The 255,896-nt window shown below is 32.5% G+C and overlaps 19 protein-coding genes and 1 long non-coding RNA gene across 37 annotated transcripts; 11 read left to right on the forward strand and 9 right to left on the reverse strand.

Moving 5' to 3' along the window:
• Positions 1–38,312: 38,312 nt before the first annotated feature.
• Positions 38,313–39,053, forward strand: LOC109608935 (enhancer of split malpha protein-like). The gene has a single exon (XM_020025500.2). The coding sequence runs from the start codon at positions 38,359–38,361 to the stop codon at positions 38,845–38,847; it is 489 nt and encodes a 162-aa protein (XP_019881059.1). The 5' UTR covers positions 38,313–38,358; the 3' UTR covers positions 38,848–39,053.
• Positions 39,054–54,752: 15,699 nt separating this feature from the next.
• LOC109608578 (enhancer of split mbeta protein-like) lies at positions 54,753–55,912 on the forward strand. Its single transcript, XM_020025026.2, has one exon. It carries the CDS (start codon positions 54,954–54,956, stop codon positions 55,572–55,574), a length of 621 nt encoding a protein of 206 aa, XP_019880585.1. The 5' UTR covers positions 54,753–54,953; the 3' UTR covers positions 55,575–55,912.
• A 4,188-nt stretch (positions 55,913–60,100) lies between these two features.
• LOC109608728 (enhancer of split mbeta protein) lies at positions 60,101–60,831 on the forward strand. Its single transcript, XM_020025260.2, has one exon. The coding sequence runs from the start codon at positions 60,148–60,150 to the stop codon at positions 60,691–60,693; it is 546 nt and encodes a 181-aa protein (XP_019880819.1). The 5' UTR covers positions 60,101–60,147; the 3' UTR covers positions 60,694–60,831.
• Positions 60,832–61,927: 1,096 nt separating this feature from the next.
• LOC109609214 (uncharacterized) lies at positions 61,928–75,456 on the forward strand. 6 transcript variants are annotated; one of them, XM_020025888.2, is made up of 3 exons: positions 61,928–61,959; positions 73,204–73,394; positions 74,127–75,456. In XM_020025888.2, the coding sequence occupies exons 2-3, from the start codon at positions 73,244–73,246 to the stop codon at positions 75,401–75,403; spliced, it is 1,428 nt and encodes a 475-aa protein (XP_019881447.2). In that variant the 5' UTR covers positions 61,928–61,959; positions 73,204–73,243; the 3' UTR covers positions 75,404–75,456. The 6 variants fall into 6 exon arrangements, with proteins under 6 accessions (XP_019881447.2, XP_019881439.2, XP_019881455.2 ...); XM_020025880.2 differs by lacking the exon at positions 61,928–61,959 and adding an exon at positions 71,536–71,896; XM_020025896.2 differs by lacking the exon at positions 61,928–61,959 and adding an exon at positions 72,264–72,424.
• On the forward strand, positions 62,718–63,460 carry LOC109609225 (enhancer of split mbeta protein-like). The gene has a single exon (XM_020025863.2). The coding sequence runs from the start codon at positions 62,718–62,720 to the stop codon at positions 63,282–63,284; it is 567 nt and encodes a 188-aa protein (XP_019881422.1). The 3' UTR covers positions 63,285–63,460.
• LOC109609274 (globin) lies at positions 64,241–68,748 on the reverse strand. Of its 3 annotated transcripts, none has more exons than XM_020025919.2 (4): positions 68,318–68,748; positions 64,809–64,977; positions 64,536–64,758; positions 64,241–64,478 (listed from the first exon to the last, which is right to left on the reverse strand). In XM_020025919.2, the coding sequence occupies exons 2-4, from the start codon at positions 64,964–64,966 to the stop codon at positions 64,359–64,361; spliced, it is 501 nt and encodes a 166-aa protein (XP_019881478.1). In that variant the 5' UTR covers positions 64,967–64,977; positions 68,318–68,748; the 3' UTR covers positions 64,241–64,358. The 3 variants fall into 3 exon arrangements, with proteins under 3 accessions (XP_019881478.1, XP_049819885.1, XP_049819889.1); XM_049963928.1 differs by lacking the exons at positions 64,241–64,478; positions 64,536–64,758; positions 64,809–64,977 and adding exons at positions 65,070–65,459; positions 65,514–65,736; positions 66,040–66,202 and having other exon boundaries at positions 68,318–68,475; XM_049963932.1 differs by lacking the exons at positions 64,241–64,478; positions 64,536–64,758; positions 64,809–64,977; positions 68,318–68,748 and adding exons at positions 65,070–65,459; positions 65,514–65,736; positions 66,040–66,202; positions 66,252–66,291.
• On the reverse strand, positions 70,420–70,864 carry LOC109609285 (COX assembly mitochondrial protein 2 homolog). The gene has a single exon (XM_020025930.2). It carries the CDS (start codon positions 70,785–70,787, stop codon positions 70,533–70,535), a length of 255 nt encoding a protein of 84 aa, XP_019881489.1. The 5' UTR covers positions 70,788–70,864; the 3' UTR covers positions 70,420–70,532.
• A 526-nt stretch (positions 75,457–75,982) lies between the features above and the next one.
• Positions 75,983–83,896, forward strand: LOC109609412 (uncharacterized). Of its 2 annotated transcripts, XM_020026077.2 has the most exons (13): positions 75,983–76,222; positions 77,578–77,792; positions 77,846–78,103; positions 78,155–78,362; positions 78,638–78,709; positions 79,151–79,472; positions 79,529–80,224; positions 80,278–80,472; positions 80,531–81,215; positions 81,266–81,790; positions 81,843–82,182; positions 82,234–82,481; positions 82,532–83,896. In XM_020026077.2, the coding sequence occupies exons 2-13, from the start codon at positions 77,639–77,641 to the stop codon at positions 82,810–82,812; spliced, it is 3,984 nt and encodes a 1,327-aa protein (XP_019881636.2). In that variant the 5' UTR covers positions 75,983–76,222; positions 77,578–77,638; the 3' UTR covers positions 82,813–83,896. The 2 variants fall into 2 exon arrangements, with proteins under 2 accessions (XP_019881636.2, XP_049817861.1); XM_049961904.1 differs by lacking the exon at positions 78,638–78,709 and having other exon boundaries at positions 75,985–76,222.
• A 1,656-nt stretch (positions 83,897–85,552) lies between these two features.
• Positions 85,553–95,540, reverse strand: LOC109609387 (putative E3 ubiquitin-protein ligase UNKL). Of its 4 annotated transcripts, none has more exons than XM_049961906.1 (10): positions 95,026–95,540; positions 94,713–94,922; positions 90,513–90,799; positions 90,107–90,463; positions 89,911–90,050; positions 89,641–89,815; positions 89,485–89,586; positions 89,199–89,430; positions 88,929–89,138; positions 85,553–88,397 (listed from the first exon to the last, which is right to left on the reverse strand). In XM_049961906.1, the coding sequence occupies exons 1-10, from the start codon at positions 95,103–95,105 to the stop codon at positions 87,956–87,958; spliced, it is 2,235 nt and encodes a 744-aa protein (XP_049817863.1). In that variant the 5' UTR covers positions 95,106–95,540; the 3' UTR covers positions 85,553–87,955. The 4 variants fall into 4 exon arrangements, with proteins under 4 accessions (XP_049817863.1, XP_049817864.1, XP_049817862.1 ...); XM_049961907.1 differs by having other exon boundaries at positions 89,941–90,050; positions 95,026–95,537; XM_049961905.1 differs by having other exon boundaries at positions 88,929–89,141; positions 95,026–95,535.
• Positions 95,541–98,430: 2,890 nt separating this feature from the next.
• Positions 98,431–100,192, forward strand: LOC109608286 (40S ribosomal protein S9). The gene is made up of 4 exons (XM_020024711.2): positions 98,431–98,583; positions 98,930–99,166; positions 99,384–99,570; positions 99,972–100,192. The coding sequence occupies exons 2-4, from the start codon at positions 98,944–98,946 to the stop codon at positions 100,141–100,143; spliced, it is 582 nt and encodes a 193-aa protein (XP_019880270.1). The 5' UTR covers positions 98,431–98,583; positions 98,930–98,943; the 3' UTR covers positions 100,144–100,192.
• Positions 100,193–101,270: 1,078 nt separating this feature from the next.
• Positions 101,271–107,689, forward strand: LOC109609629 (spermatogenesis-associated protein 20). Of its 3 annotated transcripts, none has more exons than XM_020026333.2 (9): positions 101,271–101,682; positions 101,835–102,074; positions 102,448–102,758; positions 102,880–103,192; positions 103,248–103,663; positions 103,721–104,039; positions 104,097–104,305; positions 106,847–107,046; positions 107,104–107,689. In XM_020026333.2, exons 1-9 carry the CDS (start codon positions 101,510–101,512, stop codon positions 107,404–107,406), a joined length of 2,484 nt encoding a protein of 827 aa, XP_019881892.1. In that variant the 5' UTR covers positions 101,271–101,509; the 3' UTR covers positions 107,407–107,689. The 3 variants fall into 3 exon arrangements, with proteins under 3 accessions (XP_019881892.1, XP_019881908.1, XP_019881915.1); XM_020026349.2 differs by having other exon boundaries at positions 101,276–101,474; XM_020026356.2 differs by lacking the exon at positions 101,271–101,682 and having other exon boundaries at positions 101,863–102,051.
• An 8,823-nt stretch (positions 107,690–116,512) lies between these two features.
• On the forward strand, positions 116,513–207,225 carry LOC109609012 (voltage-dependent T-type calcium channel subunit alpha-1H-like). Of its 4 annotated transcripts, none has more exons than XM_049961477.1 (26): positions 116,513–116,717; positions 124,185–124,404; positions 126,776–127,041; positions 129,723–129,857; positions 178,118–178,257; positions 178,568–178,799; positions 185,471–185,654; positions 192,975–193,350; positions 193,409–193,756; positions 193,806–193,985; positions 194,672–195,483; positions 195,534–195,743; positions 198,470–198,629; positions 198,832–199,122; positions 199,178–199,342; positions 200,497–200,682; positions 201,237–201,587; positions 201,856–202,008; positions 202,288–202,604; positions 202,923–203,115; positions 203,168–203,701; positions 203,757–203,949; positions 204,002–204,568; positions 204,618–204,850; positions 204,908–205,531; positions 205,587–207,225. In XM_049961477.1, exons 3-26 carry the CDS (start codon positions 126,915–126,917, stop codon positions 205,767–205,769), a joined length of 6,894 nt encoding a protein of 2,297 aa, XP_049817434.1. In that variant the 5' UTR covers positions 116,513–116,717; positions 124,185–124,404; positions 126,776–126,914; the 3' UTR covers positions 205,770–207,225. The 4 variants fall into 4 exon arrangements, with proteins under 4 accessions (XP_049817434.1, XP_049817444.1, XP_049817438.1 ...); XM_049961487.1 differs by having other exon boundaries at positions 193,809–193,985; XM_049961481.1 differs by having other exon boundaries at positions 124,185–124,232.
• Positions 207,226–209,225: 2,000 nt separating this feature from the next.
• Positions 209,226–209,654, reverse strand: LOC126266540 (uncharacterized). Its single transcript, XR_007548860.1, has 3 exons — positions 209,522–209,654; positions 209,355–209,458; positions 209,226–209,299 (listed from the first exon to the last, which is right to left on the reverse strand). It is a non-coding gene; the product is annotated as an uncharacterized LOC126266540 (long non-coding RNA).
• Positions 209,655–210,654: 1,000 nt separating this feature from the next.
• On the forward strand, positions 210,655–226,197 carry LOC109607151 (dynein axonemal heavy chain 3). The gene is made up of 45 exons (XM_020023705.2): positions 210,655–210,676; positions 210,735–211,281; positions 211,341–211,479; positions 211,535–211,896; positions 211,951–212,272; positions 212,324–212,525; positions 212,580–212,794; positions 212,852–213,042; positions 213,093–213,277; positions 213,330–213,556; positions 213,610–214,023; positions 214,081–214,280; positions 214,332–215,103; positions 215,161–215,552; positions 215,605–215,967; positions 216,025–216,153; positions 216,204–216,405; positions 216,452–216,682; positions 216,734–217,045; positions 217,096–217,371; positions 217,424–217,759; positions 217,807–218,013; positions 218,063–218,275; positions 218,327–218,512; positions 218,570–219,211; positions 219,279–219,518; positions 219,572–219,806; positions 219,862–220,214; positions 220,271–220,474; positions 220,528–220,797; positions 220,847–221,220; positions 221,270–221,475; positions 221,528–221,890; positions 221,938–222,473; positions 222,531–222,842; positions 222,892–223,098; positions 223,151–223,609; positions 223,661–223,818; positions 223,868–224,027; positions 224,077–224,685; positions 224,868–225,444; positions 225,505–225,623; positions 225,729–225,808; positions 225,869–225,998; positions 226,052–226,197. The coding sequence occupies exons 1-41, from the start codon at positions 210,655–210,657 to the stop codon at positions 225,162–225,164; spliced, it is 12,270 nt and encodes a 4,089-aa protein (XP_019879264.2). The 3' UTR covers positions 225,165–225,444; positions 225,505–225,623; positions 225,729–225,808; positions 225,869–225,998; positions 226,052–226,197.
• LOC109609495 (uncharacterized) lies at positions 226,140–227,043 on the reverse strand. Its single transcript, XM_049961178.1, has 5 exons — positions 226,983–227,043; positions 226,898–226,927; positions 226,578–226,845; positions 226,322–226,448; positions 226,140–226,269 (listed from the first exon to the last, which is right to left on the reverse strand). Exons 1-5 carry the CDS (start codon positions 227,033–227,035, stop codon positions 226,223–226,225), a joined length of 525 nt encoding a protein of 174 aa, XP_049817135.1. The 5' UTR covers positions 227,036–227,043; the 3' UTR covers positions 226,140–226,222.
• A 9,131-nt stretch (positions 227,044–236,174) lies between these two features.
• LOC109609099 (nuclear protein localization protein 4 homolog) lies at positions 236,175–249,397 on the forward strand. Its single transcript, XM_020025730.2, has 10 exons — positions 236,175–236,313; positions 236,448–236,699; positions 236,757–236,953; positions 237,013–237,274; positions 237,324–237,462; positions 237,515–237,841; positions 238,274–238,434; positions 248,360–248,778; positions 248,842–248,999; positions 249,053–249,397. Exons 1-9 carry the CDS (start codon positions 236,293–236,295, stop codon positions 248,993–248,995), a joined length of 1,932 nt encoding a protein of 643 aa, XP_019881289.2. The 5' UTR covers positions 236,175–236,292; the 3' UTR covers positions 248,996–248,999; positions 249,053–249,397.
• On the reverse strand, positions 239,699–245,088 carry LOC109609107 (uncharacterized). The gene is made up of 7 exons (XM_020025738.2): positions 244,444–245,088; positions 242,553–242,855; positions 242,051–242,491; positions 241,773–241,997; positions 241,508–241,711; positions 241,106–241,457; positions 239,699–241,050 (listed from the first exon to the last, which is right to left on the reverse strand). The coding sequence occupies exons 2-7, from the start codon at positions 242,841–242,843 to the stop codon at positions 240,935–240,937; spliced, it is 1,629 nt and encodes a 542-aa protein (XP_019881297.1). The 5' UTR covers positions 242,844–242,855; positions 244,444–245,088; the 3' UTR covers positions 239,699–240,934.
• Positions 249,386–250,449, reverse strand: LOC109608910 (group XIIA secretory phospholipase A2). The gene is made up of 3 exons (XM_020025470.2): positions 250,119–250,449; positions 249,710–249,952; positions 249,386–249,656 (listed from the first exon to the last, which is right to left on the reverse strand). The coding sequence occupies exons 1-3, from the start codon at positions 250,348–250,350 to the stop codon at positions 249,499–249,501; spliced, it is 633 nt and encodes a 210-aa protein (XP_019881029.1). The 5' UTR covers positions 250,351–250,449; the 3' UTR covers positions 249,386–249,498.
• Positions 250,450–250,610: 161 nt separating this feature from the next.
• On the reverse strand, positions 250,611–251,293 carry LOC109607254 (uncharacterized). Its single transcript, XM_020023799.2, has 2 exons — positions 251,024–251,293; positions 250,611–250,973 (listed from the first exon to the last, which is right to left on the reverse strand). The coding sequence occupies exons 1-2, from the start codon at positions 251,291–251,293 to the stop codon at positions 250,692–250,694; spliced, it is 552 nt and encodes a 183-aa protein (XP_019879358.2). The 3' UTR covers positions 250,611–250,691.
• Positions 251,278–252,225, reverse strand: LOC109608772 (uncharacterized). 2 transcript variants are annotated; one of them, XM_020025320.2, is made up of 4 exons: positions 252,079–252,225; positions 251,651–251,774; positions 251,485–251,589; positions 251,278–251,423 (listed from the first exon to the last, which is right to left on the reverse strand). In XM_020025320.2, the coding sequence occupies exons 1-4, from the start codon at positions 252,120–252,122 to the stop codon at positions 251,328–251,330; spliced, it is 369 nt and encodes a 122-aa protein (XP_019880879.1). In that variant the 5' UTR covers positions 252,123–252,225; the 3' UTR covers positions 251,278–251,327. The 2 variants fall into 2 exon arrangements, with proteins under 2 accessions (XP_019880879.1, XP_019880888.1); XM_020025329.2 differs by lacking the exon at positions 252,079–252,225 and adding an exon at positions 251,918–252,057.
• Positions 252,226–255,896: the final 3,671 nt, after the last annotated feature.

A 255,896-nucleotide genomic window follows, 5' to 3' on the forward strand; every position in this document is an offset into this window, starting at 1 on the left:
CAAGATCGAATAATTAATTTTCAATTTTATAATAGAAACCAAATATGTATGTATGTTATGTAAGGTTTGATACGATATTTTTCATTCATGTGATATACTATACAAGATTTTTGAGCAGTACTTCATATGATGATACCACACTTACACTCCTGGACAACAGTTTGGAAAGCCTAGGATATAATTGTGTAAAAGAGCAAATAAACAATATATGTATATTAAAATACAAAATAATAATAATAATTACAAATGGAGACTCAGTGGTTTAACAACATAAGTTTGAAAACCCCTTAAATTTAATTTATTTTGACCATCAACCAGTATTGTTTAGCTTCTCATTGTAGTATGCGAATTAAAAATATTAGTTTTAATCATGGCAACGCGAAAGCAATGGTCTTACGAAAACAAATTGTAGACTTTACAAATTAGGGTTTATCGTACAATTTATCGACTTTGCTAAACAAAAACTATGGGAAATAGGACTGTTTGGAAGAAAACTCGCAAAGAAAAATAGAAAGAACACGCCTAATTTGACAAGAGAGCATCCTGCGTGGTCCAGTAAAAAATAGGAATTGGTGTTATTTAACCATGAAAGTAAGTTTAATTTATATGGAAATGATGGATAGCAAGGGGTTGTTTGTAAGGCGACCAGTAGGAAAACGGTCCCATAAAAATAACAATTACCTACAGTTAAACACTTAGGAGGTTATATTATGGTGTGGGGCTATTTTAATCGATATGGCATTGGCCCGTTGATCCATATTACCGAAAGAATGGATCGAATTATTTATGAAAACATATTAAAGGACCACATGCTACCTTTCGCGGAGGATAATATGCTACTAAGATGGTTGTTTCAACAGGACGACGATCTCAAGCATGCTTCCAAGTACATAAAAGACTGGTTCGAACAAGAAAAATTACAAATTTTGACATAGTCTTCACAGTCACTGGATTTAAACATCTTTGTAATTATTTAGAAAGGTTATACGGCAACACACAATAGAAAATAAGGTAAAGCTACTGAAAAAGCTGCAAAATGCCTCCAGAATTTAATAGAAAATTGGCGGACTCCATGAACAAAAGGTTAGGTAGTCATACAAGCTGAAAGTTACGCAACAAAATACTAATGTTTCTATTTGTTTTTGGTTTATTATTTGAAAATTAAATTATTTAATAAGATTTCCAATTAAAAAAGTATTGAATAAAATTCTATTTTACTCTATAATATCTTAATAAAAGTAAATACAATTTATAGAAGCATTTCTATTAATTCCTTATACAAGAGGTAGAACAATAATTTTACTTAAATCATTCATTGTTTATTAACTATTCAAATAATAAACAATTCAATTTTAGGATTTTAGCTTTTGTCCTGGAGTGTATATAGCAATAGTTTGATTTTCATTGATAAATACTATCCTACTGTAGAATTAAAATATTGTAGTCTAAATATGCATAAAAATTAATATTACACTCAAATATTTAATTTAATTTATTTAAACGATTGCTCGTTAACTTAATTTCACAAAACTAAACTTATGAAAGAGTGTCCTTAAAAGCCAAAGGCGGGCAAAGAGCAATCCTTATATTGCGAAATAAAACACTGAAAGAGATGATTTCAGATATCTTTACATGACTTACATAAATTATTTGCAGTTAATTTTACCACGAGTCTCAATCTGAAAGAATTTGGCAATGCTTTTTGACGTCTGATAATATTATCAAGTTTATTCTTCTTTATTTAAATGTACATCAAGATCAACTTATTTATTTTAATTTATCTGTGTTATTGACAAAAATCATATCATCAATCGCTACTACTATTACATATTAACAATATAATGTATATAATCATATATGAAGAAACAACAACGGATTTCGTACTTCATAAACGTAACAGAACAGGTGGAATATTTCTCTATTTATATCTCTATACTCTATTTCATCTTTAATGTTAATATTTGAAAATATAAAACTTCAAAAATTTATTAAATTGAAATTAATTAATTAATTAATTGAATTGCATGTTGTGCATATATATATATATATATATATATATATATATATATATATATATATATATATATATATATATACATACATACATGTATACATATATATACATATATATAATATATGTACATTTTTATGGTTTAAAGTTATAATATAATTTTTTCTCAGAAATCGCAAATATAGATAATTATGTGGCTTTTGTCAATTTTTAAGATAAAGATTTCCTTCAGAAACTTTAGCAACTGTCGGAGAAGAAATGTCCTTACAAATATATATATTATCTGACATATCCGACACTTTAAATTTCTTATTTTTAAATAATTTCGCAACATTCAAATTACTCCAAAATTAACCAGTTCCACCCTTTTTAAACCTTGACAAGCAGACAATCGTGTTAAATCGGCGAATACGCAAAATCCACCCACAACATATGTTGCAATGTTTATTGTGGCCTGTCACAGTTTCGAAATTTTTGTCACTGTTCAACAATAGTAAATCGAATTCTCACCCAACATCTACGTTAAATAGCGCCTTTTCGGAAACACGCGATTCGCACTAACCCCTTTTAAAAGGTACAGAAATTCGTCGGATTTCCTTATTCGGTCGGACTTGTTGCCATATCGGGCACGAACAGGTGGCCCCGAATGATTGAGCACTCCGTCGATAGTATTTATTGAATCGTTATTTATTAATTAATTTACGTTTTGACGTCGCCAGGTTTTTTTTCGATTCCTCCCCGCTTTAACAATATCGATTTGCGTCGCAGACGAAAACGACATAAAAACTCGGGGGACAAAGGACGAAACCCTAAAAAGTCTACAAATTAAATGTACCTGTTCCTCCCCTACTGATTTATTCGGGGGGTGATTTTTTCTGTGATTAAAATTTAAGGTGAAAGGGACAAAAGCTCGACGGAACCGGTTCCCACATAACCATAATAGAAATTAACCTGTCGTGGGTTTTTCTTACATCGTTGGGTTTTCTGTGTGTTTAGGACACCTGTGTCTGTCGCTACAGATTTGTTAGTCGGTCAATTATTATTTGGTGATTATATTGCGGGGTAGTTTTTTTCTTTCAAAACCTGAGAAAGTAAAAGATGAGAGTGGTTCGAAAGTGGAATGGGCACATTTTAAAGGGATTTTTAACTGTTCGAGGGTCAAGTTAGTATATATGGGTCTTGTGATAAAACTGTTTTGTTCAATTTTATGTTAGTATTCATATAGTTATGCTTTGGAAAATCTTGATGAACATTTTAATCATTTTATATACAATTTGTTTACAAACTTCTTTAACAGTTCTATTGAAGACTTTAATATAATTGTCTTAATTGTATCCAGAATTCTTGAAGATACTTTTATCTGTGTAAACTTAAAAAACTTTTTTTATTGAGTACAGAACTGTATGTAAACTTTTAAATATTTCAAATGTTTAACATTTTTGTATACTGTCCAATTAGTTCAGTATACAACTGAATTTAATAAAATTTTGAATAATAGACAATTGTGAAATATAATAAACATTTTTGACAATTTAACCTATTTCAAATTTCCTTGTTAGTTCTATATACAATTGAGTTAGTTGTGAAACTTTTCCTAAAAATAAACAGTTTAAACTTCGTAAACAGTTTCGGATACTATTGATTTGAATTAAGTTACATGACTAACAACATATACAACAAACCGTTTTATATAAAATTTTCAACAGTTTTGATAAACTCCAGAAAATTGAGAAAATTTTAAGCAATTTTCATTTCAATTTATTTAATTACTCAGACAATTTTGTTAACAATTAATGTAAATTGTTGTTGCAAATGTTTAAACAATTTAGTATAAAACACGTGGTTTAGACCATATACAACCATCCCTTTCATTTTCGCCGAGAAGAAAAAACGTAGAGGGAGGGGTACGATGTTGGAGGCGTGCGCGGGGTAAATTTCGCGCCGGCCGATCGCCGATCCGCATACGGTTATGTGCGGCAGGTGGGGCTCTGGGGCTCTCTGGGTTGTGGGAAAATGAGCACGATACGAGTTCCCACAGCGGCGAAAACACCTGGCCCGGGCCGGGCGCGCTCCTCGACACACGAATGGCGGGGTGGCGATTCTTCGACCCGCTTTCAAATCTCTTTTTACATACTATTACTCTTTTCCCTTTTTCTATTCACGGTTCCGTCCGGGTTTTCCTTGGTTCGCGTGTTCGTCACGAGGACAACATCCTTAACTATTTCTGCACGTTTTTTTTTTTCATGGGGGTTGACTATTTTAATTGACGTTTCACTTTCCAATTATTATGTTATTTATCTTATTCGATAATTTTTAATTAAAGTTTAATTAAATCATTTTTTCAATATTAAAGTCATACATATGTGTTGTACAATATTTTGTTAATACTTTCTTGTTTTTTGTTACCTTTATGAAACGTAACAATAAGATAATTTGGACCTTGAACACAACACACAAAACATGTTTTCACGGTTATAGACGAACTGATCGTTGTCTCATGCACGATCAAATGTAATTTACGGTATAAATTACAGTTTTTGTGTACGAGTTTTTTCTTTCGGTCTCCTCGAACTACTGGAAGTTGGTGAATGGACCTCTGTATTATTTATCAGTTTTTTTAGATCAAAATTGTTGTTGTGGTTGTTGAGGTTTCGGTGAAAGTTTTTTCCGACACTCAGAATTTATTAGTTTTATAATTTGGGTGGGCTAATCATACAACGAAATAACTGGGGGTTACAACTGGAACAGTTACCACATTTCACCCTCAGGCCCTATTTACCTGATTTGCAGTTTTTGCAACAGGTATAACGCACTGATAACTGTATTAATACCGGTTTTTGTCAGATAACACAAATATTAAATAAAGGAGCAACATTTGAAAAATCATCCGAAATGAGAAAAATAAAAGCCGGTTAATTTATACGGAACGATCGTTGTGTTTGATAAAGTATTGGTTGCGAGTCGGTGTGTCGGAGTTAATACCAGTAGCTGTAGAATTTAAAGTGGTCGAACGTCAAATAAAAAAAAACTATATGACGAGTCTCCGACTGTCTTTCAGTCTCTGTCTCCGTGTTTGTTTTAATGGTCGGCCGTTTCTGTTTGTTTTCGTCGAAGGTTTCACTCTTGATCAGAATCGAAGTCGCCGACTGATTCAGTTTCGTAATTTGTAATTGCGGTTTGTGGGGTTCGATGATTCATGATTTATGTTAATTGGGTGTCTGTTTAAGTTATTTGTAATCTGAAAGCGTTAGTTTTGAGTCATGATTCCGGGAAATAAGTAACAGGTCGAATTTGAGAAGGATGCCAAATATTGAAATGAGTCACAAGATTAGGAAGTAATTGGTTAAAATAAAATCATACACGCTTTCTAATGAAATCCAAAATTAATTGGTAGTATTAGAGTCAGTCAAAATTTCATGTTAAAAATTATTTTGTTTGAATTTGTTATATAATATTTATTATAAAACATTAAATACTAATAATTAATATTAATAGTTATTAAGTTAATAGTTTTAATTTTATGTAAAAAAAATGGATAACAATAAAACCTAGGTTTGTATAATATTTGTGTTTTATTTAAAACCTATTTTCTATGTTCTATGTATTTTTATGACAATTTTAAGTAAATAACAATAACACAGGATAATATAAATAAAAAATATAATTATCTTAAAGTGTTTCCGTCTAAAGCCTAAAGTTATTTATTTTTTTTATAATTTCATTGTATATTAAAAAATAATTTTTAAAAATTAAACGTTAATGATATTTTTGTTAAGTATTTTGTTTATAATATAGTATGATTACAGATTTTCTTTTAAATAATTACATTACTGAATAATTTCTATTGATTTCTACTGATTTAAACCTGTTTACTTTATACAAATCAAGTATTTATTAAGAAACTGCATTACCAATAAATACATGTATAACAATTGTTTCCGTGTCCATATTAAACACAATTTTAATATATGGAAATTTAGTAATTTTCATGCTTTTTAAACAATTTATTGTTCATTTGTTTAGTTTTTTATGATTTAATTAAGTAATTGTATCGAAAAGTCTTATATATCACGACTGTTTTTAATTAAATTTCTCGATTATTTGTAATTAATTATTTAATTTTAAACAACATATCCTTAATATTTTAGTTTCATTTTAATTATTAAAACAATACTTAAAATGAATTTTTTTACGGTTTTTATATAACCTTATTACTGAATATTTATTTACTCAATTTCTTGATTTTTAATTATAGTTTTAGCATAATTTAATTCCTTCTGTATAATATTGTTTTAATATATTTTCGAAATTATTCAATTAATGTTTTCTAACATAATTTTATTATTGAATAATTAGATAATTTTCCAGTTATTAATTCATGTTTTTTATTTTTTTTAGTTCACAGTATTTTAAATGTGTACTATACTTTATTTATATAGTAAAATATTTAATTTTAAAAAACATATTCTCATTATTTTATTCATTTTAATTATTAAAACGATACTTAAAATGAAATTTTTTATGGTTTTTATATAACTTTATTACTGAATATTTATTTAATCAATTTCTTGATTTTTAATTATTGTCTTAGCATAATTTAATTCCTTCTATATAATATTATTTTAATATATTTTCGAAATTATTCAATTAATGTTTTCTAACATAATTTTATTATTGAATAATTAGATAATTTTCCAGTTGTTAATTCATGTTTTTTAACTTTTTTTTTTTAGTTCACAGTATTTTAAATTTGTACTATACTTTATTCATATAGTATAACATTTAATTTTAAACAACATATTCTCATTATTTTAGTTTCATTTTAATTTTTAAAACGATACTTAAATTGACATTTTTTACGTTTTTTTTTTTAATAACTTTATTACTCAATTTCATGATTTTTAATTATAGTTTTAGAATAATTTAATTTCTTCTACATGATATTATTTTAATAAATTTTCGAAGTTATTAAATTAATGTTTTACAACATAATTTTATTATTGAATAATTAGATAATTTTCTAGTTGTTAATTCATGTTTTTTATTTTTTTTTTAGTTCAAAGTATTTTAAATTTGTACTATACTTTATTTATGTAGTACATTATTTAATTTTAAACAACATATTCTCATTATTTTAGTTTTGTTTTAATTATTAAAACGGTACTTAAAATGACATTTTTTACGGTTTTCTTAATAACTTTATAACTGAATATTTATTTACTCAATTTCTTGATTTTTAACTCTTGTTTTAGCATAATTTAATTTCTTCTACACTATATTATTTTAATAAATTTTCGAAGCTATTAAATTAATGTTTTTCAACATAATTTTATTATTGAATAATTAGATAATTTTCCAGTTGTTAATTCATGTTTTTTAACTTTTTTTTTTTTAGTTCACAGTATTTTAAATTTATACTATACTTTATTTATATAAATTTATATTATTTTTAAATTATCGTTAATTACTTTCAAAAAACTATTCGTAAGAAACTCAAAGAAGTAACTAACGTTTAAAACCCAAATTCCCAACGCTCCTATTACTTTTTTCCACTCGTCTCGGAATCAGCGCCGATTCAAGAAAAAAAAGCCGACCATAAAAAATCAAAAAGTTCGTTACACAAGCCAACGGTCCAACCCCGGGAGACAGCAGCATCCGAGAGAGACGGACTCACCTACTCCGTCAACCCCAGAACAAGGACGCAACCACCTGAATCATGTGAGCGAGTAGGCGTAGCGTCCGGAACAACAGGTAAGCAAAAGACGGAAAAATCTGAACCAGCGCACGTCCAACACGTGCAGAGCGCGCGATTTCCACAACACATGCGCCGCACTAGGACCTATAAAACCTTCCGAGTACCACGTTCCAAGCACACTTCGTCCGCCGACCTCGACAAGTACGCACACCAGCAGTACCAGTACAACCTGTTATTGTTTTGATCAGCTGATCAACAGGCAAAACAACATACGCAACAATGTGTTTCATCAGTCATGTTGGCAACCTGCAGGTCCAACCTCGCACCCCCAGATCACCTTACAGGAGAACCATCAGAGAGGTAAGTCCCAAAAACAACCCCCAACTAGCACCATCTAAACATCCACTGTTTTATTTTTTACAACAATTTTAACTAATTACAATTTTTTTTTTCCAGCCTCTAAAGCCTAGATTATCTCGCAAGATAGTAGGAAGTGCGAGAGTGAATCTCAACAATCACTGGGCACAATTCGAGTCCAGCATTTCCTTGGAGGTGTCTCATCTGCTCTCCAACAGGTCTTCCAATGTTGACAATGAGATCAATGAAAATTTGATCAATGAACTCAAAGAATTGAGTAGTAATCAGTAAGTTAGTATTTAAGGTTAGGTTTAGTTATTTAGATTATGTACAGTTTTGAACGTTTTTTACTTAAGCATCCCCCAGTGCAATCGAAATTATCCCGCAATATTTTAGTGCAATGATATCTAAATTTCTTTATGATTCAGTGCAATTAACATAGTAAAAGAGAGATATATTTATGTGATGGTAGACGTAATGTTTTATTTTGCACGTCTGTGATATTAGCAAGTAAATTTATGCAATAATTTGTGATAACTTGCAAACATCGCGTAATACCATTTTGTGATATTTATATTATTTTTAATTTGTGATATTTGCTTTAATTTTTTTTATAAATGTATATTATAATCGATACACACTTTTTGCTCAAGCTTTAAAACCGATGCTTTAAGAACTCCATTCAATCATTCCCGCAGGAATGATTCACTCGAGTTCCATTTTAGCTCTTTAGTTCGCCTGTGATTTTCGACAGCTTTAATTTTTTATTAGGTTTAGTTTTGCTTTTTTAGTTTTAATTCGCGTCGACCCTCGTAGAAGGGTTGACGGAACATAGGCCGACAAGTGTCAATTTTATGTATAAAGCGCGTGTACATTATAGCTTTAATTTTTTTTTTTTGTTTTGCTTAAGTAAAAACTTTCAAAATTTATTATTATAGGTTTTCGCACGTATTGGTTTGCACTTTTTAGTTTTATAAAAAATAGCTTTTTTGAAGTAGATTTTTTATTTAAAAAAAGTGCTCATAAAGCTATGTGATAGATTTAATGTTTTGATGTTTTTTGTAAATTATTTGTGATATCAGCTGATCTAATGATTTCGTGTTTTTGTGAAAAATTAAAATTAGTTTTTAAGTTTTTAGTTTTAAGGAACCATGTTTGTTTTTGTATATTTTTCATGGATCTTTCTGCCAATGTCTTTCATTAGTGTTTAAGTTAATAATTTGTGAACTGATTTAAGCTTAGGTTTAGATTTATTTGTGTAAGACTTATAATTGTACTTTTTGTTCTTTAAAAAGGAAATAAAGTTGAAAACTCCTAAAGATAAATTTTATTATCCCTACCTACTAATTAATGAATAAATTAACTAAAAATTTAAAATGAGCTCAAAATGACAATAAGAAATTATAAACCGTAATACGGTTGGTTCATCTTGCTTTATTAATTAATATATTCTGTTATACACAACATAATGTTATGCACAAATAAATATTTTTTATTACTCAGGTCGCATAATCTGTGGTGAATATATTTCATTTACATTTTAATGTTTCGAAAAAAAAAGTGCAACGATACATCTAACACGATCATTAGCTGGAACGAGTTTTCTTAATTAATAATCCGACTGAAAAATAAAGCGTAGCCACAAGAAAAAGCAAAAAGTGAATTATCCAATAAACAGGATGTTCATATTTTTATTGCCCACAGTAAAATTAAGTCCGACATCTAGTTACGAATGTTTAATTATAATTAAATGTGTGTTTTTTATGTTCGCCACAGGAAATTGGAGTAATTGAACTGTCGCGAGTAAAAATTAAGCGTGCCCACAAAGATTCTTTTAGTTTTTACCAGGAGCAATTTGAACAGGAAACGTGCCAATTCGTTCAACTCAGTGACTTACAGAAAGGGGTTGTTAAACTATTACTTCGGGTGGTGGTTAATAGATGGAGCGGACGGTCGATATTTTAAGGGTTGGTTCGTGTCTCGATCCAACATTGAGATCGTAAGGCCACTGAGTTGGCGGGCATCGTCGGCGTTTTTTTGCAGGATAATTGCGAGACATTCTCCTTGGATCCAACCTTGCTGATGTGCACAATGGTGTTTTTAATGGGTTTTGTCGCATTCGAAACGAGTTTGTGTATTGTATGTTTTGTTGTAATTAATTCAATAAACTTGTTCTTACGAATTGGCGTGTGATGAAAAGAAAAACAAGAATTATACTGCCATTTAAAGAGATAACAAATGCGAGCACAAACAAATCAGTGGAACCCTTATTGTAGACAGCAAAACAAACACTGTACAATCTTGTAAGTTTTTAAACAGATAAGTACCACTCGTTTTTGCAAGTGGTAAATTGAAAATATTCGGTAAATCAGGTAGAATGCAAATGTAAATATTTTTAAAAGATGGGCAAATAGTGAACAGTTCGATAAATATTTGAATAGGATGGTAGATTATTTCGTTCGATAAGTTTAAATTGTGCAAACAGGGGAAGATTTCGGTGGACGATAAGAAGCCGGATTTTGGGTGAACTTGAGCGGATTTTGGGACAAATCAAACAAATTTTAAGGACTGCTTGCCACTCAACCACATTCGGATTAAACGTCTGTGTTGACTTTCTATAATTTGGCTTATCCGTTATTAATGATACTAGCTTATAACTGTTAACTAATATTAACAATTATTAACTAAATAGAATGTAATAATTGAAATTTTTTATTTTTGTTTTTTTAATAAAAATAATAATTAACTGATAACAGGTAAAGAGTTTTTGTGAATTTGTTACAAGACTTTATCTATCTTGTTCGATTCGTTTTGTTTGCAAACTGAATATGTGGTTAACTGAGCAGCAACATTCTAATAATACATGTTTCTTTAAATGAGAAAAAAATATTGATTTTGATTTGTGTTAGGTGCATCCAAATTACCCACAGATTTGTAAAGAAATTGATAAAGCGCTTGTTTTGAAATCTAAAATATAATTTGATTATAGAAAAAAAAAAAAATTAAAAATGAAAATAAATTTATTATTTCTTCGAAAAACTTGAAAAGGTGGACATTTGTCTCCATTGTTATTCAATTTATTTTTAGATGACATCCGTGATAACTTAATCCATTCTAAGTGTTTATTATATGTTGATGATTTAAAAATCTTTTCCACTGTAAATAATCATAAAGATTGTATTAATATTCAAAAAGATTTAAACATGCTTAAAATGTGGTGGAATGCTTATTTTATGGATTTAAATGTATCTAAATGTAAGTGATTAGTATTTATAAAAAAAGGAAACATCTTTTTGTAAATCATACTTTAGGTAATCATAGTTTGGAACGAGTCTCTTGAATAAAATATCTTGGAATATATTATGATCATCAAATTACTTTTAATGAGCATACTGAAATTATAAATAATAGAGCTCTCAAACTGTTGGATTTTGTTAAAAGGTGCTTAAATGATTTTAATATAATATGTTCGAAAACTATATATGTTTCTTTTATGCGTTCAATTCTTGAATATAACTCTGTTGTTTAGACTCCCTATTACAATAGGTATATTGAAATTATTGAACGAGTTCATCACAAATTTTTGGACTAGTGCGCTTTTTAACTTAACTTCCAGGTGGAAAATATAAATTATATAGTTTTAAATGAAATTGTTTCTATTGATTTGCTTGCTTTGCGCAGAAAACATGATTTAATATTACTGTTTAAATTGGTTAATAATGGAATAGTGAGCTCTGAATTGTTAGATCTACTAAAATTCCATGTACTTGCTCGATTTACTCGACAAAATAAATTGTTTTAGGTTGATATTCATTCAACTAATAATTATGGTCAACATCCTCTAATTCATTTCAGTAATTCATTAAATAGCTTTAATAAAAAACTAAAATGTATTAGTCTATGATCTTTGGTGACATTGATTTGCTGTATTCTGTAAGTGTTCTGATGATTATATCTAAAAATTTTGTTGTACAGTTGTAAGTTTATTCAATATGTTTAACATTTTATTTACACAATTAGACCGAATTCGATGACTCGTTTCGTTCACTTAAATCATTTTAATTGTTGCTAAGTTCAAGAGTGAGAATTGATAATTCGAATAGAATATTTGGCAATTTGATAAATCGAATGTTTGGAGAAAAAGTCTAATTCCTTTATTAATTAACTTATTCGATAGAATTTTATGACTGTATTTAAGGCACTTCATTTATTTTAAATTTATGAATATACTTTGAAAGAAAACAAAAAATTGTCAATTTTATTGAGGTTATATTAGTAACTTCAGTTTATTCTAGGGGATGCGGCAAGAAGACATATAATCAAATATCTTAAATTCTCATTTAATCGGTAAATTAGAAAAAAAAGTTGTAAGTTTCTTTCAGGAACACTTTTAATAGTGATATAGTTTTTCTATACCTATTCGATTATTTTATCATTGTATGAGATGTTAGTAGTTTCTGAGATATCCATTATTTTTCCACTCGGTAAGTTCATAATTATTTTATTCTGTTTGTTTGATAACTTTTTTCTATAGTCATAGAATAAATGATTGAAGTCCGACTGTATGTGACAAAATAGACGTCATGCTTTTAAAAAAAATCATATTTTTTACTTTAGAAAAATGCGGAAGCGTATTTAGCAATGTACCGTAACACATAAAAATTTTAGCGAAATCCAAAACAGTCGGAGTCAGAATTAATTGATTTGCAATATTTACAAAGGAATACCTAATGCATTTGTGATAAAATTATTTTTTCCATTAATAATATTAATATTAGACAGTTTAATAAACTACTTTCAATAGTATAGCATTTTATAAAACATATATATATGTTATATATATATATATATATAATATAATATATATATATATATATATATATATATATATATTAAGACTATCTCATTACAATATTTGTCTTAAAGTATCTTAATCTGACAGGCCTGAAATTAAACCAATCTCCGAAAGAATATCATATTCACCAAGTAAATGCTTTACATTCGGATTAACAAATTCATAACCAGTTTCAAAAGAATGACAAAACTCATAGCAGATGACACATGTTTATCTTACTATTTAAAAAGAGGGTCATATTTTAAAAAAAATGTTTCCAGAAACATAATATTTTGTGTGCACTTCTGGTAGATTGCACAATTATCGTGGATTATCTATTCGAGTTTGGGTTTGGTTTGGTGGTGCAACTAGGCGAGAAAAATTGGATCTGAATTTTTGTCAGGAGTGAGATGCTTCCATTATGATCCAGCAGTTGACGATAGAAAATGTATTAGTTTACGGATCTATTAGCATGCCTACTGAAAAAACAAACACACAAAGAAGTTTAAGAAACAAGTAAGTTACACAGTTAATTAATAATTAATTTTCTTGCGACGCCCCTTAAAAAGCTTCTTCCTTTTAATAAGAAAAGGCTAGGATTTTTTTTAAAATCACAACAACACGTGGCTCAAAACGATCTAAGTTAATTTTTTGGTAAAATCATTTTTTTGTAAATACCTTGTTGGATATGTAATAAAAATTTTTTTGACATTTGAAAATTATTGACAATGGAACATCGTTATTATTGCTATTTTCAGTGATAAATTTCAAGTAAAAACTCCATAAAAAGTTTAAATAAAATATTTCAAAACTTGAGCTCCTGTCTTAATCTTTCTTATGTCTTTGGGCTTTTTATATTTCGTTTTTGAGTTTTTATTTATTTGGGTTCTAAAACTGGGAATAAAATTGTATTTTTCAAAAAAAAAAAAATCGAAATCAACATGATTTTGCTATAAAATTAATTAATTTTAGCGATATTTTTTTAAATTTACTAGTTAATCGTTATGGTTACAGCTAATAAAATTTATTAAACTAAGAAAATATGAACACGATGTTTAAAAAAGAGTAAAAATTCAAAAAAAAGGGTCAAATGTTAATAAAAATAAAATAAATTATAATCAATATAAAAATTAGTGAAAATTTTGATAAATTAAAAAAACGATAAATTGCGAATGAATTTGTATAAAATAATAGAATTAATATTTTTGATACACTTATTATGAAAGAAAAATAAGAAATAGAAAGTCCATAAATCTTTTAAAACAAACTTATACGAAAAAATAAATTGATAATAAAAATATTAGATAATCTAAAATAATTAAACAAAATTGATTAACTGGTGATTAATAAGAGTGTCCAATATAGAATTTAAAAACTTACAATAAAGTAAATTTAACAAAATATAAGGAAAAACCGTTAATATTCTTAATTAAATTAGAAACAATTAAAATAATTATATAATATCTGAAAAATATTAGAGGTCTTAAATAAATTCGAAAGAAGAGATTCGAAAAAGTAAAAACAGTAAATGTCCAGAAAAAAAAGACAAATTTTAATAAAAAAGTAAATTACAAACAATTTAAAAATTAATGAAAAATGTGGTAAATTCCAAAAACCACATGATTTTGCTATAAAATTAATTAATTTTAGGGGTAATTTTTTTTAAATTTACTAGTTAATGCTCATGATTACAGCTAATAAAATTTATTAAGCAAAGAAGTTAACTTTTAAAAAAATGTTTAATAAAAAATTATTTTTCGATGAAATTTTAATAATGTAGGATCATTTTTTACATGTTTGAGAATCAATGTCACCCTTGTCGCCTTAACGCGCCGTCAGTAACATTCTAAATTGGTTCTAACGACTTTTAAGGATCTGCCATTGCAAATAATACGTCGCACACTTGGTCCATATCAAAAGCGTTCGTTTTGTTATCCGGCGTGACTTTACAATGGCCTTTATGATATCTTCGGAGTGTTATAATGGCGAAATTTGGGGAAATAGGCTTGACAGAGGCTGATCGGAGGCAGTGGTCGGTGTGGTTTTCAAAATCTTTCGAATGCGTTTTCTTTAACGCATCCCCAATCAATGGTCGTGTTAAATGAAAGAGGGACCTATTGAAAAATGGTTATAATAGTTATAAATTATACCTTTTAAACTGTTGGTTTTGTCAACACGTGTGCTGGTTTTCTTGGTGTTTACAAAAGATTTATTCAATGACTTAGGAAACGACTTCGAGTTTTAACAAATACAAGGCTTTAACGTGAGAATTGTACGGCAAACACCGAATGAAAAGTGCGGATATTGTAAAAGTACTGAGAAATTTCATTCAAGAAATATAAAGGTTTGTAGTAAACGAGTTGAACCGTTTTGTCAATTAACAGTAAGAACCCGTGAATTTTTACTTCTTGAAAACCAATTGTAAAGGCACCTGAACCAATTGAAAAGTTCATTCTGTATACTTACTTAAATACTTAAAACGGAGGCATTGAATGCGAAAAATTACAACTACTCAAGTTTTTTATTTATGAAATTTTAAATTTTGTTTAACAATGAAAGTTCACAAACTTAAACTTCTTTGTGTGTTTGTTTTTTCAGTGGGCATGCTAATAAGTCCATAAGCTAATACATTTTCAATCATCAACTGCACGATTATAATAGAAGTATCTCTTTCCTGACGCAAATTTTGATCCAATTTGACGCGCTTAGTTGCACCACCAAAAAAAAACCCAAGCTCGAACAGATCATCCACGATAATTGTGCAATCTACCAGAAGTGCACACAAAATATTATGTTTCTGCAAACATATTTTTTAAAATATGACCCTCTTTGTAAGTGGTAAGATAAACATGTGTCATCTGCTTTGAGTTTTGTCATTCTTTTGAAACTGGTTATTAGTTTGTGCATCCGAATGTCAAACTTTTACTTGGAGAATATGATATTTTTTCGGTGAAAGATTGGTTTGATTTCAGGCCTGTCAGATTAAGTCCCTGGGTGGATTAAGTCCAAAACAAAGGTTATAATGATGTTATTGTGTTAAACTATATGTATAAAATTCAATTTTATTTTTAATTTTATTGTGTTCTCTTGTTTTTAGTTTATTAATTTTTTAATAAAATAAGAATTTTGTTACATATATAACTTCCTTTTATTGGATACGATTTTTGACTTAGAGTACGGAAAAAAGTAAAAATCCAGAAAAAAAATCAAATGCTAATAAAAATTAAATAAATTATCCAAAACTATCCCGTCAACCAGCCCCAAAATTAGCCACATTCTACCCAAAATTTAAGACAAATCACCGGCAGCAAATTCGACACCGAATGATCGGTCCTTTGTAAACCGAAACGGCGTAACAAGCGGGAAACTCAACAAGGGTGACATTGATTTTCGGACGTGTACCAATATTTTGAATTATGATAAACGTCAACAGCACTTCCTTTTTTCCACATTTCATAGTTTTATTGCTTTCGCATGGCAATTAAGGAAGAACTTAATTGGGATGTGTGGAAATAATAAAAAACACGTGATCTTTTAATCTAATTAACACATTTCCAAACAAGGGATGAAACATTTGGAAATATGTATAACATAAATATATTATTCTTGTTATTACAGTGTAATTCAGCGGTAAATTCGGTCGTTGAGTGTGCCTCTCGAGGACGACACCCCGTGAAAATCAATTCACCCTGCGATTGAATTCGGGGGGCGTTCACAGTTAATTTCTCTTTCGCACCTCCGGTCATTGTTCGTGGTAATTGTTGAAGAGTGCAAGTCACTTGCCGACGACTTTAAATGAAAGCACGCCGCTGTACGTGATTCTGGTTGTGAACATCGGAATCGTTTGTCGGGCCGAATGAAAAGAGGCGGGTTTATTTATTTTTAACAAATTCCTAATTTTCGGTGTATTGTTGTCGTGGATTTGGGTAGGTGCGACAAAGGTAGGGGAACAATTGGCAATAACTTGTAGCTGTGGATTCGTTTTTAGCACGATTTGTCCGGTTTTGTTTCGGCGACGCAAACTGAACAAGGTAAACAAGAATATTGTTTGCATTGAAAGCGGAACGGTCAAACGTTCGGAACGTGAACAGAAGTCACAAATTGCGGCGAAATTACAAATTTTTGTTGTCAACAAACGAAACAATACACGAGAATTTCTGTAATGTTACCGAAACATTTGAAAAAACATTCTTTCTCGAAAAACTCTATACTATAGACGTTGATTTTTTTATTACATCCATTAAACATTATTTAATAGTGATAGATCAACCCGTAGCAAAACTTTCAACTTATGTCGTGTTTATCCAAACAAAACTTATATTGTATCATATTTCCACGGTATAATTAATCTCGTGCGTGACGCTCGACTTAAAACTTTTAAAACATTCTCGAGCAAATAAAATATTAAGTTACCATAAGAACTAAAAACTGGCAACACGTGTTATAGAACAAACACGTGTCCAAAAATCTAACAGACTTGATTAATGTCCATGTGAAACAAACCGTCGGTTGTTATCTTCGCACAGATTTCCTAAATATTATCTACGGAATGTCGAGCTTGTTAAAAATTAATGCTTTCCGGAATTCGAACTCTCCGACCCTCCGCTGGTGCAGTTTTTTGGTTAAGTGGTCTGCCAATTAAAATAATAAATAATCCGACAACTCAACACACGCCCGCACATGTTTCAAACAATTCGATATCCTGAAATTTTTCGTAAGTCCCCATTAATATGGTGGAAGATTTAGGTAAACCAAACATTTTTTGCACACGTGTTCATGATGCGTTTTTTTATTATAAATCGGCTTTATTGTGAAACTCGAGATTCCGTTTTAGCCATTTTGACCCGAAACCACTCGGGCGAGCACTTGTTATTGATGGAGATCACAGGAATGTTTTGCCTTGGACGCATTGGAAAATTGCTACTTCCTTTTTACTAATGTGTGGATACTTTTGTGCATTTTGGGGTGGTGTTGCGTTACGGGCGTTTTGTTGGCGGCACATGCGAAAGTCCAAGAACATTTTTAACGGAACTGCATTTGAGTGGGTAATTGTTGAATGGGGATGATGTAGGCTTTAAGAAGAACTATTCTTAACAATTGCTTTCTTTAAGTTACGATTCGTTGTAAATGGTTTTTTCCTTCTTTGAATATTTACGAGTATGCTAAATTCATCCCTATATAATAATAATATAACTTAAGAGGTCTTAAAGCTGTTAGTTAGGAACATTAAAATACAATTTAGTTAAAAATAAAAATATTTCTATTAAATTATTATTATTAAATTTAAAACAGCTTAAAAATGACATTATTTATGATAATTCAACATAATTATATCACTAATTTTAAAATGGCTGATTATTTGTAACCAAAATAAATAAAAATAATCAAACTTTTATAAATTGGAAAAAAAATCTGGCTTTTATATATCATATTTTTCCTATGCATATTAATTGGTGCATTGAACCTAAAAATAACACTTAAAATGTTTTTTATCGAAGCATTTTCGAACTATTAATTTTATTTTATTTTGTTATTTTTTTTCTATGAAATCTATGAAATCTGTGAAATCTATGAAATCTATGAAATCTATGAAATCTATGAAATCTATGAAATCTATGAAATCTATGAAATCTATGAAATCTATGAAATCTATGAAATCTATGAAATCTATGAAATCTATGAAATCTATGAAATCTATGAAATCTATGAAATCTAAGTCTATGAAAATCCATTAATGAAATGAAATCTATAAAACCAACAACAATTATAAAACCTATGAAATTTGTGAATTTAATGAAATATGTGAAAATAATAAAAATTATTATCAATCCCATAAAACGATCTTTAAATTGGTGTATAGTTTGACTCCATATAAAATTTAACAACTTTTTAAAGTCACGTCATTAAATCAAAAGTCACGCAAATTTTTCCTGCCCCGCATTAATTTTGTCCCTTTAACCCAAATTCCGCTTTCACAATCGGTCAAAAAGGCATAAAAAATCACGCAAAGGGCCCCATTGCCTTAATGACCGCCGTGATTGTTTTAAACCACACAGATTAACAGTTATTCCCGATGGAAATTACGGTTTCTTTTCGAAAACCGGGTCCTTTTGCATGATCTGTAAATGATTTAAGGATCGTGATCGGCCGTAATTTACTGATGGTCTTTTAATAATAGCACGCGAAACAGTGCATTAACCACAAGAAAACCGACTAATTTGAATTAAATATGGTAGGATCACAATTAGGGAATGTAGGTTAATATTGGCTACAATGTATCATCGGCGAAGCTGCATTTAAAAAGTTGGTAAGTCATTGCGAATAGCTTTATAACACCACTCGAGTCTATTTAGCGCGACCATCACGAATGACTCGAGTATAACATTTAATTCAAAAATTTTATGCGTCGAATCAGATTTCTCGTGTTAGTTGCGGCACATTCAAAGCACAAAAACTATTTCTACAAAAGATTTTCGCGGCTTTTAACTAGAAAACCCAGCTGCCCTTTGAATGCCGACAGTTTTAACGCGATTCGATCCGGAACACTGACAATCTTTGGCGAGAAGAACGGCCCGAAATATCGATAGATGCATCTTTTCAAACGTAGAAATTTATGTCTTTTGACAACCGGATTATCAAACGGCGTGGCGAATCGCGACTCCTACGATTTTTGCACACGTGTAATTTTACCAAGATTGTGGATTTAAGGTGCATTGTTAAACAGTTTGATTAATTGTAGGACAGATGTTGTAAATTTTGGTCTAGTTTGATAGAAATTAAACGGTTTCACACGCTTTACTTACAACGCATTGTAAAAACAAATCAATTTTGCTGTACGCAATGAAATTAGCGTGAGAAATTATAAATCTAAGCGTATCGGCGACTTTAAATAGAGAGTAACAACTTTAATGTGTGCTAACATGTTTATTTTTACTTGTTTAACGATTATTGAAACGGTTTACATCTAGTCGAATGACTGGTTTTTTCTAGTATTGGAATACACTAACAGCTGATTTTACGTAAGAGGTTTAATTTTTTTTAAATGATTTTTACATTTTTAAGTGTGTGGGTTTTCAGTTTTTTAAATGAATAAATACAGAATTAAGATAGATAGAGAATTTCAAAATAAGGAAGAATATTTATTCAGGTATTACATTTAAGTGATCCTCATAGCATAATTTCATATTTTTTGACAAAATATTTGAAAGAAAAAAAAGTAAGAGAATCACAAAATTTATTAAAGTATAAAATTACTTCTACTTTGTTAAGTTTTTATAATATTAATAGAAAATTACTGGTGGTGTCGTCATTTATGAGACTTAATAAAATGTAAATGTATTTTATCATATGTAAATGACGAATACAAAAAATAAAAACAGTAGGAAATTTCAAATATTTCAAAAATTTTAAAAAGTAGTAAATATTTCCTGCTTTTTTATAATTAAATATCAATAAATAATCTTTATTTTGATTTAATAACAGTTGATTTAGTAAGTAACAGTTTTAATATTAAAATATTAAAATGGTTTTTTAAAATTATTCAAATTTGTTAAATTTTTATAATATTAATAGATTTACTGGTGATGTCGTCAGATTTAAAAAATGTAAATGACATAATTTTAATGAGTACCGAAAATTATTTTATCATATATAAATGACGAATACAAAAAATAAAAACAGTGGGAAATCTCAACAAAGTCAACATCCCGAGTTTTGCCATTTATTTAAAATGACATTATCAAATATTTCAAAAATTTTAAATAGTGATAAATATTTCCTGCTTTTTTATAATTAAATATCAAAAAATAAACTTTATTTTGACTTAATAATAGTTGATTTAGTAAGTAACAGTTTTAATATTAAATTATTAAAATAGGTTTTTAAAATTATTCTAATTTGTTAAGTTTTTATAATATTAATAGAAGATTACTGATGCTGTCGTCATTTATGAAAATTATTTTATCATATATAAATGATGAATATAAAAGTAAAAACAGTAGGAAATCTCAACAAAGTCAACATCCCGAGTTTTGCCATTTATTTAAAATGATATTATTAACATTTTAAAAAGTAATAAATATTTCCTGTTTTTTTATAATTAAATAGCAATAAATAAACTTTATTGTGACTTAATAACTGTTGATTTAGTAAGTAACAGTTTTAATATTAAAATGGTTTTTTAAAATTATTCTAATTTGTTAAGTTTTTACAATATTAATAGAAGATTACTGATGCTGTCGTTATTTATAGGACTTAAACAAATAATATTTTTTAGACTAACATTTAATTAATATTTTGCATTTGTTTATTCTATTTAAAAAATTTAGTTTTAGAAATAATATCCTATTTGTATTTTAACGCGGTTTTACGTCTAAAGCTTATCTTAGTTATACTCTGACATTGAGCTTCTTCAATAAGTGAAGAGCATGAAGCGACAGTAACGCGGTTCTTGTGATACAGACATATGTAAGGATTACATTTGATTTCAAAAAAACTGAATTCTAGTTTACACCATAAAATTAATAACTGAAATTATAAAAGTTATAAAATACAACGAATTTAGTACTTTGTATCTAGGGAATTTGATACGCAGGATAAAATAAAAAAAGTTAAAAATTAATTCAAAGAGTTAATCAATTCAAGTTTTGAATTGATTAACTAAAATCCTATTCATTATGATTAAAAAAAACTAAAACTCGTGTTTGGAATCCTATTTAATTGTTTTCAAGAAGAAAAATAAAATAAAAGTTATTTTTAACTTAAACTTAGACATTCTAATTCTAGTTAATATTAACACATTTTGCTTCCACTAAGAAGTGACAGAAAATTTAAATTTTCTAATTTTTCATGAACTTGCACTATAACATTAAAGAATATGAATAGTTTAATCATGTTAATCCTAATTCTAATAATAAAAATGATTCTCAGTTATTGGAAATTTCAGATACAGAATACCTCTAAAAAGTATAATAATATTTTTTTATATTATTATCATTATTATATATTTTAATTTAGTTAAAAATATGTCTTTTATAGGCAATTTCTATGAATTGAATCTTTATTTTTCAAACAATACAAAATTAAACACAGATTAGTTAAACACTTTTAGGGCAAAAGAAATTGAGAAACAACTTTATTGTTCCCATATATTTTTTTTTTTTTGCTTTTTCTTAAGGATATTGTTGTATATTCAATATACCTATCTAATATATAACCCAATACCATTAATCACGCCAAAATGAGTCTAGAAAATATACGAAAAAACGTGCCCCCGTCTCAACCCTATTCGTTATTATTATGTTATGAAATAAAAAAGCGTAATACCGAAAGAAACCCCAAACAATCATTCAGTATCAACCGACTTGATGCCATTGTATTTGTACAAAATCCGGTGGCAAAAAAGGACTTTATTGAAAGAATAACAGAACAATAATAGAGAATAAGGTGCCCATTACACCGTAAAGTAATTTGCCTATTCCGACTATTATCTGAACAGAAGCACGACAAAGACCTGGTATATTATGACGCCCCAGATAGAATCTTGGCTTACTTTCCACCCTCATTGTGTTTTTTTCTTGGTTAACCCCGGTTGGGTGCTTATGCGTTTTTGAGGGATTAAAAACCGTGTAATATTGTTTCATGCCTGTTTGTTTTCTCCTCTCGATTTGCCTTTTCGTAACGAGAACCATTATTGTTGAAGTTTTTTTTTTCGAGAACGGAATGGCTCGCATTAATTGACGTGAATTATCACTTAATTTGGGCAACGAAGCAAATTAAATATATTTTTGATATTTCGTCAACCAGGTACATTATTTTTATGGATTGAATTAAAAGGAAATGATTTTGAATTTTATTCGATTTATCAATTGTAATAAATGAAATTTGGAAGTTAGGTTAACTGTTTCCACACTCTCTTAAAACTAAAAACGTTTAACATGTAGTTGTATCTCTTAATTGGACCTTTTATCTTCGCACAAATTTGCGTCACATTTAAAATTAGTGTCTCATTAAGGACGGCGTCTTTTTTTACGGATTTCCTCACTCAACCACTAGAGATTAGAGTGTCTGTCACCCTCTTGAACCTCGGCACCCACCGGTGATAACAAATCGGAAATGGGCACTCGTACAGAACAATTATGTCAACAAACGATCCTCGGAGGCTGCAAAAAGATTTAAGACGAAAGATAATTAACAAATAGGCTGTTTCGGAACACCCCAATCCACCTACTTAAGTCCAATATAAAAGCCATGTGTATTTACAAATATTTACCACATGGCCGCAAATGGGGGGACCGTCGCCAAATTTGGTGCCGGCCACATTTTTTTCGGGGCAAAAGTGTGTTTTTAGGCTTATCGGTGTCGGGTTACTCTTCGGCCACATCTGTGGGGGAGGTGCATGTTACTGACGCTTGTCAGGGATGATTTGAATATGTTTATGAGGATACACAGACTTTTTCGTCTTCTGCCTGTTGTTTATTTAACTCGAGTACATTTTCGGACAATTTTTCCGTTAGTCCACTCATTCAGTCGATTCTTTTATGCGGGAAGTCATCTCTAGAATTTCGCTGGAGCACGTCGAATCGAGTCCGAATAGATCGTGCCGTTGGGTACCTTTTGTTGGTCAGCACGTAGGATTCTTTTAGGCTTTTTCCACCGTTCGTTATAATACCCCATTGAATTTGAACCGGACGCGCTTTTTCACGTTAACACGCCGTGAACTTGGGTGTGGAATCGTCGGTTATGAGCGGGGATTGTCTGATGGAAATGGATTTCATGGAAAATGCAAACTCAACTGACTTCGACTGCCGTGTAATTTCGAGGGTGGGTTTTCGGAATTGTGTATGCGATTAGCATGAAAATCGAAATTTTCAGAGGTCGAATTTGTTTCTAAATAGTGATTAACAGGTCACAACAACTCACTATTGTCATTTTTTCATTTAACTACGCTTGAAAATGCTACTTTTTTATAAATACTTTACATAAATACTATCTAAATAATTTTAAAGACAAAATTACATCAATAAGAACAATCTTAATTATGTCATATTTAATTATAGATAATATCAATATGTTATTTTTAAATTGTTAGGTAATAAAATTTAATATTTGTTTCAAGCTTTTATTTCTACACTATTTTACTAAAAATTAGCCATTTTACCATTCTCATCTTATTGTGATTTTTCTATAAATTTTGCCTCACTAAACATTAAAGTCACATTTATTTTTTTTTATGGAACAATTTTCGAATTTTTGAATTTTTATTTTTATTCAATTGTCGGAGTTGCACCGATATTTTTGTGTATAGCTCGAGAATTAATTAAAAGATTATGGTTAACTAAACTTTTAACTTGAATAAATAGTCTACAACTTTCATATAGTTTTGAGATTGTTCCAGTAGTTCCAATATCAAGTGGTTTTAATAACTTAATAAAATCTCAATACCAAAAATTCTTTGATTTTTTTACGAAAAGATGATTTTTTTAAGAAAAAAATGACTAACAAATAAAATAGAACGACAAATTATTAAGTTACACATTTTTTTCTTCTTTTTATTTTTTAAATTAAATTATTTTATTAAATTAAATCTACCTTTAGTAGGCATTTTCTGGCATTTTTTTGTCTTCATTCACTTATTTATAATTTCACTTCTATTACTCCCCAACCGATATGTGAATTTTCAGCATCGATTTTTACCCAAAAAATGGATTTTATCAAGTTATTAACATTGCTGGCATCTGAATTACTGAACCAATTTCAAAACTATATAAATAAAAGTTGTATAATGTCCATCATATCTTTAATTTGAATGATTGTTTAGTTAAATCGGTCAATCAAGTCTCGAGTTACATTCAAAAAATTAAAAATAAAATAAAATAAAAATTCATTGTTCAAAAATGCTTTAGATTTTCCGATTTAATGCACCAAAATTTATAGGAAAATCATAGTGGTACATAAAAATAAAAACGATAAACATATATTTTTTGGTTGTTGGAAAAGTTTAAAACACATATTTTAACTGTTTAACCTATTTCCTTGAATACAAACGTTTTTTAATTGATTTTATATTGAAATTACTATTTTTTGAATAAGTGGTTGTAAGTTATTTCTCTCAAATGTACTGAAATAAAAACAAAATAGAAACTATTAATTTTATAAAATTTTATTGAATAACTAAATAATTTCAAGTATAATTAATATTGGATTAATGAGAAACAATTTCATAAAAACAAATTTAAAAAAATAATATATGAATTAAATAAATAATATAAAAGTAATTAAAATTGAAATTTGAAAATAATATATAAGTTTTAAATATACAAAAAACAAATATATTTGAATATACTGATTTTTCTTTTTATTTTTGTAATAAGCAAAATTATACAGTAATTAAAACATAAATATTATTTTTTGTTGCAAAAGTATAAAACACATATTTCAACAAATTTAGTTTATTTCTGTACAATTTTTCTGTATATAAATAATATTTTTAAATTTAAATTTAATAATTTTAATACAGTAACTAAACAATTTTAAACAGCATTGATTTGAAGCCATTTTACCATTCCCACCTCACTGTGATTTTCCTATAAATTTTGCTTCACTAAACAATAAAATCATATTTATTTTTTTATGGAAGCATTTTCGAATTTTTGATTTTTTTTTATTCAATTCTAGGAGTTGCACGGATATTTTGTGTATAACTCGAGATTTTATTAAAAGATTAAGGTTAACTAGACTTTCAACTTGAATCAATATTCTGCAACTTTCATATAGTTTTGAGATTGGTCTAGTAGTTCAAATACCATGTGGTTTTAATAACTTAATAAAATCTCAACACCTAAAATTCATTGATTTGGTATAATAAAATTATATTATTAAAAATTCTGGTATTTTTTTGTCTTCATTCGCTTCTCGAGTTATATTCGAAAAATGAAAAATAAAATAAAATTTCATTGTTCGAAAATGCTTCCATACTCCGATTTAAAGCACCATAATTTATAAGACAACCAACCATAGTGGCATATAAAACGTATATTTTTTTCCAGTTTGTCAACAGCTATAATTAATGAAAAATAAACTACATTAGATATAAAAAGGATAAACATATATTTTTTTGTTGTTGGAAAAGTTTAAAACACATATTTTAACTGTTTAACATATTTCTACACAAATTCCTTGAATACAAACATTTTTTAATTGCTTTTATATTAAAATTACTATTTTTTTGAAGTGATTGTAAGTTATTATAGTTGTACAATATTGATAATAAACATAATCTAAATAAAAATTATCTGATCAAGTATATAAACATAATTTCATCAATTTATGTTATTTTCATTTTTATTTCTACTCAAATACACGGAAAGAAAAAAAATTAATTGAAACTATTAATTTTATAAAATTTTAATATATAACTAAATAATTTCAAGTATAATTAATATTATACATCAATTTCATGAAAACAAATTTAAAAAATAACTAAATAAATAATATAAATTGTAAGTAATTAAAATTGAAGTTTGAAAATAAATATTAGTTTTAAATATATATAAAAATAAATATATTTGAATATACTACTGATATTTATTTTTATTTTTCATTATTTTAGTTAATTCAACACAATATCACTGAAAGGAAACAATTTTTTAAAATTAATTTGATATCAATATCATTAATTTTATAAACTATACTATATGCACTTAACCCTGCTCAGTTATACATATATAAAGAAATAAGAACTAATATGTGAGTATTTGATATTTTCAGATATTTTTAACACATTGCTCCCTGGTTTATTTGATCAAAAGAAAATAACTAATTATAAAATAAAACATATTTAATGCAAAAATAGAATATATTTTATTAGTTTGACTTTTTTATTATTATGGAAATCAAATTATAAATAAAAAAGTTATTTTGTGTAACTAACTCCTCAAATAGATCCGCTTTATACAGTATTTAAACGATTTTAAACATAATTAAAATTATCTTAATTATATCACGTTTAATAATAAAAACAAATATTTTTTTACAAAAGCTTAAAACGCTAATATATAACTAATGTATTTTATCAAATATTTTTACAGGATTTCAATGAAAACAAATATTTTTATTTTAAATTATTATTAAATAACTATCAATTTTAAAAATGTTTAATACCAAATTATTATGCTATGTTAAAATTTGTCAGAAAACATTTGTGACATAACAAATATTAAAAATTCGTAAATTATGAAAAACATTCCTGTAAATCCCTCGCCTAATTCCTTACACTGATGGCGTCATCAATGTGCTCATTGTGTCCCACCCGATACCAATTATTAAAAGTCGCCTAATGAAGCGGCTTCGCTCATTAGCGCGCCCGTAAATATTTGTGTACGGGGCGTATCGACGAACACGTGCACGCAGTTGAAAGGACCGAAGTCACAACCAAAAAGGGCAACCGGCACAAAGGATCACTGTTCCATGTCGCCGGACCGCGACGAATCACCGCAGATAGATCATGACCTGGAAATGTTAAAGGAGATTAAAGTTTTTTAAATGTATTGTTTCTGGCATAAGGATAATGGTAATAAATGAGGTCGTTTTGGCACTGGACGTGTTATTAAGTGCAGACATATTAAAGGGCTTTAATGGTTTGGTGATGATAGTTCTTGCCTAGTTTGCCGCCTTTAACCAGCACCAAATGCTGCACATTAACGTTTCTAAGATGTTCGTTCGGCTTTGTCGGTTCGCTTAAGTGATAATTCATCCTAAATTAAGGCTTTGGTTTACAAAAATTGACAAATAAAGGATATTTAATGCGGTGTTTTTTACCTATTACAAATAATCATTTTAAATTTTAACATTTTTATGTTAAGTCATATTATTTTCTTTTATTTTTCTTCTATTAAAAATTATATTCAATAATTTTATGTTTTACTTTTTATTGACATAATGTCTATTTTTACAAAATAGTAATGTCTATTTTTACAAAATTCGATTTTGTATTCCATCATGATTAATATTTTATTATATGTACATATACGTTCGTACGTACTGAAGTACTTTAGGATGATTCCACCTATTATTAATCATAAGAAAAATATGTTTTCTAAAATTTTCACATAAAACAACCTTTTTTGAATAGGAATTAACAATTATTTCAAAGATGTTTCTTTTTATTAAACTAATTTATAATTATTATTATTTATTAAAAAATATAGTTACAAACATATTATTTAAGAACATCAAAATTGTTACAAAATCTCCTGTAACAATTAATACTTTATTACACCTTGGATCGACTATTTCGAATTTCCTTTATCATCCATTTTGCAAAAATTCGTGAAAAACGTCTCCGAACATAATGACATAAAATAACATATTTACAGTAGGTACGCAAAACCGAATAAAAGCCGAAATAATTCATATGGTCCAGTGAACGTTTCAGATCTTACAACAGATTTATGTGCGAGACCTCAACGACCATTATGCCAACTTTACGGGCTTGTGAGTTTTTTCAAGTGATTTCGTCGGTTTAGGAATAGTTACACTCTCGATTTAAAACTTATTTGAGGGTGTAAATTCATAATTATCGGTACGGTGGGTGTTACCAACGACGGAATTTTCACAATAGCTTTTTTGTCGATGTACACAATGAAACTGATCGAGTGTTTATTTAGAAATGTTTATTAATGGTTTGGGACCATTGAAATTCACGTTTTGAATTGCTGTTTCACAAATCAATAGCTTTTTATTGGACAGGCTTTGGAAATCGTTTGAGGATCAAATGACCATTGCGTCTATTCTGACAAGACAATGAATAACAATAATATATCGCAAAAACTGTAATTTTGAAAAAAAGCCTTAAAGCCACAATAAATGAAACCCTTAAAATGTTACAATAGATCATGATAAAAATCTGATGTGGAATCGAAAACGTCCTTTCATTAATTTTTTACTCAAAAACCCTCATTTTTCCGTCGTCCATTTTCTAACACTCCTTTCATCCCAGAAAGCCTATAGAAGGACACGTATGTAAGCTCAGTTAAAAGTATGTTATAATAGTATAAAGAAGTAATTTCTTCACGGCTAAACGGTCGCCAGTTCAAAGGCTCGTAGATTGTATCTTGGACCGGGATACAATACCAGAACCCGAGCCAAATACTATTGAACGCATTCAAAGGTTCTGGGTCAATGTTTGGTTAGCTGTTAGTTTTATAAAACTGTTCTGGTACAACAAAAAGACCTCCGATCCATTGTGGATACTCTTTAAGATCAGAAATTCGATGAATACTGATAAGATTTATAGATAACTTTTTATTTCTTGACAGATCTTGGCTTGATAGCCATCTACATCTGCAGATGTTGTGTCGATAGAATAATTTGATCGCGGATAACGAGGCTCGAAGCCTTTGAATTTGCCTGATCTCCGTACCGAGATAAGAATTTGTTGTTGTAACAATGGAAGCTCGAGAAGCTTTAGTTTCGCCTCTCAATGACAATTTCGACCTTTAAAGTGCATTTGTGTATCGCCACACAATCTCCGATCAGATGCCAACGATTTCTCTTATCTTAATTAAAAAGTTGTATTACCACTAATTTTCTATGATGCTATCGGGAAACTTTCCCAACTTAAAATTTGATTCAATCAAACGTGATAGCTGAAAAAAAAACTAAATTATAGAATTTACTGTCGTTTAAAATAATTCTTTAATTTGATGGACGTTTTTTATAGTCTGGAAAAAATTAAGTACCGCCTTTGTAGACTGGAGGTAATTTAAAGGGTTTTATGAGTGACTCAAGGGGTAAAAGACCAATTATCAACACGGTGGTTCGAAACTAGACAGTGGCGTTAATAAATTAACAAAATACAGGTTTGTGTTATAACGAATATATAATCATCATTTCATATTTTGTAATGATTATTGCTGGTAAGATTTATGAATGAGCTTCAAGCACAATTAACTTAATGTCCATTGTTTTTTTTCAAAGGTTGTTAAAGATGCAGTAAAACATATTTTTTTATTCAATTGAATTAAGAGTTATGATTTACTTTACTTGTTTTTGAATGGATTCTCATCTTCACTTATAAATTTTTTGAAGAAAATAATAAGAAGAAAAACAAAAATAAAATAAAATAATATTATATATAATAAAAAATAAAATTATTTATTAAACATTTACTTTTTCTAAATTCTTTCAATTCATGGAAATCTGATGTTCATACTCTTTACACTTTTAATCAAATCTTTATCTATTCCTAAAATATTATTTATTTGTCATTAACGAATAAGTGTTGTTTTAAGTTAGAAAAATGCATCGCCACGGACACATTTGAATTTTTCCTTCATATGTTCTCACGATCAGTCTTTCATTGAGTTTCCTACATCCTCAATAAACTTCAGGATGTTATCCACGATCCGAATCCATTTATTTCATAATTCGAACTATTAAGAACTATTAAATTCGTAGATATGTTGAAGAAAAGGAGAGGATTTGCCATTGCATGAGGTTCTTCTGATATCATTATTTATTATCCTAAAGTTGATGTCAAAAGTTGGTATTTTTGTTCAAGTTTAAGGCCGTTTAATTTATTTGAATGGCAAAAATTAAAAAATAATAGTAGAAATTCTTTACTACAGCCCAAAACCTACAATTAAAAACCGATGGCGTCCGAATTGTAGTTTTTATATACAGTATAACTTTACTAGACCAAACAATGTAGTAATCAGGATATCCTGTGTATTTGGGTATTTTGAGAATTTTGCCTTTGTAATTCGAATGTGTAAATAATAATTTTAATATAATATATTAAAACTTAAAAATGGTATTCAAGTCCATTATTTGTTAGAAAACAAATTTACTAAATTCTATGTTTAGAAACGTTAGTTTTGCTGTTTACATCAAAATATATCCTTTTTACTCTCTACTATAAAAAGTAAGTAGTTTAATATTAACAAACCAGCATATTATATGCTTAAACTGATTTTTCTTTGGATGTTTTGAGAACTCACGTGTCTTTTGACCACTGTGTTATCCACAAAACCAAATAAACCCATTGTATCTAATTTTTCCTAGCTGTAATGATCTTACCATGGGGTAAGCGGTAAAGAAGATCTCTCTAAGAATTACCTTGTTATCTGTTGTCATTTACTTACAAATCTTCCTATTTTACAAAAGCAAAACCTCTAAAGAAAAATATTTACACTGACAATAAGTCTTTTAAGTAATTTCACGAGGGCTTTTGTTCGAATCAGGATCACCTAAAACGATATCCTGTTTTGTTAGCAGACTGTGATCGTCTCTCAACTTTCTACCTGCAACCATCACAGTCTAACATACATCTCAACACGTGATCGTACAAAAGACGTCAAAAAATCTCTTAAATGGTTAACCAATTGTTAAATACTTATTATGCTGTTACACAGTGTATACAAACTCGAGCCTGTGGCCATTGTTGCGTATTTATGGCTTCTGCAATTATAACAATGGGTTTTTAAGGATTTAATACTGCGCAGAGGCAATTTATCGATGCCAGGCAGGCTTTAATTGTTCGCCTCGAGTTTTGATTTTTTAATTACGATAACGCGGACTGTTATTAACGATATCTTGATGCCGAGTGTGTGTTTAATTATTAACAAGTCGGTGGAGCTGTTTCAGGACTTGTTTTCTTTATCAATACAAATAAGTTGAAGCCTCTGGTGTTCTTATATTTTTTAATGATGATGTCTGTAACTTTTTCTATTCGTTTATTTTTTTAATTGCTTGATTACTTGCAGACAATAAAATAAGTTTTATCTTTTTTAAAACATGTTATAATGGAAACTGGTGACCTCTAAAGGAAATGTGTCAAATGTAAGATAAAATAACTAAAGTACAAAAGAAAATCAATGTGACCTTAATGTTTTTAAAAATTTTCCAGTTACATTTGTCCACTTGTAATATATAGTTTACTGTACATGTCACATACACGAATAACTAAACTATTACAAGACATTTGTGACTTTCCTTTGAACAAAAGGTTCAGTTGTACAAAATACATTTGTACCATACAAATAGAGAAAGAACTAATGTCATTTTCTTCGTTGTACTTTTGATACTTATTCCAGTTCCATTTCCTTGTAATACATAAAGCCATAATAATATAAACCCTGAATAGATTTGTCCAACAAGAGGACAAGCAAAATCCTAACAAGGTAATTCGAAAATCATTCAATGCAGTTTCTATGTTTGTCTAGCCCCCTAGGAAGTTATTCTCTCAGGTGACATTGTCCAAAACGAACGAACAAAGTAATCCGGAAAATAAAGAGACCAACATGTGTCAAACCTAATGCAAAACAAATATAAACACGAACGTCTTTATGGCAATTTCGAGAAACTTTTTTGGAAAAGTCTTCAGCTGCCTTTTCGATGTCCCATGAGTTTTCTAATTTTTAGAATAGCCATCAATTCTCAAAATTCTTGAATAAGCAACCTTTACAAAATTATTTCTAATCGATTATAATTGTATCAGAACTTCTCAAATAAATTTGACATGTACCATTAACAAAAATTACCATATAAATAACCAGAACCAAAACACCAACCTTGCGGGGGCGAAAATTAACATAAACCCTTGTAAACAAATTGACACGAACCATTCCCTAATTAAAAAAAATGCGTGATCTCACCTAGTACCACCTACTGATTTTTTTCATTATGTCTGCCATTAAAATGTAAAATAATGCCTTAATATCAGGGGGATATTTTACTGCTATCTTAGTATCATCAACTTTTACTCTGGAAAGTAATTTGAACACGTGCAAAACTACCCTTAATGGTTGTTCCAAACACATTTTTTTAAAAAATGTTTACCCTAATTAACTTTGTAGTGATTCAAAAAAATGTAATTAATAGTTATTTTAGTTAGGCAAATTTTGTACATAAAACTATCTTTAAAAATAACGAATATTAATAAATTTATTTCTAATTATTAACGTGTTTGGAACTAGGTTTGTATAGATCTGAGGGGTTGTTCGGTGCAGGTAGACGTTATACGAGACCCTTATTTGCTGGCTAGTTTTTGTGTTGTAGGTCATAAGTGACAGGTAGTTTTCAGATTTTTATGCTTCACTTGTCCCGACGACTTATTATTAGATAATGGGACGACAAGGGGGATCGAAACTGTGAGGGATTAATGCTTGCGGGGGTTGAACACTATAACGTGGGCGACAGGGGGCCGGATTTCTGTTTTGCGATAAATCGTTGGATTTGATTTGTTACTGGAGATTATTCGGATGAAATGACCTTTTTGTCTTTGGCTTGGCAGGTTGTGTTACAAGATCATGATGGAAAAATTGCGCCATTTATGAATTTAAAATATAACAATTTGCATATAATTTTACTGTAGTATCATGTGTTCATTATACAATATTTAGATTATGTGATGTGAAGATTGTGTTACAAGATAAATCTGGACATGGTTTTTAAAGTAAAAACGACTTGCGTAACTCAACAAAGCTTCCGGACATCATATAAAATTTCGCTTGTACAAAACTGGTGTCAAATTTTTATGGTCTAAAACAGAAAATCGTTCGACCTTATTGTGATTCGGACAATCCAAAACACGAGACAAAGAATTACCTACACGGTTGACAACTGTATTTGACTGTTTGTGTAAAATAGGAAACGTTTTACCACACGGCGTGTTTTTATTTTGGCTTCTCGTTACGGCGATTCCGTGCAACAATGACGATTTCCGAAGACGAGGCGAGAATAAGTCAAGTTGAATACAAACAATTGTAAACATGGTGGTCCTATTTTCTATAGCGACAGATGGTTGTACTAACAATTTTATTTTTTAGTTAGAATGTATGACTAATTTACTGGAGTTGTACAAAAAGACCTACATCGGAGAAATCAATCGATTTATTGAAGTTTCAAATAGGTATATTTTTAAAATATATTCTGCAAAAACATTATTTTACGATTATTTTATATAACCGCCTATTTCCAGTACCAAAAGTCTGCAATCTAATCCTGAGTCATTTAAGTTTTTAGTGTTATGTGTGAGTTTAATTACCATATTAAAAGCCCCATAGATCAAATCAGAAGCGGAGGATCCCTGACACTCTAATGGTGCTCCTCAAAGAACAATGAACATTCGAATCGGAGTCTTGTAAGAACGTGGTGATTAAATCCCCGCGTAAGACGAAAAGTAAAAAAAAACGTGGCTCCATATATGGCGAAGACATTTTTAAATGGCTTGCACCTGCTGCCGTCCGAGATTTAAACGTAAACGCGATGGAAAAAGACGACGAGGACCCAATCATTGAACGGTCATTAATTCAGTTCTGCTTTGTTTTGTTACTGGAAGGTAAGATGTGACTATAATTTGTTAGTATAAAAGCATGTTTTGTATCCTCTAGCGTGGTCATTCATTATATGCGTGCACTGAGTCATTTAATTATTGTACTCCGTTCTGTTTTTCTTTTAGAGTTCCTTTCTTGACTTGTTCGGACTTGTGAAATGGTGATCGTGTGCACAGCTGTCGTTTAAAAATTTGGTCAAGTTAATTTTGGCTTTTATCTGAAAACACGTATGTTTGTAAAAGATTATTTTATATTGCTACTGATATTTATACAAACAGGAGATTAGGTTTTTGTCGATTTGTCGAAATATTTGTACGGATTATTCGTTTGTCATCTGAAGGTGCAAAACGACTTGGGCCAAGTCCAAACTTGTTTCAACAGTCACGTACAATTTGATTGATTATTGATCTACGTGATCTTGATCAAATAGAAAATTTTACAGCCCAATGATAATCTCAAAACTGCTACAACGCAAAATTTTGGGCGTTTCCATCAAAAAAGCCCATTTCCAAACAGTAACCAGCAACAAAAGAATTGTTCAAGACTACGTGCATCGCCCTCACATAACACACATTGTGGCTGACCCTTTTCGGACCCTTTACACATTCAAATCCTTTCAATAATGAAATCCTACCTGATTATCCGTTGGCAAAAATCTCTCCTTGTCATTTTCTACAATTGCAATCGAATTCCAATCAAACACGTGTGCCCAAAACTTTCATTAGAAGAAATCCAAGACTCCGTTTCCCTTGCTAGTTATCGAGTTTCACAATATGTACAAACAAAGGCCCAAACAAAACACCTCTTTAATTATATAATTGCTTAATACATCCTTTCATCTACCACCTCAATATCAATTTACACTCAATTCGGTTCGCGGCATCTCAAATAAAAATCATCCCCTATAATCAAGACATTTTCGCCGACGTTCCACGATATTGTACATTTTCTTCTTTTAATCTTGAAAAAATCAAGCACAATAGATCCAGCCCTTTGTGCCCTGTTTAACAACATTAGATGCGTGTTGAACACACATTCCATTGTTGCGGGGGTCGAATTCACCCCTTTCGCTTCGCCGCTTTATAATTTTTGCGGTGCTTTAAACCGATTGAAATCTAACCCCTTTAGTTCGAGTTAAAGCATTATTGTACTATGCACTTGCTATGGGTTGTAAAAGGGGGTGAGAATGCAGTCAAAGGGTTACCGAATTCTTTCGCATTTACCGGATTTTAGTGTGTTTTAGTGGTTTATAAATAGTTCGAACATGTGGTTTTCTATTTATGGCGGCTCAAGTTGTTTTTCCAAACGCATACTTGTCTCTTGCACTTGTTTTACGATTTTAGGGGGACTATTTTAGGAACGTTTATTGCACCACATGTTGAACAGGTCCTGAAAACTACCGCTGAAACAAACAAAAAAATGATAATAATCAGATCATCATTTCTTGAATGTGAATCGTGTTCGAACAAGTCGAAGCAAATCTTGTTTGACAAACTGATTTATTTGCACTGATCTGACCTGGTTTTGCTTTCTTAAAGATTTACGCATAATGGGACTTAAAAGTTGCGTGTGACTCACGCAATATTGTATTGTGTGGGTGCACGGCCTTTTTTATTCTTTTTTCGACGATACAAAAGGCAGTAGCGTGTGAAAAAGTAGAGTTAGGTTAGTTTCTACACTCAAGTCTAGACAAGTTTAAGATTGAGTCAGGATTAAATTGAGATTAATTGTAATAACGTGTACTTTTCATTTTTCATTAAATACTAAAATTTGACAAATATAGGTATTGTTAAAGAGTTTAAGAAGATATAAATAAATTACAATTAAAACAATTTGATTATGTGTGATGCATAAAAATCTTATGGATCAAACATTTTTTAATTGATCTTCTATTACAATTTGACTAAAACCAAATAATATGTTAACTTATCAAAAAACACAAGAAGTAATGTTTGAATTGAAAAATTAACGGAATTTTAAAACATTATAAATATATAAATAAATGTAAAAATTTTAATTTTAATTAATGCAAGTAATTCATAAGAATCTTGCGATTTAATAAGGATTTGCTTGATCTTTTATTTTGGAACAAATAATCTATATAATATAAAATATATAAATTTGACTTTTATGTTATTGAAGAATTTAAGCACATTCCAGTTTTAATAAATTCAATTTATACATAGAAACTTGTGCTTCAAAAACTCTATAGAATCTTGCATGATTAAATTAATAAAAATAAATAATATTTTAAAACTTATACACAGCATTATTTATTTTTAAAAGATTAAAAAAATGAAATTTGGCACATGACAATGTATAATGAACAAAAGTAAGCAATGTTAATTAAAATTTAATTTTAAGTAAAAAATATAAATTTGACTTGTATGTTGTTGAAGAATCTAAGAAGATTAAATGGGAAACAATTGTTAAAATAAAAAATATAAATTTGACTTATATGTTGTTGAAGAATCTAAGAAGATTAAATGAAGAACAAATACATAACTCAAAATATAAAACGTGAAATATTCTAAATTGATAAATAATTTTGCAAATTCCAGTTTTTATAAATTGAAGTTATGCTTAGGAATTTGTGCTTCAAAAACGCTTTATACAGTCTTGCATGATTAAATTCATGAAAAAAAATTAATATTTTAAAATTTATAAACGCATTGTTTATTTTTAAAAAGCTTAAGAAAAATGAAATTCGTCACTTGAGCTTTTAATGTAAAATGAACAAAAGTAAGCAATATTAATTAAAACTTAATTGTTAAAGTAAAATTAAATAATTTGATAATTAATTAAATGTTCTAATAAATAATTTAACATACAATTTGAAAAAATATATTAATAAATGAAACTCAGTTTCAATAATTTGAAATAATCAAAAAATTCTTTGCCATTGTATCAAATAAAGAAAAGGACTCGAAAGAACCGAAATTCTAGAACTCTTTGATGCACGTGTTTAATTGGAATTCTATTCAAGTCCGACCACTACAAAAATTTGCACAAATAATTCCCATTTTAAGCACCAAGTCAGGTAGAATTCCATTCTTCCACATAATTTAAATAAAAATCTACATGTAAAGGGTCCGAGAAGGGTGAAAACCACCACAAATCCCAAAACGGGCCGCATCAAATTAGAAAGGAAACCTATTCGAAATAACTGATACAATCTCTGTTGGACACTTCCATATCGAAATCTTATTAATTGTTTTAATTTAAATATTTAACATTTAAATAAACAACAATTAAGAGTTTCTTAAACTTTGAATTATCTTAATGTTAATTGACGTTACTGAATTACACAAAATATGTTAATAATTTTAAGAAGTTGTGTAATTAAAAATTGATTTATCATTGAAAACAGAGGGAGTGAAAATTGTTTAATAAGTCTCTAGTCTAGTTTCCTTTCAATTAAAATATTATTTCATATTGCATTAAAATAGTGATATCATCGACTTTGTCACAATAAAAATGTGTGGTTTAATCTGGTTACTGTTAAAACCACTTGTATAAAATAGGGCTGACTAATGGTTTAGGAAGCTCCTTAATAGTAGAAATATTGTACAATAGGTTTTCAGATCGCAACCCCAAGAAAAGTACGTGCAATTGCAAAGGGTGAAATGAATTGAATATAACTGACCGGTCGCAATAGAAAAATACCTGTCCGAGTATCTCGGTCTCGGTCTCGAGCCCATCACGCGTCCGACGGAGGCGAAAAAGGGGTCACCGAGCGGTGGTATTGTGTGCATGAGGGAGTTCCGCGTGTACGCATTACACGATCCGCAAAATCTTTCAAGAAAACAACCCTACATATGCCATCTGCCTTTTCGTAGTGTGGGAACCGAGTTCCGAGTGAATTTCTCACGATATACCCTACATGGTCGTTCTCTGTCGCACTTGCGCGCCGTTTTATGCGGGCGTCTCACTTTCCTGCCCACCGAACACCTGTCCCTTTGCGGTGCGCTGATAGGCTGTGGGGGTTACTCTCTGCGGATCCCTTAGGGTAGATGACGTCACGGACCGGCTATAAATACTCGGTGCGGCCACGGCAAAAGCATCATTCGCTTTCGCATCTTGTGCTTTAACCAAGTGTCCTACACACAAACACATTTCGATAACCATGAGTTTCAACGATTACATCGTCGCTTCCAACAACTCCATCAACGAGAACAAGCTCAACGCCAAGAAGGGCAAGAGCACCATGTACCAGTTCAAGAAAATCACCAAGAGCTTTTTGCAAGCTCTCAAGAAGAACAACAAGAACACGTACAAGAAATCGCCAGAGCCGACCTTCTACAATGATGAGTACGACAGCGAGATCGACGACAACTGCGCCAACGAGATCCTCGAAAACGAAATTTTCGAAGACATCGACTCCTGCGAAGAGTTCTCCGGCGTCCAGGTTTACCAAGGCGACAACATGGATGTGGTGCCAGTCTACAGAGGTCAAAGATACATCCCAGTTCACTTCGCCAGAACCGATGCCGGTACCTTCTTCTGGTCTTCAATGATCACAGCCGACGCTGATATCAACACTATCGGCGACGACAACGCCATTTGCCAATATCAGAAGCCGGAGATGCAGGTCGATAGATGGGCCCAAGCTTAAGTTAACGAGTCTGGACTTGCCTGCATTCATCTGTGATTCTCACCGATACTTTAATTGATTGTGATCATTTTGCTCAATTTTTATGACTGATTGTCTTGTGATATTTTATATGTATAGAATTGTAATGATTTTTTTATTGCTGCATTCGTGTAGCTGTGATACGAGCTTTAATTGTTTTTATTAATTGTAATGTGTCTTCCTTAGCTTTAAGAAATAGTTATTTTGAAATAAAACAAGTTTTAAGATTACTTCCTGCCTTTTATTTGATTTCTTTACTCTAAGAATTTCTGGACTAACAAAGCGAATTCCAAAGATAACTGAAAAAGGTAAAATTACCTGAGATTCGTTCAGGTAGTAAACAAGGGTCAGTATAAAATTTTTACCTGTCTGTGTCTACTGAATATATTTTTCAAATGCAACTTAATATTCACTTGATTTTATGATAATAACCTGCAGAATTTTCAGATTTTAAACTGTCTCCAGCTGCTTTATTAAAATTAAATTGCAATTTGTTACGTCGTTTTAATGCTTCCGCTTTCAACGCTTTGATTCTTATCAATTTTAGTGTTATGTGTTTCAATTAATATATTTTTTGCCATGATGACACTGTCATAATATTATTATTTAATGTTAATTAATTAATAATTTTTATTATGTATAAAAATTATATGAAATTATAAGTTATAAGATATAATTATACTATACAATAATTAATTTTAGACCACTACATTCAGAAAGCCACATCAATTTGATGAATGTCTTACACACACTTTAGACTTTAATTTTAGTTTATTTATTTTTATTTATTTATAATTAAAAAATTTCAATTTTATTACTCATTTAATTTAAATGGTAAAAATATGTACGTTAAATTAATTTGGCAAAAAAGTAATTGTAAATCTAATATGTAATTCGAATTAAGTCATTTAGTCCCCTAAATGTAATTCCAAAGAAATCAATAAGTCCCCTAAATGACGATGCTTTTAAATTATCGCATTAGCAAAATATTTCGGCACGCAATCACAAGTAAACCTTTAGAAAATCTTCACCTCAATTCACTGATGATAATAAATTATTATTATTATTATAGTGTGTGTCTAACAATTTCATTTTTGCTCTAAAATAAAAATATATATAAAAAACAGTTGAACCTGTAAACGATATTTTCATAAATTTTGAACTCCAGACAAGTTGCATTGTCCCGTTTCATTCCCCTCTAAAGGAACAGGTAAATTCCGCTATTATTTCAATAAAGCCGTAGACTAGGACCTGTAGGAATTTAACAGAACTTTCCCACACTTTGTACGGATTTTCGAGGGGTGAATTTAGGTGTGGCCGATACGGGACGTGATGTTATACAATATGATATGCAGGTGTTTGTAACCTTAGTTTTCCCCTTTCTACATTGGATTCATACAAATTGATATTTATTTATTAGGCAAACAAATCGATAAATCGATAATTTAATGACTTTGTACAGTGTCCAGGCCAAAACGAAACTCCGGGGGTGAGGAACATTCGAAGGCACTTTAGGGGCCATTAAATCTACATGTCGCCGGCATTTTATGGTGGACACAGGATAGTAAAAACTTCCCAAAAACTGTGTCTAATCGTTCGCATCCTGTCCGTGGACCGTATTCGGAACGCCCACCTCATATCCACGGCGCGTCTCATTTTTTTTACACCCCGCATCGTCGTGCACGTGAATCGCCTGGGGCCACAACCGAACGACCTGTCCGATAATTTAGAGGACTTTAAGGGTAGACCGGGCCGCATAAAAAACCAACGACGGCGATAACCTGCGGACTTTTTATTACCTACTTGTCTTGGTCTCGGTTGTGGTGATTAGGGGATCGGCATGGGAATTAAATACGGATTTTCACCCATTTTTTAATCGTTTGACGCTTGACGGACTTGAAAAATTACCTCGTGCTGATTGAGTTTTTGTTTGGCTTTATGTGGGCAGGTAGATGCCAATAAATATCTACAAAGTTTAATAAGGGTTTTTTTGTGGGGCACAATTTTAAATTACCGTATCAAGAGTGGCATGAATAGAAAGAATTTTTATTTATTCAATTTTGAAATGATGATGATGAGAATTTAATGGTGGTTATGTTATAATTTCGTAACATTCCTTTTTTAGTTTCTACTAATTTGACTGTTTAACATATTCCTAATATTAGATTATTTTTTCTGTATATGCAGAATGAATTATTTATATTAATATCACATTTGTCATGACAAAATTCATTAAAAACTATTTATCTGACACAGTCAGAATTCTTTTTTCTGTATTATATGCAGAATGAATTATTTATATTAGTTTACTACCTAAATATTCAAATTCATGTTCGTCATATTCGAAATATTATCATATTTGTCATGAAAAAGTTCTTTTAAAAACTATTTATCTGGCACAGTCATAATGAGACCGCGTTGTTTTCCAACGTGACAAAACAATGGGATTTTGTGAAGCGAGCGCGCGTCTTATAAGACAGATGACGGGGTATCGGACGTGTCCCGAAAGCGCGCCCTGTCCCACGCTCCCAAACTTGGACACGTGGTCGACGAGAGCCGTCACATGCGCCCTCTATAGACGCACCGGCTTTTAATTCCCGCCACCGGTTCCATTCGATACATCAAACTTCCATAGGCTTAAAACCAACTAGATCCCACTTTTGGTACCGTACTTCAGCAACCAGTAATAATTTCATTAAGGTTGGAAATTGATTTTGATTTTGAACCTCAGTAATCATAAGACATAAAACATTTCCTTAATATGTAAGATATCTGAATTAAATCAGAGACAATGAATCAAAGATAACGCTGAAAATGGTCTATTTTTATTTGTGTCTGTGGAACATCTCTTATCGTCATCGTAGCACGTCCCACACGAGCTACGCTCGCTCCGCTCAAAACAAGTCGTAGCATGCCCGGCGCAAAGCTCAACACGTGTTCGCACTATCTCGCTCTCGCCATTCTTTCTATCTTCCTTTCTCGGTCTTGGATCCGTGGGAATTTCGGCAGCTGCGCGACTCTGCACTCTCGACGGTGAATCATGCATTCAGGATTCCTTCTGTCTTTATCTGGTCGCGACGCATCTCGAGATGACGTTTTTTTTTCTTGAGTTGTTATCGTTTTTTCCATTTTATCGGTTTGAATTTATTTTCGTTGTTTTTTCCTTGTTATGTTACTTGTACTTGGGTAATGAGTAATTTGGTGCATAATGTAATGAAGCAACAATATACAATATATACTAGTTTAGAGAAATAGTTACAAACAGTTGTTTGCAATTTTCTAAAAACAAACACAAAGATTGACTTTCCATGTTTTGCACGTATCGAATTGAATGCACAGGGAATTCCTGGTATAAACCTAATTAGCAAACACGATTCTAACTGTAATCTCTTGTGATACTGTGACTGACAACAGTAAAAGTAGTGCCTACTTAAGGATCGACATTATTATCCCTAACTTAAACTTACCGTCAAAAACCTGTAATTACCTAGTTCCAAGACCCAGTTTAATTTCCCATTAACAATGTTTAGTGGGATTATGAAATTGCAAGAAATTACCCTCCCTTTAGAAAATTGACCACTCAAAACTTTTGCAAATTACAGGTTCGATTGGTGTTTACTTTATGCCTGCCTGTTCTATTGCCCACAACGACACAATAGGGACAAAAGGCCTCCCCTAGATTATCACAAATTATTAGTATTATCATTATATTTTGAAAAGAACATTAACTTTGACTAGTCGAGATAATAAAGACTCTAATCATTACTAATCTAAGTCTAGTAAAAATACAGTTATAAATAGTTAAGTGGTGTTTCGCGTACCGGATTCAACCTCTGGTCTTAAACACGAGCTGCGGCATCGGAACAAGGCCGCCAAGAGGTCCGGAGCACGGGCACATGCAACAAAGGAGCGGAGCGCGAGCCCGGACCGTGGGAACGACACGCTTCGCGTCGTCGCCGGTATGCAAGGCGGTTGCACGCGTGCTGCCCACAAGACGGATCTCGGGATCTCTCATCTCTCGTATCGGATCTTTGAAGTTTTTTTCTCAACGATGGGAAGACCATTTGCATACAATGATCGCGTGTTCGGCTCGGACGTGGAAGATCGATGCACAGTTCTATTCCGCTACTGGCCTTTGCCTCTTACCTTCCGATTGTTTTCAATTGATTGTTCAAGATTGCGTTCAATTTTATTGAATCACCATCGAAAAGATTTAGGAACTCATCCGAATTGTTTAAAAAATTCGTGAAAAGACGCGACTCTACAAATCCCAGTCTAATCAATAAGCGTACGCATCCCACAAGCACGGATTTCTACGCACTTCGATAAGTGCTGTTTCCGTCCTTCGTCCTACAAACCTACCCTTGACCATGTGCTAGGACGTATTACCGTTTCCCGAGGTCACGACCCTTTTAAACTCCTTGAACCCGCCGCTGACCTAGTTCTCCCTTTACCAATTTCATCCTTCAAATCCGTGCCAAGGCCTTTTCTGGATGGATCGATTGCGGTGCTTTCAGTTGACATAAACCCTAGACTTTTAGTTAAAATCATTTCGATTAATTCTGACATAAATTTTGGACAAAAAAATGCGGTGGCGGCTTGCTCAAAGGAATTTAAAACCAATCAGATCATAATATACTGATTAACAAGTTGATTAGGTAGACGAATTTAAAGCAGACCAATTATAATGATAAGTTAAATGATCGGAGGCATTTTAGGAGGCTGGAATTAAGTAATAGCCTTTAATTAGGATCAGTTTCGGCCCGAGTTCCTTTGATACGGCTGGGAAAAATAGTCTCGCCTTTTTTTCAATCTGTGGGAATGGACCAATTCATTAAAAACAAACTTTTCAATCTATTTTTAGAGGAGAACATCTCATAACCGGTCGAAAATATGATTCAATTAATACTAGTGGTGTAAAGTTTGTTACTGAATCACTTCTAATGATTCACAGCCTCTCTAATGGCAAAATCTTCCGTTCAGCAATAAATAAATAAATAACCTGAGGCTTTATTTACTTACAAAAAGAGAAGATCACAAACCGATTATCTAACATTTAGAAAGTGACTTATCGAAAGTGAAATGGAAATTCGTAATTGCTTGAACATGACGAACTTTTTTTAACTTGTTAAAGTCGTTTTTATTACGAGATAATAGCTGTTGATGGTTTTTTTTTTTTTGGTTTTATCTTATCCCGTTCCAATTAGCCGTAAAAAATTGGGCCGCCTAATGACTATTCTAGATTATATTTAGTGCTAATTCCAAAAATCGATTAGTGCGACCAGACTGTAATTTAAGACAGATCATGCCGCAGAAAAGTACCGTTATGGATATTCAATATCGCTTACTGCAGGAAGTCCAGATTCTGGTCCGCAAAACAAAAGGGTTTCCTCTGATACTTAGACATCACAGATTTAACAGTTTGGAAACCATAGTGGTTATAAAACATAAAGAAGCCCGGTTGGACAATTACGATTTTCCTGTAACTAGTCTAAAAATAGTAGCAAAACAATTTATAAACGAGCCACATGTTTACAAGATAAATTTAATTTCGACGATTTACGTCAGCTTGTGAGAACCACTACCACACATATGCGTTTGTTTGTTGTCGCGTGTGAAAAAATGGCGCGTTTTTGTGAATTTACGGTGTTTGTTTTGCTTAGACCCCGTGGAGGGAAGACGTGTGGTTTGTTTTTGTAAGATGTCTCTTTCGAAAGCATCAATTTTTAAATGTCTTGGTCTTGGTCTTAAACCACCGTAATTAATCCAGTTAATGATAGCGTCAGGTGTTCCACACACCCTGATAATCGACCCACCCTCGCCGATACGATACGTCGGTTAATTGCCGACCTCGACGACAGCGATTAACGCGATGATTAGGCGGACCGTTCTTCGTAGCGCGGAGGCGATACGATCGCGGTACCCGGGCGCAAAACGGCCGATTCCCATGATGGCGGTGACCCGTGCCGGCCGCGGGCGAGCCCATTGTCGGGGTCATGGGTCGTCACGCGACCGAACAACTAGATCCTCCGTCTCACTTCTTCGACTCTCCTTTTGTTTTGATGTGTTACCTTATTCAAAATACAATCACGGCTTCAAAGAGATAATTAAACATTTTGAAGGAGTGTTAGATAATTGAGTAGAGAATAAATAAATTGTGAAGAGAGATCAATAGATAATAATTATCAGTGTCTGGCTCTGACACGTGTACGGTCTAATGATGTCAATGGTAATCCAACCGATGATAATTCTAATTAACCAATGTCACAAAAAACGAGTATTTCCTAACGTTAATACAAAGTCCATTAACCAAAGTTCAATAATTTAACATTAATGTATAGAGGGTGGATTCCACTTGTTCCGCATTTAGGCAGGCGACATATGCGATTCGGATTGGGGTGAAAAGGTGTGCCGGATCGTGGGAACGTCGATTCTAGCGATTTTCTCACCCTCTTTCTAGACATGTGTTCGTTTGGTCTTTTTTATCATGGAAGTGTGGTTAAAACGTGTACGACACAAGACAAAATCCTGCATTAATTTTTTTTTTATTATTATATAAAAACGAAAGTTGAAGGGTCACAAGAATATTGAGATTGAATATTGGGTTTAAATAAATTTTAATACATATATTTGTGCAATTTACCCATTAATATTTAAGTTTTGTTTGGGTTAATTTACTTGAAACAATGAATGCAAGTTTTGAAAACAACTTCTGCGTCATTGGTGTGTGATTTTAAAGGCAAATTTATAAAATATCACATTACATAAATGTTTTGAAATCTTAAAATAACCCAAAATTTCAATATTGATAACATTATTTTAATTATTTGTTGATTGTTGAACTCGTAAATTTTAATTAAGTCTATTTTTAAAATTAAGCCATAATTAATTGGATTTTACACCATTAATTATTAATTGTTTTGATAATATAAATGTTAACAGAACTATTTAATTGGAAATACGTTTATATACAAAAAACGTAATGAAAGTAACATATGTATATAACATATATTCTCGTATATATATTCTTCAATATTTCCACCCCTTCAATATTCCATCTCCTATTTTTTAACATTGACTGATTTTTCCTAGTAGAATCACGGCACATCAATAAAGTTCAATAAATAAAAAAAAAGAATGACAAACGCCACCGGTCCTGAGGCACTTTCACTGCCATTAAATCTATTACCGACTTCCTGCCGCATTAAAACCGACACAGTATTCCCACGGATCGACGTAAAATAAAAAACGAGGCGGCGAGTGGCGATCCGCGAATTAACGACAATCCAAGCGGTCGGACAATTTCCGGCAACGTTTTATTGCCCGTCATACGCGTGTATGACCGTCATTTGCAACAACTATTGTTATCCGGGGATGGCTAGAACTTTTTCGGGAGTTATCAAATGATTGTCCCGCATTAGTATACAATGAACATTTACTTGGACACGAGGCTTAAAATTTTCTCATGCTTGTGCCGACCACGTTCCATCCACACTTCCTTTTTAAAATTCCACCGGTTGAAAAGGAGTGTGCTTTACCATACAGATAACGTTACACATCTTGGTTTCATCCTCCTCCAACTCACCACCACCCAATGCATTAAAAGGCGACAGAGCTAGTTGTTCAACAGTTATTAATGCTGTGGGAATCTCGTGCGTTCCCACGACTCGGGTAAGACGGGTGTTGCACCCCACGTGGACAAGCCCTTAAGTTATTGTACGTGGAACACATGCCGTTGAGGATTTGTTTAAAGAAAAAAAGATTGGGTCTTATATAAATGAGTTGCGTAAGACCAAGAAATTGTCGGATAAGTGATCCTTAATAATCGCTTAATTAGGCTTGGTTTTTTCTGATTTACGCAACGTAATTATACGTAAACAATTTCGGACGGGTTTTGTAAATCAGTGATATGTTGCACTTTCCAGTTGTACAGTGGCGATGCAACGATAAAGCATGACCTGCAGATTAATTTTACGAGGATGTGACATTTTTTAATGTTGTAAATTCTCGATAAGTTCTCGAGCTTGGACTAATTTATGACAAACGGAACGATCGTCTCTTAATATTAAAAATGCAAAATTCAATCTAACATTATCTTTTCTAAATATTTTTGAATATAGGATGAATGTGACAGGCTTAAAAAATGACATCGCTTTTAAAAATGCAAATCAAACAGATAAATCGATTCGATTGGATTGATTTGGTGTATGTTAATGTTGCGCACGAGTCGACCTCCTTCTGGTCCATTGTATCTTCGGATCCCATTGTCGTAGCACAAAAAAGTCATAAACCCAAGATTGTGCTGTCCACGTTCTCAACACGCTCCTTGGATCCGCATTCAAAACCCCTCGTAGACATACCGTGACATATAATACAAATACCGTAGTGAAAAGAAAAATCAACCCTCTTGCTTGCACTCGTCTGTTCGAGCGAGAGGGCGAAAATTGAACGGTTGTGGGAACGTGGAAGTTTCGATAGTTCCCACGAGTGAGGAACACCTTTCGATTTCTTTGATTAACCACCCTTGTGTGTGTGCTTTAAGGAGGATACTCAGCATATGCCCTAATAAATATATTAGTCCAGTGGGCGGGGTTAGATAATAAGATTGTTTGATGTTTATGTACTAATCTAAAGCTTGTTACTTGTTACAACTTATCTGTATCAATAAATGTTTGGTAATCGTAGGTTTTTTTAAATAAAAAATTGATGAGATGTTGGTGAATATATGGTAATTTGTTGAGCAAGACCAATAGTAATTAGTCTTATCCGTGTCCCACTTTTAATGGACCGATAAAAATTATTGTTTACGATTTGGAATATGCAATTTTTCCGATAAACACACCTATTCTTTTGGCAAAAACCCGTAATTGGAAGTTGCGAAATGGCTTCCACCTTATGTCTGTCTCGCTGGAACGGTAATTGGGATTCAATGAACGCCAATTACATCGGATTCGTGTCTTTTTTATTCCATTTTATTTTTATATAGTCATTTATACACGCAGGAAATTGGAGATTTTTTTTCGTCCGAAACGCAATTACAAAATATTGTTATTATGCACTTATTACATGGCTCTCTTCCCGTCGTTTTAACCAAAGTAAAAACTTTAAACACCCATAAAACCGACGAACCTAAAAAACGACCAAGGAACGTTCTTCAACCTACTTAAATAAATTAGTGTAATTTTGTTTGTTGGAAAGATTATAATGATCGAGCGCCTCGTTCGTTACGATCGATTACACGATCGGATTGATCAATATGTGAGAGTTATGAGACTCGGAGATAAACAACAGGTTCAACAACAACAACAACATATTATGGCCACTCAATCATTTCAAATTACAGCTTCTGTATATGTTTTCATCTTTGCCTGTAGAAAACTTAACCTCATCACTAATAGTAAGTAGACTTTAATCTAACAGTACACTTTTGGGCAATTTTTTATAGTTTTACACTTATTTTTTATGACACTTTAGTGGAAATAAATTAAGAAAGTGACTATCAAAGGACTGCCGATTTAGCACCTGTAGTCTAGTAACTATACAAAACTCAGTTATTGCTTTATTATTCCCATTGTCATGTTGTTCTTCTTGTAATCTGTGCCGCCACCAAAATGACACAGAAAAGCTGTAAAAGATTATCTGTCTTAACAGTTAACAGGTAGAAATCATAATCAACATTTTGTGGTGCTAAACCGTAATTGCTTATAATTCTTAACAACCATCATCCTGCCCATTATGCAAGAAAATGTCGTAAAACTTCAAGTTAAACACCTGTACAACAAAATTTTCGATCATTTATGAATCAGTTTTTCTCGTAATCACTCCAAAACCGTTTACTTTTTAACATGCGTCCTCCACGTTCCGTCCACGAGTCGAAAACCCAATTCAACCGAAAAATCATTGTTCCGGTATCGCGTGACCGACCGAAAGACGCTGAAACGGTTCCCACGATGTGTTCCTTAACACACACACACACACACCTTTACCCCAATTATCGGTTTTCTTACCCTTACCGCCCCTGTTTCGAGGGTCTTCCCAAGCGACATATGGTCATCGGTGTTCCATCACCGTGGGAACTGAGAACCCGTAAATACCTGAGGATCGAGCCACCGAAAACGAAACTGTGCACAATCGGATCGTGGCAGATGTGTGTGTTTAAAGGGAAAGGGATGCGTGCATGCAATTAGTAATGTGAAATCAATGGTTGCTGTTCAATTATCTGTAGAATAATTTCAATGAGTCATGACATTGTTTGGGTGGTTAGTCTAACTTTTTTTTAGATTTTTGTACTTCAAGTATAATTAAAATTACAAGTGAATAGATATTGAAAATATCCATAAAGTTATAATGTTTTATATAAATATAACAAATACTAAATTGGCTTTAGCTCAAAATCATGTAAATAAATTATTACATAGTCATAAAATTGTACGTTAATTGTAAGAGACATGAAAACTTGCACGTTTCATCTGTGTTATCAATTTAAAAAATTCCGTTCAATTATGTTACAATTAAAAAGCGTGAATCATTTTTTCTTTTTAAAATTTTAGGAAATATAATTGACTAAATGTGTGATATATTATTATAGATTATCTCAGAATACATATCCACTTCTAATGATTCATATAAAAAACATCAACACACTAGGATAGTTTAATGAACGGACTTTGGAACCTGGGTAATTAGTTAATTTTGTTTGCCCTGTCCCGTAATGATAATCATAATAATAATCCACAATATTTTTTTCAGTCTGATAAAATTTAAAATCGTTAAATAAATTATTAATTAATAAAAAGGACACTAATTGTGTGACATGAAAACTTGCACGTTTCATCTGTGTTATCGATAAAAAATATTCCACTCCATTCAGTAGCGTAACAAGACACTCAATTCAACTGGTTAATATATTCACAACTTAATATGGTGCCTTTTTTTTAATTTTTTTTTTTTACAATTTTTATTTGAACCCTACAATAGTTTTGTTTGAACCAAAATGGAAAAAAATCAATTGTAACATAATATGTTATGTTATTATAGACATATTACTTAATCATACCGTCACTGATTGAGTTCTCGAAACAATCGATAGTCTCGCACGCGTTTTTCACATCCGGAACCTAGACATCAAGCGGACTTTGCGCCCACTCAATATTAGTTTGCACAATGATAAAAAATTGTGTATCTGCTCATAAAGCTGTCTGGCTGTACAAATCGTACCTCGTGTCGAAAACCTGATCAACCACTCCAATTAATCAAATCAACCACCTGAAGTATCGATTAATAGAATCGGCCGATCGTGTTGCACCCCCATTTTGTCAGTGTAATTTTCGTTAAGTGGGTCGGAATTCCGATTCCCACGGTTACAGAGGAAACACCTTGCAATTGTACTCCCTGCAGAAATAGCTTGTGCATAACGCATGGACGACACACGTTGAACCCTTGAATCCCTTCAATCAGGTGGTCAGCATGAATTCCTCAAGGGATTTAAATAAAACATTTCGATTCTTTGGGGGGAGCTAAAATATTTTTTTCTTGTTATCATGTAAATAAATTGTTGTGTCTATCTGTTTAATTAATGACAGCTCATCACGCGTAATTTTGCTGATATCTGTGTGTACTTATAACGAATTTGCGACTGTAGCAATAACTGATAATGTCGGTTTTTATTGTTCTGTGCTTTCATGGTTTCTTTATAACTTGTTGCATGTATTACCTAAAAACAATTCCGGAAAACATCATAAGAAATCCTCACTTATCGTTTAACACCTTGTAATATTATGACAATGACGATGTGGAGTAAGAAATAGTTTTTGCACATTATGGTAAATTTCGCAATTTTTCCATTCATCAACAGTAAATGTTCGCTTTCATATATATATATTTTGGTTTGTATCCCTTTAAATACAACAACCAAAACAACTAGTTATAAATAATCCTTAAAAATATCATCTGGAATCATATGATAGTTTTAAGGGTGGCTCGTGCAACATTCGAGCCGTTATATCAACACAAAACCATCATATGCGTAAAAAAAGTGTCGAATTAGTCATTGCATAGGCGTGTGTTCCGTACGTGCTCACAGAACTGAGACCGGTCGCTTTCCCACGGTCATATCCAAATACCCGGCGACAATCGTGCCAGTGTGTTCTCGGTTTGTTTAGTCAACACAATTATGTCATTTTTGCCCGTGTTCGCTTTTATCGCTGTTCAAATTTACACCGCTTTCTGGGTCTGTTTGTTTATAACAACACGTACCAAAACTTACCTTACAACTATACAATTTCTTCTTTTCAAGTTATGTTAAAGATCAAATTGGTGCTTTAGATTTATCTTTGGTAATGTTTCGGTTGCGTGGCGGGTAATTATGTCGAGATGAAATCAGTGGAGGAAGAAGGGTGAAAGAATGGAAACGGTCGCTAATCGGTTGCCCGTCCACGTACGGCTTTAATTAAATAACATCATAAATTTTTATGTAATCTATATCGTCTTGCGTCTCGTTCTCTCGCTGCCGCCAGTTGTTGTCGTCTCTGTCGTTCACTTCCTTTAAAAGTGTGGGAATATCGGGCAGGTGTTTCTTGCTGCCACATCTCTCGAGATTCCTGCATAGGAATTTTTTACATCCTTGACTTTTTTACCAACAAATTTCATCGGTTTCGCGGCGGCGTTTTTCGCGGTGCTCTTTTTACGGAGTCCGTGCCACGGGCACGGACTCCGTCCGCATCGCCGTCACGGAGCATTAAGTCATTACGTCCGTGCATTTTTTCACTTCCAAGAATCTGCATGCCCGCCAGAAACCGAATACGTCGAAGGGCACATTCCGCCGTGCCGAAACGACGACATACGCTCTGCGCGAGTCGACCACTCTCTATTAGGGGGTTGCAAGGTGTTTTCTGGCCGTGCCGGTTTCGCCTTCCGTTCCGATCGTGGGAAAAGAATTCCGACCTACATCGATATTCGACAACTGTTTTCGTTTTCAGTCAGTCAGTTATGCGGACCCCCGTTGCTTTTGCATTAATGAACTTTTCAAAGGGGTGGAACGTGTTGAGATCGTGAGCGGCACGTTTTTCTCTGTATTTATTAGGGAGCAGTTTGGACATTTTTGCATCTGTTATGTTTTTTTAGGATACTTTTGGATTAATTCACATATCCGTATTAGTTTTATGATAAATGATAAGATTCAGACAGGTTCTCAATAATCTTTCAACATAATTAGTGTTAGGTGCTTAAGATAAGATTTCTAAAAAAATTGCACGTGTCTTAAGTGATCTCATATACACGCGCCACTGAGTATTATCTATACAATTTATATAGGAATTTTTATATGGTACTAACGTTTAACGTTCTTGTATATATATTATTATCGAATTAAAATCGTGACAAATGTTCTATTTTTAATCTAGACAAATTGTACACAGTGCAAACTAGATAATATCTCAATCTAGTTGAATCTAGTTTCGATTTTTTTACTAATAAACCATCAACAGGTAGGTACAAAGATAATGTTGGCTAATGGATAATGAAATGTAACCTTGCGCCAAACGATAACAAATAACAAACAACAAACAACAAACAACAAACAACAAACAACAAACACAAACGTGCCCCAATTTGCAATTTACACAGATTACAAAATAATTCGCGTAACCATCTGTTACGATCGCAAAATTAAAAAAAAATCATCGGGGACATAACTGAACACAACTAATTATCCGAAGGAATATTTCGCCCGTCCGCGCTCTTTTATTGAATGAGGCGAGTGGGCAGATTGTTTTTTGTGCGGCGGATCGCAACAGCACGTGCTTGGCGAACGTTCCCACGGTAGTGTAGGCTCCCCCTGCGCCCCCCTCCGCCGCCTCGGGGGCCCCGAGGCGACGCAACGCTCGATGCCGGTCCAGAAAACGCGGTTCGTGATCGAATCCGCGATTGTTACGGCGGTTGGTTCAAGTCGTTTTGTCCGGTTTTACGTCACGAATCTCCGTATTTTTCTTAAATAAATAAACTTATTTTCTTATTATTAGAATTATTTTATTGTTATATTTTTATGGTAAATAATGTCTGTGTCTGAAATATTAAACATTAATGTTTAAACATATTTAAAAAATAGTTTAAATCAATATTATTTTTACGTACGTTCATATGTTGCGTTCGTACAAGATATGCGTGGTAGTTACAGTGGTGGTACTGAAACTAAAATTTGAACGGACAATAGTACCACATTCGAAAACCATAGTTACCACTTGAAATGCCAGATCACGGCGCAACAAAATAATCACATATGAATAACTATTATTTATATGTAATACAGAACGCGAGACGCATGAAGCCGTTGCTACTACCAGCATTCACCTCGAGGTACCAGCAATTAATCGCCGTCCACCAAAAGAAAAAAGCCCTAATTGCACCTATTGACTGACATAGAAAGTAAAATCTCACCTACATCACGATCCCGTTCGATATGGATGTGTTGCTCGTTCGTTGGTAATTAATTATGTTGGGATAACGAAGCATTAAGGTGTAATTGGAAGATAATCGTGGAGTGGTTCCCACATAAGACACACTCTGGTAGTTTTCTCACATGAAATTAACATTTTTCTTCGCTGTTACGCAAAATATTTTTGCAAGTTTTATACCTTTTTGTAGTCCCATTTCAGATACGTTTCTATTGGTAGTAGCCCAAAATTAGTCAATTTTCATTTATTCACAATAGCTTGAATCAGGTTTTTAACACGAAGCTATAAATAAGCCCCGTCAAATGTCGATATTCAAATTTTCGCAGACCAGAGCTGCACCCATCGAAAAAATTTGCATTTATATTGGTCAATAATGAACGATAGATGGTTGGTAATCCGGGAATATTGTAAAACCTATAGCCAGTATTAATTTACATAAATCATCATCATATTTGTGATGCAGATAGAGATATTAAACGCTTGTTAACGTGTCCACGGTCTTGTGAAACGTAAAAAAAATCTTAAATGTAATGCATAATTTATTGAGCCTCTCTAATGGTTGCTACTTCTTCGGTTGTTAATTATAATTGAATAGTTGCATGAGGCAGTTGGTTAATTAGAATCTGGCAAGAAACTTGAACTCCATGAAACTAAAACCGCCCAAAACCGATTACGAATTATAGACAAAATAATCAATTAATTATCACAATCGATCAAATAATTGTCTGGTCGTAAAACTCGATCTTTGATCATAATTATCGGTGATTAATTGATTTCTAAAATCGTATAACACACCCCGTGATCCGGATTGGTAAACTTATTTATTCCACGAATTATGTAAACGCACGTTGGCAGAGGTTAACAGGAAAGTCATCGGCAACATTATCAATACAAATTTCTAACAAGACACAAGTCTCGCACGTGCTTTAACTATGACTGTGTTTCAGAGAGAGAGAGAGAGAGAGAGAGAGGGCGAGATAGAAAGCATACTAAACACACAATCTCTGTTCTTTCTGTACCGTGGAGACAAATCCTAATTATGTGGAAATAACTTTTAAACAGAAAATCGTTTTACTTTTAATTCTTTGTTGTTGCTTGTGTTGTTTGCTAATTTGAGACTAAAAGAATACTAACTAAGAACTCTTAGTTAATACGTTTGACTTGATTTGAAACAGTTAAAAGGTTGACGTTTCTTTCATGATTACTATGTAATCTATTTTTTTCAATAGTTCGAAAAAGTAGAGTAGTAAGTAAGTCAATTTGGAGGTTACAGGTTGATTTTGGCACGATGCCACGGTGCACGAGTCAATAAAATACAAGAGGAGGACAGCATTAGTCCCGTGTTAGTCGTCCGTTCGCCACTCACAGAACGACGAGGACGGAACGAGTTGACGGAGCAAGAGGGAACGAAGCAGCTGCACGCTCCGAGTTTGTTACAGGTGGCCAGAGTGTGGGAACGCGATTGCTTCCAATTTTCCCACGAGTTAGTTGTGGCGATGCTCGACTGCTCGACACCTGGTCCGTGTATAAATAGCGCCCCTACCACGTTGGATCAGTCATTCAGAGTCTGACGCTCGTAGCGCACACAGCTAGCTCAGTGTTCCGTTCAATAATATTGTCTATCAGTTCAAGTGTACAATGTCTTACGAAATGTTGCAAGTCGAGGAAACTCAACCGATCTCTAGGACCTACCAATACAGAAAAGTCATGAAGCCGATGTTGGAGCGCAAACGAAGGGCGAGAATCAACAGGTGCCTGGACGAACTGAAGGAGTTAATGGTCACCGCCCTGCAAAGCGAAGGCGAAAACGTCTCCAAATTGGAGAAGGCCGATATCTTGGAACTAACTGTTCGCCACCTCCACAAACTTCGCCGCCAACAACGTTTAAGTGCCAACCCCGTGATCGACGCGGACCGCTTCAGGGCCGGGTACACCCATTGCGCCAACGAAGTGTCCCGTTGTCTGGCTTCCACTCCCGGAGTTGACGTTCAGCTGGGTACTAAACTGATGACCCACCTAGGACATCGTCTTAATGAAATGGACAAAGTGACGCCGTTAGTGATCCAAGTGTCCGGCCCGTACACACCCCCCAGTTCACCTGTGTCCGAAGAAGTGACAAGCATTAATTACTCGATGCCTTTGACGCCTGCTTCGTCGACGTCGTCTAGAAATACCCACAGTCCGAGCCAGCCGATGGACTGTTCCACGTCCGGGCTACTGAAGGTTGCCCAAAAAACCGAAATCTGGAGACCTTTTTAAAACTGTCGGTCTGGGATTGATGCTCAAGTGCTTTAAAACTAGGATTAGGGGATGATCTCTTTTGTTCATAAATCTTTCAATTATTTGTTTTTGTATGAAAGGAATTTGAAGCTTTAAATTAACGATAGGAATATTTGTATTGTATAAGACAGATTTTTTATATTTTTATTGTGATATTTTTATCGGTACCTGTGATGTCAAGGCAATGTTTATTATATGTAACTGATTGAAAATTGATGCCTATTATATGTTTTTCTGTATCACAAGCATAACTGTGATAATGTTTTGGTATTTTTATAAAAATACTTAATGAAAATAAATACGAATTGTTTATATAATACATGTCTCTTAATCTTTCTTTACACACCTACACACAATTATCCTAACAATATGAAAAAGTCAACAATTTTCAGCAATAATATTATCGATTTAAAACACACCTTTCAAAGTTGACAGTTATGGTGACTAACGTTTGTCTGCCGTTGATAAATTAAATATCCATATTAATTCTATTTAAATTAGTTATGAAATTAGGGTGTCAACGAATCCATTACACAAGGCATAACTTCTAGAGCACTCAGTATATCAAAATGAGATTTGGTATAGGTAAATGGTGTGGGGGGAGAAGAATTTTCGCATATTTTTCACTTTTCAGCCTCTTCCGGTTTCACCAGAAATGGTTCCGTTTTCGAATTTTTAAATTGAATACTCTTACTTTTTTCGATTTCTCGGACAATTCTCGATTAAAAAAAATTACACCTACTGGTAATATTGCTTCTAGGTGGCCGTGATCGGACGCAAACTAATCTAATAGGTCAAGTCAGAATGTCAGAAATACCAATTTATTTGCGATTGGATTAAACTTCATAAATTAAATTATTGCTAAATACTGGATACTGGAATATTTAAACGGAACCATTTCCGAAGAAATCGAAAGAGACCTAAAAGTGAAAAATATGCGAAAACTCTCATCTCTCCAAACCTTTACTTTACTTTTTAGAAGTTATGTTTTTACTAATGGATTCGTTGACACTTACTTTACGTTACTTTTTACTTTTTTTTAAGTGATCTGTCTGTATAACGATAAACTTATTCTAAAATATTAGATAATTTTATTATTTTTTATTGTTTTTATAGTAAAAGAACAATAATTGATCTTTATTTATGCTATTTAGTCACACAAGTAATAATAAACGTCTTGGATATTAATAATGAATAAAATTGAATAAAACCAAAATATAATTAAAATATTTTTACTTTGCAATTTTTTAATTGTAATTCATTATTCTAAAAAAATTTTAACAATATTAATAAATATAAATAATAGTTTAAATATATTTAAATATCGAATTAATTAATTTTTAAATACAAATTAATATTTTTTAAAATAATTAAGTGTTTAAATAAACAAAATTACCATTTAAGCAATCTGGTTTTTTATAATATTAATTAAATTTAAAATTTTTAATTTTAAACTCGATGTTGTATTTAAATTTGTTTTAAAATTGTTCCTGGAAATCATCATCAAAATACTTACTTTACTACATATTAAATTAATATACAAAATTATTAATATTTTTAATTTATAGTATATATTTTTTTTTATTAAAAATATAAATAAATGAAAACTGAATGAATAAAACTGTCAATAATTTAAATATTTTCATTTTTTAATTCAATTTTTTTAATAAACCCCTTTAATTTCTAAAATTCTAAAATATTTACATACAATAATATAATAATAATTTTATAAGTTTTTTATTGTTCTTAAAGTAAAAGAAAAATAACTGATTTTATATTATGTTATTTAGTCACACTAGTAATAATAAATTATTCGTTTAATAAAATGTCTTGGATGTTAATAATGAATAAAATTGAATAAAACTAAAACATAAATAAAGTATTTTTATTTTGCAATCTTTTAATTATATTTCAATATTCTATAAAAATTAATAATATTAATACATATAAATAATAGTTTAAATATATTTAAATATCTAATCAATTAATTTTTAAGTACAAATTAATAATTTTCGAAATAATTAAATGTTTGAATAAAAAAAATTATACCATTTAAGCAATCTCTTTTTTATAATTTTAATCAAACTTAAAATTTTAAATTTTAGACTTCAATATTGTATTTAAATTTGTTTTAATATTGTTTCTGGAAATAATCTGTGTTTAATATATTCTCATCACCAAATAAATTCAAATATACTCATTTTACTACATATTAAAATGATATATAAAAATAATAATATTTTTAATTTATAGTATATTTTTTCAATAAATATATAAATAAATGAAAAATGTGTTGAATAAAATCGTCAATAATTTAAATATTTTCATTTTTTAATTGAAATTTTTTTAATAATCCTCCTTTAATTTCTAAAAGGTTGGTTTTAATAGTAAAAACAGAATCTGCAATTAATTCTTAAAATTATAACATTTAATGATAATATTTTAATTATGTTGAAAACACTATATAATTGCAAAATAATCAAATGAACATTGTTATAAAATGTCACTTCTAATACAAAATTTTTAAAAAAGTATTTTTTAATTAATGTTCTGGTCGAATTATGTCTTTTTTATAATTTTCACATTTTCCAATACCAAAGAAAAAATAAAAATAGAATAAAATACAGTTTTTTGTTACAATTAATTATCATAAACTTATGTTTTTAATATTTATATTTAAATATATATCCAACATTTAATTTATTTAAAAAATTAAATTGGTAAAAAATATAACTCTCAATAATATTTTAAATAAACATTCTAAAAATTTATTTTAATTGGTGTTTATTAAAGAAAATACAAGGAAATATTATATGGTATTATATCAGCTCAATTACATGTTTATGTTTTTTATTATTACAATTCTCAAGTATAAAATTTATTATATTATACTAAATTATATATAAAATATTAATATTTTTAATTTATAATATATTTTTTCAATAAATACATATAAATAATGAAAAATGTGTTGAATAAAACTGTCAATGATTTAAATATTTTCATTTATTATATTTATTATTTTTTTAATAATCCCCATTTAATTTCTAAAAGGTTGGTTTTAATAGTAAAAACAAAATCTGCAATTAATTTCTAAGGTTATAATATTTAGTGATAATTTTTTAATTATGTTGTCACTTTTAACACAAAATTTTTTAATTAATGTTCAGATCGAATTAGGTTATGTCTTTTTTCTATAATGTTCACTATTATTTTATACATTTTTCAATGTCAAAGAAAGAATAAAAATAGAGTAAAGTACAGTTTTTTGTTACAATTAATTATCATAAACTTATGTTTTCAATGTTTAGATTTACATATATATCAAATATTTATTCTGTTTAAAAAATCAAATTGGTAAAAAATATAATTATGAATCATATTTTAAATAAACATTCTAAAAATTTGGAAATATTCTATGGCATTATATCAACTCAATTACATGTTTATAATTTTTATTATTACAATTCTCAAGTATAAAATCAAAATATTGATCAATAGGTTATTGATCAATAACTTACACAATTCCAAAAATTAATTGGCAAGTAATTTTTCATACAAAGATTAAAGGTTAAACATGTGCCAAACTCACACCACATTTATCTAAAATTTATCTAAAAACAAAACACGACATCTAAATCTCTTATTTTTTATCAAAGCATAAAATTGGCCAATAACCGAAAATTTCGAAATAAAAAACAGAACGTTACAGTAATTACCCCCTCAATTAAAGGTTATCGCGTCACAACTTCTAACCACCTCGAGTACTGAGCATATGTTCGTTGGCAATAAAATTATGCGTTCCCTAATAGGAAAGGGATGAGGGCACGTGCTAGGCCACTTGATTTTTACCTTCTGCGACCGTGGGAACGACACACGCTCGCATGTTTACTTTTTTTTCGACCGAAGAGCAAACATACGGCTGCTTTTATTATCTAAACCAAACGAATGACTGTGTAGGAATTTTCAAAATCTGGCATCAAATATGTTTGTTTATACACTTACACACATGTACATGTGCGCAATGAGTTAATTTATTTTCAGCAAGTTGTTAAAAAAAAGTTTTTTGATTGTAAATTGTTTTCGGTTCATAGCCAATAAAATAAATTAAACCCTATGTTTTTTAAACAAGAACATAAATACTTTGACGTTTTTTCCTATTGATTAATTTTAAAGGAAGGAAGTATTTTTATATTATATTTTTAAAAATTATCTTTGGTGAGTTTAATTATTTTTTATATTAATAGCAAAATCTCAATTGATTTGCGTGATAATGTGACTTGATCTCGTTTGCACAGTCTGGCTTGCGTATGAATTACACGCACGAGTTTTTTTTTGTGAGTGTGGGGAACGATGGACCCTATACAAAGCGTGGGAAACTCCGACTAAACCGAGGCATATGTTCCCTCGGAACAGTGCTCGTTATTGTGATGCTAGTTCGTCACCTGGGCTCCGGGCGTATAAAAGCGGGGTACCGCTTCCTAGATTATCATTCAGAGTTCAGCTCTTGCTCACTGCACATCTATTAAACAGTGCTATAAAAACCGACAACATGAACTATGAAAGTTATCAGTGCCAGCCCGTGATGTCTAGGACTGACCAGTACAGGAAAGTCATGAAGCCACTGCTGGAGCGCAAAAGACGCGCCAGGATTAACCGTTGCCTGGACGAGCTCAAGGACTTGATGGTTTCCGCATTGGAAACGGAAGGCGAGAACGTACAGAAATTGGAAAAGGCGGACATCCTCGAACTAACCGTGCGTCACTTACACAAACTCCGCGGCCAACGGGACGTCAGCCAGCAAAGTGACAAGTTCAAAATGGGATACACACAGTGTGCTAAGGAAGTGTCCCGATGTTTGTCCGCAATTCCCGGCGTCGATGTTCATTTGGGAACGCAACTGATGTCACATCTCGGCTACAAGCTCAAGCAAATGGACACAACACCCCTGACAGTGACAGTGCCTACTCCTCCACATTCTCCGATGGAGACCGGTCATTATCCTATGCCTCTGACACCCGGTTCATCCAGAGCTTCCTCCAATGGATCACCTGGACCTATTGACGTTGTCAGCACCGATGTTTGGAGGCCTTGGTAGACGGAGAAATGATAATTTCACTTTGCTTTAATCGAAAGCTTTAATTACTGTTAGGGATGTGATATTATTGTGATCCATTATTTTGTCTGTGATATTAACAATATATTTTATGCATTTTAATAAAAATGTTTACATGAATACATTTGTTTTAATTTATTTATTTATTTCAATTAAAATAAATCAGTTTAATAAAAACATTAAAAAACAAGTAAGTATCAACACATTTTTTAGTATAATAAAATCGTTCAAAATTAGTAATTGTAATAACAAATAATTATTATAATTATTCGTTTGAAACTGCTAATTAAAACACATTTTTTTATTTGAATTACATCTAAATTCTCATTAACTCATTATTTTAACTAAATTACTAAAATATTATGATAATTATACATTTTTTAATCACAATTTGTCTCAATTTACTTTAACTCATCAAAAACCAGAAACAAGAAAGACTATAAATAATGACACGTTCTTATCTCCTAAAATAAAATTTGAAAATCAAATGTGTAGAATGTACGTCAAACAACTTTTTTAAAATTCATTCATTAATATTATCAAACTATGTGTTACAGATCATTTTAATATAACACAGTTAATTTTTACACCAACGGATAGAGGGTAATGTAAACCATAAAGTCAATTCAAAAAATGATTATTTATATTCATTCATTATGTGTATACAGTGATAGCACTGACGTATATATTCTAGAAATTCATAAACTGAATTGGAAAATAGTTGAATGAATAAACAAAAACATATTGTAAATTATCTTTACAAATAAATGGTAAATCATCATTGTGATTACATTTCACATTTGTGTAATTTTCAATTTTGTGAAAGAAACCCGTTGTTGGATTATGTTGGAAAAAAAATTATTATTTATTAAAAACATTAAATAAACATTAATAAAAATATATATAATGTCATATTTGAAAAAATTTTGAAAAATTCAAGTAAAGTTTAAGATTGTTTCATGTAAATACAAAACTGGTGCTGATTATGATTCATTTAATTTTTAATAAGAATTAAAAATTTTACATGTCTGCATAATTAAGTTTATGATTTTATATTATAACAAAGTTATTAGGATCTTTGATACTGTATTTTTCATTTGTATTATTATTTTCCAAATATATAAATTACTATTATAATTATTTAATTTATTTAATAAAAACATTAAATAAACATTAAGGAAAATATATATATAATGTCATATTTGAAGAAAGGTGTCAAAATTCAAGTAAAGTTTGAGATTGTTTCATGTAAGTCTGCATAATTATGTTTAGTTTATGATTTTATATTATAACAAAGTTATTAGGATCTTTGATACTGTATTTTTAATTTGTATTATTATTTTCCAAATATATATAAGTTATGTAATGTTAAGTTTTATACGTAAAAATAAGTACATACTGTTATTTATTTTTATTTTTGTCTTTTGCATAATTTGTATTTTTTTTCCACTGAATATCAAAAATATTCTAAATATGTATCAATTGTTTAAATTAATTATATTAAAGATTTTTTCTAGGAATTTTTAATTATTATTTATATTAATCACTGACGTATAAACTGTAGTAATTTGAAAAATAAAATGAAGCAGTTTAATAAAATAATATAAAACAGTTGTGATAAATAGTGATGATTGTACATAAATTTGTCGTGAGAATTGATCGTGCCTATCACGCTTCTTGCACGATCGCGTCGTTTCTTCTGGTTTATATCCGAGCATCATTGAAAAGACCATTCCTGTTAAGTGTGTCAGCCACGTTCTTAATTTCCATTCTCGGTCCATTATGATACCTGTCCTTTATCGGTCACCCCCATCCCCTTTCCGGATTAAAGCGTTCCCTTGTTGCATTATGCCTCAACCGTGGGAAAGACGTTCACGCAACGGAATGCACGCCGAGCGTCTATTGTGAGGTACTTTAAGGGCGGTAACCATCTGTCGTTTTCTTGATATAAAAGGCCGGGCACCCGGGTTGAAAATCATTCCGTGTTCAGCTCTCGAACAGTAACCATGTCTTACGAAAGTGCCTACAACATGCAATCCCAACCGGCGATGTCGAGGACCGACCAGTACAGGAAGGTCATGAAGCCGATGTTGGAACGTAAACGCCGCGCCAGAATCAACAGATGCCTCGACGAGCTCAAAGATCTGATGGTCGCCGCGTTGGCCACTGAAGGCGAAAACTTGCAGAAATTAGAAAAAGCCGACATCTTGGAGTTAACGGTACAACATCTTCAGAAGCTAAAACATCAACAGAAACTGGCCGCCAATCCGACCGTGGAAGCTGACAGGTTCCGGGCCGGCTTCACCGAATGCGCCAAGGAAGTGTCTCGTTGTTTGGCTTCAACTCCAGGCGTCGACGTTCACTTGGGTACCAAACTGATGACCCATTTGGGACACAGTCTTAAGCAAATGGATTCTGTGTCTCCGCTTGTGATTCGTGTGCCAACACCACCTTGTTCGCCAGTGGAGTCCGTACATTATCCGATGCCTCTGACGCCCGGCTCTTCTAGAGCTTCTTCGACCAGTTCACCAGCTCCCGTGGAGGAATCCGAAACCGTTTGGCGCCCATGGTAGATTGATACATCATTTATCATTCAATGTCTTCCACTTGCTCAATTGTGCTTTAATTAGATAGATCAGAGTTTTATTGTAATAAGCTTTAATTATTGTTAGGAATGATCTTATGATCACTGTGATCTTTAGGTTTAAGTTTTATCTGTGATGTGAACAAAATGAAACATAAAATAAAAACAATATGATGACACATAAATATTTGGTTTTCATTTTCAACACTATTTCACATAAAAAATTTCAAATTATGTATTTATAATTTCAACCCATGACAGAATAATCTCAAATAATTACAAATCCAATAAGACTAAGACAATCAAGAATCATTTGCAATAAGTTAGATATTCAAGAATAGATCTTTATGAATTGTGTTACTTAATAAATGAAACTTCAATAATACTTGCATTATATAGATTCAGACAAATATATGAATATTTCATAAACATTTTAAACATTATCATCAAATTTGTAACTTTATGGTGGTCATAATATTTGTCAGCAACTTTTTGTGTGTTAAAGTTAAAGAAAAAATTAAAAAAATGTCAATAAGATCCAAGAATAATTTTTGATAAACATCTAAATTTATTATTGAGTAATAAATATCACCTATATAATTAAATTAACTATTAAACTTGTGGCGCCATCTCTTAGGCAATAGTAAAAGTTTTACGTATTTAAGTATGTTTCTAATTTGTTAATTTCATTCGATTACAGTTTATTCTACAGATGTCCTATGAGTTACTAATTCTTAAAATTTATTTTAAAAAGGAAGTACAATTTTAATGTTAAATTATCACTAATAAAAAATAGCAGAATTTACTTTTACTCAAATATTTCTATAAAAAATAAAATATATTTCTATCCAACTTATATTTTCAACTTTAAGTGTAATATGCAATTTTTATATTAAATTATAATTATTATTAAGTCTATCTATGATATACTAAATAAAAAAGCGATTAGTGTAACAAATCTTTATTTTCTATTTATTAAAGTGAACATTTAAAATAGTTTCTTTAATATAAAGTTATATGCAATACTGACAAAATACTATAAGATAATTTCATAAACAATTAATTAATAATTAGCTCCTTCTACAATAACCTTAAGCATAACTTTCAACCCTTTTTTCCACGCTTCTACTGTTTGTTGGTCGAAATCCTTCTCCAAAATTTCAATTAGAACATTCTCCACAACCTACAAATATAAATTGAAATAAACACATAAGATTATAAGCATATACACTTTTATTACATCGTAAGCTCTGGCTTCAACACCTCTGGGCTTATGAGCTTCACCCTGTTTTTTCAACAACTCAATTAAAATATCAGCATCACCGACATTATCCACCAATGACGAGAATCCATACATAAAACTGTTACAATGCGCCAAAAATCTCTTGTTCTGCTTCAATTGATCCTTTGGTACATCTCTGAAGGGAAAGAGCTTCTGATAACCGGGCTCATGCTGAAACAGACTGCAATCCCGGTTAATGAATGTTTCAGAGTATGGACCACCTGTTCTCACGTCAAAAAAATTTTCACTCCGCTTGCGGTCGTGTCAGCGCGTAACTTGGCCCAGGATGTCTTAATCAGTGTCTTGTCCTGGGACGTCAGTCCTGTCACGGGATCAGGATCATCCTTTCTATTCCCATTGGGATTAAAGTAACTCACTACCACTCCCATTTTACGAGAACCTAGAATTACATTTATTTGTGGTTAACTGAAACTATTGCCAGCTTAAAATGGATGTGATAAGGGTAAATGTATAGGAGCAAAATAATAAAACTTGTTTATTAGAAATAATCTTTAATATACTTTTAATAATTACATAAATCACAATAACAGTTGTTAAGTGTTTAAGAACTTTGATACTTTTTCTCAGATTAAAATTGATAACATAAAATCCCTCATGTATAAAATATCCCGTTTAGATTATTAAGATTATCATGATAAATTAAGTGCAAATTCTACATTGTCGAATAAATTTCGTGTACTCAGTGTTAAACATGCAATCAGATAAAAATAACACAAATTTTGTACATGTCAATAGATCAAATTATTGATTGCTGCCTTTGATCATTGTCGCCATTGCAACATCCAATGTCTTCTTCCAAGCCTCAATTTGTGACTTCGTCATGAAAGTACTGAAGAGATCAATCACCACACCTTTTAAATCCTATAAAAAATACATTTATAAACAATGTTTTTAAATGAATATAGGCAATCTCACAAGGTAGGCTTGGTCTGTGACACCTCGAGGTTTGTGAGTTTCACCAACTTTTAACAACTGTGCCACAAGCAAATCGGTGTTGTTGATCAGATCAATGACCGCTGAAAGTCCGTAAATAACGCTGTTGCAATGGGCCTGGAATCTCTTATTGGTTGGTAAATCTTTCATAGGTATGTCCCTGAACGGGAATAGTTTCACATAGTCTGGATATTTCTCGAAAAATCTGTAAATAGGCAGAGTGATTTATTAAATTTAAATATCTGAGAAAATGTGTTTACAATTGGTGGCCTTCGGCTAATATTTATTGATAAGGCTGTTTATGGTTCAAATGGATGAACTCTTTATCAGTAAATAACCATGTAATTAAGTGACTGTGACGTTGCAATAAGTGGTTATAGATGATAATATAATGGTTATTTATTATGACTAAGTAACATAAGAATGAAAACTATAGTTCAGCGAAGTCAACAAAATTAATCAACAATTGAGTTTGAAAAATATTAATACAAAATCTAAACAAACTTACAGCATGAGCAAAGCGACACCGTTTCCGGTAGGATCTTTTCGGACTTCCGCCCAGCTCGAGGTGACCAAATAGCGATCTCTAGACGTCAGTCCAGTCACCGGATCCGGATCGTCCGTCCTTCCGGTATTCCCGCCGAACATGCTCACTACCACGCCCATTTTACCTGAAAACACACCGTCAATGAGTGAATTTCACGGTCTGTTCCAACTTACCAATTCTTTGGAAATACACTTGTTTTTGCGTAGAACTGTACTGTGTTATTTTAAACAGACACTTAATTAAAATGTTTATAAACAATCCGTGTGATACTCAGTTTGAATCACCGAATAAAAAACAGATCGTTGCGCACACAAATTTTGCAATGTTTTTTTATTATTGCAACATTATTTAATAATGATTACTTTAATTAATGTTTTATGTAACCATAACGTTTAATGTGACCTTGTCAAGCAATTTGTAGACACTAAACCCAGTAATATTTAAATAAATCAACACTATACCAAAACTAATTATGCAAATTAAAAATATACAATATGACTGTTACTATTCTAAGCTAAGTTATAAATTACTTCAATTACAGAATGTCAGGATTTTTTTTAAACAAACGCAGTACACATACTAAAAGTAATTGATATTCAAAGAAGAATAAACTTTCAAAACTGCCAATTATAATTTCAATTGACACATGAATAACATAAATAAAACAACAAGATGGCTCGAAACAAAATAAAATTCTTTACGACGATTATAAAATATGGACATACATGTGACTGGCATAATGTTCATTGTTTTGATACGCGTGGAGAATCCGATAATTCTAAATGAGTTATTCTACAATTAAAGATGTTTATTGATTCGTCCGGTTAAATTGCGTCAGATATTTTTAATTGCATCGTAAAACTTTAAATAGGCCCTTTTTTACTTGTCTGGTGTTTATCTCGATTAAAGTGATTTTAGTGAAATATTTTCTAGTATGCGATCTGGTAAATTGATTAACCTGAACATAAAATGTTGACAAATATAGTTTTCAATTAAAATGCATATTTTTATTATGCGCAATATTTTTTTTATAAAAATACGTGAAAAACGAGGTCGAAAGGTCGAAGTAAATATTTATTATATAATATTATTTATTTATGAAGCCTAATAAAAAATTATAAAATAAGTTTATCAAGGACTCGAGGAAAATTAATCTTTCTTTAATAAACAACCCTGCATATTATATAAGAATATACCTACTTAATCAAAAACAAGAAATGAGGAGAGTATTTTAAATATAAAACTATGAAAATAAAATTACTGTTCGTCGGAATGACGGATGTACAATATTTGAATGGCTTTATATTTATACAAAAAACTACAGTGGGCTAAACATTCTAATTATTTTAATTTAAGTGACTTCAAAAGCTTGTTTAGAACAGGAACAATCATTTATTAAATATTTACACATTCATTGACGGGAATGTTTGTGTATGTTTTCCATATATACACATTTCTTGACAATTTTGTTATCAGAGTAATATATATAAATATATTGAAACGAATTTGTGGGTTTTCCACCACCAACCACAAAAGTAAATACAATTTAATAATAAAATACACATTAAATAGAAAAATCTCTCAAACGCATCGAATAAATCCGGATGTTGAACTCAATTCAAGAGAAAATCTATTGTTGTTTCATCACAAAACCAATTATTAACAACGATGGAATTTAAAAGACGAACAATAAATTTCCTGTGGAAGCTCAAATTGATGCGAGTTGAATTTACATATTTATTAAGCCTATTTAAAATTGTATAAATGTACATGTTTTAATATCATCAATCATTTGTAATATTTCTGAAAAATTCAGCACAATTTAATACTAAAACCACACGTTTAAATATCAGGAAAAACCTCATTTATTTAATTGATTCATTATGCAACCCTACAATTGTATGTAGATAATCTAAGGTTGTTGTTAATAAGATTTAAAAAAAAATAAAACAAAGTTGTAAAAATGGTGGATGCGTTACCCTTAAAAGTACCACAATTGGAAATGTAAATGGTAAAATGATTATTTGCTAGAGAGTTTTATCTAAATAATCATTTTTACTAGCTAAAAAAACACTATATAGTACATTTGCTGTTGGTGTCATTGATATTGTTTTGTAATAACATTTAATGAAAAAAACAGTATTTTCGTAGAACACAATATACATGTGTGTGAGCGTGTGGAAAAGAAAGAACGAATAGAAAACATAAAACGAGAACAACACAAAACACCCATACCTACCTAATGCACTGTCAGCAACTTAACACAAGGGAAGCCTTTTGTGGCGCACACGAAAAAAAAGTCGCAGCCGACAAACTAATTACTTTTTCCCGGTCTCGCTCGCACGAAACTTTGATGCGAGAGCGACGCTGCCCAACTGAGCGGTGTTCGCGCGTAACTGCCAGATATCAACTTGCGAACATTGGAACAAAGGCGATGCAAGAGATTGTGCCGTCGCCCCGACCCTTTTTACCTATTTCGTCCAACCTCCAAAACATTCATAACTCAATTATTCTTCCCGACGGTCGCGATCAACCAAGGACAATGCGCATTTTCAAACCCCCCAAAAATCGTCACTTTTATTTATAGAAAATCTGAAGTGTACGTTTAAAAAATAATTCAAAACCTGTTCAATAAAACAACTGTTACATGACAGTTGTACAAAGTACAGAGCATTGAGTCAATAAGTCACAAGTAGGAAAATAATGCGTAGCATTGAACCGACGTATACAGTGCCGGAAGTGCATAGAATATGATACGTGGCGATTACAAGAGACTCGTGTATCATACCAATCAACTTTAATAAAGCAATCAAGACAACTCAACTGCTGTCTGTTCCTGACCGACATAAAAATTACATATCTGCGTTATTGTCTTTGCTTTTTGCAATTGATTAAACTTAATTGATCCTTTATATCTTATATATTTTAAATCTTTTAGATATCTCAGATATCGAATGAACAATTGATTAAATAAAATGTCGATGATTCAATGTTTCACAACGTTTCACCTTTATAGATATAACAGTACTTAATGACTAGTTCGAATAAACATCGCATGAATTTTCTATGCCGTGTTTTGGGCCAATTCATTCATTTACAAATTAGAAAGTCTAAAGTTCCCGCCTTTAGATTAAGTCGATCCATTTAATGATAGATAATACACACGCGAGATGGTAACAATCGATTCAAAGGACGAACAAAAGTGGAAAAAGTTGGGAAAACAATTAACAGTAGTGGAAGTTGAACTTTAACGTTTGACTTTTAGTTGATTGCAGTCGTCAGTGACAATTAAGCAAGGATAAATGAAGACGTAACGATAAAGGTGTATCTAATATTAAAGACAATCGATAGGCTTCTTTGACAAACATTTTATTAGGCACCTTTATTGTCAAGTATAATGATGATCAAAATCTATAATTACGAACAAGACGTAAACAGTTTTTATATCAACCTAAGTGAAAAAATTAATTATTCAAAATATAAATTGCATGTTTATTCACAATATACATATGCTTCGTAACAACAAAAGGTTTTAGTAATTATTAATAATTATGTGATAATTAAAATGGTAAATAAACAATATTATTTCGAATATACATACATATACATATATATATATATATATATATATATATATATATATATATATATATATATAAATTATATTTAGTTTCACAAATAGTATTTACAACTCGATGTTAATGAACAAGCTCAAAAGTTGTGCATCTTTTTCTTTTTTACTGGCAGAAAATATGTGTTATAAACAATTTAGTTCTTCACTGAATTTGGCATCCCAATCTCACTAAATTAAATAATAAAATATGAAAATATTTCAGAAAACAGGTCATATATAAATATATTATGGAATATTTCTTATTTTCAGTATTTTTAAGATATTATTTAAAGAAAAATACTTTAATCAAATTCGCTCACCTTTTTAACTATAAAAAATATCATAATAGACCTACGCCAAGTGATATGCAGAACAATTGTATGACGACATATGATTTAGCATAAAATTCATAAAAATTGGATTGTACCATAAATAACAATTATGCGCTATATTATTAAATTTAATTATATTTTAATAAAAGGAAAATTGGATAAATAAAATACAACTATCTATACTATATTTTGCCATACGAACAGACGACAAATTAAAAGTATTTTATAATTATTTGTATTATTGGCCAGAATATAACAGAATTTTTTTATTTTTTTTAATAAAACATATAATATTTAATTTTGAAACAAACTTACCATGCGCCATCTACTTACATCTCCTTAAACCCTCACTACGTGTTACAGTAACCTGTAATTTTGCAAACTAAAAAACTTGCATATATTACAAATAATTTATTATCTAAAAATTATGTAACACAAGTTGTGATACCGTTACAATAATTTAACACAAAAAACCTAATATCACAGCGTGGTTCAACAAATAAACGAAACTAAAGTTTCTCTCCATCGGCAGCATCTCGTTCCCACAGTTTCCTCATTTTTCCCTTCATCTCCTTAGACTTCTCGAAATTCCTCTTCGTACGTGCCAAACGTTCGGCTTTCAAACACTTCCTCATGTCGCTGTCGAAACTGTTGCAATAACCGAAAAATTTTAGCATCGGATGATCGTTGTGGCAGTTCTGGAGCAGGTTGATAAGTTCGTTGCACTTTTCCGTGTGCAAATGCGGCGCCAGGTCCACATGCATTTTCTTGCAGGTAGGTTTTTCTGGTCTCTAGTAACTTTTCACTGCTTTTCACGAACACTGACAGTTTTGACACAAAATTATTTGTGGCGACATCTATTGTTCGATAGTACACATTTAATATATTATGTAAAGTATATCTTATTTGAAAATAAAAATGGAATCTGTGATTTAAAACTGCAGTTTCGGTACTTATTACTGTATTAAGTGACGTCGCCACCAGTAATAATTATAGAGATAGTTTTGAATTTCAAATCCATTTTCAAAATACTTGAATGCATTTTTATAAATAGGAAAATAGAACCCAAAAACTAGAAATATTATAAAAATGAATAGTAAATATAATTACAATTTTTATATGCAATAACCGTATAATAACAATAACAATAATAATAATAATTCAATAAAACTCATAATTATATCGTCAAATTTTTATTGCAACAATTTTTAAAACATTATACTTAACAATTGAAATTTTCAACAGGCTCAATTATACATATGAATATTTCGAATATCTGATAGATATAGATTAGGCTCACTAAATTTAGGTAATTGAAACTAGTAATTATAAACACGTCTGAAAGAAATTTGATGAGTAACAATTTTTTTGCACATTTAACTTTCACTCCTTAATAATATATAAGTGATGTTGCAAATAATCGCAGTTTTTTATTCAGTTTCGACCGATACAGTGATAAATTTTAAGATAATTTTGCACAATTATCTTAAACAATACAGTATCAAACAATATTAGGCTTGTTGCTGATAACTATTTCGAGTGTGGTTAAGCATATATTTGGCAGTGGTTTCTTCTATATTTAGATGTGACATTTATAAAAAGGTATCTCATTTTAAAATCTCAGCTTCTTAGTGTGTCACATTCACTATCTTCTAGTAGTTTACATTTGAAACGGATTTGTGGCCTTATTTCAATAATACCATTTTCTAAACAGGACTTTTATTTTCTTTCCAATACAAATTTTGTTAATGCAGTTGCGTGTTTGATAAATTATTGAGAATTGTATTAAAAGAAGAGTAACATTTTATACTTACAGTGCTATTTAAGTGCAGTATTAATGATAAACTGTCGTGCAAAACATTGCAACTTTCATGTAAGTAATGTTTTATTTATATTTCAGATAAATTAATTTTACTCATTCATGTAACATCTGCTCATCTTTAAAGATATAATTTGTCACTAAATATCTTGGTACATAAAATATGTAGGTATTAACATGTAGATGTAGAACATTAACTTAAAATAGAAATACAACCATAAAAATAATAATTGATAATTGTTTATTAAATGCCACATAAACCACAAATGAAGACGAAAATGCGATCTTATTACTTTTCTCAGAACATAGGAAATTTATAATAATTATCGGAATTGCTTTTTTTATTTTAACAATACAACGTAATCGTTGGATGTTGATAAGAACCCTGGAAAACTTGTGTACAGTGTAGTACCGTTTCGTGACTTATACAATAACAAAAAACGAGGGTGATTACCTTTTACAATAAATCACGTGAAAAAATTGATTAATTGACCTCGATCAAACAATTTGGTGCCGAAGTCCTACCATTCGGTAAATTATAATTTTAAGGAGGGTCCTACACGTGGTAGCTCACAATCTCAGGTAATTATCCTTTTTCTATTTTGGTCCGCTCCTTACGCGTACAGAATGGTAAAACCAGTTTGATTTTAGAAGACGACTCTCAATTGTATCGCGATATATCCGTTGATTTACGTGCTTGACCTTAAATTTTTACCATTCGTGATAAACCGTAATTATTTTTAAATGTTTTACTGATGTATGGCATGTATGTGTGTGTAAGTAAGTAGTTTTGTTGCAAGTGTTTGGAATGTGCAAATATAAATTGATGTTGAGGGAGACAATTGATCTAGATTATTATTAATTAGCGGATCTTATCATTGCTGTTAAATATTTAAAGTGATTTGTGTTAATTGCTTTTTACGTGGTTGAAATCATTAGGTGTAATTGGGTTCCTTCAAAACACATTATGTTTATAATTTATAATTGAGACAATACTAATCCAATGTGGTAATATTTGAAATATCCAGAATTGTAGACAAGTTACTCATTTAAACTGGCAGAACAATAATTCATACAGTAGTTAAATTAACAATCACTTTGTTATCCGATCTTGCCATTAAATGCGAAACTGGATCCACATGTCTTAATTAATCCATTTTAAATAACAATCTTAGTAATTTTCTTCCTTCAACCGAGACACACACTTATTAAATCATCATTACACTTTTCAACAGTTTTTTTACTGGTCACATGTATTTTCATGAAGGCCGCGTCGCCAAATTAATAACAATTCTTTATATAAACATCCATCACTTAATTGATTTTCATTGATCCCAATCTTATGTGACAAACGATTCCAGTTTCAGTATGCGGTAATCAGGCTCCTAAACCATCCCAGACATGGAAAAGGAAGAGTTCATCAAACCATCAAGCCCTCAAACACCGGAAGTGGTCACCTACAATTTCGATACCAATGGTGGACATGCAAAAAGTACAAAGGACGATTCCAGGATCAGGATTAAAATATGGCGGGTATTTCCATCGATTTGCTGTGAGTACAGAACAATTAAGATGAGTTGTGTTTGTTTATATTTAGGGAGGGAATAGTGTTGACCTATCCGACCGCAAAAGCTTAAAAAACAATCCAGGGATTAAAGCGATCAAGCATTTATTTACAATTATAATTATCTACTGTTTGACTAACAATAGGCAGACTTGTATAATTAGATCAATGTGATTTAATTATGTCTCGTCCAAATTTACGCACAAACATCAAATATTTGATGATAAAGGACTATAAAATTTTCATTTTGTATATGATCCTAAATCAGCACGAGAACAAGTCTATTAAATTAATTGTGAGAGGGAGAGTGCAACCTTGGCGTTAATTATCATTTTTTCTTTGATATCAAGGAAATTCATAATCAATCAGATCGAAATAGTTGTGAAAATGTATATTGTTACACCTTCGTTCTTCTATTTCTGGAAATTCGCTTGCAAGTATCCCATTTATTTTACATTCTTCAGTATTTTCATATTTTAAGTAAATTTATCTTAGTTATGTGTTAGTGACAAGTACTAGCTTGCGTTGTCTCAAATCATGATAATTAAAATAGGAGAAACAAAACTATTTTGAATACACGCTTGCATAGTGTAAACAAAATGTACTGGCATCTATATTTCAGACCAAAAAACTACATTTTTTTGAATTAATAATTTTTATAAATTGCACCTTTTTGACATGTTTGCACATTATCTAAGCAGTTCTTCGTTTTTCTTCCAGGTCTGTTGATAAACATTCCGTTTGGGATGATGTTGGCGTGGCCTTCACCGACTTATCCCCGGTATTTGTCACCATCATCACCAATACCCATAACATTGGATCAATCTGCTATGATTGCTGGCTTTTTGATGATCGGCTTAACATTAGGGACACCATTGTCATCAATCCGTTGCATCGGCGTGAAAAATTCGATGATCTTGGGTTGTCTGCTCATGTCAATCGGTTGGATAGTCATGTGGCAAGCTTCAAATATTTATGTCGTACTTGCTAGTAGATTGATTACTGGGTTCGGATTCGGGTTTTGCCAAGCCAAAATCAAAATTTACATTAACGACATGTCCAGACAGGAACACACGAAAATCCTCATTGGTTTAAACATGCCTTTCATTTGCATCGGTGCCATAATAATTTATAGTTACGGGCCTTTTGTGACACTAAAAGACGTCAGTATTATTGCTGCAATCATTTCAGTCAGCATTTTTAGTCTTGTAGTATTTTTGCCGAACACTCCAAAAGAATTTCTTCAAAGGGAAAATTTAAAATTTGCCTCGGAAGTGTTACAATCCGTAAATCCGAAGATTAGTGTGCAAGATCAGGTTATTAAAATGAAAATGGAGCTGAGTGCCGGTGATTTATCTATAGGTTATCTGGGAATATTTAAGGATTCACATTTAAGGTGTGAATTTGGAAAAATTGGACTGTTGACATTCTTCCTACAATTTACGGGTATTACTCCTACTATTATTTACAACATGTACATTTTTATGTATATTCAAGTCTCGAATCCTGAGTATTTCTCGATTTTGTACATGGTTACGTATTTCTTCGCCAATTTATTTGGTATTTTTGTGTCTACAAAGTATAATAAACGTACTATGCTATTACTGTCGAATATATTGGTAACAACATCAATTGTACTGAATATACTCGTACTAAAGTTACAAATAAACCAGAAGTATTTTGAATACACATCTGTGATAGTGATGCTGTTTTACAACATATCACATGCCATAGGTTTAGGAAACTTGCCTGTGACTCTGATAAATGACAATTTTCCTGCAAACTGCAGGAAAACAGTAACACAGTTCTATGTGATGCTACATTCCATGTGTGCTCTATTGATAACTAAAATTTTTCAAGTTTTGATTGGCATGTTTGGTTTGCAGGAGTGTTTTTATCTATTTTTGACTGTCAGTGTTTGTTCTTTAATCTTTATTACCTGTGTTCTTACAGATAAGAAAGATGAAGAGCGGAATGAAGTAAACGGAACAAAATGATTGTATTTATTTATGCGGTTTTTTTTAATAAAGCTGTATTTATTTTGTTATTACCTTTAGTAGTTTTATTTGAAAATAAAAAGCGTTTGATTTATTCAAATAAATTTATTAACATATGTAAATTACCATACCATTGGTTTTATTACCTTTACAATTTGAATTTAAAAACACGTTCAATAAGCTTTATATACAACGTTTTATTTATTATGTAATAAAAAAGTTGTCGGTTAAGCGAAAAATATTAATTTTTTATTTATGAATTAGCGTTAAATTGGAATAGGAAATGTACAAGTTATTTAATATGTAAATGTAACTAAAACTAGTTTTCCTTAATGTTTTCTTTTTTGCATTATAGAGATAAAATCGCAAGTAATTAAAAGCTGTGATTAAAATTTAAACTAGTCATCAATAAAAATATTTATTTGACTGAAATGGAAACTGAGTTGCCTAACTACATGTTTTAAATAAAGAAACAAAAACACTGATATGTGAATAAAATTCGTGAGAATTATATTAAACAACGATACATTAGCATTTTGATGTGTCAAAAAACATGTCGACTTAAATTATTGATGTTTCGATCGCAGACACTCCCACCCGGGTCCCGAACCCGAACGTCCCGTTAATTCCCAATTAGCCAGTCGCCATAGTTTCGTACAGATGTCGCGTGCCGCGCCAAAACTCCATCCCGTCGAAGAGGGTGTAGAAAAATAGACCTAAACAATAATCTCGTTCGACTGTTTCGTAAAAACCACCCCGTAAAACTGAAAGTAACGCTATTATTGCGGTTGTGATTTGTGACGAGATGCGCTGTTTTAGGTGAGACCCGTAAGTGGGGTAAGAAGTATGCTTGTTATTGGTGCAGTGGTAAATGTAAGACTTTAATTTTAGAATTTGTTGTTGTTGAATTGTTTGTGAATGGCGTAGGAAATGTAAGGTTTTCAGTGAAATATTACCGATTATTAACCTGGAACGAAAACAGGGTTGCATAGGTTATCTATTGTTTGGGGGTTACCATCCCCCTTTGTCACTTTGTTTTTGGGTCAATCACCACTAATTGTGTCTCATACTTTGAACAACAACCAAACATAACAACTCCTGTGCAAACATTATCCGATCGTCAATTAAAATATGATTTAAGGCTAATCGTGTTTATTTAACTTGCGATTAGTGGTTACAAAGGGACGAAATAGGACAAAGAATGATCGTCCCGTGTGTTGCTAAAGCAACCACGTGTTGGTACATAAAGGAGTGCTAGATTCGATGCACAAATAGTATTTTTAGATTGACGACCGCCGCAAATTAAAATAGAATTCACTCCGATTAAATTTAATTTAACGAAAAAAACTAATAGAGAACACTTTTAACAATTTTACAACATTATTTATTTGTTTTAAAATACCATACATAGATAATAAAAGTACGCAAATAATGCGAATAGTTTTTACGTGGTAATTTATATTTACTTAATCTTAATGTGACAACAGGAAATAAAATTAAATTAAAATATTTTAATTAAATATATTCTTTAAAATTAATGAATTGACTAAAAAAGTAATAAAGAGAGACGCGAAGCCTAAAAAAAGGATTATGGTAGGGAAATATGTGGCACGCACATGTCGGATGCGTTTCACATGTTCGCCTAATAAAAAATAAATTGGACGGTGCACTTGTAGAGGAATGTCGAATGTAAACCGATGTAAATGATGTAATTCAGTTCGAAAATACAGAACGCATTTATAGTGGAATTTTAAAATTAGATCGATCTTGATTCGTTGCAGAGGTGGAATTTATTACTCATCGTGTATTTCATTTTTATTGTGTAAATATTGTAGTGTACATGTGTAATGAATATAAATCACTAGTTGGATTTAATTTTAGCACGATCGATTATCTTGTACAATAATTCGGACATTATCCAATTAATTTATGAAGGTTAAAGTGAAAGTAATAGGTTTTTATTAGATGATTGCTTTTAAATTCATTAATTTGGTACAGTCGAATTATCCAGGAATTTCAATACGTTAGTGTTAACTTGTAACTGAAATAAAGTTTTAATATGGTATGTATTTGTAGATTAGAGGAACACCTCATTTTTTTCAACATTAAATAAAAAAGGAAATAATAAAAATGATAGTAAATAGTGTTTAAAGTAATACATTTTTTATTTATAGACAATGACGGAGCCGTCGCGCTCCCCCCGACCCTTAAGCTCGGGCGGCCTCGACTGAGGACATGAACAACCGCCCCAATTCGGGGGGCGGCGCCCGACACCGGCGCAGTGACTCTGGCCAGAGCGTTGGCTCGTCCGATCATCCGGAACGGAAGTCGCACGGCCACCATAGATCGAAATCTGGGGTTGTGCACCATGATCACTCTAGTCAAGAACGTATGTTTCATCCACCTTTCTAACAATTAGCACACTAAATTTGATGGTTTCAGTGCCGAATAGGATAGAATTCAGATCGACGCACGGTTTACAAGACGGTGGGCAGCATTACGCGCGACCCACTTCGTTGTACCCGCTGAAAAATGCTGAGGGGGTGATTGTCGGCTGTCCGGAGGCGTTGCAACCCGAACGCGAGCCACTGAGGTTCGATGTGGCACTGGTTGGGGCGCCACCTGAGGTCGAACAGCTCGTCAACAACGTGAAGCAGGTCGCCGAGCAGTTCTTGTACCATTGGAAGACCTTCCCTATAAGTACAAAGGGAAAAAATCCAAAATATTGTTTACTAACTACCATGTTTTTAGTACTTCCCAGTGCTGTCTCGCACTGCGACTCATTCCCGACCTCTCAGGTCTCTTCTGACGGTTCTTTGGGGCGCTGCAAGACCAAGTACCACCTCAGGGATTTGTTCATAGCACCCTCGTTCGATGAATTGGATGCAGTCGCGGTGGACGGCAAAGGGGAGCCACGGAAGCTGACGGGGAAGCAACTCGAATACATCAGAGAGCGAGGGTAAGTCTAATCATATCCAACAGTAGTTTAACCGAATTAGTTTTCAGACCAATAATAAAAGAGATTAGTTTTTCATCCTTGTGTGACCTTCCTTAATCTTAATATTTACCCAATTAACACTCAATTTTTTTGCTGATGATTTGACTTGTTATGTTATTGTATAATTAAAACTTGGAATCTGTCAAATTATCAGCAAATTGTTTTTCACGGACGACTTTTTGTTTTCAACCGTATTTTGCACCCTTATAATCTGTAATGGTTTAATTTCTGTAAAGCTTGCACAAGGATAAATTTGGAAAGCCAAAACGCTTGAATCACCAACAACTCGAATGTATTAGACGACAGGGGTATGTTTTCATTGTATATGACACTATTTTTCTAAAACAAAAAGTAATTATCATAAATTACTGTTAACTGTTAAATAAATGTCCTCTACTCTCTCTAATTCTCTTGCAAGTTATCATCAATATTATTAGCTTTAAGTTTGTTTATTGATGTTTTCTGTGCTGTGGTAAAATTGTGAAAACTTTCTTTTATCTTCTTTATTTTTATTTTAAATTAGTTACAAGTTTTGTATTCCCAGAAACTCTGCAACGCAAAACAACATTTTTGTTTTCAATTTTTTTTTCCTCGTTTATTTAGTTTTCTGTGCATTGGCTTGTTTGCAGTAAAGCAGAGCGGCAAAAAAACTGACACGTAGACGTTGTAATGTTTATGTGGAAGGGACTGTGCAAGTTTTACCCTGTATCTGTTTGACAAAACCGTTTAATATTACTTTGATTTTACAGTGAGTTTGAGGTGGAGTCGTTGAATTTCCCGGGACAGCAGCACAGATGGAGGCTGTCACAATTGTTGCAGAAAGGCACGGAAAAGTCGAGGAACTCGCTACTCAACGATCTGGCGTTAGCTCTTCGCTTTGTTTTCGTGACCGCGAAGAATCGGATTTTCTCTCATTTTTTTAGCGTTTCTCAAGCAGCTAAAGCCCTCCTAACAGGTTTTTTGAGGATCTTAGACATCGTTATCGGCATTCCCAGTTTGCAGGCGCACAATTTGGATGCTAAACTAAGGGAGGAACGAAGTAAATATTTGGTAGCTGAACTGGTTTGCAGGGTAACACAATTATATTAAATCAATCTCATATAACTAAATTTATAAATGTTTTACAGCCTGAAAATGAAGATTCATTAGAACTCCTATGTTCTTACATAAGAAAACAACTACGACGGGCAGCTACGGAAAAGTTTGAGGTCACGAAAGAATGTTCGCAGCCACCTGTGGCCGTACCGTACAGATTTCTCACACCTTCAGGTTACGAATTGGATCTTAGATTGTGGGACAGAGGTTTGATGAGGAAAGCGTTGCCGGTTCTGGTGGCAATTTTGGAGAGAGAAACTAGAGGTTGGTTCCTGCACTTCCGAGAAAGACTGATAGCCGAGTTAAGAGCACAAAAGATGCCAGATGAAGACATTGAAAGAGAAGTGAATGATGCAGTCATGAAGGAGTATTTGCAAAGAGTGTACAATAGCATACTGTCTCATCCCGATATTTTAGCCTTAGGCGACGGAATTGCTCAACTTTTAGTACAGCAAGCACAAAGTGTAGTTCTTATGCATAGGGCTGTTGAAAATGTACAACATAGACAACAGAAAACCCAAGACGAGTTTAAAACAAAGTTGTGCCACTACCATCCAGTTTTGTCTAGGATTAGGCCGTGGTTGAGGTCTAGATTAAGGACGGCAGAACACAAATTCGGTTTGGATAATCAATGGAGTGCTCATGAAGAAGCTTTAGCCTTATGTAGTGCACAGAAGCTCAATCAAACTGTTTATTTTCTCAACCGAGATTTAGCCTTCATGAGAGAAGTAAAAATTTTTGATAATCACTTGTACTTTTAATAACGTGTAATTTTTTACAGAGAGAGCCTGCATTATTAAGGGAATTGAGGAAGGTAAAGACTCCAACTAGGAGTTTTTTGTGGCCGACGCAAATATGGCACCCGACCAACTGGATAATTCATAGAAATTTCCAAGGGCAGTCGGAGGTTGTACCCACCGTTCTTAGCAAACAAGCCACCAGTATTACAACACCTAGATCTGACCCTAGTCAACCTGTATGTTTATACGTTATCTATATATCAAAAGCTTATTAACGCATAGAAATTCATTTAGGTGTTTCTTGTGGAGAAGGAAATAGTGCGAACAACAACGACGAGGTGGCCGTTGTGGCGTGTTTTCAACTACTTTCACCGCACTTGGTGCTGGACATGGAATGCCATGTTCTTCTTCGGTGTCGTCCTACCGTGGTGTAGTCCAGTGGGTTTGCGCGCCCTCTGCTGCATGGAACCGTTCATGCCAGACCTGGAACTGTCTCAAGTCAACGGCACTTTGTTCCCGAGAAAGAGCAGCGTTACCCCTACATTGGCCAGCAGGTTGATCAGTCTTTGGCGGCATATATCCAAGTCCAGGACGCATTTCGAAACGAAACCCGATACCGGTTTTATCGGGAAAGGTTTCACCCGGCATTTAAACAGGATTTGGAACTATTTTTTAAAAGGATTGTTTGGTACTGTTGTTTTGGTTATAATATTTCCGGTGATTTGCGTTGCGACTATCCTGTTTTCCATTTTCATCGCCATCACTTCGGTAGTTTGGATGCCGGTGTTGACAATGACGGTGCAAATTACCAACGCTTTAATTTACGACCTGGACAGTCCAGAGCAGAAAAGAAACAGGTTTTTTGTACTATTTGAAGCTCTGATTTGGAATATAGGTGTACAAGGATGTTTACAACCTATGATTGCTTTGCTTGTTGCCGCCTTCGTTTGTCCACTCATTTCACTCATTATTCTCGCAGGTAAAAATGAAATAACGTATTTTAACAATTTATCATCAATTATTTTTCAGGAGGATTCGTTCGATATTGGTTACGTCTTTTGTGGGACACAACAACTTTCCATCTCATCATTAAAAAACGCGGTAGAGTTCCAGCAAGCGACAGTTTTGTAGTGAAACGAATAGCTGGTCCGGGATTGGCGTCAGACTACTACTTCCAGATCAGTCCAGAACAAGCTCTTGCTGCGTTTGAAGCAAAAATGGAGCTGGATGAGTTGGCAGCTTATCAAACTATCGTTGAAGCTACAATTAATCAACCCCAACGAGATTTCAGTCAGTTTGTTGAGGCTTGTTTTGGCAGTTTTTCAGCACAGTTGTCCAAGAATGGTCCTTATTTGAAACTAGAGAAAGAGGCACAGGATTTGATGACTGTTTTGCATGAAAAATTAGAGAGAAGGAGGAGAGATTTGCAAACTGGTTTAAGTGTTACTGTTAAGAGCAAGATCAAATTGTCCACACCGGAATTGAAGATTGCCATACAACAAGGGGCGTTGATGTTGGAGAGGTTTTACCCTACAAGAATTCTCCAGAAATTAGGTACAAAAAAAACATTACACACAAGAAACATTACTTTATTTCATAATTATAGGTTGTACAGAAGAGCAGTTTTGGGACAGTCGTGCTTTAAGTCCGGGCGATTGGGCCGGACTGGCAGGTCTCTTGTACTCGGAACTTTTCAGTCTGGATATCCTGACGCCGTTGGATCACGCAGACACCAGTTTCAAACTAGACGCCCACCCTCAGGCGGATCTGTCACGTTACACGGAGATGGTGCAATGCGCCCAGTTGGGGGCTGGAGGTCCAGATTTATTGGGCAACGTGTACACACCTCGAGGCAATATCCAGGTGCATTCGCCGTATCTGGAGGTGTCTGCGTTCAATCCCCGATCAAAGCTGTCTGCAACAGGAAAAAAGACGGAGAAAAAAGCGTAAGTTAGTTGTAGTTGGTTGTTGGAAGTGGCTAGTGAATGTTGTTATAGTGATTCGTCCAGTGCAATGGTTAATAACATGAAGTCGACGAGGATGACGCTTTGGATGCCATGGAAGAAGCAGAGCAGACCGTACTCCCCTGATAAAATGGTCATTCCTTTGCCGGTTCCACATCCGGCCCATATTGCCGTGACCGTCTTCAATAGAGATTCAGACGATCCCATTCCCTTAGAATCTGAAACTTGTCAGAATATCTTAAGAGGGATTGAAGAGAGTCATTCTTCCCCAGATGAAAATGGTACGAAAAAACTACATTGAATGCAAATTATTATTCTCTTTTATTTGTAGGAATTGGTCGTTTTCGAGGAGGCGCCGATTCGTTCGAAACGGCCAGTTCCAATTCGGATACATTGGACAGTCCAAACATAGGTCCAGAAGACCACGAACAACCTCCAACTTCCACCAGAAACTCGAACGAAGGAGTTTATCAGTGGACGTTGAGCAATTGGGGTCAGAGGAAGCGCAACAACTCGGGTAGTGTTCGAGTCGATTTGGCGAGTCCGGAGGATGTTACTCTCGACAGCGACAGTACTAGGGTTGTTTTTAGTACATATGGTACTACCGTTTGATGTGATGCGGTTGTTTCTGATATTTTTTAACGGTGGCTGTAAATGTGCATTTATTTTATTCCGAGCAGCTTTGAATTATTGTCTAGTCTTTATTGAATCCACAAATCTTTGTTACATGTTAGAGATTAACCACAATTACTAACATTAACAATTTAAACGCTTTAATTTAGCCGCTTTATCGGTATTAAACTCCATGACTTTATTATTTATACGAATTTTTTAATACTTTTTTATATAATTACAGAGTACAATTGAATCCCACCCATCTAATAGGTTTCCGGTCCCATTGGACGGGCCATAAGTTCCTGACTGTCCTAAAATATGCACCTCAGTACAACTCTGATCTAAAATTGAAATTATTTACAGATGATCTCCCAATAAATTTGGAATATGGAACGGTTGGGTCCGTCCAGAATTGTTTGGTTTGGGCTTAAGTGTATATTTAGACATAGGAGCATACAATTAAAAAGAATTAATGATTATATAGAATTTGCACTTAGGGTGTTTTAGAAATTTTATTTTGAAAATTGTATGAATTATATAAACCAAAAGAAAAATGTCCAACGCACTTTTGAATTAGACTTAGCCGAGTTTTTATAGCCTCGAACAAATAAAAGTACATGATTTAATAATAAACTGATCGACAAATAGCAATAAATTTGTGTAACTTTATTTGTTGCTGTAGGAAAATAGCGATTGTCCATATTTTGAAACTATACAAGAAAAAATTATAAAACTAGCTTATGAAGTCAAAAAATTGAAAACGAATTTTTCAAATAGGGTTAACAAATTAACTGAATTTACATGAACAAATTTTATTATTTATGATATTATTTTAATTATATTTGTCCATATTAGTCTATTATATCTGTGTATGTTGTGAATAATTTATATTTAAAAATACATTCTTTTATTGGGTGTATTTTTAAAAATAGATCTCTGAATATTTTTATTTTTTGTACATATATATTAGATAAATGCATCTAATTGCTTATTTTATTTTGTATATTAATTCTTGTACTGCTGTGAAATTTTCGCTTAAATTCTGTTTATTCATTTCTAAATATGAAGCATTTAAGACTGATTTGGTGTATTTTTTATAAATAATTTCCTATTGTTATTGAAAAATATAAACGGTATAAATAAGACACGGGTTATCAAAATCTATAAATATTTTTAAACAACAAACTTCTTATTTTAGAAATTTCACGATAATGAAGACTGCATATAACTTTCAGAAATTGATAGAATCAGATCTAAAAACATAACATTGTTTCTTTACTCGTGTAAATTAAGTTGTGACGTGAAGAAAAAGAGCGATTTATTAACAGAACTATTCAGTTCAATAGATCTGGTCTTATTAAGTGCTTTTCATTATTTCAAGAGTAATCCTGGAGTACTAACATGTTTGTATATTTACATGTTCTTCAGTTATTCCGAGATTTTTTTCCCGGCTCCCTCAAGAAACAGCCAGCGGAACAGGAGTAGAATACTTTGAGAATATGAGAAATAATATCAAAAGCAACTCCGTCACCAAAATTTAAAGATCACTAAGTAAGTTAAATCAAATTTTGAGAAAACTGACTGCAAGAATTTTTTCTAATTGCTTCCCGAAAACAAATAAACCGATTATTAATATCCTATATGTTTGGAAAGCTAAAGACTTAATTTTTACGATGCACGTTACGAAGAAAGAAATTGGAAAGAAAATATGACTTATTATTATGGAATAAAAAAATTATAAAGCATTTTTCTTAGTTAGAACTCATGCTTTGAAAATACAGTATTTGCATACCTTATAAGTAACTCCTTTTTTTAATATTTTAGCTACGGAAACGGATTGACATTCACTATATATTTCCGACGGAATTTGTCTCCTTTTTTCTCTGGTACAGACAGCAGAAGTAATTCAATTTACTGCTAATGCTCCTTTGAATCAACTACATTAGACTAGAGTAAATACCAGATTTGTACCAGTCGATTACAGGAAAACTAGAATTGTGACCTCGCCAAGGATACTAGCTGCTTAAATACAAAAACATCTCAGAAATAGAAAAAATGTAAAAAAGGAATATGAGTGTAATCCATACCATACACATAACTATGGAAAAAATTATAAATTTAGTCAAAGATTATTAAGATTTAATGTTTGCTTTATCTTTTTTGATTACTTTTATATATATGTGATTAGTCCCAGAATAGAACTTAAGATCTTTACTTAATTGAAGCATTTTACTTTATATAAATTTGTGATTAGTTCCAATATATCAGAAATTTGGCAAGTATCCAAATCTCTGCAACGCAACTAATACCTTTTTTCCATGTTTTTGTACACATACATATTTTGTATTTATAAATAAAATTTTTAGTTAATTTCAGCCAGAGAATAAAAATTCAAAAATGTATGAGAAGCAGTATAATTAATATATTTCCAATAAATTATTGTATTTATTGTACATTCATGTCTATGGATATGCAAATGTTACAGTTAGAAAATTTATTACTCATAATCACTGAACTGTCACAGTTGTGAAGTCACATAATTATTTAAAATGTCCATCTCTCTTTCCTCTACAATTAAACATTGTAATTATGCTGAGAAGCAAATAAATCATCTTAATTAATTTCGAAATATCAAGCATTTAAGGTTAATCTGGAGTATTTCAGTTTTTTATAAATTTTCCCAGTGAAACTGAAATAATAATAATATAATTAAAGTATGAAGGGAATGAAACAGAAGTTAAAATCTTTAAATTTTATTTTATTGAGTCAAATAATATAAAAGCAATAATAGGTACAGAATTTGGTTTTAAAATCTAAAATCCAACGACACCTAATAATACTTCACACTATTCGCATTTTAAAAATATGTTTTATTTATTTTTACACACTTACGTTTATCCACACAAATATTGCCGAAAAATGCTACTCCCTAGTTTTTAATTTTCATTTTAGAAATCCCGTTCACAAATTTGTACTGCTGTCACTGTTTGCTTTATTATTAGTTTTTGGTGTATGGAATTTTTGCATTGTCTTCTCAAAAATTCCATACTAAACTCATGGTTAACGTCGTTAAATATAAACTTTGTACTGCTAAAACGTCACTTTAAAACTTTTGCCAATTTTCAATATAAAAATAAACATCGCAAATACAAATAAAAAAATAATAAAATTTGATATTCTAATTTAATTATAGATTTTAAATTACACAAATATTACATGTATAGTATAAATTAAAATTTTTGTAAACAACTATTAAAAATACAACAAATTCTAATGTACGCAATGGACAAATAGATATTATTTAAAGACAATTTTTTTGTTTCAAATATATTCTAAATATATATTTTATATAAGTCAAAAAAACCGATCAGCGCAGACTTTAGGTTTGATTATACATTTATTGCAATATATTTAATATTTACAGTACGTATTAAGGGTGCACCACCCAATAAATCACTTAGCATACCATAAAAATAGGAAAATAATCTCTATATATCTGTTGATTCATGCACTTATAGAATTATGATATAGTAAGTTGATTTCCGTCATATGTTTATTATGTAAAAGCCAGTTTCTTTGACCTATGTAAAGTTTCTAAAGATTCTAAGTGTGTATAATAACTATAGGCCCACTACTTATAATTTATTATTTTATTAAAACTACCTAGCTAAATATAAGTATATTATGTTATCAAGTTGTAAATTCCTTGGTTTGTGGCATTTTATATTCTCGAAAACCATATGCTCAAATCGGGGCGCAAAAATTGACATATCATACTCTTTTATTTCATGTATCACTTATATAATATCAAAATACTCTTCAACACTCACAAGATTATTCAAATCTTCGATGTTATATCCTATCTTAAAAACTACCGACTTAAATTAACACAGACACATTCAACAAAAGAGCTGGAGGATTAAAACTTATTGCTACTTTTGATAATTCCACGCAGTCAAAATATGGAGCAAATGGTTTTAGAGAGGCTAATTGAAAAAGGTATATTATATATTATCGGGAATCAGCAATTAAAAAAGTCTAATATAAATAAATACAATCGTATCAGTCATTTTTTTATTGTAAAAACAATTTGAACTGCATTTTATGCTGCACTCCACTCAATCACTTTCGCTCAATATATTTTGGTTGACTTGTCAGTAGTTTTTTATTCAATCCAATTCATTAAATTCTAAGAAAATAATTACAATTTATACAAGTCGGGAGAAATAAAGCAACGCATCACATTTGGAGGTCGGTAAAATAATTTTTTTTTTTCAATTTGAAGTATAAAAATATATATGATAATCTAAATAAATAAATATATTGATATGTTCTACATGGTGCAGCAAAATTTTAATAAAAACTAATAAATTTGAAAATCCTACCTAACTAAACGAATTTCATTTGACACGTCCAATCCACCGCGAACTGAGCCCCTCGTTCGATAACGACGAAGCACAACAAAATTTTGCGGGTTAAATCCAAAAATAATAAAAATAATAATAAAAAATACTATCAGTCAATCACAGATCTCTTCGCCGCTCCATCGAACAACCACGTCATTGAGTAAACATAAAATTTTCGGCGTCCAGGTCGTGGATCGGACAGAAAAAATTAATTAGAAAAAAATGCGCGTCTCTCCCCCAAAACCGTCCGGCCACCAAAATTAAAATGTATGTGATGTGGCAGCAGGGCGGTGAGGGAGGAGAACCGCTGGTCTAACTTACGCGTAAATCAATTGGAAAATAACCTATAGTGAAAAAATCCATTTAATAATTTGTTAATTTGCAACCAACCCGCCCAAGTTGTCGCCGTCAGTTCCGGTTTAGTGTTTTGGCACTGTTTAACGTTTGAAGATAAAATCAATTGAAAGTAAATACAATAACATGGCGAGACGGCGCTACCGAACGACTTTTGGAATGTGTATGTGTGCGATTGGATTTAAGGGGAATGTTTTTCTTTAGGGCGAATCAAACACTGATTGTATAAAAGCACTTGAATGTAAAACATTCCTTAAAAAAATAGTAAAAAATAAAGTTATTCGGTTGCGCTGTCACCTCTTAATTTTCCTTTTGCGTACTCACAGAACCGAGCGAAGGGAACCGGGGCGTTTCGTTTGCAATCCCTAAGCATCTCTCCTTCACATGGTGCTCAAATTGACCGGCGTCTGGCAGTACGGACACTCGGTCTGAGTGGCGGCGCAACTGTCGCACAGCACGAAATGGTTGCAATTGAGAGTGACCGTTCTGTTGCGTTCTTCGCATACCATGCATTTAGAGGCCGTCTCCCTGTACAATACCTTGTCGATCTCCTCGAGATCCTGTCTGAGTTGCGTCTGCAGGCTCTTGAGCACGCCCAGCGACAACTTGGGCAATTCGGACAGTTTGTGCAAGCTGCGGATATACGGGCCGCCCTGTAAATTTTCCAGCTCTTGTTTCACGTTGTTCAATTGCGTGAGGGTCTCGTTAAGTTTGCTCTCGGTCTGTTGCATCTTGCGATTAGCCTCTTCGGCCTCGCGTTGCCATGCGTCACACGCGTTCCTCACCTGCACCAGTCTATCCTCGTACGAATTTATTTGTAACCTAAAATGTTTTATCAAGTTCAATACAATAATATAGTTACTTCCAAGAAGACTCAACTGACAAAAATATATTATGTTTTAAATCTCAGTCGTGAAAGGAGAAATTTAACATCAAATTTCAAATTCAATAAACATTTTGAATTTCAACATGTATAATCCCGCTGTTTTCTAGGTGAATGGTGCAAATGAAAAAAATTTGCTTTTCACATTCATAGCATCGAAATTATTATTTAATTATCATTTATCAGTTTCGAAGTAAAATTTACGAATCTCGATAAAGTTAAAATGACTGAAAGTTAAAGTAGATTTAAATATAATGTTTCTACTTTATATCACGCAATATATTTGAATGGCTGAACTAATTAAAATTGCATGTATTTTGAACTTTTATCAGTTCCAACTCAGATATTTTTCATTCATGAAATTAGTAAAGAAGGGAAAATATATAAGAGCACTTTTAACAACTGGCCGCCTTTTATTTCTGCAATTTTAATTGTATATCCTGTTCACCATTTAGTTTTTTAATTTTTACCTAGTACTGTTGAGTTCTTCTCTTAATCTTTGAGCTTCCATGCCGCTATTAACACTGGGCGACATGCTAAAATTATTGTGGTTTCTAGAGCTGGGTGATATACTTTGTGCCTGAAAATCGAAGAAGTTGGGATAGTTGTTGATCTTCGAAGCACTGGAACTCAACTGAATCTGCGAGTGATTTAAGAAATCGATGTCGGATTGAGGAAACCTACTGCAACAATTAAAACCTCTTCAGTGACAAAGATTATCACTTTTATTACCATTTTACCTGGTTGCATTGAGGAACGGTTGTAGGGGACTGTTACTGGTGGGGCTAAAGCCGCTCACCAATCCCGAACGGGCGTTGGGAATGTTGACGGGCGCTGAACTGCCCAGGAGACCGGCAGACGAGGCCAGACCGACGGATATCGAATTCGAAACGCCAGGCGATTCGGAATCTCTATCCAATGCACTCGATAATCCCAAGGAGTCCTCCAGTATTAGATCATCTAATGCATTACCTAGAACTATTACGTTAATACTGAAATTTAACAAAAAAATAAGAGTTTGATTACCTACTACACTTTCCACTGTGTCATTGCCTGTAAAATATGACGCGCCTAAATTACTATACGTATAATAGAGAGATTGTTTTCTCTGTTCCCTTTCTATCGGATCTGCGAAAACATTAAAGAATTATCTAAGGAATGAAACGAATTAAATTTATCTACCTAACGTTGGATCCTTGTCAATTGCTAACAATTTATTAGTTAATTCTAAACCTATTGTGGGATGTCTTTGGAAGGCCGGCTTGTGGGCAAGTTGCGAACCCGGCGCTTTATTATGAGAACTATTTGAACCTAACGAGGATGTTGAAGCAGATTCGCTCACTTCGCTACTGCCATTCTAAAAGAAGAAAAATTCTTGTTTATAATGAATGTCTCATACGAAAATATAAAAGGAATGTGGACAGGCCATTAAAAAGAGCAATAAACACTTACTTCGTCGGGGTAAAATATCGTGAAACTTACAGAACTATCACTACTCTTTTCTTTGTTCTTGTCCGACGGAAGAGCGTTGGATAATATCTCAACTAAATTTGTGCCGCAGTCTCCTGTGTCCCTTTGTACACCCATTTCCTCTGCAATTTAAATAAATATATAACAAATACAAGAAAATGTTTAAGGAGAAACATACGTTCCACGTGAGCAAATGCACAGAAAACACCCCGAGGGCAATAACCAGACTGTTGTACGTCGTTGCACTTGGTGCTTTTGTATATTTCGGGATGGAACTGTTGCTCAGTCCTGGTGTGACAATACGAACACATATCGCCGCCGTCACAGTTGCCCGGCTCGCCCCATTCCTCGCCGTGTTTCACGTTCGGACAAGGTGTTGATCTGTATTTAAATTTCCGAGGACTTCTTCTCTTGTCTTTGCTGTTGTGGTACTGAGGACAGGCGTAGCCCTGTCTGCACAAACGTGGCGGTCTTTTGCACGGTTCCGTTTTGTAATTGGCCAGGACAAAGTTCGTGTCTACAACACCCAAGAACCCTTCAATCATTCACGACCAGTTCATCGTTAATTCTATTGAAACACCTACCTTGCCATTTCGGATCTTCGTTCATCAAATTCCGTTCTTTGTCCAGAGCGTTCGGTCCGTTGGCGGAGCCGCTGCCTTCAGCTTCGGACGCCTCGAGCGCCTGTATTTCCTTAATGTCGTAGACGGGCGGCCTGTGATCGTGACTGCCGTGAGCGAATGCGCAGTGCAATCCATTCTTTACGCAGTAGCCGCGTGAATCGGTATCGTGTACACACATGCAGGTCTTGTAATATCTCAGGTGATACCGGCGCTCAGTGTCGCCCGCAGTTCTGTGCAAGTATGGGCAGCTAAAAACAATAAATAAATTATATGATGAATGAACAAATTTATTATTTGATATTATTTACACTCATCACAAAGTTCAGTTTTATCACATATTTGCTGTAATATACAGTCGAACTTCCATAACAAGAAGCAAATTAGTTCAGTATTTTTAGTATGATACTCATTTGATTTTTTATTTAATGCTATTTTACTTACTAAAATTGGTGTAGTAGTTACAAAGTTACGAGCAAAATAAAAAAAAAAACTATTTACGTTTATTATTAAAAAGTTTGATATTTCTACAAAAAATATGTATTCACAAAAAACATAAAATAGTTTTAATATCTAGTTTACTTATTAATTATAACAGTTATTAAGGGACGACATTTTATGTCCCTGCTGTATATTTATTAATTCATACTTTTAAATAGTTATTATATAATTGGGTAATTTTATGTATGTATACATAACTATATGTCCACTACTTATAATTTATTATTTTATTAAAATTGCGTAACCAGATATTAGCCTTTTGGCATTATATAATTTCAGAAAGCATTTCCTTGAACCCAGGAACAAAATTAACATATCACAGTCTTTTATCTCATATATCTTTTATATATAAAATCAAAATACGTTTCAACGCTTCCAAAATTATTCGTTACTCGGTCTATCTTAAATTAACACCGACACACACAATGCAAAATGACGAAAAAAAATGTTAGTACATTATAAAGGCAATTGTCAAAAGTAACACTGATTCTGGCAATGTGGAAATATAAGAGTATAAAGTCATAAAATTTACTTCATTAATATAGGACATGATATATAATAATATTATCCGGTGTTGTTGTTTTACAAAAAGTAAAAGCAATACCTTATCTGTCTAAATTCCTGGTTATTTTAATTTTAAAAACAAGTTTCGGAAATCTTTCCGATAACACTGTCTAACAATACGTGAATCACAGATTTACTTTCATTGTATTTAATACGACTTAAAATTTTCGTGACTTATTTATATTTGTTTTCAATAATAATATTACATATCATATACAGACAAATATGAAACAATAATGAATTATGAAACAGTTATAAGTAGAATAAGTACAGTATATATATTTAACCGTAATGTCTAAGGATAATTTAGTTTTTGGTTTAAAAATTTTGGGAATGTGATCAAGGGTCAATTATTTGCTATGTATATAATAATACGACTATAATATCATTATTTTAAGCAATTTACAGCCGGCTGTAAATTTTATACTTTTGTTTATTTTCATTAAAATGAACTCGAACATTATTTCGTTAATATATTTTTTTAATTATCCCTAGAAAAAAACATAGTTTACCTTTATTTTATTCGTGCAAGTCAGTATAGAGCTAATTAACTATGGAGCGAAGATATTTAACAAGAGAAGAAATGATAAGGCCAGTGCTTTTTTGAGGCATGAATCAGTGGAAATGAGCACTACTCAAAACGTGATTTCACCACTCTATTCACAATATAGAGAAGGATATGTGAGGGACAAGCGCCGGGATTGCCTGTACACGACCGTTTTCTGCAACTTAATGCACGAAGACGTCCTACTATGACGGCACCAGAACCACAAATCATGCTCCAGTAAGTACATAATGTTGCAGTTTCGGCTGAAACTGTGCCTCGCCACTTATATGAAAACAATCTTCGTAGTGTCGACCTTTGAGTGTTCAACCGTTCTCGTGGGAAAATCTTTTGTGGGCACAGAAACGTTCTTTGTGGGAAAATGAAAATTAGGCAACAGTACTTTTCAGTGATGAATCTCGGTTTGGAATTTATCCTGATTCTAGAAGAGTGCAAGTGGACTCTTCGTTATGGTTTTAGGACGAATCAATCGGAGAAAGAACCGACCTCATTTTGCCCAATTGTCGTTCCATATGCAGCAGTGATTAGGCCAAATTTTGTTTACATGCATGATAATGACAGATCTCACACTTCAAGGATTGCAGTGGAATTTTTAGAAAACAACAATACTGGTGTGTCACGATGAACTCCATCGAGCACTTGTGGGACATGCTTCAAAGAAAGGTTCTTTGTATGGAGAGGCTAAGAGACAACAAAATAATTCTTTTTTCAGCGCTTCACGATGCTTGGAATGAGATTCCCTAACAGGACATCGATAATCTAATTCTGAGCATGCCCAGACGATGCAGAAAAGTTGTCACGAATCGAAGGGGTCATACAAATTATTAAACTATTGTTTAATTAAGTTTTACAATCTAGAAATCTAGTTTTCATACATTAGCACATATTTTTAAAACATTAATTTTGTGTATTCATATTCAAACTGAATTAAAACCGAAGTTTATAATAAAATTACTGTATATATTTAAATTATGCCTAGACATGCTTATATTATTTTACGAAAGGTTCCTATATGACGTACAATAATTTATTTGCGCCATTTTTGGAACTTGTATAATTGAAAATTTTAATAATGTTATAAAAACGCCAAATTCGATCTTATGAACTAATAAATTTTGTCACATACTGTAATTTTCATTGTGAGTGTATGAATAATTAATTAATAAAAAATCGCAATAAATCAATATTATTTTTCTATTTCCTTTAAGAATTATCCATAATTTGAAATATAAAACTATTCTAAGATTGCAGATTATTTACTAAAGTTTTAAGTTTTTTTGCATAAACAGAAAAACAAGTATTAAAATATGTAAAATCTCTACTCTGTGTTGTTAACGAATTTGTATAAATTTGTACAAGTAAAACATATTAATGTTTATGTTGTTTGTATCGTAAGATAAATAAAACTCGTTAAGTTATTAAAATTTCTATAAAAATAAGAACGTTCTGCAAAAGACCATATTAGATAATTTTCTTTAGCAGAAGATAAGTTTTAAATTTTTATATATGATACAAACAGCAACGAAAGTACAAAATACAAACGCATTCTATTAACGTTTATTGTCTGAATGCATTTTTTGAAACTAAAATATATTGACATATATTAAAACGTTTATAATAATATTCTGCGAAAGGCCATATTAAATAACTACATTTCTTAAGCAGAACTTTGTTTTTTATTTTATTGTATTTTCCTGTCAGCAAATGAATTATTTATTATTAAATCGCAATTTATCAATTTAATTTTAAAGACTGGTAAACTGAACGATAATACTATTGCAAAATTGTATGTTATTGTAATTACATTTTATGTTGGCTGCAGATTTGTGCAAATATAGGTAAGTAAAACAATAAAAAAAATGTTAAAAATTTTATAAAAATAAGAACGTTCTGCAAAAGGCCATATTACACGATTTTCTTTTACAGAACTCTTCTATATTTTGTTGGTTAGTAAGAGATTATTATAATTATGGTAAAAAACACTTGAGAACATTTATTACAATCAGCATACTATACATTCAATACATATGATAAATAGATTAATTTGAGATGAAGAAACCTAAACCTAAACATACTTTCGAAACGACCCATCGATTATGTCACGAGTTTTCACTTTCAATTCCACCATAACAAAGGCAAGACCATCGATTATCCAATTGGACTCCTTTGTTTACCGCGATCGAAAGCCGAAAACGGAGACGATGCCATAATGGCATCGAATGGCATCGAATGGCATCGAATGGCATCGCGTCGTAAAACAATCGTGTTTTTGTTATTATTTTGTCGTAGGTCACGCACCGTGCGATCGACCGCCTGTTTTGACGCCATCGCCGTTGTTGTTGTTTTGGCCCCCGAAAAGTTGGGTTAGCGAAATGTCACACTAATCTGGCACCAAATGCGGATTCTAAATCTAGCCAGCGAACAACCTGTTTGATCCGTTTATGTAAACGTATCCGTAGAATGCGTGACAGACTGATTCGGACGGAATCGCTTTATGAAAAAATGACGGACGGGGAAATTCATTGTGTACTTACTCGTCTCCATCGGGACAGATGCCAGTTGTCTCATCGTATTTTGTACAGTAGTTGTCCGCGCTATAATTAAAGGTACCGTCGCGTCTTCGGACGGGTCTACGTCGCCTCTGGTTCATGAAATGCCAGTGGAAACAGGTGAACGGACGATGCTGCGTGCATTTGTGCTGTAAGAAGAGCGGGCATTGCTCGACGCGGAACTCCTTCAGATATCTGGAAAGCAACGCACAATTTTAACTTTACACTGTTGCACAATCGGGCCCAGACCCATTATGAATCGAATTGGATGCACGACGCGAATCTAATATCCACTTACGAGTAATGATTTGGCTTTTCCGTCTGAGCTGTCAACAAAGGTTTGGACTCTGACGGCATTTTGTGGTCACTGTTGCGCATCGGTCGCGCGCAGGGCACGCTCCACAACAACCAATCGTCTGTTTTTGTTCACAACACGTGACCGCACGTTTTCAAGAAAATTCGTATTTTCAAGGACATTTCTGTTTTGGTGAAATCCTGATGCACCTGCATTTCATCCGCAAACTACCAAAACTCACCCGACACATACATCACTCGACCCAAACATCAATTTAAATCATTCCGTCAACCTAATTTCGTAATTAGTGACAAGGTGTCAATTTATTTGTTGGAATTTTGATAAAGATCAGTGACGATAACGCAACGAACGGAGATAACGCAATGAAAAAATAGCGATCGTAAACAAACGGTTGCGCCGTGGAGTTAATACTGATTTGGATTGGTGCCAGCTGTTATGCGTGTATCGCGCATTTGCCGGACGATTATCGCAATTCGCTGATACGCAATTTGGTTCGAGTGTTGTAGTATTTTAAATCGCGCGCCTTATATACAGCTTCAATTAATAAACATTGCAAATACTAAAAAAATTATTAATATACTTACTTACTTCGGATTTCCTCCTTTGCATATAACAATAGTTTTTAAATATAAAATAATTTATTTTATTGGTGGTTTATTTAAATGAAAAGCAACGTGGTTCTTTTATTCCTTTTTATTCAATTGTCTGTATTCAGAACGTACAAAATTTATTGGCGTAATTGAGGTAAGTTAAGACAAAGTAACGTTTTTCGATTATTTTAAATTATCGGGAATAGTCGAGATGTTGGAATAATCGAAACAATTGATTGATGTGTCCGGGGGTTGCACAATACGAATGTATAAGTGAGACATAGAATAACGTTGGATTGTATATTGAATAGTTAGTATACATATGTATACTACCATATTGTAGGTCTGACTAGTTCGGGAGTATGCAGTAGCTATACAGCATCTGTGATACATCTGTACACAGCACTAGGCAAAAGTAATAATCTCGAAAATATACAATAACAAGCTAAGAAATAAAGTGAGTTCAAAAGAAAAAATGGTCTCATTGTCTATGGACTAGCATAAAACCAAGTAGTACTAATAGATTTCGCTGTAGAAATTATAAATTCGCTGCTTTACGTTAATTTAAACATATCGAAATTTAACAACGTATAAAAAGACAAGATGCACCTCTTCATAAACCATAGTTAGACTTCGGTAAAGCTTCCAGAAAAATATAATACTATGATATATAATCAAAGGTACAGAAGAACAAACGTTTAATCTACAAATGTATTAATAATAAGATAAGGAGTAGACTTTTATAACGTTAGACACCCACATAAAATATTTTAGAAATGTCTTATTTTATCTGAGAGTAAGAGACGTCTCCAAGATATGATACGGAATGTGACAATTTTCAGATATACCTGAAATATTCACTGTTATATGGCAAGTTTCATCTATCACTCGAATAACAAAAAATCATCTAAAAAATGGGAAGAAGATTACCAAGATTCGATACAAGACCGATACGAACTGATAACCGAAATTATTAATTTTTTCATCTTACGAATTATTAAGTCATATTGGAATCATGTTCATCCTGTTACCACCACTCTGTTTTAAGTAAAATACAGTATGGTAATACAGTAAAAAGATTTTTCCAAACATATGGAACATGTTCTCAAAATAATCAAATCTTAAATGCTCCTCTAATTGGTAAATTATAAAGAACAATTAATTTTTTTATAAAAAAGCGTCCATAAAAGACGAGTTCAGATCCCCCTCTGTTTATAGGACGTCTATATCAAGAAGTAGAGACATCTCTTTTGCTTAACGCTCTTTTCGTCCATATGTTAATAGTAACTTTGATGATGCAAAATAACTGGAAAAACGTTTTATTTATGAGCTAATTGATAACAGTTGTGCAGTAAAACTGAAAGGGTACTTGGTGGCAGGCTCCCTAGTAGCAATTTTAGAAGCTTAAAACTTTGCACGTTTTTTTCAGATATTTTAAATATATGGTCGATACTTCCACTATTTGGCCATTCGCTATAATAATTTGAAGATATTTCAAATGAATGCAAGCAAGATAACACATTATAGTTTATAGGCATAAAATAGAAGATTTGGGATTATATAAAATTTCCGAATATGCTATTATTTATAAAAATGTTTTGATAATAAAAATGAATGAGTTGTAGTCTATCTGAAAAATGATATTTGACTTCAAAATTTTGTATAATTTGATCAATACCACATCATCATTATAGAACAAGTGTGAAAATAGTTGTTGAATGAAATTGTAAATTGCTCATCATGCAGAAATTTTGAACATTTTCATTGAGATAATAAAAGTAAATATAGAAAACTGTACTAATTATATAAAAAGTAAAAATAAAAGAAAGAAATGAATAATTAACAGTTTAGTAAATGAATGCAACTCAAACAAGAATATAAAGATTTGGAAAAAGTAGTGAAAAAAAGAAAATTCTAAAATGATTATAAAAGTTAGATTAAATAAAACATTCGAAACAACTCTGGTTGTTTCACATTTTTTGAATTGTAGGACATAGTTAACTCTAAAAAAAATAAAATTTGACAAACCACATTGATGGAAAACACCATGAACGTCGAGTGTTAATATAGAAAATGAATTTAATGAAATACTTATACGAGGAGAGAGAAAATATGACAAAAAATATTAAAATCAATGTATAATTACAAAGTTTTAACAAATTTATTATATAAACCCCGCCAATTTATTAGTTATATCAATTAGTAAGTTATTAGGAATCAAAAAATATTATATAGATTATTTGACCATCATAATTTTGATTTTATAATTTATATATTAAGATGTTACTGAAACTGAAATAAAATTTAGATCCGGCAGCGTTGCATCCAACGCGGTTCTTCATTGGCATGAATAATAAAATTAACTAATTTCTAATTCTTCTATTTTTCCAATGTAAAACTACATTCTGATAGTGTCGCGCCATTGACAGGTTTTTGGACACAAAACATCTCGTGCCAAGCAACCTTATTTGTTGCATTCACTTGGGCACTTGGACGCTGTCGATCCGAAAAATGTCCCCAATCTAATCCTGATTTTTTTCAGTTCTTCTTCTTTCTAAATAAAATACTGAGTATATCCTAAAATTTCAAAAGTATTTGAAATTCCACATTATTATATTAAATTACTTTACGTAAATTTATATTATTGCTTAAATTTTAAATAATTGGTAATTTTGTCATTTAAATTTAAAAAGTTGGCAGCGTCAAACAAAAAGATTTTTACGATACGACATAGTATGTTGGTCTTGCTTAAACTTATCGCATAACGCGTTTTCTATCCCTCTTGTCTGTCAAACCAGGGTTATTTGACAACATGGCGCTCCGCCCATTTCATTCTTACTCATTGGAAAATAGATTGTTTGTTTCTCTTGCGCATGTCAGAGCGAGGTATACTTCGCGACACATTCGAAGTTCGTTCTTTCTGTGAACAGATATCGTGGAGGCGAGTTCGGTAAGTTTTTCTGTTTTGATTTTGAGTTTAAAGTGTCTTCAAGTGAAAATATTATTTTTTTATTATACTATAAGTAGTTTCAAGTATGTTGAGAGAATATAAATCTAAATTTGAATGATGATGGTTGTGATAATAGTAGATAAAAATTTATGCCTCGTACTTTGGGCAAGGTGCTTTGCACAAACCTGCAAAGTCTCCTAATCATACGAGGCAATATAGTAACCTTGTTTAATCCCAGAAAGTAACTATTGCTTTACTGATTCATGGCAGGGTAACAGTTTCACCGCCTAATAACTGAAAAATTTCCACGTGTTATGAGATTTTAATAAGGTTATCCAATTTTTAGGTTAACTCGTCAAAATGGTGAACGGTAGGATACCAAATGTATGTTCCAAAACATACGTGACACCCAGACGTCCGTATGAAAAGGCCCGTTTGGACCAGGAATTGAAAATTATCGGAAATTATGGTCTCCGTAATAAGCGTGAGGTATGGAGAGTCAAGTATACACTCGCTAAAATCCGTAAGGCTGCCCGTGAACTGCTTACCTTGGAAGAGAAAGATCCTAAGAGGTTGTTTGAAGGTAATTTTTTTTTTTTCATATAAGTATCCCCGACGCCACGCTACGTTCGTCCCAAATGACGAATGAGAGTGCCAGTAATTAATTGTAGGGGTATATAAGTTTCCCGCTAGGAAACAGATGAATTTCAGACTATGAATTTGTCTGTGCCGAAAGTTGTGGATACAAATTAAATTAACACATCTCAAAATGTCTAGACATTATCATACATTTGTTTCAGGTAATGCACTTTTGCGTCGTCTGGTCCGTATTGGAGTGTTGGATGAAAATAGGATGAAGCTTGATTATGTTTTGGGTTTGAAAATCGATGATTTCTTGGAGAGACGTCTGCAAACTCAGGTGTTCAAGTTGGGTTTGGCCAAATCCATCCATCATGCTAGAGTCTTGATTAGACAGAGACACATCCGGTAAATTCGATTTTTGTTTGGTTTTTGAAAATTCATAAAGGCCACTTGACTAAACTAGTCTACGCCTTGAAATACGCACGGAAGTTATTTCATACAGGCCACTTAGTTGAACAACTAACGCCTTGAAATTATGCTTGAAATGTGCAATTTGAAGGTAACTTTTGGGTTATTTATAACTGGTGTTCCGAGTCTAGAGTCACTGGATAAATAAATCAGTATTTAATCTGGTGCTAAAGAAACTCGAAGAGGAAAGATACCAGCTCTTATGCCCCGATTGGATTAGAACATAATCTTGTTGGGTACCTGTGAGGCGACAATTCAATATATAATCTTTTTGTTTCTTTGGTTATTTTTATTTTTTTAATTGTCTTAAACTAATGTTTTGTTTTCTGTTTTTGTAGTGTTCGCAAACAGGTCGTCAATATTCCTTCGTTCGTCGTGCGTTTGGATTCCCAGAAGCACATTGACTTCTCCCTTAAATCGCCATTCGGTGGTGGACGTCCAGGCCGTGTAAAGAGGAAGAACCTGCGCAAGGGAACTGGCGGCGGTGCCGTAGAGGAAGAGGAGGATTAAACCAAGAAAGTTTTATATAAATGACAAATAAATCTTGTTATTTATAAAATTTGTGTTTTATTTATTTTATTTTAAATGATTTCCCCGATGCCACGCTACCTTCGTCCAAAAATGACGATTGAGAGTGCCAGAAATTTTTTGGGGTATATTATGTTCCCGCTAGGAAACAGGTGAATTTCAGACCATGAATTTGCCTGTGCCGAAAGTTGTGGAAACATGTTTTTTACATTTGTAGATAAAATTAGTTGATAAATAAAGAAATTTTAAATGTTAATAAGTATTTAATTTGAAATATTATTAGTTGATATTCGTCATGATAAATCATCGCAAGATACTTTGAATTAAATTATTTATCTAAACTGTACTGCCGTAAGCATCAATTTTTTAAAAATAATCAAATTCTATAAGCTACATGTTCTTGTCAAGTAATCATGAGCAACATCAGAATTGTCTTACCATTTGGAGTGGTTAGTTTCTATATTATTTTACTTAGCAATCGAAGAATTCAAGATTCAATGAAAATTGAGCGTACACTTATACCAGCTTTAACATGATTCAATTTATTAAAATAAAAAATTCGTTTCCTGTAAAATTTTATATTTGTTGCTTGTCTAAGAAACATATTCGGCTTAATTGAAGATTAATGTGTTAGCTACCCCTGGTAAAAAGATAAATTTCATGCGATGAAAAGCGTGAAGTAATGATAATAGTAAATTTTTCTGATTGAAGAGGTTCGTAAATATTAGTGAACTTACCATAAAAATGAAATTGTTAAATTTTAATTTATTTAGAACTCACATATGTGGCATTTATGGTAAATATTTTTAAAATATTCTGTATAAATTTAAATCAATTTTTATTTACATACTTTTAATTTAAATAGTTTTAATTTATTTGCCTGCTCTATAAGAGCCAAAAACAAATTTTATGTGGCTTTTCAGTCAATATTTGATACCTTTGACGTAAATTCAAATGAAATCAAACAATTTTAAATTATTTATCCCGTATTTGACGTGAGTGCTGCCCCATTTCTTCCTAAAGTTCTCTGTAATCAAACAATTGATATAATTTTCAAAGAGACCGTTATCCGCCCACGTGACTGCAACCAATAAATAAAAATCCACGTGATTGTAGGCAAAATCTTGTTGTTGGGAGTTGTTGTTGCGCGAGAGAAATCCGTAACACCGAACCCCAAGGTCGAGGTTGCGACGCTCGTGAAGTCTGTCACAAACACAGTGCGCCTATTGCGTGTTTTGATCGCAGCCTGTGACTTTCACTTTTTGTTAAAAATAAAACGTTTTTAAAATAGTGTTTCGGCCGTTACATAAAAGGTAAATAGTGCGATGTGTCCAGTCGGTGTTCTACAATGATTTCGCATCGTGTCGTCCAGAATACCTCCGTTATCCAAGGGATATTCAGGAGGTTGTCTGTGTCCAACGGCGATATACGTATTTCGAGTAACAGGCACAATTCTCCAGTAGCTTTGGCTTCCAGATTATTGGACCAGGAGAAAGTTGCCGATTTCACACCCAGAAAAAGGTAGATTGTCCGAAAATGACCCGTTTACGGTTTGTTTACGTCTGATCTAACCTTGTTTACAAACTGTCACGTTGTTTATTTCCGGAAAATCATTCGTGTCATACTACAAAAAACACAACAAAAACATAACTAATTTATTTATTTTGCTTTAGATCATTATCCTTCGGTTCCAGTCCTATATTCAAAGGACAAATCACCAAAATGTCCTCTGATGCAGCAGGACCTACAACCACAATTAAAACTAATAGGCTGGCTTTGGAAAAATCACCCTATTTGCTGCAGCACTCAACCAACCCTGTAGACTGGTATCCTTGGGGTGATGAGGCCTTTGAAAAGGCCAGAAAGGAGAACAAACTTATTTTTCTCTCGGTAGGATATTCAACTTGTCATTGGTAAGTTTTGGCCTTAAAATAGTACGTGCGTGAGAAGGTTTTCGATTTAAGGTCAATATCGTCCGTCGGTCCATAAAAACAATTAGTCTGTGGTTTGTCAGTTATTAAATAAGTAAACAATGATATCAATTTGATTAGAATATTGTTTGATGTTTTTCAATCTCTGCTACAATGATAATTAGTTGAGAATGTGGAATAATGTCAATGATTTTATGTAGATTTTGTTGGTGTTGTTGGTGAAAGGTTAAAGTAGTAAATTGTGATTTTAGTCCAATAAATTATACACAATTCCTTTGTAGAAATTACATTTAGTACATTAAATGTTAATTTGAAATCTAATAATACCAAATATTTTATAAAAAAAATTTTTCAGGTGTCATGTGATGGAAAAAGAGTCGTTTGAAAATGATTCAGTAGCGGAAATAATGAACAAATATTACGTAAACGTAAAAGTCGATCGCGAAGAACGTCCGGATGTAGACAAACTGTACATGTCGTTCATTCAGGCTACTGTTGGTAGTGGTGGATGGCCCATGTCTGTTTTTCTAACTCCAGACCTGGAACCTTTAGCAGGTGGTACTTATTTCCCCCCAGAAGACACTTTTGACAGACCAGGTTTTAAATCTGTGTTAAAAGATATTGCTGAAGAATGGAATACTAAACAGAGTGCTATATTAAAATCAGGTAATATGATTTATTACAATGACAGTTCATTAAACACTTAGTTACAAATATCACATTATTCATACATCACCCAAATCACGTTTTCAGTACCTTGTATTACGTTGCTTTTCTTGTCGTTTAGGGAAGTATTCGTTAGATGTGCTCAGGAAGATGGCACGAAAAGAACAATTAGGTGAACAGAAAATCGACGTTCCGGGTGTAGAGGTCGCCGAGAAGTGTCTCCTTCAATTGACGCGTTCGTACGACGATGATTTTGGCGGTTTTTCGATATCTCCCAAGTTTCCACAACCGACCGTTTTTAATTTCCTCTTCCACATGTACTCGTCAGATAAGCGATCTGAGAAGGGATTTCAGTGCATGTTGATGGCTTTGAAAACGTTGGATAAGATAGCTTATGGTGGTATACATGATCACGTTAACTCAGGTTTTGCCAGGCAAGATTTCTTCTTATTAATATATATGTTATTTTCAATGCATCCTATTTTTTAGATACTCGGTGGATTCGCGATGGCACGTGCCTCACTTCGAGAAAATGCTCTATGATCAGGCGCAACTCGCCGTCTCCTACTGCGACGCCTACGTTCTCACCAAAAAGGAATTCTACGCGGATGTCGTCCGCGACATTCTTACCTACGTGTCACGCGACTTGAGCCACGAACTGGGCGGATTCTACGGGGCGGAGGACGCCGATTCCTATCCGGAGGTCGGAGCTAGAGAGAAGGCGGAGGGTGCGTTCTGTGTTTGGGAGTATGATGAGATTATGGACCACATAAATGGGAATACCGACGGCATTTCCGACTTGGAACTGATTACCTATCATTATAGCCTGAAGGAAGGTGGCAACGTTAATCCTAGGAACGATCCGCACGGCGAACTGTTGAATAAGAATGTCCTTGGTTGTTTTGGTTGGTATTAAAACTTGCTAAATGTGCAATTTGATTAATGTTTTTTTATATATCCAGGTTCATATGAACAGACCGCAAGACAGTTCGACATCAGTGTTGAGAAAGTGAAGGAGATCTTGAATAAATGCCACAAAATTTTGTATGACGTTAGGCAAAAACGTCCTAAGCCACATGTGGACACTAAAATCATCACCAGCTGGAATGGTTTAATGATATCCGGGTATGCTAAAGCTGGATTCGTGCTCAAGGATCAGGCGTACATCAACAGGGCTATCCTTGCTGCGTCTTTCATCAAGAAATACTTGTACAGGGAAAATGAAGGGAAAATTTTGTTGCGTTGTTGCTACAAAGGAGAAAACGGACAAGTAGTACACACGTAACTATTTTAAAAATTACAAATTGGGTCTATTTTTGATTTTTTGAATATTTTTAGAGCTGTTCCGACTGTCGGATTTTTGGACGACTACGCTTTTCTTATTCGTGGACTTTTGGATTTATATGAAGCATCACTGGATGCTGATTGGTTGCAATGGGCAGAGACTCTCCAGGAACAACAAGATAGATTGTTTTGGGACTCCGAGGGTGCTGGATATTTCACGAGTCCTGAGGGCGATAAAAGCATTTTGATTCGAGGAAAAGACGGTAAAAAAAACACAAATAAGTAATTAACTTTTATGTAAGCTGTGGTATTACAGTTTAATTATTGTTTATTCACATGTATATTTATTCAGTTAGTTCTTTGTGTTTGATATTAAAATAGCTCTTTGGGAAAAACATTTAATTACGACCAACTACAAAGTGATAGTACAATAAAATTCGTAAAATAAAACAATCAATTCAAAGCTAATAAATACGTTCTGGTTCTGGTGACTAGGAGATAAAAAAATTCCTCTTTGTACCGAGTAAATATTTAAATGTGGCCGCGTTTCAGTGGGCGAGGTTACACAAACCGATCGATGGACAAAATGGTCGCGTCCTCCACAAAGTAATCTCTCAGATACGATGCCGTTTTAACAGATGGTGTTGGCTGTAAATTTGGGGACACGATAATTAAAGATCGACGATTTAGATTATTTTTAGGAACGGACTCCTCATTCACCAATATTTACATTATCACGGTTTGTTCGCAAAAACCTTAATCGAAATCTTTATTATTCGACACTTAAACAAATAATGCGAGACTGGCGGATTACGTCAAGATCTGGACACGGTTTCCGGCTAGAATTTATCACGACGACCGCAGGTCCGTTCATTATCAACTTGTTGAGCGTTGGTCGTAGCGAAAGTGCTTGTGTTACGTGCGAGTCGAGACTTGGATCAAAACGAACATTATTGTGCTGAATTCAACTGATCCTTTCAATTAACCAAATTATTTGTTTGAAATTATTTTAACCTGCGTTTATTAAAAACGAACAGTTTCAAAATAATTTGTTTATAATAGAAATTTTGATAAATAATATATATTCTTTTGAAATACTGTTTACAAAATAATAACCATTAATTTATTAGTTTTAATGGTAATGGAAATAAACATTTCATATTCCATTCCATTTTTATTTTTAATACAATTTAAAAACATTTTTTAAAGTATGCTCTCAATTTTTATGGGTGAATAAAAATGCATCATTACTTATAATTATTGCTTATGATGTTAACACTATTATTTATTTATCAATCGTGAGTGAGTACACTTTTACATTAGAAAGAATATTTTACTTTTAATTTTGATGACGGTATAAAAATCATTACATCATTCATTATCAGTACTTTATTATTTTTTTATTTATCGATATGATCAAAACGATTGTGTTGATGATTTGTAGAGTAATGAAAATAAAGTAATTACATATTTTTAAGTAAAGCAAATGTTTGTACTGTATGGTATGTTCAGAACACATAGCAAAACATTTTATATTTGAAAGTGTGTCTGGCTTTTAATTTTGATGGGAACATAAAAAATGCATCAACATTTATAAGTAAAATGGTCGCTTTTGCAGTCATTTAAATTCAGTCAGTGTGTGAAGGACGGTCAGGTGTCAGGTGTCCCATCCGCAATAACAACGTTGCGAAGTGGCAGGACGGATCCGTAAAACGTCCCCTGGTGCCATTCCCATCCCTTTTATTAACCGACAACCTATTCCACCCCGTCCGAATTATACTAAAACAACGATTAACGCAACTGTCCAAACACCCGAAAACCGGACGGACGGAATTGGATATATTTTTAAATGGTGGGACATTAATTGATTTTGTTTAACGTACTTTAACGGTTTATTTATCGGGGGGTAATTTTCGGTTTTTGCACGGGCCATCTGCAAACACTCCGGTCTGGTAGTGCAAACACTCACATGCGGGTCGTTAATTAATTTGACTCACGGCGGTCGATATTAAAAACAAAGGCGATTCGCTGCTGGAGACAACGACCCCGTATAACCCCGGTTAACTCCAACAACAATTTTATTTTTCACAATATTTTAGTGTAAGTAAGTACGCAATGGGAACATGGTTTAATTACCGGAGGGTGAATCTTGCTAGTTTGCCATTTCTATGGGACGTTTCGGGAGGTTAATTTCCGGCGAACGGTATTCCGGTTCGACCGTTCGTTTTCGAGGGAAATAAGATCCTCATTCGTATTAAATACCTGTCCGGTCGAATATTTTCGTTCGGTACATCGAACGGGTTGCGCGGCTTCAAATTAATGTCACAATTCCGGCCCGGTATTGTTTTTGCATATTCATAACATCGTTTACTGGCCCACAACTCGAGCGTATGCATTCGCTTTGAAGTATTCCACGCGAACCCAAAACCTGTATTTACCCATTTACGTATGCCGGATTCATCATAAAAGGGTTTATGTTTGTATGTTTACCCGTCATACTCTGACACAGTAAATCCGGATTGTGTGTACATGTGTTTTTCGCGACGAAATTAAAATCGGCCCCGCATATAAATATGGTAGACGAAAACCTGACAGACAATGTGTCCGTGAAATATGTTTTGTCGGTTAAAAAACCAGAGGCGCAATTTCCCTTCGCAGGTCTCGTAATTTATGCCGCTGGGTCGATGGGACATCCTTCGGCGGAGCGTTTTCAAAAGTGCCTCGTAAATATTCGGACCGCGCCTGTCGGTTTTAATAAAACCGTAAGAAATGAATAGTCATTTCCATTATGATTTTTGTTTCAGATCAGGACGGTGCTGAGCCTTGCGGCAACTCGGTGGCGATTCACAATCTGATTAGGTTGGCCAACTATCTTGACCGTCAAGATTTGAAACTGAAAGCGGGCCGAACGTTGACCGCGTTCGCTGGTCGAATCAAGTCTGTACCGATCGCCTTAACAGAGATGATATCCGCTTTGCTCTTCTATCATAAGTCCCCGACACAGGTGAGTAGTACAAAAAATTCGTGTTCGTCTTCCGACTCCGGGGGTACAATTTTTCAGGTTTTCATTGCCGGCAGGACCGAAGACAACGACACGCAAGCTTTACTGGACGTAGTACGGTCGAAATTTATGCCCGGTAGAATTTTGGCCGTGGCTGACGGTCCTACGGGTCGTGCTGGTCTCTTGTACAGTCGTCATGAAACACTGGCTAGATTGAAGCCCGTTCACGGCAAACCTGCTGCTTATGTTTGCAGGAATTTTGCATGCTCGTTGCCGGTGACTGAACCCACTGAATTGGCCAGTTCTTTGGATGATGGATCTGAGAACAAGGCTGGAAATGATGGCGACGCAGAAGGGCACTAAAGGTTTAAAATTGATGGAACACAGACGTATGGAATTTAGTCCTCTACCTTGAGATAAATTATAGCGTTCTCTTATATAAACCGTGACATATTGTATAAATTGTATAGTAGAGCTTCTCTAATTGTAGAGAATGATTTTATGCTTTTTTGGCAAGAATATTTGTACCGTTAGGTATTTTTTGTATATACATGTATATGTAATATTATTTATTATTTTACTCTTCATTTCGATTTATTTCTAGTATGTATATATTTTTTTCGAATAAATGTTTAATATATGCTCACTTTGTTTTATTATTTCCCTATATCTTCGATTTTATAGTAACAAAAAAGTAAAATTAAAGCCTAGTTTTTAAGATTTAAATAAATAAAAATAGCAAGGCATTTCCGTCAGTTTTTAAGATATTTTTAAGCCAATGGTCAATAGCTCAAGAAATTGTGATGAATTTCAACGTTTTTGTATTTAAAGTAGTAACAAAGTAGTTAATTCCATTACAAAACAATATTGTAATAAATTTAAACTCTAAACTTATAAGATGTGCATGGGACTGGTTCACATAAGGGATGTTTTGCTGAAATTAATAATCTCACTTTTTTGAATTACTAATTTGGGATAATGATATTGCACATTTCGGTTCTAAAATTATTTGACATGATAGAAATATGTATACTAAACACGCAAATATTTCACATTTATTTAAATTAACAGCTGCAGTTTCTCAATACCTGGAAATATAAGAATTATACTCGTTTACGAGATTTTCTCCTCTACCTGTTTTTAGCACAATTTGGTATATAAATTTAGGCATAAGCTAAATCCTTAACCAGCTTTGATGTGTGCTTAGGATCGTTATAGTGTTGAAATATCCATTTTACACTCATATTTTCTTCAGCAAACGGAAGCATAACGATTTCTAACACATTTTTGTATACAAAGCGATCCAATGTATCATCAATCTTAATAAGCGGGCCCATGATGAATCTAGAAAAAGATTCCCAGGCTATAAGACCATCTCCACCGACAACGTACCCCTAGTATATTTGAGATTGTATCATTCGTTTATTAGCTTTTAACTCATGAAATTTTGTCAGATTTATACAATGTAAAATGACTTCATTTTCATCTTTTAAACGATCAATTAACATGTTCCTGTACAAACTGGAATCTATCCTTTTTATTCTTTTTTGAAAACTAGCGTTTGTTGCTGATTTTCTTCCAAATAAACCGATTTCCTTTTCTTTTTATTGTACTTACAAGATACGTTTACTCCCTTAAATTCATGTTTAATGTGTGTCGTATTTTTCGACTACTTTTATGTTTCGGTTTTAATGCTCCTATTCGGTTAAAATTACTTGTAGCCCTCGAAACAATTGAACGGTTTAAATTTAAGATCTTTCAATATTACGTTGTTTCTCCCAGTTTTGCCACTTTTCATTATTTTTTTGTTTCTACTCCGACAAATGATAATTTATAATATATATATATATATATATATATATATATATATTATTTTTAATATATCATACTGCCATTATATATTAAAAATATAAATCTTCTGATATTAATTAATTAATATTATTTCTTGTTCTGCTCTACGGATATATGTAAACTATTCAAGCACACTTTATTTACACAATTTCTTTGATACCAACTACATTTGTTACCAAGGCCTCCTCTGGATAGTACGTTTGTGGTATTGTGAGATTCTTCTGTTACAACTTGTTCCTGAGACATCAGCTTTTTAAATTTTAATAAAATGTAGATTATATGAAGAGGTGTAAAACATACATTATATGTTTTGTTTGCATCTTCCACTAGATTCCACATTTGAAACCTACTAAATTTACTAAAGCGACCTGAAAACCAATCTTGTCAGGGAGTTCTAACTATGAAAAAAAGCAGGTCGAAGGTCGGTTACTTTGTATCAAGAACAAAATTTAAACATTGTTCTTTAAATTAAATAATTAATTAAATTGAGTTGTAAAGGAAATACAATTCAATAAATATTTATGATGAGGATGAAAAATTTGGAGTAGCTGGAGAGCAGCAAAAATAATTAATATTGTTAAATTGTAATCGAGAGAAGTAACTAAAATTTTTATAAAACACAAAAAATGTTTGAAATAAAGTTGTTCATTTGCAAAGAAAGATTGAAAAGGTTTAGGTTGTTAAAAAATATAAGCGTTATTAGTGTTTTATAATATTAATATAATAATATACGAAGTAATAAATTTACTTGTAAATCTTTGACGGCTGATAGCACTTTATCGGAGAACTTTTGAATATAAATATGTCTTGTTAAATCCTCTTATTTAGGAAACCTAATAATGTGTATTTGGCAAATAAATATTTATATTTTAAGAGGATTAAATGATGTCTAACAAAATAATTTTAATACATTTAAAATAATTTAATAATGGTTTTACTTATATTTTAGTCATTTAAAACATATTCTCGAAATTTGTATGAGAGGAGTTGCTAAAACCTAAATCAGGATGATAAGTGGCTTATTTATTTTTAAAATTTATAAGGCAAAGGAAGTAAGGAGTTTTTTATTTAAATACAATATCAAATTTCTTTGGTTAAACAGTCAATTGTACTTTTAAATAAATTTATATCAATATTTTATTCCAAAATTTGATATGATTTCGAAATTTGTAAAATCTTCTTAATTCTTACCATATTAACACACTATAGGCGGGTAGCAAAATAGTCCAAACTAAGTTATTGAATGATAATAAAAACTAAGAGATAATTCTTTCAGTTCCGTATGTAAACCAATAGAGTAAAATTAACTCACCTCGTTTTTAAAGTAAGTACATTCAAAAAGGTATAAATTACCCGTGTTAAAAATCGGACAAAAACATAAATTTAGTATCTGGAGATTTCGTCGACTAAGGTGGTTTAATCTATTAACCAGTCCGTCACAATTTCGGATTTGTATTTGGGATTGTTATCGTGTTGAAACGCATTATTTAACGGCATCGTTAAATCTTGCTTCATAGGTTTTGTGTAGTCTTAGTAACAAATAAAATTGCTTAATATTCTTTTTTTTCTTTGTTGAACAATCTCTAAATATCCTCTGATTAATATTTTTATATCCATTGATCGGAGATAAAATATGCATAATGTATCACAATTTTAAATTCGAAAAAAACTTTCAGTATTTTTATAATTAGCGAATATATTGTTAGAATCAATAATGTATAGACGATCAAATGGTAAAAAAAGAAATAAAATTAATGAATAGAGAAGAAAGTAACATAGATATGGTGGACTTTTTAATAGCAAAATACGATAAAACATTACGATAGAAATATAATATTAAAGGAATATGAAAATTGAAACATTTAATATAAAAATATTTATATTTTGTTTATGATGCTTTGCAGGAAACAGAAATTCATGTATCCAAATTATATATATCTAACGATTTTAATGGTGTTAATTTTTAGAAATAACACAGGCTATTGTATATTGTAGTAAGGGTTACGATTCTTATTTTGTTCAAAGGTATAATAAGTACCTTAACGTTTATGAAAATGCAAGAAATAATTAGAATAATGTTGACGAAAATAATATTTATAAATTTAAGAATTAGTAGTTTAGAAGTAGTGATTTTGTTTAATACCATATACCAGGAGTGGCCAAGCTCCTTGATAGCCTGAATCATTTTTCAAAATTTGAAATGTTTCACGAGTCGTAATTAAATATGTATTTAAAAGGTATGCAAAAAAGTATTAAAAAAATTTGTTTACAGAAATTATATTTATTGAAAACATAAATAAAAGTACAAAATATGTGTATTGAATTTAAATATTAAAAATTAAACACGTTTATTTCACTTCTCTTGATAATTCTGAAATGAAAAGAGAACTCGGGTACATTTATCGAAAGCCACAAATAATCCTTCAAAGAGCCGCAAGCGGCTCGGGAGCCGCTGTTTGGCCACCTCTGCCTTATATTCTGCTTACAAGAACTAAGGATATTTTCCACATTTGAATATCGTCATTATGATAAAGGGTATTTTAAATTAAGAATAATTTATGGAAATTGCTATCATAGTTTGTTTTAGATACAGATATGTTTAGAGCAATAAATTGGGACATTTTCTCAGACTCAAAGTTTATTAATTAAAAAATGTAATACAAAGCTTACAATAAAGATACTCTTTTTGCATGTCAATAGATAATTAATAAATACCAAATTTACGTAGCATTTTTGGAAGTTACGTAATTTTTTTGATCGGAAGAAAAGTAGTTGTGTTACAGCTGAAAAAAATTCAGTAAATCTAAATTGAATAAATCTTAGAATGGAAAATAATTAATCGACTTCTGTATTTTTCCAATCTTGTTAACAATTCCTTGCAATGCCTCAGTGTGAACTGTGTTCATTAAATTCATTTCCGTTGTGCAATGGGCTGCTTTGAAGACCGTTGAAAATATTCAGTTAGTTAGTTACTATTGAAATACACTATATTATGTATTTTTTATTGTTTGATTACATGTTACATGAAAAATATAGAGATTTAGTTGTAAATTTGTATAACAAATGGAAAATAATAACCTAATCAAATGGACAAAGACCATAAATTTGCCATGTTAGAGTTTTATATTTTTTCAGTTAGTTGTTCACATTATTAAATAACTCCTTTCTGTACTCGAATTTTAGAGTACAGAGCGTGCGGAGCACTAACTAAAGACGCAGTTGCTCTTTTAAGCTGCTTTAGTGAGCTCAGAGGTCTCTGTTTAGTATATTTTTAAAAGCAAAAAGGTAACAATGTCATATTGGATCGACTCATATAGTAAGAAGTCAAACACAAATATATAGCAATAAAACGTTTGTATTATTGGTAACTTCGATTTTCCTGTACTTTGTAGAAGGTATTTACACAAATACACACGCTAAAAATACCATCCTGACCACTTTGGATTAAAAGATAACACCAACCTATTCTGATAATGTGATTAAACGATTAAATACACGCAGCAATAATTTGTTGCATGTCCAAAAAGACTAAACATTTTAATTATCGGATGTAAAGTGATACCGAAATTACACCAGCTGTTTAAACAGGGCAAAACAATAATCCTGTGCATTTAAACCTGCAACTCGTACAAAACCCCGGAAACCTTTATTAAAACCGCCAGTAAACGGCAAACATATTAATTTCGACGGGGATTCCTGGAATTTCTGCCTGTACACGAAGCCTTTGTTAACTGAAATTAGGCAGAAAATAATTGTCCTAATAATTCCCGGGGACGACGGTCATAAAATATGTTTATTTAGGTTTCAATCAATAGAAATTTTAATTGACTGCCTCTTATTTGTATAGATGGCGGCCGTGTAGGCGAATAAAAGGTAGGCAATCATGTTTTTACAGCTTTTATTGAAATATTTATGGCTGGGAATTTAATTTAAAAAACAAAGGCTGAAAAAAATTCACAGTGATAAAACGGAATCTATAAGAGCTGGCGTGAAATCAGTGAACGATCGCAATATAAATGTGTAAAAATAAAGGCGTGCAAACGTGCCCATTGTATTTTGCGGCCATATTTCGATGCCGAATGAAAACGGCCGCAGATTCAAACGGAACAAACAATAAAGCTGCGAAGTGGCGTTTCCACCTTTTTATATGTGCCAATGATGCTGTAGGAGTTCCATAACGAAGACAGATAAATATTAATGGAGAGGTTTGTTGGCACATCAAACGGATATGACCGTAATAATAAAAATCCCTCGAGGTCGGATAGTTGGGAACTTTCTGCAAAATGAAATGGAAACTAATACGAAAACAGATTGTATTTAATTGTACTGTGTCTTATTCCACAGTTAATAATAACCGATACACAACTGACCAAATTTAAAATTTTAGGCCATGGGACGATAAGAATACCGAATCGGCTCCAGATAGGTATCGAGCTCATAATTTCAGGAAATGTTGGTACTCATAAGATACTTCAATGCTGCAAATTTCACACCAGAAAATTGTTATTCTCAGCACCTTGTGAATCGATTGATCTAAATACCGGATACGTTTTGGGGCATGGTGGTAGCTGCTAGGAAAAACAATAACACCTATATCTGTTCATAAGAACTTTCTTAATTTTGACATCTAATCATGTTATGATAACGATAAAAATACGAAATTGAATTCTTTATTCAATTTTCCGTGAAATTATGAGGTTCGGGAATTTTTTATAACGGTACGATTTTTTGCTCACAAATCGATTTCTTTAAGATATAACTCTTGAAATGTTAAAATACAGAAGTTTTGCGATTACTGTACTAGTGAAAACATCAAAATCTCATATAAAAATAATTGTTTTTCATATAATGAACTCTAATTATTATTATAAACTTTATTTCTGACTATAATGATTAAATCAGTATAAAATACTATTGTTTATATAATTCAACTACGTTATAGAGAATTTAATCTTTCCCATAACTTTAAAGTTCTGTATTTTATCATAAAAAGAAATCGAATTTTGAGCAAAAAATCGATTTTTAATTTTTTTCAATGTGACGTACCGTTTTAAAAAATTTCCGAAGCTAATAATTTCATCGAAAATTGAATGAGGAAAAAAAAAATATAGTTTCATATTTTTAGCGTTATCGTAACATGGTTAAAAATCTCAGAAAGATCTCTAAATTAAAAACTATTTTCATGGAACAAGATGAATGAAATTAAGGGTGATTTTATTTCGGCATTCTAAATCCGAAAGGGGCATTTAAATTGTTAATGTGTGTCCCATCCTGGCTGTTCGTACATCTGCAATTAGTATTTAGTAAACATTATTAAACCATATTATTAAACGATCATTTACAGTGGAATAACTTTTATTTAAACCAATTTAAAAAAATTAAATTTTCTCATATTTTTTACTCACATGGCGCCATAATTTGAACACTATGATGAGAACTAAAAAATCACAACAAAGTAAATTTGATTCTAATTTAAAAAATCTCAAGTTTATTTAAACAATTTCACTGTTTAATATTACAAAATAACATAACATTTGATTATTTGTCATATTTTGTATAGGTTGCGCTATATTTTTAGCATTAAAAGTAGACAACCCATTTTACGATTTCCATTTTTTAATTAAAATATCGATTATATTGATATATAAAACATAAATAAATTGATGTATTTATTTAATTTGACTGTTTTGAGTATATTAAAATACCTAATTAAGTGAAAGCTGGTCTCTAAATTAAAAAATATTTCCCTGGAACGAGATGAATGGATTTAAGGGTAATTTTATTTCGACATTTTAAATCCGAAAGGTTCATTTAAATTGTCGAAAATCCTTTTCATCACTCTGTTAATGTGTGTCACACCCTGACTGCTCGGTATTTGGTAAACATTATTAAACCATATTATTAAACGATATAGTCAAAATCATGTACAGTGGAATAAGGTTAAACCATTTTACAATAAAATCAAAATTGAGGTTTTAATTTAATTACGTTCTAGAACAAGTTAAATACCAGAAAAGTGCTTTTTGTCCAGGTCATTCGCTAAAATAATTAAGTGAAAATTGCTGTCTAAATTAGACAATATTTCATTGGTACGAGAGGAACGAAATTAGCCTTAATTTTATTTCGGCATTCCAAAATCTACTCAATGTGGCATTTAAATAGTCGAAGCTCCTTTTTACCAGTCTGGTCCGATTGCTTTTGCAGTACTAAATTTCATTAAACTAATTAACTGAGCTGGTATTAATTCTTTGGAAATTATTTAAGAATTAACAGTTTCAAGTTAATATGACAATTTTTGTTATATAATAACATTACTTTACAACAAAATATAGAAATATTTAAATAATATTACATATATTTAGGGTAATTTGGTTGTGCTGAATACGAAAATCATATTAATTTTTGAACCATTCATTTAAATAAGATTAAACATCAAGCCCATCAACGGTTTGCTATAGTTTCCTCATCGCCGAAATTTTGATTTCAGAGAAGAAAAACGAAATTCAGATTATTTAATAATGAAATGATCATTTACTCTTTAAAACAAAGGAATTTTCAATTATTCAATTTTCATCGATTTACACAGGTTACAAGAATTATAAATGTTGTATTATACATATTTACGAGCAAATTTATACAGCGGTTTTTTCTCTTTCTGTAACCATTTTTTCGATCTTGTTCTGTTAGGGATGGAAATGTTTTTAATTAAATAAAATATCAGTTAAAAATGTAAAATTTGGAATAATATTAGTATTATTTGCTATTGAAAACTATTACTCAAATGTCGAAAATCTACTTTCCTTCCAATAAAATCGTAATTTAATCGTTTTTTTTAACGAAATAAACACAAAATTAGCATTATTAGTAGAAATGACCTAAATAAAAAAGGTGATTATGATTTGTGTTCAGCACATCCGAATTACTCTAAAAAATTCAATAGAAATACTATATATTCTAATAATTTTTGTTATTTTCTATATCTTATATGGAGGGCACCGCATTTTGAACACTAAAAGAAAACAACCAATTTTCTTCAGCTTTTAATTAAGTTGTCGATTAAATTAGTTTTCAATTGATCAAATTAGATAAACACTGTTAAATCAGAACAAAATCAAACATGAGCGTTTAATCTAATTACGTTTGAGAACAAGTTAAATACCAGAAAAGTGCTTCTTATCAGTTCCATTCACTAAAATAATTAAGTGAAAATTGTTCTTTAAATTAGACAATATTTCAGTGAAACATTTTAAAATCGGCGCAAAGAGGCAATGAAAGTTAAATGAAGCACCTTTTTATCAGCTGGTGGACATGTGTCCAAGTCTGATTGCTTCAGCAAACCTAAATGAGATTTGGCAAACTCCATTAAATTGATCTTGATTAAAATCATTTGCAGCTCACGCGTGAGTTTTTGTCCGCAAAAATACAAATGTGACAGTAAAGTTTTCCATGAGGGCAACGATAAAATCAATCTAGGTGAACCGGCTGAAAACATGCCTCTTCTGCTGAAAAGCACTCATTGAAAAGCCCGTGGCAGTGCATATACGGGGGAGGACGGTGCCCATGCGCGATCCATCTCGGCACGCTGTTGCATCCTTAGTTCTTGTCAGCGGTTCAACATCGTCGCGCCAAAATTCCCGCACGCGGCTACATTTAGTCCATGCGTTCATATATGATTTTTTGGGGGTGATTCAAGTGGACCTACGGACGTTATAGGACGCCACGGTTTTAAGTTTTGCGTTTTTTGGGATTCGGTTTTGCGGTTTCTCTGGTATTATAGTGCGGTTCAGTTAGCGGTTTTCATTATTTTACCTGTTACGTTCCTGGTAAGTACATTTAATATTTACGACAGGAAAAACTGAACTCAACTGAAATTCCGCCCTAAAACAACTTTATTTTGTTAGGCCTCATTGTAACAAAAAATTGTTTATAAAAAATCCTATACACATAAATATTTAGTAGTATAATTCAGCACTTAAATCGAGGGATAATTATTCCTGCTAATTCCTGCTAGCATTAATAAATTGTTTTATAATCATATAATTAAAATGGAATCTTTCTGAATTTATTCCTGCTGAAATATCCTGTTAAATTTTTAAATTAAGTTTATTCGTATTTTCTTGATTTTCAACATTTGGAAATTTTAAACGCTTGAATGAAACAAGAGTTACACTCACAAAAAGTTAAATAAGCTGAAACGCAAAATAAAACTGAATAGAGAAATTTAAATATAATATAATATATTTCGCTAACATTTATTTATGCTGCAGGTTCCTTTTCTTTTGGATAAATAAAATATACAATTATGATGATTATACATATATGGTATATGTATATATTAATGCCATGAGGCCATATATACCGAGAATAAAATTTAAATGCTGTTTACAGTTCCTGCAAAACTGAAATATTATGGCATTATATTAAAAGCTTGTAATAAATGTATGTGCTAGTAAAATATTTATAAAAAAAAACAGTTCAGTAACGTTTTTACTAAAACCGAATTTGTATATTTGAAACGTTTAGGATTGAAAATAGAATATTTTTAAAATAAAAAATTTAAACTATATAAAATGTTTTCGAATCCAAAATTTACCCAATGGCAAACAATTTGTTGCCTGCAAAATACAGAATTATTTATTAAAAATAAAAGTTTTACTATTTTTGGATCTACAGTTTAAATTTTGTGTTTTTTTAACATTAAAATTATGTAATATAATGAGAAAATGAAAACAAAAACGCTTCATAAATTTTCAGTGAAAGTGACGTAGGAAAGAACAAAGAAATTCCTAAAATTTTATTGTCAAAATATTTAATATTTGCTGAAATGTTTTAAAACTGTATTAAAGGGGTTAAAAAAGCATATTTCCGTCGTTCATTTTACAACCTAATGGGAGTAAAAAATAATTAAAGCAATTTTCCTGCAAATGAAATTCTAAAAAATGCCTTTGAAATTGTAAGAAGTAAACATCTTAAGTTTCAGACTATGCTAATGAAATTGCTGTATACAGGTATAAATAAATTCCTGCGAAAGAAAATTATTTAATAATATTCCAGAAATTTTAATATTATATTAACGCAACAAACGAATATATAAACTTAAAAGAAATTTCAACCATATTGTTGTCAGAATGTCGTATCATTAAACGTTCCAATGTATGTGCTAATATTGTGTTGAGAGAAAGGGCATGCCAATATATAGATCACAATTTTTTGTTAGAAGTATTCTGTATTTTTTTCAAATCAACATTTAAAAGATAATTTGTGTGGCCATATTTATAATTTTATTAAATATCCAAGATTTATATATTTTATTCGTAAGAATTGACGCTTGCACGAATATGAAATTATTTTTTATTATTAACGTATCCTTCATAATAATATGGTAGATTTAATAAATTAAAGGTATAATCCACTTTGATAATAGCAGTGGTATTCTCATAAAGAATACTCGGACAATTATAAAATTATGTAAAATTGTAAGTGTGAGCTGTGTCTAGAAAATATAATTATTTATTTAAATTTTGTGCACAATAAATTAAGAACGGTACTTTCCTTCTAATAAAATCGTAATTTAATCGTTTTTCTAATGAAATAAACACAAAATTAGCATTATTAGGAGAAATGATCTAAGTGAAAAAAGTGAATGAATATGATTTTGGTGTTCAGCACATCCGAATTATCCTAAAAAAAAATATAGAAATAATATATATTCTAATAACTTTTGTTATTTTCTATATCTTATATGGAGGGCACCGCAATTTGAAAACAACTAATTTTCTTTAGCGATTATTAGACTAAGTATGAACTGAGTTTAGAAAATACAATGTTTTAAATTTTATGCACAAAAAATTAAGAACGGTTTAATTAAATGAATTAGAAGCTGGTTCATAAATTGTTTAACCATACTAAATGCACACTAATTAATTAATACTTTAGTAAACTTCATTTACCTAATTAGAAATTGGTCTTGTTCTGTTAGGGAAATGTTTTTAATTAAATAAAATATCAGTTAAAAATGTAAAACTTGGATTATTATTATTATTATTTGCTATTGAAAAATATTACTCAAATGTCGAAAGAATATAAAATTCGCGAAAAATTTCATGAAATGTAAAGCTACTTTCCTTCCAATAAAATCGTAATTTATTCGTTTTCCTAACGAAATAAACACAAAATTAGTATTATTAGGAGAAATGACCTAAATGAAAATAGTGAATATGAATTTGGTGTTCAGCACACCCGAATTATCCTAAAAGAATTAATAGAAATAATATTTCTATTATAAAATTATGTAAAAAGAATGTTTTAATTTTGTGCACAATAAATTAAGAATGGTTTAATTAAATGAATTAGAAACTGGTTCATAAATTGTTGAACCATATTAAACTGCACACTAATTAATTAATATTTTAGTCAACTTCATTTACCTAATTAGAAATTGATTTATTAGGCTTCTGTAAGTGAACTACAAAATAAAATTTAATTATTACTTCTGTGTATTTAAAATTAATTAATATTAATTAAAAATCTTTTAATTTTTGCCATAAACATGTTAATAAATTTTATATGTTACAATTAAATATTTAATTAAATACGTAAATTAATATTTAAATGATAATTTTCAGTTCGCTAAACCTTTATACTAATTTTTTGAAGCATTTCATCAAATTAACAATGGAAATTAAATATAAAATATTTAAAAATTTAATCGAACTGTCCGTTTGTTAACAAATTTAATATGGAACGTTTAAAAATTTCATTTCAACTGTCTGCGCAAAAATTTTAATACAATAAAGTTAAATCACATTGAATTGACAGAACATTAAAAATAAAAAAAAAATAATTCCCAAATGTGGTAGTAATTAATTGACCGTAGCGACAAAAAATTGCATTGATTGGGGCGTAAATTCGCATTAGACAAAAAATACCAAACTGGAAATAAAATAAATAAATTCGTGTTAGTTATGACAGCGTTTTCGGCTTTCAATATACCGGTGCAATCCATCATTGTGGCCAATTATCGATTGACATTCGAGACGTTTGGAAAATACCACCACCCGATAGAAAATTGATAAAGAGCGTACGATATAATTTTAAAATTGTTTATTTGAAATGGAGGTACGCAATGAATTGCAGCCGAAAGGATAAACAGAACGGACGGGGATTAATATGAATAAGGGGCATTATGTTGGAGGGTTGCCGACATATTGTTCCTGCGGAAACCGCCTTAAATTTTAATTAGGTAAATAGAGAATGGCGTAGTTCATGTTGCGAATTTGCGTTCCATTCAAAACGGTACAAAAGTTGGCAAATTTTTAAACTTCTTAATAGTGTACAATATAGTAAAAATAATTAATCCGTTTTTGTTATTGTAAACCGAGAATGAGTTTTTATGACGGCGTGAATAATGGATCCATTAAAAATGTTTTTTTTTTTGCTTCGTTGAAACATTTTTCTGAAATTTTCATGCTGTAATTTATTGAGTTTTCCATGAAATCCAATTTACTTTTTATGTTCATATTTCAAATGGATATTACCATATATTTTTTTAAATGCACAAACTTATTCGATTTGATTTTTTTATCACGTTTAATCGACATGAAAAAAGGATGAGAATGTTGTTAAAAACATTTATCTGAATGATAATTATTAGGACAAAACGACGAAAGCTTTATTAGTTCTTTTTTGTTTAACTTTTTTTACAAATTTGCATTTAATTGTTAAAATGGATAAATGACATTAGAGAATTTAATGTATTTTGATGGGAAAATAATTTCAAAATGTGAATCTTATTAAAACTTGCAGATTTAAATTTCATCTTTACCATAAAAGAGGTAAATTTTTTAAATAACAAATAAATAATTACGACAAAGATTTGAACAAAATCAAAATTGCTGTTAAATGAAATAGAAATAATTTATATAGCCATAAAGTTCAACTACATAAACAATTAGAAAAACAACAAATTTTAGAGAATTTGGTATATTTTTGCAGGAAAATTAATTTTAAGTAATAATTAAAAATATTAAATGAAGTATAAGCAATTCAAATTACAATAAATTAATAATTTTTTCAGGAAAAACAATAAAATTATTTAAAGTATATTTTATAATAAATTCTTAATTATTATTATTAAAACAAATTCAATAATAAAAAAAATATCAATTATAATCCATTTTATAGTAAAATGTAGGTTAGCGTATTTATGCAGAAAATTGAGAAACCTAATAGGTTTTTTGAATTTTAATCGCAATAGGAAATTTAACATTTATTTAAAGTATATTTTAATAAACATATTGGTAAAAGTCTTTCAGACAATTAATTTTTAGACATTTTTCAGCAATTATGAAAACATTTCAAAATTAAACAGTAACCATTAATACAGTTTTGTTTTGTCTAAATGAACTACGAACAAACCAATTTAAAAAAACTGCTCGCTGTATTTTTCGCTGAAATTCTCCATTTCATGGGCGCACGTCCGATCCACGTGCAGTTAGTTTAGTTTGCAACAGGGAGGTGAATTTTAACAATGCATTAACCGAGCCATATTATGATTTAATTAAAGGCTGTAAAGTTTTACGTAGCAATTTGGTAGCGGACATACAATAGCAATTACTATAACGAGATCTACAGATGCCGTATCTCGACAATGTTGTTCATAATGCGAGATTTTTACTTGCCATTTTATTACTGGACGTTATTAACCGTATCACATTATGCGCAAACATTGGATGGAACATTGTGTGCGTTTAACATAACGCCAATGAATATAAATCAATTTCCTGAGATAAACAGAAAAACGCAATCGTCCACCGGGATGGGAATTCCGGTAACTTGCAGGAAATCAATGTCTTATTTATTCCGGGTTAGGACGTTTTCACGTCGCCACGACAATAGCTCTTTTTTCCGATGGATGCGATTTTCTTATTCAAATGTCGGTATTCCATTCCGGAAACTACTTCAAAATTTAATATGTGCGTCAAAAAATAACTCTTACAGAAAAATATTTCTTTCCGGTTTTATAATTTCTCATCATTTTATTTTTACTTATCATATTTCAGTTTATACGTAAACCAGATGATTTGGTTAGTTATATTACTATTAATTATATAAAATATTGTAGTAGTAGTATATATAAACTTAATGGTCATTTATATCGTTAAAAAGTGGGAGCTGGAAAAATGCATGTAAAACTTATAAATGTGCATATTAAATAGTTAATCACATTTGAAAACTGAAAGTAACGTGCACAATTGTAGTCATTATGCCCAGTAATCGCTATTCTTTGTTTAGACAAAAAGTGATAAATTTATTTCAATAAGGAAGCATTAAAATATTAAATAAAAATGCAACTAAAAAATCATAGTTCGTGGTGACGTCAAAATTGTTCCAAACCGGATAGAACTGTGAGAAATTGATTGATAGAGGACTATGCAAGAATCACCGTCAAAAACATTTGTTATCAAAGGAAAATAGAAATTTCAGAATGGATTTTGGCAAAGACCATTTTATTGAATAATTGAAAAATGAGATATCGTTTTTTGAAATTCAAATTCTTTGATACTGATGGTAAAATATTTGTAAAATACAAAATTTCCCATTGTAAAGCACTGTTATGGTAGTCTTGTGGCGTTAACCAATAGTACAAGTAATAGGTAAAATGGACCGTTTCCAGAATAAGACCATATTAGAGGACTCAGTACTGTCATTTGCTGAAGAAAATATGCCAGTAATATTTATCACTCACCTCTAAGTTCGTGAAAACATAGTTTCATGATCACAACATATCAGAACATAGACTTCAGATCTGAATCCCATTGAATACCTACTTGTCATTTTAGATTGTCACATAAAACTCACAGTAATATCAAAGAACTGTGTGATATGGTGCAAACATGATGGGCTCAAATTTCGAAGGAAACTACATAATCTGGTTGATTTCATGCCAAGATGATGCCAAGTAGTGATGGATGCCCATGGATTTGTGACAAAATATTAAATTATAATATATAATTGTGCTTATTGTTTTTTACAAAGTTTTCATACTTTTTCAAGAGAAATATATTTTTAAATGATATCTATAAAATAGTAATTTTATTAGAACTTTGTACTGACAAACTTGAAAGTCTCCTCAAAATGAATTTAAAAATCTCTTATTGGAAAACGAATCCTATTTTACCATTGTCCAAAGACAAAGGCCTCTAGCTCTTTTGCTATTGAAACTACGATTTATTTATTAACATTTTGAATATCTAGTGTGTCAATTTGTTGCAGGCATATTTGAACACTGAATATTTTTAATATATCAAATTTTTATGTTATTTTCATCATAAACCTTGGTAACAATATTACAAAACTATCACACTTTATAGACGTAAAATCTCTTGAGAACGTACTTCTAAGGTGATTAATATGTAGTAAAAATCTGACTCCCCGAGTTATTTGTAGTTATTTTATGACGACTTAGTAAATATGTTATTAAATTATAGCTTTTATGAGGACGAACACGATTTTATGCGCCCGTAAAAAGATTTTATGGTGGAAAGTTACACGCGCATTTTCCACAGACCGATTGTAATATCTCAAACAAACTTCAAAACACAAAAAAAAAACATTTTATGAGTTTTCTCAGGAAAATGTCTTCAGGAATTCAATACGTCGTTCAATTATTTATATGACGGGTTTCAGCGTTTTTTTTATAGAACTCTATCAAATTTTTCTGGTTTGAAAATATTTTTAATGTTTTATTTTTAGATTTTAATTGTAAATGATTATTTAAAATGTGGCTACTCTAGAAATTATTTGAATAATAATTTATTGTTCACATTTATGTGAATTATTATCAATAATTTGTGATTATAGTAAGAACTATTTTAGAAAATTTGGATCCAAGCAAGAATATTTTAATTTGCAGCCGCGGTGTACTAAACGTGAAGGCAAAAGAAATAAACATGTGCCAGCCACGTTCAAACATAAGCAAATCTATATCTGATGCGTGTTTATGGACGCGCTCAAAACTTCTCAGTGTTTTTAATTAGAAAACCGATTGGTTCTCGAAGCGATCGAGATCCGATCTTTGGAAAATTGCGAAGACAAACATTTCTCTGGACTTTCAAACTAAATATAAGTAACATATATAATCCTGGCTTCAATGGATGAGTTCATAAAACTTCTGTACGATTAGAAGTTTGTTTTTTATTGGGTCATGTTGAGGAATTTTAATAATGTTCGGAATACCACTAAGATGGATTTATCTCGGATGGAAAGTTTGATTTTCGTTTTTGTTTCAGGTCGCTGACGAACTTGTGCCAAAAGAACAAGAATTCAACAAATCAAATGTAAATAGTAGCGCAATACGAAATAGTTTAATGAAATAAGCAGGGTAAATTGTTCAACTAAGTCAAAATCGTTTAGGTTTACGTAGTGTTTAGTGACTGTCGTTGTGAATGCTTCATATTGGGTGTTTGTAGGAGAAAAATCTGTGTAGAAGTATAAAAATTTAATATCAAGGTAAGATTTTGTAAGTTTATGTTACATTAGGTATTTTAACTTTTACAATGGATCTTGTAATATTTAATATTTGCACCTTTGGTATTTTATGTTTTTGTTTATTTATTTTATTGCGAATAATTATTTTTTCAATGAATTGTAATGATTTTTTTTAATTTTTTTACATGTCTGTTTGTTATTTCAATTACATTTTTATAAAAGTTTTAAAAACTATTATTTTGTTGTTAAGTACTATCAATTTATAAAATATATATTATTCTGTTTTACTTAAAGTAAATTTGAAAGAGAATTACATATTAGACAGTAATTTTTTAATTTTTAATATTTGTAGAAGAAAAATTTGTGTAGAAGTATAAAACTTTAATATCAAGGTATTATTTTACAAGTTTTTGTTACATTAGGTATTTTAACTTGTACAATGGATCTTGTAATATTTAATATTTGCACTTTTGGTATTTTACTTTTTTTACTGCGAATAATTATTTTTTAATGTATTGTAATGAATTTTTTATTTTTGTATATTTCTGTTTATTTGTTATTTCAATTGCATTTTTAAAAAAGTTTTAAAAACTATTATTTTGTTGTTAAATACCATCAATTTATAAAATATATATTATTATGTTTTACTTAAAGTAAACTTGAAAGATAATTACATATAAGACAGTAATTTTTCGAATTTAATATTTACAGAAGAAAAATCTGCGTAAAAGTATTATATAAAAGTTTAATGTCAAGGTAAGTTTTTTTTTTACATTAGGTATTTCAAATTTTACAATGGATCTTGTAATATTTAATATTTGCACTGGAATTTTAGTTTTTATTTATTGCAAATAATTATTTTTTTAATGTATTGTAATGAATTTTTTTAATTTTTTTACGTCCGTTTGTTATTTCAATCACATTTTTCTAAAAGTTTTAAAAACTTTTATTATTTTGTTGTTAAATATACATTATTCTCTAAATTTGAAAGAGAATTACTTATAAGACAGTAACTTTCCAATTTTTAATATTTGTGTCTAACGCACTAGCGTATATTAAAAATATATGAATAAATCCAAATAATTAAATTTATTTTATATGAATAATTTTTATATTAATAATTATTTTGATTGTATTTTTTTGTATTTTTTTTAAGTTTTGGGAATACATATCCTTTATGTAGAAATATAAATTTTTATTTGAATTTTTTATTACTAATATTTTTATTATTATCTTTAACTTATTGATAATTTATTAATTTTAAATGTTTTTATTTATTTTATTATAAATATTTTATAGAATTTTCCTTTTTTTGGCGTCAAAATGTTTTGAATTTTTATTTTTATTACAAATATTTATATATTTTCAACTTATTGAATTTTAATTGTTTTTGTTTATTTATTTTAATGTAAATAATATATTGATCTTTTTTACTTAAAGTAAATTTGAAAGAGAATTACATATAAGACAGTAATTTTTCAATTTGTTATATTAGTATGTAAAGCACTAGCGTATATTAAAAATATATGAATTAAATTCAAATAATTAAATTTATTTTATATGAATATTTTTATTACTACTATGTTCAACTTACTGATAATATACTGATTTAAAATGTTCTTATTTATTTTATTATAAATATTTTATATGTAACGAATAAATTGTTCATGATATTTCTTTATGTTATGCTAATTTTGTTGTTATTTTTATATCTTTTTATTTTAATTTTATAATTGACGTGTTTTTATATTTACATTTGATGTGTCATTATAATTTTATGTAAATATTTTGCAAAATCCTTTTTTCCTTTTAAAATATATTTTTTTTATTTTAATAATTATTTTTTTTGATAAAATCCTTTTAATTTATAATTTAAAATTATTTTATTATATTATTATAAGAATTAAATTGTATGAATGTTTGTGGTATAGATGTATTGACATTTCGATTATAAATTTACAGTTTTAGTTTGTTTTGTTTATAAATTTTAATAGATGTATTTTTATATAATTAATTTAATTTTTGGTATGTTGTGTCGTCGTTGTTTTTCCATTTGGTTTTGATTTTTAAAGGTATCGTTTTTTAAAATTATAATCTGAATAGTAGTTTAGTAGTTATAGTATATACAGATCGAAAAACGTTTGATCCATCTGAATCTTGAGAGAGAGTAAAAGTATGCACCGTAGTGGGAAACTTACTGTCTCTGTCGTGCATGTCTCTCTCAAAATTCAGACCGATCAAATAATTTCGAGTCTATATATAGTCAATTATACAAATTGTTAGTTTGTAACTTCCGTTTTCCTTTACGCAGTTCTTCACATTGTAAATGATTATTTTTCTTATTGGCTACTTTTTATTTGTACTTTTTAGTAGCATTTTTCTCTTTTTCCAGACCTAGTCTTCTGAGCATTCCATTAATGTTAGGATCACCATCCAGATCGCAGATCGGCTCGGTAGCAGTTCGAGTTTCTGGCGCGAAGTCACGCACCTAAAAATGTTAGTGTGGTAATCGTTGCCGAAAGGTGCCCAAGATGCACCACTACCCCTCCACCGGGTATTCCCACTGTAGGTCCGGATCCGATTCCGGACTACACCGCAGAAATTCGCGCAGGGAAGATCTCTTCGATTCCGGCGACTCCACACTCTCTGATCTCGATGGTAACTATATGTTTATTGTGTTGTCGTTAGGAAATAGTTACAAATTGCTTTTAATCAATGGCATTTACGAGGGTGTATTATTGATCAGCTACTTAATAATTCATCGTTCGTTCAAAGTTTTTGTGTGGGCGTGTAATAAAATTGGATTGTTGTATTATAAGGAAATAAAATTATTAATGTTAAACAAATAAAAATACAAATTCAACCTTGATTGACTGATTGTCAGGTAAACATATACAAAATCAATTTTTTCTAATAACGTACAAATATCGATGATCCTATATTCGAATAATTCCAATAAATCAACAAAGAATTTTTAAATTTATCTCGACCTTTACATACGAATAACATACAGATTTTATGATATACAATCAAAAACAATTCTAATTTTAGGGATAGTTCAATGATGGAACATCTGCTTATCGTCGTCGACGAATTTATTATCTATACACACCGTTCTGTGGTTAAACATCCATCATTGAGATGTCCATGATTCAATTATATATTTTTAGGTAAATCACGAAAAAACTTACAAAATCTGGTTTACACTTTTAGATGATTCATCAGTATGCTCAGAAATTATATTTTTTATACAAACGGCGATAAACATGTATCAAACTAACGAGATTTTAAATATGTGATCGAAGATAATCCAGTGACGTGCATTATTAGCCGAATAAAGGCGAAGAATAAACAGAATTGAACCGAGAGCCGTATTGTTGAAAGAATTCTATTCTTTCTTTAATAAATCATCATCGCCTCTCGCATCCATTTCCCAGCCGACATATTTCATCTCGAATAGCAAACGACTACGGGTGCCATTATCGATGATAGACATCAAATATTCGGATGCATCCACCACAAACATAAAGCTGAATTAATCTCATTAAATAAACCGAATAACATCGGATTGTTATAGAGCGAAATGTAAATTCGATTAATGACTATATAACGAGCACTCGCTCAAACGCAGTGGCTTTATATGAATTTTGCAGTTAATTAATAAACCGGAGCATATTTCAGACAAGCGACATCAGGACTTTGGGCCAAAGAAAATTTAATTTCAGTTGCCCCAAACGGACGGAAAACAAAATTGTGTTTGTGTAGTAGATTTTACGTAATGATATACATTTATTAAACTTTCTGGTTTAGTTCGACAACTTTAAAGTCTTAAATCTTTTATGCAAAAGTCACAAGGATTAGCTTTATTCGAATTTATCTGAGCTTATTTCTTCTTACTTCTTTTTTACAACAGTTTCTTAATTAATGTTTAAGATTATCTTTACAGTAAAAAGTAGAAAATAAGAAAGTTTAATGCTTAATGGTTTAAATATAATGACTTTACATGAATTTTGCAGTTAATAATAATTGAAAAATTAATTTTGAATATTGTCATACGTATTCAAAGTACTCCTATTAAATTTTGGTTGCTTCAAAACAAATTTTATATGATCAAATAAAATATATTTAGTAAAGCATCACATGTAGTTGCAACTCGAAAGAATTCATTTAGCCTTTAATGATTAACATACTGAGTTTTAGAAAGAAAGAAATTACCCAATAAATTTATAACAAAAAGCTATTTTATTTTTGGTTTGGATGAATTTTACTTGTTTTTTTTATTCTAGAGTAGGAGAGTGAATAGTATGAAACGAACTTCAGTAACTTTCTGAATTAATTAATAATTCCAAGCATATTTTAGTGTGATGTGAATAAAAAATTACTAAATCCTAAATTTGGTTCAAAGAAAATTAATTATATTTTAGTTGTTCCAGACACGTGTAGCTTTATTTAAATGATGAAAACTTCACTTTAATTAGCTTCTGATTATTTTTAACCATGTGAAGTATATTTTATATTATACTTTTTTATATGGAAACAAAAAAAAAGAAAACTTTATTCTTGACTAATGATAAGGATTAGCTCAGATGTTTGTAAAAATAAGAAATCGAGTCAGATTTTACTTGCTTTATTCAACAATTGTATGAAATAAGCACAGGTTTAAACAGTGGCATTATACGAATTTCGCAATAATAATAATAATAATAATAATAATAATAATAATAATAATAATAATAATAATAATAATAATAATAATAATAATTCAAGGCATATTTTGATCTGATGTGATTTAAAAATCTTGACATAGGAATTTTAGTTCGGAGAAAATTTAATTTCAGTGATTTCAAAGCGGCGAAAAATAAAATTCGGTTTGTATGTTGAATTTCACATGATGCGTTTATAAAACATTCAGGATTAGTTTGGCAACTTTTAAATCTTTTATTTTTGAAGTAAATGTTGCCACAGGTAGTTTTATTCAAATAATGAGAATTTGACTTCCATTCTGATGTAACTTCCGTTTCTAATGTAACTGTTACCACGGATAATTTTATTTGATTATTATGAAAACTTCTCTTTAATTTGTTTCTGTACACACAACTTGTTTTATTTATTTTATTCAATAGATTTAAAAAAATCTGTTATTAACTCTCAATAAATTATTGCCCTTGCAGAGTCTTATTAACTAGATCTTCGATCGATATATGTTTCCATATTTCGAAATTATTTTACGATATTTTTATTTAATAAATTAGTACCATAAAATGATTTTACTCTTGGTTAAAGTTCAGAAATTGAATTAGAAATTGAATGAAATTTTGATAATTTCAATTTTGTTCCAGAGTCGGAGAGTGGATCAGGCTCTGCGGCGGACGTGGATCCCAACCTCCCTTACCCGGGGATGGCGCCGGTGGTTTTAAGAAACCTAACGCAAACCACGCGACCGAGAAGCTGGTGTCTGGCGCTAATCGCAAGCCCATATCCTTTTGCAATACTTTTTTCTAACCATTATTTACAGATTTGACCGCCAGAAAGTTGCCGCGAGGTGAGTCCGAATCAATTTCAGTAGTAGCAACAAATAAACTTGTTCGTTTGAAACAGAGGCGAGAACGAGGTAAACGACGTCGAACTTTTCAATTTTCCGCGCGTTTCTCTATTTATATCCTACGGTGATGGATTCGAAGTGGGCATGAATTTTAAATTTTGAGCAACATGTTCGGATATCGGATGCGCCATAAGCACATTTCACGAAATTGGTTTACCATATTCCCTTTTGAATACGTTTTGGGAAAATTCGTAAAGCGCTCGTCCACGTTCGTTTTAAAGAGCGCTACCTCACTTTATGTTAAATAATTTAATCTCCTTGTAACTTGATTAATTTCACCTTTAAAATACTTGTTATGTAACCGTTTCAATATAATAAAACATCGTCCAATTACCTACCCTGGGGTAAATTGGTGTCCAATAAACAGTCAGAAATTAGTTTCCTTCGTTTGTCAAGCGACAATCCGTGTGATGTAGTTGACGTGGCGTCTTAAGGGTGACTAGAAAATTACAAGGGGTGAGAAAGCCGGTCGGTTGGATTCGTAACGGCTTTGGGCGACCGTCGTAATTGCCCAAATTGATACCCCTGCTACAATTCGCTAATCACCGGCACGGATTTTCTAATGAAACTGCCGCACAAAAACTTAATCGTTGTGGTTGTTTTGGCTGATGATTATTTAATAATCGGCCAATTATTCATATCGTTGAAAAGTACACGCTTTTATTCGAGTAATTGTTAATCAATATATCATAGGGAAAACTCGGTGATAAAGTTCGGTCGAGCTGCAGACATATTTTGCTGTTTCTGTTCGATAAATCAAGCTGGTAAAACAAGCGTGAGTTTTCTAAAATAATAAATATCACTTGTAACTGTTTCCTGGGTTGTAGTTTTCGACGGAATAAAATTTCTGGAAACTGGCCAACCAGATTTTGATATATCATTTAATGGAAGGAATTTCATACTCCACCAAATTGGATGTTTTTGTTCTAATTTACGTTTACCATTTGGTTCAGTAAATTGCTTTTGTACATTTGTTATTAGTCCATTATTGACGGTATTAAAAAGTCCGGCGTAGCGATTTAATAACTGTTTTCGTTCGAAATCAAATCTAATAGCGGTTTTCTATGTTTGGATCATCTTCAAGTTTCTACATTTTTGTTCCTTTCCATGGTTAAACACAAAGCCGTTTGTTTCAATAACACTAAATCTTATTGAAATGACCCAGCCAGTTCCACCCACGTCCGCAATCTAAACCCAAGCCACAAAGTTTAAAGTAATTATTTTTTTTAGTGGTGCAGCTTCTAAACACCGTCAACTAAAACTGGATAGTTTTATCATGTTTACGACCGAACAGAAAAAAAAACACGCTTTAGGTATCAAAACAACTTCTAATTGCGCCATAACTCTTTTCGTTCGTGTAGAAGTTTTCGGTGAACCATTATTTTCGTATTTAGCATTAGTCAGGACAATATATCACCTGGACGGGCGTATTTCTTACAGACTCCTCCCGAACACCTATTTTTCCATAATTTTACGACGTAAATTTTCTGTTCAACAAGTGCCCTATTTATGGAAAATCGCATACTTTACAGCCCCCAAACTTTTTAAATTAAAATCCAGATCACGTCCGCAAAAATCCCAGATTACGGGACGCTTTAATCAGCAACGATTCCGTTTGCAAAATTAACCGAGTCCAAGACTGACGCATTATCAATTCAATAATTGCACACGGGCCTTAAATTATAGAACAGAAGGAATTTTCGTGTGTCGGGGATTAGCGAACACTTCGAATTTTGGTCCCGGGGAAACGGATGTCGGTTTATTTTCCGGGGGATTTTCCTGCACGGGATCAAGGATCTTGCATTATTTAACTAATACCGGGGGGTTATCCTTATATCGATTCTAGTATAACTGTTTCGCACCAACTCACCCTCCAAGGTCGACTCCCATCAAAAATTCCATTTTGCAAAAAAGTACATGATGGGGACGTTAATAAATGTGTTTAATTTACCTAAATGCGTGTGCATAATTACGAAATAGCTTTTGAGAAACAATTTCGTCTGAAATCTGAGAGTATGACATCAATATTCATAGAATGAACTGGGCTCCAACTCCAGAAAAACTTAATTAGTTAATTAACTAAAAAAAGAGGAGGAAACAGTGTGTTTCAATTATCCCACCGGTCCCAATCCTCTAATTACATTTTTATTATGTGCTTCTTCCGCAATCCGGCCCCAATGAGAACGTGGTTCAAGTGTTTTTGATTGAGTCGTACAATAGGAAAGGCCGACAAAAGTCGACCGTCAAAGAAGTTCGTTGATTACCTCCGGATCATCAATAATTGGATTCTGTGTTGGCCGGATTGAAAACAACAATAAGTCGAAAATAAGCAACTTTTAAAAAATGACGTGATCCTTCAAGAGCATTATGTTTAGCGCGCATCCATCACGAGGGAAAGTTTGTGATGAGTTTTCTGCAGATAATGCTCCGTACTCAAATCTCGGGGGAGATTGCAAGGAAACTCATAAGCGACTGTTCGCGCTTAGTACGTGTTAAAAAACTGGAAAACAAACTCCCACTTTTATAAATTTGACACGGCTCAAACGACAAATTTCCCTTATAACTCCCGGTTCAATTAATTGACATTAAGTGTAACGAACGGCCAAGTTCTGGCTAAGTCTTGGAGCGTCATTAGCTTACATTGTCTGCCTTTCAAGTCCATCAACTTCTGCTTGACTACAATGCACGACGGAAGCTCTATTTATAGGAATATGGTAATGGGGTATTATTAGAGGACAGCTTTTATTGAAAGGAATTACTCTAACTTCACTATTTGGTGGCGAAAGTTTTCAGATAACATTTTTATCGGGTTTTTAATTATTTAATCATTAAAGCAGTATCACTTTCAAATATTTTTACAATATTTCTAAATACGTGTGGAATATATAGAAATTTATGGTTAGATATTAAGATATTAAGGGAATTTAATGTACAATCCACCATAAATGTGTGTTGGTTTGTTTGAAGTATCTTCTCAAACAAAGATCAAAAATCCACAAAAAGGATTGTTAATATCTAATTAATAGTTTATTAACGAAACGATCTAGGGATAAATTAAAAAAGCATATTTTATCAGTCAATAATCCGGTTGTAAAAAGTCTCCAATGACCGATTCGTGACGGTTTCGTAGTAATCATTCACGTAACGCTAATCAATTTTGTCCCAATTACGGCGGTCTTTTGTGGCGAGCCGAACTTGCACCCTGAATACAAATCGTTTCGGTGCCAGCTGGACTCTGGTTATTTTAATTGTCTTTGGAGTAAATACGTGAATTGTTCGTTCGGCATGTTATTGCTAAGTTAAGCTAACAGTATTATAAAGCGACCTGTTTGTGGATAGAAGCTTACAACATTGTGTTATATTAATTTCAATCTATTAATTTATAATATTTAAATCAATAAACAGTTAAAACTTATCACGATGTAAATATGGTAGCCTGTTGATGTATGACGCTAGTGGCGGCATCTATATTGTGTATAACAATGATAAGAGTGAAAAAGAAGCGAGCTTCAATTATCTGTTGTAAAAAAATAAAATTGTTTTTTTTTTTAATTATTAATGACCAATTAGAATGTGTGTAAATTTAGAAAAGGTGCTTGTATCATCCATTTTTAAATTGTATTTTATAATATAAAGATAAAATAAAATATAGAACTGAAACATAAGTAATATATTTTTACTATGAATATAAATGTGGAACTATACCTAATAATTAAGAGAGTAATTTCAAATAAAAAATAGATCTTAATAATTATTTTATAATATTATTTGAAAATGTGAAAAAAGAAAAATATTTTAAAAAAGTTATTCATTTAGGTTCAATGTATATATATTTAGAAAAACCTCTATTTTGACATCTTCTAGGTAAGGACTTAATAAGTCGACATACCGTACTTCTCAAACCCCCTCTTATAATTGTAGGTATGTACCTACTGGTGGTACTCATCGGATATATAGTATTGGCAGAAAGCAGAGCAACTTTTTTAAAATTGAAATAATTTATGTCCTGGTTATTTATTAATTTTTAATTAATTCTACACTAATATATTGTAAAGTTCTCGTTATTATGAATAACTTCCAAACACCTTTTTTCATGGAAAGCCGTAGATGGTCAATAACATTTGGATCCATATTTTTCCAGGCCTCCTGCAAAGGCGGGGACCCATTCCAAATCCCGAAAAGCAGTCCCATATCATTACCGACCTGTCGCCGTGTTTAACAGTGAATATGGTAAACTTTGGGTTATTACATATAAAATCCCATCACTGCTAACCGATTAAATTTGATTTCAACATTCCAGATTGATTCCAGTGTAAACGGGAACGCAAACTCAACTCTGGCTCACCTGTTCATCTCTAAAAATAGTGTTTTTTTGGCTGGCCTTTTTGCATGAAGACCTCCTTGTAATAATCAATCTCTTACGGTTCATGGAGAAACATTAATTTCAAGTTGTGTCTCAAGTAGACCTTTTATTTTGCTGGAACTCAGGAAGGGATCTTTTTGAAACCTATTGGTTTTTTTTGGTCTTCCAGTTTTGTTTTTCCCTTCTCCTTTACCAAATCTTGAACGTTGTTGTAAAACACGCGTTACAATCAAACGATATTGATTTTTCTCTCATCGGATTGAAAGAACGATACAGTCCGTGATTTTAATTGGATAATTTCTTTCCACGACGCATTATATTAAATCAATTTACTTTGGTGTATACTATAATTAGAACTAAAAATTATTGTCAATTTTGTAGAGATTAGTGATATTTAATAAAAAGTTGCTCTGCTTTTCGCCAGCCGAATATTTAGTTTTTTGATTTGTAACTAACAGAATTATTTTTAATACAAGAAATATTCACCTATATATTAGTATACTGTGTGTTCATAATTGGTATAAATTATATTAGATTTGCTTATAAAGGGGGCAGCAATTTATATATTTTTAAAGTTTGTCTTTCTAATCGGTTGATCCTTATTTTCGTGGATCATAAATAATTCGTATTTGCAAAGTTTTATATTTTAGTTTACATGTTTTTGAACAAATTTTTTTCTGGTACTCCGATTCTTTTTGGTCAACAAAAGTTTCATTTTGAATACTTTTCTAAATAAACCAAATTTATCTAAGCATCGTCCTATTGTGTCTAGTAACACCGAAAAGGCAGATGTGGAATCTTTTAAGGTATTGTCTTACTAGTACGCCTTTTTGAAATATTTTTGAATAGTGAAATGCTTCATGGCGTTGAATATCATAATTTTTCTAAATTTCTAAATGATTAGCAATGTTTGGCAACTTTTTTACAAATAATAATATTTAAAATAACTTGTTATGTCAGGATCACAATGTTTTTTCTACCAATTTTAGATCGATTTTAATCAAAATTAATTTGTAACTGACTATGTCGAAGCGACTAAAAAAAACTTAAACGTTTCTATTGAGAGGAATGAAATGTATCGCTCATATGTAGAGCAACGTACATTTAGCCTTCTTTTATTTAGAATCTATTAGCATAGCCATTATTATTAATAATTTCTAAACACCTTTTCTTCATTGATTTTAGTAACTTTCGTTCGAAATTTCCGATAAATATGTTCTCAAAGGTTTTTCATTGGATTGAGGTCTAGTGTAACTGGGATTATACCTTTCATTAATTGGTCCTCTCACTTATGAAGTGCCATCAGATTTGAATAATTGAGCCAACTTTCATCGGGAAACAAAATTGTTTCCCATTGCCCATCTGTCCAGTTCACATGTTCTCTTGCAAAAAGTAGTTTCAGTGCTCTGTAGTTTGCAGAAATCAAGGGCTTCTTTGCTGTTTTTTACCATAGAGACCAGCTCCTTTTAGTCTTCGTTTTATGGTACTCACCAATGCATTGAGTTCGTTTATTTTTTGATTTATACGAGATGCGCTGATAAAAGTGTTGCGAACCATAAGCGTTTTTGTTTTTCTGTCCAAAGCTCTGTTAGACTTTCGTTTTTTACCACTTTTCGGAACTCCTTCCAGTATATTCCTTCTGTTAAAATTGTAAATCGTCCTCGAAATGATCGTTTTGATTAAATTTAAATTTAATGCAATTTACACCATTCCCAAACTTTTCTACAATTTAGCGTTTAAATTGTATCGACAAATGGACACTTCTAGGTATTTTTGGCTTTAAGGAACGATGTCGGACGTAGAAATAAATTATAAAATCAGTTGTCAAATATAGGTTTTGGTTGCTTTAATTATAAACACTGCCCGAAATAAAATGTTTTATAACGACTATGTAAATAAAGATATTTGTATATAAAATGAGATACGAAATGTTTAGACACTTAATAATTATAAAATTAATTTAAATTAAAAAGAATCGTTTTTTTAATAAAATGAATATGTTTTTTGTTGCTCTACATATGAGCGATAGTGTATATAAATAAAAAATGAAATATTTGGCATTATCTGAATTGAATGGTTGTATATATTGTGAACATAAATTTACGATGCGAATCAAGTAATCTTGTTAAAAACGTCCATTTCCCTCCCATGTTTTACATTTTAGTCAGTACGTCCGATAATTCCTGTCCTAATTGAAGCTTGAAATATTGAAGCGACATTTTTTGTCGTATGAAAGCCTGAACGATTAAACGTTAGCCAGGAGCGGTATTAACATGATATTCCGGCCAATTTTCCTTTATACGTTTTTGCTGATAACGAGTGAAGGGAAATTTGTTAGCCCATATTATTTTCGCAGCGAAAATCCCAAGCCTCAAATCAATAATATAATCCCGGTTAAGGGGTTAACGGTTAAAATTTCACAATAATCTACGAACACAATGCCGTAATGATAATGGTGCTCGAAACATCAATCCACCTATTTAATTCAACATCTTGCTGAGTAAATCACTGGTGAGCACGCGAACCGTTTAGTAATCCAAACACATTTCCCGTCTCTGATGTCGCAACAAAACCGTTCGTCGTTGTTGTCTTAATGCAAGACAAATAAATTTTGTCGAGCTCGACTTCGCTCACCCGGCTCGCTCGGGGAAAAAAGACTCGTACGGACTCGAAATTTGCACATCGTGATCCGGCGATAAATAATTCTGGGGAACGTTCAACAAGTTCCGACTTCGACAGTTTTGTCGCACGCATGAAATTCGTTTTGTTTAATGGCGCCATAAAATTGATCACTCATAAAACTACCAGCAATTAATAATTATTTATTGCCCAATTAAATAATAATCGCACAATAGAAAAATAACCAGGAATATATCTCTCTTTTGGAAAAGGATTTATGTTCCTGTAGTTATAAAAAAAAAAATTAAAATTAACTTCAGCCGGTTAATAATTCAAAGCTGATTATTTCAGCGAGAAGATTAATTAAGTCCTTAAACAAATTTCGATCCGCACTGAAAAAGGCTCATAGAGTTTAGCATCGTAAATTTTAAGACCCCGTTGTTGCATTTGTTCAGATTTAAATCCGATTTGGTCGCGATGTTAAAGAGGACAAAACCTACCGACGACTAGACACGAAAATCTGATACTTAACTGGAAACATATTTATTTTATTAAAGTTTATTGGTAAAATGATTCGTTGTTAAAAAGGGGATTATTGAGTTGATTAGAAAATACAACTGACATTTGTAATTTTATAAAATGTATAGCAATTGTATTTTGGGATTTAACAAATTAAAATTAGTGAAAATTAATTGGTAATTCCAGTGAAGTGGGTTTATCTGTAATTAAAATTTATGATTATATTAATTATTATTGCTATTTCACTTTTAATTAATTTACTATATCGTTTAAAGTGTACTTAAATAAAGCTTTTGGATTAAATATAATATTAAAGTTTATAGCTGTTTCAATTGTACTGTTATTACAATTTCGAATAAAATGAAATGCATTTTGTAAATCAACTTCTCAATTAATATGGAACGGGCGAAATCATAATCAGAAACGTTACGTCAGAAAACTCAACAAGTAGTAACAACAGAGGGAAAAGTGAGCAACAGCATCCAGAACGAAAATTACCAAACAAAAGGCGTGAAACCATGAACATTCACGAAAACAGGCACCGGACTGGCGATGTATTGTTTCGGTCGCGTTGACGGCGTAATAATTGAAAAAGTTTTTTAGGTGTTTAATGAAAGCACCATCAGTTCCATACCTACGTCTGTTTAACTGAAACGAGATGAACAGATGGTGTCTTTACTTTGGTTTTGGACACGAACTGTATTTTTTTGGAGTTTTGACATTGTGTTCGATGAAATATTAATAAAATTGAAAGCCATGTGGAGCATATAAATTGTATTGCTTATCGATGTTACATATTCGGGTCTTTCCCATATATACATTCGTCAACAATATTTTTAATATAAATATATCTGAGTCTAGACATCAAATTACGTTTAATAAAATCGATAGCTAGAGAAAACGGGGAAATAACTTTGTGTCCGTGTAGAAAATTATTGAATTTAATCAATCATCGAAAACTTCATCAAATCAGTCAAACACTATTAAAACCAAATACAAAATTTCCTCCGGCTTTTCGTAACTTTTTAATTGAAAAGTTTCGTATGTACCGAATTTTGATTTGGAACTGGACGAGACGAATTTTTTCGACGTTTTTATATCTCAATAAAAGACCACAAATTCGCCACAAGACGAAACTCCATAAAAACTCGTTCGTAAAAAATAGGCCGTATTAAATTTTTATTGCACGGCACGCAAGTTTTTATGCATTTAAAATAAATTGTGCGGTACCAAATTCATCTTCGTTTTCATTAAAAGTCATTATAAATTATTGTTGGCCTTTTAGCATCGCGCAATTCTTAATCCTTTTATAAAAATTTCGAAAATTAATTAAATAAATGCATAATTAACAATTTTAATAAAATTGAAATGCATTAAAGTTGTGGACTGTGATGTAACTTCTTCATTTAACTTTACTACAATTTGTGTAAGTATCGATCATCATCAAATTTTCTATCGGTTGTTTAATATTCATATAACATATTTTGTGTTTAACCTTTTAGTGAATATATATTGTATAAAATATATATACTATACCAATTGAAAACCGTTTGATCCGACTGAATTTTGAGAGAGACATCATGCACGACAGAGACTGTGAAAGTCTGCATATTTGCTTCGTACTGGGAATCTTTTACTGTCTCTGTCATGCATGATGTCTCTCTCAAAATTCAGTAGGATCAAAGGTTTTCCAATCGTTATAGATGTAAAACAGTAACTGGAAAACACTTTTTTAAATTTGCTACTTTTGTGTAATTATCCGAAATATTAGTCAAATTAAATAACCAAATAAATTTTTATTGCACGGCACACAAGTCTTTATGCATTTAAAATAAATTGTGCAGTACCAAATTCATCTCCGTTTCCATTAAAAGTTATTAAAAATTATTATCGGCCTTTTAGCATCGTGCAATTCTTAATTCATTTACAAAAATTACGAAAATTTAATAAATTATTATTAAATAATAATATTATTAAATTTAATAAAATATAAAATAAATATAATAAATAAATATTACTTTTACATGAATTTGGGAGTTTTTCTAGATTCTGTCAAACGAATGAACTTAATAATTAAAAATTTTAATAAAATTAAAAGGGATGAAAGTTATGGACTGTGATGCAACTTCTTCATTTAGTTTTACTACAATTTGTGTAACTACCGATCATTATCAAATTTTTCCATCGGTTATTTAATATTCATATAACATATTAGATTTTATGTTTAACCTTTAATGAATATATATTACTATATTAGGTGTAAAACAGTAACTCGGAAATACTTTTTTAACTTTGCTACTAGATTATCTGTTGGTCAATTAATTTTTATAGAATATAACGCATGAGCTGAAAAGTCACGGTTTTTTTGTTCAGAATTAGCTTTATTCATCAACATAATCTCCATCAAGAGCAACGCAAACATTCCAGCGCCGCTCTAACATTTCAATACCACTTTTGTGGAACGATTTATCTTTTGCATAAAAATAGGCCTCGGTTTCAGCGATAACCTCTTCATTCGTGCCAAATTTCTTATCGACGAGCATTTTTTTTGAGGTCTGCGAACAGTAAATAGTCGCTGGGAGTCAAATCTGGCCAATACTGTGGATGTGGGAGCAATTCGAAGTTCAATTCATGTCGTTTTGCCATTGTTTTGATTGACTTGTCATGCGGTGCGTTGTCTTGATGAAATAAAATTTTTTTCTTTGCCATATGCAGTCGTTTCTTTGCAATTTCAGCCTTCAAATGCTCCAATAACGCTATATATTATTCACAGTTGATGATATTTCCGTTCTCAAGATAGTTGATGAATATTACACCACGCACATCCCAAAATACCTCTCCAGCCGATTGTTCGCTTTGGACATGGTTCATCAGTTGCTGTCCACTCAGATGACGATCGTTTCGATCGATTCCGGAGTGAAATGATGAATCAATCCATGTTTCATCCATTGTCACATATCGACGCAAAAATTCCGGTTTGTTACACTGAACATTAACATGGCCAAACACTGCTCAGAATCATCAACGCGTTCTTGTTTTTGGTTAACACTGAGCAAACGCGGCACCCACTTTGAACGGAGCTTTCCCATAATCAAATGCTCATGCAATATAAAGCCAACACTTTTCGATCATTCAAAACGATTTTGTGGATTTTTTTCATGTTTTCTGGTGATACCGTATCATTTGGGCGTCCTACATCATCGGTGTCTCTACGTCCATGTTTGAAGTCAGCAAACCAACGTTTTATTGTTGTTTTTGATGGAGCGGAGTCCTCATAACACTTTTCAAGGCATTGCTTTGCTTGAACGGTATTTTTTCCCATCAAGAAGCAGTGTAAATTAAAACACGAAATTATTTTTGATCTATTGTTTTGAAAATAACAAAAGTAGCGTCACTTTTAGCACAATGACTCACAAACTAGTTAGAATATCATGATATTTTAACAGCTGTCTTTCGAAGGTTAGTACTAACTGAGAAAGCGGTGAATGCAATAAAACTAACGCCATCAATGTGTTAGGCCCGGGACTTTTCAGCCCATGTGTTATTAGATTTTGTATAATTATCCAAAATATTAATCAAATTAAATAACCTTATAAAACTTGTGGATTGCATTTATAACCTTTTATGAGTTCATATAATAAATCCACGAATTTTTCCAAAACTCAAAATTATATCTTTTAACAGAATTACATTTTGTGGAAGTGTTAATTTTAAAATATGTTGCAAATTGAATAACTTCCACAAAACTTGTGGACAGTGTCACGTACGTGCAAAATAAATTCGAACAGGGGTTGTGAATTTATCGCGACACAAAACTAATGAAATTATTGTGTAGCAACACCGGAATATGGAATTGGCAGACAGTGTTTCGCTATTATTTCATAATTTTCGTTATAATCGAATTTTATTTAATTCGAAATGTCAATTCGGACGGAATTAGTTTGTTAATGGAACCGCCAAAGGGGCCACGTTAATGGTTATTTGCGGTAATTAAAGGAAATATCAATTAACATAAATTCAGATTAATTCTGTAACAATAAACCGTCATAGTTTATAACGCGTATTTTATAAATCGAGAAACAAATCAATGCGATCGTTTTGACGATACGCGTTAACGTTCGCCACCCTTTTGCATAGAAATGGGAAAATTCCAGTTTATTTGGCACACGTGCAATGTACATATAAATTAGCTGCTTGGAAACTTGATTTCATCACATTTCGGCGCCCACGTTTTCCCACATTTATCTTAAATAACTTTTTGACAAAAAAATTCAATTAATTTTTCACAAACAACGCATTATTTTTCCCGATTAACGCGACTGGGGGGAAGAAATTCAAAAAAATCGACAATAATCCGATAAAACAAGACAAAAGATCCTCGAACTGAAATAAATTTAATTTGCAGTTGCAGGTTGTGTGTTGTATATTTTTTTGCACAGCTGCACACGGTAAAGATTTAATCGCGCGGGGCCCTAAAAGCTCTTTTTACGTCGAACGAAGATTTATATTTCACAAAAGGAAATTAAACATTTTTTTTTATAAGTCGCGCGTTCATTTTTAATGCCCACTCAGGCTCCCCCTGTTCGCTAAACACATTTACGATTCTTTTGCTTTCAACTTTCAACAGAGAAACTTGTTTCGTTTCGAATTCGATTCCAGCATTAGCTTCGATGTTTTTGGAACAAAGTTTTATTACTTGGAATATTCGCATATATTTAAAATTGATATTTTAGAATTTGAAGGAAAAGTGTGTCAGTTTACTATTACATATACATTCCAAAATTATCGAACGTTACACAAAAGTATAAAGTCAATTTTGCTAAAAGCTAAGACATACATTTGCAAAGTAACCACTTGAATCCAATAATTCTGAGTATTTAATCCACTACACTCGAATCCAACCGGAATAAACCAGAAAATGATGCAATTTCCATAAGTTAGCGTATGCGGCTAGAAGAAAAAGTGCAGTTTTCAACCCCTAAAACTAACCATTTAGATGATTAAAATTGTTAGTTTATCGATGCACCTGCGTTTATGTGAAATATGCGGTGCGCTCGTTTAAACCCTTAATAGTCTCCACGTTCTTGGACAATTGACCATGTACAACCATTGCTTTCGTTTAAAACGAGACCAAACAAAAATAAAATTAATGGACGTTTTAAGAGTTCCCATTGTTTCATTTGCCTGTGTCTTGTTCCATTTTTTAACTAAATCGGTTTTTAGTGCTGAAAAATGTGATGAAACTTAATAGAAAAAAAGCCGAGGAGTTGTTAATTGATCGTGTTAATTTTCGTCGCGATGCTTATCGTAATATCCAATTAAAGTTTGGGGTCTGAACGATAATGGAGAAAACTGAAAACTGCCGTGCGGGAAGACCGTAAATTTCTGGGGTTGTGCATTGCAAATATTGCCGCAATTAATTATAACTTCTCGCCGGAAAAGATTTATGAACATTTATTTAAAGTAATTGATTAAAAATCGTAACAATATTTCACTGTTGAGATAAAAAAACATCCGATTCCTGCAGGAGTAATATATCAAAACTATCGGCTGTCGCGTTAAATTTTATCTGTATAAAACGAAGGGTGTACAACACTTATACAAAAACTGGATGTTTTAGTACGGATCAATAATGTCGAACAAAATTATCTTTTTACCGTAAATTTTTAATAAATCGACCGCATTTACTTGTATATGTTTTCCACTGTTTATTATTATTTTTAAGAATCGTGCTGTCGTAATATTTTCACCTGTTAGTTGACGCGAACATAAATATTCTACGAAGCGAAAATAATGTTTTTTTGTATTTCCTTGTTGAAATTTTAATGCCAGCCTTTTATTATTATTTCTATTTTGTAGTTCTAAATGTATTTTATGGCGGATATTGTCGATGTTTTATTTTAACAAACGCTTATTATAAATGACGCAATTACTAAATTGTTTCTCATAAAAAATTGGAAAATTAATTTTATTAATAATCAATGAATGTCGTGTAATCTTTTAGCTAAATTTAATACTTATTTTAACGTAATAAAATAGATCAAGTTAAAGTTCAATAGTTTATTAGAATAATGTATATAATGTCAATTCCGGTTAATTCTGTCGATTCTGTCGAAGTGTTCTTAATACTGAAATTTCAGGCTTTTTATGGGCTAATTTCGGGTCAAAAGTAAGAATTTTGGTCTTGAAAAATAACTGGCTTTTTTATTTTTAAAGTGCTTTACCGTAAAACTGGACTCCGTTCTGAGTTTCAAGAGCTGGGGCCATTGACTCCAAAATGTACGTTTACATGCTAGAAATTCGGGTTCTTTATGGGCTCCCAAATTGTCAAAAGAAAAAAAAAATAGCTCAGAAAACAATGGGTGTATTTTTAAATTTTTAAATTTTCTATGTACAGACAGTTTTCCCATTGATATTAAACATTTTATTCTATCGATTCCGAAATCTTCTTAGTACTAAAATTTCGGGATCTTTCTGGGCTAATTTCACCCCAAAAGCAACAATTTTGAGCTCAAAAAATAACGAAAAATAACATAGAGTTTCAGGGATTAGGGGTATGGGGTCTTAAATTTTTACATTGCAGAAATTTTGGGCTCATGAATGGTCAAATAAAATATTGCTCAAAAATTGAAGTGTTTTTTAAATTTTAAGTTTTCTAGGTATAGGAAGTTTTTTCATTCACATTAAATGATTAATTCTATCGATTCCGAAATATTCTTAGTATTAAAATTTCGTTTTCTTTAAAAATAAAAAACGATTATTTTTCGAGCCCAATTTTGACCATTCACTAGCCCATAAAGACCCCGAAATTCCTGCATGTGAAAATTTTTGATTCGAGATCCCCAGCCCTAAAAACTCAGTGCGATACGGTAAAACTACACCCCACACTTTTAAAATTATAGCCCAAAAAGAGCCCGAAATTGTTATGCCGTTTTAGCGATGTGCGGGGTGCAGATTTCCCACTTTAACTACGACTCAGTTATTATTCATTGGATAAACCTTTACATCTATCCAATATTACAAATTCTGTTTGTTAATAGTATCATTAATAAAAAGGTAAAGTAAAGAAAAAAAATTACTAAAACAAACGTACGTATGACTGTAGATTATTCTGGACTATTCTTGGTAAGCCCTACAATTTCTATCTACTTTTATATTGAAATTAATGATCTTCTTGATGATTTTTTCTTTGATACACTTTTATTTATTTTTGTAAGAATATCGAATTGTTTAACTAATAAACCCTAAATATTTTTTTCCAACAAATTAAATATTACTCATTTTATTTATTATGATTTCAAATATTTTAAAATATTGAATTATAAATTTTACAATAATAATGTAATATCAAAATAATAATAAGTTTATTCTGATTGTTAGTTTTCGAAAACAAACAAAGGAACAATACATATAATTATTAATAATGATTGAGCGAATCCCCGACAGCTTTTATAACCGAAAACAGAATCCGAACACTAAAACCCTGATGTTTTGCTACCTCTATCCTAAAGGCAATAAATACACAATGGTTTGACAATTTGTACGTGAAAGCATCGACGTTTCGTGCATTAAGTCATATGCACAGTAGATTTAACACGCGTAAAGAGGATGATAAGCGTGAAATGCCCTCGCATCAAGATTGTCGGCTCATTTGTAACCCCAGCGACAAACGCCACCGGTTTCTAACATGCCAACGTTAAAACAATAAAGTAACTTAAGTAACATTCTGCATGGTATACATTGAATATGTACGTGTACATGCTCCAGGCACTTGTTGAGTTCGCGCACCATCCCGAGGAGGATTAGGAACCCGGTTATTGCACACATCGCGACAAAGGTCTATTCAAGTGTGTTCGAAATTAGCTCGGTCGAATGTACACGCGTCAGTTCGTTATTGTGTCGACGGTGAATTATGTATGCGCCCCCTGTTTTTCTGATTAGGCGCTTTAATTACGGCCGTAGATCACGCGGGGATGCGCAGGAATTTCCAGTTTCCAGTATTAATTTCGATGATGGATCACTTCATTACGACATGTGTGATCATTTTTTGATGGGGGGTTGTTTACGTCGGACCGATTTACTTACAATTTAATACAATTGTTTTTTTGGGTAACTCAATCATATTTCCGCTTTTCTGACAACACGACATTTATTTATATGTACATAAATTGCCAGATTTTTTCTGAAAGCACTCCATTTTTCCATTAATACGACTAAAATATTTATCGATCGGAAACCAATAAAACTGGCAGAATACCAATCTGTTAAATAGTCTGCACACGAGTATAAAAGCGACAATAAATTTAGCATTAAAATAAGCCAGACCGACCGAAAAATTGTTGACGTTCATTGAGTTTACATTAACTCGAGTTAATCTTGTTTCATCTCCAGGCCAATAAAAACGAAACACGCTTTCACCGAGTGGCGATTTTTGAACCAACATTCTTTAAATTAATATTTCCAAGTTTATCCTGATAATTGATTGAATTATCACAGTTACTTTTTTAATTTTTTTTAAACTAGCTAAATATAGTTACCATGGAATAGTTTGATCTTTTTCAAAGTTATATATTATTATTAATATCATATATATCATATCAGTAATGCATGTTTGATAATTAGAATTAAGAGTTAAAATTAGGGCAGCTGTAAAATAAAATAATAATATATTGTAAATTAACTTCCCTTTGTACATTTTACAATTACATAGTTAAACAATAAAAAAATAAAGAGTTTAATTGTACTTATGTTTATTTTACGCTATTTAAAGTTTTATTATTACAAATAATTCGTAATTCGTATTTTAATTAATTCTACACTAATATATTATAAAGTTTCCATTATTATGAAGAACTTTCAAACATGGAGTTTTTTCATGGAAAGGAATAGATGGTCAATAATATTTGGATCCATATTTTGCCAGGCCTCCTGCAGAACCGTGAATAAATCTTGCTGATTACTATACTCTTTTTGTCTTATTTTATTGTTCACTATCTCCCATAAGTTTTCAGTGGAGTTTAGATCGGAAAATTGACATGATCAGCTCATAATAGTCATTTTTTCCTTAAAAGCAACTGCTTCAAATATTTTGAAGTGTGCTACGGGTCATTATATTGTTGTAAATAAAGTTTTAGTGGCATATTTTGTTTTGAATTCAGTACCATGTTTTTCCACAATATTTCTTTATACATAAAACGATCCATGATACCCTCTATTTAAAGGTGAGGATCCATTCCAAATCCCGAAAAGCAGTCCCATACCATTACCCACCCGTCGCCGTGTTTAACAGTGAATATATATGGTAAACTTTGGGTAAAAGCTTTCATGAACAGGTCGTCTTACATATAAAATATCATCACTGCTAACCAGAACCAAGTCCAGTGCAAATGGGACTTGGCAAACACAACTCTGGCTCGCCTGTTCTTCACTGATAGTAGTGGTTTCTTGGCTGGCCTTCTCGCATGAAGTCTCCTTGTAGTAATCTATCTTTTACGATTCTTGGAAAAACATTAATTTCAAGTTGTGTCTCAAGTATTTTGCTGGAACTCACTAAAGGATATTTTTGGGAGTAGGATAAAATTTGTTTATTCTGGAACCTATTGGTTTTTCTTAGTCTTCCAGTTTTATTTTTTCCTTCTTCATTACCGAATCTTGAAAATTATTGTAAAACACGCGTTACAATCAAGCGATATTGATTTTTCTCTCATTGGATTGAAAGAACGATACAATCCGTGATTTTATTTTTTTATTAACTCACTTTACTTTGGTGTATACTGTAAAACTAAAAATTATTATCGATTTTGTAGAGATTCATGATATTTAGTAAAAGTAAAAAGCTCTACTTTTTGCCAACCGAATATTTAGTTTTTTGATTTGTAGATAACAGAATTATTTTTAATACAAGAAATATTTACCGATATATTTATGCACAATGTGTACATAATTGGTATAAATTATATTAGATTTGCTTATAAAGGGTGATAGCAATTTATATACTTTTAAAGTTCCTTTACTTTCTGCCAATATTGTATATATAATTAACAACTTCTAAACACTTTTTTTTTCATTGATTGCAGCTTTTCAATATAATCGTTCCATTATAACTGTTTCATAAACTTCATCCAAATTTGGATTTACATGGATTTTTCAATCATTTTATCATTTGGATTAAGGTCTGAGTTTTGTGCTGGTCAAACATTGTACGTACTCCTCGAGAAACGACCCATTCTTTAACTAACTTGTGTGGACCTGTGTTTCGGATCGTTGACGTGTTGGAAGGATATGATTCTTCAGAATGTCACGATAATCGAAACGATCTATTAAGCCGTCTATTTTAACCAGTCGGACCGTTCCAAACCCTGAATAACATCCCCAAACCATAACGCCTTCTTCATCATCACCACAGTAGGTAGATTTGAATAATTGGAACCGACTTTCATCGGTGCTCTATTTTTTGCATAAATGAAAGTTTTCTTTACCGATTTTCTACTAGCTTCATTCAGTCTTCGTCTTATGGTACTCCTGTCCACAGCTCTTTTCGTCTTGTGTTTTCTACTATATTTGGGAACTTTACTTTACTTATGAACCCTGCCCGAAATAAAAAGCTGTATAAAAACTACATAAATAAAGATATCCGTATATAAGAGGTGGTACAAAATGTTTAAACACTTAATAATTATAAAATTAATTTAAATTAAAAAGAATCGTTCTTTTAATAAAATGATTATTTTTTTAATCTGTTGCTCTAGATATGAGCGATAGACTATATAAATATCAACAGAAGAGAAATACTATAGTATGCAAAAAATATATTTATTCATTTGTGTGTAATACTTGACTATTTTCTCATGCACGTATACCAGTGGAGGAAATCGTAGTGTCAGAGGGGAATTGTTCCGCTCTTTCCATGCATGATTTTATAAAGTTCCAAGCATGTTTAATGACGTTCATGAGGGTTCACCATAATGTGGTTAATCTTTCTTCTTCACACAATACCAGTGATCCTTCTATCCGGAACCACTTAAGACATTAACTTGTATTACCATACCATTGTAATACCATCGCAAACCATTATGATACACGTGTACCTTCGAATGGAACACGTGGGTGAACTGTTTCTAGTTTGGTCTTACCGCCCAGAAGCCCTCCAATTAATGTTGGTATTGTTTAACATCTTTCTGAAAAGGGAGGCCCAACCTGATCTACCATTTTTTGAGCCCATCGTAGGTTTAGAAGTTTGTGTTGATAGGTTGGTTTGAAAACATGTAAGGTCTTAAATTTACCGTATATGCGTATTATTTTTTGTCACTAAATTTGCAGTCCTTCATTCGCGTCGTTTGGATTTTGGAAATTTTTATTAATTATAGTTACAAGACTTTGATTAATGTCCTGTTGTAACAAAGCAAATACTCTTGATTTGTTAAAACAAGATGTAGCGTTTCTAGGTTGTTTGTTTGAACAAAACAAAACAAAACAAACGAAAAAATTTTTTTATCATTTTCAATTAAATAACAATTTTTAAACTACTAAGGACGTAGATAATTTATTTATAAGTACTCCAAATTTTGAACATTTGTATGTTATGTATACATATACCATTTAATTTTTCATATACATATAAAGTAAATTAAGATTGTTAAAATATTTAAAATAACTTCATTTCTTTTTTTAATAAATATATGTTATTTTTTATTATTTTTGTTTGCTTTCATAATAGTACTATTATTTGTAGCTGTACATTTTATTTTTAGTAAATAATTAATTTAGTCTTAATTAACGGAAATGGTTCTGTAATATATTATATTTTTAGGAATTAAATTTGTTAAATAATTCTTATATTTGTTACGTTGTTCTATTTACACAGAAATAAGTTTTTGTTATTAATATTTAAAAAAAACTATTATATTACTATACTTATTATACATTTCGCAATTATTTGCTACATTTTCTGTTTATCGTATTATATTCTTTAATGTTACTACTATATTAGCTATACATTTTATTTTTTATGTATTTTTTCCTTTCTTTTCCTGTATATTTCATTAATTTAGCATAAATAGAAATATGGTAAAATAATATGTCGCCTTTTTAAAAATTAAAATATTATATTAATAATATTTTTTATGTTTCTTTTTTCAACATTTTGTATCTGTTTTGCCATTAAAACTAAATATTCGATTCAATTTTAATTGCCTTAAATATTCTATTAAAACCGTAACACTTCCATAATCCGGAATGGCTTGAACTTTAATCAAACATTCAATGCGATAACATGTAGGCAGAGCCGATATGAAACACCATTTTGACTGCCGTCATTTCCCGCCAGTTCATTGCCTGTTAAAAGTAAAATTCTAGATTTTATTACGGGAGACAAAGTTACGAAACGTGCTTCGGTAAGCCCTCCATTTTGAACCTCCACTATCTGTCCTAATAAAAAATTCAAATCCATTTTGCAACAGGTACCGGAGTGAATAGTGTATTGGTATTCCGAAGGCGGAGAACGTTCCCTTCATTTTGTTTCGTCCTGATATTTATGAACTCCTCGTCGCCTTTATGCCTGCGAACGCGGGGATCCCGTAAAAAGGCCGCTACAATCTCGTTTAACTGTATATAACTTTGATTACCTGGTGGGCATGCGGCCCTATTCAGGCTCCAAATAACTTTCCCGCTGATGCAATAAACGAACAGGTTGTTTTTTCCAGTTTTCACTCGATGGACTCCTCGCATAACAGAAAATTAGAGAGCTCGCAAAACGTTGTCATTAATCACTGTTCAGAACGTATCCTACGACTGCGTTAAAGTCCACTTCTTTGATTGTCATTTGCGGGCTAAAATTTCTGCTCGTACACAGGATAATGTTTACACAACAGGTTACATACACTGGGGCTTATCAAATCATTCCGTGCCAACGGACCCACCCTCGCATCCATCATTGTCTGCCCTGAGACAACAATTACATTAGCCAATCGGAAATGGCGGTGTTAAGTTACCACGTTTACAACACGGCTGTTAATTACTGCCGAAAAAAGCAAATCCTGAAGAGATTGTAATAGTGAGTTAATTAAGAGGGTGCTTTTTGTGGAGCGGTTTACAGTACGCAAGAGGTAATCAATTCCCAAACGATCGAGATGGAGCGAAAATTGGGAGGAAGCACATTTCGGGGATTAACTTACAAATCTGCGCTACATAACTTTTCACTTATTATTAAATTTATGCTTACACGTTTAATTGTGTAATTCAATTTTTTGTGTTGTTTTATTTAAAATTAATAATGTTTCTAAGAAACATTAAATATAGACCTCCATGTATAAATATACAACTTTTGGCTTTCCATCTGAAATAAAGCACCAATTAAAGTTTAATTATGTTATTATATTTTATGTAAGTTTAAAACTTAACATAAAACATAAACATAAATCCTTTTAAAAAATGTAGCTAAAAATCCAGGGTGTATATAAAATATAAATATGCATATACATATCCCGGTATGTCCCACATCTCGGCGCTCGTCGTCGTCGGAGGCGGCGGCGGCGGCTCGGGTCGCGGAGCACGGACCAGAAATAGCATCGTGCCGGCGGCGGCGACGGCTGCCGCACGGGAGAGCACAGGTGAGAGAGCGAGAGCGGCCGATCAATATTACCTGGCCCCTTCGTCGGCGGCAACGGCGGCGGCGGATACGACCATGTGGCGGCGGCATTGTGGCCTGTTTCGCTGTCGACGTTCTTGCTGCCTGTTGCTCGGGACCGCTTCATTATGTTTTTTTTTAGAATTAATCGGAAATGGTTTTTAAATTTTCTATTGTACAGTAATGTAATAATTAAATACGTTTGAGACAAGTTGTATATAATAATAACTTTTTTCCTTTGCAGTAATTTTAAACCTTTATGAGGTGTCCCAAATGGGATATTGGGCCGATATTGATTTTTATTTCGTATCAGAATTTTTTTTGGTAAACCGTTCGTAAAATACCAAAATAACGTTTACTTTTTATTTTTTTTAGATAAAACACAATAGTTAGTTAAATCAAATAATTTAAATTTTTTAAATTTAATTTCTACTATTTTTTTTCAAAATATATTTTACTGATTTTGAATTCGCATAAAACATTTTGCATTAAATTTGGTAAGTTGTTAACCTTTCGATGAATTTTGAAGACTGATTATGAATTTAGACTTATATTTATTTGAAAAACTATTTAAGGATTTTGAAAAATAATTTACCAACCAAATTTAAATTAATTAATATTTTAAAAATGACGAAAAAAATGTTTTTTTAGTTAGTGGTGTTAGGCTTTCTAACGACACAGAAACTTTTTATTTTTCAGTTAGTAATTCCATATATGTGGTTCAAAATTTTCATTATTTGACCACCAGGTGCTTTTATCATATTTATTTTGTAGACATAATTAGATGTATTAAAAATTCTAATTGTTTTCTGATAAATATTCCTTATAATTATATCATAATTTATCTCAAAATAAAAGTGATATTTAAAAAAGAAAACATTATTTTATAGAAACGTTCAAAGTTTTGAATTTTAAAATAAAGTAGGCGTAATTTTTTTTTGTGTTACAGTCTGAACGAGAATTGTGTCAAATATCCAAGAATATGAAAATATACAGGGTATTTTTGTTTTGAAAGTTCGAAATTCGGTGAAACCGGAAGTGACCGAAATATGAAAAATATGCAATAACTCCTCTCTCCATACCATTTACCTATACCAGATCTTATTTGAATTTACCGAATGCCTGGATTCGTTGTCATCCAATATATTTACTAACAATGTTTAAAATAAATAAATAAATTATATACCTTAAATTGTAACATTTTTAAGTGTTGAAGAATTGTGATTGTAATTTAAAAACATTCTCTTAATAAAAATTAACAAAGTTGATTTGGCAAATGGCAATTTTCCGGGTGCCTTTCGCCTCTTTATCGAACGTTCAGAGTTTCAGTTCACAAGGAAAAACTCCCGGCTCGTTTTTTTTTGTCAGTATTTGGACGAATTAAAAATGGAGAAGGCGGACTTTTGGTAGTGGCACGTCGACAGGCAAAGGAGAGAACGACTCACGGACATTTTTCAAAGGCTTTGTATTTTGCAAATACAATTCCACTTCAAAGCTTCGTCCGCAACTTCAACTCCATTTTTTGCGCATCTCGTTAAAATTTCTCTTTTTTTTAAGTGATTGGATTAACTTCTATAGTGGAAACTAATTGCAAAACGGTTAATCGGAGGGTGTGAATTAAAGGGCAATTAATTCCGTCGTACGGTGATCCCTCTATTTAACGTCATCTGGGAATGAGTCAATACATGGGTACATTTACATAATGTTTACCGTGTTCCCCGGATCCCGAAACTGGGATTTGCGTCCGAGAGTAATTGTTTTCTTCGCGACGCATTTGAAAGTGTGATTTAATGGGGCTGTTTTTACTAGCGGGCAATGTTGTTAACGATGTTTATGACGGCTTCAAGGATTTAATGTGTATCAACAAGTTTTTCAAAGGCATCACATTGAATATTAATAGTTCTATTAAATATGAAGTGAAACGGGGTATCTTCGTATAACCTCGAAAAATATTCAAGATATAAATGTATAATTACGATTAGTGACTTAAGTAAATGGCTTCGTGACCCATGCAAATCCCTGTACCCTCAAAGCGTGTGGAATGTCTTTGATGTTCCTCCTTCGGGAATCAAGTGAACTATGCAACTGGCGGGATAATGAAGTGTTTTGATGGAGGTCACTTCGGTCGCCTTAATTAGGTGACAAGATGCGGATAACATGTTTGTTTGAGTTTATCGCATCCCAATTACAATTACAGACTGTAAGTCTGAGAATTGTCATTGTTAACGAAACGTGAACACAAGGATTAGATCAGAACTAAACTTTTATCAGCAATGCAAATAAAATGATAATGCGAAAAGTTTCAGCTGAAATAAAGTTCGAGTCGTACGAATTTTGTTTACAAATATATAATGAATGCTCAGAATGATGATAAAGTTTTCAGGTGTTTGGTGAGCTGAATATTAAGTTGGTAAGTTACTTTGCACTTTATCAAAATGTGTTTGTTCCTAAACAAAAGGTATTTTCAACTGGCACATACGGATTTTGCCACTAAGTCGAATGAAATGCATAATCTAAGTTTTTTCCTCTTGCACAATGTTTTACGATTTACTTCACGAAAATATTTAAATCTGTATTAACATTTTATGTATACTGCCTGTAAAAAAAAAACGCAACATCCAGAACGTTTAACATCCCTAGAGTACGAAGAAGAAATAATTTTAGCCAAGTTTGATAAAGGAAAAATAGTGAACTTGCATGAAGCAGGAATTTCGTTTCGAAAAATAGCGCAGCGTTTGAATAGAAATGTGAGTATTGTGATGCGATATTGTCAACCATGGAGTGAAAAGTGCAGAAGGGGTATAGCAAGAGGCTCCGGAAAACTCAGAGCTACCACAGAGCCACAAGAACGTCGACTTAGATATTGATCAATTTTTTGCAGATGAACGTAGATCAATTGGTATTGGAAATGGCTTACAGAGTTTTCGTCTTACCTCTAACAGCAAACCATAGGCGCCAACATAGCTTCTGACACTTTATGCTTTAAAATTTTTGTTTAATATTTTAATTAATTATTATTTTGTAATAATTAATGTTTTTCTAAAAGAAAAAATGGAATAAATCAATTATATCTTAGGTGTTACGTTTTTTTTGCACGCAGTATATATGATTAAAACTTATTATCTTCGGTAAGTAAATTTTCCATTCATTTTATCTGGTTTTTGTATTCAGATCAGAAAGTGTTAGTTTAATATTCTAGTTTATTTCCTTTATATTATTTTTTTTTCCATTCCTTTAATTGGAATTTTTTATGAGAGCAATATATTTCTTCACATGGGTATTTGTGTGTTTAAAGTCAGTAAATAAAACTACTGAAAGGTGCCAATTTTAATTTTATTCATTATCAAGTATTTTACAAGGCATTTACAAATATATTTATGAAAATTTAACGTCTTAAAATTAATTAAAAATAAATTGAATACATGAACAATGGAGGCAAAAATACAGAAGTAATGAGACTATTTAGAGATAGAATTAGAATTAAAATTAAAATTTACAAGAATGACGTATTAGTTTCATTTGATATTACTAATTTATATACAAGTATTCCATTTACAGAAACGTTAAAAATCATTAAAATATATTGAAATTACAGATATTGCATCCAGCAATGTAGTTTCTTGGATTTTACTATAACAAGAACTAAGGAAACATTTTATCTGTCTTGACACTCATAAACTGACTTCTTTTCACCGTATCATTTACTGAGATATTAATAATAAAATTGATAAAACACTTAATAGATATAATACATTATAACTTGCGCTATATCACAGAAACTAACTTTAATAAATGAACTCTGAAATGGAAAAGATCCAGTAAATTATTAAGACAGCTGAATGAACACATTGTATATAATCTAATAATTTGTGATGCGACTTATATACAATAGACGAAACAGAAAACAAGTGGATAAGTGATTAAATGAACTTAAGCAACCATTATTATAATGGATATTTGATGATCTCTTATTAATATTCACTGTTTTCGCATTACCATCAGTTAAATAAATTAAATACATTCGGTTTCAAAATTGTTGTATTACACTATATTATTATTATACATTACCTATTATTAGATTATCTTCATTTCCTTAAAGTATTTACACGCTTTTACATGCCTCTTATTAGATTATCTTGAACCCTTAGTAATCCATCTTTTTGAAAGAACGTCGAATTTATCTGAATAAGTAATCCTATACCCTATCCTTAACTGGTTTCATATCCGGGGAAAGTGGTGGCCTCTCCATTCATTTAATTTCTCCTTCCCTAAGAACGTCATGAACCACGGCACGTGTTCGATGTGGGCGAGCATTGTTGTTCATAAACGAAATTGAGATTCTCATGTTGATTGTACAATAAATCTATTAATAAGATCTATGTAAATTTGTCCAGTTATTGTGGTATATGGAACCATTACACAGATCTCTCCCTTTGTCGAATTCGACGGTCTTCACTCACCAATTATATCTCCTTTCCCTTCGAATATTTGACTAAGAATGCAAAGGTAAATTTTGACGAACATGTGCCAATTCCAACATTGCTGTTTGTATCTAGCCTAGGTCTTATACATCGTAATGGACTAGCAACAATCCGTTTTCTGATAGTTCCATTTCTCCACCTATTTCTTATAATAATTTGGTATACAATATGTACCTGTCTAGTTTGGAAATCGTCGGAATCTGTTTCATTGCGCCATTGGTTGGTCCTCGTAACCGCACTGTGATTAATGTTCAATCTTTGACAAAATTTTGCCTATGTGGCAAACCTTGCTCGTGAAAAAAGATTATTCGTAAACGAATTCCATTAGCTTAGGTATCCTGACATTTTTATAATTTTTGAACTTTATTTAATGTTATATATGTTACTATAAATGTGATAAAAATGTTTGAACTAAATTTAAACAGGTAAATTTATCATTTACAGAGTCTTTTGAAACTGATTTTATATTGACTATATACACTATTGCTCATATGTAGAGTAACTAAATTTCATTTGTCTTGGTAAAAGTATAGGTTTAAATACCCATATTATTGCCAGTATATTTGATAAAAACAATACAGCAATATAATTGTTTATTAGTGTTTTTATTAATATTCAAGGGTCAAAAGTAGAGCAACTATAAAATAAAATAACCTTACGTACATTTATCATTCTTTTATTTAGTATCTAGTAGTATATCCATTATTTTTCATAACTTCTAAACACCTTTCCTTTATTCATTTTAGTAGCTTTTCAATATAATCATTCGAAATTTCTTTTGAGTGATTTTGAACTTCGCAGAGTTCATTCAAATTTGACAGTCTTTTTGCGTGGATTTTCAATCAATTCTTTCTCAAAGGTTTACCATTGGATTGAGGTCTGGGTTTTGTGCTGGCCAAGACATTACACGTACTCATTGAGAAGCAAGCGAACCATTATTTAACTACTTAGATGTGCGTTTCACTTTAAACTCATGTTATCTTCGAAAAATGGAAGCATATGATTCTACAGGATGTCACGATAAACAAAACGATTCATTATCCCATCTAACATACCCAGAGGGCCTATGCCGAACCCAGAAAAACCATAACACCTCCACCGTGGTTCACAGTGGGTGTAGTGTACTTGGGATTACAACTTTCATTAATTGGTCCTCTCACCTATGAAATGCCATCAGATTTGAATAATTGGTGTCGACTTTTATCGGAAAACAAAATTGTTTTCCATTGCCTATCTGTCCAGTTCATACATTCTCTTCCAAAAAGAAGTTTCGTTGCTCTATATTTGCAGAAATAAAGGGCTTCTTTACTGGTTTTTCTACCGCAGAGTGCAACTCCTTTTAGTCGTAGTTTTATGGTACTCACCAACACACTGAGTTTGTTTATTTCTTGATTTATGCGGGATACGTTGATAAAAGTGACGCAAACAACAAGCGTTTTTGTTTTTTTGTCCACAGCTCTGTTAGTCTTTCGTTTTCTACCACATTTGGTAGAAATTTACTGCAATTTTGCTCTGCCTTTCGCCATTCCCTAACTTTTCTACAATTTGTTGTTTAATTTGTATCGATAAGCATTTTTAGCTTTAAGGTAGGTTGTCGGACGCAGAAATAAATTATAAAATCAATTGTAATGAATATAGGGTTGCTTCACTTATGAACCCTGCCCGAAATAGAATGTTGCATAAAAACTATGTAAATAACGATATCCGTATATAAATTGTGGTACGAAATGTTTAGACACTTAATATTTACGAAATTAACTTAAATTAAAAAGAACTGTTCTTTCAATAAAATGATTGTGTTTTGTAATTTGTTGGTCTTCAAATGAGCGATAGTGTTGGTTAACCCTATAATTTGTGATTTGCCTGATGATGGTTCGAAATGAATAGTAAACGAAATGTTACAATTTTTTAAAAGTTTTGCTATCTTACCATTATAAGATTAGCATTACCGTTCCGGTTTCGTTCCATTCGAAGGATTTCGTATCGCCATCTAAAAAGTTCTGTAAATTTAGTGACGGGCCGGGAGATATACCGGAGTTTGTTTGACTGGCCCGAGACGCGGGGTGTAGTTAAGGAGCTCCCTGGAGAATCCGGATACGTATCCGTCACTCCGGAACTCAATTATTACGTTCCACCCGTAATTAAACCGAACCATCCAACATTTATTGCGGACGATTCTAATTGTTATTGTGCGCGCGCGTTCTTAGATTATTAGATCCGCTCGTTATTCGATTTGGTCGTTGGCATTTTCGCGCGGAAAAACGAAGTTAATGCGCCCATCCAATCCGAATAATTTCCCGAACGATTTTGAAACTGTTTTTGGGGTGATTGCCGGCACACGGTCAGGAGATTTGAAGCTGGAACGTTAATTCACTATAATTTCCGGTCTTAAAATGAACGGTCTTCAATTTCCAACTCTGTTTTTAATCAAGGGCGTGGAAATTGAGTAAATAAAAGTTGCCTTTTAAGAGATGGCAAATGTCCACATGAATAAGTCGGTCAGAGTGAAAGCAAATATTGGTAATCCCTGATTTGATAGAAAAAATTGCGGCGGCCCGAAACTTAATAATCAGGTGTGCTCTTTCCACGGGCCCTAAGATCTTCCACTTAGCGTTCATCCCATACTTTTTTACATTAAGTCTGCGTCTTATTTAAGCCACTGTTGACGCACGAAATTACATGCTCTCTCGTTTCTGTCTTTTGTGACAAAGGGGAGATCTCACAATAATATACGAGGAAGATAATGGAGGAAATGTCATATATTTTTCATTCTGAAGCAGCCACAAGCCCCAGACATTTACTTTATATAAAAGTTCGCGAATAAAATGTACATGTGTATGTGTGTTTCAAGGTAATTCAGCCTAAGAAATATGTTTTGGTACACAAATTACTCGAACAAGGCGACATAAAACCGCACTTGTTGCCCAACTTACGAAACTACAAGCTCCGAAAGCTGCAAATGGAAGGAAACTAGTTTTGCCGCACCTTTATTACCCCACGCCGCGAAAATTTCAAACTACACACATCGCATTACTCTTCCAGTAACATTGTTCTGGTTTTATTTTACTAATGACTCACACTTTGAAATTGAATAAACTTTTATCGCTACAACTTGCAAATTGATGAGCAGTAAAAAGCAGCGGATTTGCAACCTTTCACGTCTACTGAATTATTTTATGGAATTGCATTCCGGTTTTCATTTAGATTTAGGTTTACAACCGGGATTTTCTGGGAAATTATTCTGGCGTCGCGTTTTTAGATCGAATATCGTAAAATGACAATAAAACGTATCATAACCAAATAAAATATTTTCCATGAAGATTCAAGCCAGTTAGGTCTAAAATCTATCAAATCGATAATAAAAGAAATAAAATATCTATTTTTAGGTCATGAACGAAAATTAGATTTTTCATTTTATATCATCAATTACAACTATTTATTTGCGTATAATTCTCTTAATTTTTTAACGTCACATCTGAAAATTTCTGTGTTCAAATTTTTGCTTTCACATCTGAAAACTTCCTCAAATTATAAACTACAAGTTCAGTTAAAAGGAGGAAAAACTAAAAATTATCTAATGTGTATTCACAAAGTACGTTGTTCTGGACTCATCAGAATATAACACAGCGCTCCATTCGGTTGCCTCTTCTAAACGGTCTCCTAGACACTACACCATCTTCCTGAAGTCGATTTCGAATGGTTCTGACTGATACTCTTCTACCAGTGACGGTATCAAGGTGAATGTTATTGTGGTGTCACTCACGCATTTTGGGTCTTGGTCTATCCTGTCCCGGCCTTCTACAATCACTATGCATTTCTCTTTGTCTCCTTACAAGTCTGATTATCACACTTTGTGATGTTCCCATCGCTGTCGCAACATCGACTAGGCGCATACCACCCTAAATCATACCAAATGCCCTAATGGCTTCAACTTCACTTGAATAATGTAAAAACGTAATTGTGAACTGGACGTCTAAAGGAACTAAGAAAAATAACTAAAGTGTTTAATCTTTTATCAAGAATAAGAAATCCTTTTGATTTTTTTATGGTAAAGTGGCAAAAATGCTCGCTCAATAAATATGTTTTATATTAAACAAGCGAATTTTCAAAAGTATTCGGCTAAGGTGGCGAATATTCAATATCCCCTATTCTTTGTCGGTAATAATAATAATAATAATAATAATAATTGTAATGGTACCAACAGGGGTATCATTAGAATTTACAAAAGTACGAAGAAATGGCCTCCTGATCAACTAGAATAATTAGATACCCTTGTTGTGTGTGATAAGAAAATAATTAAGAAAATGTAGTAACCCCATTCTGAATGCGTAGAAATGAATAATTAAGGAAGACCACAAATAAACACAAATAAAATTAACAAGTGTTATTTAATTACATCTTTGGTATGGTTAAATTAAATGAATTTAATTACTGTTCATCGTCATGTAGAAAAGAAAGTTATTTAATCAATTATCAACAAGAACACAAATAAAACATATACATATACATAAACATAATAACAATCCCCTCAAAGTTATCTTTACAACGTCACATGAACAATATCAATAAGTATATAAATAATTACTTCAATAATTAAAATAAGAACATCATTCAACGGACGAAAAATCATGAGATTTATGTTACTTCTTAACATAAATCTGAACAACGATTTTCACATAATAATTTTAAAATAGTGAACAAAAATTATGACGCAATATCATAAATAAATTAATATTAAAAACAGTAGATGTCTGAAAACACTGCTCTCATCTAGGTCTCCAAAAATCTATATGAGAAAAACAGTTTTACGAGGTTATATTATTTCTAAATAAATAAGAATAAAAAATAAAGTGATTGAAACGATTATGGTACGATTGAAACTCAACATGGCGGACAAATTTAACAATGCAACACGAACACGTACAAATTTGACACATTATGTTAACAAAGATCTGAAAGATTCAAAAACTAAAGAGAAAACTCGACATTTAAACAAATAGAACAAACTCAGATATTATTACAAAGGCATAATTTTATAGAAGAGTAATATTACATTAATTAACCCCTAAACAATAAACATATTTATTTGATTTTGATTTGAGAACATTTTGAAAACAGGTAAAATTTAATGAATGAGTTTAACGCTAATATCTATTTTTGTCCTAAAAGTTCACAACAAAGAATGCCGTTTGGATAGAATCTGTAAGTTATATAGAAGCTGAGATACAAATTTTTGAAAATGACTAAAAAATTGACTTTTTTCAATTTCGTCACTGAAAAATTGGTTCCCAATCACGATGTTGTGGGATTTCTTTTTAACATTTGCCGTTCCCAATTCCAGAAACCTTGAATAGGTTTTCGAAACTACACCCTGTGTGACTCCGTTTGTGCAATTTTCTTTTGAAACATGTGTTGGCAGAGTAAAGGATTTTTTGAAATTTTAAACTTAATAATATATATTTCTTATTTGTATAAAAGTTTATGATTTTTCAGAAAATTTCAAAATTTATACCCAAATTTATAAAATAGATAATAATAAAAATATCAAAAATTTGAGATAACAATTTTTGTTCCATTGAAGTTTAAAAAAATTAGAATTATAATTATAATCTCATTTTCAAAGTACTCAACCTTTTTAAATAAAACAACATGACCTCTTGTAAATTATGACATAATAATACTCTACGTTATACGGAAAGCTTCTCATTTATTCTTAAAAAACGACCGTAATAAATTACGTTGTAATTTTTAAAACAAATACAATTTTAGCCCTTGCTCCGCCATCAATTTTATTAATCCGTTTCAAAATAAAATGAAGGCGAGGTAGAAAGAGAATGCAATATCCAATTTACAGTCACTGAATTAAAGTTTAATTGCTATTAGCAATGACAAATGAAATATTAATAAAATATACGTGCATCTGTTGTTGTTTGCTTTTATTTTAATATCAAATGTGACGCAAAATTTGTAGTATACTTTTCTATAGCGAAGATAATTTTATTCGAACCACGAATCAAATTCACCGTATAATAATCTCGACACAAAACAAAACAAGTAATTTATAAAAGTAATATGAATGATCGATATAAAAAGTTTCACTTCAAAAACACAGTTGAACAACAAATTCACTTAAACGCCGTCTCTTTTTTATCTTCCAAAATAAAATCCTCTGAAAATTTACAACGTCATTCAAAGTAAAACGGTTTTAAAAACTAGCCGTAACGTCTATTTGCAAGCGGCAAAATAAAACAGGACCGGTTTAAACCCGAATTTATTTCTCGGCGTAAACTTTCGGGGGGGTAATGCGAGTTTTATGTTGACCGGACCATCAATTCTCGGGTCTAACGCAGTTTGTCTTGGCAAGGTAAAAAGTTTGTCGCTTTTGTCTTGTTCCGATGCGGTTTGGAGGGTAATCGAATAATCGGACCGCATAGAAAATCAATCTTACTGGTGTTTTGAGGGTCCGTGAGAGGTGCGGGCTGTCGCTAATTATGAAAAAAATAACGAGAAAACGTCACGGGGGCAAATGATGTCAGTAAAAACTTGAAAAGTTTAACCACAAGTTTCGGATTAATTAAGGCGCCAGGGAGGTCTCATTAGGAGACGGGCGTGCCAACATAACAAGCTCATTTCAGACGGTGTTTTCAGGACCACTTGTTCGGGCTGTGGAAAAATGGGGGGGGGGAGGTTAGAGGAGAAAACAAGAGGGTGGAGAAGTTGTCATGACCGAAGTTACCTAAGCGGTCGACCGGACGAACGGACGAGTTTCGAGTCGTGTTCTTAATCCGCTTGGAACTATTCCACCGCACGAATTCCGATTTCTGTTGATTTGTTGTTAATGTATGAAAGCGCAGCAACTCGATGGCTGAAAACTCAATTAACGGAAGTGACAAAGAACCGCCAAAACACCGTTTATATCATTTTCCATTCGCACTGATTTATAGGTTTACACTAACTACGTGATTAATTCCCAGTTTCATATAATCAGAACTTTGGTCGAGCTTTGTTGTTGACAACTCTGTAATTAAGACATTGTAATTATCAATTCCTGCGGCTCTATTGGTATAAAGGGATAAATCAACATTATGTCAACAAAATTATCGGGCTCACAACCAGAAATGTCACCAATACAGCAATTGCAATTAAGATACGATTTCCCTTTGTGCAATGCATCCGATCGAATGGAGAATTATTCATTTACATCATGGCAAACGAGCAAGATTTGTCGGAACAAAGATAAAAATAAACAAGGGAGCGAAACATGACAGAAGTAACGGGATTAAATTAGGTGACGCTCATATTTCATACGATTTGGTTCGGAGTAAATGTTTGAACGAAATCGTTGGAAAAATGTTCTCTTGACAAAGAGGCGAATTGGAAAATATCGTTTTTTTAAATGAACGTGCTTTTAGCCAATGATTCATTGTTTCTGTGAAAGAGTTAACAATGAACTACATATATTTTTTTTTTAGATATTTACTCCAATCTTTTGTTAATAAATTGGTTAAAAATGATAAATGATTATGTTGTCAGTTACATAGAGTGTTGACTAATTAAAATAGTTACATACAGATTTTGAGAACTTTCATGTGCGTATGATCTTCAAATTTTTCTGATCAAAATTTACTGTGAAATTCAAAAATATTTTTTAAAAAAATCACAAATAAGTAATACATATGTGACAATAGGCAGTAGGTGGTTATATATAAATCTCTAAAGAGATATTTTTAGAAGAATTTGCTCATTTTTTTATATTTTGGAGAAAACGAAGACGAATATTTTAAACCGGCCTCAAAATAGTAGCAGTAAAAAATTTTGGCCTACCACTGTAAAATTCATAACTTCATAGTTTCATAGGCTTATTTAGTGTAAAAAAATTTAAAGTAGAAGTAATTGCGATTTTTTATTTCTAGCACTATATATGAATGCTTTGAAAGCCAAATTAGTCAATTAAATCTCGAGTGATGCTTAAAATGTTGGTTCAACTCTGAAAATTGAAAATAAAAAATTCAAAAATTCATTTATCTTAACTGTTTTCTGAGTTTGTTAGTGCTTTACTTATTACTTTTTATGTTCAATGATAATAATAAATAATAATTAGTAAATTATCACACTTATCGAGTTGTATAATCGTTTAAAACGTTCGTCACTTTACAAATAAAAAAAAACAGTTGTCTCCTTTTCACATAACTTTTCAAAATTTATGTCCGAAAACTTCTTCCAAATAAGTCATATTGGTACGTGTAAAATGTTCACTATCGCTCATATGTAGAGCACCTTTAGAAATTTTTATTTGACTTGATAAAAGTGTACGTTTAAATATCCATATTATTGTCAGTTATGCAGTATGTTTGATAAAAACTATACAGCAATATAATTGTTTATTAGTGGGTTTAGTTAGGTATTTATTAATATTTGAAAAATATTCAAGGGTCAAAAGTAGAGCAACTTTACAATAAAACAACCTTACGTACATTTAGCCTTCTTTTATTTAGTACTCTAGTAGCATACCCATTAATTTGAATAACTTTTCTTCATTGATTTTAGTATCTTTTCAATATAATTGTTCGAAATTTCTTTTGAGTAATTTTGAACTTCGTAGAGTTCATTCATATTTGACAGTCCTTTTACATGGATTTTCCTATCAATTTCTTCTCAAAGGTGTTCCATTGGATTGAGGTTTGGGTTTTGTACTGGCCAAGGCCCATACTTTAACTAACTTAGACATGTGTTTCGGATTGTTGTCGTGCTGCAAGGTTCACTTTAAACTCATGTTACCTTCTGCAAATGGAAGCATATGATTCTACAGAATGTCACGACAGACAAAACGATCCATTATCCCGTCTAACTTAACCAGTGGGCCCATGCCAAACAAAGAAAAACATCTCCAAACTATAACGCATTCTCCACCATGCTTCACAGTGGTTCCAGTGTACTTGGGATTATACCTTTCATTAATTGGTCCTCTCACCTATAAAATGCCATCAGATTTGAATAATTGGAACCGACTTTCATCGGAAAACAAAATTGTTTTCCATTGTACATCTGTCCAGTTCACATGTTCTCCTGCAAAAAGTAGTTTCCCTGCTCTTTAGTTTGCAGAAATGAAGGGCTTCTTTGCTGGTTTTCTACTACAGAGACCAGCTCCTTTTAGTCTTCATTTTTTGGTACTCACCACACAGAGTTCGTTTATTTTTTGATTTATGCTAGATGTGCTGATAAAAGTGTCGAAGACAACAAGCGTTTTTGTTTTCCTGTCCAAAACTCTGTTAGTCTTGCGTTTTCTACTCAGTTTCGGATCTTCTTCCAGTGTATTCCTTCTGTTAAAATTGTAAATCGTCTTCGAAATGATTGATTTATTTAAATTTAAATCTACTGCAATTTTACTCTGCTTTTCACCATTCCAGAACTTTTCTACAATTTGTTGTTTAATTTGTATTCATAAATGATCACTTCTAGGCATTTTTAGCTTTAAGGAAAGATGTCGGACACATAAATAAATTATAAACTCAATTGTATTGACTATAGGGCTTGGTTTCTTCACTTATGAACCCTTCCCGAAATAAAATGTATAAAAACTATGTAAATAAAGATATTTGTATATAAACTGAGGTACGAAATGTTTAGGCACATATTAATTATAAAATTAATTTAAATTAAAAAGAATTGTTCTTTTAATAAAATGATTATGTTTTTGTTGCTCTATTTATGAGCCATAGTGTATATCAAATTAAAACTATTTTGTTATTGCTCCGATATACGACAACTTCTTAAAAATCGTTTTCTATCATATATCGGATACAGATTATCATTTAAAATAAACACAAAAAAACAAAATTTTTATTAATTTTAGTCCAAATGGACCAAGTGGACTGCCAAATTTTAGGAATCCCTTAATAAACTTACTGTTATTTTGTATTATAGTAAACAATTTTCAAACTTATCTTTTTCATTGTGTGTCGCCAAATTTTAAAAACGTTAAAAGTATTTCGCGACAAAAAAAGATTGTTTAATTGTTAAAATTAATCAACATTACTTAGTTAATTATGTATTTCTTGTTTTATCTAAACATTTCTTGTTTTATCTAAACATTGAACATTTTTTTTCCTAAATTGTGCAAAAAATATGTTTTAGTTAGTTTCAGTAGTGTAGAAAATGTTACTGTATTATTGTATTTGTTTGTTCTCTTTATGTATTGATAATAAATACATAATAATGTTTTCATTGTCAAAATATTATTTATTTGTTATTGTTCATTTAAAAACTGTTGCTGTTGCCGTTTTTCCTTTAACTTTGAGAACCCACAATGAATTTCCCTTTAAAACGTCAGCGTGAACAAATAAAAGTGGTCCTTTCGCAAAACAATACAAACCTCTAGTTGTTGTCTAATTACGCCCCTTCGTTTCATTCCAGATACGAAAACAAAACAGTTTATACAACAGACAACTTTCGGCCAAGCGTAACAGAACCTGAAATTCAATGTTTGTGCAGTCTTAAACCCTGTGGGACTCCAGAATTAATGTTTCTCTTGTTATATAATATATAGAGGGAGTTAAAAATAGAAGTGAAAAATACTATTAGACATGCGATTGGCATCCATGTGCTCGTGACAGTGAGTTACACATCGGGGAGAGCAGATTAAAAACTGCCAATCGTAAAAGACTGTCACACATTCCTGGTTGATATTGAAGTTTGTTTCCGGTTCGACACATTTATGCTGCATTTAATTTATTTATCAAAGAGATGTGTTTCTGAATATGTAACAAAAGGATGTAACGCCTCAAATGTTGACAAGTGGCATGTGTTTGGTAATTTGTTTTGCTTGGAAACTCGATGTATGTTAAAACAACAAAGTTTAACTAAGATTAAAGCGAAAGGTGAACTATCAAAAAAGCCCACCCTGGTACTATTCCAAGAAATAATGAGCACGGAAACTAATATCGGCGCAATTAAAACAGTTGGCAAGACCGCAACTCGAACAATTAAGAAATCTTTTCATTGATAACACCGGGGTGGATTACCGTTTGGGGAGTGGAACTGGAGAATAGAACAATGTATCAGTTATCAGGGTGGAAGAGTGCGGATTACACGCGTCAACCTATTTGAGGATTAAGGGTGGCTAATCTGGGACATGCAAATCCGCAACTGCTTTACACGAAACGTGCATTTTGGCGGCGGTTTCAGACAGGCGGTCGCGGATTTGCACTTGATATTGTCTCGGAGCGAATCTGTGGAGATTAGCTGTTGTCGTTCGGTGCTTTGGGGATGCCAGTTTGGAGTATTTGGGGCGTCAACAAAACAATAAGATTGTTTTGATTAAAGTAAATGGTTTGTTTGTGTGTTTAATGTACATGTGAACAATGTGAAAAGTTCTATCTATAACTGTTTTATAAATAAACTGTCTATTACTCAAATATTATACTTTCGATTTGATAATAATATTGATTTTGTACACGTAGTTCACACTGATATTAAGTTATTTTTAATTTCGTGTGGCTACGGCTAATTTAATATAAAATATAATAATAGGTAATATAGAAACATCTATTATACGCTTCTTTATATGTATATGCTGTTGTCCGAGAGGTGGCAGTGTGAATGTATATATATATATGTTAAAGCATTACCCAAACATAATTTTAGTTGTCATATAAAGATAATTTTAAAATGTATAAAAAATATTCTTTTACATAAATATAAATAATGATTTTTCATTTTATTATTTTTTTTTATAAATTCACTAAAATAAATAAATATCTTATTTTTTGCCAGACATTAATTTTACTCAATTTTCTCCATAAAAGCAGTGGTGGAAGCCCAAACATTTACCGTTTAACTAACTTAAACATTTTTAATGAACCTTCACACAAAAGAATCGCGCACGTTCCAGGCATCAAACTGGGTCAAGGACTGAGTTTCAGTCACTGAAACTTTCATCTCCAATTCGTCGCATATTTTTCGCGATTTATTCCATCGTATTACATAATGTATACACTTGCACGTGGCTTGTAAATCCATTAACGGAGTCCAATTAAAACTTTGACGGCTCAATTTTCAAAGTCGGTTTTTATGTGGGATTCTGTCGTAAAATAATATTCGCCTCGTATTTCATTCTGGCAACAACAAACCCCTTTGGAAGTACAACTTCCCCGAACTTCGCAACGAGCAGTTTTATAGTTCTGGCGAAAGTTATCTTAAACCTGATATAACTTTATACTTGTATAGAAAATAAACAGTTATTAATTAACTAATTAATTAAGCGCTGGTTATTTTTAAATTAAAGTCAGTGAAAACTGAGTTGAGACACAGGAATGAAGGAGGCCGAGGCAATAAAGTAATGTAGTTGATATTAGGGAGCATTAAGTCGACGCCGGCACATAAAATACATCTGCTTCCTTTGCCGAGGATTTTCTGAATCTGCCGTCTTTAATCCGATTAAGTAAGTTTCTGGCAAGTAATACGGTTTCGGCCAATAAGTCGCTTATAACTTATAAATTCTGGACTTGAACAAACGTAAATTGGTTTCCCTTTACGTTCACTATTACTATTTAAAACGCCACATAAATCACTAATTAAATTATTTCCATGGTGCTGACGAATTTTCAATTAAAACTAGAAGTTTTCTGGTGATTTGAATAAGTGGTCAATTTCTTAGCAAAGTTTTGTCGCTTGAAATTCAAATGAAACTTTCTTGTTTCATCGGGATAACGAAAATGCAACTGAACAAAATGTCAAAGTTTACGTTTCGACTCCATTATCTTTTACTTTCAGCTGCATATTTTATTCAGTTCCTTTTTACATACTGTGCAACTTTGTTGAACGAGAGATGAATTAAAACTGGAGCGACTTATCCTAATTTATACTTCTCAAATATATTCTATATTCTTTAAAATTTACCATTCTTTTGTTATTTATTTTAGAGTTTTTTTATTTTGTATATTTTTTGTTTGTTTATTTGTTTCGTAGATATTTAAATAAAATGGTTAAACTTAAGATAATTATAAACTCGGATAACTTCATTCATTACGCGATCAAACAATTAAGCTTTGTCTCGTTTAATCCATATTTAGGAGTCAACCGAATAAACCCACAATTGAAAATCATATCGACCTCCACAGCAAATCCGCCCATCAGTAAGTCGAGCATTCATCTGTGAAATCACCGTAACAGAAGGTGGAAAAACCGCCGGAAAACTAAACAGACTCGGTCCGGACGGATCCTATAATACGATTCAAATCAGCGATTCCTGAAAGCTTTGTCATGTGGGCGAATGTTGATACAGGACATTTGGCTTCTCATCCCGTTTTGTTTATCGATTTGTGTTTTGTTTAACTGATGGTTATTAAATTTACAAGTTTTTGAACGGTAAAATGAGAGGGGTGGTAAGCATCTGTGTTTCGGAGAGCTTTATCATGTTTACAGTGAAATTAATGTGGCGAAATGATAAATAAAACAATTAGGAAATCCCTGGGTGTATTGCCCGGAATCCATTAGTGTAGTTTTCAATCTTTGCTTTGATGGGCTTCCGATAAAAAACTTTTTTCTTTAACTGGATAAAAAGAAACCGAATTAGTTTTGAGATATTGATTTATTGTGCTTGAACTGCAAAAACTTTTATTTTTATGACATACAAACATGTACATGTAAGTACCTAACATATGATATGATAGTAAATGATTTTTTGAAATCACGAACGTTGGTAAACAATCAGATTTGGGTTTTGGGTCGAATAATCGTGGACATTAAACGGAATTGCAGTTTGCACTATGGGAAAATTAACTGGACGTTAAGAGAAATAAACGTTTCCAACAGGTAGATTTAAATTAGTGTTTGTTTTAACGAATTGAACTTGGATAAAGGGTCGGACAATTGAATGATGTGTCTTTTTGGGATTTGTATCTCTAATCGAAATATTTCCTTTATCCTTTTGTTGTTTTAGGCGTTTCATCCTCGTACATAAACGTATAAACACACTCATAAACTCGTGTATAAAATCCTATCGGATGGAATCTTTATTGTGCCTTCCAGATAAAAGACGACGACCTGTTTTTGCAGTCAATAGAAAATGTTCAATCATTACTTTTGGTAGTGTATTTTAAACCGTTTGTAAGAACTACCTTATTTTTGGCCACAGGCAAAACACACGTTTCCCCCTTTATTGAATATTTCATTCGAATACCGGCAAAAAGACGTTCAAAACTCCCGAGAAATTCCCCTCTGGAAAATGTTTCTTTAATGTACTTCCAATTCAAATTGCCCAAATTGCAACCGCATAAATTTCAAAACGAAAGTTTTCTTAAACACCACCCGTAACGTACCTACACGTGTCACAATCGATTTATCCGCCTGATACCGTCTGATCGTGATTAGGCCGCAACGATAAATCCGCGCTCCCTGCGGCACCGCCAGGAATCCTCGTTTTCCACGCACATCCATCACACTCAACTCTCTTCCCCTTTAGGCGAAGCCGCGATCCATCATCAGTTTCCGCGAGGGCGATTTTTAGGTTTTTTCGGAAAACGCCCGGGGAATCGCAAATTAATAAATTGCTACCTAATAAAATCCAATTGTTCAAGTTTATAATCTTTCATAAATACAATTCAGTTCGTTTTACTTATATTATTAAATTGTTTTCTTATTCGGGGATTCGGAAACGGCACGGCAAAAGGGAGCGGCCAATAATGATGCCCGTTTGAAATATGCCCGGAAAAATTGGTTCGGATTATATTTATCGAACTGTTTATTTAGGATCGTTTTCTTTATTCTTTATTTGTTAAACTCACATCAGTCCAACTTCGTTTAACCATACGAGTGGCGAAACCTTTTTCAAACTTGAGAACATACATGGATAATTGAAACACAATACACATATCAATTTATGTATTATTTTTTAGTTATACAGTGTCCCCATTTAAAATGGAATTACCTGTGGTGTGAATTTTTTTTATCGATTAAGCGATAAAGGATGAAAAATTGATCAAATAAAAAAAAATAATGAAAATGATGTAACAAAAAAAATACCATATAAAACACATATATATATATATATATATATATATATAGTGTTTATAATATTGCTACGCTATCACTAAGCATAGCAAAAAAATCAAAAAACTAAATATTCGGCTGGCAAAAAGTAGAGTAACTTTTTACTAAAAGTCAGTAATCTCTATAAAATACACAATAAATTTTTGTTTCATAGTATAGACCAAATTAAAATAAGTTAATATAGTACCTCGTGGAAAGAAATTATTTTTCAAAGTAAAATCATGAATTGTGTCGTTCTTTCAATCCGATGAGAGAAAAATCAATATCGCTCGATTGTAACACGTGTTTTATAACAATTTTAAAGATTTGGTGATGTGCAAAGAAAAAATTAAAAACTGGACGACCAAGAAAAATCAGTAGGTTTCAGGATATACAAATCCTACTCCAAAAAAGGTTCTTTCCTCAGTTCCAGCAAAATAAAAGGTCTACTTGAGACAACTTGGAATTAATGTTTTTCAAGATTCGTAAGAGATAGATTACTACAAACGAGAAGTCCAGACTAAAAAGCCACTACCCTCAAAGAAGAACAGACAATCCAGAGTTGAATTTACCAGGTCCCTTTTATACTGGACTTTAAATGATTGGAAACGAGCGATCTGCAGTGACGAAATCAAGTTTAGTAGTGATGGGATTTTATATGTAAGGCGACTTATTCATGAAAAATTTAACCCAAAGTCACCATATTCACTGTTAAACACGGTGACAGGTCGGTGATGGTGTGGAGCTGTTTTTCGGGACTTGGTATGGGCTCTCTTCTTTGAATAGAGTATAACATGGATCATTTTATATGTAAAGAAATATTGAGAAACAACATGGTACCGTATTCAGATAAAAATGTAAAACTTTACGTTCATCGAGATAATGACCCGAAGCACACTTCAAAATATTTGAAGCAGTGGCTTTTAAGGGAAAAAAATAATGTTATGAACTGGTCATCTCAATTACCCGATTTAAACTTCATTGAAAACTTATGGGAGATAGTGAACAACAAAAAAGACACAAAGAGTATAGTAATCAGCAAGATTTATTCATGCTTCTGCAACAGTCCTGTCAATATATGGATAACTATGTAATTGTTAAATTTATAAAGTTAATTTTCGATATACATTTTTTTTTAATATAATAATATAATAAAAATTATATGAATTTTAAAAAAGTTTAAATTGACCTTTAAAAGGATTATTTTTATACATTTCATATTTTGGTATTAAAATATTTTTTATTAATTTATTACCTTCTTGATACACATCAGATTATTTTTTGATGATATTGTTTCTTTTATTTGACATCAACATAGGGGTTAAAAATTAGTTCTTTTCAAAATAATTTTGAACAATTAACATTTAAAACATTTTTTTTGTTATTATATTACAATTACAATATGTAATTAAATATGTAAATGTACATTATATATAAGAACATGTGAAATGTGAATTTAAACCCAATATATGTTTGATACATAAACAATAAATTAATAATTGTGCGTTGAAAGCCTTTTTCAGCCCGTAAATACTGAATTACACAGAAAGATAAATATTTAATTACAATAACGTGCAAACAATGCACATTCTACCTAATATTTCATTAAAACCGAACGTTCAACGTATTCCCAACAGATAAACCGACAAATTCAATATGTTATGATAAAATTCGTTTCGTTTCTCAAATTTGTACATCTCCCTCGATCTGTGGCCATTAGCGCAACCCGAAAGATATGGAAATGTAGGCAGGTAACCAGACACATACGTCTTTAACGTTAAAGACTATAACTTATTGGCCCGGAGAAGGTTATGACCGACCTTATCTTTATGACCGCGACCCGAATTTACTTTGGGGCGCAAATCTGCACTTTGACGTGCGCTTAAACTCTGACATTGCCCACTTTTCATTCGAAGGTTCACATCAATATTCTGGTCGAGAATATTTGTTCGTGTTCCTAAGATTCTAATCAAAACTGCTACGTTGTTATCTTTTTTGAAATACGATTTCGACAGTTACTGTTAAACTACCGCAACGGGCAAGGATAAAGCAAAAACGGCCGAACACCAGACAGAAAGGCACCAGAAGAAAATAGTTTGGCGTATAATCCGTATATAAAATTGTGCGATAAAAATTGTGAATTTTCGGGTTTTTTAAACTTACAGGAATCTATAATTAAGGTGATAAATTTATGTTAATTAAAGATTCCTGTAATTATTGCTTCGCATGTTAAGACAGCTGTTTAAAGTTTTAATACGTGTTTTTATTCGTAACATCTTGATAGGATAAATGAAAGACACTTTAGTGCCTAATTCATAGAGGAATTATCGTTTATTTGACGTAATCATAACTGGCGGGGTACAAGAGCAATTTTAATCATACACTCAAGTTAAACCAATTAGGCGGAAACACTAAAAACAAAGGAAAATGATATTTTTATTATTTAATTAAATTCGGGCACGGTGGAAATCGAGTGAGATCCTTAATTAACTGTTAGTGCCCAGGAAGTATCTCTTATTAGTTCCCGAATACAATTTTCCTTTTCCCTAGTCGGTTATTCTGCTCGATCGTAATAATAAATTTTATGTCACTATCTTTTACTATACATTTACGATATAAATGATACATTTTTTATCCTTCGGAAATTGTCAGAAGGTAGCTTCAAAAATTAACTCCCACTTTACTTATTCTAAATTATGACACGTGCGGCAGGAATCAATAAGTTAAAATTTCAACAATCCCCGAAGAGCGATACGGTACCTTTTCAGGGATGGGTCCTGGGAGACGATTAAAATGGTTCGTTCGGTGCGGATCCAGTCGGGTAACAAACCGTGCAAATTGCGAACAATGAGCACAAAAACCGGCACTTGGAAATGAAACGGGAGTGGGAAATGCGGGCGCGGTGTATGCGATCCGGGGGGAATCGTTCGATGCTCCCTGGACCCGCGAGTTTATCTTCATAAATTTTGGCTCTCGCAGTCGCGCCACCTGCCAACTTGATTTTTTGCAGTTGAAATTTCAAATTTCCCTTTAATTATTATTCTGATAATTCTAACATGCCAAGAAAACAAAAAATTAAAATTGTAATGAATTTTAAAAAAATAATATGTTATATATACATATACAGTGTTGGCAGAAAGTAGAGCAACTTTAAAATATCACCCGATTGTAACGCGTGTTTTACAACAATTTTCAAGATTTGGTAACGTAGAAAAAAAAAAAAAATAAAACTGGACGACCAAGAAAAACTAATAGGTTTCAGGATAAACAAATTTTATCCTACTCTAAAAAAGATCCTTTCCTCAGTTCCATCAAAATAAAAGGTCTACTTGAGACACCACTTGGAATAAATGTTTCTTCAAGTACCGTAATAGATAAATTACTACAAGGAGGTCTTCATGCGAGAAGACCAACCAAAACACTACTACTATCAAAGAAGAACAGACGAGCCAGAGTTGAGTTTACCACGTCCCTTTTACACTGGACTATAAATGATTGGAAACGAGTGATCTGGAGTGATGAGATCAAGTTTAGTCTGGTTAGCAGTGATGGAATTTTATATGTATTCATAAAAATTTTAACTGAAAGTTTACCATACTCACTGTTAAACACGGCGACAGGTCGGTAATGGTATGGGGCTGCTTTTCGGGACTTGGAATGGGTTGGTTCTCTTCTTTGAATAGAGTGTGTCATGGATCGTTTTATATATAAAGAAAGATCGAAGAACAACATGGTACCGTATTCAGATAAAAATGTGCCACTAAAACATTCAATGTTCAACAAGATAATGACCCGAAGCACACTTCAAAATATTTGAAGCAGTGACTTTTAAGGAAAAAAATTAATGTTATGAACTGGCCATCTCAGTTTACCGATCTAAACTCCATTGAAAACTTGTGGGAGATAGTGAACAACAAAATAAGACATAAAGATTTTAGTAATTAGCAATATTTATTCTGCAAGAGGCCTGGCAAAATATGGATCCAAATATTATTGACTATCTGTTGCTTTCCATGAAAAAAAGGTGTTAAGTTATTCATAATAATGGGATTTTACAATATATAAGGGTAAAACTAATTAAAATACTAATACAAATTATTTATAGTAATAAAACTAAATAGCATCAGTTGCTTTACTTTTTGCCAGCCCAAAACAAATAATCATCAGTAATTTTAATTTTCAATATACACTTTTTTGAACATAATAATCAGAACAAAAATTATTTAAATTTTAAAAAAGTTGTTCTACTTTCTACCAATACTGTATATTATACTGAGTGATTGGATATGTTTAAAAATTGTTATTTACGGTGAATATATAATTGTCAACAAATCGTGTAATTTTTTTAAAATTATATTTTGTTAATTATGACATATTTATTTTATCTACATATTTTGTATTTGAAATAAATAACTTCAATATTCAAGAAAGATTTTATCAGTATGTAATTATAATTTTAAAATTCTCTTCAATTATAATAAATATTTCTTCAACTTCTTTCTTCTTGATATTTAGAATTTTTGTATTATATACAGCGATGACCAGTGAAAGCATAACATTTAAAATTAAATTAAATATTAACATTTATACTTCAATATTTTTTTACCACACACCTTAAAAACGATGGAAATATTACTTTAAACGGTTCCTCAAAGAAATACCACATTTTGCGGCATTATTCAACAATATAAAAATTTATTCTTAGGATTTATATAATTTTATTTAATAAATCACTTTCAGTGGGAGGAAAGCAAGCGACACTCTCAGCACTCCAGAGAAGAGGAAACTAATAATTAACATGAAACATTAAGATCTTTAAACCTTACTGACCTCGCCAAAAGTTTAAAATGTTTAATATGTTTAATAGTACAAACAGACTAAAGTTTGCACAAAAATATAAATATTAATTATCCTCCAAAATTTTACCCCAAAGTAGGTGACGAATCCATGTTCAATAGAATAGGATCAGAGAGTAAACAACACGTTCGTAGCCCCCTGAATAAAAGGTTGGACCCCAGATATATTACAAAAACATTGAATGACGGTGAAGGAAACGTTATGGTTCGGGGTTCTTTTTCTTGGCACTACTATATGGATTATTATGTAGATATGCGTCGAAGTTATGCAATATTGGTTAAAAGATTAGCGAGCGCAAAGTCTGGATTTAAATCCAATTGAAAACTTATGGAACGACATCTCGATCAAAACACTAAAAACCAAATTTAGGTGAATAATGGCTATTAATTGAAAAGTCGCAGCACAATATTAACAATTATTTTCTAAGTTATGTGTAAATTACATTGCTTATTTATTTTCTTTAAGATTTATTTTAAGTAAAAATTATTTTAATTTAGATACAAAATGAATATTTCTAGAAACAATACTACTTAGGGTAATTGCATTACATTTTACAGATATATATTTTCTAATTAACAATAAACAGTAATGTGACCACTGTAACATATGTCAAACTTACATTGTCACGAGTTAAAAAAATATTAAAAATATAAAAATACTGTCGAAAAAGACTAAATGTTAATAAAATGTTAAATATTATCACAATAACTACTTTATTTAATGTAAACTATTAGAATAATATTATTTTATAAAATATTTCTTATTATATAAAATGTAGGTTATATTTTCGGAATTGAGCTATACATAAATACAGCAACTTTAATTTTGACGTTTTATGGTTCACTGGACGTGATCCTGAACGAATCGAAATTGCGCCTTCACATGTTTAGTAGAAAACAGGGTTGTCTTTACAGGCCTCTGGCCAAACAAGCCTCTAACCTTCTTCTCGTCATTCTTGGACTAAATTTCAGAAAGTTTATTTCTTTCCAAGTTGCCTTTAATCTGAGTTGACGACAAGAATGAATTGTTTTTTAGCTTTCATATTATCTATTTATCGATTTTATTTCAAGTTTTTCAAACTCGATGAATATTTTTCGTAGCTACCACTTAACCCGTTTCTCTAAATATTTTATTAATGCAGGAAACGACCGACTTATTCAGCTGTATACTGTTTCCCTCGGTCTTGGGAGGGCTAAATTATACTTACACATACAACACATGATGGAGTTTGACAATATGAAAATACTATTTATTTTAGATACATATTTTATATTTTAGGTGAATGTATTTTATTAATTTAATATTTTATTTTAACATTCACAAAATTAAAAAGTCAAACTCAGTATACCGTGAATTATTAAAATCCATTTTCGTTCGCATGAACAGATAAATAATTGAATCAACAAAATTTTCTTCTATTTTTACATTCAATAATAAAAAAATGTAGTTTTATTGTTACATATTGAAACAATACTAAATTTTTCAGTTCCAGTAAAAATACATCATCGAGTTGTTGTTTATTTCTTTCTATCTTTCGGTTCCGTGTAATTTATACCGAAGTAGCACGTACGTACATCTATAAAATATAGCGAAAGTGCCCCCAATAATTTATGATACCGGCAGTTAAAAACATTAAGTCCTCAATAAATTTATATTTATGCGTTATTATTGTACCAACAGTGTATTTCGCTGCAGGTTTCGCCGGTCCATTTATCAAACTTTGAAGCTAGCAAGCTTCAGCGCAACGAAACAACAGAGTTTGACCTCTTGCATAAAATTTAGAAGGTTGCGCATACATCACGAAATCTTTTATTAATATTATGAGAAACGTGACTGTTAAGATAAATAATCGGGTCGATTTAAATTGCGGTTGTAATTCAATACCGAGCGACGAGGAATTTATTGCACCTGTGGCTCGAAACACGCCATAATAATTTTCTTGCGCCCTTGATATACTGCGACCATCGAATTGATGCGTAATTGAAAAAGTTTGATCGGTCCGTCCCCCGAACAAACGCAGTTTTAATTGTGCTGTTTACATCACGTGTTTATAAATCAAGGGTGGGATGGGAAAAAATTCAGTTTTACGACCCGCGTAGAGAAACACTCTTGTATTCTAATGGCCGGTTTCTATAGCAACAGCAATCATAAAAACTAGTAAGCGGAATAGAAGCAAACTTTTTATTGATTGTTATTTCAGTCCGGACCTTTTCGACTGGCTCGAAACCTGGAAACAAACCTTTGTTTCGGCGCTGTCCAACTTTTACTCTCGTAAATGATGATAAGCTTCGATTAATATTTACGTTGAAGTTTATTTCTCAAAGAATTAAGACCATCACAAGAAGCACACAATACATATTGAGACTTGTACGGTGCACTTGAACGTTCGACAAAATGGTCTTTATGAGCGGCGGACAAAACGTCTAGAGGGCCCTCGAATACTTCTCCGATTCCGCCTTTTAACAAATAATACGCGAGCATTACGTTCGTAACAATGTCCTCGTGGATTTTACTCGAGGGTTCGCGGTCGAGTGTCCTCGCCGTTTATTGTGCGCGGCTTCTACGACAACGTAAATCAAAATCCATCCATCCAAACATATTTGCAATTCTATTTTTGTCAATTTTCCTTAATTCCTAACGCACGTGGTTCGAGAGAGTGTCCATGATGGTGATCATCTTAAACTGCATCACCCTCGGGATGTACCAGCCGTGTTCCGATGGCATCGTGCAAACAGGAGAGGAAGCCGGAGACTGCAAATCCAACAGTTGCCTCATACTCCAGGTGATACGCAATCCACTGAAATATGTTTTAATAACGGTCATTTTTCTCTGGTGTAACCTCAGTTCCGTAATGCTGCGTCAACGGAAAACAAATTGCTGACCCTTTCTCGACGATTGTTGAAAGGGCACCAATTTCCGAGTTGGAGATAACAAGCTTGTGTGCAACCACCGGTTTGTTAAATTGCAACAATATTTTTAGTTGAAATAAATGGATTTAGTTGAGGAAAGGCACTTTCATACAACAGAGAAATAAATTAGACGTTATTAAAAAGTCATATTATCACATTTACAAATCTGTTGTTTGTTTTCAGAGATTTGATGAGTTCATATACGCGTTCTTCTCGTTGGAGATGACGGTAAAAATAATTGCGATGGGGTTTTATGGCCGCGGTTCGTATCTGGCTGACTCCTGGAATTGGCTGGATCTTTTCATCGTCGTCGCTGGAGCTTACGAATACGTCGCCCCCAACTCCATCCTTAATATATCCGCCGTCAGGGCCATAAGGGTACTTAGACCGTTAAGAGCTATTAATAGGATACCAAGTAAGTTTTTTCGTTTATAACCTGTTTATTTATTCTCTGTTCAAAAACTACTTGATAGATTTTGGTAAAACTCTCCATAGCTGTAGGTTACAGGCTCTTTGTATTATCATTTCCTTAAAATTAAAAGGTGCTATTTGTTATTGGTCGTGACTTTTGATATTATAAAAAAGTAAGTTTCACATAGTCACTTTTACCACAATATAAATATCATCGTTTTTCACCAGGCGAATAACTGTCAATCCGGTAGTATTTGCTTACATAATCCAGATTCGCGTCACGTTCCGTTCCGGGGGATTTTCCGGGTCCGACGTAAGTTAGCATTTGACAGGTGGCGGTGAATCGGCCCGTTGTTCCGTTTCGGTAATGCAATTTCAAATCTATCGGTCTTCCGATAACCCGGACGAAAGTTCGATTCCCGAGGGTTGTTCTGCGGTTTTATTCAACAAGTCCCGCGACCTGGTCGGTGGGCCGTTTCCGATTTGTGCACCAGTTGCACGTGTTTCCATACGTCGTATTAAAGGAAAGTTTTGCATTTAGTATATAATTCCCTTTTTTAATGTGCCGTCTTTCTTGTTACTATTTTTTAGAGGAAGGATAGTCCAGTCATTATAGGGAGTTCACTTCGGAAATCAAGCTACCCAGCTATAAATGCGTATAAACTTATATTTTGACATCCCAAAACTTGTCTCAAAATTCACATATGATAGGATGGCCGCAACTTAAAAAGTCAGAAGTCAAAAGTCACAGAAATCGATTTTTTGCACATTTTTCGTAAATATCTTGTTTCCTATGGGTTTTACGCTATTTGTATTTCTTATTAATATTGTAAAGAATTAAATTCTCTGCAACTTTTTTTTTCATATGTCGAAACGTTGTCAAGACAGAGGGCAGAGAGCGCGCGGCTACAGTATCATTTGAGGTCAACTGGTAGTCCCGATCGAAAATACGTAGTATAAAGTTTATAAATTATTGAAAAATATATAATTACCATTTTTATTAACTATAGCTGTACTCGCGACTTCTGACTGTCCGATAGCGTGTTGAATACGATCGTTTTCTAGACAGTGATCTCGAGATTCCAAAGATTCTTGAGCCCTTAACAATGAATGACGCGTTCTATCTAATTGTAATCGTTCATTCCTCTCAGAACTACTCTCATTCGACCTAGACATGGACATCCGTAATCTACAATTTGTAACACGACTTTTCCTATCTTGTTCAGATTCATTTTCACGGCGCAATCTTTGGCTTTTGGCTTTTCTCATGTTTTTAGAGAGATTTGACTTTCTTTTAGGCATAACTAAATATTAGAAAAAAACAACTATCTACGTTACTAACTAAATAAAATAACCTATAAATAATTTATCAATTTCAATGTAAATCTGAATATTGAACACAAATGTACTTAATTTATAATTTTTATAATTATTTCTTAAAGGTAAAAAAGGAAAGCAGTAAAAATGTAACAAAATATCTTGAATTAAGATAAATCAAACTATCAATCAATCGTTGGTGGGAGAAGTGGTGGGAGACGTCCGACGTGACGGCCCAGTGGTGGCATGCGCGTGAGCTGCGCCTGGTACTGGACAGTACCTGGTCATCGCAACATTACTTTATTTTTCTAAAATAAAAGAATTTTTCTAAAATAAAAGTAGCCTAAGTTACTCCTTATTACATCAGCTACCTGCCAATAAAAGTCCCATCAAAATCGGTCCAGCCATTTCAGAGATCAGCCGGAACAAACAGACAGACAGACAGAGAGACAAAAATTGTAAAAAATGTTATTTTGGTGTATGTACTGTATTTATGTTCATATGAATGTAGTAAAAAATGGTTATTTCAATATTACAAACAGACGCTCCAATTTTATTTATATGTATAGATTATATTATATTCAATAATTTTTTTGCTTACTTATCTATTTTTAATTTCCATTTCCTCACATATAGTATTTGTAGCAAGCATAGCATAGACCCATTTACACAAAACACTTTCTTTTGTACTTCGACCACGAGATACTCCTCCTTCTGTTTTCATTGATTCCGTAAGACTTTGTTCAATTACCATATCTGTCTATGTACCAGAATTGAATTTTTCTGTTCGTTTCACGGTGAAAAATTCATTTTTAAAGTTCTCAAAAGTTTGTTCATCCAAAGTTTATTCCAACTTCAGCATATCTTGATGATATAAGTGATTTTGCGTATAATAAGTGATCACTGGAGTGAAAATACGGCAGCATTTTGCGCACTGCAAGAACGTTCTTTAAAAAACCCAAGTCATTCAGCGGGAACAAAATCAAGTACTATTGAAACCATTTCGAAATATCGCACCCATAACTGTGCTGTTGGACCTTGAGCTTTCAATTCATTCAGTTTGTTCAGAAATGTCACAGGAAAAATGGTTGAGCTACCTATACACCCTTCTATGTTTTCGTAGAAAACATCTTGAGAAGTTATTTGCTGTATTAACTGATCCAAAGTATCATCTTCAAAAACTATCACTGATAATGCAGGTCATAATAATGTATGGCATTTGATGCCTCTCGAGTAAGCGTGACCACTGAGCAATTTGTCTACAGAATTCTTTGCATATATTTCACCAAGAGCTTCCTTGAGTCCACTTCCGTCCATTAAGTACCCTATGCTTCCAAGAAAAGACATCAGAATATGAAATCCTCTTAATTTTACAAATATTATACATAATGGTGAGTTAGCATCTGATGTAGCTACCATTTCACGTGCTTTAGAGTAGAGGGGTTGATCAAAAGTAATCATACACGTTTTTTGACCATGTGACTTAGCAATATCGAGAGCGCAATGTAAAGTTGTGTAAATAGTGTCTACGTGACTGGCAGGATTATCAATAAAAGGAAGAAATATAACTGATGTTGAAAAGTTCTTGTTATTTTTTGTGAGCTGTTCAAGATAACCATTCCACCCTGACAAGGATGCAATATCTCTCCACTTTCCATACAGCCACAAAAAATCAACTCCTGTGAATGCTTCATCATGAAAATTTTCGACTTGAAATAAACTGTATCCAGGTACCACTGGTTTTTCATAAACTTGATCAGATACATGTGATATGGCTGCCAACTATTTCGCACTTGGTTTGGTTGTGCATTTTTGTATCCGTTCATCGCAGAGAACAGCATTTTTTGGAGTTACTATCTTAATCATCCTCATAACATGAAGAGTATTGTTACCATCAAGAGTGTGGACATTTACATCGTCATTGTCTCCAACATATTGTTCAAGTGCACCAGACTCTGATGATCGGGACATCAGTTGACATCAAATGATACTGTAGCCGCACGCTCTCTGCCCTCCATCAAAAGTTGTAAAGAATTTAATTACATTACATTATTGATAAGAAATACAAGTAGCGTAAAATCCATAGAAAACGAGATATTTACAAAAAATGTGCAAAAAATCGATTTTTGTAACTTTTGACCACTGACTTTTTATGTTGCGGCCTTTCTATCATGTGTGAATTTTGAGACAAGTTTTGGGATGTCAAAATATAATTTTATACTAGTTTATAACTAGGAATTTCTATTTCTAAGATATTCACCTAATTTTGACTATGATGACTGGACTGGAAGTAAAAAAGGCTTTTAAGTAACACAAATATCGTTTCGCGTGGTTACTAGAGGAAGGAAGCGTAATTAGTTTTTCCCTCTGGTTTCATTTCTAATTAGGATTCTGTTACGTGAAAACTTTGTTTCCTAAAGTTTATTTCCTTCGGGACAGTTAATTAATGAACCCAACACTGGGACTTATTTAGTTTAGATTCGATTTCAATTAGTCCTCTCATTTTTATGATGATATTTTAGCAAGGAAAAGTTTAAAACATTCGGGGTTGTTTTTGTTTGAAATTTAAGAAATTCAGGAAGCGCCACTAAAACTACATCAAGGACTGAAACAAGGACCCTTGAGTGATTTTAATTTGGTATTTTCATCATAGTCTGAAAGTTTTTCATAAAAGGTGAAGACATCGTTTCAATTAGGAGCGTTCAAAACTTTTTTAGCAACTTTCCAAGAGCCCCTCTAATAAATTATTCATCTCGAAATAATGCGTTTTTGTCGCTGAGAGCTTTTACAAATTAATAGATTTAAACCATCTTCTGTACGTGTACAAAAATTATATTTAATTGAAGGTATTTTTTTATGTGAGTCGGAATTATTGAATTGCTTTAGAGAGGATTTACGAAATAAATAAACAAAGAAAAGGCGCATGCCAACCATGTACTGAACCAATAAAAATCACGTCAGTAAATATTTACGCGCATTAAAAATTTGTGGTTGTTCATACAGTTTTGTAGATTTATTTGTGTATTTATCTATAGAAAAATGTCTCTGTTGTAATTGTAAACTTGAAAAATTGAGTGTCGCAAGAACGTGACCAGATTACGCACCACGACAACCTTCATTATAGATTCCGCACTTTTTACGCCATTCAAAACGACAAGAGACGAATCATTGAGTAATTTGCGAACATTTCTTTCTTACACCCCGAGAGAATCACTAATGAGAGACCATTTGTCCCCGTTACAAAGACAAGATCGTGACGGAGCAAGAGCGGGACGCAATTATAATTACGTACAATTATTTACTGTATGCATCCAATTTTCCACGGATAAAACAAACTTATCGGTCGCCCAACGTCAACCCTTTCCGGTATAATAGTGCGCCACGTAACCGAAACTATGTTTGCACAGTCGCGAGTTCCGACGCCCTATTATTTGCTTATTTAAATTATACGTTCTGCATAAACCAACTTATCGCCTATTGAAAACACACGCCGCAAATTCGATTATCTTTCGTCGCCTAGAAACGGGACAACATAGATTGTTTCGTACCTTATTAGTATATAACACATGGGCTGAAGAGTCCCGGACCTAACAAAGAAAATACGGTTTTTTTTGTTCAAAATTAGCTTTATTCATCAAAGAAATCTCCATCAAGAGCAGCCCAATCATTCCAGTGCCGCTCTAACATTTCAATACCACTGTTGTAGAACGATTTATCTTTTGCCTCAAAATAGGATTCAGTTTCAGCGATAACCTCTTCATTCGTACGCAATTTCTTACCGACGACCATTTTTTTAAGGTCTGCTAACAGCCAGTTGTCGCTGGGAGTCAAATTTGGAGAATACGGTGGATGTGGGAACAATTGGAAATTCAATTCATGTAGTTTTGCCATTGTTTTGATTGACTTGTGACACGGTTTTCTTGATGAAACAATTTTTTTCTTTGCCATATGCGGTTGTTTCTTTGCAATTTCGGCTTTCAAATGCTCCAGTAACTCTATATAATATTCACTGTTAATGGTATTTCCCATAACCTCACCAGCCGATTGTTGTGCTTTCGGGCGCTTCGGACGAGGTTCACCAGTTGCTGTCCACTCAGATGACGATCGTTTTGATTCCGGAGTGAAATGATGGATCCATATTTTATCCATTGTCACATATCGACGCAAAAATTCCGGTTTATTACGTTGAAACATGGCCAAACACTGCTCAGAATCGTCAACACATTCTTGTTTTTGGTTAACAGTGAGCAAACGCGGCACCCACTTTGAACAGATCTTTCTCATAGTCTCATGCAATATAAATCCAACACGTTGTTTTGATATCTTTACGATGTCAGCTAACTCACACAATTTCACTTTTGATCATTCAAAACGATTTGGTGGATTTTTGTTGTTTTCTGGTGTTACCACCTCATTTGAAGGTCCACTGCATTCTACACCATCGGTGTCTCTACGTCCACGACTAAAGTCAGCAAACCAACGTTTTATTGTTGTTTCTGATGGAGTGGAGTCCTCATAACATTTTTCAAGGCATTGCTCCGCTTGAACGATATTTTTTCCCATTAAAAATCAGTGTAAATTAAAACACGAAATTGTTTTGAAAATAATAAAAGTAATGTCACTCTTAGGACAATAACTCACAAACTAATTAATAGAATATCATGAAATTTTAACAACTGTCTTTTGAAGGTTAGTACTAACTGAAAAAGAGGTCAATACAATAAAAATAGCACCATCTATGTATTAGGTCCGGGACTTTTCAGCCCATGTGTTATTTAACAAAGTTAAATTTCGTCATACAAAAGAATGTTTTAATGAAATATCTAATGCAAACTGTCTCTAGATAGTTTTAAACGTGTTGTACCCGCTGAAAAGTTTATTATACGTTGTAAATCAATTTAGAAGTTTGAACTGTGTCAGTACCTGCCGAAACTATTAATTTCAGGTTTAGCTGAAGTTGCTTTAGGCGGATTACGAACCAGAACAGAACATATTGAAAAGTATATGTTGGAATCAATAATTTATTAGTGTGATTGTTGGAAAATTGGAAATGCTTCTTCTGGATTCGAAAACAACTTTTTGTACGGTTCTTAATGTAAATCTTAATTCAGCAGGCGTCGCATTAATTGAATGGAAATTCCCATTAGATAATTACAATACTTTCAATTGATTAATCCTAAAATCATAAAACGGTCCATCCATAAAACCATGCATTTAATTATAAACACAGCAGTGTGATTATTTTTTCAGATTCCTTTTTCAACACACTAACAAATTAAACTTGTAGCATCGAACGGTTTTCAAAATTACTTCTACTAATTTACTAAAAAATAATATACATTGTATTTTTGTTTTCAGGTATGCGTATTTTAGTGATGTTGCTCCTAGATACTTTGCCTATGTTAGGAAACGTGTTGCTTCTGTGTTTTTTCGTATTTTTTATATTCGGTATTATTGGCGTGCAATTGTGGCAAGGAGTTCTTCGGCAACGTTGTTTTCTTAAGCAGAATCTAAACGTACCGCCAGGTATCGCACCACCACCGTAAGTATCAAATTATTAAATAATCATTAATTATTTTATCCCTACAACTTTTTATCAAGCGAAAGCTAGTTTAATTAATTTTTATTAAAATTATGTAGTTATAATTATTTAATTACATAGATAAAGTAATCTTATTTATTTAATTAAAAACTTTATTATATTTTTATTAAGTCGAGTTACGAGGGTTTTTCAAAGTCACAAACATCTCAACACAATAACTTTTCATATTAGTCAACTAACATAATCAAGTTACTAATAATGTTTTTCTAGTTTTGTAGATTAACGTAGAGTTTTGTGATTAACCCGATGCAAGTTTTTTTATTAAGCATGTGTTTTTATTATTAATTATCATATAAAACTTACCACAATTTAAACAACAGGGATTTTTACTACAAAAAATTAACGTGCTTCAAAGTGTTAATATATCAATTAATTAATCGACAAATCGGGACCAGTGTCAAGAATTGCGACATTAACTGCAACCACAAATTAAACCTGTGGGATTTGGCGTCGCGAAATAATTAATAATTGCACTGCACGAACGTCCGTTTAAAACTCGATTACCCCGCTAAATGCATTTTACAATATAAAGTGAGCCCTAATTATTTATTTAAGTTGTGGTGGGCCGTTTTTGTTAATAAAAATAGCATTTTTGTCCGGTCATGTCCCCCATGTTTGAATGGTGCGGCTTTTTCGTTCTGTTCCAGAGAATTCTTGGAGTTCGTTATGCGTGTGCCTGTTACGTAAGATTTTCTGCCGCTAATATTACACTACAACAACAAAAAAACTGTCCACTCTCCTGTTTTTTCAATTTCCACGCGGCTGGAATCGACCGGGTGCACTTTCTCTCCCGGGTCCCTCAAATCGACCCGAGGACGCGCCGGGGGGTTATTTTCTAATTTACCCGCTCTAATTCAATCACTAACATGTTGATCTTGCGGCATATTCCACGTTACTCGAACAACGATCGGCCCATCAATGTTGGATCGCCACTAATTGGATCTTCTAAGGGTAAACGCTCCTGTTGATTCCAGCCGATTTCTTACATTTTAATCGCTCGATCTTTTTTGTATTACATTTACACGAAAAACAATATTTTGTAATAAGGGGCTTTTTTATGGCTCAGGATCAAACAATGAATAATAATTGTAGTAAAAAATAAGAGTGGGTTGGAGTCCTGCTGGGTAATTGCAGCAAAATGAATCATCCCCAAGATCTCGCAATTTTTAACCGTCCTCATTAACTTTGATAATGGGGACGTTTCACAAAGGGTTTTTATAGTGGGTTTCCCCGTGTAATGAACACAGTGGAACAGCTTCGTCCCTGCAAAAACGGGAAAATATTATTTGTTACGATTTGCGGGTAGAGACGGACATTGTCGTTACGATATGATTGTTATGTAAAATGATCAAATGTCCGTCTAAAGGGTGATTTATACCACATAGTGTTTAAAATCATTAGGAAAACCCATATCAATCATACTGACAATGCTTCAGCTTTGGGGCAATATGAATTTCTAATATTTCCCGACGCACAATAGACGCAGAACTGCCCTCTAGGCATTGTGCTGAATCAACCTAATGGTTTAATATCAATCTGATGTTCATTTACGGTTGAAAAAACCACAGTTTCTCGGACGGTCTTGTAGAAATGCACATGAAAGGGGTAAAGATACAAAATAAAACACACCGGTATGAATGTTGCATGCTCTGGTCTTTGAATGATGTACACTCCTAACAGAAAGTGCTGTACACACTTTAAATAATTTGATTATAAGATACAGTAGTGCACAACACTTTCATCTATCCTGTTTCTGCATCTCCGCTGTTTTTATTCAATTCAATTCAATTAGTTAGAAATTAGACACGAGGTCATTTATTACAGATCATCTGTCTGTAAAACTGATCTTAAACCAATAAATGTTAGTAATCACACAATTGATACACGAAATCTTCATACAAAATTAACCAGTTGAGAAGGCTTAACATTAATTAAAGAAACATATACAAACAAAAATGAGATGGATTTTGAAATGTTCCTGTTGTTGCTCTGAAATGTCGTAAGAAAACGTGTGTCCTTTGTTGTACGCGAAATTGAAAAATCCGAAGTAATGGACTAGTCGAGAAAAAAACAGTCTCTCCAATAAATAATTTATCATATAAACCGTCCAGACAACCGGAGGCTGTTTGGCCCCGAAACGACGCCGAAAACAGACTGATCGAAGTCGACAAACCTTTTGTTTTTTTTTTCCTTCATATCTCGGCCTTATTAAATGTGACTTTGATCAAAAACAAAATCCAAACAGAGTGACATGCGGAATGTAAATTTAGATTGCGATGTTTCCGGGGTTCGCGACGCTAAAAACACCCATATTTATCATTGGTTATGATGGAACTTAAGAGGGATCGCTCCCGTAAATCTCTTCGCGATTAAACGGCGCATCGATCGACGTAAATGGCAACCGAGCTATAAAAAATATTAATTAAAATAGTCGAGGAAGTGCAATTATTTTAAGAGGAATGCAACTGGAATTATGAACGTTTCAATTATTTTATTAATGGTTTTATAACGACGGGTAGTATTAAACATTCGTCTTTATTGGTCTGTTTTCTGTTTGGGTTGTGTTCCTACTTATATTTATTTCGAGGTATTATTAAAAGTATGTTCATGTCTTGTACTTTAAAAACAGATTCAGCTAATTACAAAGTAACTTTTTAAATATGCAATTATCTAGAAGATCCAATTACTTTGTAAAGAACGCAACTGGAATTGTAAACGTTCAAATAGTTTTATTAATTTTGTATGACATGAGTGATTTTAAACATTCATGTTCCATTTTTCACTCATACTCACTTCGTTGGATTAATAATTCTGAATTTTAGTTTTACAAATAAAGAAATATTTAATTGAACACATACATCAGGGATGGCCAAGCTCCTTGATAGTCCGAGCCATTTTTTAAAATTTGAAATGTTTCTCGAACCGCAATTAAATACGTATTGAAAACACATAAATACAAGTACAAAATATGTGTATTGAATTTGAATATTAAAAATTAAACACATTTATTTCATTTCTCTTAATAATTCAGGAATGAAAAGGGAACTCGAGTACATTCATCGAGAGCCACGAATAATCCTTCAATGAGCCGCATGTGGCTCGCAAGCCGCAGGTTGGCCACCCCTGACATATAGCATTGGAAAAAGTATTGAAACTTTTTAATTATAGTATACCTTTTTTGCTTTCCTGCCTATTCCTATATATTTCAAAATTAGTTTATGAAAAACACAATTATTTAATGTAATATTTAGTGTCATATCCATGAGCAATCTTAACATGAAATCAATTAGTTTTTGTAGTGTTTCTTATGAAATTTGCGCCCATTCTTTTTGCGCGATATCATAAAGCCTTTTGCCATTTTTAATATTAATGTGAGTTCTGCGGCTATCCAAAATGGCCAGTACCATATGTGCTCATTTCTACACTGATATGTTTTGATTATGAAACGTATGTTTTCACGAGCTTATGGTAGAAGTGTTTTTTGGATAATTGTCTTGTTCAAAAATCCATATTAGTGACATACTTTTCTCAGCAAATTTGAACATTGAACTTTTTAATATGATCCTATATTGGAAACGGTTCCTTTTACCATTAGGGTACCACCACAATGGTTTACTGCGGAATTTTGGTTACATATCTTGTACCATCAGAACTAAATGAATTGAATTGTTCAATGAAGGTTCTCTGGCAAAGTCCATTCTGACCTTTCAGCGATTATTGCATAAAGTTTTCCATTTATTTGACTTCTATTATTCCTTTATTTATTTGGTAAGACGTTTTAGTGGGATCCACGAGTATCACATCACATTTTTGAATGATTTTTGTAGTTACACTTCTTTCACTAATATTGAAAGACTTAGCAATATCTTTTTTGTTTTTTCCAAACTGATAAAAATTTACCATTTTTTGACTATAGTCAGCCACTACATATTTTTTTGTTTATAATATTCACTTATATATGGTATTTTTTGTTTAATGGTTTGCAATTTTACTTTATCTATCGTCTAAAATAAATCTACTTAATAGATTTTAAATTGCAAAATATAAATTTTAAAAGAAAGTTTCTATATTTTCACTGTTAATAACTATAATAATATATACTTCTTAGAATTAAGATATTTATATAAAAAGAAAATTTGTTTATTTTGGATTGTTAATGCAGTTATTTATGATTTAGGTAATAATGAATCTTTTTAATATGAAACAATCGAGAAAATTCGATGTATTTTGAGAGGACCAATACTGGGATTATAAACTTTTGAATTATTTTATTAATGTTGTACAAGGAGTAGTTAGTTCTAAACATCCATATTTATCGATTCATTTATATCTCTCTCTTCTAGTCATACTTACATCGTTGGATTAATAATTCTAAATTTTAGTTTTACAAATATAGAAATATTCAATCGAACACATACAGTATTGGAAAAAGTATTGAAACTTTTTAATTATAAAAAATGGAAACTTGATGAAATCAACTAGTTTTTGAAGTGTTTCTTGTGAAATTTGGACCCATTCTTGCACGAGATCAAAAAGCCTTTTACCATTTTTAATATTAATGTGGGTCCTTATGCGTCTAAGAAATTAAATTCTCAATAAAACTAATTATGGTTAAAATTCAAATTATTTAAAGTTCCCATACTTTTTTCCACTACTATATATTTTTTTGTTTATGATATTCACTTAGATAACGGTATACTTATGTTTATTGATTTGCAATTTTATTTTATCCAGCGACTAAAATAAATATCCTTAATGGATTTTCAATTAAAAAATAAAAATTGCAAGAGAAAGTTTTTATATTTTAGCCGTTAATAACTATAATAAAAAAATGCTTCATTTTATACTTTTTAGAATAAGATATTTATATCAATAGGAAATTTGTTTATTTTGGATTGTTAATACATTTATTTATGATTTGGGTAATAATGAATCCTTTAATATGAAATAATTGAGGAAATTCGATCTGTTTTGAGAAGACCTATACGGGGATTATAAACTTTTGAATTATTTTATGAATGTTGTACAACGATGAATAGTTAGTTCTAAACATTCATATTTATTGGTCCATTTATACCTCTGATTACATTGATTTCGTAGGATAATAAAAGCTTGTTTAAGTTACATATTTTTTTTATAAATTGATTAAAGCAATAGAAATTTATTTATTTTCGGTTAGTAATGTATTATTAACTTTTTAAATATGAAATAATTGAGCTGTATACACAATTATGAACGTTTGAGTTATTTTATTTCATATTTTTTAAATATAATAATTGTAGCAATACGAAATTTATTTATTTTGTGTTAAAAATGCACTGCGAATTTATTAGTTTTAATTTGTACAAACAAAACGATGAAGAAACAAATTATCAAGAAAATTCAATTATTTTAAAAGGAATGCAACTGAAATTATTAAAGTCTCAACTATTTTATTAATGATTACAAAAGGACACGTAGTTTCGCTATACTAATTATAGCAATATAAAATTTATTTATACTTAGTTCGTAGTTCGTAATACTAGGGTGCTATCAGTCAATAATTTACAAACTTAGCAAAGTATTGACTGAATTTTTAAGAGGATTTTGAATACACTCATGTCAAAAACCGCGGAATCAAAATAATAATAAAAAAACAGGCATCGTCCTTGATTTTAACGAATGTCCCCGACCGATAAGTGGAGTACGGCTTCAGCTCGTTGACAGGCCCTTGTTCGTACTTTGTACGTGACCGACATTCCTTATCGCGGCCTCTTTTCAACGGTCCTACACCTGTAGGCACGAGCCGCCCCCTCACCACCACCTCCCTTTTAAAGCCAGACATTCACGTGGAAATGAAGTCGCCGGAATGATTTTCGATTTTCGTCCCGGTTCTCCCTTTGTGTGATCGCGACGTACAATGGCAGATTTCGGCTTTGAATTTTCAGAATTTGTATCAGAAAATTTTATTCCGGCAACGTTTCGCGACGCGAGGGAAAATCTCCAATGGTACCCGGAATAATACTTTAATGAACTGGAAGGATAATCGGGATATCACAGCAAGCCCCATATTTACCACAACGCGCGCAAGGGGAGGCGATAATTAAGAGCACCCTTCTCGGTCACGAATGTGGCCGAAAAGGGTAAAAGGATTCTCGTTTCGGCGCCATTCTTAATAACGATCCGAAGGCTCGTCATCCCCGAGACACAATGCTTCCAAAATGTTTGCGCGAGCTATTCAATTATGCACAATGGGCTCGACAATTCCATCGGGATGGGAAATACCAGCAGCAGATACGTTTAAAACCAGCCAGACGAGAGATAGTGGTTAACTATTTCGAATGTTACGGACAGGTGGCTATTTTTGTTAATCCACCCTTTATTTTATAAGGGGTTGTTACTCTTTATTGGTGGTTTTATGGTTGATGTTAATGTTTAACTTTACTCTAACAATTGTCTGAATTGGCACTTCACACTTCAAATGGACGTAAACTTTAATTACCTCCCAGAAATTGATTCTTACGACTAAAAACTTCCTCGTCGAATTCTGTTCGGCTCAGATTCAAATTCTTCCATACATTTCGTGTTGACAAAGTTGAACATTTTTTTTTTGTAAATGAATCCGGTGACATCAAGAAAAATACTAATACCGGTGGAAAATAGTTATGGAATAGCCTTATTTATTATATTTTTATTTAAAATAAGATTTCTTGTTACATCTGCTTTTTAATATCTACTGCTTTAATAATCTAGAGTATTCCTCTTAAAATATTCATCCAAAAACATTATTGAATGTTTCTCGCGCAAAAAATGTCGTTTCGTAATTAAGCCAAAGTGGAGAGAACAAAAAGCAACCGGATAATAATTTTCCGAGCCATCCACTGCGTAATCCGATTTTTTGGACTGGGGAAATTAATTTGTCTATTAAATTACGTCCCCGTTTCTTTCGCCAAATTATCAGATCGTTCCTGTTCCATTGAAAATAATTAAAAAAGTTTTGCGGACTGGAAACACAAGAAAAACGTGAGGGAATAGATCAGTAAATCTAGACCTAAAACCAAACAAACTTTTTAATTACATCATCAGCAATATCTCCATCAATCTTAACACAGCCTTCTCAACTCACATTGTAAATAGAGCCAGAAACAACTTTCAAGAAACGAATGAATGTTCCTGTGGCATCCGCATCGGACCTGGAGCTTCTTCAAAATTTTCTTCGTTCTCGTCTCCAGGTCCACGGGCGGATGGACTCTGACTGAATTAATCGCCGTCATTTTCCAGGGGTGGGATAGACAAGTACTATTACTCAACCGAAACGGATTATATCTGCAGCAAGGCCGACCATTCGGGGATGCATACGTGCGATAATCTTCAACCCTATAAAGACGGGTGCAATACCTGCAATTTGACGATCGAAGAGAAAGCTCAACCGGAGTACATCAATGACGATAATTTTTGCGTCGATTGGAACAGATATTTGGAGTGCAGAGATAACGGCACCAATCCTTTCCAAAACACCATTTCATTCGACAACATTGGAATGGCCTGGGTGTCTATTTTCCTTGTCATATCTTTGGAAGGTTGGACTGAAATTATGTATTATGTACAAGACGCACACAGCTTCTGGGATTGGATTTATTTCGTGCTACTGATTGTGGTCAGTTACAGCTATCTTTTTGTTTATATATGTGTTATGTACTAATAATCGTTTACAGATTGGTTCGTTCTTCATGATAAACCTCTGCCTGGTCGTAATAGCAACACAATTTAGCGAAACGAAGAAACGAGAAATGGAAAGGATGCGGTTGGAAAGAGCCAGATTCCAGAGTAGTAGCACTCTGGCTTCTTCAACGAACAACAGTGAACCTACTAGTTGTTACGCAGAAATTGTCAAATATATTGCTCATTTGTGGAGGAAGAGCAGGAGAAAAGTACTGAAGAAAATCCGGTTGTATAGGGTGAGCAGGGAGCAACAGCGAGAGAAGAAAATTGCTAGAGGGGAGACTATAAGACTTAACGTACATCGCAAACATCATCAAAATTGTCCTAGATTCAGACAAAATGTAAGATCAATTTAAATTATTTTATTTCGCACTAATTCATTTGATTTAGCAGCCATCGAGTTTGCCAAGCACAAGGCCAGTATCCAGGACCGACTCTATATGCATCAGCGAAAGTCCACAACAGAGTAAGACCACGGAAGATGTCGAATTAACCACCGTCTCCAAAAGACCGAGCCTCTTAAGAGTACCGTCGATCTCCAATCAGGACATAGCGACGAACAATAACGATGTAAGTCCCCTATTTTATTTATTTCTCCTAACTTAAGATTAGTTCTACAATTCGTCGCGAAAATAGAACGGGTTTTCAATCTTGGAACGTGCATATCGCGGGTTTTCTGTGTCAAGAGTAAATCGGGATGTACATATAAAAGTGCACGGTGAATTATGTGAGATTTTCCTTTTGGCCTTTCACATAGCTAACGTATTATCCTCGCCTTATGTTGGAATTTATCATATCTTATCTGGAATATGTAAAAAATTGTGTTATACATCTTTATCTGATAGAAATATTTCTTACATAGTAAATATGAATTAATTCTATTGTAGGTAAATGAAACTTTTCTCTTTTGATAGTAAAACCCAAGTTTGTTGTTCGTTATTTAGTTAGCATCTTAATTTTCCAACGTTCTCTATTTTAAGAGCTTAATGGAGTGGTGTGAAGCTCACGCAATTTAGCATATGTTTAATTGTTCTGAAGGTAATTAATTAGTGTCAGGCGCACCGTATATTAAGATTATCAGGAAACAGGAGCCGTAATAACTTCATCGTAAAGCTGAGAGCCTCTTTAATATTCAGCGAAAACTACTCGAAACTTGTGTGTGTGTATGGGAACGTGTTCGCGTGTTATAACTTTAATACGATGCTAATGTGAAGTTAATTGGAAATTTCGACTAAATTACAACATTTTATATACAGAGTCCAACGAATGTCCTATCCCCACCGTCAGTGCCAAACAATCGTCGTCCTTCGGTGATGTTCAGCAGCGTTGTGGTGCTGCATGGCGAGAACGATGCACCGTCCGGCTCATCCTCCAATATCCTGACTAACAACATGAACAACATCGACAAGAAGAATGTTTGCTCGAGCGAAAAAACGACCCAGGCTGGAGACGGAAACATATGGGTCAACTCACCGGTACCCAATGAACAGGAGATATTGAGGGCAAAAGCGAAGATAGAAGAAGATTGTAACAAGATCCCAAATCACACCCCACTGACCTGTCAGCAGTTATTGGCATTAGGTGCTATTAACGCGACTCTTCCCACCGGACCTATTGCTATAGACACCATCTTGAACTCCCTGTACAACCGGGAACAAGGTGAGGAGATCTATATGCAACAAGTCCTGGAGGACGAGTTTTCGTGCTGTCAGGATTTATGGAACGGCGACTATAAGACGGAGAAACGTTCGAAATTGTACGTGGTGTCTTGCTTGATCGTTAAAAGGACAGTTAACGTGATCAAGTTCGTCAGAAGGCACGTGAAGCATCTGGTAGATCACAAGTATTTTCAGCAGGGTATTTTGTTGGCGATTTTAATTAATACGATGTCCATGGGAATCGAACATCACCAGCAGCCTGATTGGCTGACTCAAAGCGTTGAGATCACCAATATCATCTTCTCGGTGATCTTTGGCATCGAAATGGTGCTGAAAATTGTTGCCGATGGGCCTTTTGGATATATTTCCAACGGGTTCAACGTGTTCGATGGAGTGATCGTCGTGCTAAGGTAAACTTAAACATGTGCGAAATAATAATTGTGTAAAAATAACGTTGCAGCGCGGTCGAGATATTCCAAAAGTACACGTACGACGACGAAATGCACAACGATTCAGGATTGTCAGTGCTGCGAACGTTTCGCTTGCTGAGAATCCTGAAACTGGTGCGTTTTCTGCCGAATTTGAGGCGTCAATTATTCGTCATGCTTCGAACGATGGACAACGTAGCGGTCTTCTTCTCTCTTCTCATACTTTTCATCTTCATATTTAGGTGAGTTTTTACTTTGTTTTTAATATGGTTTTTGTTTAACCCTTGACTAAACTTGAAATTACAGAAAATACTTCATTATACACTTCACAATATAATATTATTTATTGGTCTGGTCAGCATTTCGTGTTGGATTGATGCTGATGAGCGCAGTTGTACATAAGTTAACGAACGCTTTAGTTGAAAGTTCATTTGGGAATTTTTCAGTTTTGTAAGGGGTGGCAATTGATTCTGACAACCAGTTTGTGTAAATAAGTTTTATATAGAACAGATTTAGTTTTTTTTATTTATTTTAAATTGATGTTAGATTCTCTATATACTCAACATCACTATTATACCTATCATACACTCTATTCTATTTTCTCTTATATTTATACTTATGCACTTATGAAACGCATCATAGACAGCACATTTTAAAACCACAAATAAACAACTTGTACATAAGCAATTTTATTTGTGTTGTCCATCACGTTTTTTGTAAATTTTTTGTGAAGGCCAACACAATAAATATTCTCCAACTTTTGTAAATATTTTCCAAATACAATATCACGATATTACATCTCATAAACATTCCAAATATCACAGTACTAACTTGATGATTGATTAACAGTAGCACTTTGATTTAAAAGAATCATAACCATTTCAGTAAAGTGAACTTTGTTAATTCGTAGTTTTATTAAAGGCTGTAATAATTCTTGAGTAATAAGTAGGATTGTTTTTGTTTGGAAAAGGGTTATTTCAGCTATTTGAGGTTTCCAACAAGTGATACCTTTCTGATTATTACTGATACAGATCATAATTAATTTGTTATGTGATTTTTAAAATATAAATCATTTTAATAATAAATTATTCACTTTCAAATGTATGTATATGTATATTGTTTTTGATATTAATTTATTTTTTTACCTTGTTTATTCGTTTTTATTTTAATTTGTTCACAAAAATAGTCCGTTCATTACTTCATTATATATAATTTGTTATGTGGTAACATTTGTTTGATACCTCTGGACTATTTGTCCATTTTGCAAAAACGAAAACCGGTTTGTTTTTCGAAACATGGTAACGTTGATTTTTGGGATGTTCTAGTATACTGGGTATGAATATATTCGGATGCAAATTTTGCGATAAGGAAATACTTGTAATAAAGAACGCCAGCTGCTGCGCGCTCCTTAATGCCGAGGACAGAGATCGAAAAAATTTCGACTCGCTTCTTTGGGCACTGGTCACTGTCTTTCAGGTATTTTGATTGTTTCTGTTTATTATTATTATTACTATTATTGATATTTATTGGACAAAATGGTGGCACAGTGTCCCAATAAAAAATTACTGCTCTGGTGACAATCGATTTAAATCAATGCAGTAATTTTTCCTGAGTAAGTTATCGAGCTTAATATATATATATATATATATATATATATATATATATATATATATATATATATATATATATATGTATATATATATATATATATATATATATTTCTTTAATCTGCGATTAATTAAGGTAGGTTTTTCTTCACGATTTTCTCACTATTGCATGGTTCTTTAAATTATATATAGCACCAGTGTTTTTATGTAAAATATGATATGAGAATATTTGGGGAGGAAAGCACGGTGCTATTTATTGTTTAACTGGTAGGACATTTGATATTTGTCATGCACTATTTCCATTAACACTCTCACACTGAATTTCCTCACTTTTTCTGCTTGTTTATTAATATCGTTTGCTTTTGTTACCGTTTATTTTTCTTATCAATTTGTCACCCCTGCAATTTGTTTGTGGTGTTTACTCAGCAATACCATGACACCGAACGATTAGAAAACGAATCAAGAACAAACCAACATCCACCTAAATAATCTGTAAAATAATCGTTTTTCAGATTGTTTAGAGTTGAAAAAAGGTTCAGTTTTTGTTTAGTTTTGGTAACTGTATTGTAGGCTATTGTTAGATATTTTTGAAAATACACGACATTATAGATGTAGGATTGTTTAGTTGAAATAACAAGTAGTAGTCTAGATTATGTATAACTAGTAGTAACATCGTAGGGTTATTATTTTTAAAACATAAAACCATTTATACATTATAAAATTTTAAATACACAACAACAATTGTGTTATCTTAATGAATAAGAAGTATCTTAGAATTAAAATAGGTGAAACTGAAAAGGATTAAATTTAATCAGTAATATAAATGAATAATTTTGACGAAAAAGCAATTGATAAATTTTAATTACCATAGAAAACAAAATTGTCGTATGTTCTATCTATAAATCTATTGTAAAATAAAAACACAATAGTTATGATATTAATTTTATTAATGATATTTTTGATATGAATAAAAATATCACACAAAAATCTACAAATGCCCAAATGTATAGTATTATTCTATTTCATTCATTTTACATTTTATTATACATAGAAGTGTAACCTTTAAACCTTAATATTATGCGATAATCTTGTTCAAACTTTTAGTATTCGCACAAAATCACTACGAACGTTAGATGAGATTGACGGAACTTTATTAATAATAATATTGAAAATGTTTTTTTTTTTAATAATTACATAAAATACATTTAAATCAAAGAACATTTTCAATAGTTACCGCACAAAAAAATCTGCTACACAGTACCGTCGTAATTAAATTTCACATGTACCGGTTTTTACCGGGCTCGATTCGCAAAACTAACATTCTAACGCTCTGCTCCCGTGTTCCCGTTTGTTTAACGCAGCATCCTGGGCATGTACCTGTTTGGCGGTAAGTTTTGTACATACAAAGACGAGAAGGGCGTCGTCCGGAACTGTGGTTGCCAATATCTGACCGATCCGAAGTGTCAGTGCGACAGGAAACACTTCAACAACATCCTCTGGGCCACCGTCACCGTCTTTCAAGTGAGATGACATTTAAATGAATTTTCTTTTTGTTCTTGTTGTTTGTTGGGGTAACGCAAAGAACTGTAGTTTGTTCGTAACAGTTCTTGGCGCACATCCACGTCTCTGCAGACGTGAAATGCAGACGTTGGTGTGACTAAATAAATGTTGATTGAAACCCTTAGTAACAACTCAAAAGAAACTATTCACCTGAACATTTTAGATTTTGACCCAAGAAGATTGGAATATCGTTCTGTCGAACGGAATGGCGAAAACATCTCCATGGGCTGCACTCTACTTCGTCGCGCTCATGACTTTCGGCAACTACGTCCTCTTTAATCTCTTGGTCGCTATCTTGGTGGAAGGGTTCAGCTCTGAGCGCAACGAGCGACGCGAACGTGAACAAAGGGAGCTGGTCCGGAGGAAGATGTCTCGAATCCTGGAAGCGAGCTCCGGCAGTAGCACCGACGATAGCTCTAGATCGATATCTAGTTCCAGTGGAAGCTGCCTCCAGGTACTTTAATTTCAAACATTTGAATTTTGATCCTGACAAAATGTTGCGTCGGCAGGAGACCAAGAATCACTGGAGATCCGCCGAAGAACTTCGAAAAGTTAAGGATATGAACGGACAGTCTATCGCAAATTGTGATTGTCACAATAGAAATGAGTGCTATGTTAATGAACCCAAGTGCAATATTCAGAAGGAATCACTGTCCAAACAACCCCAAAGACAGGTAACAGTTTTTCTATATAACAGATTGTTGATTATACTACAATTTTGATAATAACAATATCATTATTCCAATATCCCTTCTCGATTATCATCCCCTTGTTGAAGTTTTAATCTTTTCACTGCCATTCGATGTTCCAAAAGATGTTGCACTATCATATCCGCTACATCACCTGGCCGATCTTCATGTAAAACATTGTATTGGATAGATTTCGGTAGTTCTTTAAGCAAGAACTTCCCTTGTCTTTGCCCTATAGAAAGAACAGTATCTAAGGTCTTCGTATGCGGAATAATTAATATTTTGGGAGCAACGACCATTAAAAATCTGTTGTGCAAACCGGTAAACCATTGTGACCAGAAATGTCTACTTCTGTTTAAGTCTGTTCGCCAAGTGTACTTCGAATCCGTGTGCTCTGAAGTGGAATAAGTTTTTTGAGGTGGACTTATGGATTTACTCGAAGTTCCAGCTTTGACTGGATCACTTTCGTTGTCGTGAATAGCCAATTTTCCAGTAAATACGTTGATTATTTGTCCCGTGATTATCAATTTGGCCACTTCCAGATTTTGATGTAAACTTTTGCTGAAGTACCACTGAATCGCGTGGTGTATGTTTCTGAAGTGCGTAGGTCTTTCGTTCAGAAAAGATTCAAGTTTGTCTTCAGATCTGCCTTCTAATGTATCAACAAGCCACAATCCTTCAAGATTTTTTATGTAATTAGCAGCCTCAATACCTACAGAACCTCCTAAATTATAACCGAGAATTATAAAAGATCCATCTTGTTCTAAAGGCAGATGTTTGCTGACTTCAACCACGTCTTCAGCTAAAGTTCTCAAAGAGAGATCATGCTCGTTATTAGTGGTTGTCTGTCCATGTCCTCGCAAATCTAAAGCGATAATTTTACATTCCAATGCATTGTGTAGATGTTTGGTCATCAAAGCCCACGAAAGTCCATTAGATCCAGCTCCATGAAGACACAGAACAACGGGGCTGGAGTCTCCCTTGATGTAAATGTGGAAGGTACCTCTGGGAGTGGAGATTAGGTTCTCCTGATCGAAATAGTTTTGCCACAGTTCACTCATTTGCTTGTCAATGTCAATAAGCTCTTCTTCTTCCCTAAAAATTAACCAAAGATTAATTATGAATCTTTTTTATTTCAGTCTTCGCCGCCGATTATTACGCACACCGCAGCGACTCCTCAAGACTCTCCAAGCACTACTCTGGATGATATTTTGGAATTTAGGTACAGCGTAACAACTGTAGGCAATGATTGTCCGTCAATCAGTGAGAGTAGTCATGGAGGGCCGCAATCCAGCACCGATTCAACACAGAAAACATCTGAAAAGGTCAGGGATTCAAAAATTGTAAACACGTCAAAGACTTGCTTTTATCAGGAATGTAGTTTTCACAACAAAAGGATGGATTTTCCACTGGAGACATTTTTATCTATTCTTTGTTCGAGTATTTCTCAAAGTGGCACAGTGCGATTATTTTCTTGATTTGTGATAAAAATTGATAGTAGAAAATGCAGCGGAAAATCCATTCTAATAACAAACATTCTCAACGTCCCCAAAGTTGGAATTTATCGTCGGACATTTTATCAAGATTTAATAAAACGAAACGAAAATTATTCTGTCAGTTCTATTATTATTTCAATCGGGCTAAGACCGAGTTTAAATGATCGCTTAAATTATTAAGGCTTTTAATTACATCCCGCTATGAATAAATTATTTGCACCCACTTAATATCAATGACGTTTTTGTGCCCGAACAAATGGGATAATTAATTCGAAATCCGACCTTTCAAGGAAAATCAAATGAATGTCAAACAGTGCATTTCAAATTATAAATTTTCCCAGCAAATAAATCGTTCAGTAAATTTGATTTTTAAAATATTTCAGAGTTTAAGTCTTTTAAAACCACCAACGTTATCCCCACCACCGTTAACATTTCGTAATTCAAAATTCGAGCGCACCCCTTCGGATGAACCACCGCCAACACTATCAGGAAAAATAGTCATCCACAACGAAAAAATCGGTTGGAACACAGTTTCGTTTTCGGAAAAAACTCCAATGCCACCCAAAAACAACTCCGATAAAAACCACGACAAGGTTCAGAGGAAGTGTTCGTGGAAGTTGTCGAAAAAGTCAAGTTTAAGACGTAATAAGAGAACAGGATCAGATTCGGAAGCTGCGCCTTTGAATAACGGAAGGGATCATTCCCAGTGTAACGGAGGAGACGTTCCAAGGCACGTAAGTATTTAAAGGAAGAAACTGATGTTTGTGATAATATGTACTAGTGATTAACCAGTAATTTACTGTCCGAAAGGTTTGCAAATTCACGAGTACATTGAAGATAGCTAGGACCATTTCATGGATACGTTATTTTTATTATAGACTTACTCAACGTCATCATCATTTGCTTACAGAATTAGGTGTATTGGCTTTAGTGCTCTTCTGTTTATTTTATTAATTTTTTCGTCATTTTTGTGTACGCATCCCTTTGGTGTTTTGTTCGCAGGCTAGTTTACGAAACACGTCCCTGTTGCAATCTGCTATCCGCATTCAGAACGATACGCAAAAGGACATGCCGAATAACAAAAGCGCTAAAGGACTCAGTCCGCAAAATTCCATTAGATGTAGATCGAACACGTGCAGTTCGGCTGTGTCACAAGTAATTTTTACATCAATTACTTCCACCCTTTTTTCATCCCAGTGTTTCCCTATTTATTGTACCAGCAAAAACTTGAACTAACAATTTTTATTCTCAACGATGTTTTACTGGTGCAAGGAAACCACTGCTAGTCATTCTTTAACATTAACAAACTTCTATTAACGATGAGACAAAAGCCTTCTAATTCTCAAAAAATTAAATAAATTTTTAAAGAAATGGAGGCTTTTTCTCTTGGCCTGCTAATCCTTTAGATCAGAATTCCATTGGTTTACATTCTAGGCAAACGCACCAACTCCGGCTTTAACCAGGCATAATTCTTTGACAAAACAGCCAATACTCCAGTCTAAAATCAACGCCCAACGTGCCAGTCCAACTTTATCAAGAAAGAACAGTTTAATAGAGCTCAAAACCATCAATAGTTTAAATGATAAAACTGAAAGAGCTCTGCCTAGAATTAATATGGAAGAGTGTGTGGCTAGCCAAATTTTAAGACCAAGATTGAGTCTTTTAAATCGGTTGGTAATGATGGCCGAACCTACCGGTTGTTTTAAGGAAAAAGAGGATTATTCCATGTATTTGTTCTCTCCTAATAACAGGTAGACCTTTGATCTTTTTTAAATTAAACCCTTTCAACATTAATAATAGAAACTAGACTCTAATTTAACAATTTAATTTTGTAATGTATATTTTATCATGAATAAATAGTTACTTGAACTTGAAACGCAGTTTGAAAACCGCATTGAAATCCATTTTCATACGAAGCTCGGGAAAACTTTCTTAACTAGAAAAATTTTTATATTACTTAACCACCAATATTCACATATTAGGCAAAGTTTCCCGAAAACTTTTAAATCCTTTTTCACATAAACTATTCTCGTAATGTTTTCCATGCGATTATCCAATTATTGTTTCAGACTCAGAAAACGGTGTCAGTGGTTGGTAGCACAAAAATGGTTCGACAATGTAGTCCTCTTGTTTATCGCAATGAATTGTATAACATTGGCCATGGAACGACCGAACATTCCTCCAGAAAGTACTGAGAAACTCTTCCTGAAAACCACCAACTATATATTCACCGTCGTTTTCGCCACGGAAATGTTCATTAAAGTAGACCACACAAATACCTTATAATTTCACATATTATTTATTAATATTTCAGGTCGTGGCAACAGGAATGTGTTATGGACCGAACGCGTACTTTACCTCAGGTTGGAACATAATGGACGGTTCTTTAGTCATCATTTCCATAATTGACATAATTATGTTCCTAATCACGGACACCAGTTCGAGAATTTTTGGCATATTAAGGGTATTTCGATTATTGCGCTCCCTTAGGCCGCTAAGGGTAATTAACAGAGCTCCTGGTTTAAAACTGGTCGTACAAACCTTACTGTCTTCCCTCAGACCAATCGGCAACATTGTACTCATTTGCTGCACGTTTTTCATCATTTTCGGTATTTTAGGAGTTCAACTCTTTAAGGGAACTTTCTACAGATGTGTTGGGGATAATGTAACTCACATTCACACAAAAGAAGAATGCGATAGGCAATCACCTAAATTAGTTTGGGAAAATCAAAAATACAATTTCGACGATTTAGGACAAGCTCTTATGTCACTGTTCGTTCTCAGTTCTAGAGATGGATGGGTTAACATTATGTACAATGGATTAGATGCTGTTGGCATCAATCAACAGGTAAATAATTATATTTGATTAGTTATCTGATTAATTAAGATTTGATATTTTTTAGCCTATTGTTAATTATTCTGAGTGGAGACTTCTTTATTTTATTTCCTTTATTCTTTTGGTTGGATTCTTTGTTTTGAATATGTTCGTTGGAGTCGTAGTTGAAAATTTCCACAGATGCAGGGAAGAACAAGAAAAAGAAGAGCGAATTAGGAGGGCCGCCAAACGAGCTCTTCAATTAGAAAAACGCCGAAGAAGTACCTATTACAATCATTTTACAATTTGACATTTTCAATTTATTTGTTTTAGAAATGAACGAACCTCCATACTACATCAACTATGGTCCAAGAAGATTGTTTATCCACAAAATAGTTACCTCTAAGTACTTCGACTTGGCAATAGCTATGGTTATAGGCTTGAATGTAATCACAATGGCGACAGAGAAGTACAATATGCCCATACCAATGGAATACGCGTTAAAGATATTCAATTACTTCTTCACCGCCGTCTTTATCCTTGAGGGAATCATGAAACTTGTGGCTTTAGGCCTGAAACTCTACGTCAAAGACAAATGGAATGTACTTGATGTTTTCATTGTGGTCTTATCCGTAGTCGGAATCGTTTTGGAGGAGCTAAAATCCAATATTATACCCATCAACCCTACAGTACTGAGAGTGATGCGTGTGATGCGCATCGCTAGAGTTTTAAAGCTATTGAAAATGGCCAAAGGCATTCGAGCTTTGTTGGATACAGTAATGCAGGCACTTCCGCAGGTCGGAAATTTGGGCTTGCTATTCTTTCTCTTATTTTTCATATTTGCCGCTCTCGGTGTTGAATTGTTTGGTCGACTCGACTGTACTTACAATCTATGTCAAGGTACATATAAATTATTATTATTTAAATATATTCTATTAATTTATTGTAGGTCTTGGCGAGCATGCACACTTCGAAAACTTCGGAATGGCCTTTCTGACCTTGTTCCGTGTAGCAACCGGTGACAACTGGAACGGGATCATGAAGGACACATTGCACGACGAGAAATGTGACGACAAAAGCGACTGTGTCAAAAACTGTTGCATATCACCAATCATTGCTCCAATTTTTTTTGTTATTTTCGTTCTTATGGCGCAGTTTGTCCTAGTCAACGTTGTAGTTGCCGTAAGCTTCTGTTAACGCTTAAACGAATCTAATATCTGACAAATGTTCCTTTTTTAGGTATTGATGAAGCACTTGGAGGAGTCACACAAACACCTAGAGGATGAACTGGATATGGATATACAGTTGGAAAGAGAGTTCCAGGAGAAGGTGGAGATGGGAGAACGCAGAGAATTGTGTTTGGCATTGCAACTAGATCAGGAGTGTCAACGTCAACAAAAACCATTAACTAAAGTGCTATCTCTACCATCCAACTTCACGTACAATCCTCCGGGTACGAATGTATCTTTGGAGAGGCAACCGTCGAAAACCAGAAGGCAAACTTTACACAGTCATCAACCCATAATGATGGCGAATTTAGATGACATAAAAAATATCGATGAGAGTACATCGGATATTTACAGCATTCAAGAGATTCGGCTGCCAGAAAAAAATCTGAGGCAGCAACAAACCAACTTGGACGAGATCATCACCGTCAATACAGATAATTTGCTCAAACTACCCAAAATCGAAGACAAAGTAAAGCGCACTAACGAAACAACGGACACGAATAGACTTTTCGTCCCTCATGAACAGAAACCGGTCAGTAAATTGTACGGCAGTACCAAACATCTTTTCCACAAGCAGTTATCAATGGATGTGACTGAAGAGACGCCGTTTTTACAGTCCACCAACACTCTAACGGTGAGTAGAGTACCATATCTACATATCCGGATTTTGGTGCTATCGAGTTTTTTAGGTGCCGGAGCCAAATTTGAAGATACCAAAGCACGATAGCCAGGAGAGCGTGCAGAGGATAATAACAGAACGGAGGAAAATGGACGAGAACATGAAGGAGATTAATCAGTTTGATATTTTCGATGTCAATAACAGTAGTGAGGAAAATTTGGTAGATAAGGAGGCTCGAGACGAAAAAGGTTAAGATGTAGAGAAATTAGCATTGTTGAAATCTTTAGGTCGTCGCAGAAAAGATGTCGGGCTCGGAACGATAACTTTCGGTGTGCAGTAATATATTTTGGTTGCAAATCTGACATCTTTTAAGCGATTTGGTAGTTTACCTATTTTTATACATGTATATAGTTATATTTGTATATATCTTCCTATTAGTATTTATTTTTACATATCTTTAGTCGGTGTTTTAGGATTTTGTACATTGTATTATAGGAATTGTCTAGAAAAATGTGTCTAACTACAGGAAAAAATCAAACAAACAAAAGTGTATGTTATTTGTTTGTTCTGCTTTGTTTTCATATGTGGTTGTGAATTTTTTCCAAAAAAACTTTCATATATGTGTTTTTTTAATAGTTCTAGTCTTGTACTGGCATTTTTATTATTGATATTAAATATTTTATCTAGTTTAATATTTTCAAAGCGAGTTTATACATAAAACTGATGTATAAAGCTTGTTTAAAATTTAATATTTTAGGCGACTAATGAGGAATTACTAAACAATAAATTAAATCTGTGAAAAATATCGTAACTATTAGATGGATAATAAAATGTAGTGTAAATTACACTGACTAAAAAAAAACTAGAATCTTCAAATTTATCTTTTCTAAAAATGTTGAGTAGTTAAATAAATGAGTTAATAAAATGTGATTGATCATTAGGAAAATCAAAAAAGCAAAAACAGTAGGCCAAGGTCGTTGTTAGCTCTTCAAAGTCAATAAAATGTTTAAACGTGGGAAACAACTAATATGACAATCTCTACTCCGCCTTTTTCGCTTTTCCACATCTGGGAAAATACATTACGTAAAATAGAATATCTTAGCTTGTTCAGTCAATTACAGGGTGACTCATATCAACTAATATTTGTAGTAGTTACAAAGATAATCGAGTAAATCAATTAATAATACCCAGTGATATAAATCACCTTGTACAAAGAATCTTCTTCTGTGTTTTCCTAAATTATAAAACCATGCCAAACCAATTTTTACTGTCCTTGTAAAAATTGCTTTGTAAGAATTTGAAACTGTGATATTTTCGTCCCTCTTTTTAGATTAGATTGTAATGTTTATTTTGTTAAAAGGTGCAAATATTTGGAAACTTTATCCGAACATAAATAAACGTCTGGATAAATTTGGCACCTTTCTAAATATTTTTAGCTGATTTGTTAAAATATGTTAAGTTTTCGATTGACTCTATCCGAATGTTTCAACGAATTTAGTACGTATAGGTGCTTTTTAGGTTACTTCTTTCTATACCTGTGCCTTTATCTGTCTATAGCAGAATTGCATCTTCTTTTTCTATTTAAATACAATGGTGATTCAATTAGTAAGAATTTTAAAAGGTAAATACAAAAATTGAACTGTACAAAATGTACGTAGTATTGTAATGTTAAGAGAAAGAGAATTACAGTAAAATCAATGTTAAAAATATGTAGTGTTTTATTTTATTTATGTTTAAATAAGAATTTTCTTCAGAAATATTTAACACCTCATTTTCATTTAGAAATGAAATACGATATATGGTATTTATTCCTTCACTATTTAAGGTCTTCACTCTTGAGGTCCTTGATGTAGAGATCAATGTTATGGTGGATAAATATGTGTTTGTGGGTAATATGTGTAGTGTGGAGATTCAGAATAAGCAAATTAAAATGTTGTGAATTAAAGGGGAAATATACAACTTGGACCCGACTACTTGCGTATTGAGATGAAACATCAATTCCCTTTAGTAAACAAAAGAAAAATTGTCTCTCATAGGAACTCATACTACCGGGCAATATTTTACTCTTTTTGTCATGCACGTATCTCTTACAAAATTTAGTCGGATGTGGCATTTTCCGTACTGTATGATGATTCAGTTGCTTAAAAAGGCGGTTTTCTGCCATCATGTTTCGATGATGGACAATAAAACCAATTGGTGGTGGTCCAAAATGGGACTAAAAATAATACTTATATTAAATAGATTATTTATTTTTATTCTCGTTATTTATTGCTGCTATAAATAATTTATTGGAAATAATAAGTACTTATTTTTAGTAATTTATTTATTTTATCTTCCAATAAATATTTTGTTTTGTTTATCTATTTATAATTAAGTAAAGCTGTCTAAAAGGATTATTTGCACAATTAAATTATATATAATGATTTTTATTTCCAAGCGGTTAGAGAAGAAAGTTTCGTTGTATTTCTAAAATTTTAATGATGATGATGTGGAGGTCCATGATGCGGTGGATCATGATGTGGTGGTGGAGGTCCATGATGATGCGGGGGCCCATGATGTGGTGGTGGAGGTCCATGATGATGTGGTGGTGGAGGTCCATGATGATGCGGTGGTGGGGGTCCATGATGATGCGGTGGTGGGGGTCCATGATGATGCGGTGATGGGGGTCCATGATGTGGATCCACTATATTATGAATAATAGCACCGATAATACCTCCTGGTGGTGGAGGACCATGATGGTGAGGTGGACCATGGGGCGGATGGTGGCTCATATTTAGATATCTTGTCTATGAGTACTGCGTTTTAACGAAACTGATTTTATACCCAATTATATCAGATTATCTAATCTATTTGTATTGGACTATAGACGTGATTAATTGTTAGTTCTAGCAATAGATAATATTTTTAGAAAAACATTAATAGTAATAATAAATTCTCCTAATTTATTTGTTTTCTAAGTAAAAATATGACAAAGATGAACAAAAAGATCTTATTAACATAAAATTTTTATATTAAACAGATACTAAATTGTTTAAACTTTATCATATTGCTAGATTGGCTTGATCAAAACAACAATTCGTAATACAATAATACGTAATACCTTGATGAAAATAATATTCCTCTTAAAACATATTAGTCATTGATTGACTATATGACTATCTGTAACAATCATTGTGTATGTAATAAATATATAAAGGTTTGGCATAATTCCATCATTTGCGAACAGATTCCACAGCTATATTTACACGTAAGTATTATTAAATTTATTTATCATTATACACAAATTGATTTCGTTTTTTAGTTCTTAACATGCCACACCATCATGGACACCACGATCATCACGGCCACAACCACCACCACGGACCGCCTCATCACGGTCATCACAGCATTATAGGTGATATTGTACACGCGATCGTCCATCCTCATCACGGACCACCACCACCTCAGCATCACCATCACCACCACCATGGACCACCACCACCACCACATCAACACCATGGGCCTCCACCACCACCACCTCATCATCATCATCACTACCACCATGGACCGCCACCACCTCCACACCATCATCACCACCACCATTGTTAAATGATTGTTATGCACTATGAATTTTGTGTGTACAAATATTTATTGCAGTAGTAATTTTCTACAAGGAATAAATGTATACAAATTAAATGATAAAATGACGACTCCTCCACTATCACACTCAGTTCCAGTACCTTCCTTAGCACTGATTCCGACGCGATTGGCGATCATCATCATCAGTTTTCAGTGTTTCCTCCTCTGTAAAAAACAAATAAAATAATTAACTCTATAGCAATAATTTAAAATAAAATACCTGATTCATTTTCAAGGGATTCACTGAAAGCAGGCAACTGTTCTCCACCAAACCAGTTGAATTGATACTGATTGTCTTCCAACCTCCATCCATTATTTTCCGAGCTGAAAATATGCAGCTGTATCATGTTAGTATTATTCCAGATGCTACCGATGTAATTTGCTCACCGGAATTGTTGCAGAAGTTCAGTTTTGCTGCTTGCGTCAAAATTTTTCCAGTTGAAGTCTTCATTTACGTCAGAAACAGTGTATGTACATCAATTATTCCGGCCATGTTGTAAATATCACAAAATAAACTTTTGAATTGTGTTGAATACATCTTGCTCTACATTATTAAATAACTCTATGTTGCCGAATCTAATAATACTCTTTGTTTTTTCAATACATCAAATGGCCTTTGTTTACCTCTTTTAAAAAAGGAGGGTTATAATCACATTCAGTGATCGCATGGAAACCTAGTAAGTTTCGACACAAGAACGGTCCTAATTGTTCGTAAATCTCAGATATATCTACGTATCCCAACTTATTTAGGAGAAAGAAATTGATGTCCATAAGTATCTCGCTCACAATCAAGCATACGTATTGTATTTTTGAAAATGAAATTATAAATTGAAGAAATCATGCTAGCAAATTGTTTACAGCAAATCTAACTATACCACTGAATTAAGCACATATTTTTATGAATTTATTTTTTTAATCATGTAGTCTATAAAATAAACTGTCAAATTAAGTTCATACAGTAACAGTTCACTCGGCTTACATCTACGATATTTTCGAACTTAACACTAAAGTTTATCTATGTACATGAAAACCATTGCTTAACCAGCATTCTCATTTCTGTATCACTTAACCAGCAATACAATCTCACCCAAGTACTATATGTATGCAACCATAGTACTACTTGCGTTTCACATGAACCGTCCGACATACTAATACTATACTTTTAACACTCAAATCTTCATTCAATGTATTTAATATATCTTTTTCGTAAGTTCGAGGGCAACTTTCTCAGTTGTTCAGATTACAAAAATTTTAGTGTTAAGAGCATTAGTATGAATATAGAATAATTAGTATAATATTATGAGTTAAAACAGGTAAGTATACAATATACAATCCAATACAATAAAGAATATTACGTATAAGTATAAATACATTTATTTTTAATACGTTCTATTTGTAATAAAATAAATATTTACTACATACAGTTTTATTTCCTCCCCTTATTAAATCTATAAAATTGTTTACTTCTCCATAACAACGCCCCCAACTTCCACGAGGTTACCGTCAACAATACGCAGTTAATGTCATTTTATACTTTGCCAAGTTGCCTTTTTAACCTGCACATATTAAACTATTTTACTGAAGAAAATGGACAAAAAAGGGACAAAAATAAATATATACGGACATTCAGTCCAACCAACAATACCAAATATACCAGAAGCGGGACCGCACAGAAACACGCCTGTTTCCAAATTTATAAAAAGAGTGCACGACCAATTAGACTATCCTCCACTTTTCGAAGACAAATCATGGACCAAAAGTGTACCTTCAAAAGATGTGAGAATGTTCTTGAAACCGTCGGAAACGATAGGTGCTGCGTTTTGTCCGGCCGGTCAAGATTTGCGTATCCAAGATCTTCCAACTGCGAGAAAAAAGTTGAAAATTAATTTTTTTGGAGCGGACGGTAAGCTCAAGTATCCCCCGACCAAATCAAAAAAGGAGGAAGCGAAAGAGGCGGAAGAACAACTAAAGCGGAAGCGAAAAAAAGAACGACTGCCGGGAATAGTACCTCTAAAATCTTTGTTAACCGGAGAATATCACGAAAAGAAACAAAAAGAAAAAGAGAGGAGACACAAAATGAAGAGGATGAGAGAAAAACTTAAGGCCATCGACGATGCAGAGATGGCTGGCTTTCCAGACGATCCAACGTAGAACAGTTTTAGAAATAGAGTGAAGAATTGGCAAATTGTGTTTGATTTTTTTTTAGGGAGTTAGAGAAGATGCAAGCCGTACTACCTATAGTACCTGACGATCAGATGCTAATGCTGATCAAACAAGCCGAAGACGAAATGAACGAATATATTCGCCCATTCGATATCAAACGAATGCACTATTACCTCACACAAGTAAGTCTTACAATTGTAAGTTAATTTTTCTTCTTTGTACCAACTTCATTTTAAGGGTATAGATGAAAAACACATTGAACCGTATAATATTTTGTGGTATGAGACAGCGAAAAGCAGTGTGAAACAGTACAAAAAACTGAGATCTTACAAACCAATCATGTCCCAGTGTAAAAAAGAATTGCTACGATTATATTGTGAATTCATGAGACGTGCAATTCTCAATTACATCCTCAAAGATCCGAATGAGTGGGATCGATTGGGATTCGATACCTTTCCCAAAGATTATCCAGGTTGCATGCTTATTCGCGCACCTGTTCCGTGGCACATACACTACGTCCTCGGACAACAGAGCTTAGAGAAGCACTATTTTTTGGGAAATGTAATTGTGCGGAAGATAACTGAAGCTTGGTACCAATTGTGAGTTATATTTGATTGAAAATAATTACGAGTATGCATAGATAAAATTTCCAGACATTATGATGAGCTGATCGTACCAACATCCTATTTAGAAAGTTTGGTATTCCCACTTGATCCTGATAAAATGAAGCGTGAAGTTACTCAGCTTTGTGATAACACAAAAAAGATGATCTTGGAACAATGGTTTCCCATGTGTGCGGATATCTTTCTAGAATACAAAGAAATGTGGAGGCAGTACATACCATCTACATCTCATGATTCTATTGCGTTGATTAGAGGGTTTTTTAACTGTGTAAATATGTTATTGGCTAGCCAAATCAGAGGCCTAATCATGAGAAGTTTACACCACTTCACTGATCTAATTTTTCAATTTGTGGTAAATATATATTTTTTCCTATTTTCACACTTTCTTTTTTTATGTTTTTAGGGTGGAAATGACTATGAAGGAGAGTATGATGACAGTGCATTCACTTATATACCGATTATAACTGTTTATGCCGTTCCTGAACCGCATAAAATAGTCGTTAATCCACTTCTTAGAAACATGACCAGATTCGTGGTGGAGTTGTTTAATCTGATAGTACATGTAGGTCACAAGATTCTCAGGATAGAGAATATCATGTTTCCAGGTAATTTAGAAAAAATAATAAATTGATGCCTTTAGTTTATTAATCTAATTACAGAGTTTGTCTATGAGGAGACTTATTTAATTTCAATAGATACCAAAGACGAAGAAGTTGTAAATCTAAGAAAGCAGATACAAAGTGTTGTTTCCAGCAACATTTTGGGCCCAGAGAAATATTTGGAATTGTATCATAAATATATGTACATTTTAAATGGTGATATAAAAAGGGAGCTATTGGAATATTTTGAACAGGATCCTTTGCCATATTTGACAGTAAATACAGATTTATAGTGTTACATTTAACGTAACTTTAAAGAATCTATCTTTTAGGAATTCTCCAAGAAAATTTACAAGTACGAAGCATTGAAGAATGAGATTATTGACTTGAGACGTAACATACCTTTAAATCTTTTAAGTTTGGATTGCAATAATTTGAATGAAACTCTTTACAATTTAGTTGATGAGTGTAGAACTTATACCATTGATCATTTCGTGAAGGAGACTTTCAGACTCAATAAAAAGTAAGCTATCAATTTCTATTGTCCTATTTATTATTTTCTTTCTTATCCAGTATTTCACAAACATTCGACGATATGTGTCAAAGAATCAGTCAAACTCCTGAAACAGTAGCAGAACTAGTAGACCTCCAAAACTACGTAATAGAAAGTCGGGATGTCACCATGTACAATCTAAAAGAAACTATTAGGAAACAGTCTGAAGTCGTGCTGTTCCTTATGAAACATGCGATCCTAAGCGGTACCAATTCAATAATGCAAAATAATCCTTAACTCATTCCAATATTTTGTAGATGAAGACATCAACTTAAACTCTAGGGTCTTCCTATGGCCGAAGGATATGGAATCTGTAATAGAATTCGCTCTGCAAAAATTGACAATCAAACGTGATCAAGCCGAAGTTAACTTAAAGAACAAACGACTCACATTCGACCAACAGTTGAACAGACACGAAAAATTGCTCATCACCTTGAAAAAACGTGATCCAGCTCTCCTTACCATGGAAGAAATGGAAGACGCTGTAACATTGCGTAATTATCATTTAGTTTTGTTTTCACAAATTCGCTTTTTAAGGTGGAAGCAGTTGAAGATTTAATGGGCAAACTACAAGCAGACAAAGATGAAGCAGAACACATCAATGCCGAAGAACAATTGCTGGATCTGGATCCTTCACCGTTTATGAATTTATATAAAATGTTGCAAACAATTGACCCGTATGACAGACTTTGGCACACCGTCTACGACTTCCACAAGAACTATGATCTATGGTACTATGGACCGTTTATGGGTTTAGATGCCGATGAAATCACCGAGTTTGTAGAGACAACATGGAGAACTTTGTACAAACTTGCCAAGATTTTCAGCGATAATCCCGGCGCGAAGAGAATTGCGGAAACAGTTAGATCTAAAGTTGAAAAGTTTAGACAGTTACTTCCTGTTCTAGCCACAGTTTGTAATAAGGGTCTACAGCAACGACACTGGAATCAAGTCAGTAACTTATCTAACTTTAGAGCTTCAATTTAAGATGTTTAAATTTTTAATTAGATAAGCGAGATTGTTGGCGTAAAACTGCATGTCACTCCGGAATCCACCTTGCACTACATGATAGAAGCAGGTTTGCCTAGATTTACAAAACAATTGGAAGAAATCAGTGGAGCTGCCACCAAAGAATATGCTTTAGAGAGAAACCTGGCGAAGATGAAAGAAGAATGGATCGATATTAAATTCGAATGTATTCCCTACAGGTATTTCAAATGAAATAATTATTTAATTTTATACATTTCATATCACTTTAGGGAAACTGGAGTGCATATTCTTACAGCAGTGGATGACATACAAGTAATGCTGGATGATAACATATTAAAAGCTCAAACAATGCGTGGATCGCCCTATGTAAAGGCATTTGAGAAGGAAATGCAAGCGTGGGAAGAAAAGCTCTTATCAATGCAAGATATTTTGGACGCCTGGCTTATCAATCAGGCTACTTGGATGTATTTAGAGCCAATCTTTAGTTCCGAAGATATTATGAGACAAATGCCTACAGAAGCTAGAAACTTTAAAATAGTCGACAAAGTTTGGAGAGCAATTATGAACAACACGATACAAGATACTCATGTGCTTGTCGCAACTGAGTACAAGAAGATGCTGTCGCTTTTGAGAGAAAATAACCGATTGCTGGATGAAATTCTGAAAGGCCTCAACGAATATTTAGAGAAGAAGAGACTTTTCTTTCCCAGATTTTTCTTCTTATCTAACGATGAATTATTAGAAATATTGTCCGAGACAAAAGATCCACTAAGAGTACAACCTCATTTGAAAAAGTGCTTTGAAGGAATTTACCTTTTAGATTTTGTTGAAGATCAGATACTTGGTATGATTAGTGCAGAGAAGGAAATCGTTCCATTTTCAACGAAGATAATGCCGGCAGAAGCAAAAGGTATGGTCGAAAAGTGGCTAGTCCAAGTAGAACAAGTTATGATACAATCAATGAAAGATGTCACTCACCATTCTATCAAAGCCTATATCACCACTGATCGGAGAGATTGGATTGTTAATTGGCCAGGACAAGTAATATACTTTCAGATTTATTTTTTGGTAAGGCACAATATATGTTGAATGTTCCAGGTGGTGCAATGTGTAAATTGCATCTATTGGACCAAAGAGGTAACCTCGTCGATATTCGAACAGAGACTTGTCGAACAAGTAAGAAAATGTAACGAGCAAATTGAACAAAGTGTGCGAATGGTACAAGGAAAATTGGAACCCGGCAATCAAGTGACTGTAGAAGCTTTAATTGTCATTGATGTACATGGCAGAGACATCGTTAAGCTACTTAAGGAAAAGAAAGTCACTTCTACAGTTGATTTTGCCTGGATCTCTCAACTGAGGTACTACTGGGAAGAAGACGAAAGAGAAGTACCAGTTCGAATGATCACCACAAAAGTTGATTATGGATTTGAGTATCTGGGAAATACTGGTCGACTTGTTGCCACTCCACTCACCGATCGATGCTACAGGTAACTGTACTAGTTAATTCCATGTAAATATGTTAATTATATATATATTTAGAACTTTGATGGGTGCGTTGAAACTGAACCTCGGGGGAGCACCAGAGGGTCCAGCAGGGACAGGCAAAACAGAAACGTGCAAAGACTTAGCCAAAGCTGTTGCTAAGAAATGTGTAGTCTTCAATTGCTCCGATGGATTAGACTACAAAGCGCTGGGAAAATTCTTTAAGGGTTTAGCACAATCTGGTGCTTGGGCATGTTTTGACGAATTCAACAGAATTGAGTTGGAAGTATTGTCTGTTGTTGCGCAACAAATTTCCTGTATTCAAGTGGCCATAGCAGCTAAACTGAAAAAGTTTGTTTTTGAAGGAACAGAGCTAACTTTGGATCCCACGTGTACTGTTTTCATAACTATGAATCCTGGGTAAGAAATACGAAACTTTATCAAATATTATATTAATTAGTTTAACCTTGAAATTAGTTACGCAGGAAGACAAGAACTACCTGATAATTTAAAGGTACTGTTTAGAACTGTAGCTATGATGGTGCCAGATTATGCCATGATTGGTGAAATCTCCTTGTTCTCTTACGGATTTGAGGAAGCTAGCAGGTTTGAATGTTCTAGTTTTATAATAACTTTAATGACAAATGTTTCTTCAGTTTATCTCAAAAGATTGTCCACACATATAAATTATGTTCAGAACAGCTATCCTCCCAAAATCATTATGATTATGGAATGAGGGCTGTAAAATCTGTCTTATTAGCTGCTGGTGCCTTGAAGAGAAATTATCCTGAGAGTTCTGAAGCTCAATTAGTTCTTAGAGCCATCATCGACGTAAACTTACCGAAATTTCTCGCCCAGGTAAAATATTTAATTATATTTTCAAACAACTCAATAAATTTTTTAGGATGTGCCACTATTCGAGGGTATTTACTCAGATTTGTTCCCCGGGATTGAGCTACCAGTGTTTGAAAGAGCCGACCTCATAGAATGCATCAAGGAACGAATTGAAGAGAAACAATTATGTGGATCTCCTTGGTATATGGAAAAGATCATGCAGATTTATGAAATGATCCTAGTCAGACATGGTTTAATGATAGTCGGTAGACCACTAGGAGGCAAAACTCAAGCTTATCAGGTAACTTTTCAACATTCCAATTCGATTATTTTTCGAAAATGATTTCAACAGACTTTGGCAGAATCACTGGGAAAATTGGCTGAACGCCCTGAAGCGAAATTAATTGAAAACCACACTCTTTACCGAATTATTAATCCCAAAGCTATATCTATGGGCCAGTTGTATGGTCAATTTGATCCAGCTTCCCACGAATGGTCTGATGGTGTTTTAGCCACAACTTTTAGAGAATATGCTAACAATCCTTCCCTGGATAGAAAATGGATCTTGTTCGACGGTCCTGTTGATGCTGTATGGATTGAAAATATGAACACGGTTTTAGATGACAACAAAAAGCTCTGTCTTATGTCTGGAGAAATTATACAAGTAAGAAATTCAATTAACACAAATTATATTTTTAAATGATTACATTACAGATGTCACCACAAATGAATTTAATTTTTGAGCCTGCAGATTTAGAACAGGCTTCTCCAGCAACTGTATCCAGATGCGGCATGATCTATATGGAACCACATCTTTTGGGTTGGCAAGCATTTCACGAAACAGCTTTAGCTATTTATTCCACAGTGCTGCTTAAAGAACAGATTCAAACGGTTCACGAGATCATAACTTGGTTGGCTCCAGCTTCCTTCAAGTTTATTCAACTACATTGCAAAACTATGGTATCAATTAACGAAAATTACTACTATTTGGTATGTTTTAGTAGAGAAATTTAGTTACAAAAATAGCAACTGTTACTTTTAGTTGGGAATGAAGCTATACAAACACTTGATGCTAAAGCAAAAATCACTCAGTACCATTTCAATTCAAATTATGTATATTGTGGTACATGTATGGACTACTGCAGGTACTCTTGATGGTTCTGGTCGAATTAAATTTGATGCCTGGTTCAGAAAACTGGTAAACGGTGAAGATAAAAGTAATCCGAAGCCTAAGAGTGTTACTGTGACCAAAGCTCAACTGTTTCCTGAACGATTCACTGTTTTTGATTATTACTGGGATCCTCAGAGAAACAATGGTACTTGGGTATTGTGGATCGATATGGTGGACAAAATCCAACAAATACCACCTAATGCAAAGGTACTATTAGAAATACAAAGAATAACAATGTATAAATTATGTTTTAGCCAAGTGAATTGATAATACAGACAAGTCAAAGCATCTACATGAACTTTTTCTTGAAATTTTGTCTAAACATGAATGCTCCTGTTCTCTACGTCGGACCTACAGGAACTGGAAAATCTGCTGTAGTTATGGACTCTCTTTTGAGTTTGCCTAAAGAAGAGTTCTTGATAAATACGCTCAATTTCAGTGCCAGAACAACGTCCATGATGGTAAATTCAGGAATTAGTTCAAAACATTTTATAAAATTTATGATTGTAGACACAAGAAACAGTAATGTCAAAATTGGACAAAAGAAGGAGAGGTGTATACGGTCCTCCTATGGGCAAAAGATGTATTTTGTTTGTGGATGATGTGGGTATGCCACAAAAGGAGGTTTGGGGGGCTCAACCTCCTGTGGAATTATTGAGACAGTGGCTAGATCACGGTCATTGGTTCGATAAGGACACTTCCATACTACAACTTGTTGATATGGTAGGTTAAAGTTATTTAAGTATTATGTTTGAAAACAGCAATTTGTTTCAGTCATTTGTTGGGGCTATGGGAGTACCAGGAGGAGGAAGGAACGAAGTCACTGAAAGGTTTTTAAGGCATATGTTTATCATAACCGTTGACTCTTTCGATGATAATACTTTGTCGAAAATTTTTGTTACTATTTTGGATTGGCATTTCCAAAAAGGCTTCGTTGACGAAATTGCTCGTCTATCCAAAGTAAGAAATAGTTATTCTTTTAACAATTCAATATTTATATGCATCCTCCTCTTTCAGTTTTGCGTGGCTGCCACTATGGAGGTTTACAAAGCAGCAATGTTGAACTTCTTACCTACTCCAACAAAGTCTCACTACACTTTCTCACTGCGAGATTTTGCAAGAGTTATTTATGGTTTATTAAATACTCCACCCAAAAAACTCACCGACATAGACAAATTTATAAGACTGTGGATACACGAAAGTTATCGTGTCTTCCATGACAGATTAGTGGATGAATCTGATCGATTAGAGTTCTTTAACATTGTGAAGACTTCTTGCTATCAAGGTTTCCGACAACAGTTTAACAAAGTTTGTGCTCCGTTGGGTACTGAGGACGAAGACACAATAGGACCACAACATATGAGAAATCTCTTTTTCGGCAACTACATGGAACCTGACGCCGATCCTAAAATTTACGATGAAATCACTGACCTTAATGAACTGGTGGAAAAGATGGTGTATTATTTGAATGAATACAATGTTGTGTCTAAGGCACCAATGAACTTGGTTATGTTTAAGTTTGCCATTGAACATGTGTCCAGAGTCTCTAGGGTTTTGACTCAGCCCAACGGTAATGTTCTTTTGGTGGGCATTGGAGGTTCAGGAAGACACAGCGCTGTGAAATTAGCAGCATCAATGTCAGAAATTACCATTTTTGAGGTAGACTTTCTTATAATTGGTTCACGATTTAAACAAACAATAAAAACAAATTTGAATTTGTTTATAGATTGAAATAAGCAGAAATTATGCAATAAGTGAGTGGAGGGAAGATTTAAAAAAGCTACTCCTGAAGGCTGGTATTGATGGTAAACCCATTGTGTTTCTATTTGCTGATACACAAGTAGCAGATGAAGCATTTATTGAGGACATAAACACAGTTTTGAATTCGGCTGATGTACCCAATTTGTACGCGCCCGATGAAAAGGCTGAAATATTGGAGAAGATGCAAACAGCTTCTAGAGAATCTGTATGAATACTTTTAGTTATTTTCTATTTAATTGACTATTTTACTTTTAACAGGGAAAAAAGATTGATACAACTCCTCTTGCTCTCTACAACTTCTTCATAGAGAGAGTGAAAAGTAGTCTTCATGTAGCTCTTTGCATGAGTCCAATAGGAGATACTTTCAGGGTGAGATGCAGAATGTTTCCATCGTTGATAAACTGTTGTACTATAGATTGGTTTACGGATTGGCCTCACGATGCATTGGAAAGAGTAGCCAATATGTTTTTATCCAAAACTGATATATCAAAAGGTGAAATTAAGAAATATGATGATATATAAATAAATCATAACCATATTTATTTTAGATATGATAAAACTTTGTACTTTAATATGCAAGTATTTTCATGTTTCTATTCAAAATTTGTCGAAGGTTTTCTATCGTGAACAAAAGAGAAAAACATACGTCACTCCCACGTCGTATTTAGAATTGATCCAAACTTTTATTAACATGTACTACGTAAAAATCGATCAAATAACTATGTTTAGGAACAGATACGAAGTAGGACTAGAAAAATTGGACTTTGCCGCTAGTCAGGTCGGCCTGATGCAACAAGAACTTTTTGATTTACAACCAAAGCTCGTTGTAGCTTCAGGAATAACTGAAAAACTCATGGTTAAAATTGAACAGGATACGGTCATTGTAGAAAAACAGAAAGAAGTAAATCATTCTACGTGTTATTACGTACATCTAGATTTCACGCTTCTTTTATACAGATTGTTGGTGCTGATGAAGCCTTGGCCAATGAAGCTGCAGCAGCAGCTCAAGCTATAAAAGATGATTGCGAATCAGATCTTTCTGAAGCTATTCCAGCATTGGAGGCTGCTTTGGATGCTCTTAATACTTTAAAACCTGCCGACATTACTGTTGTAAAGTCTATGAAAAATCCTCCGTCTGGTGTTAAACTAGTTATGGAAGCAGTAAGTTTTTAATAATATTGAACATATTCGAAACATTAAAATATTCATTCTAGGTTTGTGTAATGAAACAAGCGAAACCAGTGAGGAAACCAGATCCAGCTTCTGGGAAGATGATCGAAGACTATTGGGAAACTTCAGTGAAGGTATTGGGCGACATGAAATTTTTAGAAGGTTTGAAAAATTACGACAAAGACAACATTCCTCCCGCTGTCATGAAACGTATTAGAGAAAAGTATATGCCCGATCGTGAATTCAATCCAGACCGCATCCATACTGTCTCAACTGCTTGCGAAGGACTCTGCAAGTGGGTTTTGGCCATGGAGGTAATATAGAATATTATTACGATATACGATTAACAATTCTATATTTAAGGTGTACGACAGAGTGGTAAAGATCGTGGCACCCAAAAAAGCAGCTTTAGCAGAAGCCGAAGGTGAACTAGCGATTCAAATGGATACTTTGAACGCTAAAAGAGCTCAGCTTCAAGAGGTTGCCGATAAATTGCAAGCGTTAAACGACGAATTTGCAGCCGAAACCAAAAAGAAGAAAGACTTGGAAGACATGATTAATCTCTGTTCCCAGAAGTTGGACAGAGCTGAAAAACTAATTGGAGGATTGGGTGGTGAAAAGACAAGATGGAGTGAAACGGCGAAACAGCTACACGAATTGTTGGGAAATGTTATTGGTGACGTTATGTTGAGTGCAGGAGTTATTGCTTATCTTGGAGCATTTTCTGTTAACTACAGGTTAGTATTAATACAGTATTTAGTGGTTTTACATTGGGCAGTATTATAGGCAAGAAGTAGTGAAGGAATGGAATATGTATTGCTTGAAGCTAGGCATTCCTTGTTCGGATAACTTTTCATTGGTTACCACAATGGGTGAACCAGTGCTCATTAGAGCTTGGAACATTGCTGGATTACCCGTAGATACATACAGTATTGAAAACGGCATTATCGCTACGAATGCGAGAAGATGGCCATTGATGATCGATCCTCAAGGTATAAAATGTGTTTAACTATTTTAAATCATCTTTTAAAATTATACAATTAGGCCAGGCAAATCGTTGGGTGAAGAATATGGAGAAAAATAACCGATTACAAATCATAAAATTAACAGACACCAATTACGTTCGCGTTTTAGAAAATGCGGTGACGTTTGGTACACCAGTAATGCTGGAAAATATAAATGAGGATATCGATGCCGTTTTGGATCCGATTTTGACTAAAAATATTTTCAAGTCACAAGGCGTTTGGTATCTAAAACTAGGCGACAATGTTTTAGAATACAGTTTCGACTTTCGTTTCTTCATCACGACTCGTTTGAGAAATCCGCATTACCTTCCTGAAATCGCTGTTAAAGTTTCGCTTTTGAACTTTATGATCACACAACAAGGATTGCAGGACCAACTGCTCGGTAATTTTTAAATTGTCATTAATTTTTTATTAAAATTTCTGTTTTAGGAATTGTGGTGGCGAGGGAACGTCCTGAACTAGAAGAAAAAAAGAACGCTATGATAATCGAAGGCGCCAACAACAAGAAAATGTTAAAGGAAATCGAAGATAAAATATTAGAGGTATTATCCACATCAGAAGGTAATATCTTGGAAGATGAAACAGCTATAAAAATATTATCTAGCAGTAGAATTCTATCTGAGGAAATCCAAGTGAAGCAGGAAATCGCAGCTGTTACAGAACAAGAAATTGATTTTGCCCGAAATCAATATGTTCCTGTTTCTAAACATTCATCAGTGTTATTCTTTTGCTTGTCAGAATTAGCAAATATTGATCCGATGTACCAGTATTCATTGGCGTGGTTTATCAATCTGTACCATCAAGGTATTACGAACAGTCCAAAATCAGACGTCCTTGAAGAAAGACTAGGTTATCTCAACTCCTTCTTTACCAACAGTATCTACAGGAATGTCTGTAGGAGTTTATTCGAGAAAGACAAATTGATTTTCTCATTGATTTTATCTGTGGGAATTTTAAGATCACACGTAAGAACCTCTTTAATAATGAGAATAATAATTTAAAATTTATAATGTGGATTACAGAACAACATCGATGAAGATGTCTGGAATTTCTTCTTGACTGGTGGAGTGGCTCTGGATAATCCCTTTCCAAATCCGGCATCAGAATGGCTCTCTGAAAAATCGTGGTCGGAAGTTGTTCGAGCATCAAACCTAAAAGGATTGGAGCAGTTTAAGGACAGTGTGACGGCAGAACCTAATGAATGGAAGGCATTTTACGACGTATTTAACCCTCACGACATACCCTGTCCGAGTCCGTTTCACGAGATCAAAGGTCTTGGAAGATTGGTCATAATTAAATGTATTCGACCTGATAAAGTTGTTCCTGCTGTCCAGGTAAAAGTTTTAAAAATTTTACGTTTTATTAGCTAATATTTGCTTTTAGAACTACATTGTGGAGGAGATGGGTCAAGCTTATTTGGAACCTCCACAGTTTAATCTTCAGGAGTCCTACAATGATAGTAATTGTTGTTCACCACTGATCTTTATTCTGTCACCTGGTTCTGACCCCATGGCTGGCTTGGCCAAATTCGCTGGTGACATGGGTATTGCTAAAACCAGTTTAATGACCATTTCACTTGGACAAGGCCAGGTATTTCTTTATCTTAAAATTATTACCATTCTTAATGTTATATTATTTTAAGGGACCAATCGCTGCGAATATGATTCAAACAGGAATGATAACTGGTCAATGGGCCGTTTTACAAAACTGTCACTTAGCTGAAAGCTGGATGAAAGAACTGGACCGGATATGTGATGAAGTTTTAGTTCCAGAAGCTACGAATAAAGACTTCCGACTGTGGCTGACCAGCTACCCAAGCAATGCGTTTCCGGTTGCAATCCTACAAAACGGTGTAAAAATGACCAACGAAGCTCCGAAAGGATTGAGATTAAATCTGCTGAGATCGTACCAAAGTGATCCTATATCCGACATGGAGTTCTTCACTTCGTGCACAAATCCATTTGCATTTAAAAAGTTGTTGTTCTCGCTGTGTTTCTTTCACGGTGTTGTTCAGGAACGGAAAAAGTTTGGACCTTTGGGATGGAATATTCCGTATGAATTTAACGAATCTGATCTCAGAATATCTGTATTACAATTACAGGTAAAACTGTTATTTTGTATATTGAAGTTGACTGAGTTGAGTTATTTTTAGATGTTTTTGACTGAATACCAGTCAGTACCGTTTGAAGCTTTGGTTTATCTAACGGGTGAATGCAACTATGGAGGACGTGTAACTGATGACAAAGATCGCAGACTTTTAAACTCTCTCCTATCAATTTTTTACAACCCATCAGTTTTGGAAAAAAAGAAGTGAGGCAAGTTAATCATTAAAGTTTTAGTTACAATGTTTATCTTTTAGATACGAATTCTCACCAAGTGGAATATACTACGTACCAAGAGATGACAGTTATCTAGGTATAATAGATTACATCAAATCTCTACCTCTAATACCTTCACCTGAAGTATACGGTTTACACGAGAATGCTGATATAACAAAAGACAATCAGGAAACTGCCATGGTAACTACAAAGTGCTCCCATCATGTATTATACTAATACATTTTTTTAGCTATTACACGGAGCTCTTTTGACTCAATCTCAAATAACCGGAGGAGGTGGAGGCGAGGACAGCCAGGAAATGGTGATTGTACTAGCCAATGATATATTAAGTAAAGTGCCGGATCTCTTCGATATTCGAAGTGTGAGTGAGAAGTACCCAATTTTAAAAAGCAATTCCATGAACACTGTGCTAAGACAAGAACTAATTCGGTTCAACCGATTAATTGCGGTAGTAAAGCGCACCCTTAAAGACTTGATCAAAGCTTTAAAGGGATTGGTGGTCATGTCGGCCGAATTGGAGAACACCTTCAACTCAATGGTGGTGGGAAAAGTACCAGCGGCCTGGGCAAATAAAAGTTACCCGAGTTTAAAGCCGTTGGGATCGTACGTCACGGATTTGATAATGAGGTTAAAAGTGTTTGAAGAGTGGATTGAACATGGGCCACCTAATGTCTTTTGGCTGTCGGGGTTTTACTTCACGCAATCATTTTTGACGGGCGTGCTTCAGAATTTTTCTAGAAAGCAGAAGTTGCCAATCGATTGGATTCACTTCGAGTACTACACAACCAAGTATGAGGCGGAAGCCGATTCTTTGCCGGACATAGGGGTCTACTGTAGGGTGAGTTTTCTTGGGGTTGATTGTTGTTTGTATTGAGTTTCGATGTGAATGTTGCAAGCAGCAAATTAAGGAGGAAGAAGAAACTAGCGTACTGTTTAGTGTAAGTGTGTGTGGTTTCTGATGGTTGCATACGCATGTTTGGCGCGGCGCTTTTGTTTTTATATTTTACTCGGGTGTTCCAGGGATTGTTCTTGGAGGGAGCCAGATGGGACAGAAAACTTAAAATGTTAAACGAATCGTATCCGAAAATTTTGTTCGATGTAGTGCCGATTATGTGGCTTAAGCCGGCAATAAAGGAAAACTACAAACCGCCACCTTGTTATAACTGCCCTGTTTATAAGACCAGTGCGAGGAGAGGTGTCCTGTCGACTACCGGACATTCAACAAATTTCGTAATGTATACAACATTTGAATCAAACCATCCCGAGAAACATTGGATAAATAGGGGTGTGGCTGCGTTGTGTCAGCTGGATGATTAGTTTAAATAAAATACCGAACCGTACAGTAGAGAGTTATTCCAACTATGTATTAATAAATATCACATGAACAGACCTCGGGTTAAACCTTATCTGTGTGCACTTAATGATATGAAATCGGGTTTGTCATATTTGTATATAACTCGCCATGAGTAACACGCAGTAGTGTAGCATATTTTTTATTTAACAAATACATTTGTTTATATGTATATATACATATATGTTTAAAAATAATTATGGATACGAAACCCACTAGTAGAAATAGTGACTATAATCAACAAATGTGAGTAGAGTGTACAATAAACAAACAACGCAACAATAATATACGTGTTTTATTTTTCAGTGGGCTTTTCACTTATCGAAAAAATCTAACATCCTATATAAGTCTCTTTTATATTTTCTTTTATTTATTGTCACTGTTTGGGAACACAAAAGATTTTTTCATTGAAGGGCAAGCATGTGGTAAATAGATACATACATACATATATATATATATATATATATATATATATATATATATATATATATATATATATATATATATAATGCTTAAATTTAAATTTTCAGATACAATAATAACACGACAAAACCTATTTTACTTGTGCCACATAATTTTAAATATAAACTTGTTGTTTGCTTCGCGATATGTAAGCTTATCTATGAGATAAAGAATAATGGGACATCTTATTATCTGTGCTTATTTTTAGCATATAAAACAAATTCTTATCGCCTGGTTGACAGTAAATGTTGTCCAATTTTTCGTGTTATTTGCTAACATTGGAATTCGGCTTCAAACATTCACTTTCATACAAACTTTAATAGCAGCCTTTATTATAGGTAAATTGTTTGATTTACTTAAAATTATGAAAAAATTAATACATTTTTTACAGGACTTTACATGTGCACCTTAGAAATGGTTTATAGGTTTTTAAAACAAATCACTGTAGTCGAAGATATGAAGAGAGGAGTCAATGTGTATATAATTTAATAACTTTTATTTTTACGTACATTATATAAATATATATACAATATTTTATGACCTTTTTTTATTCTCCTTAACCTTAATTAAATTGCTTATAAACGATCCACAAAGATACTGCCTGGGCACCTAAAATAAATTTATTTAATTTTGTAATTAATTGTTATGGTAATTAACACACATCCATGTAGCAAATTGTAAACCAAATATTCATGATTTCCAGTTGTATCTAGGGAAATAACAACCACAAGCAATATCACAGAAAAGATATTTAAACATAACCACGGCCATAATAACCACAGCACGTTCTAAAAACGAAATAAATATTGATTAACTAGAATTTACGTCCTTATCGTGACAAAGGAAATGTTCGTGATTAATTATATATACACAACGATTTTCTGTTGTTTCTGATAAGAAATGAATAATATGTTTACCATTGCAATTCCAATAATGATTCCAATTGAAAATAAGATCTCTAGATTAGACCAGATAAAAGCTTTAATGAAATCTGAAGTGGACCATGATGTGAATATATCGTTTTCGTCGATTGAACCCGGACTTTCTTCCATCTGTTGATTTCCACTTGCGAATACCCTCAATAATTCAATGAAAATTGTGAAATAATACAATATGTATAATATTGCGATTACTGAAACCAATATTATTTTTTTCGTAGAAGTTTTAGTATTCACTTGTTGCAATCTAGAATTGTAATTGTACTTTTAAATATTGTTTTATAAATAAACAAACTTACCTGTCCGATCCAAATAACTTTTCACAGTCTCTGAGGTAACACAAAAAATTAAAATTTATAATGTAATATAATTCTAAAAACTTACAATGTTTGAGCTTCATTGATTTTTTTTCGTAAAGGTACTATTAACGCAGGCATTTTTAAGCAGTAAACGTGCCAAACGAGTAAAACAAAAAAACAATTTTATTAATAATGATCTATAATCTAATTTTAATCTTTTAAGTACGTTAATAGTTAATAAGATAATTTAAACGAACACCTTAAAAATTGTCAGGTGATATTGAATAAATATTATTTTATTATCTTTATTGACTGTTGACATCAATCAACAAAAATTATTAATTACAATATGTTATTTATTTCAAGTAAATATTGTTTAAATATTGTATACATAACTTTAAACAAAATTGTTATATAATATTTTGTTAGAGACACTTACAAACGGTGAGGCATAGAATCAATGAAATATCGGCAACAGTCGTTTGAAACTGCAAATTAAAACTTACTTTCTACGTGTTTTTTAATGTATCTGGGATCCAAATTTTTATTCTATTGAACATGGATTCATCATTCCAAAGAAACCTTCCCTAAAATTCTCGAGGATAATTAATATATTTTTGTGTAATGGTTCCAAACGGAGTATCATTAGAATTTACAAAAGTACAAAGAAATGGCCACGTGATCAACTACAATAATTAGGAACCCTTGTTGTGTATGATAAGAAAATAATTACAAAAATGTAGCAACCACAGTCTGAATGCGTACAAATGAATAATTAAGGAAGACCACAAATAACAAACGCAAAATATAGCAAAATATATGTAACATAACTTTACTACGATTATGAATATCAATATAATATGTCTTGCAATAATTATTGTTTATAACTAATCAAATTAAATGAATTTAATTATTGTTCATCGTCATGTAAACATTCTGTTGAATACTGAAGCCAATTTCCTCCTGGTCTCAATTTTAGAAGAATATCAAAACGAAGGTTTTTTAATCAGTTATCGTTATAAATAGATCAAATACAAATATTATTAAAACATTAACTAATAATACATACATCAATACATTAAAAGTCCCGGGCCTAACAAAGAAAACACGTTTTTTTTTTTGTTCAAAATTAGCTCTCCATCAAGAGCAACGCAATCATTCCAACGACGCTTTAACATTTCAATACCACTTTTGTAGGACGATTTATCTTTTGCCATAAAGTAGGCTTTAGTTTCAGCGATAACCTACCTCTTCATTCGAAATTTCTTACCGGCGAGCAAGTCTCCGAACAGCAAGTTGTCGCTGCGAATCAAATCTGGCGAATACGGTAGATGTGGAAGTAATTCGAAGTTCACTTTTTGCCATTGTTTTGATTAACTTGTGACACGGTGCGTTGTCTTCATGAAACAATTTATTTTCTTTGTCATATGCGGTCGTTTCTTTACAATTTCGGCCTTTGAATGCTCCAATAACGCTATATAATATTCACTGTTGATGGTATTTCCCTTCTCAACATAGTCGATGAATATTACACCACGCACATCCCAAAATACCGATCTTTTCCAGCCGATTGTTGTGATTTCGGGCGCTTTAAACGAGATTCACCAGTTGCTGTCCACTCAGATGAGGATAGTTCTGATTCCAAAGTGAAATCATGGATTCATGTTTTATCCATTGTCACATATCGACGGAAAAATTTCCGTTTGTTACGTTGAAACATGATCAAACACTGCTCAGAATCATCAACACGTTCTTGTTTCTGGTCAAGAATGAGCAAACTACTTTGAACAGAGCTTTCTCATATTCAAATGCTCATACAATATAAAGTTAACACGTTCTTTACGATGTCAGCTAACTCACACAACTTCACTTTTCAATAATTCAAAACGATTTTGTGGATTTTTTTTGTTTTCTGGTGTTACCGCTTCATTCGGACGTCCACTGGGTTCTGCATCATTAGTGTCTCAAACCAACGTTTTATTGTTGTTTCAATCTCTCACAAACTAATTAATAAAATATCATGAAATTTTAACAGCTGTCTTTTGAAAGTTAGTACTAACAGAAAAAGAAGTGAATGAACCATTTATGTGTTAGGCCCGAAACTTTTCAGCCCATGTGTTACAATGAGGTAACTTTTATTAATAAATATAATTTTTCATACCCAAATTTTATTACTCTTCTAGATCAGATCGTATTAGTTAAGTGTCGTACTACCCCTTCATAGAAAACCTATACCAACTTAAACAAAAGGGTGAACCACAATATATACTACTTTGATTATAATAACAATCAATTTTTTTAGTAAAAATCTATTTATTTAAATAAAATGCTTAATTTTAAGCAGTAAAATAACATTTATTTAATAAAATTTTTAGTTTTCAGCAGGTAACTTATGATCTGTAAAAAATATCAAAAACTTTTTCGGAGACAAATTATAGGAAATTGAATCCTCTACAAAAAATATCATATAAAATTTTCCCATAAAGTTGATGGTTGCGTCAGAAAATGAGAAAAATGTCAAAATTTTAAATCAATTTTCGATATATATAAGAAAAAAAAATTGTCGATTTTTTTGAAACAGTCTAATATACATATATACAGTGCGAAAAATGCTCTCCGTGTCTCGATGTTGTAAGAGATGGACGCACGACAAAGAGAGAAAAATTTTGCCCGGTAGTAGGAATCCCCACACTCAGAGACAATGCGCCGTGCTACTGCGCGCTTGCGCACAATATAAATTAATCTTTGCGAATGCATTTAGTAACTCTCCGTATGCGATATCAAAAACAAATAAAGTATTCTAAAAATAAACTTCTTTTTTCAAAATAAAATATATTTCGTACCTCAATTTATATATGGATATCATTATTTACGTAGTTTTTATACAACATTTTATTTGGGGCAGGGTTCAAACCCTTTATTCAATACAATTGATTTTATAATTTATTTCTGTGTCAGACATCATTCTTTAAAGCTAAAAATGCCTAGAAGTGTCCATTTAACAATACAAATTAAACAACAAATTGTAGAAAAGTTCCGAAATGGTGAAAAAAAGAGTAAAATTGCAGTAGATTTAAATTTAAACAAATCGATCATTTAAAGGACGATTTCCAATTTTAACAGAAGAAATACACTAGAAAGAGTTTCCAAAAGTGGTAGAAAACGCAAGACTAACAAGCTGTAATCAGGAAAACAAAAACGCTTGTTGTTCGCAACACTTTTATCATCCCGCATAAATCAAAAAATACACGAACTCAGTATGTTGGTGAGTACCATAAAACGAAGACTAAAAGAAAACCAGCAAAGAAGCCATTCATTTCTGCAAGCTATAGAGCGTATGAAAAGTATAATCCCAAGTACACTAGACCCATGTGAAGCATGGTGGAGGAGGCGTTATAGTTCGGGGATGTTTTTCCGGGTTTGGCATGGGCCCACTGGTTAAGTTAGACGGGATAATGGATCGTTTTGTTTATCGTGACAGTCTCTAGAATTATGTGCTTCCATTTGCCGAAGGTAACATCAGTTTAGGGTAAAACTATCCGAAACATACGACTAAATTAATTAAAGAATGGTTCGCTACTCAAAGAGTATGTGTCATGCCTTGACCAACACAAAACCCAGACCTCAATCCAATGGAAAACTTTTCGGAAGAAATTAATTGGAAAATCCCTACAAAAAGACTGTCAAATATGAAAATCAAATCAAATCCCTCGAAAGAAATTTCGAACGATTATATTGAAAAGCTATCAAAAAAATAGTGACGATGGCTACTAATATAGTTCTTAGTGAAAAGTCCATATTTAATTTATTTAAAAATGGAGATTTAACTTATATTAGATATCTTAGAGGTACAAATGTAGAGAAAACGTTTATTATACACACTATGAAACGGGGTTCTTGCTTTAATTATGGTATGTTCCTCTGCTATTGTCCTAGGTTTCCTTCATCATATAGAAGGAAGCAGACCAATTGGTTAAAAGATCAAACCATCAATGTTTTGCCTTGGCCGACGCAATCTGCTGATACCAACCCTATAGAAAACATACGGGATCACGTTAATAACCAAATTTGACACAAAATTTGTACAAATTTAAACGAACTCTTCGCAGTAATTCAAGGAATATGAACATGTCATATATTCTGAAATTGGTCGAGTCTAAGCCTGAAATTATAAAGCAAAAAGGATATTATACAAAGTAAATATTAACGTTAAATTAAACGTTACTCATTTATTTAGTCAATTAAAATTACTTTCAAAATTAAGGTTGTAAATTTATATTCAGCACAATTAAGAAAAATAAATGAAAGATTTAACTAAACATAATAAAAAAATATTAGTGTTTAGAATAAGTATAAAACAACATTAATAAATTAATATTATTTTAACAATTCACATTAAGTAAAATACTATTTTTAATATTTTAGTTAAATGCACATATTTTGTTATCGAAAAAATTATAATAATGACATTGAAAGTTAAATACTTCACTTTTCATGTGTTTAAAATAAAATTAAATCTGTAATGAATTATTTTACTTAATTTGGTTAATATTTCTTTGCGAATATATAACGCAAAAATTTACTTAGACGAAATATTTTTGTTTTATTATTATTGAACTAGGAAAAATTGATAATTACGCGAAATAAAATGTAAATATTATAGTGTTTCAAACATTGTTTTTGCTCAAATAACTTTCAAATAGCATTCTAAATTTATAATATTTTCTTATGTTGTGGACTACATATTCTAAATATTCTTTATAATAAATAATTAAATAATAGTATAAATTAATAAATTTATTAAAAATATCATGTAAATTAGAAATATTGTTAAAGACAAAAATGTCTAAACTGAACGTTGTTCCGTAAAACTAGTAGCTAGACATGCCTGTACATAGTTGCCATGTTTAGGCTCCCTTACCCTTTATTCGAAAGTCTGGATTAGCGTATTTTTATAAATTCTTATACAAATTTTGCGCCCTCCGAACTTTGTCGTTGAACTAAATTCGTATATGTGTAGTTATACAACCGTTTTTCTGTTAAAGTTTTCAGATTAGAAATTAAACGATTTAATCTTTCGCACAATCTAGAAATGCACATTTATTTAATAAAAATACGGCACGTCGACGGCTAATTTGTTTTAATAAAATCTTTCGTGTTATTGCTGGGTGACTCCATATTGTAAAGCTTCGTACAAACACGCACAGACACGGTTTCTAGCGACGGGTGATTCTTATAGCACTGCCCCAGAATTCTGTTTTAAGGAATATAAACATATAACTTAAACTAATAAAATTATTTTCATAGGTGAGGCACTGCCCCACCTATCTCATCTGAGTGACCACCACTGACGTGTTCCCAAATTAACCTATGACCACAAAATTCTAAAATTGCAATGATCTCAAGAAATGGTAGACCATGATCTTAATTGGATTAAGATGGTGTTATCTTATGAAACAAAAATTGTCGGATTAGATTAAAGGATTTCGGTAAGCTCAACTAGGAACAATTCAACTGCAGGTTTAGGTGGTGTTACAAAGGGATGTCATAAGATGCTGATCATGAAAGCATTTCCATAAACTCAGCTTGACGTTCAATCAGCAGCATGGCAATACTGTTTTTTAGTTTTATTGAAAATAGTTCTTTTCTTTAATAATTTTAAGTGGTATTTCTGTCCAAAAGAAAAGAAGAATTTTTTTGTATATTGCATAATAAAATAGTATTTATTTTTATTAAGGTATTATAAAGTAAAATAGAATTTTATACAAAATTAAAATAATTTAATTTTCTAATAATAAACCAAAAACAAATAGAAGCAACAATAATTTGTTACATAATCATCAGCTTGTATGACACACCTTTTGTTCATGGTATCAACCAATTTTATGGAAAATTCTGCCATTCCATTTGAAGCATTTTCAGTAGCTTCGTCTTATTTTTTATTGTATGCACCGTATATTCCTTTCTAAATAATCCCAAAGATAGGGTTTGGATCCAGTGATTGTGAAAGCCATGACAAAACTTGTTTGAACCAGTCTTCTATGTACTTGGCATGCATGCTTGTGGTCGTTGTCCTATTGAAAAACCATCGTAATGGCATATTATCTTCCATGAAAGGTAGCATGTTTCGATAAACAAATCGATCCATTTTTTCGGTAATATGGACCAATGGGTCAACCCTATGTCGACTGAAACAGCCATTGCCCTCTCCGCGTTTAACTGTGGGTAGTTGGTATATTTTATGGAACCATTTGTCTTCTGGCCGCTTTACAAAAACCTTACCGTCATTTACAAATAAATTAAACATGCGGTCGGCGTCAGATCTGCTGCAGTTACACCTTAAAGGCTATATTCGCTTGCGGCGAGTGCGTGAGATTGGAGGGGATAGTAGTAAAAATTGTGCGAATGTTCAATTGTGACACAGTAAATAAATGTTTTCAGATGTGTTATTGCAACAGATTCGCATCATTAATTTTTGACAAATTAAGAATATTGCTTATTCACGTTATGTATTTTGAATCGAATATTAATGTATACAACTCTTTTATAGTTACAGTTCTTATTGTTTAATTCGTATAATAATTGTTGTCCTAATTCTAATATATTTATTCTAAAAGGTATTTTACTCAATTATCATATAATATGTTGGTAATTAAGAATTATACTCTATCATACGAAAGTTTTTACCATATCGTATTCGTATTAAAAGTTAAATGTATAATTAAAGTAAACAAATAAATTCAAAAATAAGAATAAATATTAGTATTAAATATCTATTTGAACAAAATATATTGTATAATACTTCTATAAATAACAACTAAAATGAAACATAATATTTAAATACAAAATTATAAAATATAATTGGTATTGTTTAATATTAAAAAGAAATCTTACATTTTAGTGAGGTTGGATGTTGGATATACTAAATAAAATGTTCCATTAAGACAATCTATTTTGAATTAAAGAACTACAATCTCACAAGTCATAGAAGTATTGAAAATATTTTGAAATAACTAATGTTGATTTTTCATTATTGGTTTAGTTCTACTTTTTTATTTTTTTTTTATTTTGATATCGTTTATTTTTGTTGATCAAGATACATGAAATATATTGTAAATAAATTAATTTAATAAATAATTCAAATCTACTATTGTTTAAAAGTTTAAATACCACCCAAAAATTCATGTTATAAATATTATGATCCATATTAAAATTATAACTAAAATTGAAGTCGATCAAATAATTATGAGCAGTTTCTCATATACAAGATTCTCAAAAAAATGAAAAACAAAATAGTAGTTATTAGTGATAATTAGAATTTTAAATTTAGACATATTTCTATCTTATTGTTCCCTTGTTCGTGTAAAAATATAATTCGCATTCGCGTTTCATCAGAAATGTTTCGAGGCATCTTTACCTTTCGACAGTGCAAGGTAGATTAATTGTTTTTAATCAGTTATCATAAACACGCGGAGTGAGCGGGGGCCGGCCGATAATGCACCGCAAGCGATTTTCAATTTGAGGTGTAACTGCAGATCTGACGCTGACTGTACTTTCATAGCTAAATAACACCAATCAACACTTTTCGTCAAAACCACGAAAGATGCTCTCTTGGGAAACTAAGCCTGTTCTTTATATTTTTCTTTGATATAAGAAGTTTCTTTGCGGGTTTTCTTCCAAATAGTCCCATTTCTTGCAGGTTTTTTTGCACAATCTTGGCGTATAAATTTTGTAGATGACCCTGCAGTAATTCTTGATGAACATCATTGGCTGTCAATCTGGGATTTTTCCGAGATGCACGTTTTATGCGACTATCAAGAATTATATTGGTATTGGTAAAAAACTTGTCTATTTCTAATAATATTTTATATAATACCGCAATAAACTGCAGTATACTGTGTATTATTATTTTATATTTTAATATACAGAACGTTTATTTTAATAAAATTTTTTATAATTATTGTTTATTTGCTATTTTAATCAATCATACCCTAGGGTTTCCAAACTTTTGTCCAGGAGTGTATATGTCGGAGGATTCATGTGAAACGCAAGTAGTACTCTTGGTTGCATATACTGACGGTAAAAAAGACGTCGAAGGCGGTAAGTTAAGCTCCCTTAGGGAAACTGAGTAGTCTTGGCTTCTCTTGGCATAACCGGTGAGATCACCGGGACGCCACGAATCTTTTTCCACTCTTCCCAGAAAATTTAATAGTCTGAAGTATGTTTAGGGTCGCTATCGCGTTGAAAGGGAAATTTTAGTGGCATACTCCAGTCTGTGAAAGATAACACAACGAATTGCAATATGTTTGTATAATTTTCCTTATCTATAAACTCTTCGATGTGATGAATTGGAACAATACCGTGACCAGGAAAACAACCACTAACACCTTGCCGCCACCATATTTTAAAGTGTTGTAAACGTACTGTGGATCAATTCCCTCATTTTTAGGACATCTTGCACATTATTACAACCAATTTTAAACATGTGAAACTTTGACTTGCCACTAAATAGAACCGTTCCAATCATGAGGTGACCAATGAATGTGTTTGTAGTAAAAGGTAAAGGTTTTCGTACATTTTTAGATGAAAGTTGAAGATTTTTGGGAGATCTTCGTACAGGTAAACCTACTAAAGCGATACGTCGAAATAGTTCTTATTGAAACATACGCCTTCAGAATTTCAGCTTTAATCGTAGAAAAACTCGAAAACGGATTAAATCTTTCGATTCATCCTATACGACCCACTTCGTTAGATTCGAAGCACTGTCATGAATTGAAAACAGTTGAATGATTCATGACACTACAGATTTTGAACAGGCAACATATGAGCGATATCTTGACCCTGTACAATAACAATAACTTCTACCAAGAAGCATTAACTCAGACATTTGTTTTTCTTCCCAGAAAATGTAAACATTGAACAAGTCAAAGCATTCCAATAAGAAATGATTAAAATAGAGGGAAGATATCATGGCTCCTTTCTTTTTTATCATATCATTTTTACTTTTTATCCGATTTTGGTCTGAACGATTGTTATCTAGATGTACGGCCCAAATAAAAAAATATAATAATAATATTAAAATATAAAAAAAATATTCATTTCTAAAATTGAAATTTGTAAATCAGCATAATTAAAATTTGTTTTGTTTTAAAAAAGGAGAAATGACGCTAACATTTTAAATAAATTAGATCAATAATTTTAAATTTTAAAATTATGAACCTTTAATTCTTAAGAGAGATTATAAAACTTCCTATATTATTCTAATTAAAAAATAATAATGACGTTTGAATTTTGGTGACATTAAATTAACTACGTTGGCAAGACTGTGAATCTGACAATTCAACTCAAAATTTCACCGACCAAGCTGTAAAAATAATTCATGGGGAGCCAGCACAATGTCTAAGTCAAAAGCAATTGTAAGTAATTCACACAAAGTACCCAAACAAACAATTCCCCCATCGCACCATCGCAAAAAACCCAAACACCCGACCTAACCTCAAACAGTGAAATATCAATGGGATGACAAAGGTTTATTTATAATTATTTTCAGTTATTGAGGGTGCAGTCGGCCGAGGGCACAAAGAGGATTGAAATAACGGCCAGCTCATCCACCAGCAAACTGTTTGAAACCATCTATGATGCCTTCGAACTGAACAGTTATGCCTTTGCCCTGTACAAGGAGAAAAATAGGAAGGGCGAGATCGCGAGCAGCAAAACTAACACTATTCAGTCGCAGGGACTTAAACATGGGGACATGATCTACATGGCCCCTGTCAATGGTGCTGTGTTGTTCCCTTCTAGTGTAAGTGTTGTGGTTAAGTGATATTGGAGATAGTTCTTTATTGTTTTGTTGTTGTAGTCAAGTAATAATCAAGGGGGCGAGCCTGTCGATGATGCGGAGCCTTCTACCAGTTCCGGCCGCGTAACTAACGACCCAAACAGTTCCAGGTCCAATTTTAAAAATGTTAGATCTACTCCCAACATTAAGGAAGATGAAGTTGATTTGTTATTAAACAAACAAGATGGCAAAATCCAACGTAAACGCGACGACAAACTGTAATAAAATACATTTAATATTCAATATTTTAAAGTGTATATAATCATTCCTTTTGTAGTTGTCGTCATAATGCAAACTCTAGATGTGTTCATTGTTCACCCTTAGAACCATATGATGAGGCTTATTTAAAAGAGCAAAATATTAAGCATTTATCTTTTCATTCTTACATAAGAAAACTGACTTCAGGAGTTGATAGAGGCAAATTCTTAGCCTTGGAAGATCTAACTTGTAGAATCAAGGAGGGTTGCAAGGATCATCCACCATGGCCAAAGGGCATTTGCTCCAAATGTCAACCCAATGCTATTACACTAAACCAACAGGTAAATATAAAATTAATATTATTAGACACAGATTTATTGTTGGTTTCAGAGTTACAGACATGTTGATAATGTGGCATTTGAAAACACCAATTTGGTGGAGAAGTTCTTGAATTATTGGCGCACCACTGGTCATCAAAGAGTTGGTTTTATGTATGGCACTTATGAAGTTCATACTGATGTGCCTTTAGGTATAGTTGAGAAATTTTATGAGTGAAACTAGAAACTTAATATTTTTTTAAGGTATTCGTGCAAATGTGGTGGCAATCTATGAGCCACCTCAGGAATCAACACGCGATTCGGTCCGCCTCTTGCCCGACGACCGCGAACAAATTGTCGAATCTTTGGCTTCAGAATTGGGTTTGCGTCGCGTCGGCTGGATATTCACGGATCTCGTGGCGGAGGACTTGCAAAAGGGAACTGTGCGACACACGCGCAACATCGACAGTCACCTTCTGTCCGCCCAGGAAATTATTACCGCCGGTTACTTCCAGAACGCACATCCGAACGCCAGCCGATACTCTGGCACTGGAGCTTTCGGATCCAAGTTTGTCACTGTTTGTGTTACAGGTACGCAAACATATTTACTTACTTAACAATACCTGTTATAAATTTTATGAGACCATCACAATACGCAAAAATCAAGTGTGATAATTTGAAAGAATATGAAAACTAGTTAAAATTTAAATTTTCTTATAGGATTTAACAGTTTTAAACATAATTTACGATACAAATAAAATAAATAATAAATTAAAATTAATCAAAAATCAAACATGTCTAAGAGATAAAAAAAACGTATCAAAAATTGTGTAAAAAAGAATTAAATTTTTCTTGACAATTTGAGAAATTTAATTTTTAACATTTTTGAGGGACTCTTCTAAATTGTCTTTTCTTAGTTAAATTTCAACAGCAATGTATCAAAAGAATTTCATCAGTTTTTAACAAATTTGGTATCATAAAGCTACTATCAACTCTTCTTATAGCATATAAACTTTTTTCAAGGGGATAAGAGTAATCAGGTGCACATGGAGGGATACCAAGTGTCTAACCAATGCATGGCTTTGGTGCGTGACAACTGCCTTCTACCCACCAAGGACGCTCCAGAGCTCGGCTACATTCGCGAATCATCTGATAAACAATACGTCCCTGATGTTTACTATAAGGTAAGTTCCTTTATAGTATTTGTAATTAATTCAAATTGGTCAGTCTTACATGAAAATTTTCTCTAACAGTTTCTCTTTATTTTACTGATTTGGGAGGGTTGAATAAATAAAACACATTGTACAGATGCGGAAAGTAATTTATTTGAAATTCTAACGTGAGATGGTAGGTACTCAGTTATCACAAATATTAGTCGGGTGACAAGGCACAAACACTGGCGGCTACAATAATCGCAATTTGGGGGTTCAGATTTATTTTGTCATTATACGCCAACACGGACGTGGTCACGCGCAATTCGTCTCTGTTCGTTTTGACTGTTCGATTAGCGATCACAAACGGCATGACCACGCCCATTTACAAAATTACGGACTAAATCTATTTTTTTATTTTTTTTTTTTGAAAAATTTACAACGATTCTATAAACTAATACAGTTTTTCATTGTATTTTTGCACATAAATTGCCACATCTAATCTGTTTTCACGACAGACAGCTGAAACGATGGATAGAGAGGTTTACACAGTGATGAAATGATAACTGGAAAAATATACCGCGCTACAATTTCATCTACTTAGGTTTCAACTTCCAAAAAACCACGTGTCACGTTTTTTTTATTAAAAAATATACGTTGTTTGTTCCAAAAATCATTGTTCCCAGTACAGTATGGATAAAATAATAAATATGTGGTCGACGCGACGCCTCAAAGACTTGCACTGATCCAGAAAATGATGAGGGGCGCGATGATCGAGAAAACACGTTGAAACTACATCGATTAAACATTTAGACATATATGCTTTAATCGCATTACATTTAGTTTTTAAATAGGCTTACACTTAGGCTACTTTCGCTATGTTCTTTTTGTTAACTTACGTATAGTAATCTAAAATAGACAAAATAACGACTCTCCGATTAATCTCTCGTACCCTACGATTTGCTTAAAATGATTTGTACTGTTCGTTTTGCAACGGAAAAAATAAACGCAGACGTGAAACCATAACCGCTAATCACCGAAAAAAGCAGTCATCTAGACAAGTGTAAGGCACAAATAAATATTCTGTAGCAAAAGATTTATCCTTTTGAATTTCTCGGAGATGATATGCCCATTTGGAATTCGATGTTTGCCGGTATACCGCGAGGTTCCCATTTGGCACCGACTCGAAGTAAATATAAACTTATATTATACATAGTTCGGGATAAGTGAGTGTTAGTGGTGGTTTGTCTGAGAATGTTAGTAAAAATAATAACACAAAAATGAAAACTAAAACAAATTAAAATAAACTGTTTATTATCAATACCAGTTATGACAACGCTGTATTAGATACCACATAAGTTTTGGTATGGATAAAATAATTTAAACCCGAACAAGACTACAGTTAACTTAAATCTAGATAAACTTTTATAAATATAAGTTTAACAGTTTTATACCGATTTACCGCTCTTAAAACCTACGTAGTTACACAATCCGATGCATCTTGCTCTTAAAACAGACAATGCAAACAAACAAAAAACAAACTCGTGTAACTTGTCTAAATAGTAAAGAACTTTGGCTATTGATACGGCCGAAATTTCGGCGTGCTAAAAAGAAACAAAACAAAAAACACGTTCTTCGTATTCGCAGTACGGTTTATAACGACTATAAGGTACTTAAAGTTGATCTAAAAAATTAAAAAAAGCTTTAATAAAAAAGTACTAAAAACTGGAATTAAAAAAGTGAAGAGACACTCTGTGATGCGGAAAACCCTCGGAATCGGTTTCCAAACCTAAAAAAAAAACGCTTTTCGATTTTTATACTTAGACTCTTTAATCTTTAACATCACCCTCCGTTCGAAAACACATAAAACATAACAAACGCTTTACAATCTACTTTCTATATGATCTCTGTCGAAAAAGCTATAAAACGACAACAATAAAAACGTCTATCTTTTCTTTGTTGTTTTTTACACACGTTTTAAACATACAATATACGAAAATATATTTTTGGAATTCGATAGTTTTCTTGTTTTGTTAAGCTAAGACGGTTCCATCGCGGCGAAAGCTACACATACAATTACACCTATACAGATAAATATTTATACTTCTAATTTTTTTTTTTTTTTGTTGTATTTTTTATGTATTGTACAGTCCTGCCGTTTTGTTTAGTTCGTGATTCTCAGCCAGATTTGATTTGTACAACGTTAAAAATCTAACGACAACCCGTCAAGATTTGCCTTTTCGCTTTTAGTATTTGTTATCGGTTTTATGATTCGAATCGAAGCGCTACGATGGCGCAGAAGCAAAACGGAAAACGGTCAGTCTTTGCGGGGGTGATTTTCATTAAATATTTTCGTGGAAAATCCGACGGGTCGCCAATAAAAATGAAAAGCGCACGCCACTCTTTCCCCCGGGGTCTATTGTTACAATAAAACGCGTCGCGATCGTTACACAGATATTGCGAAAGGTGGGGAGGGAGCGGCACGTGCTTTTCCGATAAACGTCCGTTAAAACAAAAATAAAGACGATACTGTCTACAACTTGCCGCATTTTGCGATGACGATGTTCTTCGTCGGTTTGCCAGCCGTGTCGCCGTACGTGCTGATCTTTTCCACCAGCTCCAAACCGTCTACAACGTGGCCAAAGATCCCTGCAACACAACACACACGTCGATGTGCCCCAATCAATTGTAACGATTAATTTACCGGTAAATCCGCGCATCTCCTGCAATATGATCCGGAACTGCGATCCGACCATACCGAGATTGTCGTGGCGCTTCTGGGTACGTCGCATTCCCACCGTTCCCCTGACCGCCATCAATTTCGTGTCGTCCGGCAGAAAATAGGGCTCCTCGAAGATGCTGCGTCCGCCTCTGCCGTTGTTCAATTCGAAATCTCCTGTGATCACGCTCTCGCCTTCCCAACACTGGAATATTTGACAGCCCTTGTAACCCATGCCCGCTTCACCTGTGGTCAGCATGCCGAAATTCTTCGCCATTTTCGGTGCCACGTCCGCCCGCACTTCAATGACGATCCTGCCCAATTGTGTACCGTTTACCTGGAAACGAGGATGTAAATGCGTGTCGGCGCAAGAATTAACTTGTTTACCTCGACGTTGAAGTAGTACATGGGACACATATTGGCCGGGTTGCGGATTTGTGGCGAATGGATCATGTTCTGCATCAGCAGGTTGTTCTCCTGGTAGATGTTTTTGGGGGTGGATAACACAAGATGTTGCGGATTGTGGCTGAGATAATTGGTTGGGGCGATCGTGTTGTGATTGTGATAATCCATGTTACCGTTCACAGTTGTCTAAACACAAACAACAGTTAAGATCGACGCTGTAGAACCTCCAACAAAATAAAAATGTTACCTGTTTGGATAACATATGACGCGAGTACAGTTGTGACATGCAATAGTTGGCGAGGAACAGTATGGGATTCTGTTGATTTGGCGGCAGAATGCGTGAATTGCCCGGATAGACAACGGGTTCGCCGCCGTTATGAATGTTGCTCAACGCCTGTTTCAGCAACTGGAAGTCGAAAATCACGGACGAATTACGTATTAGATCGTCCAGTTGACATTGAAGATACATCTCCTAAACAACAACATATTAACCTGCGAATGTTTGTATGTTACGATCCAATATACCTGATAGCGTAGCTGCAATCGTTGCTTTTCAACGCCGACACTGGAGCACAAACTGTGCACGTCCGTTAACGTCTCGGCCATCGACAGATTCAATCTGAGTTTCGCCAACGCATCCCTGGTGTCGGCCAATTCAAAGTGCGATGCGTTATTGGCCAGATCCGCTTCTACGTGGGTCTTAAGCGTGACGCACGCCTCCAGGATCTTAAGCAGGAACTCGCGCTGCTGCACGGCCAGACGCTGAATCTCAGCTAGCATTTTGTTCATAGCAGCCAGGTCGATTTGCAATTCGGCAACGAGCTGGTCTTTAGCCTCCACCTGGGACTTAATCTGGTGGGTCGAATGGTCGGAAGTGTTGGCGCAGGCGCGGCACACTGGGGCGCCACACGTATGACACCACAGCGCCAGCGGCATCGCGTGCGTGTGGCAATTTTCCGAAATCACCTAGAAATAACAAATTGTTGGTTCCACGTACACATACAAGCTGACATTTTAACGGATGTACCTTGTTAGGTTTGTCAGGCGGTTTGAGCTTAAGCTGAGCGAAATTCTTGGCCAGACACAAGACGGGTGCGTACGTGGGCAACGCCTCCGGTCCTAGATCGCCGATTTCGGTGCGCTTCCAGCAGTAGACGCAATAGAGGTCCGGCCCTTTGGTGAGGCTCGTCCTCGTGCACTGCAGACAGAAGTAGTGCTTGCAGCTGAGCAACTTCGGGCTCTGGTCGGTGTCGTTGAACTTCTGCTTGCAGTAGCCGCACACCGTCAGCTCCTCCAGTTCTGGCACCGGACAATCCATGTTTTCGTTTTTCTGAAATCACACGACTTCTCATAATCGTTCAAATTAAATAATGTTGCGCAAGATTCGATCTTCCAGAATGAACGGATAATTGGTTCGACTGAGAAATTTATTTTGGTCCCGCGAAAACGCATCCATCTCCAAAACAAATACTCGATAACGTCTCATATGTTTACCAACACATCACAATATGATCTAATACATTTTAAAAATAACCGACACGCAGCAAAAAAACTCAAAACCTATTATATAAAGGATTTTTGTCCAATAGATATAGTTATTTTCTTGTGCAATTCAACATTAATGATGGATATGATACATTTTATGTTAAATTTGGGATTAATATTTGAAGTTTACAACGCTAGAGTGCAATAAAAGTTTAATTGCAGTACCGGTCAGAACAGTATTATGAACAATGGAGACTTTAAAATTCAATGCTTCTCATTTAATAATTGGTTATTGTTGAATATTCTCAGAATAAAAAAGTTAAATGTAAAGGCTTAAAGTCGTATAAGATTTTCAAAAAAAAATATTCAAATGTCGTTTTAATCGACATATTCTGTCTGTCCCTTTTAACTAATAATAAAAATAATAATAACAATGTAATAACTAAATAGTATTTTAGCAAAAAAGGTCTCAATGAGACTCAAAAGTTATATTGAATTATTTCAATTTAATAATTAAATAATTTGCCATTAAACTATTAATTGGTTTAATATACAAGCAGTTTACTTTACAAAGATTAGAAAAACAATACTGTAATTTAAAGACTACGAATTCATGAAACACAAGATTTTACAAAGTGCCGTCTTGTAATCTATAAGAAAAATTTAATTAACAAGTAAAAAATGCCACTGATTAAAAAGGTTGGTTTAAATAAAAGTGGTTTGATAAACCTGAAACGAAAATGTTCATTTCGATTACCTGTAATTCGGTTAAGTGTAATAAAAAATCGAATAAAGCAAGTTGTGGTTGAATTTTATATTTTTATCCAATAAATATGCCATTTATTAATAGTGGAACAACTATACACAAATTGTTGCATGTCAACCATTCAACAGGTTTAATAAAGCTGAATTTCATTAAAATCGAACTGTTCCAAGGATAATTAACATCTAAATGTGTGTGGGTTACTTATCCACATTTAAAAATTCAAAATTGTGTTAATTTTCTCCGAAAGCAACGAAACTATTGGTCGGCAAAGAATCACCACTCAAACACGTATGTTGTCTAAGAAAAACACAAACAGTAAAAAAACATGAAACAAAAACGTAGAAAACAAACAAGTGAAACAATCGAAGAACATAAAACGATAACATAAACAAAAACCCCCGGTTGCATAACCTAAAATTGCGTGGCCGACGAAAACAAAATCAATAGTGCGTGTGTTGTGATCGTGGGTACGAGAATCTGGTACCCGAAACGAAATGCATTACGATTCCGTTTTCGAATGGTACCCAAGGGGGGCCATGTTCGGCGGCGGTTTTGGCGCCACCGACTGTTCTGCGTGTGGGGTTAGGGTGCGATCACGAGTGCCGGATCGCGCGGGGTCATGTCACGACCAACAACGTCATTTCACGTTTCCATGTTCAGCTCTTACCGTTTATCGTTTGAACGGAGTTGCGTGTTACACAGCCAGCATTTGTCGCGGGTCGCGTCCGGCGTGTGTTGTCCCCGGGACGCGTTTTGTACTTGATTCCGGAGTTATCGGCTCGTGTGTGTGATGCGTTACTATTGGGATAATGTTTTTACGTCGTCGTCGTCGTCGTCGTCTTCGTCGCTCGAACTGTCGGTTGACGGGTAACTCGCGGGGCGGCTCGGCCGTGCGCCCGTTCCGATTACATAATGGTCGCGCGCTCCCGCTGAACTCGAAGGGACGATTGTGTCGGTGGTTAGCGTGTGACACGGGGGGTGGCTGGCGCTACGCGAGGTGCCACATCATGTTGACGACTGACACTGCTGTTAAGTTAGCCGACGATGCGCCAGTGTTTGCCCTTGAAACGGCGCTCGCGATCGCAACGGCGCGGCGCGGCGTTCGAGACACGCAAGTGACGTCCCCGGCGATTTCGAACCGCCAATTTTGAATCGATATAGGCAACAAGTCCTCTAGGCCACACTGCCATGATAAAAACTATAACTTTTTTCTTTATAAATCAGATTAACTCTTAACCAAACTTAAAGTTACAAACATTTCGAGATTGTCCTCTTTTGCGCTTGCGCAATAAGAAAGAGACAAACAATATTTTTACTATCGATTATTTTACAAGGTATTTAATATTTAAAGAATACATTATTTTTAAAAAAAGTAAAAAAAATAAAAATTGGTAGATATAGGCTGGCAAATTTGGGGGGTGCTAAAAAACTGACGCGCTATGAAGTCTGAAAAATTGATAAATGTTTGTATCATTTTTTCTACTTTTCTGAATTTTTTAAAAATAGTAAAAGCAGGAAAAATTAAAAATTGGTGTTTAATTAGTACAATAGCGGAATGTATAAATCGATTCATTAGTACTTGAGAAAACATGACAAGAATTTAAAAAAACATAGTTTCGAGAAAACAAATTTTATTTGTGTACGTTTAAATATTCATATTATTGTCAGCTATGCAATATGTTTAATAAAAACAATACAGAAATATAATTGTATATTAGTGGGTTTAGTTAGGTATTTATTAATTTTTGAAAAATATTCAAGGGTCAAAAGAAGAGCAACTATAAAATAAAACAACCTTACGTACGTTTAGCCTTCTTTTATTTAGTATTTAATAGTATACCCATTATTTTCAATAACTTCCAAACACCTTTTCTTCATTGATTTTAGTAGCTTTTCAATATAATCATTCGAAATTTCTTTTGAGTGATTTTGAACTTCTTCGTACAGTTCATTTATATTTGATAGTCCTTTTGCATGGATTTTCCGATCAATTTCTTCTCAAAGGTTTTCCATTGGATTGAGCTTTGGGTTTTGTGCTGGCCAATGCATGACATGTTCTCCTTGAGAAGCGATCCATTCGTTAACTAACTTTGACGTCTGTTTCGGATAGTTGTCGTGCTGATTCTACAGAATGTCACGATAAACAAAGGATCCATTATCCCGTCTAACTTAACCTGTGGGCCCATGCCAAACCCAGGAAAACATCTCTAAACCATAACGCCTCCTTCACCATGCTTCACAGTGGATCTAGTGTACTTGGGATTATACCTTTAGTTAATTGGTCCTCTCACCTATTAAATGCCATCATATTTGAATAATTGGAGCCGACTTTCATCCGAAAACAAAGTTGTTTTCCATTGTCCATCTGTCCAGTTCACATGTTCTCTTAGCTTGCAGGAAAAGGGCTTCTTTGCTGGTCTCTAGACCAGCTTCTTTTAGACTTCGTTTTATGGTACTCACCAACATACTGAGATCCTTTATTTTTTTTATTTATGCGGGATGCGCAGATAAAAGTGTCGCGAACAACAAGCGTTTTTGGTTTCATGTCCAAAGCTCTGTTACTCTTGCGTTTTCTACTAAGTTTCTCCTTCCAGTATCTTACTTCTGTTAAAATTGGAAATCGTCTTCAAAATGATCGATTTATTTAAATTTAAATCTACTGCAATTTTACTCTGCTTCTCATCATTCCGGAACTTTTCTGCAATTTAATTGTTAATTGTTTAATTTGTATTGATAAGTGGTCACTTCTAGGCATTTTTAGCTTTAAGGAACGATGGGTCACAAAAATAAATTACAAAATCAATTGTAGTGAATATAGGGTTTGGTTGCTTTCCTTATGAACTCTTCCCGAAATAAAATGTTGTATAAAAACTATGTAAATAAGGATATTCGTATATAAATTGATGTACGAAATGTTTAGGCATTTATTAATTATAAAATTAATTTAAATTAATAAAATGATTTTGTTTTTTAATGTGTTACTCTACCTATGATCGATAGTGTATATATTAGGGTACAAAATAATTGACAAGGCAACATGATCACAGGTATACGGGGACGATCCCGGATGCCGTGTCACTAAAATATCCGAAAATAATTTGAATTTAGAAAAATCTTCTTGAGGGTATATGCTTAAATGGTTAAGCTTTGATAATATGAAGAAAAAAAGTCGATTTTCCCGAGTCACTGAAATAGCTATATCCCCAAAAATAATTTGAATTTTGAAAATTTCAGACCAGATACCCATTTAAAACAACATAACTTACACTATGCCCACCATCTTTCTTAAGAAAGAGGTCATTAAAAATTTATAGGCGAGAATCGTACACAAACGTACACCATTACACAAACCCTTAAATAATTTATTATATTTGTAATTTGTATATTATTGTAATCAATATTAAAAAAGTTATATAGTAAGTTTCTCTTCCTAATGTTAAATTCCGTTTTTGCCCCTTGAAGCAGATTGATATATACCGTAATTACTGACTTTGGGACGCACTTCAAATTTATAAGATGATTTTTAGAAAAATATATTTTAATTTTACTTTTAATTTTACCTTCAGATCATAAGATCATAATCAATTGCTAAGAAAATTTTCCATTAAACACAAAAACTATTTTTTTAACTTCCTTTATATTGATAAGTTTATTTTATCAAAATTCATTCTATATTTAAAACATTACAAAAAAATAAAAGCGTTGGTTAGTAGGATTAGATATATACATTGAATTAAAATGTATTTTTATTTCGTCTTTCAAATTGAAATCATTTAAATTTGTGTCGAAACAATGTTAATATGATGCTTCTTAAAACAAGGATATGAGTAATGAAAATATATGGACAATTAAATTTCTTTGATGAACCTGTTTTCATATTGAAGCATCCAAAAAGATTTTAATTTTAAAATAATGTTCCAATAAGAAATATCGTTGTATCTTTGCTAACAATAAATTAAAATACTTTAAAGTCGTTAAAACAATTTAGTAAATAGAATTTGCCGATTTATTTTTACTATTAGTAATTTTGTCAAGCTAATGTTAATTAGATATTATTGGAGGTTTTTAAAGTAACGTATAATAACGTATAATTTGGAAAAAACTTATGCAAAATAAGGAACAACCCGAACCGAATGTCCCAACATTGATTTTCAATTTGTCCAGCCGCTTGAGTCACCCCGAACTGATAACGGAGACGCGATTTGGCGTGAATCCTTGTAATTAACACGAACACCGCTTTCTCGATTTGTTCATTAAGAATCCCCGTTTAATTTATTTCTCGCACACATTTTTCTCCTCCACACAATCAGATTATATTACGTCGCAAGAAAAAATTAGTACAATCAATGCATTTGCAAAATCTGTTATGTAAGTTTCAAGGATGGATACGAGTAATTTGGCGTCGCGGGTGTTTTTGTTTCGGTTGTTCTCGTGCATTTACATTTTACATAATGCATCCGGAGAAGCATAAACGAAGGAACTCGGAAAACCGTCTTTAAAGTGTGTTACGTATATGTGTGTGTAAAAATGTATTCACTTTTATGTAGTTATAATTTAAATTGAGATTTGTTTATTATTTGCAGGAAAAAGATTCATATGGAAACGAAGTGTCTCGATTAGGGCGACCGTTGCCAGTGGAATACCTGCTAGTGGACGTACCCGCTTCAACGCCGGTCACCCCAACCTACACCTTCAACAGCGACACCACCAAACAACCGTTCCCCGTGGAAAACCGTCTGGTCGACGGTCACATCCAGGATTTCAACGCCCTTACCACCTACTTGTCCCAGTTCGCGTTCAACGAATTCTTCACGGCAATCAACGACTTCCATCTACTGCTCTACATTGCCACAATGGATATGTTGCCGATGCGCGAATACATGGGACCGTTGTTACAGGCACTCAGGAACAAGAATCGCGAAGCTGCTGATGAATGGTCCAGATCCGAGCATTGGGCCACGGTAGAACAATTGATTGCAGCCAGTTCTCCGCCTCCCTCAAGGTAAATTTAATATTACCACGTATATTTAATGATATTTAATGCTTGTTATTGTTATTTCTTTAGGCCAGGAAGTGTCGCTTCGGGCAGTATATCCACTGCGGCAACGGGCACGGCGGCCGGACCGATGTGGACGTGCCCGTTCTGTACTTTCTTAAATCAACCAGAACAGCAGAACTGCGAAATGTGCAATCTGCCCAGGTCCAACAGATCACACTAAAATGGTAATGTGTGTATTATGTGTATTAAATAAATGGTTTATTTGTACATTTTTTAGGTCCGAAAGAAGAAAGATCCGAGCTGAATGTAGATCATGTGATCCAATAACATTTAGGAATTATGTAAACAGGTTTTTAATTTTTGCAACGGAGTGACAGGAACTTGTTTGTGGATTAGTTTTTAAAAAATATATGAGTTAGCCAAAATCAACAGATATTTTTCTAAATCAAATTGTACCTATTTTGTTTTGTTTCGGGTTGTAGCCGCGTATTTATTTTGCATAATTGTAAATATGATAAAACTAAGCCTGGTTATTTTATTAATTTCGTTTATGTAGATATAAGTTGTGTTTAATTTAACTTGTATGTATGGTGAATTGAATAAAAATTAATAAAACGAAAAATCTTTAATTTTAGATAGAACATCACAGTATAAAACTATTACCCTCTTTAATAAAACAGATAAAAAACAACCAATAAATAAATTAAAAGTAACAAAAAACAATCATAATTCTCCGTCACCTCTGGCATACTTTGAGTTCTTTTTATCCTTCCATCCATAAGAAGGAGGGCAGTAACAAGCATTTCTTTGCGCATCTTGGTACGATTTGCATCCCAATGTTAGAGTCCCAGTGAACAGCATTTTCGCAGCTCCTTTGCATGCTGAAATAGAAAAAGTTTTTCGAGAAATGACTATTGATAAAAACTAAAATTACCTTTGACCATCGTTTTTCCCCCCAAAGATTTTTCATACGAGTCGCAGTATTTGTAGAGACAGCGTTTAAATTCAATGTCGCAAGCTTCCTTGTTCTTGTTGCAGGTATCGTAACAAATGTCGTGGTCATCGCAGCATTTTGTCATTTCACCAACTGGCAAGTATTCGCTATCAATTTTTAAACCTAAAGAACCGCAACCATCCGCCTTTGGAACGTGGTTTCGATTCGGTTTTGGTGCCACATCTAAAAAAGATATTTAAACCATAATTAAAATGATGTAACAATTTAAAACGTCTATTAAAATTTCATTTAAATGGTAAAAACGTGGAATGCCGAAGATTTATAAAGCGCGCTCAGATATTCTTTAGCCACAGGTTAAGCGAAATCGATAAGAGATAATACTACTTACTTCCTGGACACTTGAAAACGCATTCCTCTTCTACAGCAGCATCGAAAACGTCATGCAAATGTCTGAACTTCTGTGCGACGTTTATAACATTTTTAAAAACATCCCCGAAGACTGTTTCAGCAGACAAAACCGCGTCCCGAAGGTTACTCAAAATTCCAGAACCGTATCCGGAATAAATGTAACCAACGAATGTAAGAACATAAATCGCCACTTTTCCGTACGGAATATTCATACTTTAGCTCTTTTTACTTGGCACTGTATAAATAATATAAATAAAACTAGGTTTTGTGAAACACTCACTTAAAAAGTGAGGTTAGATCAGAAGTATATTTAGCGCATACGTAATAAAACATACGTGTTTCAATATTACACGTTTTATCTGAAACAATATAAATAAACGAATAATTTAGATGTTTTAATATATTTTCAAACATTTTTAAACATTTAAACATGTTATTAACATATATTTACTTATAAACAGATTGTGGCATATTAAACGCAGTTGATAAACGTCAATAATTTAATTTAATTTCATTTTATTATTATATATGATTAATTAAACAGAATTTTAATTCATTTCTCACTCCTTTCGGAATGTTCTGGACGTTTTTTAGTGTGTGTAGGACTTTTTTTGGAATGTTTAGGGGTCTTATTAATCGAATCCTCTTTTTGTTCAGCAACTTCAGAACTTTTATCAGCCTGTTCATTTTTGTTTTCAATATCTTGAAGACTTTTTTCAATTTTATCTGTAGTTTTATCAGTACTTAGCATCTCTTTTAATTCACCCTTATCATATAACGTTCTAACATCTGTTCCTCCACCGACAAAATTTCCATCAATAAAAACTCTTGGCACCTTCAAATTAGAATGTTTGAACCTACAAATCTGATTAACAAACTTTTTACTGTTGTGGCACCCGTAAGCTTTCCCAAAGCAGCTTGAATTTTCTCGCAATCGTCGCGTCCATTTAGTTCAATCGCCGTGTATTTTTGTTGCAAACTGTCGAACGTTCTTTTTGCCAAGTTGCTGTAAGGACAATAGGTTTTAGAAAATATCACGACCTTGTCACTTTGTATCATTTCCTGAACTTTATCGCAAGTTTCCTTTGATGGGACTGGACTGACAGTCACAACCATTGTTTGATTTGATTGAAAAGACGTTTCATTAAAACTCATAATATGTATTTGATAAAAATTACAACTTAATTAATTAAGCACATAATTTGGCCAGTTCTCCACTTTCCAATAAAGCTTTAACATCTGATCCACCTCCCAGAAATTGGCCTTTAACAAACACTCTTGGAACCTGCAAAAATAATTGATTATTAAAATTGATGAAGAATGAAAGATATTAAAATGTTACTAACACTTCTTGCTCCAGTTATATTGCCCAAAATATCTTGAATTTCATCACAATCATCACGCTCATCCAACTCAACCAATGTATATCTTTCTCTGAGCTTGTCGAAGGCCTAAAATTATTATATTATTTAATAATAAAATTAATAATAATTCTAATAAAAGTTGACTTACATCTTTCGCCATTTTACAATAGGGACAATAGGTTTTAGAAAAGATGACGATTTTATCACTGGAAATGGTGTTTTGAACGTATTCTTGTTTTGAACCACTCATTTTGATGGATTCACTTCCCGGCCTATAATAACAAAAATGCTTAAATCACTGTCTAATATACCACAATTTTACGTTATTCAGATAAGATTATTTTAATCACACTTGAGATTATTTAAACAAGGTTAGTTAACCAACAAACTATTGTTGTAAAGTAAAACAACTTACGATATCTTTGAAATCAGGAATCTGAGTAATTTAGCTATTGTGATTACTGTCGAATACAACAACGCTTTTTTGTGTAAATGACTCAATGAATATTGAGAAATGCGCAAGAGTACTTCAAGGTCGTGTTCATGTTATCTTTCGTTTTATATTTTTATATTTACCTAGGGCCGAAAAAGTGCCAGAAAATGCTTCTTAGTAGTTCCATTTTGACAATCTTTGACTAGAATTTCGATAATTTTCAATAAATATCAAAAATTATTTTAAAATAGCTTTTATGACATCTGCTTTTCAGAATGAAGGATTAGCTATTAAAATAGTTTAGTTCAACTATTCTAAAACAGATGTCAGTCGTCATGACGATAGTTTATAGTTAACATTTAATAAAAGGTAGTGGGATTCTTTCATTGTTGGTGAGTTTCTTCAGTTACTTTACTTGAACTTCTATTGCCGCCTTATAGATGTCCCCAGTAATTAATTAATCTAGATTTAAGTTTTACCATTTAATTATATTTTGTGTTTGCATAATGAAAATTTAATAATGTGGAAAATATTTTAGCATGGTATTATAAAATGATTATTTTATTTTTATTTTAGACTTAGCGTGATGAGAGAGAAGTGATTAAATAAAATAGATATATTAGATCCTGCATCAACTTTGTAGTTGGCTTCCACAATAAATAAAAAAATATTTATTATTGTATTACTGGCTTTAAATGAAAATAAGAAAGAGTTCATTTATAAAATCACAGTTATGTTAACACTGCGGAAATTAAAGACCAATTAAGACATTGAAGTCCTGTAAGAAAAACAAATGAAGAAATTTTACTGAACATTGTAGCCGAGTAATCTAAACGCTCATTACGCACATAGTTTACAACAAATAAGTTATTTTTAAAAAATAATTTTAGATTAGATTTCATGATAATTTTTATATATTATTTTTAAATAATAAAATTAATATTGTCAATTTCACTGATTTTCAAATACTTATTATATGTTATTTAGTCCAATCATTATAGGGAGTTATCTTCGGAAATAGACATACCCAGCTATAAAAGTTTTAAGTTGCGGCCATCCTATCATGTGTGAATTTTGGGAGAGAGTTTTGGGATGTCAAAATATAAGTTCATACGAGTTTATAGCTGGGTATCTCTATTTTCAAGATATTCACCTATTTTGATTAAGATAACAGGACTAATTTTAAATGAAGTTGGAACTAAATATGTATATTCAAAAGAAAAATAAAAAACAGTAATAAGTAAATTTATTTTATACACTAATATTCAAATACTGAAAACAAATGAGATAACGGAAAACAGCAAAAATTGCATGTTCGAAATTTATTCTGTTCGTACAAGTTTAAAATTGTACCATACTTCTTCAGTGTTTTAGTGTTTAATTAACTGAAACAAAGACAGAAAAGTTCGTTATTTAACTCTAATTTTAAAATGGATAATTAAATTCAAAATAAATTTTTATCGTTATTCAAAATTTTTCAGGATATTTTGGCCATATTCAGCTGAAAACTATATGATATTTTTCAGGAATTAAAACGACTGGGAAATTCATGTCGCCTTGTAAATCTCGGATTGTCAAAGTTGAATCAGAGACTGAAACAATGACATCAAACACAAAACACTTATAATTCTATGACAGATGAAATAGACTTGAATTTTTTTCTATACACAAAACATGATTCTTATCAAGTAATAAGAAAGAACCTTGTCCTGTGGTGGTAGTATATCTTTACCGCATTAACTTTCTTAAATGCTCAGTAATTTAAGTTGTGGTGCAATAAAAACTGATTAAATTTAAACCGGAGTTGTAATTCAAATAATTGGGATAGTTACAAATAATCCATTTTTTGGGAATAATGGATGCATTATGTAAGTGATGAATATTTGTTTAAGGTTTATGAAGGGTTTTCCGGAATATATGGATAATATACAATCAATAAACATAAGCATGAGAAATTTTTATAATTTTTTTTTGAAAGAGTCATGTAATTATAGGTCAATCTAAACCAGGTTGTTGTTATGTTATAATATAATAATTTTTTAACCTGATGGATAGTGGATAGGATGTTGTTTGACACCTTTTACTGATATTTGATTTTTATGGCTAATTTTAACACGATAGCTCTTAATTAATTAATTTACACACTTTCTATAAATAGTTGATTGACATCTATAAAATCAGCTATTTTCGGGGATAACTAACAATGTTTTTTGACCTAAATAATTTTTTATGTCCGTTATGGACACCTATTCTTACATATTCATAACGTCCACTCGAAAACAAAGTTAATTGTCTTGTTATGAAAAATCTAAATATTTCTCAAAACCGTTTGTTTATTTTATCGATTTCAAATAAGAATACCTTTTTTAGTTTAAGCTTCAGTTATTAAAAATATACATTTTTGTTCCTTTTACAATATAAAATAAGCATTATTTTGTTAAATTTAATCGGCCACTAATGAACTAGATAAGTGAAATGTGTGTAAATTAAAAAAAAATATATATTATAGGTGCTTTAAAAGTTATTCAAGAAAAACACACGTTTATCAGTAGATTTTAAGAAAAAAAATTGTATATGAATCCGTATACTCATATATTCTGGGACTCTCTATGTATTCTTAACTTTTAATAATAAAAGAATATGGAACGATAACAATACCGAATCGGCCCCAGGAAGGTATCGGGCTCATAATTTCGGGAAATGATGATTCTTATTACTGACAATCAGTAAAAATTGTTACCTTGTGAATCGATTGATCTAAATACCGGTTATGTTTTGGGGCATGATGGTAGTTCTAAGAAAAAAAATAAGAGCAATATCTGTTCATAAAAACCTTAAAAAAACGAGGTTATATTCTTAATTTTGATTTTTAACCATGTTACGATAACGATAAAAATATGAAACTATTTTTATTTTTAATTGCTTATTCAATTTTCGATGAAATTATGAGCTTCGGGAACCGGAGTTGTAATTCAAATAATTGGGATAGTGTGAATCGATTGATCTAAATATCAGTTATGTTTTAGGGCATGATAGTAGTTCTAGGAGCACTATCTGTTCACAAAAATCTTGAAAAAATGAGGTTATATTCATAATTTTGATTTTTAACCATGTTACGATAACGATAAAAATATGAAACTATTTTTTTAAGTCCTTATTCAATTTTCGATGATTTTGAGCTTCGGGAATTTTTTAAAACGGTACGTCACGTTGAAAAAAATTAAAAATCGATTTTTTGCTCAAAAATTGATTTCTTTTTATGATTTAACTCTTGAAATGATAAAATACAGAAGTTTTGCGATTACTGTACTAATGAATACAACAGAATAAAATAGGAATACTCATATAAAATTAATTATTTTTCATATGAACTCTAACCGTTATTATAAACATTATTTCTCACTATAATGATTAAATCAGTATAAAATACTATTGTTTATATAATTCAACTACTATTTAGAGAATTTAAACTTTCCTTTAACTTTTAAGTTTTTTAACGTTATCGTAACATGGTTAAAAATCAGAATTAACAAAATAACCTTGTTTTATTTAAGATTCTTTTAAACAGATATAACTCTTATTTTTTTTCCTAGAAGCTACCATCATGCCCCAAAACATATCCGGTATTTAGATCAATTGATTCACAAGGTGCTAACAAGGAATAACAATTTTTACTGATTTTAAGTATTTTTTGATTTATTCAGAAACGGTAACAGATAAACATCTGAAACTTGCATCATCGAAGGAAGTATCTTATGTGTACCAATATTTCCTGTAATTACGACCCCGATACCTATCTGAGGCCCGTACTGAAGCAATATTTACAAAAATTTTAAAATTGTTAAATTGATGATTATTTTATTCGCTTTAATGCATACATACGATGTACAATAGAATGTAGGATTTCAGGATTTTTACAAAAAATAATAATCAGTCAGTGGATTACAAATCCAAAAAATAA

The sequence above is a fragment of the Aethina tumida genome, chromosome 1 (assembly GCF_024364675.1).
Source record: "Aethina tumida isolate Nest 87 chromosome 1, icAetTumi1.1, whole genome shotgun sequence".
NCBI lineage: Eukaryota > Metazoa > Arthropoda > Insecta > Coleoptera > Nitidulidae > Aethina > Aethina tumida.

Excerpts from the sequence above, each read along its gene's own strand:
- LOC109609274 (XM_020025919.2), bottom strand. The coding sequence starts at position 64,966 with ATGGGAGTGGTAGTGAGTTACTTTAATCCCAATGGGAATAGAAAGGAT. Across the intron at positions 64,759-64,808 it reads GGAGTGAAAATTTTTTTGAC|TCTGTTTCAGCATGAGCCCG; the intron begins GTGAGAACAGGT and ends CCGGGATTGCAG. Across the intron at positions 64,479-64,535 it reads TTGAAGCCAGAGCTTACGAT|GTTGTGGAGAATGTTCTAAT; the intron begins GTAATAAAAGTG and ends TTATATTTGTAG.
- LOC109609225 (XM_020025863.2), top strand. The coding sequence starts at position 62,718 with ATGTCTTACGAAAGTGCCTACAACATGCAATCCCAACCGGCGATGTCG.
- LOC109609629 (XM_020026333.2), top strand. The coding sequence starts at position 101,510 with ATGATTTCGCATCGTGTCGTCCAGAATACCTCCGTTATCCAAGGGATA. Across the intron at positions 102,075-102,447 it reads GGATATTCAACTTGTCATTG|GTGTCATGTGATGGAAAAAG; the intron begins GTAAGTTTTGGC and ends AAAATTTTTCAG. Across the intron at positions 103,664-103,720 it reads GAATGTCCTTGGTTGTTTTG|GTTCATATGAACAGACCGCA; the intron begins GTTGGTATTAAA and ends TTATATATCCAG.
- LOC109608286 (XM_020024711.2), top strand. The coding sequence starts at position 98,944 with ATGGTGAACGGTAGGATACCAAATGTATGTTCCAAAACATACGTGACA. Across the intron at positions 99,167-99,383 it reads TCCTAAGAGGTTGTTTGAAG|GTAATGCACTTTTGCGTCGT; the intron begins GTAATTTTTTTT and ends CATTTGTTTCAG. Across the intron at positions 99,571-99,971 it reads ATTAGACAGAGACACATCCG|TGTTCGCAAACAGGTCGTCA; the intron begins GTAAATTCGATT and ends CTGTTTTTGTAG.
- LOC109608578 (XM_020025026.2), top strand. The coding sequence starts at position 54,954 with ATGTCTTACGAAATGTTGCAAGTCGAGGAAACTCAACCGATCTCTAGG.
- LOC109609285 (XM_020025930.2), bottom strand. The coding sequence starts at position 70,787 with ATGCATGTGGACCTGGCGCCGCATTTGCACACGGAAAAGTGCAACGAA.
- LOC109609495 (XM_049961178.1), bottom strand. The coding sequence starts at position 227,035 with ATGCCTGCGTTAATAGTACCTTTACGAAAAAAAATCAATGAAGCTCAA. Across the intron at positions 226,449-226,577 it reads TCATTATTGGAATTGCAATG|AACGTGCTGTGGTTATTATG; the intron begins GTAAACATATTA and ends TTTCGTTTTTAG. Across the intron at positions 226,270-226,321 it reads TTACAATTTGCTACATGGAT|GTGCCCAGGCAGTATCTTTG; the intron begins GTGTGTTAATTA and ends AATTTATTTTAG.
- LOC109607254 (XM_020023799.2), bottom strand. The coding sequence starts at position 251,293 with ATGAGTTTTAATGAAACGTCTTTTCAATCAAATCAAACAATGGTTGTG. Across the intron at positions 250,974-251,023 it reads AGCTTACGGGTGCCACAACA|GTGCCAAGAGTTTTTATTGA; the intron begins GTAAAAAGTTTG and ends TCTAATTTGAAG.
- LOC109609412 (XM_020026077.2), top strand. The coding sequence starts at position 77,639 with ATGAACAACCGCCCCAATTCGGGGGGCGGCGCCCGACACCGGCGCAGT. Across the intron at positions 80,473-80,530 it reads GATCTGACCCTAGTCAACCT|GTGTTTCTTGTGGAGAAGGA; the intron begins GTATGTTTATAC and ends AAATTCATTTAG. Across the intron at positions 82,482-82,531 it reads TTCTTCCCCAGATGAAAATG|GAATTGGTCGTTTTCGAGGA; the intron begins GTACGAAAAAAC and ends TTTTATTTGTAG.
- LOC109608935 (XM_020025500.2), top strand. The coding sequence starts at position 38,359 with ATGAGTTTCAACGATTACATCGTCGCTTCCAACAACTCCATCAACGAG.
- LOC109609387 (XM_049961905.1), bottom strand. The coding sequence starts at position 95,105 with ATGCGCAACAGTGACCACAAAATGCCGTCAGAGTCCAAACCTTTGTTG. Across the intron at positions 90,800-94,712 it reads ATCTGTCCCGATGGAGACGA|CTGCCCATACTTGCACAGAA; the intron begins GTAAGTACACAA and ends TATTGTTTTTAG. Across the intron at positions 89,142-89,198 it reads CCGTTCCTCAATGCAACCAG|TAGGTTTCCTCAATCCGACA; the intron begins GTAAAATGGTAA and ends TAATTGTTGCAG.
- LOC109608728 (XM_020025260.2), top strand. The coding sequence starts at position 60,148 with ATGAACTATGAAAGTTATCAGTGCCAGCCCGTGATGTCTAGGACTGAC.
- LOC109608910 (XM_020025470.2), bottom strand. The coding sequence starts at position 250,350 with ATGAATATTCCGTACGGAAAAGTGGCGATTTATGTTCTTACATTCGTT. Across the intron at positions 249,953-250,118 it reads CGTTTTCAAGTGTCCAGGAA|ATGTGGCACCAAAACCGAAT; the intron begins GTAAGTAGTATT and ends TATCTTTTTTAG. Across the intron at positions 249,657-249,709 it reads GGGAAAAACGATGGTCAAAG|CATGCAAAGGAGCTGCGAAA; the intron begins GTAATTTTAGTT and ends TTTCTATTTCAG.
- LOC109608772 (XM_020025320.2), bottom strand. The coding sequence starts at position 252,122 with ATGGAACTACTAAGAAGCATTTTCTGGCACTTTTTCGGCCCTAG. Across the intron at positions 251,775-252,078 it reads TGGCACTTTTTCGGCCCTAG|GCCGGGAAGTGAATCCATCA; the intron begins GTAAATATAAAA and ends TTGTTATTATAG. Across the intron at positions 251,590-251,650 it reads ATTGTAAAATGGCGAAAGAT|GCCTTCGACAAGCTCAGAGA; the intron begins GTAAGTCAACTT and ends TAATAATTTTAG.
- LOC109609107 (XM_020025738.2), bottom strand. The coding sequence starts at position 242,843 with ATGGATTGTCCGGTGCCAGAACTGGAGGAGCTGACGGTGTGCGGCTAC. Across the intron at positions 242,492-242,552 it reads CGCCTGACAAACCTAACAAG|GTGATTTCGGAAAATTGCCA; the intron begins GTACATCCGTTA and ends TGTTATTTCTAG. Across the intron at positions 241,051-241,105 it reads GGAGATGCGCGGATTTACCG|GGATCTTTGGCCACGTTGTA; the intron begins GTAAATTAATCG and ends GTTGTGTTGCAG.
- LOC109607151 (XM_020023705.2), top strand. The coding sequence starts at position 210,655 with ATGTCATTTTATACTTTGCCAA. Across the intron at positions 214,024-214,080 it reads AGCAACGACACTGGAATCAA|ATAAGCGAGATTGTTGGCGT; the intron begins GTCAGTAACTTA and ends ATTTTTAATTAG. Across the intron at positions 223,819-223,867 it reads TCAGTTTTGGAAAAAAAGAA|ATACGAATTCTCACCAAGTG; the intron begins GTGAGGCAAGTT and ends TTTATCTTTTAG.
- LOC109609099 (XM_020025730.2), top strand. The coding sequence starts at position 236,293 with ATGTCTAAGTCAAAAGCAATT. Across the intron at positions 236,700-236,756 it reads CTGTGTTGTTCCCTTCTAGT|TCAAGTAATAATCAAGGGGG; the intron begins GTAAGTGTTGTG and ends TTGTTGTTGTAG. Across the intron at positions 237,842-238,273 it reads TGTCACTGTTTGTGTTACAG|GGGATAAGAGTAATCAGGTG; the intron begins GTACGCAAACAT and ends ACTTTTTTCAAG.
- LOC109609012 (XM_049961477.1), top strand. The coding sequence starts at position 126,915 with ATGCACCACTACCCCTCCACCGGGTATTCCCACTGTAGGTCCGGATCC. Across the intron at positions 195,744-198,469 it reads CTTTTCATCTTCATATTTAG|CATCCTGGGCATGTACCTGT; the intron begins GTGAGTTTTTAC and ends TGTTTAACGCAG. Across the intron at positions 203,116-203,167 it reads CCACGGAAATGTTCATTAAA|GTCGTGGCAACAGGAATGTG; the intron begins GTAGACCACACA and ends TTAATATTTCAG.
- LOC109609214 (XM_020025888.2), top strand. The coding sequence starts at position 73,244 with ATGGAAAAGGAAGAGTTCATCAAACCATCAAGCCCTCAAACACCGGAA. Across the intron at positions 73,395-74,126 it reads GGTATTTCCATCGATTTGCT|GTCTGTTGATAAACATTCCG; the intron begins GTGAGTACAGAA and ends TTTTTCTTCCAG.